Source organism: Brachyistius frenatus, unplaced genomic scaffold (genome assembly GCF_029030835.1).
Source record: "Brachyistius frenatus isolate BFR_SWC_R1_liver_20210118 unplaced genomic scaffold, ASM2903083v1 Contig_8, whole genome shotgun sequence".
In the NCBI taxonomy this organism is placed as follows: domain Eukaryota; kingdom Metazoa; phylum Chordata; class Actinopteri; family Embiotocidae; genus Brachyistius; species Brachyistius frenatus.
Window position 1 is genome coordinate 5,010,454 of NW_027210607.1, and position 288,358 is coordinate 5,298,811.

General features: G+C 42.6%; 8 protein-coding genes across 26 annotated transcripts; 2 read left to right on the forward strand and 6 right to left on the reverse strand.

Moving 5' to 3' along the window:
- Positions 1-860: 860 nt before the first annotated feature.
- Positions 861-2,644, reverse strand: LOC138615924 (probable E3 ubiquitin-protein ligase TRIML1). The gene is made up of 6 exons (XM_069689805.1): positions 2,621-2,644; positions 2,379-2,474; positions 1,975-2,208; positions 1,766-1,788; positions 1,527-1,669; positions 861-1,432 (listed from the first exon to the last, which is right to left on the reverse strand). The coding sequence occupies exons 1-6, from the start codon at positions 2,642-2,644 to the stop codon at positions 861-863; spliced, it is 1,092 nt and encodes a 363-aa protein (XP_069545906.1).
- A 2,122-nt stretch (positions 2,645-4,766) lies between these two features.
- ablim1a (actin binding LIM protein 1a) lies at positions 4,767-45,783 on the reverse strand. 9 transcript variants are annotated; one of them, XM_069690037.1, is made up of 25 exons: positions 42,177-42,585; positions 25,533-25,670; positions 22,629-22,812; positions 20,926-21,035; positions 19,550-19,676; positions 19,330-19,423; positions 17,228-17,315; positions 16,406-16,470; positions 15,340-15,417; positions 14,986-15,144; positions 14,705-14,749; positions 14,364-14,399; positions 14,109-14,238; positions 13,410-13,529; positions 12,564-12,668; positions 12,098-12,145; positions 10,662-10,802; positions 9,823-9,908; positions 9,547-9,670; positions 8,303-8,364; positions 8,037-8,097; positions 7,779-7,786; positions 7,175-7,249; positions 6,060-6,140; positions 4,767-5,818 (listed from the first exon to the last, which is right to left on the reverse strand). In XM_069690037.1, exons 1-25 carry the CDS (start codon positions 42,265-42,267, stop codon positions 5,705-5,707), a joined length of 2,370 nt encoding a protein of 789 aa, XP_069546138.1. In that variant the 5' UTR covers positions 42,268-42,585; the 3' UTR covers positions 4,767-5,704. The 9 variants fall into 9 exon arrangements, 7 of the variants coding, with proteins under 7 accessions (XP_069546138.1, XP_069546137.1, XP_069546134.1 ...); XM_069690036.1 differs by lacking the exon at positions 10,662-10,802 and having other exon boundaries at positions 42,177-42,582; XR_011310573.1 differs by lacking the exons at positions 7,175-7,249; positions 7,779-7,786; positions 10,662-10,802 and adding an exon at positions 16,006-16,050 and having other exon boundaries at positions 5,729-5,818; positions 42,177-42,584.
- fhip2a (FHF complex subunit HOOK interacting protein 2) lies at positions 45,645-57,076 on the forward strand. Of its 3 annotated transcripts, none has more exons than XM_069690027.1 (18): positions 45,645-45,709; positions 46,757-46,911; positions 47,633-47,711; positions 48,780-48,949; positions 49,250-49,354; positions 49,475-49,597; positions 49,727-49,954; positions 50,067-50,263; positions 50,360-50,474; positions 50,602-50,678; positions 50,801-50,993; positions 51,415-51,578; positions 52,387-52,536; positions 52,631-52,721; positions 52,859-53,002; positions 53,697-53,837; positions 54,586-54,689; positions 54,776-57,076. In XM_069690027.1, the coding sequence occupies exons 1-18, from the start codon at positions 45,703-45,705 to the stop codon at positions 54,885-54,887; spliced, it is 2,355 nt and encodes a 784-aa protein (XP_069546128.1). In that variant the 5' UTR covers positions 45,645-45,702; the 3' UTR covers positions 54,888-57,076. The 3 variants fall into 3 exon arrangements, with proteins under 3 accessions (XP_069546128.1, XP_069546131.1, XP_069546130.1); XM_069690030.1 differs by lacking the exon at positions 45,645-45,709 and adding an exon at positions 46,639-46,655; XM_069690029.1 differs by lacking the exons at positions 45,645-45,709; positions 46,757-46,911; positions 47,633-47,711 and having other exon boundaries at positions 48,892-48,968.
- Positions 57,077-57,531: 455 nt separating this feature from the next.
- srfb (serum response factor b) lies at positions 57,532-79,082 on the reverse strand. Of its 4 annotated transcripts, none has more exons than XM_069690040.1 (8): positions 78,198-79,082; positions 73,744-74,010; positions 64,193-64,433; positions 62,053-62,214; positions 61,671-61,775; positions 60,995-61,192; positions 60,816-60,892; positions 57,532-60,280 (listed from the first exon to the last, which is right to left on the reverse strand). In XM_069690040.1, exons 1-8 carry the CDS (start codon positions 78,843-78,845, stop codon positions 60,182-60,184), a joined length of 1,797 nt encoding a protein of 598 aa, XP_069546141.1. In that variant the 5' UTR covers positions 78,846-79,082; the 3' UTR covers positions 57,532-60,181. The 4 variants fall into 4 exon arrangements, with proteins under 4 accessions (XP_069546141.1, XP_069546140.1, XP_069546142.1 ...); XM_069690039.1 differs by having other exon boundaries at positions 62,053-62,217; XM_069690041.1 differs by having other exon boundaries at positions 60,791-60,892; positions 62,053-62,217.
- A 2,223-nt stretch (positions 79,083-81,305) lies between these two features.
- On the reverse strand, positions 81,306-156,140 carry ptk7b (protein tyrosine kinase 7b). The gene is made up of 20 exons (XM_069690053.1): positions 155,501-156,140; positions 104,623-104,919; positions 97,062-97,164; positions 96,683-96,867; positions 94,677-94,824; positions 92,476-92,606; positions 90,556-90,822; positions 89,994-90,130; positions 89,736-89,871; positions 88,895-89,014; positions 88,439-88,588; positions 87,951-88,098; positions 87,176-87,303; positions 86,112-86,312; positions 85,258-85,419; positions 84,826-85,058; positions 84,627-84,707; positions 83,693-83,844; positions 83,387-83,565; positions 81,306-83,176 (listed from the first exon to the last, which is right to left on the reverse strand). The coding sequence occupies exons 1-20, from the start codon at positions 155,595-155,597 to the stop codon at positions 83,016-83,018; spliced, it is 3,216 nt and encodes a 1,071-aa protein (XP_069546154.1). The 5' UTR covers positions 155,598-156,140; the 3' UTR covers positions 81,306-83,015.
- Positions 156,141-157,926: 1,786 nt separating this feature from the next.
- Positions 157,927-178,191, reverse strand: LOC138616055 (kinesin light chain 1-like). 4 transcript variants are annotated; one of them, XM_069690070.1, is made up of 17 exons: positions 178,030-178,191; positions 173,728-173,999; positions 173,209-173,439; positions 172,093-172,174; positions 171,127-171,355; positions 170,877-170,964; positions 170,132-170,233; positions 169,401-169,574; positions 168,686-168,785; positions 167,375-167,427; positions 167,032-167,099; positions 166,730-166,838; positions 166,566-166,574; positions 166,160-166,312; positions 159,748-159,872; positions 159,426-159,483; positions 157,927-159,341 (listed from the first exon to the last, which is right to left on the reverse strand). In XM_069690070.1, exons 2-17 carry the CDS (start codon positions 173,974-173,976, stop codon positions 159,267-159,269), a joined length of 1,905 nt encoding a protein of 634 aa, XP_069546171.1. In that variant the 5' UTR covers positions 173,977-173,999; positions 178,030-178,191; the 3' UTR covers positions 157,927-159,266. The 4 variants fall into 4 exon arrangements, with proteins under 4 accessions (XP_069546171.1, XP_069546170.1, XP_069546173.1 ...); XM_069690069.1 differs by lacking the exon at positions 178,030-178,191 and adding an exon at positions 175,410-175,593; XM_069690072.1 differs by lacking the exons at positions 157,927-159,341; positions 159,426-159,483; positions 159,748-159,872; positions 166,566-166,574; positions 178,030-178,191 and adding exons at positions 160,885-162,922; positions 175,410-175,593 and having other exon boundaries at positions 166,187-166,312.
- Positions 178,192-181,254: 3,063 nt separating this feature from the next.
- Positions 181,255-184,083, forward strand: mrpl2 (mitochondrial ribosomal protein L2). Of its 2 annotated transcripts, none has more exons than XM_069690078.1 (8): positions 181,255-181,329; positions 181,506-181,589; positions 181,695-181,863; positions 182,969-183,110; positions 183,200-183,315; positions 183,426-183,536; positions 183,621-183,694; positions 183,778-184,083. In XM_069690078.1, exons 2-8 carry the CDS (start codon positions 181,518-181,520, stop codon positions 183,985-183,987), a joined length of 894 nt encoding a protein of 297 aa, XP_069546179.1. In that variant the 5' UTR covers positions 181,255-181,329; positions 181,506-181,517; the 3' UTR covers positions 183,988-184,083. The 2 variants fall into 2 exon arrangements, with proteins under 2 accessions (XP_069546179.1, XP_069546178.1); XM_069690077.1 differs by lacking the exon at positions 181,255-181,329 and adding an exon at positions 181,363-181,393.
- LOC138616053 (phosphofurin acidic cluster sorting protein 2) lies at positions 184,057-235,393 on the reverse strand. 2 transcript variants are annotated; one of them, XM_069690066.1, is made up of 25 exons: positions 235,054-235,393; positions 214,809-214,896; positions 207,001-207,090; positions 205,608-205,733; positions 203,625-203,787; positions 202,215-202,306; positions 201,871-201,951; positions 201,440-201,499; positions 200,114-200,265; positions 199,109-199,202; positions 197,375-197,458; positions 195,954-196,081; positions 195,603-195,735; positions 195,378-195,482; positions 194,998-195,104; positions 193,742-193,896; positions 193,534-193,644; positions 192,178-192,280; positions 191,525-191,557; positions 189,028-189,070; positions 188,897-188,939; positions 188,495-188,633; positions 188,158-188,381; positions 187,095-187,208; positions 184,057-186,911 (listed from the first exon to the last, which is right to left on the reverse strand). In XM_069690066.1, exons 1-25 carry the CDS (start codon positions 235,272-235,274, stop codon positions 186,796-186,798), a joined length of 2,805 nt encoding a protein of 934 aa, XP_069546167.1. In that variant the 5' UTR covers positions 235,275-235,393; the 3' UTR covers positions 184,057-186,795. The 2 variants fall into 2 exon arrangements, with proteins under 2 accessions (XP_069546167.1, XP_069546168.1); XM_069690067.1 differs by lacking the exon at positions 191,525-191,557.
- Positions 235,394-288,358: the final 52,965 nt, after the last annotated feature.

A 288,358-nucleotide genomic window follows, 5' to 3' on the forward strand; every position in this document is an offset into this window, starting at 1 on the left:
GAAAAACAATTGAGTATTAGCAACAGTCTAAAAATGCCCTCTTTGTAAAAGGCAGGTAGGTTTGTAGGTTGTTCCTCAGGGCTTTACTGATGGTTAATAAAAACTCCAATGGACCATGAACATTTACTGAATGAGCACTTAAGATTTGCAGAGCATCTGGTCCAAATCAATTTATCAACAGCAAATCAACTTGGAAATTAACCAATGGATTAACGCAGAAACCCAGGAGCATAATTAGTGGGATCGGAACATGATGGTTTGGGTTACAATAAGTAATTTTACACGAGTAACATTATGTCACTTATGTCACATTGTGTAAGAATATTACGTTATGTACATATCTTACTTCAGTTTCCTAAAAGAAAACCATGTTCACTATTTCTTTCTAAAGGACTCAAACACCAGACCTGTGTTTTGCTCCATACACCCTCCCCCAACCACTTCTTTACTTGGAGTTGTACTTTGTCACATGACCTCCATCACCTGACCTCCTTCTTGAATACAGGTCATACCTGTGTGTACCAGGCTTCACGGACTCCATGGAAGAAAACCTGTTCCATATGTAGATACGAAGGGCTCATTCTAAAGTAGCAAACACACAGTGGCTCTTAGTTTCTGGTGATAGTAAACTGATTAAAATGTTTCTGCCAATTCTATACAATGGTACTTTTACACTGTCGACATATTAGCATTCTCACAACACCAATGCATGTACAGCCACACTGAACCCAGCATAGTTGTAAACTGTAACTATTAATAAAGTCATTAGTCACAACTTATAAACCATCATAATTGGTGCCTCATTAAAAAGTAGTGCCTGAGCAAAAGAACCACTAAAAGCTCATCTGTGCAGCTACTAATCAGAGATCACTGGTTGGGGATATAGCATTACAGATTCCAATAGGTTTTGCATTGTTGCCATTGTGGTCATGACCAGGACACAGGGCCAGGTGGAGGCAGTCTGAGAAGGTTCCTGCACAGAAGGAGAACAGGGGGGTCATTTTGTCTGCCTCAAGAAACGTCACCAATCCTGCAGGGAAACTACACAAAACACCAATCCGACAGAAGCGTTTGGTGTAAGGCAGCTGATGCGGCACCCCTCCATGCCAGGCTGTATACTCCCCGTCAAAGAACTCCATGCACCAGGACTCGGCTCCCCGGCCAAGCCAGCAGTCCTCGGTGGTGCCTTTGCGGGGAATGGTGGGGTAGGTAACACCAAGTTCCCAGTAGGTCTTCCCAGTCACGTCAATCTCCCAGTAATGGCGACCAAAGCTGAAGCCTTGCAAACTGATGACGTTAAGGGTGGTGTCGAAGCGTCCGGGGAGGTCAGGAAGTTGTTGCCAGGTGTCTGTGTAGGTGGCACTGTCACCTTGAGGAGAGATGATCAGCTTTGGGTGGGCCGTCTCTGGATCCAGGAACACATCACTGGAATCTGGAAACACATATTTAACATTTTTACACTGAACATTTGTCAGTTTAAAGAGGTCAAGGTGTCATAAAACTATAGAAATAATGTGTGAACTGACAACTATTGGTGAGTTTCTTGATTATCGGGGTTTGTGAGCAGATGAGCAGAAGCATTTTGTTGGTGAGGCTGAGGATCTGTTCAGCTTTAGCTTCGTCCAGACTCACTCTGCTCGGGTCTGTGCTGTTTAAGAGATCCATCACTCTGGGGAAGGCAGACCATGGAAACATGCAACATCACTCGCTGCTACACGGTGTCATAATGAAACTAATTATTTTAAGTGATGATTTGATTGCATACCTTTCCACTGTCTCCATGTCTTCCTGCTCAGGGTATGAAAAGAAAGACTGTAGTAAAGCAGAAAAAAATTTGGGATTAATTGGAGCAACTTCAAAAGGCAAAGGGTTTTATATCATATTACATTTTAGATTCCATGAATTAGACAGATATATGAGATTTAAATTATTCATCTTTAGTCCACTGGACTTTGCCACTGTCGAGTTTATCACCATTGTATCAGGCTCTGTGTCGACCTGGTTTAGTGCCACAGTGAGTCTGGCCAGGTCCTGTTCTATCTCCTGGATTAGAGAACAGTTCCTCTCCATGAGTCCGTCCAATGCAGAGACAGCGGCTCGCTCCTCCATCTCCAGGTGGGAGAGGGTAATCCTCAGGTCCTTGTCCAGGACAGTCTGGATCTCCTGATATTTCCGTATGATACTCTCCCTTATCACTGAGGACTTTTTCTGTGTCAGGCATAAACATTTCGCAGTTAGTTATACTGCCTGATCACAGGTATGATTATAGACTCAATGTTGTTGTTGCAGGATAACTGATAGGATGTTCAATTGACAAATCTAATGTCACAATATGGACAGAATGATTCTCAGCACTGACTCGTCTGACACAAACTTACTGTGATTTCTGATTGCCTCGCTGCCAGTTTCTTCAGTCTGTATTTCACTGCTTCTCTTTGCTTCTTTAGACACTCGTGGTGCTTTTCTAGTGTCTCCTGTGGGAAAGGTTGCACACATATTCAGCATAGCTCAATTAAACACGGTGGACCCAGCCAAATTAATCGCAGTGAAGTGCAGCTGCAGAAGCAGAAGCTCATTATGAGACTTAATGTATGCAGCAACAAAACAGAGATTGACTGACAGGTGTGTTTCCTCCAACAACCATCGTGTTTCAGTCTTTCTCTTCTACAATTTATTAAAAGGTATGTCATGTTTTTAGTATTTCTAGACTTTATTTTAAAATTTTGACCTCTTTGCTATGCCTTTTTACACGGATAAAAAAAACATTGCAGGAGAGGGTAAAGAACAAGTGTCACTATATGCAGATGATATGCTTTTCTATTTAACACTTTCTTTGGCAAACCAGTTCTATAATGTCCCCTGCTGTCTATTTTTGGTATCCAGCCTCCTTCACTTCTTCTGTCAAAAGCAGAGGCAGATTGTTTTGCCTTTCTTGTTCCTTACAGACCCTCTCACCCACCTTCACACAGTGGGTACATGATTTACTTTTTCTTTAACAAATTAGAAAAAAATAAAGCACTTTTTGCGGGCTCATTATATATATATATTTTTTTACAAATAATGTATTGTTGGTAAACATATCTAAACATCACACCATTACTCCCTCATTAAAAAGAAAAGAAAAATGACAGATCTTTTCATTGCATCACGAGTTAAAATCCCACTCAAAAATATGTATGGCTTATTGTAATTTCCCATGGATGTTTGATCTATACTGGGCAGGATGTTATCAGTGTAGAGTTTGCAGTAGAAGCCACTGGGAGGTTCATTCGGTCAGTTGGGAAACATTCTCTGTGATCAACCTAAATACAAGTCCAACACATGCACATCTAAGGTTTTTTTTGGAAGTCAGTATGATCCATTATGCAACTTACACAAGTGTGATGTGGAACTTAAGTGCACCTACTGTACACTGAGAATATAAACAGAAGAGACTCCTGAGGTAATTATAGGTGATGTAATTACTAACTCGTGGTTGAACACCTCTGCCAAACAGACTCATCATATATGTAATAAGTAATATATAAGTGAAGACTTTGAAGGAATCTTTAAATGTGTTCACATGATTGGCCAATGAAGCTGATTCTGATAGAACAGGGCGTTTTAGCCATGACAGCAGACCATGCCTGAAATATGGATGCAAAGTTTTAAAACGTGGATGCTTCACACACATCTTCAACCTGACAGCACAGAAAATCTATAAAATATGCAGTTTCAAGGTGGACATCCAAGATTAGTCAACAATTTACATGTGAAATATGGTCACGATCTCCCCTTCTGTTCCTGAGTTACTATATATTGTTAAATAAGGGTCAAACAAATGTTTTTCCAATTAGTTATTTGTGTTCAACTTTGTCATGTAAAAAAATTCTTAAATTATGGCCACCAACGTGTTTTGTGAAGTCACAGTGACCTTTGACCTTTGACCACCAATCAGTTCATCCTTCAGTTCAAGTGTTTACCCCAAATTTGAAGAAAGTCCCTGAAGACATTCCTGAGATATTACATTCACAGTAATTGGATAAATGTGAGTTCACAGTGATTATGACCTTTGACCCACAAAAATCAAATAATTTCATCCTTGGAACCAAGTGAGTGCTTGTGCCAAATTCACAAGAATGGGACGGATACCCCTAAAACATAATGGCTCGGAGGCATTAAAATGCTTTTTCTGTATTGCCACTGTGGTAACAATTAAATCAAAATCCAGCATTGTCTTTCAGAGCCTTCTTGGCACTGCTGTAGTGTTAAGGTGAGCAGCTCAGACATTTAATATTTATTGGGTTCCTCAACTGGTTTTAGACATAAAAGTCTCTTTACAGGTGCCGTATATGTGAATAAAAATGATTCCAAGCTGGTGGAAACACAAACCCAGAGGATAGACAACAAGAAAATATAAATACTATAAAAATAATTAAATGAATGCAAAATATAGTATGCTTTGGAAAACAGTGTATTATTAATGCAGTAGCGTACACAGTGTTTCAAATCTTTTAAAGCACAATCTGCAATAGCTACAGCTATGTACCCTAAATATTTGTTGAATAACAGTTGAATGTCATGTTAAAAGATGTTTCCTGACAGTGTTTGAGTAAATCAGTAGACTCCACCATCTGATTTGGTCCCATTAAAGTCAATCAGTCGTCAGATTATTCTCACTCTTTGTTAGATCACTAAACCTCTCACTTTATTGATGAAATGCAAAGAAAGAAAATAAACAGAAAAGAGGCGGAGTGTACCTTTGGTATAGCAGAGGATCATTATGGTTTGTGGTGATTTAAAGCTTTATTGGCTTAGATTTCAATACAACAAATGGCAGTGTGGGTTTTCATTTATAAAACAGTACTTTCAAATACAGTTGCTTCTTACATGAGGGGTCTTAGCTATTTGTCATTTACTTTTACGCTGGATATGGCATTAAAATATATTAAGATTTTTACTTCCAATACATGTAAAGGGAAAGTGTCTGGCCATGTTTATGGGAGCCTGAGAAGAGAGAACTTTTTTCAGTCAGGGTCAGATGAACGTTTTGTTCGTACCAGGGGAAGGAGGTGGGGTGATATGTCGGTGCTTGGATGATTAACTTCCATGTAGATCCAGTAAAACAGTTTGTGGGGCAGCTGACTGCTTTCCCGGTGATTTTTTTTTTTATTATTATTATTATTCAAAGACTCACTGAGCCAATTCTTGCAAATTTTGGACTAAAACCGTTTCAGCCCAAGCGAAGAAAAGCTGACACGTGTTCAAGCTTCAAGCATGGACATTTTCATAATGGCGCCATGAGGTTCTACTGTACTTACAAAGTTCCACAGGTATCAACAGCAACAAATAGTAGGAAGGAACAAGCAAGAAAAAAAGGAGAGCAGTTCCACTCAAAGCAAAGCAAGAAGTAAAACAAGCGCAGTCAAACCAAATAACATGACCCTATTTTTCAGTCATTCTCATTCTTTGTCATTTTTGAACATGGAAGAGATTCCCATTCGTTGTTTACTGTGCAAGTCTAACTTTCAGTTCGTAGTCTCGGGAAGCGCCAGAGCAAATAGTCCATTTCATGGCTTCCTTGATTATGTCAGGATAAAACAAAACATCAAAACAAAAAAAACAAAAACCAGAAGAAAAGGAAATAAACCAAAACCTACATCTAGATTACAGTTGTAGTGTGCTATCTGAATGAATGTACAGAATATGCATGCTGCTCTGAGTGCTAGAAGAGCTTGGCCTTCTTTTTCATGTCGTTGCGTTTCCACAGGGGAAGCCTGTCAAACTCCTGGATCTCCATTCCAAAGATGTCAAAGAACGTTTCAGGTGCTAAGTGGCGCTAGAATCGAGAACAAAGGTGGAGAAAAACAAAGGAGGGGAAGGGGACGGGGTGGGAGGGGTGGGTGGGTGGAGGGGGGTGTTCTTGGTTAGCACCGAAGCCACAAAAAAAGGAATCACTGCAAAAATGACAAGAAGCAATGGATACTGCACATTCCTTGCTACAGTTGTATTTGTGTAACACGTCATATTTACACAAAGCAGAGAAATGCAGTATTAATTGCAGGTGGAAAAACCGATACCTCCAGTCTGGTTCTGTCCACATCCCTGGGCAGTTTAGCTCTCCCTCTACTGGTTATCATGAGCATTTCATAGGGATACACCTTCAGGAGGAGACATTCATCAGTGAACAGGTCAAAGCTCAAGTTCAGCTTCAAAAACTTGCAAACCATCAACCAACAAAGCTATCAAATTTGGATTTTTATTTTTAAAATTTTTTTTTGTCATTCTGACTGTGACAAAGGGAACACTGGGTAGGAGAACAGGTATGTGACAGGAGGCTGACTGGGTTGTTTATTTAGGTTGTCAGGGGAATGCGGGTGCTATGGTGTGCACACTTTTTTTTTGGTGTTGAAACGTGCAATTAGGTAAAGGAAAAAACATGAAAACAGAGTTATGTTATTTTTTTATGGCTGTATTTTTAGAGGAATTTAATGCTGACTAAAAAAAGAACTAACATTAGTGATGTAGGCCAAGAAAATCCACATGGGAATGAAAACTGAGGTGCTTCTATTTTTCTAAATATCTAACGCCTTCTGTAACAGGAAGACAGCGGCTAATCATAATCATAACTGAAATGCTCAATAATAAGCAATTAGAAGTTCTTTGAAGCCTCTGACCAACTCATATCCACACAGTAACATGTAGACTCCCTTATATACTATGCAGTATATAGTGATATGAGTTGTTTGGATGACAGTCTAGGCGTTGGATTCTCCACTGTATGCTGCATACAGTATCCAGCCACTTTGAGTCAAAGCTATGTGCAGATGAGCATGGAGAAGCCAGCATGCTAAGCGCTAGAGTGACTCGGCAGCTCCTGTAGCAGCATGCTGAATCAGGACCCAGCTAATGTGGATCTTTCACGTCCAGTAAAAAAAAAAAATCTTTGACCTAACTATTTCTTCCACCAATATCCCCACACTGCGAGGGTAAATACAGAATACTCTTCACCCCCTTAGTTTGGGCTGCTCTCTTTTCTCTCAGTCGAGTTTGTCAAAGCTATAGGACTATAAATTGGCTGACAAATTTAGTCCTTATTTAAAGATTAAAATGCAATTAAAGAAGAGAACAATATATAATTGTATCAGTCTAGATTACAGTGTTGTCATCAGTACAAAAAGAAGGAGATACTTGCTTTTGGTTCCAACATATTAGGCATAGATACTCCCCTGTCCATCCTTGCAAGTGCTGCACGGCCATCCTTAATGTGCTAAAGAATAGAACATACACAAATGTAATATAGTGGAAGGGGACTGCAGGGTTAATGTCATGAATATGTCCACTAATGACAGTGGGCACAGCTTTCACTGGATGGAGCAAGTAGCTTGGATACTGTTTAGTATCTCATTTCAAGATTCAAGTTTTTTTGAATGTCTGAGTAGTTGTTTTTCTCTGGTGAATTTTTTATATTATATATTTAAATATGACATTTAGCTTGAGTCATAACATTGATAAACAATACACAAAACAAGACATGAGGCAATGATTGTACACTGCATTTATAATACACTGGTTCAGCTACTGGGCAAGTGCGTGTTTGCCTCTCATATGCGAGCCATTTGAAACAACTGCACCGCATGCCCTGTAGTTGACATTAAACCCACAGTGATGCAAGCATGTAGCAGGAGTGGGCGGTGTGCATTCAGGGCAAGGTGTATCTTGCAAAACCCACGAGCAAGCAAATATATGATGCAAAAATGAGGAAGCATGCCATGTGAAAAAGCAGATGAGAGACATACCTGAAACTCTGCAGGACAAAATGGGACAGAAAATGAGACTCACAGTTAATGGTTTTGCTGTCAAATCCCCTGCCAGACTACCATCTACAACACTGCTGTCCCTGATGACACATTATGCAAATAATTATGCAAATATTTCAGAATGCACATCCATTTATGTACACGTAGCAAGCCGTTTCTGGGTACTGATGCTGATTAGCTCTGGTGAATTTGACAAGAGATTTGTTTTAGTGGCTGTGTTTTGGGAGCAGCTCTCACCTCTGCCTCCTCCACACATGTCACCGTAGCTGTTGTACTGGGTGAAATCTGTGGACTGGGGCTGCAGGAACACACACAGAACAGTACGTCAACATTAACACATTGGCATTTCATGGCAGATTTAGGGCGATAATGTTTTTTGAGGCAATGATTTAAATGTCATTATTATCTATAAAACATACCCCCTTGACCCGGTTCAGGATAAAGCAGGTATGGATAGAAAATGAAGGAATTGTTATGTTTGTTTTTGTGTAATGCGTGCTCACCCGATGCAGCCCATTCCTTCCATAGCCAGGCAAAGAGTTAGTTTTGGTCGGAGAAGTTGGATCTGAAACATGATTTTCGTGGTTTTGGTCTGTGTGCTTATTTTAGGGTTAGTTTGTTTCCTGTATCACTCCTCGTGTCTCTCTCTACCCATCAGAGGTCCCCTATGTCTCATGCTGTCTCTCTCTAAGCCTGCCTGACACACCCACCTCACCTGCCCAATCAGCCCTAGCCGCTGTCACTTCACAATCACCAAGCCAGTATTTGTCGCCCCTTCAGTCTCTTCCAGTTTCTGGATTACTAAATCAGCCAGTCAACAACCTCCATCTCAACCTGTACTTGTATGTGTGCGGGTTTCCTTGTGTTTTCGACTAATCCTGTTTCCATAGCTGTGTTCCAAATGGCGTACTTGTGTACTAACACTCACTATTTTGAGTGCATAAGTGCACTCACACTGACAAGAATGGAAACATGCAGTGCACTACAAGTACCCATATGATGTACTCAAAATGGTCCAAACATTTAGTATGAAACGCTGGACATTTTTCACACTCAACAGTTGCCATCTTGGCTACGCGGCGGAAATGAATCAACCACCAACGCAAAGAATTTTCAAACTGCAGCAGCTGAGGAAGCTGCAAATGTCCTCAAAAAAGTGTTTATTATGTACCATACTGCTGCTAAACAGAAGCCATCAGTATGTTTATGAGTATTAAACAGAGGCCATGAAAACACGTTCATTTCTTGATAAAATAATTGAAACCAGCAGATATGTTGGCAGGCGATGCATTCAAACTTAACAGTTATTTCTGGTAAATGCAGAACGGCAGTGTGTGGTTTGAGACAACACTACCCTGTGGAAACTCAAGTACTACACAAAAAGGAGTCCCAATATGTTAGTGTACTAAGGGAAGTATGTCATTTGGAACACAGCCATTTAATTTTTAACTTAGCATTTCCCTGTTGTCTTTCCCAATTTGCCTGGACTTTGCCTTCTGTTTTACATCTTTGTAGGTAAAGTTTTGCCTCATCCTTCAGTCTCAAAGTCTTGCATTTCATATTTAAAAAGACATGGATTCAAATCAGGAATATTTACATTGAAAGAGAACTTTCACAGATTTATGCAATTTTACAATCCAGACATGTTACAATAAAACAAAGATCTAAAAGTGGTACACAGCACTGATGTGTTAAGGTACATTGCTGACAACTCAGGAACATATTAGCTGAGGAAGCTGCTCAGTACCTCCGTCACAGCTGGTCTGCTTCGGATCGTAGCGCTGAGCAGACAGGCTACGTGCATGTCGCTCCCTGATCTGCTCTTTTTCCATCTCCTCCTTCAGAATAAGTTTCCCCAAACCAGACTGAATCTACAAACACACACATTTAAATCATTTACAGTATATCCTCATAACATCAATACAAGGCACAACTATTACAATGCAAAACTCTTCAGTGATCATTGTGCATTTGGTGAAAACTGTAGCTACTGTAAGTGGATGATAAGTGTTATCCAACTGACCTTACTAAGATGTTCCTCCTGTAGCTGCTTTCTTTTCAAGGCCTCTTCCTCCTCCTCTTCTCTGGATCGTCTTCTCCCTTCTGAACCTACGGATTCCACACACAAGCCAAAAAAGTTACACAACACACACATATATTTACACACTCGTAAAAGACATACACATGTCCCTGGAGGATACCATGCTTCACATGTACCTACACAATACAACCGGATGAAAAGTTTCATCTACATTTCAAATGTAAAAGAAGATAGAAAAGATATGGCGGCATCGTGTGCCTGGAGAGCGGTGAGAAATACAGATAGTACATGAATAATAGGTGGACGGTTGGACACAAATGTGAGACAGAGTTGACGAGACAGACAAACAGGAGGACCCATTGGAATATTGGGTTACACTGACATGGCAGATGTTTACGCTTCATCATGCATGTCAAGATTTTACTGGATATCAAATACACAGAAAGGCACAATGTAAGACAGACAGACAGAAGTTTGAAGTCAGTCTCAGTTATCTCTGTCCAAGTCATTTGTGGTACTGTTGCGTAGAGCTGGAGCGCAGTAAAAGAACTTAAAATGGTGAAACCGATGCTACCTCAAGCAAAAAATAATGTGGCAGCAGCAGAAACTAAACAACACTTTGGCTTTGTGCAAGCAGAACTTAAAGGCAAATACTGTAAAGCCTGAATAAGAGCGTGAGCCCGGCATAAAGCAGGGATGCAGTTAAGCTATTGGGGGGAAGCTGGACGGAGGAAACAAGTAGAGTTAGGTTGTGGTGAGGTGTGTGTTGTACCGCAAGGAGGTAGCAGTGTGCAAACATGCCCATCGGGAGCCTACTGTACCTAAAACAGTGAGAGAGTAGGGCCAACGGTTGACCTCACTCCGTGAGCTGTCATCCGGAGAGGGAGCATGGGCAGCGGGGAAGGTGGCGGATCTGATGATGTCATCAGCAGACTTGCTTTGACGTGCTATGGCAGCTGTATCTAGGTTGGTAACCATGGGAACTGAGCTATCAGTGTCTGGGTCACAGTCTCAACCACAGGTAAACATCTTAGCATCTGCTCGTCAGGCTCAGCGATCATTTAATCTTGGATCATATTTATATATATATAATATAATACTGTCTACAATGTAGAAATGTCACTGTATAATAGATATCTTATGAGATAGGTGGCAAATAACTGATGGTGGGTAGTCGTCTGTGTGGTTTTAAGGATGTTTCAAGGAGGATTTTAGTGACATCTTGCACAAGGAATATTAAACCTGCTCATAGAAACATCACTTAATAGAAGAAAAGCCTCAAAACCAGCTGGTGTGTGTTGTGCATCAGTGAATTTCCATTTTAAAGCCAGACTATGTAACTTTTAAAAGAAGAAACAGCACATTCTCCACCGTTTACTGTTCATAAGAAATAAAACACACTCTTGTTCAACGCGATATGTTCAGAGGTTTGGTTACTGAGTGATACCACACAAACACAAAGATGTTGTGGTGATATTTAGCACATCACGGATAAACATGTCTGCAGTTTTATTACAAAAGTAAAACACATTCTGGCTAGTCAGGAGACATGTTTGCTTGCTGATTTTCTAACCTTAACCTGTAATTGTCACAACTGAGCAAATGTTACATAGCCTCGCTTTAAGAAAAGGCCAACTGGAATATAACTACTAGGATTTGTTAAAACGGACAAAGTGCAAATCAGAAGGAGCTGCAGGTCAGAGAGAAAGGGATTGGAGACAGACTTCAAACAGTGCTCGTACACTGACGCTGGGGGTGACTATGGTCAGATGAATACCCCGTTTCAGCTGTTTAACAAAAGAACTCTGAGCCCAGTTTAATAACATAATTACCCAGAGTAGTGGTTCCCAACCTTTTTAGTCTGAGGCCCTCCCACTGTGCTGTTGGATAAACTCATGTATACCTTCATCAATACCCAACCTTACTTTTCCAAATGTAAGAAACTATTGATTGAATAAAACCAGACATTGTAACAGAACTTTTTTCATACAATGGCTGTTAATTATTTAATCTGCAACCTTATTACTGAACGTGAGAACCATTTTTTCATTACTTTTAGTTTCCTTTTTGGACTTCTGGGCTCAAATCATGTGAGCAACTCCACTATCTTTCCACATACCCCTGGCAACTGCAGGAGTACCACTGAGGTATAAGTACCCCTGGTTGGGAATCACTGACCTTGAGTATTACTCTGAATCAGTCATTTTAACCTTTTCTTTTTACAGCATAGCAAACTATACTATAAGAGGAAAGGTACCGTGCTGTTTGTAGATGGGTGGTTTTCTGTAGATGTTGCTCCCTTGATCTGAAAACGATCAAACGGACACAGAATGACATTTACAGAGTATACAGGGCTTCTTTTATACAACTGAAAAAAAAAAACGGTTGTAAACCACGACACACTGGGATTAGTTTATGTTTTTCCCTTTTTCCTGTGATACATCTGTAGCCTATAGTAGTGAAAGACGAGGGGATCCCAAAGGAAGGTATAATGACAGCGATACGATACGATAGATAGATAGATAGATAGATAGATAGATAGATAGATAGATAGATAGATAGACAGACAGACAGACAGACAGACAGACAGACAGACAGACAGATAGACAGATAGATAGATAGATAGATAGATAGATAGATAGATAGATAGATAGATAGATAGATAGATAGATAGATAGATAAAAGAGGGGACGAGCAGTGACAGGGTGCGCTCCCGCTCCTACCTGGGAGGTGGAAATGTTTAGGGGTCTGAGAGAGAGGCGGGGTGACCGGCCTGCTGTCGGGCCTGAGCGGGAGGGGGGAGCTCCGGCCACTCGGCGGGTCAGTGCCTCCAGTGAGAAGAACCGAGAACAGAACACAAGCAGGGATGCTAAAGGGGGGAGCCACAGTCTGAACGGTGCAACACACAGGAACCAACTGGACCAGGTGATGTCATTCTAAGCTAATGGGACACATTCTGGTAGGTTCTGATGAGTGTGGTTAATGGGGCTGAACGGAAGCGGATCAAACTGGTCTCAAGACTTTCAAATAGTGAAGTTAAATACTTGGGAGATGCGTTATGAGTAATGAAGTACGATATGTGTTGGTGTAGCGTATAATAGGAGTTCACAGTTAAGAAGTTAATACCTCCCAGCATGCAATGGAAAACTTATATTACAAAACCTTTCTTTTTATCCCAGTTTACTAGAGTCCAGAGACTCATTCTGATGATATAAAAAAGTTAATAATCATCCAACATTCAGGGAAGTGTCAGCTTGGATATTGGATTTGGATTGCTATTCTCTCTCAAGTGCATGCAGAGCTGCAAAACACAAACACAAAGGGCCTGACAGCTACTTTGGCTGCAGCTGTGTTAGTCAAAGTTGAAGAAGTGCTTGTTAGTTAGTGAGGATACAGTGGCTTGGCTGCATGGGTTCGATCATTCAGGCAGGCAGTTATATTCCAATGAGAAATGGTGATGAATCCACAATGACAGATGACAGGAGGTAGCATTCCAGGTGACGATGGAGATGATGTGTTGCCTTGAAGTGGGGTGGTGGCAGCAGATACGAGTGGAGTGGGGCCCTTACCTTGGCTATGGGGGAGGAAGTGGTGTCTGAAAGGGGAGGTGGGGCGGGAGTCACTATTTCTGGAGCCCACACTGTTACTGCACAGGGAGGAGCAGAGCTTCTGCATGCCTGTCAGAGCCTCTGTGGGGAGGGAGGGTTTGGGACAAGGGGACAAATCCCCAGGACCAGGCGGCGGAGGTGTACAGTGTGGGGAGGAGGTGAGAAGGTGAGGAGCAAAAGAAAGGGAAGATATACAGGAATCATATGTTGAAAAGTGGAAATAAAAGTGGAAAAGTGGGATAAGATGTTTTAAAGATGAGAAACCAGAAAGAATATTACATTTTGAAATCAAACTTTGAATGTAAAGAATAACAAACTCAGGAGCACTTGCGTTGCTAAAAGTGCAAAATTGACTTTTAGGTTGTTATTTTGCAAAGGGTGAGACTGTTTATCATGTAAATCCAAATAAACAAATAACAACCTAAAGTAAATTTTAGTTGAATTCCCCTTTAAATAGATCAGAAGGAGGGAAGTGAGAACCTGAAGATGGGGGATAAGTGAACAAATCCTAAGTGTCCTCACAACTGTCGTCTACCTGAGCAGCAAAGATCCGATCGATCCACCTTATAAAACCCCTGAAATCTCTGATTCTATCAAAAACGCTGTAGAAATATACACATGCACACACATACACACACAATGATCTCTGTTAGGACTTACCTGGCCTGTGAAAATGCTGTGGTGACCGTGACAACGTAGGGGTGTAACCATGGCGATTATAAACAGGTGATCCTATGGAGCCCTGACTGGTGGACCTTTGGAGGATGCGTTCCCTCCTGTCGCAGGAGCCCTGACACACACACACACAGGCATACACAGATTAGTACACAAACTGCTGGGATGGTAGAGAATACACTGCATTGAATAGTATTTATATTGGATACAGTGGAAAGTGAATATAAACAGTCTGCTCACCTCACCGGGTGGGGTTGGCGACATGTTTCTTGAGGACTAAAAAGAATAAAAAAAAGTCTCAATTATAACTTTGCTTTAAATTAGTTTTAAGTATTTTTGTTTTAAGAACTTCAAACACATTTTTATGTCTACTTTACACAGTCTTTAAGTACATTTTTCAGAATGAGACAGATGGAAGTTGACAGAATGTAAATATCATTGGCTTTAGACGATATGATTTAAATCTTCCACATTTTTCAAATTATATATCCCCAAAGAAAAACACAGCCTCTTTTTTCTAATGTGATGCACACCTTTGTTCTCTCGGGTCATTTATCATCATCAGCACACGCTGATCTTACCTTGTCATCGGGTAAGGGGGAACGTTCCCTCCTGGCAGTGTGGAGCTGTGAGGAACACACAAGTTCAGTACCGCAAAAAAATCATTCATTAGTGAGAAAAATATCACACAAAGAGTCCTCTGCGTTCATTGATCCTTTTTTGTCTCTTTTTCTTTTTCCATGAGGAAAAGTCCTTTCAGAGCAACAAAGGGATAATTTTAGCGCAATTTTTCTTCATGCGGCGTAGTGTATGTGCACTAAGGTGGCGTACATGCAGGAAAAGAAGCATGCAGTGTGTTTACCTCTCCCACACTCTCTCGTCTCTCGTCTCTCTCATCCAGGGAGGTGGAGTACATGGGTTCATAGGTAATAAGATCGGGGCGCTCAATGTCATAAATGGCTTTGACTTTTGGAATGGCAGCTAGGTCTCTGTAATCAAGGATCTCATTGTCTACTTTTGCCTAGGGAGACAAGCAAAGACAAACATGCACACACAAGAGTAAAGGGAGATTACTACTGTCGCAAATTGTATTACAGGGCAAGGTCAAAAAGGGGAGGGATAAAGGAAAAGGTCATGTCTGACTAGACATACAGAACAATTGACAGTCTTGGCACAATCCGTTTACACATGAAAGCAGCTCTGGGACATTTCTTACATAGATCGTGTGACCCGGTGAGCCAGGTATGCTTGAACCAGGTCTGGAACAAATACTCTCGGACGACGACCTCGTGGGCTGAGAAGAAAACACACAAGTGGCTGTTAGTCACATTAATATCTGTCAGTCTGCTGTGATCCACAGCCCACTGCCACCTGCACATCACCTGGGATTGTTACTCAAAAACACTCCAACAATACACCTTTAGGCCTTTTACTGTATGAGCGATGAGAGGGAACAGCTACCCCTGTGTTTACGTTTCATGAATTACATGAAGTACTCTGAAATACTAACATGTCATCTCATGATTAGGTCATTCATTTGCAAATTTGCAAAGTGAATGAGTGCTTTAGTGCTGTGATTTGATGTTCTTCAGAACCTCATGCCTGTTTATGGGAAATGAAGAGTTTGGATGGCAGCAGCAGGTCTGAATGAGCTTTTCACCTAATGGGTAAATGGGAATTTTTTTTTTTAGAGAAGACAAATTAGTCACCAGTTTAAGGTGTTCAAAGACAGGACTGAATGGCTCAGTCTGACACACAGAGGGCACTGCAGGCTGTCTCCAGCAGATGGCAGCATACAGTGCATCGTGTCCTAATATATATAGAGATATACATGGTGGAACACAGGATGATGCCATCTCATAGCCAATAGCGAATACAGTACCTGCCTTTCTGTTTTTTGGAGGAATAAGAGGGACGGAGGCAATAGCTGTGGAGGAAGGGAGAGGGGGGTTCACAGGACATCACACAGGGGTTGTGCATCTCCTGCCCGACTCACAGTTCACACATACATCAGGGTGTCCACATGTAAATACGCACATGAACAAATACACACATACATGCAAAAGCACACACACACACACACACGCACACACACATGCCCAACACTGCCTTAATAAGGCAAATATTTAAAAACCACAGTAACTCATGCCTATGTAGGATCCCTTGTTAAATATTCTAAATTTCTATCCTTCCCTGTAGAGCATTGCCATGAGACTTGAACAGAAAGGTCTGTCGAGAAACAAAATAAAGGACGAAGGAGTCAGTGACACCCAAATTCCTACCCGCTCCCTGTGTCTCTCCTCTGTTCTGGTGGTGTTCTTGCAGCCAGGATGCCAAACTGTGGATCCTGAGCAGGATGACAGAAAGAAAACGCATTAATTACAACACATTGACATTATATATTCATATTTGGTGCATCATGAAACAGAAAAGATGACAAAGGAGACCCTAAACTGTTGAGCAGCTGAAATCCTGTCCTGTCACAAGAGTGGGATGACATTTCCCTTTCAAAACTCCAGCAACTGGTCTCAGTTCCCAAACCTTTACAGTGTTGTTAAAAGAAGAGGCGAAGCAACACAGTGGTAAACAAAGTGAGCATAAATTTTCATAAAACAATAACATTTCTCAGTTTCAACATTTGATATGTTGTCTTTGGTCTATTTCTAATTAAATATGGGTTTATATGATTTGCAAATCATTGCATTCAGTTTTTATTTACATTTTACACAGCGTCCCAACTTTTTTGGAAACAGGGTTGTACATTGTTGGTCTCTTAAATGATGATTTTTTTTTTTTAATTACTTATTCATAGAGTAACTTTGTGATTTGCTCCTTTTGACTGGCTATGGCTCTAAAGGTTTATTTCGTCCAATCAAGGTCAATAACTGCAATTCATTGCATCATATAAGTAGACATAGCATATTATACCAGACATAATAACAATATTGTTTGATTTGTAACTTATCTATATATGTATATTCACATGGTTGTTGTACTAATAGTGGATTTTTAAAGAGTTTCACACCAAGTTTTTCTCAACCTAAACAGGAACAAAAAGTTCTTTATTTTGACTTTTCAGCAACAATCCAGGTGGGTCTGCTCACCTTGCAGATACATCTCTTCTCCTTCTGTGAACATCTGATTGCACCTGCTGCATCTCGCACAGCTGGGGTGGTAGTGCTTGTCTCCAGCCTAGAAAACACAAGAGCACAAAACAAGCTTGACGTCACAGTAAAATGAAGATCAATGAAGGCGGCAGTAAAGCGGGTAAAAGGAGAGCTGCGACTTTCAGGAAATAAAGCCAGCGCTCCACCTGCTCTCAGCTACATTTCTTCCCTCTAACACCCTGTTATTGCACGGGATGGTTTCATCAGATTCACTGAACCAGTAACTGCTCACACTTTGAATAAATACTGTAGATGCCACTGACCGGTGGTGGGTGAATATGTTCTCTTAAAAATGCTGAATAGGACCTTTAAAATAACCCTTTCCTCCATACTTCATGGGGTTAAATGAAGATCTGAGAGCACATTGCAGTTTAAAATGAATTCCAGTCATACATCTTTCTACACAAAAACAGTGAGATTGTTCGTAATGAAAAGACCACCGTGACACCTACCGGTTTGACCCAGTCAATCTGCACTCACATATCTGAGTGCTCTGTTTTGTGATAACCTGCACAATATAATCCAATAAAATGATCTGACGGGCAAGAGCACCTGAATTTCCGTCTACTCCGATGTGGCACTTTGCATGTAGAGTGCTCCATTATAAAGCTTGAGTGATTTTGACCAAGGGGTGATGAATACCCAAATGAAATTTGGCCTGCTTTATAACAACCGTCAGTAACATTTCAACAGGCTAGTGGCCACTTACAGATATGAAGCCACTGACTAATATTTGTATTTTACATTTTAACTCGACGAAAAAATTGTCATAGATTATGATAATAGCTGCAACCTCATAGCACCACCTCCCCCATACTCTAATAATCTGAATATCCCTCTCAGATACTGTATAATAAAGGTACTTCTGCTATGTGTGTAGTGTCCCATTAAAGACTTTCCCTGCTTCTCTCCATCTCGAATATCTGCGTTAATTACTCCCACCCTTAATAAGCCATTCACACTGCACTCCCAGCAAAGCAGAGTACAGTATATGCCACCCACCGATGGTTGTGCAGTGTTTGACCTGAGTCTTGGGTCAGTGATTAGACCATCAGACCGACTGGTATGGCTTTGGCCCCCGCTGATCCACTGGCAGCAGCTCAGGGGTGAGATGCAGCAGCCTTTTCTTTATTGTCCTAAAGACCTGCCTTAGTGTTGGATTACTGTAAGCCTGCCGGGCTGGTTCGTGGTGACATTTTCATACGATTAAATGACACATAACTCGGTGTCTGATTGGATCACTGTCTGCAGAACAGACGGGCTCGTTGGAGGGACCGGCAAACGGAGAGGGCGCCAAGGACGGGAGCGTCGGTAACGTTCTATATAAACTCTGCTCAGACAACGTTAATAACGCTTTGACACGGAGTTTCATAACAGCCGCCTGGCAAACAGTATTAATGAATAATGATCACTTCTTAAATGCCACATCCCATTAGGTGTTTTATGTAATATTTATATAATTTACGGCAAAGCAAGCATGTATGAGTGCGTGGAAGCATGCAAGTTTAGGAAAGACATTAAAAAAAAAGAATTCTGCTAAGAATTAATCTTTTAGTTAAATACAGTCATGTCGAGAGTCTGTTTGGCTCTATGCTGAGGAGATTACACCGTAGATTATCCAACAACATTTTTAAATTCTGCTCCAGGCAACATCCTCTGTCTGTATGGGGAGCAGAATAGAGATGCTACAGTCCAGTAACAAAATGTGTTAACGATGCACTTATTTTAAAAAAAAAAACTCAAGAATTTGATGCCCTAAATTTCCTGCAAACCTACTGTAGGTGGTTTTACATTAAACTTATATGCAAGCTGTATATAAATAAAAAATTTAAAAAATTCCACATCAACTGCAGTCGCTCAGTCACCCAATGCTAAGGAGCCAATCAACAGGGGTTGGGTGCAGAGTTTGTGTGCGTGCGTGCGTGCGTGCGTGCGTGCGTGCGTGCGTGCGTGCGTGCGTGCGTGCGTGCGTGCGTGCGTGCGTGCGTGCGTGCGTGCGTGCGTGCGTGCGTGCGTGTGTGTGTGTGTGTGTGTCTTACCTCTAGCACCTTCCCTGTGATGAACTGATGACATGCCTCACACTGAACTCCAAAATGGATCTGGTAGTCCTTCTCACAGTAGGGGGCGCCATCCCTGTGAGGAGGGAGACACATGCAGACACTGAATACTCAACTGTGATGTATTATACAGCCTGTGATTCTCATGCAGGCTGGAATTTGACCAAACAGTCTGTAATTACAGAAGATATGAACTGCTTACTTGCTGATGTACTCCCCGGTCAGCACTTTGCCGCAGGCCTTACACTTAAAGCAGCCTAGATGCCACTGCCTGTCCAACGCAAGGAGAGCCTGTCCGTTCTTTATGTCTCGGCCACATCCTGCACAGTCTGCGAAAGCAAAATGAGCACGGTTTAGAAAACACCCCCAAAAAAAGTATTTTCACATCAGAAACTACATGTACAGGGTGATAAAAAGCTGGTAGACAGAATTAGGACTACTTTGAAGGTTTCTTTCTAGTAACACCTGCCTTTAATGGGCTCACAGTTGGTAGCAAAGGGATTAATTATTGCATGTTAAGAGACATCCTGTCACTTCTGAACCAAGACACTAGATGGGGATAGAGGGTAACCAGAACTGTTCTGACAGCTGCCTCTTTCTATCATCCACATCTCTCTTGCCATAAAAACTCCATCTATATCCAAGTAGGATCCTGAGGCTCTGAAAGTGCAAAGAGGTTGGTTTCTAAATGAACAATCTTCCTGTCATCTCTTCTTTAATGAATAGAGGGTGAAAGCAGCGCAGGGTCCACTGCAACCACAGGGGATGATAACTACGTAAGGCATAACAAGGTTGCGATGATGATGCGAGTAGAATCAGCATGTCTTATTTATAGGTGACCTTGTCTAAAAGCTTTTCAAACGGCAACAGAGAGACCAGTGGGGATGAGTGGGGAGAGACAGCGATGAAGGACCGGGAAGAGGAAAAGAGAAGGAGGAGAATGAGAGGAGTTGGAAGAGGAGGGGTTTCCAGGGGGAAAGGAAATGCATGGCCATGCATTATTTAGCAAGGCCTGTCTTGGTGTTATTCATAAAGGAACGTGGCGAGTTGAACACAAGGCTGTGCTTATAGAGAAGATGTGAGAGAGGCGGAGGATCTCCCTGAATGGTAACCTCCAAAAAAAAAATTGGGGGAGATTTTCATTTTTCCACTAAAATGTATAATAAACCTCTGTGGGTTTGAACAATGTTTGGCTGCACCTAATGAGTTTATAATGAATGACCCACCAACCGGCTGCAGCTTTATTTTTTTTTAGAATCATGACTCCATCATTATAGTTTTATGTTTTACGATTTGTGGTCGCAGTTCAATTAAATTCATGCAAATAAAGCGTGAGCAATATGAGCGATATAGACCTGAAAATTATTCTTCACAGCCTAAATATCACAGCTAAAATGACTTGCATCAACGGCATGCATGAATCATACATGGAGGCTACATTTTCCAGAGTTTTTGTTTTTCTAAAACCTTTAAATAACTACAGATAAATCACTGCAGTCAACTTTTCAGGCCCGTGTGGGAGCCAAAATAGCATCATGTGCATTAAATCGGTGTGTTTACGAGACAATGGCTACTTACTGCTGGAGCCCAGGATGTCCTTTGGTCCTGGAGACATGGGCTCGACACAGTACTGACACAGACAGTCCTTCCCGTTAAAGGTCACCCTGTCCCCGGCAGGGAACGGTCGTCTGCAAGGGGAGGGGTGACATCAACAACCAGTCAACAAGACATGAGCTGTGGCCCCATGGTAAGTGTTAGAGATTATTAACTGTGGCTTGCAGGTTGTCTGATGGGGCTGAAGATGACAGGAGGATGATGTGGATGTGTGTCAGCACTGTCTGCCTGAGGAGCCCATTTAGTCAGATGATGTAGATATGACACACAGCACACTACTGTACACTGTTGACTGCTGGAACCGCTGCCCCCCTCAGCTTTGTTTCTATTTCACGTCATATGACTCTGAGCATCATTACATTATTACTGTACTGGAAAGTCATGCACAAAGGCAAGAAAGTAAAATGTGAGTAGCTCTAGTGAAAAGCATTTGGTCAGAATATACACTTCATTAGGTGCACCATGCTAGTACAGGGTTGAACACCCTTTTGCGTTTAGGACTGCAGACTGGTGGTATAAACTCAACACGGTGCTGGAGATTTCGGACCATATTGTTTTGATAGCATCACACAGTTGCTGCAGATTTATATGCAGCAACTTCATGATGTGAGTATCTCGTTCCACCTCATCACAAAGGTGCTGTATTCGATTCAATTCAGGTGACTGTGGACACTGTGAGCTCATTGGCATGTTCAAGAAACCAATCTGAGATGGTAGGAGATAATAAAAGTATCAGATAAGTACACTTTGATCCTAAAGGGATGGACATGGTCAGCAACAATTCTCAGGTAGGCTGTGGTGTTTAAAGGATGTTCAGGTGGTACTAAAGGGCCCAGAGTGAGCCAAGAAAATGTCCCCTACACCATTACACCACCAGTCTTGTTGATACAGGGAAGACTGAGCCATGCTTTCATGTTGTTTACGTCAAATTCAGACCTGATCATCTGAATGTTGCAGAACAAATCGAGACTCATTATAATTATAATAAATTTTGATGACCCTGTGCCCACTGTAGCCTCAGTTTCCTATTCTTCGATGAAAGGAGGAGGTCCTGATGTGGTCTTCAGCTACTGTGATTAATCTACTTCAAGGTTCAACATCTAAACCCTTGAGATGGTTGTGCAGGAGAAACCAAATAGAACAGCAGTTTCTGAAAGACTCAAATCAGCCTATCTGTCACCAACAACAATATCATGACCAAAGTCCTTCAAATCACATTTGTTCCCTGTTCTGATGCTTGATTTGAGCTTTAAAAGATGCTCTTGACAATGTCCGCATGCCTAAATGCACTGAGATTCTGCCACATGATTGGCTGAATAGATAGATGCTTAAATGAGCAGTTGAACTGGTGTACCTAATGACGTGGTTGGTGAGTGAACACCGTACACAGTATACTGAAAAACTGAGAAAGCTAGCTTCAGTTTATGTTTTAAGCACAAATCAAATGAGGAAGACCGAGACACTTTGATGCCCCGTTTCCTTTCAAATGGTCACATTTTGCAGTCTTCCTTACTTCCCTCTCTTCTCTCCCTTATACCTCCTTCACACCTGCAAATAAATTCCCTGCTTGCTGGAACTCATTGCCATTTTGCAGTGCAATATAGTATTTTTAAAATTAAATTCTTTCGGGATTGACCTGTGTTTGATATCAAGAGTGGACGTCTTACTTGCAGATGGTGCAGACGAAGCAGGCAGGGTGGTAGGTCTTGCCCAGGGCGGTGACCACTTCTCCCTCAACAAAGTCCCCACAGCCATTGCATCGGGTGCCGTGCATGCGTTGGTAGTCCAGCGTGCACAGATAATCTCCATTCTTCATGAAGAAGCCTCCCTGGGCGAGGTCACAGCCACACACTGAACAGGACACACACATTGCCACTCTGCGAGTCAGGTCATTTAGTGCTCTGCTCATGTTACACATAACGCATCCAGCTATCAAGCCGCTCGACTCCTCCATGCATCACTGGTTTTGTTAGGACCTGCTAGTCTGTGTAATCCTGAGAGGCTCCATGAATGCGTGAAATGGATGCAGACTGGAAAAAAAAAATCTGTGGAAAAGACATTTGAACAACTCTGTGCATTGCACTAGAAAGTGTAACGTGAAAGCCTTTCATCAGCAGTGTCTCACACACGACCACACACACACCTTTGAAGGAACTCTGCATTTCGGGCTCATGTCTATTAATCAGCACTACGACTGCAAGGTTTTCTCATTGTCATTTTAGAGGTTGACTGCTCAATGCAGCAACAATTCTGCAATTGTCCAGCCCAGGAAATAGCCTTGATCTGTTTTTGAAGAGAACTGGCACAAAATGCTTCGTACCACATTGGCAGCTTCCTTCTATTCAAATGAAACCTTGTCCTCCGCACAAACATGAGAGACTGGCAAAGGCAGAACGATAAATTAGGGAACAACTGAAAGTTTGGGATATATTAATGTTGGTGTGACAATTTTTGTACTGTGTATTTGAATGTATTGGAGAAAACATGGCTTCTTTACATGACTTTACTACAGTGGCTCCATTATGTCAAGCAGAGAGTAAAAATGTGTGGCCCGTCACGTCTCGGCTGCTCTATCATGAAATACGCTAAATTTTAAGCCTGACGTTAGTTGACCATCATCTAATGTAAACCATCTTCAAACTGGATTTCACGATGTTTGCTTTTGGCTGCTGGCCTAAATCTTTTGATGAGCTCAAACCACAACGAGACTAAAACCTGAGGCTGTTTGCACGGATCTTAATTTGTACTTTACAGCAGTGCTAATAAGTGCATGGAAAAAATATGGCCTCATAAATACGTATTAAATGTATTAAATTATATTGTACAAACTGCAAATTATAATATTACATTATTAAAGGAAGTTAGGTTAAAAAATAAAAAGGCTGCATATTTTGTGTAAATTCAGCTCGTGCTTGGATCACATGTGGTTGAACGTACAGTATTTCAATGATCTCGTGCCCCACGCAGATCACGTTCGCAGCACCACAGAGGGAGCCTGGGAATTCAATCCTTTTAGAAACACCGTGGCTGAGAGGGAAAATATTTGTGATGTTTGAGATAACGCCACCTAATCATTCTTATGCAATGGGCTCCTCTAAATCCTGGGGATGAAAGGGAGTGGGTGAGGGAGAGAATCAGATTTAATTGCATTAGGGCGCAGGGATGATGAGATTAGCATGTAAGCTAACTGAGTCAAAAGAAAACCAGCAGTTGAGATTGGGTGGCCTTTGACTGAGATGTTCAACTGCCTCGGCTTTTCGGCAGATACATGCCATTACATATAATGCCTTTTTAGCAAACTTAATAGGGGCAACTTATGAAAATGAAATGAAAGTGAATTGTCGGAATTTGGAAGATTTTGGGGTTTAGTGCGTTTCATGAAATTAGGTAAAGTGGGCAAAAAGAGGGTATTTGGGATTTGTCTTTCAAGGCATAAAATCTCTTAATAATCTTTGAGTGTCAAGAAGCTCAGTCAGGCTGGCATGACCACAAATGACAATCATTATTTTAGTGAGCCGACAGATTGGAGAAGGACAACAGCAGACGTAAATTTAGAGCAAAGACGAGGACACCGAGTCTTACGACTGTTAAAGCTGTCCTCATGTCTTATTTGGCAACCTTGTGTACCATCACACACGCTCAAAAATACACACTTTTATCACCACCGACTCTCTGAAGACATGTACTGTATATCCACTTGTAAAGGACAGAATTAGGTACTAATCTCTGTGTTTGCTTGTGATATTCTGGGCCCTTGGCGAACGAAGCTAACTCTGAAACAGTGCTCCAGTCACAGATACCTACAAGAGCTTCAGCAGAGCAGGTCCAGCCTGGAGTGAGACCGCTTTGTCGGCCGTGGCCATCTACTTCTGTAATCATGACAGAATGCCAGATACCCGTCAGTAATGAGGCTAAACGCAGAAGTATTTACACCGTCGCTTGCTCGTCACAGAAGTCTTCAATTGAAGTAGTGAAGCTGAGTCATGGCACCATCTTGTTAGAAGAGGATGGAGAGGACATTGTGGCCTTTAGGGAGCTGATTGACTCCTACTTAACTTTCTAATATTGGGATGCATTTTGGGACAGTCACGGAAAAAAAGAACAATTTGTTCAGATTTGACCTCAAAGTGCCATCTGACACATCAGACTCCTCTATCCCCGTGATCCCCCACGGTTGACCACAGCATGCAGACAAATCCCATTTTACAAAACTTGACTGTTGTTTATTTTGCAACACGCGCTGAACGAGGGATAGCAAGTGTCCTACTATTGTGACAGTATCAAATTAGCAATTCATTTGAAAAGTTCACACTTAAGCTGTCAATTTTCGCACAACTCCGACATTTTTTTCTCCTTATCAGGAAAAAAATACTGGTCTGTGCTGTCTGAGGGTTCATTTTTAAACACAGTACTTATTTCCCAAAGACTGGTTGTCTTGCATGAAATATTAGGGTTGTCTGATATGGAATAAAAAATGAGCCCAACCAAAAGCAGTGAATACTAGTGGAAGCGATACAGTGCTAAATATTTAATCACATAAAATGTCCAATCACCAGTTTATCTTACTGTACCTTTACAGGTGAAGCACTTGAGGTGAAAGTGCTTGTTCTGCACCCGCAGCACTTCGCCCTTGCATGGCTCCCCACACTTGTAGCACTGAATCAGGGGCTTCTCTGTGGAGTGGTGTTGTGTGTCCTGCGCATGAGCCACTGCAAGAAACGAGACATTAACATTACTGTAATGTTGATGAGTCAGCGTGCTCCCTGGATGTGGTCGTCAGTGCAGGTTTTGAAACATTGCTTTGAGTCTGTTCATCTGAGGACACACGCTCGGCAACAAGGACCTGAATGTCCAGCATCTCACAAACAGCGGAGATGAAGATCAACTGCTCTGAGCCTGTCAGGGTGAAACAAAAAACAAAAAACACAACATCGAGCAGGACAGCACAACAAGGGGTTCACAGCCAGACAGGGTCCCTGGAGTGCAGCAGCCTAAATATAGTCCGTCTTGATCAATGGAGGATGGACAGTCAAAATGCTGAGCAGAGCAGGGCTTGGTAAATGGCACAGTAAAAGTGTATTGATAAAATCTGCTCCTCTGTGGAGTTTAGTGTTCCTCCATCCTCAAAGGAAAACATAATTTAGAGTTGTGGGCCTGTTACTGCCTCTGCCTGGCTTATGTCCACAGTAATCATTGGACTCTTTTTGTCATGTTTTCAAGGTGACTTTAAGCTTCAAACGAAGACTGGCATTAACTTTGTCACGTAATTTGTATAATTACTATTATTATTAATTATAATTAATATTATTATATTATAATATAATAATTTGTCACGTGCTAACAAAATACTGTATAAATATGTGACATGTATTTATGAAGCTAGTGTAGAGGTCAATTCCTTCTTGTGAATGTGAAGTGCTGAACATTCACACTCAGCTCAAGTAAAAATAAAACAGAAGAGAAGATGTTTGATGAAATATCTCACTGTGTAGACGCTGTGAATGAATGAAACAAAACTTGGCAGCAAATATCAGCTTCTTAGGGCAAAAACATGAATCTGCCTACTTCTAGCTACACTGGAAGTGTGCAGGTATCAGTAATAAGAAGAAAGTCAGAGTGTAAAGCGGTGGAAACGTTGAACGAGAGTGTATAGTCACGGCAGGAGGTCCACGAGGCTCTGTTTAGGTCCAGTGGTGCTTTGAGCTAAAGGTTGGCATGCTACATGCTCACAGTGTCAACATGCTGATGTTCAGCAGGTGTAATGCTTACTATGTCAATCTTAGTTCCATGTGAAAGCTTGGTAAAATCAAAACAAATCAAAGTACAGCAACACGGGAATGTCTTTTCGTTTGGACAAATTACAAAGATATAAATAAAACTTTTGTTCATGATGATCTCTCTGTATGAAAAGTATGAATCAGTGGCGTGAACCTGCAGTCTAACATTACTATACCCAAGGCCAAGCCGGTGTTGCTAACATGACAACACATGATATAATTTCTGACAGCAAAACTTCCCTTTTATTATGGTTTCACTGACATGCATAGATCTTAATGTGGGCACAGATTTAGACATCACTTTCTTTGCGTGAGGTGTGTGACAGTCATCATAATCATCTAAGAGAGAGAGGCTGTTATCAGCTTGCTTTATCTCCACAAACAGCACCAATATTATCTTTAGATCCATGCTATAGCAGCCTGTAGCCCCCCCCCTCAGTAAAAAGTTTGGGCTTCCCTGACATAGACCGACATTAATCCCTCACTATACTGTACGGGACATAAATACTGCTGCAGTGCCGCACTGCACACAGCTTATCAACGGTCTGAAACCAGCAGATTATTTCAGATTCAGGAGCTTTAACGAGCGGGGCGGCTTCTTTCTCTCATCCTCTCATTTCCTCTCTCCTTTCTTTCTCTCTTTCAAACAAAGATGTACACACAAAAACATGCACACACACACACACACACACACACACACACACACACACACACACACACACACACACACACACACACACACACACACACACACACACACACACACACACACACACACACACACACACACTGAAAATACACATGAAAGGATCTTTGCTCTTTCTGCTCTGCAATGAATAATTAGTCTGCAAGGCTAAAATAAGACACCACCAAAGGCACAGAAATAGTATCACGAACAATCGATGGTCTACCAAAGAGAGACATTACTCTGGGTTATTGACGACTTGGCCGAGCTTACATCCCACCTCTACAGTAGCAGTGACTCTGACATCAAAAGATGGTTTGATTACAGTAAAATCAGATTAAACTTTTTTTAAGGAGACACTTCAATAGCCTCCGATTCACCCTTTAGGGGATAATATGTCCAATACTGATACTTAGAGACACAATTTACAATAACTTGGTATAGGTGTACTTGGAATGGAAAGGTACTGAGAAGAGTTGTGGGATGGGAAATAAAACTGTGAAAGAAAAGAATAGCAGGAGGGGGGTTTGGAAAGGTGGGTGATGACAGTGTCTGATGTGATTACACTCAGCGGGACAATGAGTCATCTCTGGGTGAACCAGAAAACTGTGACAGTGAACCGAGTCTTAGCAGCTCTGTGTGACATTGCACCTCCACGGAAAAACACAGGCCATCTGGGTAACTGCAGTACTGCAAAAATATCCAATCTAACAAGTCATTTTAAGCCTCGCACATGGTGGGGAGACTTAATGGCCAATTCCAGTTTATTCAAATTCAGGTCTTATTTTTGTAAGTTTTGGGTATAATTTCTGTTCGTAAAAATAACACTAATTGTGTTCATAATGGAGATCTGGAAACATAGACATCATTGTAAAAATAAGTGAGAGGACAAGCAGTGTGAGTGGTCATCTGCTCATACAGGCTGTTTATTATCAAGCAGTGCATAACTCTGTCAAACAGTGCAGAGACAACTAGTAGCCAGTAAATACGGCGGGTCAAAGCTGAACCAGGAAGTTGTGTACATGTTGATGGGGGTTTACATGTTGTACGTTTGGGCTTTAATTTTACTGTCTGCTTTCAGTTTCTCTGTAAAATAAGTTATGCTGACCTCAGGGTTTGTTTACAGGCTGTCTGAATGTCTAACTGCGCGTATTTTTTTATCCTGTCTGTTGGAGGTTTTGCTTCATTCCCAGGTCTCTCAGAAATAATATGAAGAGTACAACATCAGTCATTTATTACTGATATAAAGACTGAATAAACAAGTAACCTTTAACAATAAGAACATCCAACATAGTTTCACTCTTTTGAGTGAACCACACAGCTTTGATATTGTTGAAATAACAGAATCGGGACATTAAACAATTGCAAATCCTCTACACACGCACAAACTCACACACACTCCACTCCAAACAAGCTGAGATCATTTCTGAATGTAACTGTACCTGTGGCTAACATTAGTGAGCTCTCCAAGAATGTAATAGGTCCATATTGGAGTTTCTACGAGTTGACTATGTCCTCTTTTGTTAGAGCCTTCCTGCCTCCCTCAACCTCAGGCCCCATAGCAAACTCACCTGTCCTGAGGTCTGTCCACTGAACAGACAGGCCAAAGTAAAATCAATCAACTTCCAGTAAGACAGCCAACAAATGTCCACAGACCTATGTGTCCAAGCAGTCAAGCATTACTGGGATTAGTAGCTGTAGACAAATTACTGAACATGAAATTATAATATCTGACACAGCTACTTACTCAAAAAAGTAAAACACTATTATAAAAAGTTACTGATGTTACCATCATTGGATTTTGACCCATGTTGCTGCCAAACTGGCCCACTAAAGGTACAATATTTAATCTCCTTTCAGTTTTGGGGTGGTCTCTACATTTCCTGAGGAAAACATGGAGCTCTTTAGCTGCTAAATTGTGAATTATTTTCGCCAGCTAGTCTGTCTGCTGTGTGGAGCTGTGCTGGTTTCATAAGGAGTAACATCTTGTTTTTGTTGCCAGATTCGTTGAAGTGGTGACAATTCTATCTGTGGGTTTGTAATACAAGTTGAACCTTTCACATCACACAGTCATTTAACCACTATAGAAACAAAAATATGAATCAGAGCAGCTTCAAAGTGCATATTTGTTGGGAGGCCAACAACTTCTCTGAGTCTGTTTGTATTAACTATTTTTAACATGACAGAGCATTGTGTCGTCAGTGAGGGACAGCCCAGCATGGAAAAGTCAACATTGCTAACGTCATGACAGGTTGACAAAAATCCAAGACAGATGTTTGACTCCCATACACAGAGGAGGTCCAAAGCTGCGGTGTGGATGGGAATCTATGGGCCACTGTGTTTTTCCACCTTAGCCCCACCCCTTCCGATGTAAAATGCTGCCTTTTGCCTGAGATTGCGGCTGCACAGGAGGGGTGAGGCAGATTCAAGCCGAGATGGGTCCTCCCAACATGGCGTTTCATTAAAATTGAATACACCGACACAGGAAGGGCTGTTGAATTTACTGAAAGGATTCAGATTGGACCGTTTACAGGATTTGTTTGGACATAAAATCCATTAGTGAGGTCTCTTTCAAATGTTCAGCAGGCCTGTACACTTATGATGTCTATATCTATGCGTGACTTCAAGCACTTATAGTTCAATAACACCGATCTGAAATAAATCCATTAGTGAATCTTTAGGGGTTCTTGTGATAGCAGCAAAATGGCGCTTGATTTGCTAGAATGTATATTATATAACGCCATAAATAAGTAAGTGCGAGGTACACGAAGCAGCCTCAGCACGGAGCGACTTACTGTGAAATGTACAGTGGTACAATTTTTCCGACTACAGCTCACATTCCTCATTCTGGGCTGGATGTGTTGGCTGTGCTGACAGAGTGATCTGTCCTGCCTCATCACCAGAGGATAAAGTGACTGATATGAGCCTAAACACACAATGAACACACGCACATAACGATGGAGCTGAGGGAACAATAACCAGCAGAGCATCCCAAAGCCGGGCCCAGAGAAAAGGGGGCTGCTCTCTCCACCCCTACATCCAACCCACCCCCCACCCATTTAAGCAGAGCCGAGCTGCGTCGGCAATAATAAAGGCTGCAGATGATACTCAGGAGGGAAGTAAGAAAGGCCATCTTGAATCCCCCTGAGGACGGATTTCTCTGCTCTGGAACACGTGCTACGGCCCTGCTAGTAAATAACAATAGAGTGGGTCTATTGACGAGATTGTGGGATTTGTTGGGGGAAGCTTCAGACTTTGGTGCCTTCATTTCCTGCCACAGATCCCGAGGAATGCATCTTCCATAGCATAGCCATAGTATGGAGAAGTTTGGAGATGCACCGGGAGAGGGGGGGGGATTCAATTAAACAATAGACGAGAGATGAATAGATCTAATAAAATATTCAGCCTATCTCTCCCTTTGTTACTGTAAGATTCACAGATGGAAGACTTTTCAGTAGAGCAGACATAAAGAAGTGTGTGTGTGTGTGTGTGTGTGTGTGTGTGTGTGTGTGTGTGTGTGTGTGTGTGTGTGTGTGTGTGTGTGTGTGTGTGTGTGTGTGTGTGTGTGTGTGTGTGTGTGTGTGTGTGTGTGTGTGTGTGTGTGTGTGTACAGTATCATACATGCGCTGGAGTGTGTAAACAGACACATGATGAGAGGGGCACTCATCTCCACTCTTGGCGTCCATGCCAATACTATTGGCCATAAATGTGTTAGATAGATAGATAGATAGATAGATAGATAGATAGATAGATAGATAGATAGATAGATAGATAGATAGATAGATAGATAGATAGATAGATAGATAGATAGATAGATAGATAGATAGATAGATAGATAGATAGATAGATAGATAGATAGATAGATAGATAGATAGATAGATAGATAGATAGATAGATAGATAGATAGATAGATAGATAGATAGATAGATAGATAGATAGATAGATAGATAGATAGATAGATAGATAGATAGATAGATAGATAGATAGATAGATAGATAGATAGATAGATAGATAGATAGATAGTTACTTTATTAATCCCCAAGGGCAAATTCTTTCGCTACAGCAGCATTTATAGATACAGGAAAGAAATAAAATGACAGTAAAAAATATTAAATATAAATATAATGAATTAATAGGCAACAAATACACACACAAACACACTTTATGCCGCTCCACATCAACCCACTCTAACCAGTTTGGGATATTCCAAGGGGGTCTGACCCGTGATTAACATCAAAGGGCGCAAAATATGCCCCCCATGAAATCTCAGCATGTGATTGGAGGTGTGTGTGTTTGGGGGGGAAGGGCGTGTGGAGCTCTTTATCACCCAGACATAACAAGAAGCTCTTAACCCTCCCCTCCATGAATATGTATGGCTGTATTCAGCGCCTCCACACCCCTCTGCCCCACCACCAGCCACCCCAGACAAAGCACTTCAAACGCTGGGCACAAATTGCAAGGGGAACCCTATGGGCCTCTTCCAGGCCCCCCCCCCCCCTCCCCCCAATAACTAATCCTCAGAGACCTGAGCTCTGAATAATGATCTGCCCTCAATGGTTGAACACCACAGTGCGTAGTGTGTGTTGTCGAGCAGGTACACAATAATAATAATAATAATAATAATAACACCCTGATAAACAGAGAGAGAGAGTGAGAGAGAGAGAGAGAGAGAGAGAGAGAGAGAGAGAGAGAGAGAGAGAGAGAGAGAGAGAGAGAGAGAGAGAGAGAGAGAGAGAGAGAGAGACTTTCAGTAAAGCCACTTATCTGAGAGGAGACAATGGTGGCTTCATGAACTGCAAAAGCCATTGTGTTTGCAGAAGGGGAGCTGATGAAGGCCTTGGCTCTTTGCCTCTGAATGCCCATTAAGGCCCCACACTCCCGGCTTGTATTTCCTGTGATAATCAAACCGATCGACAGGGAGGATGTTTGTTGACTGGCACAATGTGTGGCTCCAGTCTGTCTTTCTTTCGTGAGATTCTCATGCCACTCCTGTTGTTTTAGCCGTGTATATTTTACGTCAGTGACTTTCTCTCCGTGGCCAACCACTTATCTCATCTGTATATTCTAGTCATGTGTGCCAGCTGTACTAACACTGAGTGTCTATGAGAGTGTGTGTTGCATTGATGTCTGTGAGAGGGTTTAGCTCCTCTTTCAGGGGGTAGACACTGGCAAGCTTCAAAGCTGAGGCACCACTGCAGTTGTCTGCAGCACTCTGCGAAATCACAGGACGCAGCTACACAGGCTCATGACATTCATGTCAGAAGGAAATGTCTCGATTGGGAAAGCGGAGAGTTGTCGGAGTTGGTGCTTCACAAGGCGGAAGATGTACATGTGAGGACGCCTATCTGGAGCGCAGGTCAGCGGGGCTTCTTATGCAATTTAATGCAGAGAACATGAGTACCAGGAAGAGAACAAATTAATTAACTAGTCGAGCAAATGTGCAAGATTCTCAGAGGCACATGCAAAACAAGATCAGACGACGTAATGTACACATGGCCGATAAATTACAAACTATTTCAAGGGTATTCTTGGCCTTCAAAATAGGGCAGCTGCCTGCAAGCAGACAAAACGCTAACTTTGCAATCCCTTGGTTATGATTCATAATTCTGAGCTTACAGTGTAATTCAGTGTTGGGTCAGCTGTGCCTCCTGATGGTACAGAGCCCACCTGGCCTCAGGCAGGTTGCATCGTAAGATCCCTGGAGGATACGTGAAGAAATCTTAGGTTGCTGAAACATTCCCATAGCTTTCTGTATACAGGCATGAAAAACTCGAGGCCTCTAAATGTGGATGATAAACCCAGGCAAGCCTCCTGCCACAGATAAATCCCAAGAGTCACCAGGCGAAGGTAGCAGGGCTAAGTCTGTGGAAAACTTTCAGAGGGATTGTGGGAGATGAACATGTGGCAGCCAGAGGTTATGGGTGCTCTGCCAGCACAGGGACTCGGTGGCGAAGGCCTTTTTCTTTTATGGCCGGTCAAATCCACATCTAGGGAACAGCTCCGAGAGGCGGACACCGCCTCGAGCCATGCGGTGTGCTGTCAGATACATAAACAAACCTACACACTCATATCTGTCAAAAAAAAAAATCTGAAAACATGTTTTTTGGGTGATAGAAATATTTTCAGACGAAACACTAAAATATCACATGCCCACACAGAGAAGACAAACTGGAAGCTGGAAGATTTAACCCATAAAGCATCCACTGAAAACAGGAGTCGTACATCCAGCAACTTGAGACACTGTTGCGGGACTTTGAGTGTAATGATAACGTATAATCACTTACCACTGTGATTAATGACTTTTACATTCATTTCCAACCCAGTGAACTGAGCGGAAAGGTGATGTAATACTTTGCCGTTTCCATTACAGCAATGAAGTCTCAGGGATATTTATAAATTCAAGTTATAGGCTTATTCCTCCTTTAAAACCTCCCTCAGTTTATTTTCAGGGACATATCTGCCCTTAGTTTTACTCAGCCGTCTCTTTTGAACCATTCGAAACGGGAGATTTCTTTATTGTAGAAATTTGTGTCTACATCTTGCTTGCTGTGAGTCACACTGACAAACAATGGTGAACCTCAGGACCGCATGCCCCGGGAAAATTGCAGGGAATGTTAATATCTTTTAACATGCCCCCGTGACTCCACCTAATTCAAGCCCACACAGCTCTGGCGACCTCAGTTATAGGTTGAAACAATCATCTTTTTTTTTTTTTCCTAACAGGACACTATGAATGGGGCCACAGCTGACAACAATGGAGTGTACCTTTTAGATGGTCGCCATGGCAACGGCTGCAGACAGAGAGAGAGAGAGAGAGAGAGAGAGAGAGAGAGACTGAGGGAGAGAGAAAGACAGAGAGTGCAGGTCCATAGCTCTGCAGTGTGGCTCCCTACACTAGTGCTCCACTTCCCCATCCCTACATGTTACATTTTTATTCAGCCTCCACACAAAGACAGACCGCTTTGCCCAAGAATCATCCTTCGTTGGCCCCGACAGGTTTTACATTTGGTGTCAAGCTCAACAACAACAAGCCAGATGCTTTGTTTCAGCGTACATTTACATAAAGCCTGACACTGCCAAATTAACTCCAACCCAAGCAGCAGCCGCTGTTGAGAAGGGCGTAGCATGTTCAAGTCTGCCGCTCCATCTGAAGTCTGCTATCCTGATATGCTGATGTGATGAAGATGCACATTTTGACCGTGTCATTAGTCATGCCTCTTCCAAGCAACACACACCCACATGCAGGCAAACCATATCCAATGTCCATCGGATCGCTTCTAAATATAATCAAATGAGAGATGAAGAATTCAGTCCAGTCTAATTCAAACTGTCAGACACAGCAGTACAAACCCAAATGGACACACATACTGGACATCTACACAGACTGCAGACAGCACACAGCACGACAAGCAAAACAAACCCCCTTAAAACACACTCATGACAAACGCACACACTCATGACCGCTGGGATACCTTTTTCTTTGACCATGACCATTGGAATCCAAGTATATCAGCACCAGAAAAAAAAGGCTCTGAGTATCAATCACCGGTAACACAGGAGCTAGATCCTTTTTTTTTTTTTTTTTAGGGAAGGCTGAAGACACCAGAGAGAGAGAGACAGAAAGAGAGAGAGGTGTAGCTGCTGTAAGAGCTCCTCCGGAAAACACAGCTACAGCGTGGGGTTTGCCTCCCGACTGCCAGTTTTCCTCCCATCCCTCTCCTCCTCCTCCTCCTCCTCCCTCTCTCAGCCCCTCTGTTGTGTCAGCCGCCTCCTCATTGCAGCAACCAGGTGGCTGCTGCTGCTGCTTCTGCTTCTGTGTGACCAATAACCCCCAAATCCCCTAAACAGAGCCCCTTAAACACACACAGTAATAATCCAGGAGCACATAGCACATCTTAAGGTCACACACACTGTACACTAGCTTTCTTCTTAACTTCTATTCTAAGCTGTGCGGTATGATGTAAATTTATGACACCCTAAAAATCACGATAAACTGGACAACACAGAATTTTTCTGTGAACAACCCTTTATCACTTTGCTGTATGACACACACACCTGAACAAAGACTTTGTTTCTTTACAAGGGGGAAGTGGGTGGAGATCAATTGCTCTTTTCGGTGCAGTAATTACCCTGCTTTGGTTCCCTTAAAGAAAAATATGTATTTGACGAAAACAAAAAACATTTTTAAACGTGGAAAACATGAGCCTTAAAACTGTCAAAAATAGAGCTGCTCTAATTTTTGTCTTTCGTGACTGGAAGGAAGCACCAAGCACCAGAATTAATAATTAAAATTAAATAAAAGATGCATTAAACGCATTATCTAAGGCTTTCCAAAAAATATATAAAAAGCTCCTTGAATAATACATTTCTTTGGAGAATATTATCAATAGTATTAAGAATGATAAGTATTAATTATCTTATGAGATCCAATCAAAACAGTTGACCTGATCACCATGCAGTAAAGCCAGCCTGTTTCTAACAGGTCATGCAATGTATTAAGACTGCATGACAGGGCTGCAGAGGTGCCATCTAAGGTGGAAGGTCAGACTTACCGTGATCTCTAGCACAAGCTTTATATTAATATCTTCAGTGAATCCCCTGGAATCCAATTACAGAGCGCACAGGACGGCACGTTACTGACTGAACACTGAACACATATGCTCTCATATCATCTGCCACCTAAACATATGAAATATTAACACTTCTCGTCGAATGACGAATGAACTCACACATCTATCATTAAAAAAATGTTGCAAAATAAACAAGATTCCCAACTGCTGGGTAAAAACATTTGCAATCTGAAAAATCAATACAAATCTGTAAAGGAACAGAGACAAAATTATGTCTGGTTTATTTTGGTTCTTGGAATATCACTTTCTTAGTCGGCTATAAAGTGATCAGGATATACATCGAATTTATGGAATTATTTATCAATACTCTTCTCAACTCAAGTCGAACTATTAGTCCTCCACAATGCAATATAATGTGTTCATAAAGTTTCTTATTTTTTTCTGGGGATTAAATAATTTCTACTGAGACAATAACAAGGGGCCAATCCAGTGTTTGTAGAAACTTCAGGGTGTGAACTAAAGAGAATATGATCTCAGAGGTAACACACACACACACACACACACACACACACACACACACACACACACACACACACACACACACACACACACACACACACACACACACACACACACACACACACACACACACACACACACACACAGCAGCATCAAACAGGGACCAAACAGTTCCTCATCCATCTGCACCTCTCTTTGGCTGAAGGGGAGGAACAGTTTTTCACCAGCACCACCTCTATAATTGCTGATGCAGGCAGCCCCATTATGCATGCAGAATGCATTCATCCACTGCAGTGTCAACTATGCCACCTTCTGGATACCCATCAACGTGCATCAGTTTCCACAGGGGCGTTTTCCTCTCTTCGGGCTCTATGGAGACACGCCAGTGAAGCAAACGTGGACATTTCTTCAGCACTCCACCCTTTTTTACGATGAAGAGATGGAAATACGACTTAAAGGAGCTTAGTAAAATCCTGGCTAGTCAAAAAACATCTCTACACTTTTTTTTTACAGTGCAGCTACTAACTGCTAAATGCAACAGAAAGTTGTCCTGTTACTTTGTCTTCTGCAATGGACCTATTATCATCTTGATTCTTTTAATAATCTCTGTCAGAGCTGCAGGACTTTCATGCCAAGAAAGGCTTGCCAAAAGTAGGAAAGCCTATTATCTGTGGATGAAAGGTTTCTACTGTATTTGGCTCACCTGAGGATGATCCATGTCTGACTGTCCACCTGGCGCAAACTATTATAACAGTACAGATTTAGCACTGTAGGCATGACCATTGCACAGACAGTAAATTAAAAACATTAGATTTGTAGTTTTAGAGTAGACCTGAGTCGTGAAGTCAACCCTGGTACTGTAATGCAAGAGGTCACATATACAGTAAACAGTGCTGTGTGTGGACATACTGCCCAGTTATCCCTCGGTTTAAAATTAGGACGACACACACACACACACACACACACACACACACACACACACACACACACACACACACACACACACACACACACACACACACACACACACACACACACAACCATTATTGTCTTTCTAGAGATGTGAGGACATTCATTGATATAACGCATTCCCTATCCCTTTATTCTAACCTGAACCATCAAAACAAAGTGCTCCAACCCTTACTCTAACCTAAACCCAAAACTAACGCTAATCTGAACCCTAAAACCAAGTCTTAACCCTCAAATTTAAAGTTGTGAGGACAAGCTTAAATGTCCCCACAACAATGGCTTTGAAAATTGATCCACAAAAAAAATATGCCGCACAAGTACAAAAGATATGTGTCTATACACACTGGGTGATGACTTGGAGCCCTTTTACAAATTAAACTGGAAAGAAGCAGAAAAGACCAACAACCAGGATGAACTCTTCGGTCCTTTGGAGCATTGACAGGCTCTAACTCTCAGTCGCTAGATAATGACAAGCACTCCAACAGCTCGCTTCTATTTCAAAATGTGTGAAAACCTTTTGAACAGCAATCCTGTGCAACCAGGTTCACTTCTTCAAAGTGTATTTCACCCGTGCTGCATTAGCATTCCTGTTGTGCAGCTACCCTGGATACACATGAATATGTTTTCACTGTAACTGAAAGGCATTCTTTCTCTGAGTGTATTTCAACAATTTACAAACATAAAAGCTACATTTTCTACCCACAACCCACAGGAAGCTGGATTTGATGATTTATGTTAATGTTTCTTCGAGGTATCATCAAACAGTCAGTGACCTTTAGCTAAAACCACTCAGAGAGCAGGATTAGTGCCACTCATTCAAAAACAATCACCTGGTAAATGATGAGGGATTTATGGTGTGGAAACAGATAGCACAATGTTTTAGCTTTTGTTTGAACACTAAGGAGTTTTCAGAAAAGGTTATGCCTGACCAAAAGGATGACTTCTGTTTCTTTGCGAGTGCTGTTTTACTGGGCCTCAGAAAAGTCATAGAAATTCCCGTCCCAGATTGCACTAAATATAGACAGCTATTGAATGTCACTGTCACCGATTGATTTTAGCTGTCAGTGAAGAAATGAAATGGCTAACGCAAGCCTTGACCTCTGTGATCTTTGATCTGGGGTCAGTTCGCAGAGACAAACCCTCCTTGAACCTCGGCTATCAGTCAAAATCCAACTTCAACTCCAAACAGCACAGTGTTTGTGATATTTACACACAACTAAGTGCCAAGCAATAATGATTTCACTACAGTGTCTGGCATGCAGTCAGAGAATGCATAAAGTCTGAAAATCTCGATTTGTCCTGATGCCCACGTTGTAATCCCGGTGTAAGCCATCATGTCACCTCCTCTTGTACTGTTGCTTGGCAAAATGCAGCCGGTCTGCCCCTTTGCATATGGGCTCGCATTATGCAACTTTGCAGAGGATGGTAATTCATTTCCTGACTTTTCTTTCTTCTTTTTTTTTTTTTTTGACAATTCCAGTAAGACTTTCTGGAGTTATGGTTGCATCGTGCACCTAAGCTGTCACATATATGCACAGGTCAGATGTGAAAGGATGCGTGGTGTGTATGTTGCCTCAGACGCATGTCTCAGTTTGCGCGCGTGTATCCACACCGGCTGCCTGTCAGCAGCGATGCTGCGGCTGCAGGTCCAACCATTAAATCAATGAGTTTCTCTTTGATAATGGCCATTAATATAGAAGTTTTGAGGTCTGACAAGTGATGAGTTGTAACCAAAAAGCAGGCGGGTGATTTATAGTTATCCTCACTCCGAGGTGAGACACAAAGACACACACCGACACAGAGGAGAGAAACAGAAGATATAGAAAGAGAAGGAAAGACATCAGTGTAGAAAATCCCCGCCCCAAACCCGGTGGAGTACCGTCATGATATAATTGGAGTGTACACTGTGTTTCGGTTGTGATTATACAGTACAAATGTGATCACAGATCATTTCCCTGTATATTTTAGCTGGGAACCAAAAAATAGGCGTCTAATCTATTTTATAATTGATGCGACGCACACGTGAGGCGTGAGACGCAGTGTGGATGCTCTCATTCATTAACATGGACGCCGAAATAAAATGACGCCACGCAGCAACAGGTAACGCACACACCACACAGTTCCAGGCTTCAAGAGGTGTCACTCACTGCCATCTAATTAAAATGAAGTAATCGTTGAGCAACAACAAATCAATTCACTTTCAGTCACCTATTCACATAGCGAATGCAAAGCACAAGAAAACTAAAACAACTGACCCTTGTTTGTGTAATTTCAAATAGAAGTGTCTAAAACAGTGCACTTGCATTGCATTGATGCTACAGTTACAAGCCGAGGATGGAAGTCTGTAAATGGAGGTGGGTGAATAAATGCTCCAAACTCCTGTCCTACCTGTAGCGACATCATTCAGCCTTTCACTGAGATAATAGTCATTAGGGTTGAGGTATGGGAGCTGCTCCATGTACTGTTTAGGAATGAGGTACAGGACTTCAGCCACATGCCCATCCTCGATGATGGACATACGCTTGACCGAGCTCTTGCGCTTCACTCGGACGCGGTCGACATTGTGGCTGCGGCTGGAGCTGCATAGCTTGCCCAGGCTGTTGAGATTGGGCAGAGTGGGCATGGTGCCCGGCTACCCTTTAGCCGTCCCACAGAGAAGGGCGAAGCACTGCGGGTAGTTGTCGGCCAGCGTCGGGCTCAGACCGGCTCTGAAATCCGTGTGCCCTTGGACATCAAGAATGAGAGGCGTTCAGAGACATTTGATGGGTAAATTCTCAACAGCTCATCGTTAAATCATGGCGATATCCAGTGAGGCCTCCAGTGGAAACTCGTCCCTGTTAGGATCCCTCCACCTGTCACTTCAGATGTGCAGTAGATGCGAGAAGTGGGGTGCTGATGTCCACCCTGAGGTGGAGATGCCAAACAGCAGGCATGATGTATGACAAAGCACTGTGCTGCAGGTGGAGCAGAGTGGGAAAGAAGCTTACACTATGGGTGTCTTCAGCCCAACCAGCATGGTGCCTTAAGCAGCTTAGAGCTGACGTTGAGCGTATGATTATCTTCTGGGTGGGGTTAGGCTGGTCTATGTCAGGTTTACCCATTGTAAGTTTGGAGTTTTATAACCCAGTCATGTACTTCCCAATGAAACTTAATCACATCTGTCCAATGAAGAGCTGAGGCTGCCACAACTCTCAGAAAACAACACGTTACTTTTTCTGTTTTACGTGTAATGAAACGAATAAACAAGATGCGTTCATATGTGGATGTACCCTGCAATAAGATGGACTCATCAAATGGATCAGCATAAGAGCGATCCAAGGCATACTTTCGGAGTATGGAGCCTTGGGCGTCTGCCAGTCCTTTACAGGGTCAACAAACAGCAAGGTCATTCCTGCAGCCAACAATGCACAAACCCACTGTTAGTCATGAGCAGAAGCATGCAAAAATAAAGACACTGTAACTACATCAGTGGTGGAGCCAAAATGACAGCAGAGGATCTACATTATCCGCTAACATTGCCGGGCACAGCCGCAGGATTTTGGAAGATGTAACTCAGTAAGAAGGCATGTTCTGAGTTTTTAATCTTCCGACCATCTAATGCTGGAACGAATTTGTTCTTGCGAAGACTTCCAGAATATTTTCTAATATTTACAAGCAGGCTTTCTTGAGCCAAAGATGCATACACATTCCCTGGAAATGTAAGTTCTGTGTGAGGTAAATTTGGACTCATGGATATGTCTTGACGGTGGGAAATGTAAAGATGGATGACGCAGACGGGAGAATCTAAGCAGGCTCAACGAAAACAAGATAACCGCTAGATAGGTCAAACCAACTGAAAACACTTTGTTTTGTGTAAAATAAAACAGAGTTGCGAAGACCATATTGCCTCTTCCTAAAACTGTGCCAACTAAAAGCAACAGAAAACCCCTTCTGACATCTCATATTCATCAAACAGATAAGGTTAATCACAGTTATCTGTTTCTTCCATCAACAGAAATAAATCAGAGTAAAGAAGACATGATGAAAAGCAAAGCAGACAGTGACAAAGCACAAAATATCCTGGTAGTCCGGAGATGACGGCTTGGCCTGCACTTCAAATTTGATGAATTTCCTGTTTGTCTGAGAGGGTGCTCCGACAGGAGTTAGACTGGCTGACTTTACTACTATTCACATCAGGACGGTACTTGTCTAATTTGACTTAATGCAGGTTCCGCTACAGCACCCCTTTCTTCCCTCATGCAGAGAGCTAGAGTTTCCTTCCACAGGAAATAAAAAGTGTGATAGTGAGGTATAGGCAAGAGGACGCACAATCTTACACCCACACACGCAGACACATGTACCCAAGAGTAGCTGAGGACATGGGACTCTGCTGCAGTGAGGCACTGCCCTCAAATTGTCATCCACTCTGTGGTAGCTTCGCCACAACTACACACACACACACACACACACACACACACACACACACACACACACACACACACACACACACACACACACACACACACACACACACACACACACACACACACACACACACACACACGCGCGCGCGCAAATCAACAGAGAAAACCAGACTGCTGTCCCCGCACAGTGCAAAAGCAGCAGTGCACGCAGAATACTGCTCAAACATTCATGTAGCCTCTGCCGTTTCTCCATCCTGTCACCCCACCCCCTTCCTCTTCTTATTTTTCTTACCATCCAGTCCGAAGCAGGAGGTGATTTTTTGGGCGTAGTTGCAGAGCCCATCGTAGCCAGGCTGCTGCCTCACTGGATTCCTCTCCTCCATCTCTACACACTCCCACACACACGCCGTCCCGTCCAGCAATGCTTCCACTCCTTCCACTGCTCATCTATTATTCAGGCTTTTGCCAGGACACATGCATGCGCGCGCACACCGACCCCTCATATTCGCACACACAGTGTATAACACACACACACACACACACACACACACACACACACACACAAAGAGAGAGAAAAGTGCTGAGGCAGAGGGTCGTGCGGTTGGAGCATGAGCAGCCCTCTCCAGTGGTCGGAGAAGGATGAGGCATCAGATTGGGTTACTGCAGGATGGAGCCGAGCCTCCTTTTTTTTATCCACCACTGATCATCCGGTTCACACCGCAGTGTAACAGGTACGGTGTGCCGGATGTGCTAACACTGCTCAAGGAAAAGGCGAAGCAGAGCAGGAAGACAGAGCAAAGCTGGATATGTACCAGGTATCAGGAAGCGGACTTTCACTGTTGCTATAGTCACTTAAATTCATCCAGGCATCCAAATGCTGTGATTAACTTTCAGATTTGATTACCGGAGAGAAGCATAACAGCCTTTAAAGATGGGGATGAAATAGGTAAGCAGGGTTACTCCAAATTTCTTAAGGCTGACATAATTACTTTTATCCCACAATCTATGTTGAACTGATTTGCAAAGATAGATGAAAAATTAAACCATTCTTCTGCTTATTGATTGTAATAACAGACCTAAACATAAAGAATTAGATAGTCAAACCTTGTGTCTACTTGTCTTTGGACAACACTTCTGATTCTGATTCATGTTGCTGAGATTCAGTTAAACATTTCGTTAAGAGAGCAAAAACACATCCATCAATTTATTATCTAAACCCGCTTTGTCCTGAACAGGGTGACAGGAAGCTGAAGTCTATCCCATCAGTGTCTGGGCAAAGGCAGGGGGACACCCAGCACAGACCACCAGTCCATGACAGGGACGACACAGAAAGACAGATCACCACGCACACTCACATTAACACCAACAGGATTTTTAAAATCAGACATTAGCACAACATGCATGTCTTTGGACACAGGGAGGAAGCCAAAAAAAAGGAGATTATTTTCACACAATTTACTACAATATCTCCAAAGAGGTCCATACAATCCTATACAAAATGTGATATGTCAATTTATACAACAGCAAAGATGCAACAGAGATGCTGAAAGAAAAACACAGACCAACAACTAACTAGATTTTGCAGCAGAGCAGGGATAGACAAAGATGAACAATTAGCCTACATGTGATTTACCAGCCAAAACGGTAAAGAACCAACGGTAGCACAACATATAAAAACAAATGAAGCGATTACGCTTAAGGGCATAACTGGGGTACATTTTCAGGTGATTTAATATACTGCCCCCATAGAAAAATGGGGATATTTGATAAGGTCATCCCTCAACTGCTATATAAAGGTGACCTTAAACAATGCACTAAAGTCCCAGTTGCTGTGGCCGAACTGCTCGACGGCCATCAACAGCAGACTCGTACAGCGCAGCACACAGGTACAGTCAATGGGTAGGACTCATGTTAAGAGATTGTAGACAAAAGAAAACAGCACAGGAAATACGATGAAAAGCCCAGATGGAACGGCATGCCCGCAAGGTTGTGTTAGAAGGTGGGGTGACTAATGGAAGGACACTAAGGTAAAAGCCCTGTGCTGATAACAGGGGTTGGGGAGTGGGGGAGGAACGACTGCAGGATTGAGAGCGTAGTGATGGCTGATGCTCGCTGGACAAGTGAAGGACGGGCAGCTAATCATAAATGCACACTGGGAGGGGATAGTGGAGTAAATTGAGACTATTTTTTTTTTTTTACTTCCTGTGTTTCTGCTGGCGGGAAATCAATCATTCAACATTATTTAGTTCCCGCCTGTACACTTCTCATGACTGCTCCTGTAAAATATTCACCAGAGGTCCAAAACATGGACAGGACATCCAATTAGCATCTTGATATTGGTACTTTGAACTGAAATCAAATTAATTCAAATTAATTTCAATAAATTTAAACCAGGACAGCCACTGTTTTTATTATTGATTGCTATGTTGATTATTTTCTTATTGAATCTAAAATATGTCCGAAAATACTAAAACAAATGTCTTCAAATTGCTTGTCCAGCCAACACTGCATAACCAAAAGATAAGTTTACTATAAAATACAACAGCAAATTCTCTAAACTGAGAAGCTGAAAGAGGATAATGTTTGTAGTGTGTATTTAATGTGACATGTTGTTAAAAAATAGACTCATGTTTGTGTCACTGCCCCTGATTTATGTGATAATAAATTAATAACCTCATGTTTGTCTAAACAACACAGAGATAATTGACACTCCACTGTATAGTACCACATGGTACCTACTTCTCATGAATAATGATTGGCTGATTGCAGGGGCTTAAGAGTGCTAATCACATCCATGCACCACATGGGGGCTGTCAAGCAGTGGGCTCTGAGCTTCATCGATCTCCACCAGCAGCCATGGAGCACTGATACAGTAGGCACATCAGTAATGGGGGGGGGGGGGCGTTTCAACGCCATCATGCTACACAGGCTCAGCCATGCAGAGCCTGAAGGGGAGTGATATACTGTACATCGAGTGTCTTTATAACAGGCTGCTGTTTTACCCAATTAGAGGATCAAACACATCAGGAAAAACTCAAACTGCAGATTTAATGTAATGACCTCAATATCATGTCAGCATTGCAACTTCTTTATATGTAGCTCTCAATCAGTCTATAGCAGGAACAGCTGGACACCCTGCCACCTGATACAAATCCAAGACAGCACACACAAGCCCACCAGATGAGAACAAACACAATCCACCTGCACACTGTTGGCAGGTGTGTCAGTTTCTTTATTCTCGGGGAAAAATGTCAATCTAGCCAAAAGATCTTCACAGCTCAAGATGGTCGGCAGCAAATGATAGTTTGCATTTCTGCTGCATTTTCCACCAATATGGTACTTTTGGCCACCTGATCTCATGTTGATCAAATTTTACTGACCTGCACCAACACTGTGCAGCTTTTAAATAATGACATGTACCATTTAAGATGTAAAAACGAGAGGAGCTTTGTGATCCATAGCTGGGATTTTTTTTTTTTAAGATGAGTGATCTATTTTTAGGTTGCATGGAGTGCACACCGTTCACGTCAACAAAATAAGTTGTAGGCTGTCTAAAAAAAGGCTGCAGCAGTGGAGGCTGTAGTTTCAGCGATGCACCAGTAACCTACTTACAATATCATTATCACAGCCCGATCCAGCAGAGCAGAAAGACGACGCTCTCTTCTCCATCGCAACCATCTTTGAACCAAGACCCCCTCTCTCCCCCCTCTCCCCCCCACTCCTCCTCCTCCCCTCCAAAACATTTAAGAGACTTTTCTTTCCTCTGTATGTAATGTTATGAAGGCTTCTGCGGCAAACGATACTCACCTCTAGCAGACATGCCCGGTAGGTAGAGCCTCTTTTTCTTCCTCGGTGATGAGCAGAAGTAGATGCCCCGGTGCAGCTTTGAGAGGGGGGGGGGGGGGGGGGGCAACCCTGATATTATCTTGTCTTTACGTTTTCGGGTGTCATTTGATGGGGATTAAACGGAGGGAAACATTACAGCCCGCGATTTGGTAGACTAGACCAGGCTGCACGATGGAGAGTTACCGCGACAGGGCGTGTCCTGGAACAGACAGCATCCTTTTTTTTAATTATTTTTCCAACAAGTTTATGTCCATATATGAGCATGATGGCACAGAATAACGGGATTGTAAATTAAATCCTTCATGAAATTCCTTGCGTGCAGCTGTTGTCGGGTCACCTAAACGTTAAACTTTCTCTCTGGGATGACTGTGCTCTTCTGGACGCGGTAGTTGGGATTAAATCATAAAGTTGACAGGCGCGCTGGAGCAATATCTGTCGTTTTTCTTCTTTTTTTCTTCTATTAATCCGGCTACTTTAGCGAAAATATTTGGCAGAACCTCCCTCGCGTGGATTCTTTTCACTTTATTCTAAAAGTACGAGTAAAAAAAAAACAACAACAAGCAAAAGTACTAAAAGCACACCCTTTTAGTGCTGTGAGGAGAAAAGCAGCAATGTCAGAAAAATGGGCCAAATTAGTGCATCATAAAGGATATAAACCGCTGGTTTTTACCTCTCACTGGAGATTTCCCATAGCCGAACCTACTCGGTTATCAATACTATTGATTGATGTTTCCAAACTGAGTTTTGATCATTGTCCCTCATTGAACGCACGTCACCCCCATTTGTATGCGTCGATCGTTGTCAGTCCGTGTCTGGTGGCCGTGCGCCCCCTGCTGGCTCTTATCGGTAGCGTTTGGCGAGGGAAGTGCCACCGTGTCCAAAGTGAGCCTGACGCGGAGCCCGGAGACGTCTTGTTTACAGTTTGGTAGTAGCCGAGGCCTGTAAAGTCCAGGGGGGGTGGGGGGGAGAAAAGGTCAACGGCGTGTTACGGGTTTTTATTGCTCACACTTATTCTTTCGTTTCAAGGGTCATTGTATGAAACCTCCAATCTGGATCGAGGCGGCAGCAACAGGAAGAAGAAGATAGAGGAATTCTCTAGGTCTTCTCGGGAGAAACTGGTCCAGTCCAAGAACAAAATGTTCTCCAAATTTACGTCCATTCTCCAGCACGCTGTGGAAGCGGTGAGTTTTTTGTTTACATTTTATTTAAAATATCGTCGTGTCCGTCGGTTTTCGTTTGAGTAACGTCCATGTTTACGGGAAAGGGGCCTTTGTTGCCCGCAGGTCGTCACGTCAGCGTCGGGGAGACGTTGCTAACGAGCGAGCTAACGAGCGAGCCTCAGCGAAACGTCAGCGGTTTTGTGTCGTCAGCTGGTTCTTGTTCTTGTTCTTGTTCGGATTTTTATAAAACTGTGGTTTGTTATATTTCGGACTCGCGGGTCCTCCGTGTTTAAAAGGTCGCTCGGAAAGCTTGAGCTTCTCAGACGCCAAGTTAGCTTCAAGAAGCTAAGCTATCCCCGCAGATATCCCGGTTCAGACAGCGGGTCTTATCGTCTGTTGTTGTTGTTGTTGTTGTTGTTGTTGTTTACATGGCAGATGTAAACCTTTGTCACACGAAAAGGGAACGTTTTTAACCTCTTGTTAATCCTTTTGCAAACATCTGGCCTTTTGAATTCAGTCGCAACACAATGCATTCATCTGTAGGGACACACAACCGTATCATCACTACAAACTAAAAGACTAAAACCACACGATGCACATTTCCACCTGGCAAAGTGCCCGTTTGAATTAGTTGAACTCTGTTTGAATGGGACTGATTCATGTTGACATTTTGCTGTGATCGTTCATCGTCCAATACTCATCCAACCTACTGATCTTTACCAACTTTGGTCTTTTTTCCCAGCTCGCCCCGTCGCTGCCCTTACAGGAGGACTTTGTCTATCACTGGAAGGCCATCACACATTATTACATTGAGACTTCTGGTAAGTAGTGTCTGACATAATAAGGTAATATGTGTCGTGGTCCTGATATTCACACAGTTAGGTTTGCTCCGTCACTTGTTGATGTCTTCTGTACTGATGATGACACGGGTCTGTTTGAGTGCAATGGCAAGGATTTAGGTTATTTAGTCTGTCAATATTTACTTTTTTTTAAATGACAAATACACAGAACAAGTTACCGCGTCCAGAAGAGCTAATATAATCTTTCATATGCCGTATATTTTCCTGAGTTTGTCATTAGAAATCAGCAGCTCTGTGGACCACAGCAGCTCCAGACCAGGACGGGGCTTCCTTCATGTTTGGCCGTGCGGATCTGTAAACGCTCTGCATCTGTGTCAGGTTGCATCTCAGCTGTAGGGTTGGCTTGTTGGGTGAACCCGGTCATTAAACTGAATATTTTGAGTCAGGGAAGTTCCCTCTTGGTTTTCTTCACTCTGAACAAACGCTTCTGTGCAGCAGTTCTTCTCGTTTTGCAAAATTTGGTCTAAACAGCTGAGGGGGAATATCTTTACTTCAAGTTGTATGAACCCACTTGTGTCTTCATAAGCATGTCATCACTGGTTTTACAGTGTTTTAACTTAAATAAACTCCGGTCAGTGGTCACTTTCGAGCAGCCGACCATAACTATTCTTTATGACTGCTCGTTTTGATTAAACCATTTTATTAGTTGTTTTGTGGCTGTGCTTATTAGTCTCGGAAACTGATTTCACATTCATAGTTTTGCTATTTTGTTCTTTTTCACTTTGGGCAAGACACGTGTCTATATTCTTCCTTTTAACTGTAGTCATTGACTCAACCTCTTACATTTGTGACAAATAAGGAGAGCACACTCGGGCCAATCTTTTAACACTGATCAACTGTGCTACACACAAACTAGCTAGTTTGTCTGTTTTGCTTCTGTGCATTTTTCAAATGAAAAAAATGTCGCATCCGATGGGAGAAGCTGTTTGATAAACTGCAGAGGCTTTGCACACTGAAGACGAGCAATGCCTTTATGTTCATAGCTTATGGACCTACAGTTTCTGATATGTTTCTGTGCTCCCCTGTTAGATGACAAAGCCCCCGTCACAGACACTAACATCCCGTCCCACCTGGAGCAGATGCTGGACATTCTGACGCAGGAGGAAAGGGAACGGGAGTCTGGGGAGACCGGACCCTGCATGGAGTATCTCCTACACCATAAGATCCTGGAGACTCTCTACACCTTGGGCAAGGCAGATGTAAGGCAGTCATGCTTTGGTAACTACATGAACTATACCTCCAGGAAAATATACATATCATTAGATGGTAACTGTTTGTGATATTGAATGAAACCTAGAAATCCAGGATGAGGTTTAAATTGTGGGCTCTAAGCACATGGAGGTTCAGGTAGGCTGAAAACGGCACAAAGTGTGTAGTCAGCTGCTGTGACAACTGTCAAAGGCACTCTGAGCTGCAGCTCCCTGTGGGAGGCATCTATTTCTGTCGACTAACCAAATAATATCTCACACGTTGTCTGTATGTGATTTATTTCCTGTTAGTGTCCTCCGGGGATGAAGCAGCAGGTGCTCACCTTCTACACTAAGCTGCTAGCACACATTCGTCAGCCCCTTCTGCCACACATCAACGTCCACAGACCTGTACAGGTGAGAGGCGTAGCAGTCAGAATTCCGGTGTATGTTTGATGGTCCTTTTCCTCAATAATGGTCTGCAAACTGACAAGTTATGTGACTTATTTGTAACTTTTTCTTCTCCGTGACTGTCAGAAACTGATCCGTCTGTGTGGGGAGGTGCTTGCGGCTCCGACAGAAAACGAAGAGATCCAGTTCCTTTGTATAGTCTGTAGCAAACTAAAGCAGGACCCATACCTTGTCAACTTCTTCCTTGAGGTGGGTTGCAGTAACACAAGAGAAAAAAAAAGTTGAGCTACACGTTTAGAAATATTTATCTGTATATATTACTGGCAGAAATATGACACTTAAGGCTCTTATTTTCTCTAACTTATGATACTATTGCAGAACAAGTTGAAGAGACCCGAGATAAAGAGTCCTGTGGCGACAGGGGGGGTGAAGGAGAGCGCGTTGGCTCCAGACACTGGTCAGTCTCTGGTAGAGGAACAGGCTGACCACCAAGAGGAGCCACAGGCTGCAGCTGCAGCTGCTGCCTCCACCAGTCCAACCAGTAACAATAACAACAACAGCAACTACAATCTGGTCACCTCCCTGCTCAACCTCACAAAGAGCCCCGTAAGTTATCACCAAGTTACGACTTTGGGGTGATTCACTGGAAGTTATTTAAATAAGGTCTTTTTGTCGGGAGGTTTTAATCACAAAATGTATGAATATTTCCTCTCCTCAGGATGGCAGGATAGTGGTGAAGGCATGTGAGGGTCTGATGCTGCTGGTCAGTTTACCAGAGCCCGCTGCTGCCAAGTGTTTAACTGAAAACACTGAGCTCTGTGAGCTTCTGACCAACAGGCTGGTCTCCTTCTATAAAGCCCTGCCACAGTCCATGGACCCTGTGGACATCGAGACAGTCGAGTCCGTCAACTGGGGGTACATTTCTTTCTATGAGAAGATCAGAAGAGTAATGACTCTGATTCACCACCTGCATACAATTCCAATACTTTTTTTCCCCTCTCCCTCTTATAGTTTAGACGTATATAACCTGAAGGAGGACGCTGCGCTCTTCACAGGGAAGAGGGCTCTCATCTCCTTCCTGTCATGGTTAGATTACTGCGACCAGCTCATCAAAGAGGCTCAAAAGGTTCTTGACTAACGCTGACTCACTGTGTTTTGATGCGTCATATTTCAGTCTGAATCGACAGAATAAAAGACATTCAAAGAAGTCACAGAAAACCAAAGAACTTCTTTTTTTTCCTTCTGTCTTCCAGTCAGCCGCTGCCGTGATGGCAAAAGTAGTGAGAGAAAGATTCTTTGTGTCTGTGATGGAACCGCAGCTCATGCAGACGTAAGTCCTGCCTTGAATCATCAATCAATCAATCGTCTTGTATTGAAATGTCTCGTTGGTGTGTTACGGTGTGTGTCGTGACTGCTCAGTAACACCGGCGGTGTGTTTGTGGGTTCACACAGGTCTGAGGTGGGCATCCTGACCTCCACCGCCCTGCTGAACCGCATCATAAGGCAGGTGACGTCAGAGGCTCTGCTGCAGGAGATGGTTTACTTCCTGCTGGGAGAGGAGAGAGAACCGGAGACTTCAGCTACAATCGCTCAGAATCCGCTCAGACACCGACTCATCGAGCACTGCGATCACCTGTCAGACGAGGTTCTCATCACATATTCAGGATGGACCTGGTCCTGCTAATGAATGTACCCTTTGCATAATTTATGTCTGTCAAAAAGGGCTCAGTTAGGCCTTTATCATTACTCTCTTGTGCATTCAAAAATGAAAATCACATGTTCTTAAAAAAAAATGTCTTGCTATATTATATTCAAAAGTACAAATAGCCATCTGCCCTTCAAGGATTCTGAGTCCCAGACAATCACATGATGAACCAAAAGTACATGAATTTTAATGAGCATCTGTCAGAGCCATTGCACAAGTTTTCATCACACAAAAGAGATGAATCATCCCTTTGATGCTCAAGCAGCCACTGCCTACTTTTCTTTCAGTGAGCAAATACGCAGCTTCGCTCCAGCGGACTTATGGTGGGAGCCGAGCCTCATTCCTTCCTTCCTGTCCCCAGATCAGCATCATGACTCTGCGGCTGTTTGAGCATCTGATCCAGAAGCCCAACCAGCACATCCTCCACAGCTTGGTGCTGCGTAGCCTGGAGGAGAGGAACTACCTGGAGAACAAACCGCAGGAGGAGCGGGAGCCCCTGGAGAACGGGCAGCCCCATGATGCCGTGTAAGGACTCCACCTTCCCTCTGAGCTGCTGGATTTAGAAGCTCGTTTTGAAGAGCCTCTGCACAAACACAAACCACTGGAAATAAAATGAATGCATCAACTAGCTGTGTTTGTTAGATATGCTGCTCCTTCTTCTGCACAAGTCCTCATTGTGTTTCAATTGGCGGGATTCTTCGGAGCCGTGATTAAGTGGGATCATGATAATGCAACTCGGCTACATATTATAAACCCGTCAGTTGTGGGAGACCGAAACACAATGTGAAATAATTTCGGTGTTTCTGCTTGTCTTTACGTGATTACTGAAAATCCAAATTAAGACACAAACCCAGAGAAAGATTTCATGTCATATTTTAGAATCAAAACAAAAAATTCATGCAAAAGAGTTTAGCTGCTTTAGATACATTACTGTTTGATACAGATACTTTCATGATTATATTTTGAGTAGGATGGATGCATCTACAAACATATTTTGAGAGGGATTTGCATGTAAATCCAGGCTTCTGTCTGTTTGTCTGTCAAATCGTACCTCGAGGACCTCAAAGCTGCCAGAGAAACTCAGAGCGTCACAAAATGCTAAAAACTCATGCAGTTCAATTTGTAATATTATAGCCGGGGAGTCCTTGTTATCAACAGCTATGTGCTGTGTTGAGGGATGCACACATCTTTGGTCAAAAACTAAATGAAATAAGATTTTTTTTTTTTTTTTTAATTTACTTTTTTACCTTATAGTCAGGATTTGAATCAGATCGTGTTTTCATAACCATAAGATATATATTAAGTAACCTGAATGACTGTGTTCTCCCCACAGAGACCTTGAGGAGGATCCACTGTTTGGCGACGACCTCTCTCCGAACCACAGCAGGCTGTCAGGCTCTGATTGGCTGAGCTCGTCTCCACCACACAGCCCTGACCACTCGAAGTCTGATGGGAAGACGGAGGTCCACAAGATTGTAAACAGGTGCAAAAACCGGTGGTGCAACGTGACTCGTGTGGTCGTCACTCAGCCCGCCCTCCTTTTTAAAGGTCTGACGGTTGAATTCTGTTGCCTGCAGCTTCCTGTGTTTGGTGCCCGATGAGGCCAAGTCATCGTATCATGTTGAAGGCACGGGCTACGACACCTACCTCAGAGATGCGCACAGACAGGTGAGCTGTTGTCACATTGTTGTCGTTTGTTTTCAGTGCTTGTCAAACACCGGCCTAATAACAGTGAGGTCGACATCGGTTGCTAGTTGTAACAGTGCTGCAGCAGCTTCATTATGTTTCCTCATCGTTCCCTTCAGTTCAGGGACTATTGTGGCGTCTGCCAGCGGTGGGACTGGAGGGGAAATCCAAAGCCTTTTGAGAGGTGTAACTTGGACATGCCGTTCTTCGAGGGACACTTCCTGAAAGTGCTCTTCGACAGGATGGGTCGCATCCTGGATCAGGTCAGTTTGATCCAATGTTTATTAAACATCTGATGCAGTGGTCACTGGCCTCATTCGGATCAACCGCATGCCGCGATGTTGAGTGACTCCACTCGTCAAAATAGAAAGACGGTTCTAAAGTCTGTTTAGAAATCACAAGTGCAGCTTTGGTTCTAATGACATCAGTCCAGCTGTTTCTGGAGCATCTGACAGCACGTAGTGCAGCAGACGTGAATAAACTGATTTAATGTTCCTTCAAAACTCAACCTGCCTGTTTGCAGTTTACTATAAATCAGATCTTGTTGTGACGGGCACAGCTCAAGAAAACGCTTCTTCTAATGAAAGAATGAAAGGTGGAGAGGAAAAATGGATCGAGAATGCAAATATGCTGCTGATTATGCAGAGACCTTCTGTTTTCTTTGGTGAAACCCAAAAATAATGAGCGCTGAAGCCCAGACACGCATTTGACAAATGCTGTTAAGTGGGAATCGTGATGACTAATAGAGATTCAGAAGGTAAATGTTTCTTTTTGGCAGCACATTTGGGATTCTCGGAGCACTTAGGAAATCAAATCTAAAAGAGAGTGCTGTATTAATTAAAACCTCAAGACATATTGCGTTACGTACCGGTGTCTCCCGCAGGGAACAGAATTCTCAGGACGAACCATCACTTAGTGTTGTTGTTTTTTCAACCTGATGTCCCCTCTGTCGTCCAGCCCTACGATGTCAACCTGCAGGTGACGGCGGTGCTGTCCAAGCTGTCGCTGTTACCACACCCCCACTTGCACGAGTACTTGCTGGACCCCTACGTCAACCTGGCCCCCGGCTGCAGGTCTCTGTTCTCTGTCATTGTCAGGGTAAGACTCCCCTCCAGATTATACACCACTTATCTTATCCATCACAATCAGTTATTTAGGTGCTTGTAGATGTCTCGTTTGTCCTGAGTGTCCCTTTGACAAAAAAAAAAAAAAAAAAAAAGTGAACGTTTAAGCATCGATGCAGTTGGATACAAAACAGTTCAAAAGATCCACCTCAACCAACTACAACAGTAAAATCCTGCTCTTATATTATTGCATTTCATTTATTTTCAAGAATGACACTTTTTACACTTCAAATTAAAACAAGGTGTTTTCAAATTGCAGCTATAATAAAGCATTTCATTCCTTTTAGGGTCATCGTAACGGATGGTATTTATTATAATTGTGAAGCTGTCACACCGTGATATATTATGACCGTCATCATATCTTGAAAAACTCTGTTGCTGTTGCAAGCGCAGTCTGACGTCAGTGCAAGTGTTTCTGCAAGTCTCACTTCCCCGTCATCATGTGAGCACGCTGCTCCCTGACCTGCCCGTACAGAAACTCTCTGGCTCTTTCACTCTGTGAACCGGTCCGAGTACTCGACTTTGAAATCTGTCCCAGTGGCTCGCAGTGTTAAAAGGCTTTATCGAGGTCAGAGGAAGCAGCTAAACCTGTTCACGCTCCCGCTGAGTGTGGAGCTGGTCACTTTCACCCAGGGAGGGCAGGTGTGTGTTGTAATAGCTGTGTGTGTGTGTGTGTGTGTGTGTGTGTGTGTGTTTTTTTTGTTTTTGTTTTTGTTTGTTAGGTGGTTGGAGATCTCATGTTGAGGATTCACCGCATCCCAGACTTCACGCCCAAACTGCTGCTTGTGAGGAAGAGGTTATTAGGCCTGGAGCCAGAGGGCATCAAGTACGTACCTCTCGCCGGTTCTGGGCTCTTGCGGTCTGATTTGACTTTAGGGACGTGCTCACCTTTTCCGTCCGTTCTTCCCGCAGCATCGACCACGTGACCCTGCTGGAGGGGGTTATCGTGCTGGAGGAGTTCTGCAAAGAGCTGGCGGCCATCGCCTTCGTCAAATTCCACGCAGCCGCCTCGTCCTCGCCGTAAGGTCTTCGTCCGTCTGCCTCGGCCGGGCAGACAGGTCGGGATAAGACTGGGCCTTTTTTTTTTTTTTTTTTTTTTTGCGGTGTGGTGGCACCGGTGGCACCGGGTCTGCAAAATATCACCACTAACCAACCGGTCAAGACTGTTAAAGCCCACATGGACGGGCGTCATCACTTCCTCTCCTCCGGACCTCTCGGCCTCCAACACACAAAGTCTGGCCTTGTTTTCGGAGTAGGTCCGAGCGCAGACACTGCCCCGCCCGCAGAGGAAGACAAGGGGAGGAGGTCGAGGTGCAGAGAGATGTTCACTGGACTCTTTTCAGCCTCTGCAGTTTCTCTCACTGCCACCCCCACCTCCCCCCACCCCCAACCCTTTCCATATTTCTTATTCACCAGCCAAAAGATTGAACGCCCTGTAATTATTCTATCAAAAGGAAATATGTTTGTGTATTTATTTTCTGTCCCATCACCTCTCATTTGTAAATGTCATCGCCTTAGTGTGGAATCACACCTTTCAGTGACAGAAACTTGTTTCCTTTTCAGACACCTTAACCGCTCACACGTGTTCCGTTTGAAGACAAGAGGCTGTAGAGGAAAACAAACCCTGTATGTATCTGTAGTTACACACATCATGAGGTGGAGTGTTTAAGATACTGCACTTATGTTTTAAATTTCATATCTTATTTATTTGTTTGCTTACAGGTTGCCTTTTTTTTTTTTTTTGAAACTCGTGTTAAAGTGAAATTGATCTTAAGCGGTCGGCCGCCAGAGCAGATGCTGCGTACTTTGTTTTCATTTTCTCGTCTCGTCGTTCCTTCGGGTTGTCTCGAAGTGCTCGTGCTCTCAAAGCTGGCGTCGCCACTGTCACTCAAAGATGCCCCCATCCATCACATCGCATCGCGGCGTGTTGAATGAAACGTGCAGATTATGTGAATTTGCACGTGGACCTCGTTGCATTGTCACTCGTTACATTAAGCTCATTCGTGTTGTTGTTTTCTTCAGCAAACGTCAGGTCGGCATTTGTGGAAAGAGACGCGTGGCTTTGGATCGGTTTTTGCCGAGATGTCGTCCTCCAGACCCCGTGTTGCTTTGTTCATACACCAGTGTTGCTCACATTTTAAGAAAACATATGTTATTGTTTTTGGACCCGGACTCAATCATTTATTTGCTTCACTCACGGAAATATGCAGAGGAACAGAGCTCATTGTTTTATTAACCAGTGTCTTAAATACAATATTAACAAGAACATACTGGACCTTACCGCGGTGGTTTCCATCCCGGAGAAGAGAGCTTCGTCCGCTGGGTCGAACACGTCTGCAAGTGGTGGACAAAAACAGTTTATATCTGAAATGATCCCGTTATTCAGAAGAAAATCAGCAGATTCGAAACGGATTTATTTTCCGATATCGTTTCTCACCTCGCGACAAAAATAGATTAATCTCCGCACCCTGCGGGAGAAGTCCAGATCCCTTGTTTGGAAACGGCTAAGTTACAGTATGTTCAGAGTTTCTCTACAGTCTGTCACGACTTTCTACGCGGTGTCGCGTCTACTGGCAGTATTACTTTGTGGTCCCGATGAATGACGAGGAAACGTACTCTTGGTGCTGCGTGTTGTTGGAACGGCTCGCGGATCTCCTGCATGTCTCTGGAGGGAGTCGGTCACAGGCTCGGCGATTCGTTACACCAGATTTGAATCGGTTCAAATCGAGACGCTACCTCGTCTTAAGTTCTTGAGTTCTTGTTGCCAGCGCGAGTGTTTGTAATTTACATGTGTGGCTTGTTGCTGCTGCGGAGGTGAACGGTGACTGGTTGAGTCTCGAGCCTCGTTTTCTCACCCCTCTGTCTCTTTAGTTCCACCTCAAGACGCATCACTCTAGCACCTAAGCTACATTATGCAACTGCTTGCATGGAATCAGATTTGCACATTGACCTCATCCTCGTCTGTAATGTAAATATCCACAACAACAACAACAACAACAAAAGCTTTCCGTTTGTTTTTCAAATGTTTTGTTTCACGAACCAAAAAAAAGTGGAGGATGTACCAGGAGTCCCGTTTCTATTTTAATGGGAAACTTTTTTTTTTTTTTTAATTGTGAATCATGCACATTTTTTTAATCAACTATCTTTCCAACTTTTTCTGTACAGTTGTATATTGTACGTGTACAATAGCAATAGAGATATACCTGGTGTAAATGCATGCTTCTACATTATTTTTCATTGTCGAAAGAGAGAAGAGAAGAGAAGAAGAAAAGGCAGTCCGGCCAATTGTGATGATTTCTTAGCCGTCAGCACTTCGACAGGAGATAAAGATGCCTTACTTCACACTGTGGGTCTCGATGTGTCAAGAGGTTTCTGCTTCACTTGCAGTTCGCCGTGATCTTACGATGCTTCTATCTCTTGTCACGCAGGCTTTTTGCTCGGTATGTGAAGATGTACAGGATGCCAACTGATTTCATTTCTTGTGTCATCTCAGACCAATCACTGTATCACGATCATGTTGTTCACTGCGTTCCTCCGGTGTGAAGTGGGACGAGTCTCGTGGTATTTCTGTCGTTTCTCGTCATTGTGCGAAGCATAATTGAAACATTAGGGTAAAGGCGCATGCTCACTTCCTCCTGCCTCAGAAATAATCAGATGCGATCACTGCAGGCTGTCGTGCACTCAGATGCATCGATTCATTTATTTCTCATCAGCGGACTTCATCACTGCTCCTATACACAGGTATTAGGTTTCATTCAGGACAGTATGCTTTTGTTTAACATTCTCCGTCCCCATTAAAAAAAGACAACAAAAAAAAAAAAGAAAACGTTCTCCAGCAGAGGATGTGGTCGTTCTTTGAACAGTTTGTTGTGTTTCATCTCGTTTTATTACAAAATGTCTGTGCAATAAAACAAAAATAGATCAAATAACCATTTCTTTCAATGACAAGGTGAAAGCCTGTTCAATAATCCCCTTTCAGAGTAATAGTTGTGACTAACCTGCCTGTAACACGTAATTTTCCTACGCAAACAGCCCCGCAGGGCGACACGACAACACGAACAGACCGGAGACCGTCGAGCGTCTCTCCTGCCACTGAACAGGAGTCAGCATGGGAACTTTATCCTCCGTCCAATTCGCTTTGGCTCCAAGCCTGCGATGCTCGGTCAGCCGGCTAATTCTGGAGAGATGAGTCAAAAATCTCACTCTCTGGGCTGAGCAGAGGATTGGATGACAGGTCCACAGTCATGTGAGGTGGTCTGGAAACACGTGAATTGTACATCTCCCTTGCCTTGCGGCGATTTTAGAAATCAGCCGTGGAAAAAGAGGCACTGTGGTGCAGAGAAGGCTCTCAGTCTAAGAACTCCCATTCTTCATGATTGCTGAGGTACACACTGAGATTGCAGTCAGCTCGGGTTTTACAGTTCTACTTAAAGGAGTATATTAACATTTGAAAGCACCCGGAAGCACTTTTCCAAATTAAAGAGATCCTTCAAACAATATTTTTCAGACTCGGCACCGCTGTCATCCTGCAGCGCTGAGACTGCACTTGAATGACAAGAGTGCTCCCACACCAGTAAATAATGCTTTGATTGCAGTACTTAAGAAGTCTATACAGTGTCATTACCTCCTCCCGTTAAACCAGAGGTTTGTGTCCAATGCCCCGACTCGTCATTGGTAGCATCGTTACACTTCTGAAAGTCTGATGGAGGCAAATCAGAGCTACAGGTTTATGATTGGAAACTAAATTAACAGTTCATTAATTGTAGTAATCTCATAAAAACGTGTTTGTCCCTCTCAGGTTTGTGACCCAGAGAAGTCAATTATGGTGCCATTTAAAAAAAAAAGAAGAAGTAAACAAACTTGAGTCCGAGGTCACCTTAAAAAGGAGCCGTGTGTAGGATTTAGTGGCAACCAGCCCCTCACCTCACCCTCGACTTCCACGTGTGCCGTGTCCGCCAAAAAAGGTAAACATCCATCTCTGGAGCCAGTGTTTGGTTTGTCCCTTCTGGGCTACTGTAGGAACTTTGTGGGAAATATGAAGGGCCCATTGTAAGGGAATGAAAACTCAACGATCCTTAATTTAAGGTGGCGTTACACCAATGAAAACATCATCAAATATGGTTTTCTATTTCTTCCGATAGATCCTCCTAAATCCTACACACTGAACCTTTAAGAGAATGAACTGTAGTGACCGCTCATATTTCTGTGTGGATGCGAACGGCAGAAACAAATGAAAATTATTTCCATCAAATAGCAGTTTTAACAATTTGTCCACTAAATCTGGTTTCATTAGGAAACGTCACATGCCTGATCATACCTTCGTCTGTTTCCCTGACTTCTTACCAGCTCAAGTAAAGAATATGTTGACAGTAAATTAAAATGCGTGTCGCGACCCAGCTTCTTATTTCCATCAGCGGGACAGTCCTGTAAATGTCACAATCAAAAATCTGTAGAAAAACATCCAGCGTTCTTTCTCCAACCTGTAGTGAAAACTCCCAACAGCATGACAGTATATCAACATATGATGGTATATGAAATTAATTTACATATACATGTAAATAACTCTGTCTTAATGCAAATCATTTTCATATACATACAAAACCACTATGTAAAAAAAACAACTACATGCCGCTGCACAAACTAAACCAGGCTAAAAAGACAAGTTATCCATTTAAAAAAAAAAAAAAAAAAGTATTTACATTTCCAAATGCCTTCTGTTTTTGTTGTTTTTTTGTTGTTTTTTAAATTTTCTTAAGGTCAAATAAGCGTCTCCCCGCCCATTTACAAACCCGCCGCGGATATGCGCGCGCGCGCGCGCGCACACGCAGACACACGCTGGTGCACAAATTGCTCACACGGGAACATTCAGACAAACACATGTCTCTTTGGCTGGTGTGAAGCTGTGGCACCTCGCAGTGTGTGTGCACATGTCATTACACATTTTCCAAAAAATACACACGCACACGCAAAAAATAACACCATCTAAACGGCATAGAAAATAGGTTCCGATGATGGATATAGTGAGCTCCTATGCATTTTTCGAATATATATATGTATATATATATACATATATATATATATTTAATACCAAAACATACTGTATATACGGTATAAGGGTCAGCCACACGTATGCCCTTGATTGTGTGTGTGTGTGTGTGTGTGTGTGTGTGTATGTACTTTAAAGTCACATTCAGAAGTGTGATGTGAAACTCTGTAAGAAGGCATCAATAAATAGAGATGTCAGTCAGTCAGTCGTCCGTCTGTCCGTCTGTCGGTGTGTCCCTGGGTCCGCCGCGTTAAACAGCTCCACCCGTCTCATCAGTCGCTCTTCGAGTTCTGTGCTGCGTCCAGGTTCACCACCTGCAGCTCCGTCAGGTTACTGCTGCTGCTGCCGCTCGACTGCTGGCCAATCACCATCTGGAAACACAGCACAGCTGATGTCAGCGAGCGACAGCCAATCACCAGTCATCAAAGAACAGATGGAGATCCTGCTGCGCTGCATGCTGTTGGTCATGGAGCGGTGTGACGCTGCAACAGATGCTGAGCTTTTCTCTCGCATGTCGGTTATTTACTCTCTGAAATAATATTCTGTCATCTTCAACGGTAGCTCAACAGGATTTTTACAGTTGCATATGATTCAAATATCAACATAATTCAAACTAAATCACCTGAAAATGACCAAAGATTCTCTCGATGAGACTGAACATTCATGTTCTGATTTCCATGCACTGCTACAGTGGTGTTTTAATCGGTCTATTTCATTGTGTTCTTTGCTGCAAATAACGAGTAAAACAAGCGGACCAGCCACATTCATACAAACAGGGCGACAGGTGACGACCCTGTGGCCTCCGTGTGCCGGTGCTCTGTTAGGATGCATTAGTGCAGACACGTGGCATGCTGGTTGCAGAGGGAATATGAGAGTTTCACTTGTAAAATGCAGATCTTGCCGTACTGGGTGTAGCTGCACTGCTGAGACGGGGATCTGCACCGTTCCTGGAGGTGCTGTGAGGAACACCTGAGGGACAGATCCTGGGAGGGGAAACAGATTTACCAAACTCTTCACAATCCGTTTTACATTTGAAGTGAATCCACAGTGGATGTTTTCCAGGGTGTTTGCTCAGTGTGTCTCACCCGCGTCCTGAGCCTGTGCGTGGGACACCTGCATGGCCGAGGTTCCCTGGGAGAAGGCGTTGAGCACGGCCAGCCCCCCGTCGGTCAGCCCTGGCGTGGAGGTGTACATCACTGTGTGGGGGCTGGGGTACATCATGTGACCCGCCACAGACGTTGGCACTGACGAAGTGACAATGGTTGCTGGGAGACTTACTGTCGCTGGGAGGAAGGGAGAGTGGGGGGGGGGGGAGGGCGAGCACGTCACACGGAGGGCAGGAGGTGTGTACAAACGCTGACCAGCAGATGGCACTTTATATCTATCTACTACTAACTCCTGCTCATGAGACCTTAACGTTTCCTCTGGGACACAACTCAGTCCAACCAGGAGCAGAATACAACAACAAAAGAAAAGAACAGCACAAGAAGTACAACAAGTACAACATGATGTGAGTTGATGGGATTTTCTAACTAATGTCAGGCATAAGGAAGTGGACCCTGTTTCCACTCATCAAGATGAAGTAGTTCCATTTTCTCATAGCAGGTTTGTGAAGTGAAACTGGGGCCCGAACTGTATATCATCATCAGCTTTGACGTGATATTTGGATACTTCACTCTTCACTATCTGGAGCAACAGCGTGCACTGATTTTAAAAGACAAACTCTTGTTTCCAGCCTGAAGGAGGCAGAACATGACCTACCGGTGGAGTTGGTGGAGGTGTGGGAGATGTCGGGGCTGCTGTCACTGTTGGACTGGGTGTTGGGATGGACCTGGATAGCTTGGAGCTGCTGGGGAACCCCCGCGCCTGGAGACACATAGAACGGCATGAAGCTACCACAGTAAGACGCAAACACCTCATCCAGGAAGACAGCGGCCGTTGCAGTTGGATTATTGGTCGGGTGCGGCGTACACCGTCAGCCGAGGTAGCAGAAGTCGTCGTGCAAGTAGCATTAGCAGTTATGGCTTTAAGGGCATGACAATTAGTCACATCAGAAGAGGTCGCGATAGCAGGACTAGCAGCGGCGGCGGTGGCATGATTAGTATTGGCGGGCGCAGTCGTGTCGGCATGCAGAGCGGGTCACCTGTGAGGGAGACAGCAGCAGGGAAGCGGAAGACAGCCTGCTGTCCCTGCTGTGAATGCGGGGCGGCGGCCAGGGCCTGTCCATGCTGCCCCTGGAGGGCCAGGGAGTGCTGCTGCAGCTGGCTCAGAGGAATGGTGGGGGTGCCAGGGGGGAGAGGAGTGCCTGCTGCAGGGGTACACACATGGAGGGGGGGGGGATAAGACTGAATGTGAAAGGATAGTACAGTTTGAAAAAGAGCTGATAAAGCTGTAGTTCACGGTCACTTGACTTCCTAAAGATACAGCAACAGATTTAGCTCAAAACACAAGGTTCACAACAGTAGATACTTTTTCTACATTTACCAATGTTCTGGTCAAACATGCACATTAAAAAGATGCCCTGTGGAGTTTTCTTGTAAACAAACAAGCTGTGTTTACTCTGTGATTGTCACAAAAAACGCACAAAAGAATTTTACATTGTGGATTGTTGACATGGAGAGTCATTGCTTAACTTGGCTGCTACCAGTGACATCAACTGTGAAACACCAGAACAGCCTGAAACTGGTGGTGCGTTGTAAATTGGGCCACGGGTGCAGGTGCACGACAGACATTAAACAGGGGTGCAGTTTTAAAAACCACTGCTCCACAGTGCCACTAGTGGTCGGAAACTGCACAGCACGCTGCCTTTAAGGTGGCTAAGGATTTTATAAAAGGTTAGTGGAAACATACATACATACATCTCTTAATTGACAGAAGACGTGATTGGCTCACACAAAGACAATTTGATTTGTTTTTCAGCCCTCAGGGATGCGATCAGGTCATTTTTAGGAGATTCAAAATTGATCTTTTTTTGAACTTCAGATTCTTGAAATGTTGCAAATGGCATCTCTTTCATTTCAGAACGTGACTGTGGAGTTTTACACCCTCACATTTGCTCATATGCTCCGTAGACAGTTACTGCAGCAGGGTGGGCCGGCACTTTCAAGCTGTCAACCGAGGAGCTTTTAGTGTGGGAGGGTGTGTTGTTCCACCTGCCGCTGCTGCTATGTGCCAGACAGGTGGTGAGGAGGAGGGAGGGGGAGGCAGGAGGAAGAGAAAGATGGTGGAAGAAAAAATAAAAAGGGAGGAGGCGGAGGAGGTGGAGGGACTGAGGCACTGCTTGGCTGTACTTCATCTGTCAGTCAAAATAACATACAGGGCCCATTAGTGGGCATCATGTCTGTCCTTTCAGCTGTGGCAGAGCGAAGACAACCAGCACACTGCGACAACCAGCGAGTGACATTCCTGCCAGTTTTGAGGAAAAAAAAAAAAAGAAAAGAAAAACCTGTCCGGCTTCACAGCAGCAACACAAACTCTCGTGATAACACAACATAGCTACGTCATTGAGACGAGTGTCCCAGTCAGCATCTTCTGAAAATGTCCTGCAATAATAACAACACACACTGAAATTGTAATATTTCTCTCATCTTTTGGGGAAACTGTGACCTCTTGCCATCCCTGGTCCTCACAATGCAATATTTCTCTACCCCAAAAAAGTAATGACTAATTAGGCTGCTGAAAAGCCAATTTAGAAACACTTTGGGGGTCCCCAAATCAGAGCCCGTCGCCCCTTAAAGTCCTCTCTGAGGTGGTTCAGATCCCCTGTGACTCAGAGTTCCCCTTAATGAAGGGTCATGTCTAGTTCACGACCGCTCTGTCACAATGCTCCGACTCCTCTAAGTACGCCTCGATTATAATTTCAGCACGAGCCTGCCAATCCCTCATTGAATATTCATGACTAATTATGGCCCGTGTTCATCAGCCTTCATTGCCAGGTCTATTGTGTCTCTCTCACCTAATTATTCCTGTCCCCAAGGGACAATCAAAGGCAGGGCCGGTCGCCAACAGACGTGGCTCCCCTGGTTACTGCGGGTCTTTGTGAAACCTGAGGGCGCTGAGTGTTGGTGACCGGCGCTGAAGAGCTGTTGTGTGATATAAACACGAGAGGCACGACCACCCCGAGATGACAGTCACACCGCGGTGCCGTTCAAATTCTAATCTGCTAATAAGCTCAACAACACGGTGGCATTAACAAAACACGAAGGGGACATTTTGATTCCGAAGGATGAGGTGAAGACGAACAAACCATACAGAAAATATGAAGTTTCGGCTCTCCTCCTTACCGGGCATGAAAGTGAAGCCGCCGGGCAGCTGCATGACGCCCGCCGAGCCGCCCGCCGTCTTCAGGACGGTCCCGTTTGCGCTGATGTTGCTGTTGCCCGACACGGGGGCCAGGTAGTTGGTGATGGGGAACGAGGGTCCGCTGCTCACCTGCATGGTGGTGGAGGTGGTGGGCACCGTGGACTGGGCGCTGCTGGTGGTGCCGGGGAGGCTGGCGACCGTGAACGTCGGCTTCAGCGTGTCCTGTGGGAGAAACCAGACACAGGGAGTGGGGGAAGGAAGGGGCACATTGGTTGATGGAAATAAATGAGTTCTGGAGTTCGTCGTGGAAGAAGAAGAGAAACTTCCATAAAAGTTTATGAAAGTCGAGTGACATAGTCGAACGGATTAAAAAAAAAAAATATATTATTTCCAAAACACTGGATCATACAACTCAAAATTCAATAAACCATAGTAAATGGTAACTAGTCGGCACTTATATAGTGCAACATCCCTTCAGTGGTCTCAAAGAGCTTTATTATTTACCATTCGACCACTCACACGTGGAGCTGCCCTGCAAGGTGCTCGCTTGCAATCAGGAGCAATTCGGGGCGTCTTGCCCAAGGACACTTCGGCATGTGGACAGAAGGAGCCGTGGATCAAACCGCCAACCCTTTTAGGCCGCCAATTTCGTTTCATTATATTTGGAGTGGAAGTAGTGTTGCCAAAAGATGCCGTATTTTATTATATAGCTAAATAAATAAAGTCGTCAAGTGCAGCATTTATGACAGGTTTTTATGAGAGTGTCTGTCTAGGTTGACAATCTGAATGGCTTGCAATAAAAACGACAAAGTGAGACAAACGGATGGTGACAAAGTTTTCCTTATGGGAACGTAATTTGCAGTTGATAAATCGCAACGTATCGCAGTATATGCTACCTCAATTCTCAGCAGTGCGACTTAAATATCGTGATAATGTCGTATCACGGAGCCTCTGGTAATTCCCACGATGCCTTCCCGTCTTTGAAACCCCACATCTACAGCGTGTAACACAGACTTCAGGATCTGAAGCTTCAATTCCAAACAAGTAAACTGAACTTGAAGTTGAACTAAAATCCGTGGAGCTCCTGTGTAAGAAGCTATTTCTGACTACCTGGATGTTTGTAGTGTTTCCGACTGATCCACTAACAACCGGAGAACTTTCCTACAGAACACCGAATCCAGCAACTGCAAAAGCAACACGAGTTTCTACACGACACCTAAAACAACACTATTAATGGGGCTTTTCCTCCCCGAGCGGCGGAACGCGGGGCATAAAGGAGGTGAAGCCTTTAATTCTTGCAGTATTTCAGGGATCAATGGACGGCTGACAGAAAGCAGGGAGGGTTTTAATGGTCGCGGGGGCAAATGGCATAAACAAGGAGGAGAAACAGTCTGGGACCTCTCTAATTGTAGCCACATGTAAAACAGCGCAGGGAGCGTTTTCTCTGAGCAGTTCAATCCTCAGGTCTGAAAGGAGCAACAAGTTGTATTTACACAAAATCAGCACAGAGTGTGGGGATTTCAAAATGTGGCAGGAGTGTAACAACATGACAGTTCACACCTGAATACGCAGCATCATCCATTCATCATCTGTAGCGGCAATTAAAATCCAGCCGCCGCTCGATTTGACTCTTTAAAAACAACAACAACAACAACAACAAAAAAAACATCATTTCTGCTCTCCTGTTATTTTGCAGAGTTGCTATGACAGCCACCTGACCGTGTAACATGACATTTCTGCACAAGGCAACCAGGTCGGGCAGATGAGATGCTCACATAAACTCAAGATCAGAGGAGGTGAGACGCGGCATCGCACCGTACGCTAATGTGAGCAGCCATTGAACAGCCGAGCTGGATGTGTTGCTGAGTGGGCTGCACGATGAGAGCCGGGTAGGCGTCGGGCCGAGACCATAAAGCTCATCTGAACACCACAATGCCCGTTTATTACGCACTTACGCAAACACTCAGCACATGATACTAATGATCTGTAATAGCAGGACGGGAATAAGCCGACACATTGGAAGGCATGTTTGCGTTTTGATGGGGGTTTCATAATGTTTTGTGTGAAGCATAAAACGAACTGATTCTCTTCATTTCTACAAGTACAGAGCACATCAGAACAACCCGTCTCGTCTCGAAGTCTCCTTCAAATGTGGCCGACAAATGCGACAAAAAGAAAAACTTCTTTTGCCCGATATTTGGTGGAGACAACCAGTGAATCGCTTCGATCCCGACTTGAGGCCGACTGGGGACCTTTGCTGGACGTCATCCACCTTTTGTGTCCTTTGCTGGACGTCATCCACCTTTTGTGTCCTTTCCTGTCTTCTCTACACTGCATAGTATCATGAAAAGGCTACACGGAAAAACACACTTGATGGATATTCTCTGTATTTACTATTAACCTGGTCCACTATTTGTTAGCACTCCATCCTGTATGGAAGTGAAATGTCACAATTTGGACTGTAAACTGTGGAGTTTGCCCCAGTTTCCCACTGTCGTTTACACTTTGTCAGCTGTTTGAGGGACAACTTCCTGGAGATAAACTTTTAACTGTTTGATGTCACAAGTTGAAAAACTCGTTTCAGGTCCTCTGGAGGACAATCCTCGTCCTTTTGGAGAGCCGAGACAAAGCTATCGGAGATGTAAACGCTCTCCACAGCAGTACAACAGAAGAGGAGAGTGAATAATACAGGTTGAGTGTCTGGAAACATCAGACAGGGTAACTGTGAGTAAGCAAGCCAATGAGGCGAGTTGCATTTGATAAGCTTTGGTATAAAAAAAAAATTTAAATTAAAAAAAAAAAAAAGAAATAAAAGAAACATTCATTATTAATAAAAACAAAAGAGCATAAAAACACGTGAGGTCAACGCCTCTCTGCAGAGCTTTGTTGGTTTTTATATGTGACTGATTACGTGGGTGAGAGGTGGAGGATCCAGCATGGACTCTGCTGATAAGGAGACACACACACACACACGCGCACACGCGCACACACACACACACGCACACACACACACACACACACACACACACACACACACACACACACACAAATTGACCTCCTGGAAGCGTTTACTCCCACACCGCATTCTACACAAATTTTACTATTTATGATATTCTTTTATTAAAGATGACTAAACACAAGTGTTTCCACTTATTTAGTTAAAAAAAACTAAAAAAATATTTTAAAAAACTCAAGAAGATTAATAAATCATCAAGAGTGTCACAGTAGAGTCGCACTCTTCTGGACTTCATGGAGCACAGAGGGACGAGCCGGTGCCGTCTTACTCAAGCTGCTCTGAATCACAAGGAAACTACCCGGCTCGGCTGAGGGGCTCTGACAGTCCAAGGTCTTTTACCTCTTTAGTTAAACAGCAGCTGGAACGTGGGAGGGGGAGGGCCCTGCGCAGCGCTCGGTTTTTCTGCCCTTTCGACCGAAAAGGAAAACCGAATAAATACACCACCACAACAACAACAATCGATCAGCCGTTTACTCCACAGCGATCGATCACGTCATTAAATACAGGCCGATCGCTGGCAGAGCGAGACACAGCTCTCATCCCTCTTCACTCTCGCAGGACACTTCACAATTAATGTTCACTGCAACTAAACCAGACGAATGAGAGCAAACTGTCTGTCTCATTACAGGTAATACTGTGAGTCAAAACCGTCCAAAATGCAGCTGCTCCCTTTTTAACTGGATATAACAACAGGTCACACATCACTCACTCTGCCCTTGCTTCACTGGTTTCCAATAAAAGACACCTGTCTCCTGCAACATTTTTAAAAGATGGTTCAAATGTTTTTATTCAGACAGGCTTTTGGTTCGCCTGTCGATATAGCTCCTTTTATGGCTCATCGCTCCACTCGTGTCCTGTTATTTTGTTGTCGATTTTGTTACTTTAACTGTTGTTGTAATTTTAACCGTTCAAAAAAAAAAAAAATCACGCCGTTTGTGGGCCGTTTTATTAAAATGTGAAACTTTACGTACTTACTTACTTACTTTAAGATGGCAACAAAAACCTGCAGCTACACTGGAGATAAAAGTACGACAAGAGAGCCAACAGCGGCCGGAGCAGAGTGAGTCTGTGTGTGGCAGGCCGAGCAGAGACAGACCTGTGTGAAAAGTTCGGGACAGGAGACAGCAGAGGGGAGAGAGTACAAACAGCTGAGGACGCAGACAGCTGGCGGGAAACCTGAGCACCTCTGAGGGGGGGAATTAACCCGTTGCAGGCCAGCTGGGGCAGCAGGAGGCCACGTGTAAAAGACACGCCATCCGACACGCGCTTCTCACCGTTCAGCTGCACGAGACGACTCAAAGGTGCTCAAACTTGTATCGTGACAAAACAAAAATGTCTTGACTGACGGGACACGGTCACCGTGTTGCAACTTTTCCATCTTGGTGGAGAAATAAACACCTGCTCTCGCTTTGGTGTCGTGCCGCTGCAGGACCGAGAGTTTGGCCTCAGAGGGGAGTTTGATCATCCTCGTTTTAACCTGTGTGGAAATCACAGCACCTGGGCTCACCGCCACTATCTCTGTGACCTACATAGCCAGATTCCTCTGACCCGCTGCTTTGTTTGACCACCTCCGAGTGTCTCCTGTTCAACCGGCCCGTCTATAAACGCCCGCTGGCTTCCATTTCAGACACGGCGGTGCATAGTAAACATAAGCAGCAGTGGTGTAATGCATTCTTTCAGATCATCCTTGAGATGTAGCCAAAGCCTCCATCACTTCCTCCTCAAGTCCTGTCCATCTGCTGCTCCTCTTCGTACACTTTTACACACCGACACACCATTAAAAGATGGAAACCGACGCGCACCCCCACACCAGAAGTCTAAACAGGGTGTTATGAAATATATTAGCCCTGTTAATCAGATGCTATTTCTATGATTTGTAAGCAAAAATGCCAAACTTGACTGAGCTCTAGCTTAATGATTTTAATTATTTGCTGCTTTTCTTTGTTTTATGTTAAACTCATTTTGATACTTGGAGGTTTTGGAAGTCGGGTGGATGCCATGTCAGGCTTAAAGGGAAATGAGTATTGATGATGAGTGATGAGTTTTTGTCACTATTTCTGAATTTCTGCACAACGTTTCTTTTAAAAGGTCAATTGAACCCCTAAAAGTGACATTACAGAATCCTTATGGTCGTCCAATTGTCTGACATTAGTTAAGTGGACACTGAATTATGACCATAAAGATTTATATCTGTTTGAAAAGATTTACTTTGGTTGGTTTAAATTTCTTTGGGTTTTACCCCAGCTTCCTTTTTTTAACCACTTGTTTGTCATTGAGATTCACTACTGCTCACCACACTTTAAAAAACAATATTTACAAAATACCAGCCCGAGACTGACCTGGGGAAACACGCCACTAAGCATAATGAGGTCGCAGAATGTGGCAAATGAAGTCACAATTTATAGTCGTGCAGAGGAGGGCTGAGTCTTCTGGAATAAGCAATGAATCCTCTGGAGTCGGACTGCACAGCCACCGAGAGCGCCCTCCATAACTTGCCATGTAATCCATTTTACAAGCGAGGGGGCATTATTTTACACCAGTGACAGGCAGATCTGAAGTATTACACCTTCTGTCCCTCATGTATACATGTACATATGAGAAACCCTAATAAAAAAGGATCAGAGGAAAAAATGCAATAAACATAAACCAAGAGAGACATCAGAAATCTTTTTAAGCTCTTTCAATACGCCGCTCTGTAAAATGTTGTGCATTCTTAAAGATTGTCTATATGGTAAAAGAATAAAAGCCTCCGCTGCCCTCCGAACACTCACAGACATCAGACAAGGACCTCGTTTAAAAGGAAGAGGAAATGAGAGAGTAATTAAAAAGAGAAGGACACAAATGATTCCCTATTCATGACGGATTAATCACTCCAAATTGAAGGTGACAACTGGCAGGCAGGTCCGGTGTTGGTTGGAGAGCCCATTGTGCAGTGTACTGGTGGCTGGCCCTCGTCTAATCTCCCATGTTGCTGGCTCCCATCTCCCCGTCTGTCACCCTGCCAGCAACATGGAATTTGCAGCTCCATTTGGGACTGCTAAAAAAGGCAAGGCAGCCCAAGTGGAGGAGGTGCAGCCAATGGCTGCTGACCTGTCCAGTTGCTTGCTGTAAAATAAGGGGGTGGAGGAGGGGGAGGGGCGGCGGGTGACATAACGTTGCTCTCCCTCCCCTCTCGAACAGGGCCGACATGCTTCGTACACATTTATAGACGTGCAACATGTTGAATCAAGGAGCCGTCGGATCCGTCGTGGGACGTCTCCACTGCAGGGAAACACTCGGCTTCACTCTGCAGGTTTGGTAAAGTCGGTGTGGTCTAACGAGCACACAACAACAAACAAACAAACAAACAAACTTCAGCAGGATTACAAACGGCAGTGACACGGACAGGCAGAGGATGGAGAGAGAGGGATGAAGTCAGGGGGAGCAAAGGGGAGAGAAGGGGGAGGGAGGGGGGGAACAGGGGGAGACCGTGATACTGAGAATTCAGCGCTAAGATATATCCTCCAAGCAAGCATGAGTTGTGGGATTTGCTACCCCTTCCCAAAAATAACCCAAAGAGCAGAAAAACATCTGTACTGTAGGCACGTCTAGTTTGGGGAATTAGCCACAAACAGTCCAGAGATCAGTCGGGAGGCAGTGAAGGCACAATGAGCAATGTACTGTGTCTACCCTCTCTGCTGGTGCCCTACTTTTACTTTAACCTACCTCATTCACCTCCGTGTCAGACATGACATTACCCACAATTCCTTTCAGCAGCCATCAGCTGTTGGTTTTATGCGTGCTAACAACAGAAATATATAAGTGAGGATTTTCCACACAGAACGTGAGTCACACACTTTCAACTTGATGTCTGATCATCTTGAGACTCCTTTCTGCTCAAATAAAGACGTTCTCGAAGGAATAATGAAGCGATTCTGCCCTGCGTCACTGCTGGTGAAGACGTTTCTGGAGAGCGGGTGCTGCCGGCTAATTTCAGTGAACAGTTGGGGATAAATTAGTGAACATTTCCAGAGCAGCTGCCATGTTTTCCAACAAAATTCAGGGGTAAAGACAAATGACAGCCCAGCTAGTGATGGATGCATTCAGCCACATGTAGGGAAGACTTTATACCGAGTGGAAAACAGGCGAGTGTCAATCATTTAGTGGGCAACCTACTTGAAATGACTTTTCTGTCAAGTCAATGCATCCATGATGTTTTATGCTGAACAACACCAGATGATTTTCCAGGCTATTATCCTGAGGGACAAACACTAAAACCCAATTTGAATGTTAATACTTTAAACTACAGAAAAATCATAATTAACCCCACTGAAGCAGTGCTCGGGCTCATTATTCAAAATATTAAAATCTCACAATATTAAAAAGGAACAGTTGGGATATCAACTCATTTTCTTCTCTGTCTGGACACAAGGGGGAAACTTTGGCTCTGCTAAAGACACAATCCACCAACCAGCACCTCTACAGCTCACTAATTAACATGGCGGGCCTTGTTTGTCTGATCTGTACCAAAACGAAACATCGTGGTTTTGCGAAGAACTATTTCTTGGCTGTGACACTCTGTCAGACAACCAGCAGAAAAGCAAGTAAGCCACCCAAGAAATAGTCCCACACATCGCACCTTACTTCTCAGAGTCCCTGCTCGTTAAATATTTTTCCACTTCTTAGGGTTTTTCTTTTAATCCTGCAAAGCTATTACAGGCACCATTTCAGCACCACGTAGTCTGCAGTCACATGATATTATGAGCACCATATCATGTCTACTTCACTTATCTCCTAAGCCTCTCTGTCTTTAGCTTCTCCAAACTGTTCACCACTTCCCCCCCCCCAGCAACCCTTGCAAACCCTATTTGTTTAGACTAGCTTGGACTGTATGCATGACACGCTACTCTCATGATGAACGGCGTCCAGACGCAGCAACGACGGACCTACTGCAGAGACGACCCCTCACCATCGAGAGCTCCGTATCCACCTGTCGTGTGTTAACTTTTTCTCTTTTTGCAGGGGTCATGCTGGCCTCCCACACTCGTAGCTGCAGCGGGGGCGGGCGAGGGAGGGGGGGGGGGCAGAGGTCAGCGTGTGAAGGCCGGGCAGCCACCTAAATAGACGCTGCGTGAAACTGGGACTGAAAATTATTGCTCAAACGTTTCCAGTCAGCTTGCTCATATCCATACTTCCCCCTCCATATCACTAAATGAGAGGTTGGGAGGGTTGGGGGGGGGGGGGATCACAGGACTCCAAAAGACAGCTGCAGCTTATAAGGAATGCGAGGGGCCTCAGCCAAGAGTGCAGGCAGGGAAACCATACCATATATGGCAACAGAGGCAGAATCTAATTTTTATCAATGAGCAGAGCGGGCATGAGAGTGGCTTAACATGCGAAGGTTGAGCTCCCATCCTTGACGGTGTATGGTACGCGTTAGATGGCGCCCTGTGAAAACAGCATGCAGGGCAAACACGCCCGCGAGTGTCCGTCTTCAAAGGTGCACGCACTTAAGCTGTGTAAACGGGGGAGGGGGAATCTCGGCCGCCGGCACGTGATCGCACGAAGGTGTGGACGGTGATATTTGAGGTTTTTAGAGCGCTTGCAGAGATGCGGGGGGGGGGGGGGGAGATACAGGGACACATGTAGGGACACAAACTGCAGCTTTTCACTCGGGATGTGAAGAGGTCAAACAACCGGGAAAAAAAAATTAGTCTGAGGAATTTTTTGTTTCTGTCGTGATGATTTGTGAAGGTTAATGAGTCCGAAAACTGCACAAAATGTGTAATATTCAAAAGTTTTTAAGACCGTTTAACTTTTAAAGTTTTATCCATGAAGCTCCGTCCCCAAAATCAAAGATAAACAGTAAAATCCCCCATATAGCAGGCTGCATGTTTCCCATCCTAACACAGCCCAGGCCTGCAGTGATTTATGTTGAGGAGTGTTACGAGGCTTTCCTGGATAAGAGGTCAGAAAGGTAAAGTGTAGACAGCCTCCTTTAGCAGAGGAGGATAATTCTCCACATCTTATCTGGCTCTCCCTCCAGTCTGGAGCCGCTTTGAAGGACCGTTGAGTTTTTTGGGGTTTTAATTAAAAGACGGTTTGGTGTTCGGGAACCAAACCACAAGCCCCCAAAAAAACAGACGCCTCACATGTAACAGGCAAAATTTCAAAACTGTGTTTACAATAGGACAAAGATTATTTTCCACAGCTGCTTGTGGGTTTGATTTATTCGCTCTCCTCGCGTGTGCTGGCCTATTCTGGAGAGATTTCCCACTAAATCCATTTGTGACTCTCTATGGGGCTTTATCAGTTCTTTGTTTTTTCTTAAATTTGCACTACAATCCATGTCTCCATTAGAGAGCAGACAATGAGTCACAAAGACTGTAGGGTGAGTACCACTGCTGCTGGTCTCAGAGGAGTCGGGCTGTGGGGACGGGTACAGAAATCAGTGTGTTCAATTTTAGCTGCAGCCTCGCTGCCATCGCTCCACTAGCGACGGAGCGTATTCTTCATTTCCACTCTTTTGATTCTCACCTTTGTGTCGCCCATGCTCTCTGACTCGGACACCTGGTAGGTGAGGTCCGTCTCCTCGAAGCCCGTGGCACTCATGCGCTGGTCCATGGAGGGGTCGGAGCGCGGCGGCGAGTCCGGTGAGTTGAGGCATGTTTGGATCAGGGCTTTGCCCGTCTCACTGGTGATCATGGGCTGGAGTTTGCGGGTAGCGAAAGTGTAGACGTGGCCCGTTTCACTGGCCACGAGCAGCAGAACCTGGGTGCCCGTCAGGGTGGAGAGTTCATAAGCCTGGGAGAGATAAAGAAGAAAATGTAAGCGTCTGAGCGAGAGAAGAGGCCAAGAGTCGAGCTCAAGCTCAAACATCAAGAAGTTCACCAAATTAGGGCTTGGATTTACCTCCACATCATGCACAAATTAATCTCTACTGGGGAGGGAATATAAAGTGACTCCAAACCTGAATCGGTGGAAAAAAGCCAAGAAAACACTAGAATCTATAAATACCGCTGTAGTGAACTCTGACGTACAGCACTAATGAAACAAAAATACGTGAGATAAGGCTCCCAGAATAGACAGTGTGATATAGCTGAGAGACTGATTGCAGCAAAGCGCTGGTTTGCATAGGCAGGCGGATTAGTAGTAGTAGTAGTCCGGTCTCGACGGAGGAGACGAGGATTCATTGTAAACATGCAGAGGTAGCCGGCTCTAAAACGTGAGGCCTCCACCACACTCTGCCACCTTGTCATTCACTAAACACACACACACACACACACACACACACACACACACACACACACACACACACACACACACACACACACACACACACACACACACACACACACACACACACACACACACACACACACACACAGTGTGAGCCTGAACTCCATCCAACACACGACCAAACGCAGCCCGACGCTGCACTCGGTGTGAACTCCTGAGAAAGCCTTTTTGTCTAAATGAGTCATCAGTTATGTGGAGGATGCGTGTGGTGCTGTGAAGGCTCAGTGCCGTTGCCATCGCCTCGGCGAGCGCAGTGCAGCCGGAGCGAGCTGACAGATGTGCCATTGTACGCTGGAGTGCGACACTCCGTCAGACGGAGTGAGGAGATGAATCGCATTCAAATTAAAGGATTTGATTATATTGGGCACTTATAAAAGCATGTGTTCATCCACGACTGCTCCGCCATGCTCTCTCTGCTTCAACACTGTCTTCATTATGAGCTGCAGCGGTCCAGTCCTCACTACCTGGGAGGATGGAGCTGAAGCCAACTATATAATTGCCCTTTGTGTGTAATAATACAGTGACAGAGAACATAAAAGCTAATGATGATCATAATAATAAATGCTGCACTTGTTTCACCTGAACACTTAAAACTTTAATTATGTGGAGCTTCGCTGTGTGTGCCGAGGATCTCTAGCTGGCTGTAGTTCACCTCAGCCTGTGCTCATGCAGCCCTACAGAAGCAGGTAATGAACTCCACAGCTCCAGTCATCCTCCTCCACTGATTAGCTGTGCACCGGCTTCAGAGGGGTCGCTAACAACAGAGCCTGGTGTTTGGCCGACATCCAAGACAGAAAAAGACTAATTTGTCAACCTAAGTGTGCTATGTGGCAGCACAAACTAGACCTACACACGGCTTTAATAAGTTTCCCTGCTCTGCTGATTTTCACATAAATATTTATGACTGCAGGGTGTGTGGTGGCGGTGGCGGAGGTGTCTCGGACTGCAATTGGTTCCTCTGCCACAGAACTTCCCAGTTAAGCCTATTTATGAAATAAAGAGGGAAAAAGGCACATCGCAAACAACAGAATGTACATGTCGCTGTGCAATTAGAATCCAAAGCTTGTGATGCACCTTATTTTTCAACTTGTCCTTTTGTAGTTTGTCTGCTAGCAGCTCGAGGATTAGTCAAAATCTTTGGCTTGGCAGTAAACAGTTGTAAGTGTAAAACATTTGCTGGAACGACTTGAAGCAAGGCTTTCATGTAAAGCTGCATTTAATATCTAGGGCTTTACAAAGCAACTTGTAGGCATTGTAAGTTAGCTGACTAATAGATATTTACAACAACAATTCTGATAATCTATTAATTGTTAAAGGCAATTATTGTTCCAGCTTCTCGGAAGGATTAGGTAACGGTCTGAGATTCAAATCACTGTAAAGTGGGTTCTGTACGGTTGTTTGAAGATGTCACATTAGGCTCTGGGAAACTGCGACGGCCATTTGAACACATTTTCCCTGATATCAAATAGATGATTCATTCCGTAATCAAACCAGAACTACCACGTCGCAGTTGTTTGTCTCCACCAACCAGAAAAGTTGCAGTTTACATCTATGAGACGGACGTGAGGTCACAGTAACCTTGGACTTTTGGCCACCAGAATGTAATCAGTGTATCATTCGGTCCTTTTGAACGTTTTTGTCAAATTCTAAGTAATTCCCTCAAAGTGTCCCTGAGATGTTGTGTTTACGAGAATGGGACAAAAAGACGGACGACAAATAAACACAATGCGTCCAGCACAACGTATGTCATATGGTGTCCTGAAACTGCTTGTTTTGCCTGATCAATCCCCTAAAATACTAAATGTTAAATGATTTAAAAACTATGCAAACAAATAAAATAACAATGAGCAAAAATCTTCACATTAAAGAGCTGGAACCCAGAAATATTTGACAAACCATGAATTCAATCATCAAAATTGCTACTAAATAAAATTTTCAGTCAATCAACAGGCTTTTTTCTTCCAGTAGTGTCATTGCAGGAAAACTCCTGGTATAAATAATAACTTTCAGTTTGGCTGAGCACATTTCCGACCAGTGGGTTTGTGAGGTGTCTCACTTACACTTCTTACTGGGGGCACTTTAATGGAATGGAGTCACAACTAATGTTATTAGTAACATTGTGCTTTTCCTCCTATAACAAGTCAAAGTATCTGCCGTAAACATCCCTTCTCTGGAACAAATTAAAAAAAAGGAACTGCATTATTAGTCGAGTAATCCTGCACCTCACATTGAGGTTTGTGCGAGTGTTTACAGGCACGTAATCTGAAGCATGAGAAGTAAACACGCGCTCACCACGTCTTTCAAAGAATAAACCGGCTCCTCCAAAAAAAAAACAGTTTGAGACCAATCTACTATGAGTCCTCCCACTCCACCCACCTGTCAATTTCTGTGATGGCTGGCACAGTGTGGGCAACATTTTCAAAACTCTCCATGCCCACAGTGTGTCAAATAGTGCTCATGTTGCCAAGAGCCTACATAAAGACACCTCAGTTTCCACGACAACAGTCTGGGATACGAAAAGAAGAGCGAAATGGAGCAGAGTAGACAGTGCAGGCGCTTCGAAGTAACACGGGGATAACGAAGAACTCTGGGACAGCAATAAAGCACAGTTTACAAGTGTTTCTATAAAGTCCTAATGAAAAGTGGTCCAGTCTACAGCACAATAACTGCTGTGCTTGTGGTCAACAGCTGACCTCGTCTCCAAATAATTAACTCTAAATGACTTGATGCCACACAGCAGTGCTTTATTACGGCAGCAGCAACTGTGTGGGTGATGTGTAGATTTCCAGAGAAATATTACTTTGTACTTAACTAGACAGTAATGGAGGCAATTATGACGACCAATGGAGCAATTCTTTTATCTCTGATGTCGCCTGCTTGTGTGCCAGGCTCACAATGAAACCCAGGACCAGTCATCACTGGGCTGGAAGCTCGTACCACAATTTACAGCGCCATAACGCATGCACAGACGGTCCCGAGCTCCTCGCCTCTTGTTTGAGTGCTCTTTGACCGTCCTCTGATCTGTCTCCTTTGGGTTTAGTCAGCTGTTGGCACACACAGGCCCACTGCTGCTCACTGCCACATGGCTGCCGCCTCTGAGCAAAGCCCTGCTTCACAGTGACAGAGGGAACAGCCTGTGCACGGAGGGCTACTGATGGGAACCACTTGCAGTAGTTGTAGGCCTGTCAGTCAGTGTCTGAAGGTGTGTGGGTATGTGTGCACGAATAAGTGTGTGTGTGTGTGTGTGTGATAGTTGGTGGTGAGCATGGGCCTAAATAGAACTGTAATTTGCTCAAGTCTATTTAAAGCCTATTGCCTGTCATGAATGTTCTGACTTCCTCACATCCACTGAGTCACTTTGTGCCACAATTGTTCTGCCTTTCATGAGATAAATTGTGTGTTTAAACTCGATTTGCTTCAGTATGTAAATATGATGAAGGCTCACTGTTGACAACATTTCATGTCTTTACTGTGATTATGATGATCACCGATGCTCCATTTTCCACTGGTGTTGTGATTTGACAGGTAACTATGGTGTAACCAAGCTCAGCGTTAACTCAAAGAATGAATGAATGAATGAATGAATAAAAAAAGACCATATAGTTTGTTATACTGCAGTATATCTGAGCCAATCAACATCAAATCAAACGCTACTGGAGCTGGAAGGAATCCAGAGGCTTCACCTGACTCACCTTTTTCATGATACCCGTCTTCCTCTTGCTGAAAGTGGTGTACCGTCTCAACTTGTTGTCAATAAATTCCATTTTTATCTTTACGCGCCCACGTGTCTTCTTCCCCGGCTTTGCCCCGGCGACCCCGCCGGGCACCATGCCGTAGCCTCCAGGAGGGACTCCCACCTCCTGCCCCGTCACCGCAGCCTCCATCTCCGCTCTCTCCCGCTTCACCCCTCTCCTGCTGTCCCCGAGTGAACCCACCGGGTCCTCATCATCACCGGAGTCCGAGTCATTATCCGAGCCGCTGCACAGAGGAGCGCATTCCCGGTCCGGGTCGAAGCGGGCTCCGTGAGGCAACACAACTCCCGTGTTTAGCCCCAACATGTTTCCCTGGACGGCGGTCTGCAGACGGTTCAGCCCGGTCCCGTTCCCTCTCACTCCTCTCGGACCATCTGGACCATTAGCCCCAAGCATCCCAACGGTGTCTCTTTCCCCCGATCGCCCTGCAGCACCGGCGCTGTCGCTGACCCCCGGTAAAGCTTGCCCTGCTCTCACTAAAACGGGTCGAGTCCCGACGCTGACAACCCCCGAACAGTGTCCTGTGGTGCCCCTGCCCGACGCTGACCCGTTTCCAGATGGTGCCGATCCAACCTGGCTCGGTAACATTATATTAACTGGACCGAGTCTCCAAACACCAGCCAGAGAAGCTGGAGCTGCTTGTATCGTAAGTGGCTGATAAAGCGCATACACGCCTGGGCTACAAAATGTAAACAAAGCAGGCCAGTAACTGGTTTGGAGACTCCAGGAAATCACCGAGACAAACTTTCGAAAGTGATGCTGCCCCCAGGACCCTTCAACCCCGGCTCAGTTTGGTTCACCCTCCTCCTCTATTTCCAAAACTCTGAGCACTTTCTCAAAAAGGAAAACGCGAAGAGCGCCCTCCATGTTGCTCCGCCGCGTCACATAGTCCGTATTGTGAACCGAAAATAACGCCAGTGTCGGTCTCTTGGTACACAAATAAAAAAAAAAAGTACTCTATTAATATAGCAATATGTCTCTCCTCGTGAATCAGCACCGTAAAGAAAAAATCTCTAATTAAAAAAGCGCATACGACGGCGGAGTAATACCACAACCGAGGAACTACTTCCCTCCTTATAAAGAGATACAATGTTTCCTTATTTGGTGCTGTCTCTCCTTATTTGGTGAGTCACAGCGTCGCCTATCGATTGGCTAAGGATTATCTGAGTAGCGCTGTCATTGGTCAAAAGGACACACTCATTAAAATAAATACCAAAATGGTTGCGCTACTGACAACGTCACCGCGGACAAGCAGAGGCACCAAAATAACAAAACATCCAACTTTTATATTCCCCACAGGTTGTATTATGTCACACCACAAACCATGTTTCCCAAAGTTTGAATGCCAAAGGCAATTTAAGGCTCCACATTATATTAAAAGTGACGTGCATATGTATTTTTATATAGATATAGGAGAATATACTCACCTGTTGTTCACTAGTTGCGTTGAAGATGAAGCCAGCCTTATTTTGACTTTGTTAAGAAGTGCACCACTTAAGTAATTGCATTCAACATGCACTTGTGCCACATTATTGCAATTATAGGCCTTTTCCACTGCAGACAGAACTTAGAAGTGTGCCAGCAGGAAAGACACAGGTGTTGGATGGCTGCTTTGTGTCGAAGTGTCCCAGTGGGCGCCGACAGTGAGCCAGCATGCACAATACCAGGACACACATAATTGATCTGAGTTCAGACAATAGTTTTCCCATTGCAACACGTCAAAATATCTCATCTGTCACAGGAAAATCAGTGAAAAGGGTGGTGTCTGACTGTTTGAAATAATGCAGTGAGCTCCACCCACCTGCCACTCCAGGCAGGTTAAAACAGATGCCAAAATTTATGGGATTTGAAAATGGTTTCTGGCAAGATGCAAAGGGGAATTTTAGTGAGGCGAATCGAGATGCAAATACACTTAGAATGAGGTGGAATGGCATTGATAATCTTACCTCATAAATAAGTCTCTGTGTCATGAAAACTCCAGTGACACCTAAAAACCTGCAGGCTTCTGTGTGCACCTCTGCAGTGGAGCCTCTTTATCCATCACTAAATGCTGCTATTCATTATGCACAAACTCTCACAGGTCAAGGGTACAAGAGGAGACCCACGGTGCCTCATTAAGAGCTGAAATAATTTATTATTCCCCAAGATGCTTGTTGACGCCAAACATAAAGCAGAATTTTAATTAATCACACATTTATCAGCTAAAAAAAAAGAAAGAGAACATTTTCACTAACTCAAGACATCATGGACTCATATGGGAAACTTCTTTTACAGCTATAAAAGGCCATGTTTTCTATTCTACTGTAAACAAACTGTAATTACATAAAAAAAATGTTTGGCAAGCTGAAGGGTCACCTAGAGAAGATAAACACCACCCTCTGGTGGTTCATGAGAGAACCTTTTGGATCAACAGTCAAATAAGCCTGCAAATACTTTTACAGAATCACCCAAGTGGTTTTATACAACACAGGCTTCAAGCTATACAGTGCATAAACGTATTATTATTTCTCACTTTTTTCAAAGGCATAGCATATCTTCTAATATTGAGTTTGTACTTCCACCCTCTCTCATTGACTTGCAGAGACTTGTGTGAGAAGGGTGATCCACCTCATTTCGCATTTCATCACATCAATTATGTTTGAGGAACATCATGTTACGTGGTAATGTAGCTACAAGCAGAAGCTGTCAAGAAACTCTCCAGCTGGCTTAACAAGTGGGAAAATGTTTAATGAAAGAAGCTAATAAACATCCATCATTACTTTCACCAATTTTGGTTTGAATACTTGATAACACAGTAAATGTTTAATGTGTTTCTGAAGTTTTGTTGTACATAAATAGTTTTATAAGAGGTCCCAGCTTGCAGCAGCATTACCACATAAACTTGGACCTAAAAAGTCTGATCATTGTAATTTATTATTTTTAAATTGTATATTTACAAAACTGGTTCTGATAATGAGCTATAAGGGTAAAAAAATACTAAAAGAAAATGTGAATATTTTTGAAACTGTCAGTGATGACAGCCTACATTATTATTCACAACACATTGGGTAAAAACACTGTGAACCTTTATTGACAGCAGCATGTATACTCTTGTATATATCTGTGATTATTGTGAACATTTGCTGAAGCAGATTAAAAAAAAACAAAAAAAGAGGACTAGGTGTGAGTGCCTAGCATTCATAAAAACAAAACATTACATTAAAAACAACGTATAAAAACAGGTTCATAAACAAAGGCCATTGCATTTGATTAGATAATGTAAAAAAAAAAAAAAAAAAAAGGGAAACAGTTACAATAATCCTTCATTTACCAGGCACTTAAATGAGTACTGGTGACCTGCAGTCACTCTTTTGACCTCCTTTGTACTTTGTGTGAGCGTCTTCAGCTGCTTACCTGGCCGAACGCACACTGAGATGGACCATGAGAATGAATACATAGCTTAACTACCTCACAGAAGTACCTTTCTATTATACACAGAGTTAAAAAAAAACCAAAAAAAAAAAAAAACAGGACCTTCATCATAAATAAACAGGCACCTGCATGTCCTTCTACACAACATGATAGAAATAAAGAGGGATATTCATTTAAGTGAAGTTAGTGCATGGCTTCTACATTATGTACACATTGCCTGGTGTGATGGTCCACGTTGCAGCATTGCAAAAAACAGCTGGACCCAGAGGGAAACTGTGATTGGACCTCTGAACAGATCACGTCACAGGTTAAACACGTTGATAGGCTGCAACTCAAGACGACATGATGAATGTGGAAGTGACAAATAAGCACCTCAAAGTTAATACAAGAACAGAACACACTCGTAAAAATGTATAAAGCCCACACAGGCACAATCTCATCTATTCAATATATTCCTTGGCTATGAAATGGATCCTTATTCGTTGTTGTTGTTGTTCCTGAAGTGTTACCATGAGTTGCATTACATTTTCCATAAGTTTCCTAACGTCGCAAATCACAAGCGTAACAGATGACAGACCTTCATGCAAACCCCATTCCAGTTGTTCTTTGAACATGCACTGCAGCAGGAGAACAGTGCAGTGCACACACACACACACACACACTCACACACACCCTTTGGGGGATGGTGGTGGGTCCCTGGTGGACAGAGTGGCTCTGTGTCACCTCGAAGGTCAGCGTGGCGGCCTCGAGATGCAGCTGACTGAATTCTAGTTGAGCTGTGGTGGTTGATGTTTAAGAAGCAAGTCACATTAGATCCTTCTTTCCCTTCAAGATTGTTTCTAGCTTCAGGAGAAAACATGGAAGACTTGAGAGGTGAACTTCAAGGGTTTTCATTCCTATTGATCAGAGCCAGGGAAAGCAGTGTGGCCAACATCCCTACGAAGCAGTTCAACGTTCAGGTGAGTGTGTGTGGTGGGGTAGAGGCACTGAGGTCGGGAGGCTCTGCGAAACAGCATGTCTCACAGTGGAACCGCGGGCAGAGGCCAGAGAGGAGGGTCGTCCAGGCAGCGGTTAAGGCAAACTCCTGACACTGCTCACATGAAGCCATTCACACAGACGTGAGTGTGTTTCTGCAGATATAGCAAAGAAGTCTTATCCACACTCTGGATTTTTTTTTTGAAATGCATATTAAAAAAAATTGTTCTCTCCTCAACCCTCTTCCCTGAAATGTGTGAGACTAATAATCCAGCATTCCTGTCTTTGTTTTAGGGGAAGGGGGGGTAGGGTGGGGGAGGAGGGTGTGTGGGGGGGGAGGTTTGGTTAAAGTTCCCCTCTGGTGTGGTTGTCTCAGACTTTGCTGTCCGAGGGCAGCTCTCCCAGGGCGTGGACGATGTCAGTGAAGGAGGGGCGCTCTTTGAGGCTGAGCGCCCAGCAGCGCCCCATAAGCTTGTAGATTTTGGTGGGACATCCGTCAGGAAGGGGCAGCTTCAGCTTCCCTGTCTGCAGACCTGCAGAAGAGAGGGCGGTTAAACTAGTTCAGAAACAAGAAGAAATGGATGTAGAGTGAAGAAGTCCCATGTTTGAAGATGCAACTTTTAATCTCTGACCAATTTAATGACCCTTAAGGATCTCTTTTATTCCTCTCATTTTTTATTTTTATTTTTCACCAAAGCAAAACCTGGACTCTAACTAAACTGCAACAGCATCACCACCCTCACCTTCCAGCACCTCGTCATCGCTGAGTTTGGAATATGGCATTTCCCCGTGACTGAACACCTCCCACATCAACACTCCAAAGGCCCACACATCAGACTTGGTGGAGAAGTCGTCCTCAAACACAGACTCTGTAGGGAGCCAGCGCAGCGGGATCCATGCCTGTCTGTAGTGGTAGTACTCACTGCACACATGCACACAGGAGATGGAAACATATAATATTAGCCGGAATAACACACTGAGAAGAGAGTTCACCTATTTACGATTAAACTGTGTAACTATGATGAAATGCTAAGTGCTTTTTAACGGACCTGTTGTAGACGTCTTTGCTGAGGCTCAGTGACGACACTTTGACGCGCCTCTGACTGTTGATCAGGCAGTTTCGGGCGGCGAGGTCTTTGTGAACGAAGCGGTGATTGGACAGATGCTCCATCCCGTGAGCCACCTGGGCACAGATGGAAACCTGGAGGGAGAGGGGAAAAAGAAATACAAAGCAGAAGAACTGTCAGGGTAAAGTAACTCTGATGAAACATGTCCAATGGCAGAAGAAATATTTTCCAAGTCTCTCCTGGTTACCTGGCAACCTCACAGCAACAACAAGACCCCAGGAGGCTATTGGGTAGAAATAATCACAACCCCCAGTAAAAGCACCTCTTCTCATTTCATTACAAAGAACACACAGTATAAGGTGTTCATGAGTGAACATTTAGTCCTATGCTGAGCTACGCTAACCATCTCCTGACTTCATATTTAACACGGACACGAGAGCAGTTCTGATCTTCTCATCTAACCCTCAGCATTAAAGTTCATTTGATTATTTTACAAAATGTTTATATGATGCTTTAAATCAACATAATCTTTCAAGAAATAGGAACTTCAACACAAAAACATCTCCAGCAACCTTCATATGTTTAACGCTCCGCCCCCAAAGGAAGCAACCTCCTCTTCCTGTCAGGGCATCCTGAACACGCAAGTAACTCAATAATCCATCTTGTGGTACAAAGTGGTATTACAGGAAGGTTAGCATCCTAAATTCAGTTGAGGACTCTGCAACAAAATACATAAACATCTTACATTTAACTTCAACACTGATACATCTTCATTTTCTGAGGATTTAATTTGTCAATTTGAGAATGTTTTAAACTAAATATTTGACAGATTAAAGCTGACAAAAATGTATTTCCGTGTATATTTGTACAGTAGTTGGTGTGCAGGAGGCAAAATGGTGCAACATTCAACACGTACTTTGGTCTTGGTGCTGAGAGGCTGAGACTTGACTTTGTCATCTTTGCTTTTGGAAATCCTCAGGAACTGCTTCAGATCTCCCTGAAATGATGGAAGCAAACACAGAGAGCGGTGTTTAAAAAAAATAAAAAAAATAAATAAAAAAGACTTCTTTTATCTTCGTGTGTGTGTGTGTATGTTTGTGCTTCTGTGTGATTACCAGGTCGTAGTACTCCAGGATCATGTAGTGCGGCTCAGCCTCCCTGCAGAGGCCCAACAGGCGGACGACGTTGGGGTGGCTGAGCTTGGCGAACATTTCAGCTTCGCGGCGGTAGTCGAGCTGCAGCTGTTCATCTCTGGTCTGCAGGCTCTTCACCAGCACCACCGTCTCCTCCTCAGCCTCTTCGATCCCCTTTGCTTTGGAGAGCAGCACCTCACCAAACTCCCCTTTACCTGAGAAAACATTTACACAGCACAAAGCAAATGTCAGAGCAACAGCATAAAAATCAATGTCACGCATCCTGTTTTAGAAGGTGAACGCACTATTAATGGCGCAGCTTAACGACCAGGTCACTTTCTATGAAAGTGTAAGAAGAAGTGACACTCACTCTGATTTAATACATACAAAAGAGAAGTGTTTTAAGTAGTCTACCTAAAGTAGTGATGGTTTGTAGGTTTGTCCGGGCAAAGTGGAGCTTATCGTTGTTGACGTGGCTGTGGCGTTTCTCAGTTGTTGCTATGGTACCCATGTTGGTGAGAGCCACCTCTTCCTGGATCTCAGTGGTGGTGTGGCCATTTTGTTGAACAGCCCCTCCTGAAAAACACAACACATATCCCCCACTGGGTCAAAGATCAAAGGTCAAAGAGACAGGACACATTTAAAAAAAAAAAAAAAAAAAAAAAAAAAAAAAAAAAACTCCAATATTATTTTTAGAACATATATAATTTAATTACAAATTTGTGTGTGTATCTCTGTCTCTTTCTACACAAATATATATATGTGTGTGTGTGTGTCAACACACACACACACACACACACACACAACGGTTTCTATTTGGAACGTAACCCCCGCGAAAAACGAGGGTTCGATCGATATATATCTATATTGCCATATCTATAGAGATATAGTCACAGTATATAGATATTATATATATCTAAAATATATATATTTTTGCATGTCTATCAGTGTACCTATCCACACACACATTTATATACACATATATAACCACACACACACACACACACACACACACACACACACACACACACACACACACACACACACACACACACACACACACACACACACACACAGTATATATCCAATACTTGTTGCTCTGCTCAGATCTTATATTGGTTCCCATTTCATGTGCAATACCCAGAATAAACACAAGATGGCAGCACATGCTCTAAAGTCACAAGATAAAAGGAGAGTACATCAACTACTCACACAACCTCCTGGAGGGTTTTACATCAGCCTAACTTTAAATTTATAGACATTCATACCATTCAGACACTCCATCTCGGGCTCCTCTCCGTCTTGGCCCTTCTGCTGCCTCTTGGCGTGGCGTCTCTTTTTGCAGTAGAACATGAGTCCCAGCACCACAATGATGTAAGCCACAGCCGCTCCCACTGACAGACCAATGGTTTGGATCATCTTGTAAGGAGCTCTGTCCTCGTCTTCATCGGGGAAATGGATTGGTTTGTCTGTTGGGCACAGGAAGCCATTACGGTCAACTACAATACACTCAAGATGTACAAAATGTGGAAACAGATCAAGGTCTTTCACACCACATACTGGGCTTCATCTTTCACCACATTTTGTTGTTTCAGCATCAGTGTTAGCATAAAACAAATGCAAATGTTTCCAAAGCTTTTGGAAATGAAAATTCTGAGAGTAAAAGAGTGGAAGAAGAAAATATGCAAATCACTTCAGATGTGGTTGAGTGTGGATCCCCTGCTGTTTATGACTTCCACAGTTTAACACACATGACAACTATTAAAAAGCTGGCACCCAGCTACTTTGACCTTCAAAAGAAAATGTCAAGTGAGGTCTGTTTCATAGATTAAAAGGTACGTGCACTGAATGTTAACACAGTTAAACCTACTTAAAAACATGCAGTCCTGTCCTGTCATCTTCCCGAGTTGTTCACACAGTTACTGGTCTGACTTTGTTGCGCCGTCACGCTCAGCCCGACAAACATCCAAATTCAATTGTCTCCTAATCTGAGCTAAAATGGAATACCATCCTGCTACTTGTGGAGAAAATGAGTTGACATGGGACACTGATGCGAGTGTGTGATTGTAATTTTCAGATTTAGTCGGCAGACAAGGAGCCAGTGAGTGTGAAGCTTTATTAGATCTGCTCAATCCCATCACCTCAGTGACGGCGTCAAGAGAGCTGGCCGTGATTATTAACCTGTCGACGTGGATGACAGACGGAGGGTGGAGGTTTAATTAATGCCTTCATCCTACACTTGTGATTGCTGTGAACAGCTCAATGTGTGCACCTTTGTTTCCCGATGAAGGAAGCCTGTGTTAATATGTGTGTGTGCGCGTTTTAAACTCACCCACTACATACAGCTGAGCCACCCGGTCTTTGATGCTGCAGCTGTTTCCAGCCACACACGTGTACCTGCCCGTGTCATCTGTGGTGACATCTCTGATCACCAAGGAGCCGTTGGACATCTTCTGGAACCTGGAGAACAAAAATTAATGGGAGATGAAGGTCTGAATGTCCTGATTTAACAGAAAATTAGAGGAAACATAAGGAGGCCAGACGTTTTCTGTGTCTTCCTACAGAAACTGTCATGTTTGTTGTGTTTTGAAATCAACATGTCTTTCACATATTTAGTGGTTGAATCTGAGGAATCTGCCTGACTACTGAAATCCTTCTCCTGAAATAATAAAGTAGTTGTCCAAGGTGAACAAAAGCAATATGGTGTGATATATTTTCATCGTCATAAATTTACAGTATCAAAAGTGTAAAAGCAGCTTTCTACCATAAGAAGTCAATCCACACCCAGGAACATTTTATTATTCCCATCCTAAACCACTTGATTTTTTTTTTTCTGCTCCAACAAGTGCTGTAAGTGAATTCAGGCAAACCTCTTGAATACACAAACTTCTCATAACCTGCTCATTTCAATCTCACGTGTGCCACTTGTTCATGAGAACATGTGTGCTTATGATTTTATATTTTTTATATTTAAACTCAAAACTTCAGTCTGATGAAGTATTTTTTTGTGTTTCATCCTGTGGTTACAGACACACACCTCTGATCATGACTTTTTGAAACCTGTAACGTCATCCATGATGGTTCAGCTCTGAAAGTGTCTCGTTTACCTCCTGTTCTTGCTGATGTCCAGCGTCTTGTCTTTGACCATCCAGTGGATGTGAGGTTCGGGGTCGCCGGTGGCCTGGCAGTGCAGGATGGCTGTGTGACCCTGGTACACTGTTGTATTGTCTGGCTCCACCTTAAAACGAATGTACACTACATGTGCACACATGGATACACAAACAAGCAGAAACTCATTAATGCAACACTTTGGACCACAACTGGGCTACGACACCTATAGAGACCGGAGGACTGTGGTGACTGTGGTTACGATCCCCTCAGCTACTCTCTACAAACCAAAAACAATTCATGACGAGGTAATAAAAACGCCACCAAGTGCACAATAACTGCTGCTGTGTTTGAAACTTGATGAGTATGATCAATGACTGCCTCGTCGAAAAACCACCCTCACGTGTACCGAGACCACGACGACTTCAGATGTTGGTCTGATGACTAATGCGGTAGTTTGACTCCTGATGATGAGCGTGCGGCTTACCGGCCACAGTGAGGGTCACCAGGGCTCGGATCTCCCCCTGGATGCTGTTGGAAGCGATGCAGGTGTAGTTGCCGGCGTCGCTGCGGGTGACTTTGGTGAAGTGAAGCTGGCCGTTCCTCTGCTCGACGTGAGGAGGCAGCTCTCCTCCGTCTGCAGGGGGAGGCAGAGAGACACGCAGGGACAAAGAGGGGGGGTTAGAGAGGGACGAGTCTGGCGCTGGATGTGGACTTCAAGTGGTTAATGTGACTCCAGCACAGACAAAGAGAGGGATGATCTGTGATGATGAATCTTCCGTACAGTCTGTGCAGGTTTCTACATCTTCTTGTGAAAACAGCATTTGTCATCATAACCGTCAAGAGAAATGAATGGGACTACCGCATTTCGGATGAGATACTGTTAAACAGTCATTCCTTATCTGATCTACTGCTCTTCAGGTTAAGTCAGGGGCGTGCTCACCTGCTTTGGTCCAGCGGATGGTGGGGCTCTCACGGCCTTTAGCCGAGCACTGGATGGTGATTTCGTTGTCCAGCTCCAGGCACTGAGAGGGCTGCGGAGTCGGGGTGAACTTCAGCTTCTCTGCAACACAAATCAAAACAACACACACACACACACACACACACACACACACACACACACACACACACACACACACACACACACACACACACACACACACACACATTACACACGTGGTTGTTACATAGGAGGGGGCGGGGGTGGGTGGGTGGGTGGAGTGGGGGGGGGGCAGTGAATGTCAAAATGTCAAAGTGTCTTTTGTGCATCTCACGCTGCAGATGAAATGACACTAAGCTGATGCAAATCATGTTGAGACGTATTCGGGAAAATTGTGGCTACACGCTCACATGAGCACACAGATGAGGTGAGTATGAGAACTGGAGTCTATCAGACGCCGAGATCATGTAAACGGCCCAAAAGAGACTGTGACATGTTGGATCATCTATCACAGTAATGCTTCAGTGGCAGTCAGGAATCTATCATGGAGATAGCGTGTTAAAATGGAGACGGCAAATAAAGCTGCCGCGCATGAGTCACATTTTACACTTCTGTGGGTGTCCTGCAGGACGCCCACATCCACAACATGGACGCCTATTTTAGGAAACACACACACAGGCAGGACCACATTAGTTCTTTTATTTCCTCTCAGCACTGTTCTCACTATACTCGGCATGTGATCTCACTGATCACATCATCTTTCAGTCTGGGGAAGAACAAACAGAATCCGAGTAAAGAAAGTATAATCTACTGCATACATCCCAGTGATTCTCCTGCAGCTTACCAAGCACATTAACTCTGGCCTGCCCAGAGAGTCGGCCCCCCACAGTCCTGGTTTCACAGCCGTACATCTGCCCATCGTACACCTCCACGTTGTTGATCCTGAGGGTGCCGTTAGGGAACATCTTAAAACGAGAGTCCTGGTGGAGAAAAGAGGTGAGTTTACATCAGTATGTTGAAAACAAGAAAGACACTCAGATAAATGTGTGTGTGTGTGTGTGTGTGTGTGTGTGTGTGTGTGTGTGTGTGTGAGATAACTGACCTCGTGTGTGATCATTAAGTTGTTGCGGAGCCAGGTGACCTCAGGCTGAGGGTTGGCCTGCGCGTGACAGTGGAGGTAACCTGGTTTACCTTCTTCTAAATAGCTGTCCTGAGGCCTCGTCACCCACACTGGAGCAGCTGTGGACACACAGACACACACACAGACACATATACAGTTATTATATATACATAATACCTCTACAGCTACATAGCAGTCCCCTGCAGGAATACACAAAGTGTTAATTAGTGCGGCCCTTTGTTCAGTCTAAATATAGTCTCCATTAATACTGCCCATGTGCTTGGTAGATGGTCCTCGTGTTCCCACCGTGCTCCTGACATTAAGGAAGCTACTTACTGTGACATGAGGAAGTGTTGTAATGACCTGAGCTGGAGGAGAGCCCTTCTTGGTATGCTTATGTCATTTTTCAGTCTGGATTTTAAAAGAGTAAACAGTCTGAAGCCACAGAGGACATTTAATAACTGTTTCCACAGTAGTTGTTCTCCTCAGGTCGGGTAAACTGAACCTGACGTTTACATTTATAAAAGGTCTTGGTGCGACTTACTGGCCACGGTGAAGGTGACGTCCTGTGTCCTGCGTCCAGCCTTGTTCTGGGCCACGCAGGTGTAGGTGCCCGAGTCCCCCTCCTCCGTCGGGCTGAAGACCAGATCTAGTTCGTCCTGGTACACTCTGCCCTCCGTGGGCACCCGCTGACCTCCCCTCTCCCACCACACCTCGGGCTCGGGTCTGCCGCGTGGGGGGCGGCAGGCCACCCGCTGCAGGGTGTCCGCTGTGAAAACCTTGGACGTCTTGGGCACCACGTCTTCTATCTCTGTGATGAAGAGCAGACAGAGCGAGCTCGTTTTCAGTGTGAAGAAGCAATTTGAATGCTGAAATTGATTTCCAGTTTCACAAGAAGCTGAATAATCATCAGTCAGTGCTCAAAGCCAGTGAAGCATAACGGATTTGAAATTTCAGGAGTGACCTCAGGCACTTAATTCTAAGTCTGTTAACAGATTTCCTGTCTTGTTAGGAAAAGTTCTCCAATTTGAAGAGCTGCCCGTAGTAATTAGAGAACAAAGCGCACAGTAGGCGCACTGAGAATATAGGTTGTTCTTAGTATGGGAATTAACTCAAGCCCGTGTGAGGTGGGTCATATCAAAACTGGCAGCCGTGTTTCACAAAGTGGAATGGGATCTGTGCTACAAAGACTCAAGACCTCCCACTACTGTGAGGTTTAATACTGTGTGTTCCGAATGGAAGTCATTAATGGTTTATCGGCCAACAACGCTCTGAAAGCTGGTCAGTGGCTGTGACCTTCTGCGAGTCTGAGATCTGAATCAATTAATCAAAACACCAGAAAACACACATTTCTCAGCAGATGAAAGAGGAGGAGGAGGAGGGCCGGGAAATGAATGAGATGGAGCTGTGACGGAGTGACTGTTTAAACTTGTCCCCTAAATACGGAGTTCTACTGTGACACAATCCCCTATAATGCCTGCAGGGATTACCATCAGATTAAGTGAATTAAGGTATTTAAATGGAGCTGTGGTTCACTGGTTTAAAACTGCAGATACAGTCGTACCTCGTTAATCCAAAACCCTTTGGGGAGAAGGGGCCAGTTGAGAGGAATAAAGTGCTTGGGACATTGAAATGCATTGAAATTCCAGCCCTAAGCTTATTCTAAATACTTGACTTGCATGCACTTGCATTTGAAAATGCCAGCTGATTAGTAAAATGAGAATATACTATGCCGTGTTGTAGCTTTAACCCTGAGGAGGCATTTAAAACGTTGTCTCAAGAGGTTACTTTTGAAAACATGGAAACAGGAAATGAGCTGTTGTGTGCAATGATTAAACAGCTTTGATGTGTCTGGACTTGCATGTTACATTATTTTCCCAGCATGCATCAGAAACTAAACTTTACGCACAACAACAAAGTTACATTTCTTTTAAGTTTTGTTTTCACTTTTCTGTGATTTTTAATGCACTTGTCCATTTAGAAATGGTCTGTTCTTGCAAGAAAAAAATAAAATCATGGCATTCCAGCATTTCACAACTTCATGACTACACTGCTCGTTATCCTGTTTAAGTGATACCTGTGTGTTATCTATGTTACTTTTATTGCTTGTTCACAGCCTGCCAGGTGTACTGCTCACTTTGCAGGAGGCTTGTTGGGCAAAACACGCCTGGCAAATAGCTGTACTGTTGGGAGGTAATAATGTGGAGGGGAAGTATCTAAATGCTCCAGTGCAGTTATGTAGTGGATGCAGCTGGGCCGGATGTCAATAAGGGAATGAGATTATCATTGGCAGGATCTGGCTCTAAGTGAAAGAGCCAGAAGAAGAAGAAGCAGCAGAGAGAGATGGAGGGCAGGATAAATATGGAAGCCAAATGCCCCATCTCACTCTCAGATTACAGAATCGCAGGTGTTTATCTACCAACTCAACCACCGCAATTTTGTGTGTGTATGTGTTTATGTATACCCGCTATGAGGAGGGAGGCCTCCAGGGTAACGTGGGATCCTCTGAGGCCATGGCCGACACACTTGTAGGCTCCTGTGTTCCTGGGCTTGACCTGCGTTATGAGTAGAGTCCCATTGGACAGCAGGAACACCCTGTGGAGAAGAGGTTAAACACTTTCTCATGATCGGACCAACAAACAACATAAAAACACATCTAGAACTGAGCACAGCATACGTGATATGGTGATCAGTGCTATTAAAAGGCTGCTTCAGTCGTTTTAAAATTAACCAGCGGTCCACTAAGATGCAACAACTGGAAACAAACCATAATGGAGCGTGGCTACTACCAGGCAACTATAAGTGAACATCACATGTCACAGATAATATGATCTCTGCACAACTGCCTCCTCCAGATCTGTCTCACTGCATCTGAAAATAACTCTAAGCAGTTGTTTTGGCCTGCCAGGAGGAGCACCGTGGAGATGCTCCACCACACAGAACAATTCAAAGAGTGCCAGAAAATTTGGGCACATTTTGACACAAGCCTACTTCTTCATTCTTGGCATGTCACCTATCAGAATTGCCCGATTCAGTAAACCGAAGCCATCTGCTGCTCCAAATCAGTGAATGCTGCGAGTTTGTCCACAGAACACAGAAGAAAAGTGTCCTACATCCTGACAGCTGGCCCCTGAACTCTGCCAGGCTGCCGGGAGTATCGGTGCCAGTGATGGACGCGATGAGAAATAATTAAAGGCTGACCTTAAGCCAGCTTCAGGGATGACCGATAAGGAGTTGCACATCCCGCACAGCACAGACAGGAACTCCACCGACAAATCAACAGCTCATCACCGCTGTATGAGAAAGTCGTCGCACGGGCTCATGGGAAAATTGAAAATGTAAAGTCGAGAGGAATATGACAAAGGCACTGCTGGGTGCTCTGTGAAAGAGGAGTTTTCCAAAAGCAGGATTCATCCAGGACTATATGTGTTTTGACGGTGGGTTCCCTGAGGAGGGCTGATATTTCTGTGTCATCGCCTCTCTTCTTCTCTGTGCAGGAAATGAGCCGAGGGAGCGCGAGTACGCTTCTGCCCGAGAGACTGAGAACTGGTTTGTGGAACATTACTCCACTTCTGAGGTAACGGTCTAAAATAACTACAAAACAAAATGAGTTTTTTTTTTTTTTTTTAAAGGCAATCATCCTCACAGCTACATGTGATCCTGTGATGAAACATTCAGTGTGGCTGAGGTCGGACCCACAGGGCAGAATTTGTCTGTAAAAATAGTCCGGTATATTTCTTCTTAGTTTCATACTTATGAACTACAATCTGCATCAGATATTTAGGGTCTGTCTTGAGGAGGGTTATCTAAACAGCGCAGGTGTGGAACAGATGATATCCCCTGCAGAGAGCTGCATTCCTTCGGCTTTATAATCAGCCCAGATCAATAAACAAAAATACACAAAACACCAGGCTGCCTTGGAGGACCTTATACACACAAAGAGGCCCGGTTTTCACAGGAACAGTCTGTGTGTGTTTTCATATTCATGCTTATTAACCATCCGTCTGCAATCCTGGTGCTGAGTCAGCACTAGACCCGCCTCTGACAGGCTCATTACACAAATGACCAACTATTGATGGTGAAGTCGTTCACCTCTCTTTGCTCAGTGAGCTCAATAATCACTTTGAAATAGACAACCAGGATCTCACGAGGAGCGGGCTGCCTACAGTGTGACCATGTATAAGCATGAAGTGCTGTGAACCTCCAGGCCACACTTGGCACCATGTATAGAAATTGGTTATTATCTCGTGCTTATGTGTTTATGGGGGACATGCTGGTAAGCTGATTCTAGCTCCGGGGTTTTTTCCGCTCGGCGCGCAAACACTGGAGGCCTGCACGGCGTTTTGCGATAGGCTGCACTCAAGTGATGTATAGTAGACTGCAGAGAAACTTTTACAGGGCTCTATTCCAGTAATAACATTCCTTCATGTGCAATTTTTCTTAAGCCCGCATTGAAACAGCACACAGAGAGCCGAGGGCCCGATGCAAGGGTTCCACCTCATTGCATTCAAAGGCAGACCCGATTGGTGCACACTCAGGCACAAAGAAATGACGCTTATATAATGAGAAGGAAAGAAGAGGGGAGAATACAAAGTGAGAGGAAGAACCGGAGGAGTTAGATGTATGCTGAGAAATAAAAGAGGGAGGATTTAGCGGTGAACATACCGGGATTTGTTCACCAGCTGCTCGTTCTCGTGGTACCACTCCAGCGTGGGTGCCGGCTCGGCGGTGAACTGGCAGTGGAACACGGCCTCCTCGTTCTTCAGCACCACCTGGTCCTCGGGAGTGACCACCGGCCGCGGGAAACTCTTATCTGTTGGGAGAGGCAGGGAAACATCTGCACGATTACATCTGCAGGCATCAGACCATCAAGTTCCATCTGTGTGGACGCATCGATCTACTGCGGGCCTTTATTAAAAGCTGCCAACAGCTGCGTGAGGCTGGTGAGCGAGCGGCCTTCAGGTGGCGGTGTGTGTCAACACAGCAGGGGGCCCCAGGGAGACTTAATGAGGTCAGTGAGCAGACCCTGCAGCTTATCTGGACAATCTTCTTTTTTACCCTTGTGGACAAGCAGGATATCATCTCTCTCTCTCTCTCTCTCTCTCTCTCTCTCGCTCTCTTTTCTGTGATAATCTGTAAAGCTATTCCCAGAAATTTGGGGTTAAGACTCAAGTGGTATCAACAACAACAATGTAAACAAAAATATCAATATAATATCGAAAGACCAATCTGATACATAACTTAATGGGTAAACAATAAAGAAGACTTGTCATTTTATATTGTTAACAATGTAGCTTATAGGAGTTTTGTAGTAAATTTCAAATCACCTTAAAAAAATAAATGCTTCAGCTGCATTATTTCCTTCTTTTGTTCATATTCTTCTGACCTTTTCTAACCTACCAGCTGTCTTCAAACCTCCCCGTGTTGGCTGACCCTGGACGCGGCTGCTCTGACCTCCCAAAACCACAGATTTGGTGCGGTACAATCGAGGAGGAGGAGGAGTAATTGCCAAACTGATTTTTAGAGACAAATACAAAGCCGAAAGGGCCTTGAGCTCAACAAAGGAATGGGAACATGAAAATTACCCCCTAATCCAGGTTTATGCGTGTGAGCATTTCAACTCTGTACAGCTAAAGGTGGTACGGTGCCAGTGGCGGTTTTAGGATACGGCTCCCGGTTGGTGTAAAGAAAGAGAAAAGGCGTGCACTCGGAGCACACCTGGCCCACACAGGAAGTCGGTGGGAGGGCCTCAATCTAAAGATCTGTGACGGTGCATTGAAAGTCAGTTTAAATCTGTCAGCCTTTTCTTTAAGGTGAAGCTCTATAGAGGACCGGAGGGTGGCAACACCGTAACTGGAAACTCAACAATTATCCATTCTTCCTCCACCCAGGTGCGAACCCTGTGTGTGTGTGTGTGTGTGTGTGTGTGTGTGTGTGTGTGTGTGTGTGTGTGTGTGTGTGTGTGTGTGTGTGTGTGTGTGTGTGTGTGTTGCAGGTGGCTAATTGAAGTGGAGCACAGCATCAGGTTTCATACACAGATGTGCTGCTGTGTGTACTGTACTTGCTCTGAGGTGCACTGCGAGGTAATACACAGGAGACACAAACACAGAGTAAACAACATAAGTCAGGAAGAGAGCCTCCCTGTACAACAAAGTGTGTGTGAGAGCTGCACTTAGATGAATAGAGAGCCTGCTGCTGATGTTGTTGTCCGCTCTGTACATGTTTATACCGTTGTTTCTGTATAAGAAAGAAGGTGTTAACAGACTCTGCTAATCACATTTGGGACTCTATCACTTTCTCTTCCTGCTCTCGCTCCCTCACCACTAATGGTCCTCCTCTTCTTCTTCGCCATTTCCAGGTGTGGAAAAATTAATCGGAAAGTGGAAAACATCTGATCAAAACAGCAGGCAGCTAGAAGTGAAACATTTAACAGTTGACCAAGAGAAAAGTAATGAGAAGATCATGATGAGAAAACTTGAAATAAAATTTGCTTTTTTTGCTTCTTTAATGAGGTAATTTACTGCTTTTCGGTTTTAGTCTCTTGCAAAATGAATATCTTTGAGGGGCACTGTTACTATTTTCTAATAAAGAAAATCCTAAATAAAAATCTGTATATCATTTATAATTCTTTATAAGTGTATGGAGCCATACAATCACAAGGTGACACACACCTATGATGTTGAGAGTGAAGTTGCTGTTACTGCAGACGTGCCCGGCGGCATTTTTGGCGCAACAGTTGTACAGGCCGTTGTCATCCGGACTGGCGCTCTTGAAGGTGAGCGTCCTCTCCTTGTTGTTGATCTGATGGCTCCTCTCGGTCAGCTTTACTCCGTCCTTGAACCACTGGCACGTCGGCCTGTGAGGCAGAGGTGGAAGAAAGAGAACAGGCGTGAGAGAAGTTCAGGGGGAGATTCAGAGGTGAGGAAGAGGAGGAAGATAAGGTCATGAGAAAGGCCACCAAGGACACAACAGTGGTTTTCCAGGAAAGTCCTCAACATGATCATTAACCCTTGATTCTCTGAACTTAAGGTGGCAGGAGAGGAGACTCACCGTGGGTGTCCGTCAATATGACAGCGCAGCGTGACCGGCGCAGAGCTCTCGATCTCCCCTTCTGAGATGGGCTCCTTCAAAGTCACGCCACCGCTCTCTAACCCTGCGGAGGAACAGAGGAGACTGTGAGTGGGAGGAGGGAAGCAGGCAGGAATAATCGAGTTAAGTGGTCGTCCCGTCGTCTGTCCTCACGGGACACATGACAACGGTAATGGCTCTTACAGGGATGAGGGCAGAGTCGGGCGCATCGCCGTGACTCAGGAGCGGCGAGGCGAAGCAGCGAGCTACCACGTCACTGGGTCGGCTCACATCAGCACACCGCCGTCCTGCTCTCACCACAGCTCACTGGGCTTTTTAAACGGACTTTTAATGGGCGATTCATTGACTTACTCTGTTTAAAGAGAGACTGCCAGAGAAGCCTGTAAAAGGAGGCAGGAGGGAAACAAGCAAATAGAAAACAATGAACATGTTTAGATAAAGCACTTGCCAGTTATAATTTGAAAACCCTGGGATCGTCCATCTTTGGAAATGTCTTCAAAACTGATTAGGTGATTCTACACTATTACTAGAAGGGGATGCCACATCAGAGAGATGAGAGGCATCACACACATGAAACTTGATCAATTGTGTCCGAGTGATGAGAGAACAAATGAAAAAAACTGATGGTGGGACATTGATCCACGGCCGTCTCCTGAGTGGAAGCGAGCGCTGACGGTGAGGAACGAGGGGTGTCATGTGGTTTTAACATTAAGGGTCTGACCGAGCTATACATCACCTACGCACAATATGTCAAACCTCACAGCTGTCCGAGGGTAGATGAGTAGATACTGTCCATCTTTTGATGTTCAGAGGCATCATCCCTCTCTCCTCTAAGCTCACCTCTCTGGTGACCGGAGAAGGCGGTCAACACTAATTGTTGTCAGAGCTATGTTAGGAGCAAAGGCTCATGGGATTGTTCACGTTTACTGCATTACAGTCGCCTTTCCGGTTTGAGTTCACAGAAAGAAGGTGTTTCTTTAACTGCTACCTCGACCCAAAAAACAAGCACTTCAATGCATTTTCAATAAATTTATTATACGATTGACAGTTTGATGCTTATTTTTCAACACTGCTGAAGTTTGATGGAATTACTGCCACTCATAATGTGCGTGACATACTTCATTATCAATGAGGTGGTGTGCCTTGACGCTGGTTTGACCTTTAATGTGCCCTAAGGCACCAAACATGTTGAAACTGTCTGATTTATGGAGACCTCAGTCGTCTCCTCACTGAGTGATACCTCACATTTGGCTGTGATACAGTCTGAGTTTAGTCTTGCAGGAATTCCCCTTCTCCTGCTGTGTGTTGACTACACAAATACTTCATGTTTACACCGAATGAGAACAAGGGCTAATTGTTATTTATGTGATGATATATAAGCTGCGGTCGCATGACGTGCAGTGACTGTACACACTGTGTGGTTCCTGGGTGCATCTACAGTGTGGACTCACAGAGAGTCTGTTTGTTTGGGCTGCCCCAGTTTATGCACAAGTCTGTGGGGGTTTGTGTATGTATGCTGGGCCTTTATTAGTGTAAGTGTTGGTGTGTACACTAATGTTGAGCTCCAGTCCGATGGCCTCAGGCTGATAGTGTGGCTGCACCTCTGCTGTGGTGTGGATCACCTATGAAATATGCATGACATGAGCCCACCTGAGGGAGGAAAGACGCAGCACCCCTGCGAGGTCAGAGGGGGCGCTAGAGGAAGACCTGTCACAATGAATTACACAGGAACCTGGCGGTGCTCTGTGCCCCCAAGGATCATGGGAAACCATCGCTACAGTAACAAGGCCTCCCTTCCCTTCGTTTATATCCCCGTCTGAGCCAGGCACTGCTCATTAGCTGCCTCCTAAAACAGATGGCTAACAACTCTGTGTGTGTGTGTGTGTGTGTGTGTGTGTGTGTGTGTGTGTGTGTGTGTGTGTGTGTGTGTGTGTGTGTGTGTGTGTGTGTGTGTGTGTGTGTGTAGTGAAACCCAGCAGATAATACTGTGCCTTTAAGCATGAATGCATGCGTGAAAATATCTTTGACGGAACAGAAAAAGATGCAAATTAGCAGTGCGTCTCATTCAAGGCCATTCCAGTCAATAGCTGCAGTAACTTAGCGAGAAGGAGGAAGAGGAGGTGATGGAGGACCACCTGGCTATGGGGACCTGGGGCCAGACACTCAGACGGACCCGTTATTAGGGCACTGAAAGCAAAAGGGGCTGACATAACCAGCAGGGGAAACAATGAGTCACTCAAGAGTAGGAGGAGAGTGGAATAAAAGGTTTGGTGCAACAACAAGTCTGATGTATAACATGACCGGCAGTCACATCACAAGCAAACATCATCTGAAAATAAGTAGATGCATTTGTTTTAAACCTGTCTGGAGTAACAGGTGTGTGTCAAACTGTCATATCCGGGAGACTGCACTCTGTATTTAGAGTTCATGTGTCAGATATCAATTTACATTTGCAAGAATCTTTTATAATACAGCAGAGTCTGAAAAAAAAGTGCCAGAAGAACAGCGTGAATAGAGAAAAACATGGAGGATAAGACAAGTCTTCACAGTACGAGACACGCTGTTTGACCGATGAGTGAATTCTCGACGTTCGCAGACAATTCAACACGCTGCCTTGTGACGGTCTCAAGTTTCTACCGCTGCTGACCTACTTGGTTGTTAAGCATGTTAAAATCAATTGTTGGTGTCAATTCAGTTTCAATTTGACCAGGATTTTTTTTTTTAAATTTCTTTCTTTTAACAGCCGCACATTCCCACCCTTTACTCCCCTCACAGCTCCATTCACAGTTCAGGTTTCTCCAGCTGTCCACTCGACAAACAGAAGGCACTCTTTCATAACCTATTAGTGGCAAATACTTCCCCGTAATCCCTCTCAGAATGCATGACTAAGTGTTGGAGCAGGCCTGGCAGCTAACGCCATAATTAGGGGCGTATAATTATTATGTTGGAGGCAGAACAGGAAGCCCTATCAGCACGGGGATGATAACAGATGAATTGTGCGGATATCGTCAAGGCAGATGCTTGGACCATTCATCCCTCACCGTGCCAAGAGAAGCTCAATGTGTGTGAGCGTGTGTGAGAGTGTGTGAGAGCGTGTGTGAGCGTGTGAGAGTGCGCGCGTCTGCTTCACTCAGTGAGCTGATTTGTTGCCATGGAGAAGGGTTTTCTGCAGCAGAGAGGTGGATTGTGTTATGAGGGGGGGGTGAAGGTATGATTTGACTGACAGAGCCATATGGGCAGGGAAATACCTCATGCATGTGTAGGAGAGCCCTCATTTTGTAAACATTGTTAAAAAAATAAAAATAAATAAAGTGTCCGAGCTCAGTTCCTGGGAAAAGTGTAGCGGAGCCGGCTCAGTGTTAGACGGGGTGTCCGATTTTGTCAGCTGTGGCTGACAGGTCAGCAGGCCAGGCTGAAAACTACAGCAACTCAGAGAGACGTCGCTGCGTCTGCTGTGATGAGGCAGAGGCAGGAAAAAAACCAGAGACGCTGACGCTGGGATGAAGTCAGTCTGCAGGGGAGACGCTGACGGTTGGCGCTCGGGTCATAAAACACGAGGAGCTGCATTTTGTCAGCTCACAAAAACATCAAGAAAAAAAAGTGACGAGAGGGTGAAGACAAAGTGAAGCTGTACTAGTGATCCGTAAGGACGCTTTATATATAATATATAAAAATTGAAAAAAGCATCCGCGGAACAAATGTAGGTTAAGGACACATGCTGTGTGACTAAGCCAAGATGGTGTGCATGTCTACTCATGTGCAAGTGGTTCTGTGATTTGAAAGGCTGCACAGAGAAGGGAGTGTGTCTGCTTTCCTGTGTTTCTACTGGGTATTTTCCTCATTCCTGTCAGCTACATGTCACTGACTTCCAGCACTCTGTCGGTCTGCATCTTTCTTACTGAGACTCAAGTGCAGCTACGCCTCCAGGACCAACGGACGTGCTGATAATAGCGATGCCACGGAGACCCAGTGACCCCACGGGACAAAAGGATGAAGGCGGGGGAAGGGAGGGGGGCTAAAACATCTATTAGTCAAAACAGAGGGGGGATAATTACTTTGAATAACTCAACTGGCAGGACTGGCCCACCCACCATTGAAAGCAAGATAAATTAATCTCGCTCTCCTCAGAGGGGGAGGGGCAACAATCAACTCGGGTACAGTCCATGTACAGTACATATGGAGCAAACCCCCCCCCCCACAACCCACATTTACTACCATACACACAATCTAGCATACACAAGTGAATGCGCATGCAGGATTAATGCCAGAGGGGGAGGGAGGGGTGTTCTTCATTTTAAAGCTACATGCGGCTTTATCGCCCGTTAAATATGTGTTGTGGAAATATGAGATGATCTGTCATAACACGGTCTGACCCACCTAAACGGATTCACAGAAGGCCGGCCGACCTGCGCGTCACTCTGAGACAAATGTGTAGATATACGCAGACAGATGAAGCATGAAGAGGTGGTTCGGGATGATTTACCACCGCGCTACCTTACAGTGTGCGTTTGGTGGAGGAAAGTGTGTGTGCGCTATAAATTATCTCGTTTCTCCTTTAACATGGTAGAGAGATGTTACTGTAGGGGGTTTGTTATCTGAAGGCATGCCTGAGGAACACACTCATGTCGCCGTATTCTTATCAAACTGATACAAAGCTTTGGTTCTTGTATTTCCGACCAGAATATTAATGTGCGGTGCATTAATAACACTCGCCAGTCATATCGGCCTCTCGGCTGTATATCTGCTTTATGGACTGGATGTATGTAGTGATCACACATGATGTGAAAAGGGAGGAATACTTTTGTCAGTTTTACCAGCATCATACTTTGTGAATGAAAGTGGATTTGCTGACAGCCTCTTTAAATCAACCAAATTTCAGGCCTCTTGAAAGGCTCCTTAACATGATGCCTCACCAACAAGCTGAGAGACAGATGGAGAATCCATGCATGCAAAGATATACACTCACTTACAACTCCAAACACAGAAACATCATGTGCACTTGACATTTTAGATGTGGTTAAAGAAAACCAAATACCTCCATACTGTGATACACTGGTCAACTTCAAGACTTAAGCTCCTTTTTCACGAGCGGCTCAACTGTTCTCGTCTATGTTGTTGCTTTTTCATTGGGCTAAAGTTGTGGATAGTTCTTGCTACAGAGGACTATTTCGATTGAAGCAAGCTGAACTGATTTCAAAAGGTCACGTGAAAACACAGCAGTACACCGACTGGAGGAAGAGAATTGTAACAATCGCTGTGTCAACTGCACGCTCGACCAGGACATCCGGCACAAACCCACCATTAACAACTAGCCAGGCTACAATAGCGAGCACATTTTTTTACATACACTGAAATACGAGACTAATGGTAAGCCACAAAACCACACCGTGGTTTACTGAGAAGCCTTGTTGAAGATTACATCATGGTAGTTTCATGTGGCATCACTATAGTAATGATGCTGCATTAAGGGAGTAAGATGTGCTGTGGGAAACAAAATCAAAGAACCAGGTACCAAACGTGAATTAAGTGGAGCTGGTACTGGCAGTGGAAAAGAGGCTTAATTTACTTTAACCTGAATGGGTCAAGCACTTCTACATTTTCCAGTGTACCTGCTTTTTTTTTCTTTTCTTTTTTTTAAATCTGCAAATGCAAACATTGTCTGTCCAGCATTTAGAGGGAATTAAAGACAATTACACTTCAGATTTAACTAAGTAGTGTAGAGTGGGTTTAAGAGCTTATATGTTGACTGCCTGCTCTATCAACAAAGAACAGCAAAGGGAGCGTTGAGAGTGAACGAAAACTAAATGTACAGGTTGTAAAACCCAAACCATCACCTGAAAGACACTACAAAGTCTCTGTATAGCTGAGGGGAACCACAGAGTTTGATGAAACATGTCTGTGGGCTTATTAACAGCAACACTTAACATAGTGCACATTCATTTAATCTGTTATTAATATAAAGATACTTTATCATGCTAGTTCTTAAATTAGCCATTTTTCTAAAGCACAAAAAGGAAATATGATGTTTTAATGATCTGTGTGTGTCTTGAATTGAGTCCAAACCTGCAACACTTTTAGTGATCAGGTTACAGAATATAAACTGGAGCAATTTGACATTTATTTCTCCATTTGTGTGAGAGCAAAGCACATCTACCCTCTTATATAAACATGTATACGGAGGCGGAATACATTTTCACAATTAAAAAAGTTCAGTATTTTTGTAATAATTATTACACAATGACCCTCCTTCCAATAAACATATGCTTTGCTTTTCTGGTGTGTGGGAATGTTGATGAGTTGGCAGATAATACCGTTTATTCTGAGTCATGATGGCAGCAGCTCTGGAGAACTGGTGCTTCATGTCTGACTTGTTTTTTTTGTTTTTCACTCTGTTTAATGGGAGTGTGTCATCGGAGCTTTATTGACACACTCGATCATTTTCAATTGCGGCATAAAAAAAGCAGGTCCCTTCAGATTCGACAAGCTTTGTGAAACTGATGGTCCTCTTTGATCTATCTGGTTATAACTTTGAGTATTCAGAGAGTGTGCTCAACATCACACACCACAAATCACTGAGAGGAGGTTAAAGCTGCTCTCTCCCTCCGTCTCTCCCTCTTAAGTCTGTCTCAGTTTGCTTCTAGGAGTTCTGGACACTCATCTGTTCTTGTAATCAGCCTTTGAACAAGTATCATCACCGCAAAGAGAAACCTCCCGGCTGAATGCAATGAGAGAGGCCAACATATTCCAGATGGAGCCATTTTTCAACCCTGCTTTGCTTCTTTTTTTTTTTTGTAACGACCATCGCTACAAACTCAGTGTTTGTAAGACACAAAGCCTTTTCAGTAACGACTGGTACCTGAGGGCCTTCGACAATGCGCAAACAAGGTTGTTATTTATCCAAAACAGAGCTGAGCAGAATTCCCATGGCTTCCTCTGAAACCAAAGAGGGTCATTGAGGTTTGGTTAAAGGGCTAAAAAAAAAAAAAAACTAAGTGAAGACACTAGCGTGCCTCTCCTTTAGTTGGACAAAACATCGAGAAGGAGATTAAGTGAAACGTCTGACATGAATAAAAAAACTAGAGCAAAGAGGGCCGTGTTAATCTAAACCTAAATAATTACATAGCTCGAAGGTGAAGTACACTGTTCAGTGATTTCCTGACAAAAGCCTTTTGAGAGTATTTGGGAAGAGAAAATGTTACACAACAGAGGAAGAAAAAAAAAAAGATACAAGAAACAAAAAACACATGCTTGGTGGCAAACAGATCCAGTTTCCTATGGAGAGAGGGATGAAGCCACAAAGAACAAGCAACAAGGTGGAAACATTCCTGCAGCTCATACTACCCGTCATCTTATACCGACACTTCTGTTGTACTGTTTTGATCCAGAAACTGGATGCACACCTTTGTTGCCATTATGAAACCCAGTCAGCAGGTAAATCTCACTCAATAAATCTTTTTTTTTTCTTCTTTTTTTCTTTTCTTTTCAGGATGAGGGTGAGAATAGCTCGAAACCAAACACTCACACTTGATATTGAAGGAGGCGTTGGTGGAGTGGAGCTGCTCTCCCGTGGCCGTGTTTCCTGCGACGCACTCGAAGCTCCCTGCGTCCAGCTGACGGTCCACGGCGGTGAACTTGAGGTTGCTGCCCTCCTGGAAGCGCCTGTCGCTGCTCTCCAGCGGCTGGCCGTTGTGATGCCAGCTGTACGTGATGTCGGCCGGGTCGCTGACTTCGCAGCGTAGCATGGCGCTGCGACCGTGCAAGGCATCCTGGGACTTGGGCTCCCTGGTGAACTGGATGGCAGCGGCCTGGATGGACAGAACTGGGGAAAAAAAAAAAAAAAAAACAGGCAGAAAGTAAATGACAGAGGATTAGAAAGGGGCTGCTGTTAACATTTTACTGCTTTTTCCGTTAATTAAGTGTATGCCGTGGCAACCACTTAGCCGAGCGGAGGAATGTGATGTTTAGACAATAATGGCTAGCTGTGAATTATTTTGTCGTAAAATTATCCGACCCAACACGGGTAAAATACGTCTTCCTCCTGGCGAGGCTGGGAGGTGAGCGGGTGCTCTGCTCTGACGGTCACACACTTCGGTCACGTCTCTCAAACAAAACATGATGTATTGCACACACACACACACACACACACACACACACACACACACACACACACACACACACACACACACACACACACACACACACACACACACTTAAATCTTTTATTTTCCCTCACGGTGCTGTGAAGGAGCTTTGTGCGAGGGACACGTTTTCTGCTTTATTTCACTACATCTCACCGGTCAAAATGACACGGGGTGAATATTACTTCGGTTCTATTTTACTATCCAGTCAGCGTCATAATATACAACAAGCAGAGGGAAGACCGAGGAAAGAACATGAAAACAGAGGGAGGGGTGAGCAATATGGGCCTAAGACAATATATTTTAGGGTTTTTCCTGCGATAACAATATTCTTGACGATATGAGAACATACAAATACAAAAAGTATGGTACTTTTATTTGTCAGCGTGAATGCAACAGCCATGCTTGTTGCTACTGTTTGTACGTTGCGCATGTAACACACGTCATACTTAAGTGGCAACCCACTGCAGTTTGTGACCATATTTGGACAAGCTAGGAAGGAGCAAGGGGAGGATCTGACTAAGAACCGGAGGACACCATGCCCCGCCCACCGATACCAGCAACCTGACAGCAAAACTAAGCTTGTCAATCAAACCAGGCATGCCCCCAAAACATAGCTCTCTGAGACCTAATACTTTAACTGACTTTGTATTTCATAATGTAAGAGACATGTGTTTTCCCTCATTTGGAGCCAGCCCCTAGTGGCCATCAGTGGTATTGCACTTCAAGATACTTCCACATCGGCTTCACTTTTCAGACCCGGAGACTAGGTTCACTTTTATATAAAGTGTATGATCATACTGTATAAAGTATAACAATGTCACGATATTATTTAGTTTTGAACTGATATTATCGTGAATAATATGATATGGCATACTCTTGGAACGGAGTCTCTGCTATTAGAAGTGAATCTGACAAATTTCAGGTTTTTTTGGTATTTAAGTTTGGTTTCACATCACAGGAAAGTTTATATTCATGTCTTGTATTTTTAATGTTCCCATTTTATAAATTCCTCACAGAGCAAACATAACTGACAAGAGACTGTTGGTGACAACACTGCAATAATATATTTTAGCAGTGTAAGGGTTAATAGCCACACAAATCTTTTCACAGTTAAATTACTCTTGACTGTAATATGGCCGAGCACCCTCACCTACTGTTGAAGGGCCAAAATATGACAACATACTGAAGGTAAATAATTTTTCACTCGCGTTTTTCACTACAAGCTGCACTCATGATTGGTTCCAATTAGAAAAATCTTAGTGAGGGCTCCAACTGCACGCCGCCATCTTGTTTGAACTACCACAATGAACTACTCGTCACTAACCATCTGCAAAGGGTGTCAAGACAGGCCTTCGTCTGCCGTGTATAACACAATGTTATCATTCCTGATGTTAGGGTTTGTTATCATAAGGAACAGTCCACCGCCAGAGTCGATTAAGCATACCTACACCTGCGTGACGGTGTGTGTGTGTGTGTGTGTGTGTGTGTGTGTGTGTGTGTGTGTGTGTGTGTGTGTGTGTGTGTGTGTGTGTGTGTTTGTGTAGAGTCTGGTAAAAAGGGGATCTTTCAATAACGTTAAATCAAGGAGCCTGTTGAAGATGAGCCAAGTTAATCCCTCAATCTTTGACCCTCAACATCCCACCGCTCCTGTCCTGTCCCGGCCTGAACGCCTCTTCATCAGGTTCACCTTTGTCTCAGCTGCAGGTGGTCAGAGCTGACAGATGGGCAGGGAGAGAAAGATGCAGCAGGGCAGAAAGGCTGCTCAAACAAAACATCTATTCTAGAGCCGCTTTGGAAAGGTTGGATGACAAGAGCAAATAATTTTGCCTTAAATGCCCCCATACATTACATGACAGTCAAAAGGAAATGACACGCACCGTTTCAGAGAAACAGCAGTGTCAGCTTGAGATGTGGACCACCATGAGTCATGTCAGCAGGACGGAAATCATGAATGTGCATGTGAGGTGTGCAGGTGGATTAAACTGAGCCTTTAAATCACCAGAGATATGCATCACTGATTCACATATTCAAAAGCCTTTAAAAAAAAAAAAAAAAAAAAAAAAAAATGCTTGGTGTGTTCTTGCGCACATAAAAGATTGCAGCTCGAACAAGGAGAAATATCTGTTAACGACACACTCACACTGACAGAACCGTCACTATTCTTCCTAAAGCCAAAATTTAAAAAAACACAACTGATTGGCGCTTTACTCTGCTGCACTAACAGCAAATAAAGAGCAAATAGCTCAAACACGATTGACTGCTCCTTTGTGGATAGACACATTGAAGACTATAATCACCATGTTTTCCTCTAAATCCACAGTAGCAGATTTGCATTAGATGTCAGTAAGTGGGAAAAAACCACACACACTATGTTCTGCAAAGCACACAATAACATAAATTTGTCCTTTCAGGGCTCAAACACACTTTACTGACAAGGTCACAGTGTTTCCAAGACTCCGCCGTGAGCCGAGAAAAGGGTTGTCGTACAAATGTCGACAGATAGAGGATTTTACCAACAGCTAAGACATGCTGCTCGGACATGTCGCCTAAAATAATAGTGATATGTTTAGGTTACATCACAATACACTATTTATTTTGAAATCTTTTTTAAAACACTTCATAAATGCTGGATTTATCCCTTTGATGCATGTAATCACTGGTATGATGATTCTAGTCGTCGTTGCAATGAACGTCTGCATTAAAACATTCCTGTTTATATTGATGAGAGGTTTATACTGGGAGAAATTTAAACTTGTGTGCCAGGGGAAAATCACAGCCAAGTTAAATTGAACAAAACTGTATTCATTAAAATGCACAGGGTCCCTAAAAAACTAGAAACAGCCCTGCTAGCTGGTGCGTTGGAGGAGCTGAGAGATGCAGGACTAAAGACAATGGTGAGATCTCATCTAACGCACAAGAAATGAAGAGGAGGCTGAATTTATTCCCTTTGGCTCCACATATTTATGTGAATTTGAAATAAATAAAAATAAAAAATAAATAAAAACGTTTTCGGCACACTGACTGTTAAGAAAAGTGAGAAAATGACTCAGTTTTATTATTATTGCTCCTACATGCTTTTGTTTTTCATTTCACACCAGGTCTGGCAGCCCGCAGATATTGATGACTTCTATGGGGAATCATGTTTTTTCTTTTTCCCCATGGAGACGCAGTATTAAAGGTCACAGCCTGGTGGCCTTTTCTATTAGTTATAAATATCAATGTGAGAGAGAAATTTACAGCTTTCAGGAAGGACACCTGCTGCCACACGATTGCCTTTTACTTTACTACATCAGCTGAAATTTCTCATTTGGAATCAAACTTCACATTTTCTCCTCAATTTGAGCCATATAGGTGCATCATTTCCCAGCATACAGTGGATTTGATCAAATTATTACTTTTTCCGTGCTTTCAAGACAGACAAAATGATCAAAGTAGTGTGCAAAAACTAGTGTGTAATTATTGAAAAGGCAGAAAATGAATTAATTGCTGAGCAAAAACACCAAACACAATTCCAGCTTCTCAAATGTTTGGATTTTCTGCTTTTTCTGCAACCAAATGCAACATTGGGTTCTCAGAACTCATGGATGGACATATTTCAGTATTATCTGCCTTTGCATGCATCAAACAGTGAAGTAAGGATTATTTCATTATGGATTAATCTGTTGATTATTTTCTTGAAGTCATTTGATGTTTGGTCTTTAAAATGTCAGAAAATGGTGAAAAATGTTGACAAGTGTTTCTGAAAGCCGAAGGTGCAGCCCAAAATGTCAATTCTTTTTTTTTTTTAACCAACAGTCCACAACCCAAAGATATGCAGCTTATTAGCACAGGGTGCTCAAAAAAGCAGAAAATATTCATATTTCAGATGCTAGCATCAGAGAAGTTTCATATTTTTTCTTTAAAAAAAAAATGACTCAATGATTAATTGACTATCAACATAGATCAGCTAATTGATTAATCGATTAATTGTTGCAGCTCTACACTTAATCTTGTAAGAAAAATGCAAAGTTCTATTGATTATTGAATAATATTTAGATAAAACATTCTTCAACATCTGAACTGAGCTCTCGTGGGAACGCTGCCTTTGATTTATTGCACAAAGACTTGTTACAACTCCTCTTCTGTAAAAGCAAATGGCCTCTTACAATTCCCCTAAGAGGCTATGAATTCGTTCCATCTGGGTAAAACTGGGATAAAAGGCAGCAGATGGGTTGGAAACACCGGCAGAGTCTTCCTCAGCATCCACCTCGAACGATCTATCAAGTAATATTGGGAGACAGCGCCGTGCCTCCAGGCCAAGCCTACAGCTGGGGTGCGAGGTAGTGTGCCAGCTCCCATCACACCGAGCCTCCTCTGTGCAGCGACGTTATGAACTCTGCTGGAGACGCGGCGCGGCTTTGGCATGCGGTTGATGGTTTAATTTGAGATGCTCGTTGACGTACAGTTTGAGTTTGTGTGTGTGCGTTTAGATCCGTGCAGGGCGGGAATGACTTCCGGTTAAAGTCCCCGCAGAGAGAGCGCAGGCAGATAAGGTGTTTTCACATACCACAGGATGACAGACATGAGAGAGAAAGGGGGGTAGAGTGAGGCTCGGTGTATCACATCTGAGGAAGTCTGCCAAATTTACTGTACTGTTCCAACAGAGAAGGTACCGTGACCTACATCTCTCAAACGCGCTGCGATCCTGCCTCTCCATCACTCATATAAAGACCCACAAGAACAGACTTCAAGGGCTCACGCAAAAACAGTACAAACAGAGTCGAATACACAAAGCCAACTGCCATCACTGATCCCCTCTACTACCGTCACACAGAAACTGAAACTCCTCTAAAGTTGTACATGTCTGAATAAATCAATACAGTTAATTTAGGTCATGCTCTTGACTGAGTCACATGAAGGAAAGGGAATGTTTGGATCCGCACAGAGGGACATTACAGAGATAAGAAGGGAGAAAGGCCATTTAAACTCAGACTGAAGGCCCTTCAAAGTGAGACGAGTTGAAAGGGAGAGTTAAAGATAAAGAACAAACAAACAGGCAGATTGGGAAACAGGATGGGACTGTTATACGACAAAAAAAACATTCAATGCAAAGACTGAGAGGTGTCGAGCAATGAGCCATCGAAGGCTGTAAAAAACAAACCAGAAAGTAAACGATGCAGGATTAAAAGAAGGAAATCATGTTTGGAATTCAAAGAATGCAGACAAGGTAAAAACACAGAATTTTATATAAAACCCACAGAGTCCCTTTAAGATTTAGAATGAGAGCTTTAACTAATCAATATTGATTCATATGTAGATCATTTTTAGGATTCATGTTTAGGCTAGAAACGGTCAGAAACTACTGAAATTGCTCTCGGTGCACAAAAGGTCTTCTAATTGATTGTTTTGACCGAACAACAACTCACAACACCCCATTTTTAATTCAAAATGATCTCGGACAGAAAAAAGTTATATCCTGACATCGGAGAAGCTGGAAGCACAAAATCTACATCCTTTTTACTTATCAAACACTCATGCAAACAAATTATCTATTGATTATTATTCTTTTCCTAAACTATAAAGCCTCATAACAGTAAAATGTGCTTATCTTTCTTCCAAGAGCCTCCATTTTTTTCCAATTAATAAAACTGGAAAACAAAAAAGAAGCCCTGGCTCTGATACCAATCAATATTCAAATGATGGGGAAATCTTCTGATGGATTTACTTCCACACACAGATGAGCAGGGATCTGCTTGAAATATTAATAATTCTGCATTTTCAAAATAGTTTACTTGGAATTCGATCAAAGTAAAGTTGAAGACACAGAAAGTGGGTTAAAGATGGAGAGAGAAACTGCTGAGAGGGTAAAAAAAAATCTGCACATAGGGATTCTCCTCTTCAGCTCGCTGCACTGCCGACCCCATTACGCCTGGCACTGCTGTCAGGTGGAAGTTGCCTTTAAGTCGGCCTGACAGCAAGAACCCACCATAATGGGCTCATCAGCGGCCCACGCCTCCTGTCTCTCTCTCTCCATCTTTCTTTTGACTTTGTCTGCTTGCACAGGCAGGCAGAGGAGGCTGAGATGAATCACATTACAGGGAAAACTACACTGTAACAAAATAATACTATAGAATTGAATGCAAGATGCACGACTGAGGTCCAAGAGAGAAGGTATGTAGGTAACTGACTGTATTAACAATGAAATCAATATCCAGATAAGAAACTGGTTGGTGACACTGGTGACACACGGGAATTCACAGTGATGTTAAAACTTGTATTTATGGAAACGATGCCCTGTATTTTCGTAAATGCTCAAGAATCTTAATTCCTTCAGATCAGAAGATGTTATCAGTGAAAATCCTGTAATCTGTGTTTCCATCAGGCCATCACACTCCACAATGTTATCTCTGAAACTTTCTGCAAACACCCCCCCTCTATCCCCCACACACTGTGACGACAACCAGGGAAGACACGCAGGTCTGAGGCGGCTGGAGGTTAAAGTGGAAGTCACCCTGCACACACACAGACGCTCACGGCGGCACCCACAAATACTTGGCACTCGGCACACCCACTGTGGGAGCTCAAATAGCCCCCCCCCGTGTGTGTGTGTGTGTGTGTGTGTGTGTGTGTGTGTGTGTGTGCGTGCGTGCACGTGTGTGTGCGCGCGCGTCGAGTTTAACAGCTTCTCGACAGACCATGTCGAAGAGAGACAGCTGCACTGAAATGTTTTCAGAGTGACAGGACGGCAGAACGAGGAGCCGTGGAGTCGCAGAAATGAGAGTTGCAGCCGAAGCGTGAGACAGTGACCGCTATTAGATATTCATCTCAACGACACACATCCCAGAGTTTCACATGTCTCACAATTTGTCAAACAAGAATTTTTAACTCTTGAATGGACATTTGGAAGCAAAGAGTGTCTCTAAAAGGCAAAACATGCCTCCTCTCGTCTGCCATTGTTCATAAAGACACAACTGTAATCACGCCATTTTCATGACTCATCCTCTCGCAAAGCACAAAAATCGACATAACCCAATTAAGGATAAGAGCAGCAAGACTCCAGATAACATCATCCCTCCTAACTCAAACTGCACACACTGACAACAAACACTGCAACTTCAAAAGAGCCCCCCACTTCTCACACCCCCCAAAAAAGAAAGAAAAAAGACACGATTAGAGAGTCGGATCAATTATTAACGACTCCAAGAGTTCACCAGATCTGAAAGAGAGCTTAGCATGACTTGAAGGCAGAACAAAACATCTTATTTAGTTGAAGTCAATCAGGAGGTCAGACAGATGAGCACAGACAGGAAAAACATGACATAAATCTTTCAAGATGCAAAAGACAGGCAAGTGAGGGACCGCAGATGAAAACGGCACTCTCTTTAAAAGCATCTATTTTAGCAGCCGCTGTGTCATCAGCCCTGCCATGTTCACAGGGCTTCCTGCACTGTAGGACACAGCTACTGCCCTCTGGTCAACTTTTTGAGGAACTAGTAAACATTCAAAGTCAGGAGTGTGATCCTCCTGCTCATCTTTAGGCTGAGGAGAGGACATCCTCCATTAAACCGGCCCAGCATGCCAGCAGTGGGTAGAAGAACATGGATTATATTTTAAACTCTTCTGAAATTGAAGTAGTCGCAGCTGATTCCTGCTGATTCACCGGACTGTCAAGCTAACAGATTCAGCTTTCTAATTAAGGCAGACGTCAGACAGAGTGAAGGAAAGAGCAAACCGAGATACGTTATCAGTTTTAATATTGATAACAGCTTATTATCAAAATACAACTGATAACAAGACAAATTACCCATATTAGCTGTAAACAGTGGTACAATGAATTTCATGTCTACTTTATAGTATCTCGTTGTTTTCCTGACTATTTTCTGTCGGGTGAATCAGTAAGCATGTGCCAGATACTTTTAATGTAATAGAACTATTTACTGATTGGCATGTAAGCATCTGCAGATGGACGCTGACAACCATCTGTCACGGTGCGAGCAAGTGTTCTTTTACCAGCTCAAGTAAAAGCCGAGATGAAAAAAACGTGATAGCTTCATCCTCGGCTGCGTGAACCGAGATGTCAGGGAGATAAATTGGAGAGGAGAATGAAGGGCAGTCATGGGAAGCACCAAAGTCCACTGACAGAGCTTTCATGGCCTGTCAACAAATTACTAGATGTGTGTTTCAGTTTTCCACTGGTTGCCTCCCCTGGTTGTCTCCTTTGAAACTGGATGGCAAAAGAAAAAGTGACGGCGTTTATATGGTCTAATAAAAACCGAGTGGAAAATCAAAAAGGAGCACAAGACAAGTGATGCTGCACGATTAACTGCACTCTGATTTATTAGGAGCTTTACATCAGGATAAATCCCGATTTAAAAAAATCCTTGTACAAAAAAAACAAACAACTTAAAGAGTGTGTATCATGGAACAAAACGGAGGTTTAATTTCTGGTATCAAAAATGACGCAAAAATAAATACAAATCTTTGGTCTATTTAAAAAAAAGTGGGTAATAAGTTTATTTAGCTAAAATAGCTGCAGTGGTTTCCTGGTCAGTATTTTTAACAGCTCTGTGTGTCAGCAGTAGTTTCGGTATCTCCAATGTCAACTGCACAGAGAAATCAGCAGTGCATGAAGCAGAAATGACACCCAAACAAAGAAGTGGGGTTACTTTATATAACTTGACAGCAGAGATGTTAAACAGGACGGACCAGGTACAATGTCTCTATCAAGCTGTTGAAACTGGAGTGACAGCTCGGTAAAAATATTGACCTCTGTCGGCTTTTGTAGACTTAAGTAGGCGACTTTGTCTTGGATTAAGTTCGTGCAAGAAATCAAAGTACAGGAGTAGAGGGAGTTAAGTCAACATGCTAGAAGCAGTTTCTTTAATTCACAGCGATATTCTCACAGCGGAGAAAATGGGAACCTGAAGTTTTTTGGCATTTATGCTTGATAAATGGCTTACCTGAAGTCTCTGCTGGTTGCCTGGCAACCTCTCAAGGTCAAGACTCCAGGAAGGCAGACAGAGTTATCCAACTCTTTACAAGTTATCAGGTTTATTTACCAAAACGTTAAACGATTCCTTTATATCATTAAATGAGATTTAAAACTTGTTTGGATCAACTAAAGGAATAATTGGTAAAAAAAAAAAAAAAAAACTGTCAGTGCTAATCCACTTACAGTACACTTAATCTTACAGTGATGGATTATGGGTTTAGAAATGATATCTGAGCCTCTTACAAGGCAATTTTCAGTGATGATCAAGTAGCAGGTGCTCAATCTCAGTCATTACCCCACCCACCCCCATACTCCCTATCAGGTTGAAATGTATCAAAGTAATAGAAACGGAAAAAAAAAAAAGAAAAAGAAAAGAAAAACTAACTCCAGGTAGTATTTTATTCTGAGCAAGGCACACATCAGAGGAGCACATCTCTGAGTTAATTCCACTGCTTCTAATTGAAAACCATGTTCAAAGCAGCAGAGTCGCGCTGCCTTTTTACCACTGACACCCATACGCACACATGCCACCTAAATTCAATCGCTGCTCTTATTGTGGCAGGTAATTGCTCTGCGGAGGGGTCGCACTGAGAAGGGACGAGCTGGTGTGCAAAGAGAGGGCTGGGCTCATTATAACAAAACCTCACTGAGATTACCATCAGTTCATGCGTGTTCAACTCCATCTTACCGCTGACGGCGGGGAGCGGGCTCGAGACAAAGATCCCCTTCCCCGGTTTATTACTAGGCAACATTGGCATGGCAACCGGCATGCAACCTCACCAGGTGGACCAGCCTGCTCCACCGTCGTGCTTCACTCCTCCGTCAAAAAGCCGCAACAGCCATCGATGTCACGGACTTCATCCCAAACAATTTTGGATGACAGGAATTCATTTTCCTCAGAAAACAAATCGACGTGGCATTTTGGAGGAAGTATGTCACCTCTCACACGCAGTTGTGAACGAGCCCCTGCTTGCCGACACACCTCTGTGATTGAAACGAAGAGGTGCCCCATATGGTCTCCATGACAGGAAAAATAATTTAAAAAAAAAACTCGTGTAACAGTGTGAGCGGCAGGAGGGAGGGAACAGGCGTCTGCCATAAATCTCTTAATAAGCACACTGGGAGGCGGTCAACGGCATCAAAGTGTTGGCTGTGCCCCACCCAAGCGCTCCTCCAAGTGTGTTTTAATGGGCCACACATCCTCGGCCATTACCGCCTCATTGCCAGTCGTGCTAGGAGGCCTGAAGCAGGCTTCATGCGGGGACTGAGGACAGTTTGGCCAATTACACACAGATAATAAAATCAAATTTTAAGCAGGAAAAAATATAGACATGAATAATGTATATTAGGTAACAGATTTTTTTTTTTTTTTTTTTTTTAAAGCATTAAAGTGTGGACTGCTTTTTGAAAATACACAGCAAAATCTGAAATATTACTTCACCAAAGAGCATCTCTGAACACAAGCTGTAGTCTAACTAAGAAATTAAACTCCCAAAATCAAACTTTCACTCGCTCACTTTTACTGCAGGTTATTCCACTGCAGAAATTTGCTGTGTACCTTCTACTCCCATAAATATATTTCGTTGTACTCTTATCATTCCATTTTCTGTTGCAGCTCCACCGGTTTGAATCAAAGTTGGCTTATTTCTTTCATGTCACTGTTGATTATTTAACTCCAACGCAGAACATTAACCACAGCGTGGCGATGCCATGCTATCCCTCGTTACTGCATGATGTGTAAATAGCCGCTCACTAAGAGTGATCAGCTCGCTTTATGGCAGATGGGAGTTCCAGAAGCCTTTCAGAGAAGATATGAGCCCCTTCGCTCATCAACACCTCCCTCCCCCCACCCACCCTCAGCGCCATCCCTCCGCACCAGGCTTCATAACTGTCATGCTGCATCGAAAATAGAGACATCTGAGCACAGCTATCTCTCACCAATTTTCAACAGCCACTCATAAAAGGCTGGCTGTTGAAACACAGGCAGCCTAATGTGTAACCCACGTGTTGCAGAGGACTGAAGACGAGCCGACAGAGAGGGAGGGAAAGAAAGAAAGAAAGAAAGAAAGAAAGAAAGAAAGAAAGAAAGAAAGAAAGAAAGAAAGAAAGAAAGAAAGAAAGAAAGAAAGAAAGAAAGAAAGAAAGAAAGAAAGAAAGAAAGAAAGAAAGAAAGAAAGAAAGAAAGAAAGAAAGAAGAATAGAGGAAAGAAAAAGATAAAGACGTGCTACAATTTTCTGGAACACCCAAACCATGACGTTGAAAAGCCTCCGCGGCATCCACAGATCTGATCCCGGCCATGAAAGGGACCATGGGTATTATTACCCATGATGCACAGCAATATGGAGCCACAGTCATACCCTGCAGCTGCGCTCTTTCAAGACAGGGAAAATATGGGAGCAATTATTAGATTAAGACGGATTAGGCTTTACTCAGGTAAAGCTGGCTGGATCGTTCTTGTCTCTTTGGGCCTGAAAAACTGGGCACTAATCCAGTAATGAGACCATTTTTAGAGGAAAACTGAAGAGTCCAGCAATGCAGAATAAAGGCAGCCATTTCTGGTACATCGGTTTCCCTTTTTTTTTTTTTTATACAACAAAGACTCTACACACAGTCGACGTGAAAGCATAATGCAAACTGTTTACTCAAGTAAGTGCTGTAACTACCCTGCAGAGGGCACGAGCAACATTTAACACAGAATTTAGTATCACACTAAAAATAAAGGAACAGTAATGTCAAACATCTGGGGTCACACTCAACAATATTTTTCCAGCATTATGCGCCAAAGATGGAAGATTAAGTCACAGTGGAACGGAGGAGCTCAGCAGTTTGCAGCCAGGCGAAACACACAAGTCTGATAGATGTTGCAGACTAAAGGGCCTGTTGTTGAAGTGGGAGTCGGAGAACTGCAGCCAGCTGCATGGTTGATTCTTGCTCCACAGCCTCTACAGAGTAATATGACAGATAGGAGATAAAACAGAGTTGGAAGACGAGGGATGCTCTTTCCAAGTCTTCTGAAATATGATCTGCAGGGATGAACAACTTTGATGGATTAAAAAGAAAGAAGGAGGAAAAAAAAACAAAAAAAACAAAAAAACGAACCCTGCTGCACAACCTGAAGCCAAACATGCAGACTTGGTGTGGAAACCTTATTTAGTGCAGCGATCACAGGACAATATGTCTCCAGAGGGACAGGAGCTGCTTTTCGCATCAGTGACAATAAATGATGGTTTCCTAGCCGGCTCTGGCAGCAGATGGGCACTGACTAAGGCCCTTGCCTGTCAGTGCCAGTCTCTTCTCTGCTGGCGGCTCTGGCTAATGCCTGCACCTCGGTTTAGTCCAGACATCAGGGGCGGCCAGGAATGCGGTGGCACTCGAGAATGCCCTGGCAAACTCTCCCGACACGGAGGGGAGCCGAGATAAGAGCAGGAGACTTTCATAATAAAAGGCCTGAACGCTTGTTTCCATCATTCTGCTGACAGCTTATACATTATGCCCAGAATCATTTGAGGCTTTTGGCTTCAGAAAGCCAAGAGCAGAGAGTCTGCTACAGTCATTACTCTATCACTAGCTCACTCTGAGGAGGACCAGAGATTGTGTGGGAGATAAAGAAACCCCCTCTACGATTACATTTTTATTCTGGGTCAATCCAATGTCAGGTTTCTGATGCGGCATCCAACTGTTAATATGCTAAGTACAATAATCAAAAATGAGGGTTGAAATTAGATTCATGTCAGGGCAGTATCAGTTTCATGATTTAATGCGGCAAACTACAAGTAGGAGAAGATGGAATACTTAAAGATGGATGGATGGATGGATGGATAGATGAGCAGGCCCACTCTGAGTCAGATTCTTCCAGTTCAATGGGGCTCCAGAGTACAATAAGGACTCCATTAAACCTCAGATTTCTCACTCATTCTGTCTCTCTCATCACAATGTAACAGTGCATCTGCTGCTGCCCTTCGGAAGTGTGTTTTTAAAAGCTTCCTGGATCCCTATGGTGAAAGCAATCATCCTCATGTAAGCAACGGTGAAACTGTTTTTTTTTTTTGTTGTTCTAGTGAATGCATCCTGAGTGAGACCGAGAAAACGCACACAAAGAAAACCCCACTCGACCTTTGATCTACAAGTTCATGAAAACATGGCAAGAGGGCAGTGTGTGTCTACCGTCATTATTTCATTCAGGAAAGCTGATTAAAGACATGGGTGGCCCCCTGGCTTCTCTATATCTACCTCTCCCGGTCTTCCTCCTGCACACAAACACACCCAGATGTTGATACTGGCAGGAGGGGATCAAACAAACCTGGCAACTCGGCTGTTTCCAGGACCAGTCAGCTCTGTGGTGGAGGTTTCCTAGCAGAGCTTGGCTGGCTCTGCAGAGCGAGTTTAGTGAAGTCACCACGGTTTAATTAGCCACGACCTTTCTGGACAGACGTCTACTGTAACTACAGTCGCTGGAGTTTCTCTGGCTGTTAGAAAAGAGCTCTGTGACTGTGGACCACATAGGAGCGGGTACGTTTTTTTTTTTTTTATGAATGTGTAAACACCAGAGCTGAATATTTCAGTGAGAGATCTCCAACACTGCAAGCGTGCACAAAGATGCCTTTGATTTATTTTCCACAGTGATCACTGGATGTATGTCAACAATCTTCTCATGTATGTAGCAATTAATTTGCATACTGATGCAATTTATTTAAAATAACAGTAATAGTGAAAGGTTGAAGATTCCAATTGAATTCTTGAAATGCACCATTTTGATAAAAAGGAGCCGAATCAGTAACAAGAAGCACAGGGTATACGCTCGATGGGTTATACATTCCATAGCTTCTTTATACGTATTGTACGGGGATTAGAAACTAAAGGAAATAAGAAGATTTTTCTATTTTTCCTTTTAATAAATGCTTCATAATCTGAACATAGTACCCAGCTACAATATTCTGTGATCACTTATTAGAGCCACTAACTGAAGAAAGGCAAAGCTAAAGCAGCAACAACAAAAAACATGCATATAAACCTTCCTCAGCCTCCCTAATTCAAAACACACAACAAGCAGAGCCTCAAACCATTGAGGAAAAAAAAAAAATCTCTCTAAGAGCAAACATGATACACAAGGAACTAATTGTACACTTAAATGAGAATGTGTGTCATCGAAATGAAATCTGACATCAAAAGCATCCCATTATGAGACTCAAAGAGCCGGTGAGTGTGTCGTTCCAGCACCGAGCCTGGTGGTAGTTTTCATGCATCTGTAGCCCAAATGATTATAATTAGCTTGTATTATCTTTTAATTAAGCAACGCACTCTGTGACATCATGTTTGCGAGCCAGCAGGTGGTCTGTTTGCACAGCCATGTGAAGAGTGAAGGCGGGGGGGGGGGGGGATTAACGTAATTCAGCACTACGTCGAGGTTTTTTACACCCCGCTCAGACGGTGTAAATGTTTATCTGTATCTTTTATACACGGTGAATCTAACTGGAGTCTGGATCCAAATAAGACTGAAATTCACACCTGAACTCAGAACCGGTAGAAAAATGTGTCTTTGGCAGCAATTAGAGGTTGGCTTTTGTTCATTTTATGAGGTGGTGCACTACAATAGTCCAGGATGTCTTTTTCAGTACTTCATTACAGCTAAGGTATGAAATTTCTTTGGCATGTTAACAGTATGTACGTCATGCGATTAAAACGGAGCCCGACCGATATAGAGGCCAGACAATTTTATCAGCCCATTTTGGCCACAGATTGTATTGAAGTATATCTTGACTATTTTAAAGTTGTTTTTTTTGGGTTGTTGTTTTTTTTAAAATAGAGCTTTATGCAGAAAAATTGCAGACAAAAAAAATTTGCTTTTGTATTTCTTAAATTCCAAATGAAGTGTACTGTTGCCGTGCATTAGTGTCAGTGTGGACAATAAACTGTAAAATATCCTGCCTACGTTACATATCTCTGTCACAAGTGTTAAAAGCAGTTGACAATCACATTTAAGGGATCACATTAAAGAATGTGTGTTTATATATACTGTTACGTATATAGTACAATCAATATAAGGAATGTATTCAGTATATCTACATCAGATTATTTTTAACCCTATAAATACTGGCCCCAAAAATCCACTATAATTAAAACGTTACTTGTGACTAACTTATGAAATTATTATTTAGAAAATGTCATCAGGTGGGAAAAGGTGCAGAATTTAAACAAAAAGAACAATCACATTTTAAGGTTTGCAATGCGGCATGGATTGTCAATGTGCATCCTTCTATGAGTTTTCTATTCTATGAGCTCGAATAAACCATAAAAAGATATTTCTCTTGCATCAATGCTCTGGGTTTATATTGTTTTCCACACAGTGCATTATATCTAAAGGACACTGAACCCACTTTCAAATCCCACGGGACGACTTTGTAAGTGCCACAGGGTGCGCATGACATTTGCGGCGCCTCCGATTATTTGAATAACAGAGGGATGGGCAGGATGCAGCAGACCCCCAACGTGGCTCGCATTCAGCTTTGGAGGCAATGTCAATGTTTGTATTAGCATCACAAGAGCACCTAAGTGGTGAAGAGAGAAGAGGCGCGAGGAAGAGGAGCAATTAGGAGAATATGATAAATCAGCCACAAATGTTTTCACTGCCAGACGTGTTGAATTGGTATCTGATTTAGTGGTTCCTTGTATAGTCTATGTCCCATTTAGTTGTAAATCATTGAGAGACCATCAGGTGGGTGCTAGCTGCAGCGCTGGGACACACACCGACAAAGGACAAAGTACATGATATAAACAAAAGAATAATCTCTCAAACAATAAGACCTCGCTCCGTTTCCATCAAACTAATCATCTCTGAGCCTTTAAAAACAAAACAAACAAAAAACCTCCAATTGTCTAAATCAAAGCAGTTCATGGAAATGAGAGTGCAAAATGTCTTTGTTCATTTTAATGGGACAAAGCCTGGTAGCCTTATACAAGCACCATCACGTACAGCCACCATTATTATGGACCATCACACAACTACTTACTGCCTGTGTTACTTGGCAACAAGCCACTTGTCATGTTTCCACCCACTCAGGTTGAGCTGAACATGTTTCAGGTGATTATGTTGTTTCTTTGAACATTTCAACAACTCAGTGCTCACCCTTCACACTTTCGTGTTGAGAAAAGTGCTTTGTGTTCACACTGCAGGCACGCAAGGAATAAGGCGCTGTATTAACTCAAACCAGATTACTCTCAGCACCTCGTGCATTTGCAGATTAGGTGTCTCTGGGTAGTAAATGAAATGTTTGCAGTCTCCACACCGTTCCTGTGTGGAGTGTTTGTCCGGGTATTGCACCTGTCGATAGGCATCAAGGCAGCGACACAGTGAGAGCAGAGATGGGAGATAAGACAGGAAGACGGACTTCCTCAGGCATAAGCAGGGCCGATGATCGCCAGCACAAAGTGGGTTTGGGACGGTGGGTACGACGGGAGCAAAGTAAGGCCTCTGCAGTTCAGAAAGATATCAACAACTTACGGGGGCCTTCACACTCACTGTTCGGTCAGCAGGTGTGAAATGTGCCTCAGAACACGGTCCGGATCAAAGTACGAGCGCTCTGCTCTTAACAACTCAAAGGCTTCATTCTGTCAGAAGTCGTTCACCTTCATATACTTCACAATGAAACTGATGACTTAGGGTGCTTCCACTCCCACCGTGTTTGATCTGGACCTTCAGACTTTTCAGTTCAGCCCGAACCAAAACAGCATTTGTGAAATGTGTCTCGGACCACAGGACCAAAATCTAGTCTGGAAAAAAAAGGAGGTGGCCTCTGTCTTCATCAGTCTGATTATAGATTGGCTCTTTTGTGAAAAATGTGAAAACACTTTTTGGACGGTTCGAATCTTCAAACCAATAACAGGATGTTGAGGCTGGCTCATCACTGATTAATCAATAGAAGGAAAAAAAAAGACTCAAAAGAGTAGAAAAAAATTAGCTGTAGTGGCACAAGGGGAGAGGAGACAAATGATTTAAATATAATTTGGTCATAGGAAGAAAGTCAACTTTAAAACTTCTTTTCTGACAGGAAAATAAGTGATAACACCATAATGACAATAATAATATAGTGGCAACAAAATAAATCTGTTAATCCGTTTTTCTCCAGTTAAAAGGAAAAGGCTACCAGCCGAGTTGACAACATGCCGACATCAAATGCACACCGTCTACAAAACAATCAATGTGAAGTATCGGTAGCTGCAGACCACGTAGGTGATGACTGCAGAGTGTAGGTCTGTCATCCAGAGTTCTTTAGTGTGCTTGCAAATTTGCATCGTGAGACCAAAACTACCCAGATCAAATGTTTACAATGCAACAAACACATGAACCCTGGTCTGAAGTTGTTGGTGTGAAAACACACTTAAGGGCTTTTAGAACCTGAAGACTCACATAAACCATTGTTAGGTTTCTGCGTGTTTGCTGTAGAGGTAAAAGAATATTCATAAACATCATTTGTCTTTTTACTCAAATTTCAAATAGAGGAGACATTTCAGAGCACAATTGCAGCTGGCATCCATCTCCACATCTGCTCCACAAATGTCCGTGTTGAATGAGTGTACTGACATTGGCAGAAATAGAGGGATTGAGACAGGAAAAGACAGAGGTGAAGCTAAAAGGGGAGAGAGAAAGATGAATAGACCTCGACACAAAAATAGACATCGTGCTTGTTGCATGCCAATAGGCCTGTATATTCGCCTTACAGCTTTCCATTATGCCAGTTGGATCACAATAGGATGCTGGTAGCGTTCAGGAACGATCTGGGTTGTATCCCGGGGATCAAATGGACAGCGCGCTCACATTTAGATGGTCTGTTTCTGCTCAAGGCTCCGGTCTAATGAGGATGCCAGTGTATGAAGTTACAGACCGCAGCGAGGCCAGCGGGGATCCTGACCAGCCAACTCAAACTCCCTCCTCCCCCTCTACGCTGCAGGCTCAGGGGAGATTCAGTAGAGGCCTTTTCAGACAACACTGAGGAAAAATGATTCGGATCACTTGCTAGAATACATTACTATTTTCTTTTTAATGATCCACATTTGTACATGGCAGTCTTGTCGGGCTGTACAATGAGTGATTTGTCCACTCAGCACGATAGACAGATTCACACAGGTGTGAAGTGAAAAGGTTGTAACTATACAAGTAAAGCACACCATGAACCACATCTTCCTTGACCTTAAACAAACTACTTCTTCAACAACATGTCTCTATGCAACGAAATAAACGATTTTAGCACAAACAAAATATCAATAAAATTTTTGTTTGCCAGTGACAAAAAAAAAAATAGGACGGCTGAAAGCTCCCATTCATCACAGAATAATTGTGATGTGTTTATGAGAATGTCTTTGTATATCTGCACATTTTTTCATTATAATACCAAACGCATCATAAAAAAACAAATCACCAAGGGAAAAATGCAGTGAGTCAAAAATCAAACCCGATTGATATTTTCCTTTTGATACCCGAGTTCTTATTTTTCAAACGGATGACTGCGCACAAAGCAAAATGTCAGATATTCAATAACCACCTTGGAAACTGCCATTTTCCAAAAGACTATGTTTTTGTCGAGCTTGTTCTTCCTTGACCCTTCTGTTTTTCAAAACGCACCACTTGCTTTACTCTTTATGGAGCAGAATCCAATTCCCACACAGTCATCAGGGCGCTGCCTTCCCCACCTTATCATGAAATAACAAATACACCAGACCATATACCGGGGCTCCAAAACTTAAACGCATTAAAGGCTGATTTTAATGGTATAATTGTCCTAATTTAGATCTCTGATGGGTTGTGCAGCCACTTTACTAAAGTAAGAATAAACCAATATGTGAGGAAAGCCCTATAGTCTGATGTCTCTGACAAGACGTTTAATGCACAACCCTCTCTCCTCACATAATGGCTTTCTCCTCCCGAGTACGGGAAGTACTCCTCTTTATCGTACGTCCGGAGCATTCAGAAGTGAGTTGGCTTAAAAAAAAAAAAAAAAAAAAAAAAAAAAAAAAAGGCCAACTACACAGTAAGTAAAGTGGGAAAATACAAATAATGTATACACTAAAGACTAGATTTACAAGAATGTTTCACCAAAATCAAAATAATAAAACTCAAGAGGTCAACATAGACAACTCTCAGCAGTACAATTAAATAAAGATCATTTAAATAAGACATTTAAGAATAACACAGAATCTATCCTTCAATAAGAAATCTAGAATTTTATTAAAAAAAAAAAAAAAATTATCTTAAAATTTAAATAGATGAAAAGAATTCACTTTCCCATCATTTATGGGATGGGAGGGTTAGAAGTTGTTTAGTCTTCAGCACACACAAACACACAAAGTCGTTGACATACTGGGTTCTTCTCGCCTTAAAATGTAAACAGCATTGGAAAGCAGTGAGGCCTGACTGGCACAATGGCCTCCCTCCGAGTGTACTGTCACTCACACTCTGGGGAGAGACACCTCACTGCAGGAGGTGGCGCGACCCCGAGACTTAACGAAATGACACCACCTACACACACACACAATTATATGCTATAAGGCCTCTAATTGGCTTGCTTGGCTGTGTGTGAATACTAACTGGATGCAGGACAGCAGCTGTTATAGGCACTTCTCTCAAAGGTGAAGAAGAAAAGGAAGGGAGAGAGGAGTGTGTGTGTGTGTGTGTGTGTGTGTGTGTGTGTGTGTGTGTGTGTGTGTGTGTGTGTGTGTGTGTGTGTGTGTGTGTGTGTGTGTGTGTGTGTGTGTGTGTGTGTGTGTGTGTGTGTGTGTGTGTGTGTGTGTGTGTGTGTGTCTGGCATAAAGAATCTGGTCTCACGCTGTGCCGTCTCCCATGCAGACAGCCAATTACCTGTGTGCGAAGCTGGAGCCCTCCCTGTCTTTCTGTCAGAGCCTGTCTCCTCTTTGGGCACGATTGGACAATGCTGTTTCCTGTCCGAGTTCTCCCACCCGCCCGGGAGACTACGGCTAAGCGGCTATCCCATAATCGTTGCCACATCAGTGCTCTACTGGTGCCTTTTCAGATATTTTTGTTTCCCCTGCTCTTTGGTCGCTTTTCATTTCCCTCCAGAGAGGAGACAGCTTGTACTATATTGGGGTTTAAAATTTCCCCAAATATAGGCTGGGCGAACGGCCCAGATATATTAATGGCCACCAAAGTATATTTTGACCCATTTAAACAGAGTCAGAGGTTCCTAAAAGCAGTCTGACGTCATGGTATCACAAGTTAGCAGGGCAGAAGTTTGCCTGCCACCAGACACTTCACTTCTCCCTAAACATAAAATAAGCTGTACCTTTGTAAAGTTTAGGATTTCTACATATGATTAGTTTAAGCTACACTCACAACTGGACCGGAGCTCTACTTAAAACCCAAAGTCATTCTGTAATTTATACTATTTACAAATAAACAACCGCTACTTTTATATTGGAAAACAAAAAAAACAATAATCCATGTTTAAAAGCAGACAAAGAATCCCCTCCATATTAAGTATGAGTGTGCATGTTAATTGTTGAGTTTGCTCGCGACAACTTGAGCGCAAAGACAGAAGTGTCGGCCTTCAAAAAACAACAATAGTTTAAGTAACTTGAGCACAAAACCACAAACAAAATAGGCTACAATACAAAGTGAGAGTTCAGAGAGCCGGAAATCAAACGAGAGCCTGATTCCTCCGTCTACATCCACACTGCTTCATTTGCACATGAAATGATGTTGCCTCTTGTGTCTGTAATTGCTTGTTTTGCAGTGACAAGTGACTTTGTTATTGTGCTATCTTAAACAGCAGACAGGTTTCTGTTACAGCAACCCACTGGATTCAGTCATTTGCAGGGTGTGTTTTACCATGTTGTTTGTTTTTGATTGAAATTTTACCGTTTTATGCTTCGGTGTGTATTTTTTCTTGTGTATCTTTAACACAATATACAATCAAGTTTTCCTTCGGAGAATCATACGTTTGAAAAAAAAAAGTATATTAGTAGTGAAGTTACCCCAAGTATGTTGAATAAGATCACATGTTCAGTTGTATGTCAGCCTCCTCATTAACTGATTTTTGACTAAACACAGGGAGGAGCTCACACATTTCCCTGCTCTAATCTGAAATGTGATATAAACTTAACCAAATAAACAGATGGATTCAAGTAACATACTCTACAAAGAGCAGCACCTTCTGTTTATTAGGATCTGACTGATCAATGGTTCAACAACCAGGCGGTACTGAAGTCTGACTTTGAAAGAATCAGCTGGTCGTTTCCCATGACCTCAGTAAATGTGTTTGGGGTTGTAACATAGTGGAAATGTATTGGAGCTTACCTTTGATGGAAACCGCCACATCAGTCATGTCCCAGCAGACATGAGGATAGAAAGAAAGAGGAGGCGAAAGTTAGTCAGGAACTTAACGACACAAACAGGAGGCTCTCTGTCGGCCAGCGTTACTTCTGTTTCTTGTTGTTTTTTGAGGGAACATGAACATTTCTATGGCTGAAAGGTGTTTTTCATTAAATGTTCTTCTCGCACAATAAAACTCTGCTGTAACAGTTGTGCCTCCTGGCACAGAAACCCCTGAGCAGCTGAATGGAGAGCAGGACGAGATAAATCAATCCGGGTGTAAACATGAATCTGTCTATTCATCCTTCATATATTTCCCCACAACTGTATGGCTATGATGGATTTACGGTTCATCATCGCTGGCGGCGTAAACCTCGGCGGCAACAGCAGGAGTGGTCTCGTGGGCCAAGCCAGAGGGCTTCTGGGCCTTCATCCTCTTTCATCCAGGAAAGAGCAGCTCAGGTCAACACATCTTCCTCTCTCGCATTCTCTTTGCCTCAAAGGAACAATCTATGAAATGGTGCACAGACTATGTTTTCTGAAAGCCCCCATGAGCAGCGCAACATAAATCCATTTTTTTTTCCCTTCACTGGTTTCCTCTCCCCATTTATCTACCCATTGCTTTGGGTTCATCTCTGCTCCGCCTGAACGCCACAGGAGGGAGAGCGGAGAGACGGAAAAGCTAAATAACAGACAGTACGTGCAAAGGTGGGAGATAGATGTACATCTCATTTGCAGCATCTTAAAGAGCAGAACCTTTGCCACCATGGGAGACCCCTCTTGCCCTCTTGCTCACCCCCTGAACCTTACAGACGTGCTCAGAACACATTGCTTTATTGCCTGTAAAATAGACACAGTGGCCTATTTATAAGAGGATTAAGTAAAGAAAGAAAGACAGCAGGAGGGTTTTCTGCCTCTGCCAGAACTCCCAGCCTGAGGGGGCGGACCCATTACGAGGACAATACGCCACATATATGTAGCCTTACGTGATCTGTGGCTCTACACAGAGCTCGTCCAAGGTGGAAGTTTCCAGGGCACCGTGTGGTTAAGAGCTGGATGTGTTCTCTCTGTGACTGAGGCGAATGGAAATGCACAAAGTGACATGACTCTGGTACTGGCTTGTGGGTGTCGCGACACTGGGATGAGCAGCTTTCAGAAAGAAAGACAAGCAGCTGCAGCTCAGGTGGTGAAAAGGTGAACGGTTCAATCCTCCGGTCCTCCAGTCTGTGCACAAGTGTCCTTGGGCAAAACACTCAACCCGGCATTTTGCTTGCCATGGCAAATTGAAGAGTGCTTTGAGACCACTAAGGTAAAAAGGAGCTATACAAGTGCAGACCAATTACCATTTCAGTCTTACACCAAACATATAAGCAGCACAAACACTCAGGAGAACATTATTAAGTATAAAGGCCCAAACACACCAGAATAAATACGAATGCATAGTGATAATTCTTTGGAACCATAATATCATAATATCAAATTGCTTTGATATTATCACCTATGAAAAAAAGTTATTGTCCTTTGGTACCAAGTTTTTGCATAATGCATAACATTTGCTATGTTTAATTAAGACGTTTAATTAAAACATCTTATTTCAGTCTTTTAAAAATAGTTTTGCCCGCATATCTGAGTTGCATGCCCTGCAGTAACTGGCTGACATGGTAGCATCTACCAAATGAGGCCTGTAGGCAATGATGGCAAATTGTAACATCTAGCTTGCATGAGACATTTAGGGGACACGTGTAAATTGCAGCTACAGAAAACAACCTGGGTTACATTCTCCCCCTCTGAACTGCATGAAAACAAAATATTTGTACCATAACGGCTGATGTAATTTTCTTTTTCTGAAAACCTAGGATCTAGTAAAACCAGACCTGGTATCAAAGTCAAGGTATTTGTGTTGAATATTTTAGTCAAACTCTCCTCTGGTGACCTTTGTGGTGGTCTGAGGGATTGAGGCACCAACCATGACCAATGGCGCCAGTTCAACTCTGGCCACATTTTCCTCCACATCTCTCCACTAGTTTCCCGTCATCTCTTTACTGTCCACTCTTAAATTAAGGCACAAAAACAATGAGCCATCCAAATCCCACAACCTCAAATTCATCTTTTAACATCTTCAAAGGAACGATGTCCAATAAATCCCAGGCAGCTCTTAAGGGGTGTAAGGGAAGCCCTCGGTGTTAAGCGTCATCAGTTACTGTCTCGCCCCCACCCCTGTATCAGTAGCACAAAGAGACGCTCTGCCTCTCTTCACATCAATGATGACCGCTGCCTCCAGACCTGATTTAATGATTTTTCTCAGGCTCCAGAGGCTGGGAAAGCTTCAGTAACTGATCCTACACTAGACTATTTAAATTGCCTGCTGCAACCAAAATGATCTTTCCTGTCAAAAAAACAGTGATGCTTTACTGGCAAATGTCAAACAAAAAGGGATTGAATTACACAGTAAAACAGGAAGTATCTGCATGTAAAATTTCAGCCCTGGGTCCCCTCCCACCTCAGGCATCCAGTAACACTCTGGTCCATCTTTCCATCTGGCCTAAACCCAGAAGCCAAGCTGCAGGGCTAATACAGCCCTGGTCCAGTTCTCAGGTGTCAGCCCTAGTGAATGGAAGCTGGGAGGGACGGGGCACTGTAGTGAGTAAAACCCCCCCTTTTCAAACTCTGACAGTCATCCAGCACCAGTGGGACAGCTGGGCGGAGAGCACAAACACCGGACTAGGGATCATTCATTCCTTGTAGACTTGTACACACAGCCTGTTTGTTTCCATTCTCCATTTCAGTGGGACGTATTGATCTGTAGAGCGGTGCAGCTCAGGGTCTTGTCGAACGGAGACCCAGACATGCCCTCGTAATGGGATGATGGGCTTACACAAGGAAGTGATGTGAGCTGCATTATAAAGAGATGGGAAGAATTCTCCTTGTGTTATTGGAGAAGCTACAGGTCATCAGCTGGGAAATAAATGCATCGTATAATTAGATTCAGAGGGTACATATGAGAAGGAGGCGGTGGTTAGCGCGTAACATTAAGAAAGGTGGAACATCCTTCATGCATCTTCCAACAGGCGTTTCCACGGTAACCATGGCAGGACAGTGATCCTCCTGGGAGAAGGAGCCTCACCAGTGGTCAAAGGTCAATTAAGGGTAATTTATTTTTGCTGAGAGAAGCAATGATGCATATATCTTCAAGTGGCCATACTCCTCATGTGTTTTTTCTCAAAATGGAGGGTTGATGTTAAACTATTTATTCACCAGCGGCTGATCACTTTGGCTGCGGTACTTCGCTGCATTATACTGACTAGTTATATTTTTGTTCAGTGGGTATTTGCCACATGTCCATTAGAAATGTGCATAATACAATTCCAGTTTTCCCTTTTTAACATTTACATTAAAAAAAAAAATGCTCTGTGGTACAAAATGTTTGTCAAACCCGAGCAGAAAAAGGCAGTTTTCTTACGCTGTTACGCTGCCCTCCATCACCTCAGAGGCTTCAGTGCTTCTTTACCCTTTTTGTGACAACAGCATTGCGAGGACAATCTAACCTCAATCTACCGTTTGGTGACCCGAATACGCCCGCAGTCGAAGCAATGGCCTCAGGACGCTTCACATAAGAGAAATCTAAGGCCATATCGACTGTAAGGATGTTAAGTGTTCAGCCACCCACAGCCCAGACGCTCCTCTCCAAGGGTTAAAAAGCTATGGTGTCAGTGAGGGCCAACAGTGAGACTGCTCGATGCCACATGAATGTTAAGGATGCTTTTCACAAAGCTGCAGCCCTGAATTGACCTAAACCCCCGGGCCAAGCAGCCCAGTGGCCGAGCGGCTCACTGGGTGACCTGTCCTCATGGCTTATTAAGTGCCAGCACTCAACGGCGCATCAAGAGAAATCACAACAGGCACAAATATTTCTGTGCGCCCCACAACGCAACCCCACCAACATTATGAGATACTATACAGGCTAATTCAGGCAAATGACATTTACTGAAGAGTTATTTAGATGCTATCGGCGGCTCAGGTCTTTGTGCTTAGGGGATTAGCGCCACCGTGCCCAGCGCTGAAAGGCGTCTTTGTGGCTGTAGTCTTTAGCGGGAAGGGAGAGAGGCTCAGATGCCTGCGTGGAGGGTGTCAGTTATCAGGGATCCTGCCATGCCTTGCTAATCTCTGGCCCTGCAGAGTTCCTGAACCCCAGCCAGCGTGTCCTGCGCCAGCCTCTAAAGTTCCCTCAAACCAAGAGGACAATGATAGGTATTCACGCGGAGAGCCACTGGACCGGCAAGCTCCTCTCCTTGAGTGAGCAGCATAAGGGCAGGAGGAAGGCTCGGGCTGCAGGACGAGGGGTCTAAAGAACCGCTACTGCTTTAGCCACCAGCAGCATTCAACAGGGACACGCTTCAGACACATATATTGGCACTGTGCAGCCACACGGGCACAAACCACTGTGAGGTAATAAAACCACGGTGCAGGTTTCATTAAGAAGGTGTCTGTCAGTGTTTGTCTCCAGTGGTTTATGGCATGTAACTGTAAGGAAAGTCACAGTGAACCATGTTTACAGTTTGTGGAGGGGAAGGAGGTGAGATTACAATAGTTCTGCTTTTATTACAAAACATAGCATTACCACAGTCTGCCGTTCTTTCTTTAACAACCAACCAGTTAAATCTTATTTTAAAATTAAAACTATTTAACCCACCAACCTGATGCAATCTGTTCCTTTTTTAAATCATTTTTACGTTGTGGCTTCCTTTGTTCAGTGTCTGCTCTTCATTATTAATACAGTCTTTTAAAATTCAGATTTCACAAAGAAAATCTGAAGGAAATCCTGAAGAGAATCAATTATTGTTCCCACTCCAACTTTACATAGTCATTTAAATTTCTAAAAAAAAAAGCTTTGCTTTGGCTACATAGCAGAAAGATCTCCTTATGCAAAGTTAAAATTACACTTTTACTCCAAACACATTAATAGCTTAATCAGTCTACAGTATCTATTAAAAAAAGAAGTAGAAAATCCCCACAGGGTAGACCGCTTAATGAAAAAGTAGGTCACAAAAATACAGTGCCATATGTTCCCTGAAGATCGGCACTGCTCACACCCCCAAACACTCGTTGTACGTTGTCTCTGATGTTTTAATTAAATGTAGATGAGTAGAAGGGAGATATTCAACGCAGCCAAAATGTTCTTTCCAGGCGTCCCGGAGTTTTAGGAGGTTGGATAGTTGGAACGGGGGTATAAAGGGCTGCGTGGGTGCAGCAGGAGGAGGGAGTACAGGAAAGAAAGAGGGGAGCTGTGGATTAGAGAAACCAAATGAAGAGATGATTCATTGAAATGTTGAATTAATTTGTGGCTGTCAGTTTCTCTTTCACAGTGTGATGTTCGGGGTGTCTGCCCCCCCCCCTCCCCCACCACTCCTCCTTGGATTCCCACCTCTCCGTCCACATGCCTTGGCCCGGCACAGCTTGGCTCCCCTCGGCCCTGCATGGCCTCCTTTCCACTCCACTGGGAAGCAGACATGCAGAGGACTATCGTAAATGCTTGGCTGCAGGACTTCACAGACCAGAGTCTCATCTCCTCCTCCTCCTCCTCAGGTCTCCTATTGTTCCCCTAACCTGGTTTTACTGTCTGGTGCGATGTGTCCTGACCCCCTCCCCTCTGTCTAAGTATCGTCTCAATCCTGGTCCGGCGCGCACCATCTACCACTTTCAAAGACGTAAAGAGCCGAGTCGATTTTGGTCCAAGGTTTGTTATAGTAAGCCAAGTCCCTGCAGGCATATATCCAATCACCCCAACAGCTCTCTGGCTTCAAAAAGAGCAATAAGAAGTCAGGCAGAAGATCAAGCAGCTCACTCCAATAATGTAAGGTCAGGCTCCGTGCTAGCTGCTCCGAGTTCAAATACAAACACAGAGTTGAAGCCTCAACTGTGGAAGCGCCGGGATCCGCAGAGCGGATTGGTCTTGACAGCACTGAAGAAATGGAAGTCTCTTTCACTTAGCGAGCCTTGGGAAGGCGACACGGTCAGGCAATCATGGACGGACGTTGCATCTGTGGCGTCCCAACAACAATCCCCCTGACACCCCTGCCCTCCCACACACACACACACACACACACACACACACACACACACACACACACACACACACACACACACACACACACACACACACACACACACACACACACACACACACACACACCTCTTTTTGGCACTTCAGTGGAATGTAGCCTCTAACAGCTCAGTCCCATCCTGGTGCTCCCTGAGCAGCTAAGTACAATGTCTTTTTTTCAAAGGAGACGCTCAGATAAAAGAAGCCAACTTAATTGCCCTGGCTACAATAGAAACCTCCCTGGAAGGCCGGCCCATTTCCCCAGGCAATTAGCACTCACTTCCTCCCCCAGGTACTCGTGAAGGAGACGCAGGGCCGCTGCCGGTGACTGAGCCGTGGCACGGGGACCAGATTCCAACTGTCACCTGCTCGTTGCATGAAGAGCCTGTAGGACACGATAGATAGTTTCCTGGGTGCCGTCACTGGGTGCATATAACACGACGGAAGTGATTGAAATATATCACTGAGGAAAATGTAAATAACTTGTAAAATAATCAAACTGATGTTCAGTGCAAGGAACTGTGTATAAAACTCTATACACGTGTAAAAAAAAAAAAAACATTTAGTTTAGTAAAATGTACTCCGAGTCAACATTTTGTCAAATCATAGCACAAAATGCTCATCAGCGCATGTCGGGGTCCGCAAGTTGTGACTCCGATTGTTGACTATATTGATAATATTACACCCATTAAATTAAGCTGAACTTGCAAAGGTTTAAAGAAACAAGTCAAACCAAAATGTGAACGTGTTTGGCATCTGACACCAGTAGATTTATCTGAGATTTCTGGCACACTTTCATGCGACTCAGAGTGGTTGCAATCCAAGGGCATCTTGTGCCTTTGCCTCGCCGTCTCCCTGAACAACCAAACCACTATGAACAATAATTACATGCTGAAAACACCGCTTAACCAGCTACAAGGTTGAGACACCAGCCGTGGAGGTTTTTCTTTTCTATGATTAAAGCAGAATAATTAGCTGTAATTACTTCCTGCCTTACACACCGTCTCCTGCAGGTCATGCACACAATGTGAACAATGTTTTGTTTTTCCCAGGATTTGGGCTGAAGGGGGAACGGGAGCTGCAGCGAGGGGGTTGACGAAGAGGACGGGGTGGGGGGTGGGTGGGGTGGGGGGCTGAGTTGAGTGTCTGCTTACCAGACTCTGAAGCATGGATGTGTGAAATGTGCACCAACTACACACGTGAACACAGGAATGAAACACATATGCGGGCGCACAGAGGGTTTGTTTGTCAGATTAAACTAAGAAGGAATTGAATGACAAAACCACCTATTATGGGCTCATTTGTATGTACATCACAGCCTCCCATTGTATTGGAGTAAGATGTGTTGAGGCGTGCTCCTCTGCTCCTCAATGAGAGAGTGACAGCCCCGTAAAACCCAGCCCCTCCACCCCCAACCCCTCCACCCCACCCCCATGTAAAATGCCTTGAATGAGATCTCTACAGTGGTTCCGCTAAAATCCTGTTTTGCATTAGTATGTGTAACGGCTCGCTCCGAGTGGGATGGGCAACACACACGGCACGGACAAAACGCCGCTGAAGACAGACACCGGCAAGCACTAATGAAATGCTTCAATTAAACAGCTGCACTCCAGCAACCGCCATCATTTTCATTTGCAGACATCAAATCGCTGGAATAAATTAAGAAGGTACAATTTGTGATTACATAATCACAGCACTTTATTAGCAGCGCTGATCACTGATGATTAATAGGAGAACAGAGTGCAACAACACTTCTCGATGCTTAATTTAAATACGAGGGCACGAGGTTCTCTTCAGTCGCAAACTGTGTGTGTATTTCTACAGGAATAATATAGATGGATAGACTCATGTATGACAAGCCATTAATAACGGTACCCTGCTCCTCATAGCACTTGCTAACGAGTGCATGGCGTTACTTAAAGACAACCATGATGCCCAGAGGATGAAATCATATGACTTTTTCTTTATGAACTATAACCTTTATGTTTGGGTTTTTAAGTGGAATTTCTTCACAACTATTGGATGGGTTTGATCAAATTAGGTGGAGATAGCTCTTCTGAGAATAAAATGTAATAAGTGATGATGCCCTTAATTCTTATTTGTCCAAACTGGTTTTTGCAACAGTGAATACATTCCCCTCAGCCAGAGCTGTTCTTTGTTGTCGGTGATAAGTAGCTACTGACTTGCGGCTAACAAGCCAAATCAAGGATGCTAACTGTGGTAAACGTAGAATCTGCTAAATGTTATTGCGAGCATCTAAGCATAATGACATTAGCATTTCACAAAGGAGCACAGTATGAAGCCAGCAGTGCAGTTTGTGTACAGTGTAGTTTGTCAGTGAATAAACACTTTTTACTTTTAAGGCACACAGTACATTTTTTTAAATGAATAATATCATGATAATAGTGCAAAAATGTTGTGAAAATGCACATTCCTTGGTCAAATAACAGCTCAACCCTCACGAAACCTGGGAAACCCCTGAATTTACAATAATATGAAATGTCAGAAATCATCCCCCCTCGTCAGCTTCAACAGCCCGAGATGACATCTTTGGATTGTACTTTTGTCTGAGCAGAACTCTGCAGCGAGATAAACTAATAGGGGGGAAAAAAACAGGAAAAGAAACCATCAGCTAAATATACAATGGTTTTAGCACTAATTATTAATGTTCGATTCTTCTCCCACAGAAGGAGGGCAAAGCCATTTTGTTAGAGAATGAATTTGCATGCATGGCTAAACCCAGCGATAACAATCTCTCATGAAATGTTATAATGGGCTCATCCCACAGCGATGATCTGCCACAGTTGTGTTTCTTCTTCTAACATCCTCCTCTGTTGCCGCAAATGAGATTTATCCACTAAAAGCCGCGGTGAGTCGGGGTCCACTGCCGAGCTCAGGACTCTTGCTGACTCCTTCTTGGTCTCAGTGACTGATCAAAGCCTTCAAGCACCAGGAGCTGAGGCTGCGTATTCTTTGGACCTCATGGCTAATATTAATGAACCCAGGAAACCACACTCTCACTGGCAGGAATGCCTGACAAACAATGTCTGAATCTCCCACACTCCCACAGATCTCCACAGGTTAAGTGTTTCATTCTGTCTGTGTTTAGATGATGTGCAGGGGGTAAACATTAAGAGTGCTATTAACTATGACAACAACAAAAAACAGTCATGGTTTCGGAAAAGCCATTAAAACAAATCCTGTGAGTCACACTCGCCCTCGCTGAGCTGACCTGCATTTCAAAAGACTTGACAACATCTATCCGTCATACATTTAACACACGCGGCGTCACAGTGACACCAAACAAGAGCTCTTCTATGAATGCATGTATGTGCATGCAGGGACCACTAAAGGTGCGAGTCCAGGCACTCTTGACAGTTGGAGCAACGGTAATGATCCCACACAATCTCCTTGGCAGTCATCCGCATCCATCAATGACAACACAGGGGGGGCGGATTAGATGGACTGCATCCATCACCTGACATTACACACTAGTCCTGTAGGCTTTATTCCAAGGAAACAAGATCTGAAGCACTCCGTTTCCCTCCACCGTGGATGTCATGCGAGTGTTTGCTGGAGTTTTGAGCAATGCAGAGTTTGAATCAGTGTCAGAGGGGTGCACTAAAGCGTGATCGGTGACCCATGTAAAGGGATGCTGGGTACCCAACCTCCAAATAAACCAACCTTGTCCACACACAAGCATGTATCACACTTGAGGACACGGCGTACAAGGGGCAGGAAGAGATGAGCCAAGACAGGGTCACTCAAACCCCAGATCCCATACATGAAAGGTCAGCGACTCCCTGGTGAAACACTTCATTTAAACAAGCGAAGAGAGACCCACAGAATAAGGACCTCATTATAAAATGTTAAGACTGGACATACAGTGTCTCGGCTGGCAGCTCTAATGGACCTCTCCGCTTTGTACACTCAACCATTAAAGGGAGTACATCTCCCGACTGAAAGATGAGGTTCTTACGTCGCTGGAATTTCCAGTTTCTCATAAGATGTAGTAACTGTTTGAAAGAAGAAGGCAGGAAATGTTTCCGGCCCTTTCATCTGTGTCATGTCTTTCGATTAGTAAAGTGTATTTAAAGGGGAATTCTGACTCAGAGAATAGCTGCAGTGTTTCACAGACATCAAACGAAACTGAATTGCTCATGAATTTGGGTGAGAACTGCAAACTTTAAGGTCAACAGCTGCCACAGTGAACAATTACAAAGCTTTTAATACAAGTATTTCAGCTCTACATTCAAAATTCCCTAAATTAAGGTTCAGCATGCAGCTGGTGGTTGAAAAATCACTCATCTGTCCCCCACACAAAGAGAAAATCAAATTAAAGTTGGAGCTAAAATTGGTATATTTGTAACACGAGGATGTGGAAATACATTAGCTGTTTTTTTTTTATTATTGACTTGATGATATTAAAAGTTTGAGCACTGGACACATGGAGACAGCTCTTCCTGTTGAAATACACTGATTGGAATATCCTTGACCACGGCTCTAATTAAATGGTAATCCCCTTTAACAGACAGCAACAGCCACTCAAATCTTTTTATCCCCCCATGTCACTGCGAGAGGCATCCCCCTGTAACATAAATCTGCCTCTCCTCCCTCCACCCCTCTCCTCCTGCCCCGTTGAAAGTCAGAGCCCCTGAGAAGCTGGCAGTGGCAGCACAGAGGCAGCTCGCATTTCAAGACAAAGGCCGATCCTCTGTCAGAAAGGAGACACTTTCCAACCTGCTATTTATCACCGGGAACCTGTTTTTCTGCCTGCTCCCCGTCTCACACCTCCATGTTGAAAAGCTGCACTGCAGAGGGAGAGGCTAAGGGCGGATGGAGCTCGGAGGAGCTTCTCTGTTGTTGGTTGCACAGCGAGTCCATGCCACCTAAATTACCTCTGCTCTGTCTGCTTCACCCTGACAATGAAGCATTTTGTTGACAGTGTGGACAAAAAAAAAACAACTCACACTGTGTGGAGGTATGCAAGGTGACGCACAGTTTGTTTGAGTTTCACACAACAGAAAGAGATGGGTCAAGGAGCCGTTGATGGCCACCGCGTCAGCGTGCTGTAAAGTTCGCCGACGTTTGGATTAACTGTATTTTCTGTGGAGACTTTTGCCTCATTGCACAAAGAAGGAAAGAATTTACATCCTGAGAGTTATCAACACCGCCACAGTTCGGCTTTTGTCTGAGTAAACAGACAATGTAGAGCAGCTGAGACTGTTTAGAGAAAAGTGACAATTTGTCAGGATTTTAAATCTTATTAAATACACAACATGGCTGCAGCTGGTTAAGATGGAGTTTCCTGTACAAAATTACATGCTGGGGATAATCAGATAATGACACTGGAAGGAGCAGATTTGCCGTGTTTAAAGGTGAGAGGTCACATCATACAGAAGTCCCAGTGTTTCCAGACCGAAGGTTAAAACGTATGTCTTGACCTTTGATCATAAAGCTCCAGCTTCGGCCAACACGTTTCACACCCCAGGTCAGGCTTTATGAGTATGGGGGGACTGTTGCTTATACAACTGAGAGTCAGAATACACATTTTCTAACAAAGAGCCACTGATCCTGCAGCTTAACTTCACTCCTGAATGTCTGAAGGCACACCCAACCTCCCCGCACTGCTATGAATCCATGAAAATACCTTTCTGGCGAGACTGCCACTAATTGCCGAAATGAAGAAAAATATCAGCGCCCTGTAACTTAATACGACTACTTTTACCAAAAGCCACCTCTTCCCTCTACTATATTAAGAGCAAACTCCTTGAAAGATCAAAGTGTTTCTTTAACAAGTTTGAACGTAAAGGGGGGAAAAGAAATTTACAGGCTGTCTGAAAAATAGTACATGTAATGTTTCGTTTATTTTGCAGTTGAGCCTTTATTTCTTTTGGATTAGCAGAGCTCTGCTGGACTGAAGCCAAAACAATCAGCAACACTTGAGCTGCGTCTCCTCGAATACCTGCCGTATATTTCACATTCATGCACACCACCTGCTTGCTGCTACGCATGTTAATCAAGTTAAAAGAAAATGACATTGCAAGTAAAGTGCTGCTGTTTGAGGACGAACAGTCAACGATGCTCTTGTTGTCTTTCAAAGTCAGATAACAAAGTTAAAATGCAGAATGCCGAGGTCTGATAAGGTCATGTGCTGCAGGCCTGAAATCCCATGAAAATTATTAGCATGGAATTTAATTCTCATATATCATTTGTACAGCGCGTCTACAGAGTAAAACTCAGTGAACGAGTCAAGGAAAATAAAAGAGCCTCAAAGAAGAAAAACGCACAGGTTTCATTTATAAAGTGGAAAAAATATATATATATATATATGAATGCTTTACATTAAATTGCTCAAAGCTTCTTCCATAACTGGTCATGCAGTCATATGCCATCATTAATGGGCCATTGTTTATGGCATGTACTGAGTAGTCTGGCAACACTACATTTAACAAGATGGAAAACACACAAAAAAAACGGGATTTTCACCAAATAAGAAGCATATGGTTTCACATTCAATTACTGCTATTTTCTCTCCGGCTCACATTTAAAAAGAACCACTTGTTCTCGGCCACACAACATCTAGAGGAATCTAGAGCGCAGGGTGACCTCAGGAGTTAGCCACCTTAAAGCAGCCCATGTTCATAAAACAGACCTTTAAAGGGGACATCAGACACACCACAAGTTTCTGTGAATCGTTTTCCCTGCAGGCATACATGCAGAAAAATGTTAAGATGTTGAAGTTTGACTCACTACGAGGTCACTCAATCATATTCAGCTCATAAAAAAAAAAAAAAAAAAAAATGGCAGTATACCACCAGCAAATGCAACTGTCAACAACATGTGCGAGTGTCAGTTTACGATTCCTACAATAAAACTGCAGAGAAAGCTGAAAAACAGCCCTAATAACAGATGTACATCTGGATTAAGCTCATCAAAAATCCATGATTTTCATGTCGGCCTTAAAGTGAAAAGTTCAAGCAGAATTGTAGGACTCCGCACGTATTGTATATGTGATTGACAACTTAAAATCAGGGTTTTACATTTACAGACACAGCACACATTTAGTTACAGTATGTTCTCTTTTTACTTATGACAAGAAAACTCATGCAGCTTCATACATATATATATATATAAAAAAAATCTAGTCCTATCATTTACGAGCCTGTAACTACAAAGTTCACTGTCTCATTGGGACACCAAAAATGAGGCTTCAGTTAAATATTACATGAATTCAGACTTCCATTTCTTAAAATAAAACAAATATAGGTGCTACGTAAATACTGTCAAAATCCTCAGTCCACAGAGAAATGCACCCCGCTCGTATTCAGCAACTGTGCCATTTGGACTTAAGTTTGTGAAGCCACAAACTCATGCTGATGTCATAGCTCCGTCCTCTGCACGATCTACTGTCCGACCTTTTATGCATAAGAAAACGTCAAGCGCTCATTTCATCACAGAGATAGAAAGCTACAAACCTGTGGTTGGCCTGGACGTGCATCAATCATGAAGGGGTCAGCTAATTGATATCAATGTGCAGATACAATATCAATATCAAGATATCGAGACAAAGACACAAGACAGGCTGTGCTTGGTAGAGCTTTGGACAGAAGCTTAAGAGAAAGAAAACGATACCGAGATGGTTTTGAGTAGTTAAATCCACAAAAATATGTTCTTAAGGATATCAAGACTGCAAATAAATCATGGAAAAGTATACGATTTAAGACCTTTAAGGATTTCCTGCCTGGAAGTTTAAATGTACTTGTTTCACTGGGATTAGATGCAGCATGCGAGGCTGATGATAGCTAAGAGCGTTATTTAATCAATTCAACTGAGAGCATGGAAGGAGAGGCGCTGGCACTGTCACATCACATGATGACCTACAGAGAAAATCACATCAGCATCACAGGATCGAGCTGGCGAGGGTCGAAAGGGCCATCGCCTCGGTGGACAGGGTGACCGGCAGAGGTCTTTGTCCGCTTCCCTCCAAAGCACACAGGCGTTTTTTCCCTTCGTGTTTCAGGACAGTACTGTGCACACTGGGGGGGGGGGGGGGGGGAGTCCTTGAACAAGGCCAGCAAAATCCCCCTCCAATCATCACTTCACAGCTGGAATGAGTTTTTGCAGCGCATTTTAAATCTGTAGCAAGTCTACTCACGTACCTACTGACAAAAATGTAACCTTTGAGGGAGCCATTTGTGAAACAAAGTGAATCTGGAGCAAATGGATCCTCTGTGTCCCTGACCTTTAATCCTTCATTACACTTTTCAACCGCCAGCGATGCACTCGGGAGCTCACACTTCCATCCGTAGTGGCTTCAAACCTGCGTCTCTTCCTCACTCTGGGTCCGGTTAATGCTTGTTAAGAGTCCATCTGCGTTGAAACCTGAGCTGGGGAGGGGGTTTCTCTTTGACCCTCTAACCTCCTGTCCCTCATGGCCTGATGTCCTCCAGCTGCCCAAATTACCACACACTCCCGCCTGACATTTAAGTTTTCATTAGGACATTTTTAGAAGGAGACAGTTAACTGTTGTCCGGTTTTTATGGACTAACCAGCCAACAGTACAGAGCCATCAAAAATACCGTCGGCTGTAAACCTTTCACTATGATTTCTATCTGTAACATGAGAATAAAAGAGGAGGCAGCTTAAGTCACTTATTTGTGTCTGTCAGGTTTTTGATGTGCTGATTAAAGGTTCTTCCTAATTTAGTTTGGAGAAAAAAAACTAAAACGTCCCCCTTAGTTGGAACTCTAACTAAGAGAAAAAGCTAAATATATATTTATGTTAATGTCTGTGCATTATTTTGGCACATTCTTATGAAAGAAATATAATTACAAAGTGCCTCGACTATTAATTGTAGGATATTTAAATCTATATACGGTCTCCAAAATAGATGTTTACAGTTAACACGGAGCTAAAAGTGAGCAGCTCACAGCTGGCTGGTTAGCCTGTTAGCATCAGCACGTGAACAAAGTGAACCGGAGAGCTGTTAGTTTGTTCTGTTTCCTGCTCACAGCGAATAAATCTTAATATCAGTTAAATATCTGTCCAGTATCAGTTCAACTTTCTGTTAACTGCAAACAATAACTGTTGTTGACCGACTTGGAAGCTGCGACATCAACACTTCCAGACCGAGTCGAGCGTCTCAGAATAAAAGCACAAGTGATTCCGCTTTGATGTTATTATACCAGTAATTCATTTACCATCCTAATAACTCTTTAATTCATTTTATTACAACAGCCCTTTAGGCCAGTATTAACCAATGACTACTGACTTATTAAGCGTTTCTCCTAATGACAGACTTGAAGTTAACATGGCTGTAAAACACAGGAAAAGGGTTTATGATGCTGCTGAAATAAAACTCAAAGACTAACTGACAAGTGATATGTATTGTTTTGGAAATATGACTCATAATATACATAATATGTAGAAGTTCTTCCCATGGTGTAGTGTTCATAAAAAGTAAACAAAAAGTGTAATAAATCATAACATAGAATCGGCAATATTCAAAAAACACAGAACATGTAGAATTAGCATTCAAGTATTGTGATAGTGCTGAACTGCAAGATTAGCACATCATCCCAGCCCTAATGATTAATACATATTATACTGTATGCGACACCACTGCGTGCATTTTATAGTTGTTCACAATCAGCCAAACACGCTCCCTTTAGGCGTAAAAACAGAGGCCAAGTGCACTGGAACATTTATGTAATAATAGTCATATTTCCAAAGTAAACCCAACATTTACCAGAAAATCGTGCACAAAGAAATGACCTGAGGAAATACACAGACTTTAGAGAATCCCCAAACTCAGAATAGCTGACCTGAGTTTGAGTGTTTACAGAAGGAAACAGGGTGCAGGGGCCAACAGCTCTTGTGGGCCCGTTGTATGGCTTTAATACACTCAGCATATTCTGTGAACGTCTCTCACCGTTTCATCGCTCTGGGGATCTCGCTCATGTTTAATGCCTTTTGAACAGGCACATAGTTTCAGAAAGAGTTACAGTGCCAGAAAGAAAAAGAAAGAAAAAAAGATCAAACAAAGGAGGAGGGAGGGTGGAGGAAAAGCTGCAGGACATCCAACGCTCTCTCTTGTAAGAGATGAGAAACATTTGTGCAAGTGTCTATGAATAGTCGGGCCTGTTTAATTCATGACCAGCCTCTTTTCTGGGAGGTGTTGTCAAGTTTATCTCCGGCCGATTGAAAATCTGAACCTTGCGTTTCTAATAAGTGAAGCTGATGCAAAGATGTCATCAGGATGTAGCCATTTACTCCCTCCGTAAGATTTTAAGGAATCAAATTAAAGCGTAGCAGATTTGGAAACGAGATCATTTCAGTGGAAAGTTGACACATTTTTCTCCTTCAGGTGTCGTATTAATCACAGTTAAGTGGCTACGGTTGGGACATTTCAAGGAGACTGTTATTGTCTAAAAAGGAACATGACAGGGAAATACTCCAGCTACCTTTTGACAATTTTTTTCCCGTTTGACTTGTATCTGGAGGTGAGGAATGCAGCCAGGCGTATTTGATTGTCACTCAAGGCGCATGCAGTTCAAACACGACATTTCAAAAAACAAAACAAAAAAAAAAAGCACAAAACTGAGCGTGCGGAGCTCTTTCAGGGTCGGAGGAGATTCTTTATCCCTTCACAGCAAGCCGCCATCGATGTGAATGCCCACCGAGCGTGAGGGAGGAATAGCAAAGGAGGTTCAGCGAGGGCTCGTGTGTCATCTGACCTCGTTTTAAGATGGACCTGGTAGGTTGCAGGGGAGGCAGAGGTGTAGCTTTCACTGCAACCTTTTCTTTGCTTCGTCCGAAATGACAGGACAGGGGAGGCAGAGGGGGAGTGGGGTGGTAACACACAAAAGGCAGAGTAAGACGTCTGCCTGGAAACCATCCACAGAGAGATGAAAGAAGCCCCGGTGAAGTCATGGTGCAAAAACGCAACGGGCAGAAATACACAGACTCCATCTCTGAATAATGGTTGACAGTATGATACAAAAAGATTAGACCACACAAAGACAGAGGAGGACAGCAGATACTGTTCAACAGTATGGTGTCATGCAAAGTGGATCATTTGTCAGAACCTATGGAGCATACATCATCTGTACCTGATCCTATGTAGGTCAAAGGGGAACTGATAGAGAGCGATACGGGTCAGAGCGTACTCAAGAGTAAGGCAACAAAAAATGATTGCTTTTATTATTGATTCATCTATTAACTATTTTCTTGATTAATCGATTAACTGTTTGGTCTTTAAAGTGTCAGAAAATGGTGAACAATTTCCCAAAGACTAAGTTGCAACTGAAAATGTTTTGTTTTGTCACAACTGACGATCCACAACCAGAAGATATTCAGTTTAAGCCCCTTCTTCACTTCCTGTAACCGGCTCTACTCCACTCAGTTTGGGTACCCGGGACTTATGAATTACAATTTCCACAGCAAAGAGTACCCTCAAAGTAAAGCCGTTACTCTGGCAACAGCACGTAGAGCTATTGTGACGTCATCATCAACGTAACACATTCGGTGGATCCTTTCGTCAGCAACCAAACAGAAGAACGTCTGGACCTACTCTACTGACCAGAGCCTTGTTTTAAGGGCCATTAATTCAGTAAATAAAAAGTAATTCAGCTAGTTTCAATAGCGGATTCTTTCTGACCAATCAGTGATCTGCAATGTTTTCATGTCACGCTTAATATCAGCTCAGCTCCCTTTGAACCTCGACGGAGGTGACACTAAAAATGGTACCACTATCCACAACTTCTGCCGGATGCGTAAAAAAACAAAGTGAATTGAGCCGAGCCGAGATCGGCAACGGAAAAGAAGCTTCATTATCATATAGGAAGGAAGGACCAAGAACATTTTTACAAATTTGGAATCAGAGAATTTTAGCATCTCACCATTAAAAAAATGACTCAAAACAATGAATTGATTATCTAAATAGTTGGTGACTAATATTCAAACATCAAGTAATCAATTAATCATCCAATGCAGCTCTACTGAAGAGCATACACTATTTTGTATGTATAGTGGAAGTCAGTGTATCACACCACAAAAGTGACAACAAGCTTTTTGCATTTAACTGCTGAATTAGTGTGAAGGTGTGAATCTGGGGAGACATGCAAAATGAACAAATGACACTCTTGCTAAATAAACCTTTTGTCTGTTGAGGGCCACAAAGAAGGTCGAAGACTTTATTCGATTTCATTACATGGCCGTGCCTTGTATTTTTTCTGTGCAAAACGTAATTTGCAAATTTTTGTCATGCAGCGATAAGCTCACTCAAACTTGTATCCCACGGTGACGCATCATCAGTCATGTGGAAGAACGAGACAGAGCGAAGGATGAATAAAAAAAAGGAGCCAAGTGTTTGGAAATTCATGGGTCTGCAGTTACGCAGAGCTACACTGACCCACTTCTCTCGAGAGAGAAACACATTGAATCAGGTCTAACTTAGGTTGTTGTCTGGTTTCCTGCAGAGTCCGTAATGATAATCCACACCAGGACAAATAAAGAACTTGCTATGAAAAGACAGAGACAGATGCGTCACAGGTGCACATTCCACATGCATATACCAAACTAAGACACGCACGCACAAAAAAGCCTTTTGTACTGTCTGTGTTTACGTATTCTTAAAATTCCAGTGGCAGTAAACGCCCCGTGTGTTCAGCAGCTTCGAGGTCCCCATCTGCACCGCAGGAAGTCAACAGCCAAACAGCCGTCAGCCCTGTCAGCCCTCTCCTGCCACGGCTGTTGTCCAGACCCTCAGGGAGACTGCAGCCTTTTCCCTCCATCCTGACAACACACACACAAACACGCACACACACACACACACACACACACACACACACACACACACACACACGCGCGACCCCCGACCACATGGTGCACAGTGAGGAAAGACACGACCATGACCCTGTGTCCGGGTCCTAACCTGGACGAGGCCACAAAGCTGCATCAAGGGGGACGAGGAGGACGCTGCGGAGATCCTCATCCGCTCTGACCGAACGCCAGCAGGAAACAAGCCACAACAAAACATCTACTTCCTCTGCTATCTGGCACAGGCGGGAAAGACCATTGTCAGTTGTCAGACACAACACGGGCATTTCTATCGGTCGTCACCTCGGCAGATAAGGACAGGAAACACCGTCCCGCGCTCCCAAACCAACGAGGTTGTGTCAGCTGGCTGCACCTGCACAAAGCGGCCTATTGTCCTGGTGTGTATTGTGTTTTTGTCGTCCGTGGGCATCGACCAGTGTGTTGTTTTTCCACTCTCTTAACTGAGGATGGTCATAGCTGATTCTGATAGCAACGTCTGGATTTACCTTTTCATTCCACCCAAAGTCAACAGACACACTGAGATCATAGCAGTTGTACATTATACGGGCCAAAATAATAATACTTTGTTATACGAGTTTCAACAAGGAACTGGTCAGCGTAATGCTGTGCAGAGCAATATCACAACAGTTACATTATTAACAAAGGTTTTGACCATTAAAATGCAAAAAAATTTGATAATCTAATTATTTTTATTTTTTTTATGCTCATCCTTCTCAAAGGAGATAAATTTAAGTTTTTCTTTGTCATACTTGAGAGCAAATTTGATATTTTTGAGTTTTTGCACCAACATAACAAGAGATCTGAAGCCAATAACTTGGATGTGGAAAATTATAATGGGGCTTTATGCAGAAAAGAGTACAATGTTTTCAGAACTTACCACTCACACAGTTCTGCAAGTTTGCAATTCAAAAGGACAGACTGAGTCTACATGGTAAACATCTGGTGTTTTTCCTGCACATGCAGATATTCAGTATCCTTTTTATTTTCGTATACAACAATCCCTAAAAATACAAGGATCAAGTTTGCCCCCTCAAGACTTGTATTCTTGGCAGAGTGGAAAATCCCTTTAAAAAACAGTTTTTAGATTGTGGAGCACTAAAATTCTCAACGGAAACCCAGAATAAACCTTTTTAATGCCTAAAACAGTCCGAGTAGTCCTCGTGAAATATGCTGCACGGCACACACAATGAAATTAATCTTTATAAAAAATGTTTTTTTTAAAAAGGCAAGAGCTGCACCATAAATCAATAAAAGCTAAAGTAGTGAGGAAGGATGGATGTTACTGGGTGAAAGCAACTTGCCAAACAAATGAGTGGATCAAATTTCCCTTGACATGGCACCAAGCTGTCAGATATTGTGGAGGTGTTTTGGGCAGCAGGAGACCAGGCAGAGTCCAGAACCAGACTCCTTTAAATCACTTCAGACCCAGGAAACAAAGACAATTTGTTTGGCTACAGTAACAACTTCCCCAAAGCAGTTTTCTGAATAAAACACAGCTGTGAGCTCATTTCAGCTCCGTTCCTGTCAGGAGAATCGCTTCCCAGACATCGAGCAGAAATGTAGAGGTTTACCAAAACCTCCTCGCGCTGCAAACATACTCGGTTATTCTGCCTGCGCTGTGCCATCCCTCTGTCAGAGCTGATTAAAAAAACGCTCAAGTCTGGCTGAATGCAGACTCAAGGGGAGGTTCAGAGAGAGGACAGCAGAAAGGAGGACGGGGGTTTAAAGGGATTCGGCATTTGGCATAGTTTGTGAAAGTGGAACGAAGTGAAAAGGAGCGGACGGAAGGTGAAACAGAGTACGAGTGCGGGGAACAAGATGGAGCCGACGCTGCAGAGGTTGTTCAACACAATTAAAACCACACGTGACAACAAAGCCTGTTGTGTAATGAGCTTCTCTGTGCGGTGGCAATTACTGTCTACCAATACACAACACTGCATTACGAGAGGTGTACAATGGACAGACACGGCTGCGTGACAGACCTCAGGTCAGCAGAGGTGATTATGGAGCCATTAAATGAATCGACTGAACCGGCTTCACTGCAAGAGGCTGATTACAGAGAAAACAGAACTCAATCCTAAAAATGAAGTAACAATAAAGATTATACATGAATCCAGTTTTCACACATACGCAGCGTCAAACACGCAGAACAACTACAAATAGAAAGTGCAGGAGTTTCATCCTGATTTTCTACCTTGCTTATTCCTTTGGTTAAATACCATTTAGTCATATTACATTAGCTGGGATATGTCACCACACCACACCAATGTAATGCGACTACTGAACATATTATTATCTCAATTTCATGCGTATGGAAATTTGTTATCAAATGAAAATCTATCTTTTGATAGTCGGTGGTATAGGCTAATTCAGTCGGTGCCATCAAAGTCAAGTACCAAGCCTCTAATTCAAATATACTTCATACTAGCATGGCACGCAATTTAAGAGGCAATAGAGAGAGTGATGAACTACACTGTTTGATACAATTAAATAAAACCTTTATTTACTAGCTAAGAGTATTCTGTTCAGACAAACCACAAGAGATGATATTATGTTGAGCAGTACATTGGTTGGAGGTTTAAGATGTAAACAAAGGCACCAAAGGCCAGTTAAAGAAGATTTCCACAAGAAAATGCAATAATTCAGACCAAATACAGTTGAAGAGCAATGAGAACAAAGAATTTAGGGCGTTTCATTGCCAAGGTTTCCACAGCAGGGATTGTTTTTGTTTTTTTTCCAGCTAGCAAGAAACCAATCAAAAAAAAAAGAATAATTAAAAAAATAAATAAATATTTTTTTTTTTTTAATATTTTCACAATATGAATACTGATCACTTAAGAGTAGCCAAGAGTGAATGTGTACTTGAAAAAAAAAAGGTATTTCATAAAAAAATGCTATTAAACTATAGCTCTCTAAACTCATGCGGTCATCCACAACAAGGCAAGATCAGACAGAGGAGTCAGATGAAAAAGTAAAACTGTCCAAATTAAACCAATATGACTGAAGTTAGTTTACGAGAGACATTTTTTTTAGACTAGCAACAAGTGTTTTCAGCTTGCAGAGACTTAATCCTGATGGATCTGGTGTGCCTGAGCTACGAGCCATCCCTGTTCAATCACGGTAAGTCAACATTTCTTCTAGTTAATTGTTAAGAAAAAAATAAAACAATGTAATTCCCCCCCAAAAAAAGTCTTAAATTTTTTTTTTCCAGGGCCTAATATCAAAGAAAATGCTCTCTGGAGATATAGTTGTGTGGGGATATTCTTCTTTGTGAGAGCAGCTGAAAAGATACACCAGTGCTCCAAAGCCTGGGAGAACACCAGCAGTACTGTGGCACTTGGTTTACATCCAAAATGTATGAGCGCCGATTCAAAGGAACCGGGAGGCTCCCAAACATTCTCAGGCTTCCTGCGCCAAGACCTGATAAAGCCACCAGCTTCAGACACACATTAGGCTGGCTCCGTAATAATACGCAACAAATCCCAGCTGCACAGGTTTAGTCAGGTACCAGGACCAGGAGGTTAACACTGTACAGGCTGCCATGGAGACAGAGCCTGGCCCTCCTGTGGCCTCTTGAGCTCTGCTTCCACCCCACAGCGGGAACATGGGAAAATGAGGAGCGCTGGCCAACACAACAAAGAACAATGAACTGGATGACACAGTAAATTAACACGGATAAAAAAAAATAAAAAAAAAGACTATATTATTACCAAACAGGGACTGGTCCCTCTGCAGGGTCAGTTGTAGCCAGCTGACCCCAATAATGTGAAGATCAAACAGAGCTGAACTCCTTTGCCATTAAACACTGGGGCCTTGTCAGCCTGTTTGAATCTGCTGGTGTGGCAGGGAGGAGCTGCAGCCTGATTGAGAGCTGCCTGATGTCACTCTGCCTGTGGCCTGTTGCTATGATGAGTTCATTCAGCCTCAGCACACAAAGAGTTAATGGCTGCTGGGATTATGCAATGGCATGCCAGACGCCTTTCTCCTCTCCTGCCCTCCTTTCTTCCCCCTCCCTCCCCCTTCAAACGGGCTGAGGCCAAATTAGGCATTCCTGCACGTTTCAATCAGATGCATTTGAATGCGGCGGCGTCGCTGCACATGCTTTGGCAGCGACGTGGGAACAAAACAGGGATCTTGTTTCACTCCCCGGCTTCCCCTCACCGGGGCCTCACACCTGCCCTGCAGGGAGAGAGTTGTCCTGAGGATTTACAACTGTCTGAGCGGGTTACAGCTGCAGAGTGTCAAACTAGTAAAAGCATTTGCATTTATCCTTTAAAGGGAACATGAACCCGGTGGGGTCTCGCTAATAGCTGATAAGTGATTTCAGCAACCGCAGAAGGGATTCGGTGGAGGTTCAAGATGGTCAGAAAATATCAGACCCCGCATCTGATAAGAGAATAATAATGTCACATTACTGAGGGGTCGCTGTGGCTGAACGAGGGAGGAGCGCCATGCAGGGTGCTGCCATCAGGAGCACATTCACGCACCTTGGGGTTCAATGTCTTGCTCAGGGACGCTTGGGCACGTGGACAGGGGGAGGCGGGGATCGAACCACCAACCTTCCGATTGGTGTGCAACCCACTCGGCCGACTGAGCCACAGCCTCCCGCCCCAAGTCAAAGTAGCTCCATGTGTTTAATCAGACAAGAGGAAAAAACAAAAACCTGCACATCTGTAATGTTAGGGGGGAGGATTTTACAACTCTCTCTCTTGCAGCAGCAGGTATCTTGTTGTTGCTGTGATAGCGAGAACAGCAGTCACGTAACAGAGTCATTCACCAGGAATGTTTCCTGGCACTTATTTGATGACATCTCACTATCATAGCAGTGAGTTTTTTTGTTTTTGTTTTTTTAAATGTATATATTTTTAATATTTTTTGAATCATTTCCTGTCCACTGACAACTCACCACTGCATGCCGTTTTTAATTATTAGATATCTTAGGACATTTATTTAAAAAATCAAATGTTTGGCTGGGAGAATCTCAGGACTGAAGCCATGGTAAACAGCAAAGCTCCTCTTGCATAGTATCCCACTGAAGCATGGCAGCAAGTAATTGGAAACACCATAAACCAAAAGAACATTTTTTTTTTTTGCTGTGTGCAACACAACAAAGTCAACAGCAGCAGCGGTGGTGGTGGTGGTGGGTCGGGGTGAAGGCTCGCCACCCCTCCAACTCAGACAGGAGACGGAGCTGTGGAGGCACAGAGTCAATAAATAACCGAGATCCTTCCAGACTGGCAACCACGAGGGGCAGCAGACCGACCCCGACAGGAAAGAAGGAAAAAGAGACGCAAATCTACTGATTCCAATCACAACCACAGGATCCAACAGCAGAGCCAGCAAAACCACAAGCACATGCGCCAACACACACACACACAAATACATGGGTCATTAGGTACAGTAATCATCATTTCAAGCAAGCAGCTCTGTTCCTAACAGTGCTTTGTTTATTTGGCTTTATTGATCACACGGGGCAGCATGGCCGCACGGAGCACTGGTCATTACGAGCTGTGGTTATTTTTCCGGTCCGAGCCGAAAGCGTCGGGGAGATTCTGTCTTCCTGCACAAATCAGCAGGTACGCTTCCTACACACACGCATACCAACGCTTTTATGTCAGAGCCTGGAAAATATGAGCCAACACAGCACGTTATAAAGCGATGGTATCCATCTTTTCCTTCATTAATCGCTCCGTCAGGCTGACCTAAGGGTCGTTTGTGGCAACAACTGATCCATAAGTTCAAAATGATTCCAATCAACATGTTTTAGAAAAGCTGGCAAGACACTAGAGAGAAAATAAAGCTAAAAGAAGGAAGCGTTTTTCTTTTAAATTCATTTCTCATAAGAAAAATAAGCAAAAAAAAAAAAGAAAAGGAAGTTCTTCTGAATTTCTAAACTGTACTCTGTGACTGGCTTTCACTGACATCAACATCCAAACATCTACTTGTAGCCACATCTGTACGCTTCACTCTTAGCTTCTCTAAAAGGCTCTTTGATGGTCTGCTCCAAAAATCTTCCAACATCCTGAAAGTCGGCAGGCCGATATCGATTTCAGGGTCACAGGCTGGAGGACAGAAAACCCGAGATGATGAAGCCGCGGCAATTTATAAATGACAAGGACCCCCAATCTACGAGAGAGTGGGCCGCCATGACTGCAGCCTCTGAAGGAGTGCAAGAAGATCCTCCCCTGGGAAAAGAGCCCTCCATCCAAACGGTGGGCAAAAAAAAAAAAGAGGACTGTCAAGTTCAAAAATCTTCACCTAAAACTGAATAAACACCGTCTGATAAATGACCAGAAACAGGAGCCGGAGGAGACCTTGAGAAATCCTCCCCCGGTCTCACAACTTGGGCCACTAGAAAAACTCTCTGATGTTCACAAACACACTGAGGAGCAGGTCTGAATGGTGAACTCGGTGCTTTGTTGTGGTAATACGCTAGACTTAAACTGATAAACTGGTTGGGCTGAAATCATGGCCAATATTAGCTTTAGATATTGATCACAGATATATTGACATCAACATATGTTGGCTGATAAATGACGAGAAATTGCAGAACAGAAATATGAAAGATTTTGTTGCATCTTGTCATTACATAGTTTGTCCACCAGAAAACACTGACGGGTAATATATCAATATAATATTGAGATATGAAACTAGATATCGTCTTGCGTGTTGGATATCATAATATGGTATAGGTGTTGTCTTTCCTGGGTTTTAAAATCTCCATCAAAGACATTATAGCCACATTACTGATGATTATTGATCAAAAAACGTTGTGGAAATATTTTGTAAAAGCACCAATAGTCATCCTACAATATTGACATCAAGATATTTGGTAAAACAAATTGTTATTCGTGATTGTGAACACATGGTGCAGCTGTAGTGATATCGGAAAAATGTTTTGCATAAATTATTTTTTTCTGTTATCATCTATTATTTGTCGAGTCAAAACAGATATTTGATAGAGATTCTTTAAAAAAAAAATCAATATTGAAATGGAGGGGAAAAAAACATTCAAAGTTTAAATTTAGTTTTTTTTAGTTGCCCAACAGTTGCCAGTATATACTTCAAATATACTACAGCCATTAAGGGCTGCTTTATGTTGCCTTGGAAACATATTAACATTAGAAGCTTAAACAAAGGGGGATGAAATATACAGCATAGTGTGTTGCAGGGCTGCTGTAGTGGATTGATTTAGATGTTAGTAATGGACTCCGCAGATGTTCATACAATATTCCAACCCTTGCTGCACTACAACAAACGTGATATCAGAATTAACTGGAGGGGTGAAAAAAAACAGCCCAGCAAAGCTCAGATCAAAAACCCAGAGACGCTTCGAGGAAAAACAAAACAATCATCCTTTAAACCGTCTAATGTGAGAAAACTGTAAGACGGAGGAATACATTTACAGCAGTTTATCAAACCACAAAAGCAATCATCATGCTGAGGTCTGTGTTGCAATCCACTCCGATCTATCTAAATACATTCATCAGTGCAATTTCATTATGATGATTACACTCAAACACAGGCCTGTAAACCCCCGAGTGTGTATCTGAGAGTAAACAGAAAAACTTCACGCAATCTATTTCTGTGTATTTAAAATCGACATCCTTTCAGAGGAGGAGGACTGGTGTGCAGCCTCCCTGCCTCCGGGCACAGCGGGGATATTAAGAGCCGAGCGTATGGATTTTGGAATAAAGCAGCGGCAGGTGGCCGTGCCAACAAAACACCACCGAGAAAAAGCCCTCATTGTTTCTTTTCTGATACGGTACGAGCGCTGCAGATCGGCTTCATGCACCTTCTGTGCAACCACCGCTGGGGGGGGCTTCAGCACTACACCGACGCCCTGTACCCTTGTGGGTCAAGCACCATCCATCTTTGGACAGAACAACAAATCCATTCCACTAACCCTATGACATGCAGCGTGGTTTCTACTCCTGCAGTTCAGGTACAGTATCGTGTTATTACAGCATGTTGCGGAAGGCAGAGAAAACGAACAAAGTCAATAAAAGCGAGTTTACTCGTGACGTACATCAAGAAGTTTGATGACACATCTTCATCATTAGTTGTGAATCTTTTCTTTTCCTGCAGAAGCATCCAAATTATTAATGTGGCAAGAGACCTGGAATTCATATCTTCTGCAGCTGCCAATGAGGTAGAGATCAAAGACCAGGGTCTGAGGAGAGATGAGTGCGTGAGGATGCTACTTAAATATTTCACATCTATCTCAGCTGCTCTGCAATAAGCCCAGTCATTTTTTTTCCTCTCCATCATAAATCTTTCAGTGGCCGAGATTGAAACAGAGGAGGAAGGGGGCAATGAAAAACACACGGCAAAGACGGGGATGAGGGGAGGAAGTAAGGGGCAGGCGGAGGGGAGGAAGAGCATTAACATGGTGGACATTAAACCCAGAAGTGGCTTTCATCTCCTCTGAGTAAGCCGCCACGTCACCGACCATCCGCAAATAGAAACCAGATCGACAGAGAAGCAAAGAGCGGAAGAACAAAAGAGTGATTTTTTTTTTGTAAATTAAAACTAAAAAAAAAAAAAATAAGATGTGGGTAAATATTTGAGCACAATATTCAGTTCCAGCAGATCAAACAAGCCTCCAGAAACAAACATGGCGTGTTTGGTGTGGACAGACTCATGTGGGGAGTAAAGTCACACATTTCTGATCTTCACACATTCAGAGAGCCAGGTTCTTTTTTCTTTTCTTTAAATAGGACATTTCTGAAGCCGGGCTGTCGTGACAGTACCTGGCTCGGCTCTATTCATACATTTCATAAACACGAACCCACAGCAGCCTCCGTCTCCCCTGCTGCCTGCACACAGAGGACACATTCATCCCAAAGCGGGCACCATGAGGAGACCGGAGGGAGGGGGGTGGACAGGGGGGGGCAGACACACTTCAACTTAAAGGAATTTTTCAGCCACTTTGACTATCGCAGCTGTGTTGAAGGCGCAGGCAAACACAATCTGTGGAGATCAGATAAAAGTGAGTCAGTTTTGACATGATGAGCGGCGAGTTAATGAGCCAGATCCTTGGCAGGATAACAGCATTCCTTTCACAACCTTAGGAAGGATCTCTGCTGCGGAGGTTATGAACTTTGAGATGCTTCGTCCATGTGGGAGGGCGTCCAATCAGGTTCATTTTTTAGGGGTGGGGGGGTGAAACAGGCTGCAAACTCAGGACTGCTCTGCCCCCCCCCCTCCAGCACGAGAATGGCACCCATGAAAAGCATGCCAAGCTGGAGGTCAGAGAGGCAAACAGTTATGAATATGATAATCAGAACTGGCGTATCCAGTGTGTTGTGTGAGGTTGGAAGTGCACTCCAGGGAATACATCATGACATGGCAGGGCTGCTTCAGTGATGTATGGCAGCCCCACTATCATCCCACCCAGTCCCTCCTTCCACACCAGAAACATAATCACTGTATCATTGGGAGAGATATGTAAACAAACATGTTGGTATATTGTGCATGAATTATTTAAAACAAACTATTTTCCCCAATCAGGACTTTTTTTTTTTTTTTTTTTAAGTATTTAAATTATTTCAAATTCCAAATAAATGTTGTGAAATCCTGGAAAAAAAAATAAATAAAATCTGCCATTTACTTTTAAAATGCCAGTTGTTCCCCCCTCTCCCACCCCCACGGTCAGGGATCATTGGGGGAGGGGTGCCCCCTTCCTCCTTGATCCCCCCCCCTCCCAAACAAATTAAAACTTCCTTAACTGTGAACTGCACAGAAAATGTTCCTCTGTATGAATGAACAAGACAAGCAGCTGTAACCGTAACTTTCCTCCTCGGTAGTATTTCTGCTGTTGCGCTCACAAAGCAGTCAGTCACCACAATGAACTAACTTCAACCAGCAACAGCTATTTCGTCCTAGAAGCATGGAGGTCAAAATCGGGGTCCACTTCAATGGGGATGGGGTTGTTTTTTTTTATGTACACGGTCTAAAAGCCTGGACGTAAGTAGAGCAGTGTGCGCTGCTCGTAACGGAGAGTACAGTAGCTTGTTACCAACCTTGGAGGCAAATAAAGCCAACCGCGTACATCGCATCCACCGGGGGGTTCCTCCGGCCGTCCCTCCGCCGGGTCTGGCTCCCTCCTGCTAGGTCCATGACCGTCCTGGTGCTCGGCGGCGGCTCCCCGGTACTGTTCTCCGGCGGCTACGGGAGAGCCGTAGCGCGAAAAAGGGGAGCGTCAAAAAAACACAACAAAAAAAAAAAGGATCCGTGCGTCACCGTGTGCGTACAGGTAAACTGAAGCCCGCTGCCTGCGCAGCTCCCCGGGCGAGGGGGGGGGGCAGCCAAGGCGGCCTGCTCCACCTGGTTGTTTCGGAGACTAGCAGGAACAAGGCAGGAACATGTGGGACGGACGCGTCGCTTCACGGGCCAGCCGCAGACACAAAAAACGGCTTGGCGAGTTCAGACTGAGGAGCCCCGGCGAAAGTTTGCAGCGAAGTTTGAACTTCCAGGTGTCTCACAAGGTGTTGGTGCGGATTTCGGCTGCGGTGGTTCATTACAGCCCGGTCCGGGTAGCCGCCGTCCGCCTGCTGCGTTCAGAGCAAACCGACCGCTGGACCAGTTCAAGCTTCAACTGGAGGGAGTTTCGCTCCGCCGTGTTTCCAAGTTGGCGTCCTCCCTCCCACACGCCTGCGAGTGAATTTTGTTCCATCAACGTCAAGTGAGCCGAAACAACGCACGTAACTTCCTGTGTACACTTACAAAATAAAATGTCATAACGTTTGATTTCTTCGACATTTTTTTGGAAATTGTAGCAACAGTACTTTCTAGAAAAATACATTTTATATATATTTTTTTACCTTTGAATCACTTTGCCTGTATTTTCATGCTGTGTAACATCTTTAGGGAAAAAAAGCTATTTTTATTGTGAATCTTTTTACTCTTTCTTATATTATTATTATTTTTTTTAGATGTTATCATTACTTAACTTCTCTTTCCATATTATGTATGTGCTTAATATATATTATACCTTGTTTTCTATGCCCCTGTTGCTGATTGTGCACACTTGCATATTTTAATTACATGGACTTTCATCACTAAAATGTTTTATAAGTATATTTAGCAATTTTTAGCCACGTCATACAAATTTTGTTATCTTTAGTTGAACAATACAAAGCCCACCAAGTCTTTTACAGTTTTATAATTTCGCACTTTCCAAAATTCAAGCCCGAAAAACATTTTATTTTGAAATCAAACATCCTGTATCAGTCTGTGAACCTGTGGTTAATTGAAGTGTTATTCTCCTCTCCTCCTACGGAGCGGCTTCCGGTGGCAGATGCCCGATTTGGGATAAGGAGTACAACACTGCGACCCCCTGGTTCAATCTGATCACTACATTTGTACTGCACATAATGCCAGCTACTTTCATAGTGTAAATAATTCCGAATTTTTTTTTTTAATTTATTTTTTTTAAACAAAGTGCATTATGCGTTTATGTCCTGCAGGTTAAACAAATTGGAAATGAATAAAATGTTGTTTGAATTGGATCCAAATTAGACCTCTATTTGTTTGCTCTTTGACTCCTGCAAGTCTATTATGCTCTAAAGATGCTGTCTACTGTCCCTGATTGTGCTTAGCATAGTGTTGTTTTGGAAAATCATGAATCACGGTGCTCTCACATTACAGTTAAACTCCTGTGTGAGCTCACATGACCAGGACACATCACTCTGACCACAAGGTGAAGGCCCCTGCTGGCACCACCGGTCCTACTGAGTGTGGGACCGGTGCCATGTTGCTGGTCCAGCTGGCTCATGGGCGACTGTGGCTGACAGAAACAAGGAGTGAACCAGACTAAAAGATTAAAGGGGCGAACGCAGCGATACTTGATGCTTTGAAGCGGCTGTAGTTGTAGTAGTAGTAGTAGTAGTACAACAATTAAATTGAGATTCATTCATAAAAACCAGAGCGCCTGAATTCCTGACTTCCGAGTGCTTCAACAGCAGGCAGGAGCTGCAACATTCACGCTTTTATTTGAACTGTATGAGGCCATGGTGTCAACTCACATGCACTAATGAACTCTGCTTCCGACTTGCTGGAGCCTGACAGCTCTCAGCGGAGCCCAAAACCATCCTGGGATTGGTTCAGATTCAAAGCTCCACATTAAAGCTCTGACATACTGAGAGATTACCAGCGAGCGGAGAAACCCCAGGCTGACTTCCCACCAGGAAGAGGAGGAGGGAAAACTCAGAGACACTTCACTTCTTGGCAAAGCTTTATGTTCACAAGGTTCCCACACTCAAGTCAGACCTTAAAGACTTTGCTTGGTGGAGTTATAATCTGCAGGTTTATGGACAGGACGGGACAAAACATCGGTCAAAGGATCTTCAAGTTTTTTTTCAAGGCAATCTGTCCATTTAAGAATTTAAAGTTTTCAAAATCTTCAAACCAACTGCATACGATGCCATAAGAATAAATGACACACCTGGAAATAGAAAATAGCTGGTTTTATTTCCGTATCAAGATCAGACAGAGTTGCATGAGACAGTCTTTATGACTAATGGGATTATCTCAAATCCAGATTCAAACCAATGCACATTCAACTCTTACCAATAATGACACTCGGGTCTATTCCTACCAACTTCCTGATCAATTCCATGATTTCTAAACTCATGATCAGATTCTACTTTACATATTTATTACACAGCATGAAAAGAAAACAGGTAAAACAAAAGAGGGGAAAAAAACCAAATAATTACAAGACATTCCAGTTCTTTTGAGTGGCTTCAATAAAACATGCAATCAAAGACATCCGTCGGAGAATTGTGCAAAAATCTATCGTCATGGTCACACATCTGAATCACTGTAAACAACATTAGAAGATGTGCTCACAGCTTCCAACTCAGACCGGCAGAGTCGACTGATGCACAGACGCTGTTGCTGTTGAGTCTTGCATGGCACAAGAGATCATTCAGGAGTTCCGTTTTTTTTCTTCATATTTACAATTTAAAAAGCATTTTTCATGGTTGTTTTTCAGGTTCGTTATAACTGCGTTTTTCTCTGCAGTGGAAGAAAAACTGAGATCAGCAGCAGAAAAAAAACAAAAAACAACCACTCGGATTTTAGAGTTGCAGACTTTAAAAGCAGCAGTTATTTACGAGTAAATATCAAAGGAATCACGTCAGTAGTATCCCAAAGCTTTAACCAACACCCTCGCATTGCAAATAAATCTCAACAAGCAAATGTATAACCATTAAAATTGAAATATAAAGTTGTTGTAATTATGTCAGCTTCACTTTGTCATTTTAAATCCAACATGTCTATTTACTATTTTTCTATTGTTGGGAGACATAAAACAAAATCTACACGATCTTTTTATTTACATGTAGAAAAAAAAAATCGAATCTACTTATTAAACAACCAATGGCACAGGAAGAGGAAATAATAGTGAAAGAATAAATGTACGAGGACGAGTTCATCTGTTGTGAATGAGGGGCAGCGGTGAGGTATGTATATTTGGGCACATTCAGGAGGCACTGAGGCAACGCCGAAACGAAGGAAATAAGAGCGATCTGTCCCTGGAAGACACAAAAAAAACTTGGAAGTTAAAATCAAACTGGAAAAATGACTCGCAAATTCTGAATGCATTCGTCTCGATGAGTGGAAATGTCTTTGATTCAGAATCTTGGCAGAATCTGGGTCTTTGGGTCAGACGCTGAGAGGAGAAAGGGTGAGTGGGTCGCGTCGTTGGCCATCGCTCCGGCTCCGAGAAGGAGCCAAAGGAAGGCGCATCTTTGGGTCGAGATCCGTCTGCCCCCCGCCGGCTTCTCAGTTTCCCGTGTAGAGATCCACAGTGCTGGAGCTGAGGCCTCGGCTCTCCCTGAAATGACCGCCTCCTCGAGTCTGACGGGACGGAAATGAAGGTTCAAATGTAACAATGAACTCATTTGACGTAATCGAACAGACTCCGTAGAAACGGTTCCTCACCTGGAACGGGTCGTCGCTGGTTTTGTTCAGGTAATTCAAGGAGGCAGCTCGCTTCATGCTGTGGGACAAACGAGAGTCAAAAAAATTAAAAAAAAAAAAAAATCATCTCCATACGGTATCCGAGACCAGACTACAAAACAAAAGAGGTTTCGATTCAATTCCGAACCTCCGAATCCGCTTTCGGGCTCAACGCTACCCGAGAAACCACAACAGAGCCCACTTCCTAAAGACATTACTGAAACTTCACAAAAAAAGTTCCGAAGTATGATTTTGCTTCAGAAGCCCGCTGCCTCTCGGGAAAGAGGCTTCCTTCAGCTCTTACTTGGTGCTGCGAGGTTCGGGCGGCCCGTTGCCCTGCAGCTTCTTCACCAGCAGCTCGCTGCTGCGACGCAACACGTCCCTGATTTTCCCCAGAGAGCCGCTGCGCTGGAGGGCTCCGCTGCCGTCCTGCACACGCACGCACACACGCACACACGCGGGGAAAATCTCAAAGGTGCAAATAAGGTTTCTTCTTTCTCTTAAGTTGTGCGGATGCGCGTTTGTTTATGAACGTTTGGTTGCAGCCAAACAGCAGAAGTCGCACAACAATGATTTAAATGAGACCGAAATATTGAACTGCGTCTGTAGATATATACGACGGTAATGATAGGTTTATGTTGTCATAATTCAATTTTCTGATAACGTTTTTTTTTTTTTTTTTTTATCCCGTGACATTATTAGAGTCAACCGCAGTGACTCCAGTTCACATCCATCGAGCAGGAATCCCGCTGTGGGGCTTTGACTGTCATCCAAAGAGAGGCGTGTGCTACTTTTATTTTAGCCACAATAACAAGAGCACAATGAATGATTGAAAAATAATTAGCAGATAATTAACAATTCATTCTTTGAGGAATAAAATGCCAAACGTGGCTTCCTTTCTGCATCTTTACTGAAAAAAATGTGCTCATTTGTTTTTTTGACAGTGAACGAAACATCTTTGGGTTTTGGTTTATTGATGTAACAATAATAAGTCCCCCTCATCTTCAGGATAATGTTATCAACATCTGTGATGCTTTACAGAAAAAAAAACCCCCAAAACATTCATTCAATTTGAAAATTAACAGACAAGATTAATAAATAATGAAAATAATTGTGAATTGGAGCTATAACAGTTCCAGTACATGTTCCTGTAATTGATCCATCCATCCACTCATTATTAGATACATCCCAGCTGGCCTACACAGTGTGTTTTAGTTACCAACCACTTATCAAACCACACTAATTACTGTATGAGCAGTGTTTGATGTGGTGATCATCAATATGCAGTACAGGTTTATCACCAGCAGGGGGAGCCGTGGGGTAAACCTGAGGATTTCCGTGTAGGTGCGTCTGTGTGGCTCTACAGCTCCCATTGAACATTAAACATGACCGACTGTGTTTCCATTGATGAAACATTTCACGATGCAGAGAAAAGACAAACTTCACAAATGAAAAACTTTATTTGAGAATACCAACAAGTGTTGATGCAATAATCTTCACAATGCAGAATGGTAAATATAATGCAGTCCTACTTACTAAGATAGTGCTTAGAGACCTTACCATTTATGTTCTTGCACTTTAGGAAACTGAAGTCACACTATATATGTCAAGAATAGACAGTTCAATAAATAAGCATTCCACTAACAACAATATTGCCATAATGATGTGATGAACAGAGTCGATTCTTTTGTTCAGAGTTGCATGAGAAGTTTAGGGTGTACTTGTTGGAAAGGAATGAAGAATCAAGGCCAGTAGCATACTGAAAAGCCATATAGTGAATGCACTTGTCAAATCTATAAATACAGCCTACAATTACACTTCCATGATGTTAAAGTCATTTACATTCAGTTAGTTAAACATCTGAAATAACATGTTGATCTGGAGGAAACACTCGCACTGTACGTTTGGTGGCAAGAACAGTATGATTCACCAAAGTGACAAGGTTTACTTGCAAACCACTGTGTAGGGAAAATATAATGGCAACACACTCCATTGAGCTTTGTGTTCAAAATACAGTGTCAATAGCCAGAGAGGTCACTGCGACTGTACCACCGAAACATACACAAGTACACACTAAAACTACTGGGGGAGTCCAGACGTGTGTTGAACACCAGCTTCAACTCCAACACCAACACATCGAGGCAACTCTGAGCATTTACCTCCACCTTTCCTCTTTTCTTTTCTTTTGTTGAAATCTATTATTATCTCACGCTCTCTCAGGTCGTCAAGTGTTTGTGCTCGATGCTCCGGATGGCTTTTACAGCATCGGTGAGTGCTGCCAATTCCCTTTGTAAATGCATGCTACTGTGTACATACAGAGCCTCTGTGAGTGCTCTGTCAAACCAAGGACACTGAGGCCGGTAAGAGCAACTTGGAAATGAATTACCATGGCAACAAGAGCTTGCTGTGATCGGACCAATTTGCTGTCAAACTTTTTCCTCATGTTGGCCCCATCTGGTCTTTCACAACAGGCAACACAATAGCAGTGTTGACGTTCGACTGCCTTTATATTCAGCCACATCATAATCAAAAGCATTTAAAAAAAAAAAAAAATATGTAAACAATGTCATACAAAATAAAATTGAATAGGAAATATATCTATAAAAACAAAAGAAATGTCAACGCTCCCTTCTCTTTTCTCACCAATTCTGATTAGCATGTCAAACTATACAGTACCATTAATTTCAAACCTGTTTTTAAGCATTTGATTGCAGACATTAGTTAAAATCAGTAAATACACATTAAAAAAAAAAAATACTACTATGGCTAAATACAGGCACCAAGTTGGAAGCTAGCTTTGAGGTCAACGTTCACTTGTTGGCTTCGAGTGCTCAAGACAACAACCGAACTCTGAGTGAGACCAATGCAGAGCACATGTGGAAATGAATCGTTGTGTAACATACTGATTTGATAGTGACTGTAACTTGGGAGTGATGCCTGGGGCCAAGGCCGCCATCGCTAGCATTTCTGTTTCGCCTCCTTCCAATAAACAACTTTCCTGCTCCTTTAACAAGCCAAATAAATCTACTATGCCCCTATGACAAATTACAAATGGGTGCTGAAGAGAGGAAAAATGTGCGAGTGACTTCCTCACAGGAAAAGATTTACACACACAATGACTTGTTTTTGTTTTTTTAAATGTTAAGAGAAAGAGTTGAAGTAACAGCTTCTGACAGAGAGGACGACACACGTTAGTGAGGTGGGGGGGTGGGGAGTGAAAGGAAGAGGAGAGGAAAAAAACAGAGCAGAGATGAGAAGACCAAACGTCCCAGCAGCTGTCAGTCGAACAGGGGACAGAGATGACAACCGGGAGGAGGGGGCTTTCTGAGTCTCTGCCGCAGGGGGGGGGCACCGGGGACGGTAGAGGAGCTGTTGGTTTGTTGGGACAGAGAAGGCCAGAGGGAACGACAACACACATCCTTTTGTAATTGTGTTGGGGAAGGAGAGAAGGATGGAGGAATAATCTTGATGGCTTAGGCCTGATAAAAGAGAAAGAGAAACAGACAAAAAGACAAAAACAGCACACATGGTGAGATTAAGAGCTGTGGGTTGGGCTTCCTGTGCTACACACCGACACGTCAACAGATCTGAGCTGCGTCGCTTTCCTTCGCTGACCTGCACTGTCTACCCTCCAACAGATTTACTTCCAACACCTTCAATTTGGAGTCCGAATATACCCACAAAGTGTGGGAACGCAGCACCGCGAGAGCCGTGTTTCTCTACAGCTGTCGAAGAAGCTGCACGACAACAAGCAGGTCGGTGGTGCAGTCGGTTGGTGGTTGCAGTCACCGTGACTCAGCTGCTTTTCTTTCCTCCTGGGACACCAGAAAGCTTGAAGCTGGCACACGGCAGCCAGCCAGTAGCTGTGCACTGCAGACGTGGGTCATCTGCAACACTAGCACTGAAATGGGAAGACTCAGAGAGCCACCGCACTGATGATGAAACACGCCTTAGGCGAAAAGCCAAATTTGTATCTGCTGACTGATGAAAACGTAATCTGAATCCTCCAAAATGAGCCGGGGCTCGTCTAATGTTCCGTTATTTCAAGGGATGACTAAGAAACTAATCATCTTCCCTATTCATATAACAACCCACCCAAGCTTATTGTGTGGAGTAAAGAGGTCAAGAGGGAGAGTACAATCCACTGAACGAGAAGGGGAAATTTGATTGACAGGCTGATTGGTTGTCATGGCAAGAAGAATCAACAAGGACGCAGGTTAGTGACAAACAGAAGAGGGGAAAAAAAAAAAGAAGGGCAAAAGCTGAAATGTGGGAAACATGCAAACTAGCAGGCAAGCACATTCAAGCTGAGAGCACAAAGCAGTTTTACACACACGTACAGGGCTTGTGAGTCAAATCATGCATTTTAAAGAGACACGTACAAGTAGCTAATTAACACAACCACAAGTTTGCTGACGGCTGTCATCTCATCAGTGTTACTTCCTTGTATAAGCAAATGAGCTCCTGGAAATGGCAACTTCAATTAGTCCCATCTGAATTATTCAATAAACAAACAGCAGGCGTCTGTTCAAGTATTTAAGGCCTCAGTGATACGTTAGACCTTCTGAGAGCAGAGGAGACAGTGGAAGACATGTTTCGGTCAAATTAAACAGCAGGCGAGAGATATCTGACAAACGTATCACACGATCGTTGAGCAAATACCGAGACAGAACTTCCGAGTCTATTCTCTAAAACACAAGATACCCGAGTTGTAGTTAAACGTGTTTACAACTCTTAATGAATGGATGGATGGAATCTGTTCAAAATGATTTTAGTCAAAAGCACAACGTACAGTGACTAACTTACAGAAACAATCAGTAAAAAGCGTGAAAATGTCATGAACACATTTTCACTCTGGACTGTGTGAATTTAGTTTCTACTGCCGGGGCGGGTAATGAAAGGCCAGCACGCACCCTGCAATCCTCTGCATGCCATCGCAAGTTTCAAAGACAAGACAGGTCCACACTCGGGTGAGAACGCATGCCGTTACCATTTTTTTTTTTACTGCAGGGACATTTTGAAGCGGTTTTGAGTAGCTGTGTTACGCACGCGTGCAGAGAAGCCTTCGCATTCACACAACTAAAACCCCAACTTTCTACTTCATGAGGGAGAGAGCAGCAGGCGTGATGTTAACAGACATTTCTCAGCCATGTGACAAACACATGGGGACACACAGAGGCCATTAGTGCGCGTGTTAAGGGTGAGCCCAGCAGGCTGGCATTGCTACATGCATGTTTGGACAGGGTTGGTGCAGCGAAGGGCGCGGCTGCTCTTAAGTGAGGGGAGAGGCACGAGGCTCGGACGAGGCATCCCTGCGGCACAATCCAGCTCTCTGGCTCACACCAGTCTCACCAGGGGGGCTGTGACCCAGCTCTCGTTGGGCATATTTAGCTGCATGCGGCACCGTTTTCACTGATCCCTTTCATAAAAAGGGAGATGGGTGACAAATCCTAAACAGAAATCAAAGCCCAGCGGTGATATGACACGAAGAATCGTTGGTCTGCGTGAAACAGCCAACAGCGCGAAAGGAAATAAAGCAGCCGGATGAAGCATCACGTATCAGCCGCCCAGTTTACTGTGCAGATGTACGAGCACGGAGGATATTAGGAACCTTATCGGTGGTGCTTAATGGTGGAAACATGAGACATCCTATTAGGGGTTTAGACAGGCTGGATATCTCAAGAGTCCCACATGATCAAATAAATATTTAATCTGTTGCCGGGGTGCCACAGACCGAGCTTGTGCCTCTTCTTTTTTGGGTTTTTTTTTTTGTTACTGTTCCACTTGCGCAGAAGCATTTGCCAGCAAAACAACCATTTATTAAAATAAGACATTAGGGCTTCATTGTGGAGCAATGAACAACAACAAAAAACATGTAATCCGAAGCGAACTCCGATGCTGTCAAAAACAACGGGTCAGCATGCCAAGACACTCAATCAGCTTCACATTTTGTCAAAGGTTTTTTTTTCCCAGGATAACCTCATGGGAAAGATGTGGTGTATCTACAGAGAGCAGATGGACTGGTACAGACTATTCAACAACTGCTTTTCAATCAGCTGATGAATTTTTAAGATGGTGGGTCTTAAAATAATTTTGTGAGAGAGCAGGTTGTGCAAGTTCCATTATAATCTCACTCATATTCATCTTATAATGACTGATGAATGATATTATGTTCAGATTAATTTGGATAATTTTTTGCCTTTTCTTTAATAAGGACAGTGGAGACAGACAGGAAATGTGGAGAAAGAGATCTGAAGAATGACAAGCAGTAAAAGCCCGGCTGACCGGGAACTGAACCAGCGATGCCGCAAACACTCAGCTACCAGGGTCACGCTGATGAATAATATGGTGATTATGATGATGATGACTGACATCATAGGGTCATCCAGGTGCTTTTCTGCAGTTTGACCACATTAACAAAAGGGTTTCCTGAGCTTCCTGCGAGGGGGATCGTCTGGAGCTGCTTCCTGACCGCCTCTGATGATTTAGATCCAGGAGCCAGAGGAATCCACTTCCTGCTAAAGGTTCCTGCTTCCTACTCACAGGTCATCTGACTGCACACCGTTTACATCAGTCACTGTCTTTTGTTTTGCGTTCTATTCACCGGAAGGATGCGCTGTACTGGTCCACTCTCCCTGTGATAGCACCAACACCACCTTGTTCTTTCAGAGAGGCCGCTGGCCTTGTTGACTAAACTGTAGTGGATGTGTACTCACCCCGTTCCACTCCACGCCCATACTCACTTCCTCGCCGGTCTCAGAGCCGCTCTCATACTTAACGCTGGCCAGGCTGTCCCTGCTCCTCCGCCTGTCGCCCTCTGTATCTTTCAGGATCTCCACCACACGTGTCTGGTGGATGGGGTCGATGCCCTGATGCATATAAACACATATTTTGTTATGAGAAGGAGCACAGACGCAGAGATAAGCTTGTCGATATGAGTGAGAGTGCGAAGTTATGTGGAGGAATTAAACGTTATTCTGCGTTTCCTTCTCTTTTAATGCGTCCAAAGCACGAGACAAGGACACATTTTAAATGACTGTGAGACTATGAGATGGGAGTGATGTTAGGGGAGCGAGGTGGGGGCTTTATGGGGGGGCTATCAGTTAGAGACAAACCACTTACTGTGTTGCTCTGGATCCATAGCAATGTAGGGAAAGGGAAAGAAATATCATGAGATTTGTTGTCCTAACACGGGGGACATATTTCAGAATTCACAGAAAAAAACGGAACTGAGAAGTTATCTGCATGCAGAAATGAGCATTTCTCAGTGAGGACATGCTGCTGACCTGCTTGCGAGACCTCACGGCGCACTCTTCCAGGGTCTCGGCAGCCTCGAGCTTGCCCTGGCGGCGGTACAGAGCCCCCAGGTTCCTCAAGGTGGTGTTCACTGTGGGGCTGGACGCAGAACAGACAGGCACATGGACGTTTAGTCAAAATTCATATGAGCAACAGCTGGAAGAAAGTACTGGAGGAAAAGGCTCAAACCTTATCCGGAAAAATTAAAGGTCATTCCCTCATATGACTTAAATAAATAGCTTCATTTCTGGCCTCCAGCATGTGTGTTCATTGTGCCCAGTCTTTGACTCACCTGTTGACTTTGCAGGCCTTGTACCAGCCTCCGTACTCCCCGTATGGAGTATTGTCTCTGTGCTTGCCCTGGAAGTAAATAAAGGACAAGAGCAAGAGAAGCATTGGAGGGGGAGTGGTGGTGAGAACTGGATCAGCAGCATTTTTCCTCTGTTTACAGAAAACTATCATATAACCTATGGGGCTTATGTTGTGTGTGTGTGTGTGTGTGTGTGTGCAGGGCGTGGCCCTGAAAGGAGGATTATATTTCACTTTCCAGGATGTGACTTCTTTCTCAACCTTGCATTTGAAAAGGCCATTTAAAACCTCCTGTTTGCTTTGAGGTTGCTCAGGGAGCCGCTCACCTTGCTCATCTCCTCTCTCTCCTCTGCGTGCATCCAGATGGGTTTGTTCTCAGCTGCAGACAGAAAGAGACGAGAGATGGTCGACACACAGGACTGGAAAACAGCATAATAACTCCATCTCCTGACGTTTTAATGAATCCTAGATTTAACATTATCACTGCTCAGTGATACGGTTTGTCAATTCCACCTGCCTCTTAAGTGACAAGTTAAGCATCAGATATTTGTGGATAAGATTATGATTAACCAGCCAGTTTTCACATTAAAGATCAACTTATTAAAAGTCTAGCTAGATATTTGACACAGTTCTTGACAACATAAAGACTGAATCAACTCAACTATTTTCCCGAGCTTATTTAGAAAGTAAATACAGAAACATAGAGTAACAGCTTTCATAAATATTTTGCAAATTCTTCTCCAAATGAATTGAGAAGGAAATCGGTGCACAAATCTAGATAAAACCATACAAATGCACCATCACCATTGTTTTTCTGCGCAACAACCGGAGCAGGTAAAAATAGGTGATACCAGAGATGCAATACAGACAGAGATCATCTAATAAAGTAATAAAGCAAAGAAGTAGCCAATTTCTTTTCATCACTTTTAGATTTTAGGGTAATCGGTAATTTATCATTATAAATTATAAATACATGCATCCAAACATGTAAATAAACGTGAATTGAATGAATATGCCTTTAACACCCACACACAGCACCTATAACATAAAAAAGATATTCAAGTGTTGCAGCTTAAAGTTGCTTCACTTTCACCTTCAACTCGCTGAAAGGTTTTTGAAAAACATCTCGGCACTATTGTTGAGATAAGTGACACGTGAAAAAATAAACCTCTCCGAAAAATGTGAGATGCTTTCTCGCTGCATTGTGCCGAGTCACTTTAGCTCCTTTTTCAAAGCAGTCAATCTAATCCCTGGAGGAGGGCCGACGAAAGGCTCATCTTAAGCTAAAAGAGAAGAAAATTGCAAGAGTTCATCTTTCAGACAAGCAAACTCTCTTTTTCTTCATTGGTGGAAGTCAGCACATTACGAAGAGCATCGTCCACTTTTTAACCATCTGTCCAGAACTGACTGCTCGCTGGTGAGAGACAAACAGTGGATGGAAGATACGATGGTGGAGGAGACAAAAATACATCGAACCTGTGTATTTAGTTTCATGTAACCCACCAGCAGTTTTCTCTGACAAACTATATTCATTTTTTTTTTTTAGGTTGAGAGACAAAAGATTCTCCACCACAGCAACATAAAAATAACCTTTTAAACATGAACTGCAAGCTGCAACATCTACTTTGAGACCTTACCATCAACAGATCCAAACTCTTTCTCGTGAGCACGAGTCAGAATCTCTTTGTACAGAATCTCAGCCTCCTTGTATTTCCCCTGTTTGAGAAAGCAGGATGCCTGAAGAAGAAACGGAGGTGAATGAACATTTAAGTGTTGAATCAAATGGACCGACTGCCTCTTAATGTGCCCCCCCGAGGGAGAAAGAACAGTTTGTCTGTGTGGCGCTGCTGCACACCGAGGCTCATGAAAAACGACATCGTACCATAGAGCCTCCCTTTCTGCACATACCGCCTCTTTATCATCAGCGAGACAGCTTAACCTAGCGAGGCAGTAACAGCACTAACGGTGACTAAATAGTTATTTAAACTCCTCTAAGGATGAAAACACTTGCGCTGAAAGAATAAAACAACAGCTGCCCTTCATAACTTCTGTTTTTAAAAAGGCTTTGTTGAAGACATGAGTAGAACACATAGTAGAACTGAAAAACATCAGTTGAATGAAGTTTTCAAAGATAGTTGAGGTGGAATCTCTGCAGGCAGAAAGCAATTTCCTTGCTCGACACCCCCGCAGAGACCAAGCTCAGGCTGACAGAACAAATGAGGGATTTTGTTCACAATAACATTACTCTGCCTGTGTTGACCTTGGTACATTCACAGCTCAACAAGGTCTCACCAACATGAACAGAATTAGAAAGTGACAGGTTTGAGAGCAGAGTATAAGCTTCTCTCTCACCAGGTTGTTCTTGGTTTTGGCCACGTTGGGATCATCTGGGCCGAGCCTGCACTCGTAGATCTCCAGGGCACGACAGTAGTAGTACTCCACCTCTTCGTATTTGCCCTGGTTCTGACACAGCAGGGCCAGGTTGTTCAGCTGCTTGGCCACATCCGGGTGGTCCTTGCCCAGGACCTGATGGAAATAAAGAAGCGAATGTTTTGAATTGAATGAAAACGTTCTGCCTTAAGCTCCTTTGTGCATCTCTTCCTTCTGCAGCCTCATATCCTGCTGCTGCTTTCACCAGGCAGCACGTCAGCCTGCTGCAGCCACTCAGGAGATCTAATAAAAGGCTCGTTGATCAATAGGAAGGGTACCGAATACAGCTTTCAGGCACACAGAGACTCTTTGTACCCTGCTGAGCGCCGTAGTTTGTAGTTGTCTCCTATCCGTCTCCTGCTCGCTCCCCCAACGCCTGCTATCCATTTTCAGCCGTGCTCTCAATTAAACCCTATAATTCCCCGGAGCGGCCCGTGGTGGAAACTTCACAGACAATTTAAGAAAATCGTTTCCTCTCTTCCCTATTTATAGCAGCTGGTATTACAGTAGCTCCACTGACATTTTGGAAATATTATCACTGTTAATTACTTGAAAACACTGAGCTAATTGTTTCACTGGTTCAGCCCTGAGATGAGGCCTCGATAGCAGCGCTGTGGACGGCTCTCCTGCTGCAATCCAGGGATGTGGCCTACCTTCTCTCTGATCTCCAGAGCCCTCTTACACAGAGGCTCGGCCTCCTTGTACTTCCCCCTCTTTCCGTACAGCACGGCCAAGTTGTTCAGCGTTGCAGCGACCTGGACACAGAAACAGAAAAACCTAAATGAGGCCACTTCTGATTAGATTTTGTACTGGAAATTTAGCTTAACAGTTAACTTCAGTCCTTCACTCGCAGTTGTTCATCAAACTACAACAGTCTAGTAGTATATTGTTCTATCAAGCTGTGTTGAGAAAAAGCCCCCAGCCAATTTGATTTGACACCCGGTCAAAAGAAAAATATGAAGCTAGCTGCAAATCCCACAGAGCTGCAGGGAGTAGCACTGTGTAAGTAGCTTCCTTTAGGCTTTATGAGGCGTTTCAGTGTAAATCGATTCCTACAAATCTGTTCACAAAAGTGAAACACACAATGTCTTTTAATATTTTCCCATTGGTTATTCTATGACTTGGTTCATGCTGGATTTACCGGCAGACATTGAGCAGTCACGATTGATTCCTCCATGCCTGCAGGCAATGGTCAAAAATCCATACTTTAATAGTGGAGGAAGAAATCCATACAGACTGCCTGAGCCGGACAGTAAACAAAATACCGTGCAGTTATTGCCTCCCTGTTGACCGAGTCTTTGAGCAAATATGAACCAACAACAGGGTCTGATCTGATCTGACCAAACATGGATGTGTGCACGTGTAAATATGGTTGCCATGAGAACAGCGGAGTCTTACAGCAGGATGGTCTCTGCCCAGGGTTTTCTCACGGATGGACAGAGCGTCGTTGAGCAGGTGGGCTGCCTCTTTGTATTTGTTCTGATCCCTGCATGAGTGAGAGACAACGGGACGATGTTTTGAGACTTAATGTTTCTCAACACTCTGACGTTATTTGTGAGGAAAAAAAAAAGGCGTCAACATGCAATTTACCAAACACAACAAAAACCAAACAACCAGCTACAGCTGCTATCGGAGGTCTCTTTCTGACCTATAGACCAAGGCCAAGATGTTGAGCATGGTGGCCACGTCGGGGTGGTCGTGTCCAGAGGTCTTCTCCAGGTCCTCCAGAGCTTGCTTGCAGAGGGGCACGGCCACCTCGTACCTGCCCTGAGAGGCGTACTGGATCACCAGGTTGTGCAGGGTTCTCAGACGGGCTGGGATCTCGTAGCCTCCCTGCTGGGCTGCAGCCACCGCCGCACTGTTGTGCTGGTGCGGCACTGTGGGGGACAAAGGCCACATGCACAGGGCGAAGTTCAGACTGCTGGTCAAAGTGAGAAAACTCAGACCAGATCATATCGCAAACTGAATCTGGATAATAATTAAGATGACGGGGATATTTCATTCAAGTGTTTATTGGAACAACACTATATTGTCTCTATGAAGGATGTGACACCCCACAACACGGCCGATATCATCTTAATGCCAAATTAAACATTACGCATTTCTATTATTCAAAGAAAGTTTGCTTATTGAGTCATTTCAATGCAAAAATACTTGTGCCCTGCTCGCCACAGAAAGGTTAATTTGATGACAACGCTCGGCCTACAGCAGCGTTAATTAGTTATGCTGCTATAGGCCTGCTACATTTCTTTAACATTGATGCTTTAATGTGGTTGCTAATTATTTTATTTACTTGCTGTATGTTCTTTTATAATTGTAAAAGTGTTTTGGGATCATGCTGCATTGGGATTTTAGACTTGAAATACAATTTTATTGAAATACATTGTGCTTTAAAAGGGTTTTAATTTACGTGGCGTTTTACCAGTTAATACTGTGATAATCACTCATTTTAATCCCATGTTATAAATACTATTGAATAAACATGCATCACGAGCTCTTTAGTCTAAATGTAGACTATCATTTCAGAAGTCATCCATCACAGAAAAGCTAATTCATCAGGTTTTACGGTCTTATTAATGACGCTGCTGAACTGTTCGGTGCTGTGTGAGCTTACTTCCTTGGCCATGCTCCTCCTCATCGTTGGGGAAGAGATCATCCAGGGAGTCCTTTGGTGTTTCTCGGTCCTTCTCCTCCTGCTGAAAAGTATAAACAAACCTGCCTTTGAGATTCTCTGACAGACGGCAGGAATAAGGGGCAGCGACTCAGGCATCGTCTTGATCAGACATGTGAAATGAAGAATGACATATAAAGGAAACAACACGGAAATGAAGAACGAAGGGCATATCAATCTTCTTAATCATATCTGCATGCAGACTTGATATTTATGTGATAATATCAGAGTGGAGAGCTACTGAGCACCTGAGACTTAATTTACCCTCCGGCAGTCTTTGAATGTAATATCTCAAGAGTAATTTTCAAAAACAGACGTGGTTATATTAAACTATTAAGAGCAATACATTCAACAATCTATATTAAAAAAATAAAAACACATGAGCAAATGATTTCCTCTTGACAGGATTAATTGGATTTAAGGATGAACTGGATTCAACCATATTCATTTAAAGATTCGATGAATGCCGGTTAAAAGCTGGAAAAAGGAAAAGCTGCTTCTCGAGTAAGAACCGCGACCTTCAGGCTTCTCGCAGGACAGGATCCTGCTGAGTTAAGCAGTTAGTGGATACGGGCTATTACAGCCCCTTTTTGTGACTAAGAATATGGTAAGAAAATGCAGTGATTCATTCCCTCCAGATCAATGAGGGCTCCATCAGAAGGGCTCGTTCCTGGAAGACCACGTAATTTGTTATTCCTGTCATAAATAAACAGCAATGTTTTTTTCTCCCGTAATGGATATCATCATCGACAGTGTGGTTCTCTTTAGAGCGAAATCAGTCATTTTAAGGGCATTTCTAAGATCATGTTTGTGTCACTGCTGAGGCTAAATAATATAGCCAACTTAAAAACAGTCAAAGGAACTCTTTCTGGTTTCCAGAATCGTCTTAGGAGTGAGGACAACTTAAAAACAACACATACAAATATAATGGAAATATCTCAAAATGAACCCAATCTCACAAAACTGCATCAGTGACCGAGTCATTATAATTCAGTGGATTGATTTGTAACCGTAAATGAAAGGATTCTGCCTCGATGTCAGTTTACTATCTCTACTCACAGTGGGTGAGACATCTTCGTCGTATTTTTTGAGCTGGTTCATGAACTCCAGGTGCTTCTTCTCCTCCTCCAGCTGGGCCACGCTCTGCTCGCTCTTCTGCAGCTTCTGCTGGGTGTTGGCCAGCTCGTCCCGCAACCACTGATTTTCCTGGCAGAGCCTCCTCACCTGCGCGCGCAGCTTCTGCTTCTCGGACTCCACGGCGTTCAGGTGGTTGGACAGCGCCATCATCACCTGCGACGAAGAGCAATGACACTTAACACGGACAAACTGTTGGAGCGACAAGTCGTCAGAGAACAAACCGGGGCTGATTGTGAATGAATCACGATCAGCACACAAGCTCAGTATAGAATGAGGAAGTAGAAACACTCACAGTGGACGACAGTAACACATCGATGCGTGGGACGCGTTTCATTTTAAGGAACATTTTTAGCTTATATCGTCCTCATGGCTAAACTATATCTACTCATTAAACAGAAACATATTATTTTGTCCTCCTCACGCCTTCCCCGCCCGTCTCACCTGTGCTTCCCCCAGGCCCAGTTCAATCATCTCCACCGACTTGCGGAGCAGATTGGACTTCTCGTGCACCAGGTTGGCCTCTTCATCCTTCTTCAGGCACTTGATGGTCTCCAGCAGGCTGTGGAGGATGGAGTTGTGCTCGTTCTTCAGGGCCTCCAGACCCTGGATCACCAGCTTAGTGTTAGAGATGATCTCCTCCTGAGAAAGCTTCTCCAGCTTCTCTTCCCGAGGGTACACCATAGTGGACATCTTTCTTTGTAGCTCAAGGAAACCTGCGCAAGGTTTGAGGAAAACAAAAACAACAAAAAAACCGGGGATGTGAAGACGGGCTAAGGCATCGTGGGAAAATCAAAACAGCAGCTGCCACATTAAAAGGACATTTTCATGATGATCCTTCAAAGATACAGGCTGTGATTGTTTATCACAAAACATGTCTCATTAGCTGGATGTATCTTTAGTTTCAAATGATCTTACACTATAAAACATTTAAGGCATTCTCTTCTGGTGTGACATGAAAAGAGCCACTCTCTATTCTCCACGTCTGACTGTGAAGAGCCTCCCTCTATGCTGACAGGCACGTCATCTCTGTGCTCTACTAATAAGATCATAGCGTGATCCTCCAGCTATGTGACGGCCATGAAAGGGGAAATGAACTCATGTTTAATCACCATAGCTGAGATGAGGGATTCCAGTTTATATAGGTTAGCATTTCTTTGAGCTCAAAAACTGGACAAATTTAGAAAGTATACAGTTCAATGCGCTAAAAAAAAAACCCAAAAAAAACCCAGATAGTTAAATATAACATTATAATAGTAATAACAAAATATAATAATAATTAAAAACAAGGGTTAAATGAATGGCCACATACAGAGTAAAGACATGTAGTTTCATGCACAGCTGAGTGCTACAGGGTGTATCATGCTGGTGGAGAGACTGCTGGGATTTGGCACCTATAATAAGCTTTGGCTGCGAGCAAGGCTGCAGCGAAGCACAGGACACACAGGTGCTGCAGTGTGGATGCATTCTGCTGCCAGCACCCAAACACAGGCCAGCCAAGCTGGCTGCATGACTGGATGAAGAGTCAAGAGGAGGACGACCTGACAAAAGCCTCAGTAATACAGCTGGCCAAGTCAAAGGAAAAAGAAAACCTCAGTGAGATTTAATAATATTGTGTTCTCAAGAAATGTCAGCCCTTTGGTGAGAGCATGGAACATGTGCTATTTTCCCCAAACAGTCCGAAGATAGCCTCTGACTCAATGAGCCACATCACCGGTGGGTACATCGCGCAAATGTCAGCGCAAATGCGGCCCTGCCCTTTAACTGCAGTCCAGCCGAAGGTAAACTAATGTGCGCTGTATCATGGCGGCAGTGAGGATAACGGGTTAAGGATAAGGGGGCTCGCAATAATAGAAACACCAGCCGAGAGCCATTTGCCTCCAGGAAAATATACACTACACCATTAGTGAGCCGCTCCCTGCTTTGCTACTTGCATTTCTGCAACGGTGTAATAAATCAGCGCTTTTACAAGAGAAACAGAACAGATAAACAGAACAGGAAAAGTCCTCAAGAATTGAAATAAATAGCTATTTGCTTTGTATTGTGATAACTGATACAGTCCAAGACCAAAATGTGTTATACACACTTGAGAGGATTGAAACCGGAAAAACAATGAAATAATCTACCAGTTGCAGTTCTATCCGTCCATTCATTAGGTCCACTCACAGAAAATGTCATTTGTTTGTGTATTTTCAGTGGACCGTGGCTCAGCTCTAAAGCCGACACTTCCACCGGCGGGAACATAGACAACACATCCAAGCGGGTCTGTTGCTGGGATCCAGTGACGTTTCTCATGTCACATCATGAACTCGGAGCTGGGCTCTGTCAGGAGAGTGTTATCCAATATGCCCAGATGTATCACTGCAGACACCAGACAAGCAACCAGTCAGCTCGTGGCCAACTGAGTGTCGGTCAGCCAGAAGGAATGAGCTTTAATCGGGACGGCACTTGAGTCCATCTACCCACAGCTGGAACCTCTGGATGGGCAGCGGGGATCGATGAGACTCGGGGAAACCAAACGCGACTGGGCGTATGGGAGGATATAGAGGAGACGTGTACGTCTCTGCTGGCAGCTCTTGGATTTATGAACCTGACGACTCCTAAAAAATGCACTGCATCGAAAAGGCAAAAATATCAATGGATGCTTCCTCTTTTCCTTTTTTTGGAGAGACAGAAGCGTCACGCCTGAACTGTGTGCATGGAAAAGTGAGAAGATGAAGGGTGGAGTGAGACGGATGAAAAACAGAAAACATCTCGTTTAAGCTGTTAAAACGCTGGAGAAGTGCTGACTGGTTAATACCAAGCATGTTAGGTTTGGTACCCGGGGGCGACACCGAGCATCTCTCATCTGCTGTTTGGAACATTTCATATCTAATCACGCTTCTGCTTTCATTTAACGTGACGAAACAGAAGAGCAGCAGAAAGCTAATTCACGGAGACAACACGAGCTCCTCAGAGTGAAGCAGAATGAGAAAATCCATTAAGAATTTTTCATCACACAACTAATGAGCCCTTCCTGATGAAGAGCACATTATAAATAGTAGCATGGACTGTTTCTGAACCACAGGTCATCACAATTACACCTACCAAACATGAAAGTCTAGAAAAGAAAGTGATGTTGTATTTGCTGCGAGCTAAGCGTCTCTCTCCATGTAAAACGAATGCCGAGCAGTAAAACATACACTAACATATATGTAAGAAAACAGCACTTGTAAGAATTCATCAGCAGAAAACAGTTCATTTGAGGTTGTGACGGTATGTTTATATTTAGTGGAACAAAAGGAACATGACCGGAGGGTTCAGTCAGCTGTTGCAAGCGTGCAGAGCAGTTAAATGTGCAAACGGGAACTTTGATCCACGGGCGACAAATAACACACATCGGGGCGAATTTAGATGAACGCAGAACGCCGGCGTACAGTTCAGATAGCTGACAAACAAACAAACAAACACTCTGCTTTACTGAAACGCCACAAACAGATCAGGTCTATTTGCACGGTCAAAGAGCAGCTCCGTCTTTGTACAATGCGCTGAGCTGCATTCATAGGTTACATGGACATCATCTGAAAGGGGCGAGGTCCAAGTGAAGCCGAGGCAGACGTTAGCTTTGCATGAAGACCTGACGGTAGGTTTTGCAGCTCACTTCTCCCTGATAAGGTCTGCTACTATTGAGCTCCTAGATTTTCTGAACACGGAGGAGATGTTATCTCTGAAAGAACAAGGATTTTCACAGGTCAGACAGCTTATTACCCTGCAGAGTTACTCATGAGTCTCAGCTGTTTAACACCTGCACGGATGAAAGGTTTGACTAGCTGGATGAGGAGCTAATAAAGAAAGTGCTTTCATGTCAGCCAGCATCTTTTCCTTGATAAAATACTCAGAACACTTGTATTTGTTTCTTGTAGACAGCTGGAGTTCACATTTTTCAAGACTTTAAAGAGGTGTGATGAAGTCCAACGGCTCTGTTGTTTTTCCCCTCACGAGGCTCCCCTTGAGTTAATCTTTAACATCTACTTTTTCACAGACATCTTTGGTTTGTAAATAAATATTACAAATGCAACAGCAGAGAGCAGCAAACAGGAAAATAAAAATGCAAGAGACCGATGAGGTGAAATGAAAGACCTGCAAAAAACGATGATGTCCAGAACGTGACCACTATTCGTGCTGAAATGGGTCCCAGTGCTTTGAAACATGCACTCATTGTCTAGCCTACGTGTTACACATTACAGTGTAAACAGCCACACATATTCACTCGGCTTGGGCTTGTATCCAAATGCTCCAGGTTCAGAAACAATTAGGATCAAGTATTACTTGAGGTTCAGAAGCTGCGAGTAGCAAGAAATGTTGTCCGCTTTGCTTATAACGAGCAAAAAAAAAAAAGTAAACACGGGCACACGAAGAAAGCGTTTTCCACAAATCCCTCGGCATGCAGTTGCTTGACCTGCCATTTTAATACACACGTGGCATAAATAAGGTATTAACAGATGTCGCTGCCTCTCATTGGGACTTTACAGCAGATGCAGATTATTACAAATGGAGTTTTACAGCTGCAGTCTGAAACCATTAGGGTGTCATATTTGTAAAACAAATGTTTTTAATGAAGAGAAATACCTTATAAACAACTGACAAAATATGTAAAGGGTACATATTTCACTGACAGAATCTTTATATCCATTACAGAAGCCACTAACTGGCTGCTAAAGGCTTAAACCATCTGTCTTTCATGCTGGCTGTTTTCAGAAAACAAACCTCGGTTTCAGGGGCAGATCAGAGCCTCATAGTTTGGCACGGAGAAAAGCTGATGAAATAATGTCTCCTCCTCCAGCAACAGCGCTACACGCAAGCAGAGCGCATCATAAAATTGCTTCCCCCAATCCAAAGGGATCCGTTTTAAAATAAAAAAAACGAAACGCTCTGAAACGGAAATGAAACGGGACAGCGATGGATGCTGATGTTGGGGAGTTGCCTGCAGGATGATGATGATGACCTTCCCGCTGCTTCGTCAGAACAACCAGCGTCAGACCGGGCTGCACATCAAGAGATGAGCCCGCCCACACGAGGGTGGGGGATGGGGGGGGGGGGGGCAGAGGAGTGCAGAGGAGCAGGTCGGATGGGGGAGGGAGACATCCCGATGTCGACACCGCTGCTTCTCTTTGCTCATCAGACACAAAGGAATATGTCTAATGAGACACAATAAAACAGCCTCAACAGCACAACTGACAAGCTCAAAAAAAAAAAAAAGGAGTCGCACATGCCACCGAAGCTGAGGAGGACACACCAGTCGGAAATGTTTAAGCTCACCGTCTCTTGGTGCTGTGCAAATAATCGGTTAACCTAAATATAGTTCTCCGCCATATATTTGCATCATGACGTCCATCAGTAAATGCCTCACTAATGAACCCACAAAATATTCGCTAAATTCAACCAGCAAACACTAAAAGCAGTTTCTGACAACGTGACAGTTGATTTTATTTAAGAAAACCACCATTTGAAAACTTCAGAAAGGCAAGAGATCAGCTGTGATGCAAAGGCCTTAAATAAAATGCATCTGTGGAGATGTTAATGTGGCTCACCAGTTTCACTCCTTCCCAAAGCTTGAATGCAAAGCACCAACAGTAACGCAATGTATTACTGACCTTATACAGGGAGCTTTATTTGAGCAATCTAAAAAAAAATATTGCTAAATCCAAATGTTTTTCTAGGTCTGCAGACGTCACCATTAGCTGCTCATTTCAAACCACAGAATCCTTATTTGAACAGAGAAGCCATCATTTGTCATTATTTACTTTATGTGGACCTGGAAATGAATTTTATGGACAAGTCAGATGACTCAACCTTGCAAAAAGCTCAAAGGTCGTAAAAAAAAAATACAGCAATCACAGCACCTCTGCCTCGGAGTCGATTCAAGGTCCAAGAGGACAGACCAGTGTCATAACGAGACAAGTCTGCGTTTAAATACACAACTTGAGCGTCTCCGTATCGACGGTCGGTTTCCACCACGAAGCAGAGGGCCTCTGGACCATCACTCTGTCATGTTTGTCCATCCATCCATGTTCGTTACAGTCTCTCCATCTCCGGACAGACTTCACATTATTACATCTCCCTTTGGCGAACACCATCATCACTCAGTGCCTCGTTTCTCCTCACCCCTCCCTCCCGACCGTCACCGCACCACAACCATTCAACTGATCTTACAGTAGTGGCTCAACTAAAAAAAAAAAAAAATCCCTTAAAATGATATAAATCTACTCACTACTCACGAGTGTAAATTGCACATTCATTGTTTTTGCCTTCGGTGATAAAAACTCATAATTTGAGAAGCTGCTATGTTCTTCTCTATAATTGGTTGGGTATGAGAGGTCCTATAAACCCTTTAAACTTCCAGGAAAAAAAAGGGTGTGATGCACTTTGGTATCATAGCAGTAAAATACCAGCTTAGGAAATGGAAAAAAACCAAAAAGCACAAACAAGCCAGTGGAAGAAGTCAGTGCCGACTTCCTGACTGCTTGATGAAGTCTGACACCACCAGATCACGGAAAATCCTCCTCTTGTTTCCTGCACAAACACAACGCCGGCATCACCGCCAGACACAAAGGAGAGACAGCCGTCTCGGAGGGTGGGGCAGGGGCCTGCAACGACCAGGAGGGACGTGGACACGGACACCGTCCTCCGCTGTCACCGCTCCTCTCAGACCAGCAGCTGGAGGACTGTCTCCCCGGTTAACCACTCTGAAAACTTCGGCTGGCTAAAATATTGCCACGCATGAAGGATGAATATCCCCTCGAGCATTTGTTTATTTTGTTTTGTTTCTAACGACTTCAAAGTACAACAACAACAACAACAACAGATCAGCTGGTCGATCGATTCACACATTTCCCACTTCGTCTTCGCGGCTGGGCTTCTCCTCCCTTCACCCAGCAACCCTCTTTTTATCACGATCTCCACGTTTTTAACCTTCGTACGTCCTTCAGCGGGTCGATTACGATGTTTTCTGACCGTCGACTCGTGAGTTTATAAAACCAGAGTCGACGGGTTTGATCTGTTTATCAGCTCCGCCGCCAGTTAGCTCCCAGCTAACCCAGCTAGCAGCACCACTCCCCGGCGAGCTGTCGCGAGTGTTTGTCCGTTTTAACGTGCCCGAGCTCAACGGTTTGACGCGTGGCAACGTAAACGGACACGACATAAACACGCGGCCACGTACGGGTTTGAACAGTTTTAACATTTTGTAAGGAGAAATGCGGCTTTCACTTACCGAGAGCTGAGACTGACGGCGAGCTCAGCCCCTTTAAATCCAAAATGTCTCCGACACGGCGAGACTCTCCCAGCAGCCTTTGCGGCCGACTCGGCGTTGCGGTGACGTCATGTTTTGCTTTCGCCGCTTTTCTTGGAAGAAAAACGCAAAATGTTCAGTTACAAGTAGTTTTATTTTTATTTATTTATTTTTACAAAAGAAGCAGATAAAAAATAAATACAACGGGCACAGCGCACATGAGTATAAGTTATAACTGTGACTTTATTGTGTTACTTTTAAAAGATGAGCACAAAGACTGTAAACAGCAGCGGACAGCGACATCTGGTGGTGAATCTGTGAACACCAACAAAGGTTTACAAAGGTTATGTAATATTGGTTTAATGTTATTCTGTTTCTCAACTTTCTTTGCGAAATGACGCAAGTAACGTGATCAACATTTTCACAGTTTATTATTATTATTATTATTAATTATATTCAAATGTAAGAGGGGAAATCCTGCCCCCTAGAGGCGAAGTGGAAACCAGCAGCTCGAAAACGTAAACCGCTTTACTGCATGTTTGATGGCGGACACCCTGATACACAAGGGAAGGTGGAAGTATCACAACTTAAACAACCGATACTTCAACTGTGCAGTTTTCTTTACAAAAAAAAAAAAACATGGAAGAAAAATAAAGGAAGGAAAAAAAAAAAAAATCTTAACGTCGGGGGGCTACGTCATCACTGCGCGACATAGCGTGGAGAACTCCGAAGGACGTCGACGAGACACCACCGGGGGGTGATATAAGGGACATATAAAGGTTGGTTTCATGTTAAAGCTGCACTGAGAGACCGTGTCGGTTATTCCATTGTCAAAAACGAAAGGTAGGTTCCGTTAGGCAGTGGTTACGTGCAGCAAGTATTGTTATTTGATCTATGATAGATCAGTCAGAAGCAGGAGACACGTTTAATCTTTGACCTCTCTGCTGTCCCGCAGGACGGTGTCGTGATGGCGGTGTCCTGTCTGACCCGAGCTCTGCGCTCCCTGACCGTCTCCCAGCCTGCTCTGCTCTCCTCGCAGGTAAAAACAAACAAAAACAAAAACTCTTCCTGTCAGCCACCAAGAGTCACCGACCAAACAACCTCTCTGTCTCTGTCTCTGTCTCTGTCTTGTTGGTGTGGACAGGCGGTGGCTCAGACTAAGCTGGGCGCTGTGGTGCCCGCTGCAGCCGGACAGTGCAGAGGCTTCCTCACCACAGCCCCTCTGGAGCAGAACAGGACGTACTGGAAGCAGAGGGAGAAGTACTCCATCAGGCCGATGGGGATGAAGAAGACGGGAGGCAGAGATTACACGGGTAAGGTTGCTTTCTAATGTGCAGGTTTTGTTCACGGATCATCTCCAAACATGCAGAGTAACACACACACAAAACAAAGCACATACATACTGTGTTGTACTGGTGTTAGAAATATGGTCGACAGTGTGGCGCTGCATTATCAGACAGCACATGCAGTACAATAAACACATGTACTGTGGCACAATAGGAGGCAGGCATGCAGGGACATTAAAACAGATGGCTGCATGTGCAATCTGAACTGAGACGTGGAGTGAAACTGCTTCTTTTTTCCCCCCTGTTTTTAAAAATAGAATAAAGCTTTAAAATCCGCGTTTCAAACGGTCTGGAGGCCGTCGGTGTTACACGTCCAGTAAAACAGCTTCTGATTTGAACCTGTATCAAGTTATGTGGAAAAAAAAATAGGGAATTATCCAATAGGACAAAGGTTTGGCAGATCTTAAAACAGGGTTTGAAATAGAACTGAAACGGGTGTATTTCAAGCAAAAACGCCACTTTTCCCACTTTTTGTGACAAAATACAAAATATTGGGGGCTGTTTGTTTTTCAATGTTTATTTTCTGACATATTTTAGACCAGACAGACAGATAGACAGATAGTTATTTTATTAATCTCCAAGGGGAAATTTTTTTCGCTACAGCAGCATTTATAGATACAGGAAAGCAATAAAACAGTAAAAAAAAATATTAAATATAAAAATGCACAGTATATACAATAAATAGAATAAAATAAAATATAATAATTAAATTAAACTAACTAAACAATAGTGCAAAGTTTTTTTTTTTAAATATTTAAATAAACAAGAAAAAACGGACAACGGTGTTATTGTTGTGTGATGGATTTTGCCAGAGGTGAGTTATTGTAGTCTTGAGTAATTGCGTAATAAAAATGAACCATAGTAGCGGTCCTTGTTTGAAATATACAATCAAGTGCCTATTTGAGAATCCTCTGACAATTTTCCCTCCAGTTTAACTGCTCAGTTCGAAGTTAAACTTCAGGTCGAAGGCTTGCAGCTTTCTGTGATGCTTCTGCTCTCATGACCACCGAGATACTTGTTCTGACGGGAGGCGGAGAGAAATGAGACGGCCATTTTTCTGTCCGCTCCACAGGACGGATACGTACGCACGGCATCGGCGGTGGCCACAAACAGAAATACCGGTGGATAGACTTCCAACGACTGCGCTATGAACCCAAAAACGAGGACAAGCCTTTCGAAGAGAAGGTCGTCGAAGTGCGATACGACCCGTGCAGGTGAAATCGGCTGCTGTCACACACAGGACTTTGATTGACGTTGTTATCGAGTCGGTCGTTAATAATCCCCTTTTTCTCTGCGATTTCAGGTCTGCCGATATTGCCCTGGTGGCAGGAGGCAACCGGAAAAGATGGATCATTGCGACAGAGAACATGCAGGCGGGAGACATCATCAAAACATCTGGAGTTATTGGACGCATGGCCGGTACGAGTTCCTGGCTCGACCTGGAAAGCTGCCTCGAGACCACAGGGCTTAATGTCAAACAATGTTGTCACATGTATTCTTGAAATGATGCGTTTTCTTTTACTTTGCAGTGTCAGCCAATGAGGGGGATGCTTACCCGCTGGGAGCTCTTCCTGTGGGGACACTGGTCAACAACCTGGAGATACAGCCAGGGAAGGGATCGGAGTACATCCGTGCTGCGGGTAATTTAGGACTGGCCCATGTCAGATGATGAGGATGAGGTTACTCATTATGATTCCTAAACTGATTGGGCTCTTGGTTTTCAGGCACGAGTGGTGTTTTATTGCGTAAAGTAAACGGAACAGCAATCATTCAGCTCCCTTCAAAGCAGCAGGTTCAGGTGAGGTTATCTGGAGCAGGATTACAGCTGCCGTGTTCAAACGATATTCTTCTGTAAATGAAATGCCTTGTTGACACACACAGGTGCTGGAGACGTGCATTGTAACGGTGGGACGCGTGTCCAACATCGACTACAACAAACGGATTATCGGCAAAGCCGGTCGCAATCGCTGGCTCGGCATTCGCCCTTCGAGCGGATTGTGGCAGAGGAAGGGAGGCTGGGCGGGACGCAAGATTAAACCGCTGCCTCCGATGAAGAGTTACGTCAACCTGCCCTCAATCTCGGCTAACTAACGAGTCCGGACTGCTGCTGTCTTGTGCTGTTATTTTGGTCCTGGCAATGAAAGACGAGCTGTTTGTACAGAAGATTAAAAATTTTATTAAACACAACTGTTTGTGAGAGCATGGAAAGAAACAAAACAATATAAAAATCCAAAACATATTTACATCTATAGTAAAACATGCAGAGTAACCCATATTTTTAGTGGTAAATTTAAAAATACTGTCATGTCATTTAAAATAGGGTTTGTGCAAAGACACTGGGCGGCATGTCAAGTTACAGGAGCAATGAGATGGCACGGTGTCATTGTAGTTTGACTTGTAATGAAAGCATGAACACTGATGTTAAGTTTGTTTTCAGCAGAGCTAAATTACAGTGACAGAGTGAGTATGCCTGCTCATTGATCCAGCCTTGTAAAACACCCCCATGCTACCTCTGGATTTAGGGCAACAACAACAAAAAATAACTCTTGAGGTCAAATAAATGGAAATACACTTGTCATTTTGCTTCTCATTTAGTATTTCAAAGGCTAACCCGCATGACTAATTCCCTCAAACAACTGCCCTGGTTAACACTTAACGCAGCCCAGGTTAACTAATGTGTAAAGGGCCAGCTGGGTTCCTGACTGAGAAGATAAGTGAACCCTTCCAATAGCAAGAGGCAAGGAAACTTGACAGTACAGTCACAAGCAGACACGTCTGGTGGTAGCTGCAAACGGAAAGAAAAAAAAAACATTGAAGTGGCAAAACATTAGGTAACAGATAGCCATGATGGTTTTTCATGCCTCACAGGGCACTTAAACCATCCACATAAACGCATCATCCTCATAAGGAAGAAAAAAAAAAACAGCCTTCTCTTTGACTATAGGTAGTGGTTTACATTTCAATTATAACACTTTTAACACTTTATCTCTAAACCAAAGTGTGTCCCAATTTGAGCTACAATGTGTTTAAAACCACATCAAAGTGCATTACAAAGTGAGGGAAATGTATGAGCAGGTACATACCTAATAATAGTGTTTGCATTGTACAAGTCGACTTCATAGTTATGAGTTCTGGAATATATTTGGCATTTATGTCAAGAAATAAAGGAACACTATTTGTGCTTTCAATTTAGTGGAAGGGAGTTGGGAGGGGTTGCAATTCACAATAGTATATCTTGTATATATTTCTACACAATACTAAAAAAAAAAAATTAAAAAAAAAGCCAGCCTATCAAAGCTTTTTCATCTTTACAAAAAGCAACAAACTCACACAGAAGGCCCTTCGCCCAAAGGTTTCCAATTGGAAAAGTTTCACGTAACACTATTCATGAGAGTACCATCAAACACAGAGCACACCTACACAGACACACAGGCAGTGGCTTGGACATCTGGCAAAGACTCCATACACTTGTTGTCATATTTTACAAGCAATACTTGGATCACGCTCAGCACTGCTATCGAAGCGTGTTTAGAGTCAGCCAAACTCTGTGTAATGTTTCCCTTAACAGGCTCACATGATGCAGAACAGTGTGTCAGTGCGTCTCAGGTACAACTTGCACATCCAGCCACGGTGAAGCTCTTTTAAAAGGACACAATGGTGGTCGCTTGGTTCGGATTCACACCCATTTTTGTAAATGCTTAATATGTTTACATTTGGCCGGATGTGGATCGTATCTGGTAGGTTGAATAACTCAGTAGTCCTAACACTGATCTCCACAGACACAATAAATGCATTAACATTTTTCTTCTTCTTCCGTTTGACATACTATGAAGTTTGGCCAAGCCAAGAGATATTGTGATAGGACTGTAAAACAAAACTCGACTTTGGCACATCAACTGCGCAGTCCAGTAGAGTGACTGAAGGTCTGTGAGACGTCCTCTCGGGTGAGCCGGTACATCAGAAATAAACACAGGGTGGCCATGTTTATACCAAATCAACTGTATAACACAGGTGGAAACTGAGAAAAACAATAGGACAGTTCATACAGTCGCAACTAAATTTGGCATTCAGCTGTTGGGAAATAAGTTGTTACCCTGCTTCTATGTAGTATTACTGTACAGTCTGAAAGTACACTAACACCAATACAAAACATCAGCTCTTATAATAACGAACTGATCTCATGAACTGCTTACAGGTTACAAATGTGTCATAGCTACATTCATCATAGCTACCTTCAAATACCATGTTAGAGTCCTTTTTTTAAAATCTGCTTTAGGTACACCGTCTGCTTCAAAGCAACGAGGCAAAAAGAACTTTATGTTCCTTCCTATAAAAATGGACCTTTTCAAGAAAGTAAAGGGACGAGTAAGAAAACGGAGCACTGAGTTCGAAGAGAAGGATCCCATCTAGATTCACAGCAATATTCCAACTTTCAACAACAAACACAAACACGGTCTCCAACAATCTCACGCACGCCACTGCACATCACCATCACACTCCTCCATTGTCTATAGAGTAACAATAAATGTAGGATTTCACAGAAATAATAAAATGTTAACAAAACAAAGTGCAAACACAGCTGCCATTATCGAAATGTGGCAAATTGTCAAAAACCCTCAAAATACCTCTGAGGCGGTAGCACAAATCTTACAAAATAGTACTTGTTCTTTTGTAGTGTGTAAAAAAAAAACCAAAAAAAACAAAAAACCAACAACGACACCCAACAACATCGAAAACATCAAATAGACAACATGAAATTTGTGTATTGAACACGTGGTTGTGAGTCAGTAAGATTTCCACAGGAAAACTATTACTGCCGCGGGCCTGTTGGCTCCCCCTCTAATTCTTGGTGGCCTCTCGTTGAGACAAACGCAGCGGAGAGTCTGGTGGCGGCCGCGGTCACACGGGCTTCGTGTAACCAAAGATTCCCACCGGGAAGTGTTTGACATGCGTCGGCCACTGGGCAGCGAGCTGGAAAAACTTGACATCGTTCCACTCCACTCCGTCAATCGTGACTGCGGAAGGCAAACGATGAGAGTTAAAAGCATGAGCAGATTGAAGAGAACGTTAAAGGTGACATATAATTCCCACTGACAGCTGTTAAAGAGGAGATCATTCCTTGTTGCTGTGTGAGGTCACAAACAGCAGATGGCAGTGCAGCTTCAGCTGTGGTGGGCGAGTCTGATGCCCGGCCTTACCTCTCAGCATGGTGTGTTGGTGTTTGGCTGTGCAGATCAACCTGCTGATACCATCGATCACTTGGCTCTTAGAGTCCAGCTCTTTCTCCTTGGGCTTCTTGCTGAGAAAAATCACTGGAAAAGGAGGAAGAGTGCGCTGCGTTATAAAACGTTCATTTTCTTTCCTATTATACGTAACTCTGCCAATTATTCACATTAAATAAAGGCCGCTTACAGTTCTGGGGGAGTCCTGCTGTGTTTGTGAAACAAGATCTATAGAGGCTACTTAGTCTAATGCGATTGTTCTGCCTGTATCTGGCTCCAGAGCTGCATGTGTCTGATCTGTGGTTACTGGCCCCACCAACCTGTACATTGTATTTGTTTCTGTCTCTACTCTCCCCTCACCACAACAGGGCGTAGCAGATTGCTCTGTTCTTCCTGTTAAAAGGGAGTTTTTGTTGAACTGATGCGTTCCTCTCGATAATGTTGTAAAGGTCTGTTGTAAGGATTTTACTGTGTTAAGTGCCCTCAGATGACTTTTGTTGTGATTTGGCACCATATAAATGAAATAATTTAATTGTATGAGCCACTGGGAAGTCGAACAGTTCGGAGTGGGAGAATACACCTGAACTCCTGTTGAACTGGGAATATTCCATCAGAAAAGTGGGAGGTTTTTGAGAGCTTGGAGAAGCAGGTTTGTTGGCAGCGTTTAAACTGAAGGAAAGAAATGAACTTGCTGCAAAACTAAGGTGTAATATTTAGTCTTGGTTAGCCGAGATGGCCTCATTTACCGGCTGTGTTAAACAGCAGCACATCAGAACCTTTAGAAATATGGTAATATTATCACGGACAAATTGCATTTTGGGTAAAGTAGGCCCAGGTTTCAACAAGGAAGAAGAATGTGGAAAGAAAGAGGTCATATTTCTGGTACTGCTGAGTCATTGTGGGTGTAATAACCTCATTCCAGTACTCATCTGTGTGGAACATTTTTTAACCACTGTGAAATAATTTGGGCCTTAAGCTTAAGAGCGGAGAGAAAAAAAAGCAAAGGCAGTCCATCTTAAGCCATATTTCCCAACTGTACCTTTCTTGTTTTTCTCCTTGGTGACGACAGTCATGGCCATGCTGGGTGGAGGAGTGAGTTCCCCTCCGCAGGGGAGGCGGCTCACTTGTAGCGAGCGGAAGTTACTCTTCAGGGTGTTCTTCAGTCCCACGTCTCTCTTCTCTCCCTCTTTCTTCTTCTCGGGGCCTTGCCACGTCCAGTAGTCCACCTGGAGCCCCATCACCTCGCTGCCCGAACACGGAGAGCTACAAAGACAAAAAAAAAAACAGCATTTTCCCTTGTTGTCACTTTGTTGATACACTGAGCGGGAAACCTGTGGTGTGTTTTGATTGATAGGTGTCGGCGAGTCTTGTCGTACCCAGCTCCAGAGAGGGCGGTGGACACGGAGGGGGACTGGGGGGGGGTGCCCCCAATCTCCTTCCCATACGGACCAGCCGATGGAGGCGTCGGGGAGGACAGGACGCTCGTGTTGACTCCCATCGCATCATCTGAGTCCACTGTGAATGAGAATGAAAAATAATCTCATGCACAAAGCTTTGAAGTGAAAACAAAACAAAACAAAAACAAAGATATGTATTTCTTTTCAGAGTGAATATACATCGATTGTTGCGATTATCATGTAACTGCGGCCAAAAAGAAATACAGCTATGTCGCTGTGTAATTTTTGTACTCTCATCTGTATCTGTATAAGTAAAATCTATGTTCTGTCTCACGAACATGATGAAAGAGTACAACACTTTTAAAAAGAAGCCATTCTTACCCGAGGTTGAGAGGCTTTGCTCCACAATCCCAACTTTCACAACCTGCCAGGGTAAAAATAGTTTCAGTATAAATTAAACACAGGATGAATTAACAAGGTTCTGGCCGTTTAATGGAAAAACTCATTCTTACCCCAATAAATGGCACAAATTTCTGACAGGAGTCCTCATCAGGGCTGTGAACAAAGAGAGAGCGGAGAGTCTGTGAGAAAGACCAGAGGTGCGTTTGGACACTTCAACACTCCAGAGGTGCACATGAACACTCAATGGTCCTGGAGGGGAAGATGGCTGCAGCATGGCCTGCACCATGTCCCATCACAGCAGAAAATGGCACATGACTGGCTTGGGGTGAAATGGGGTCATCTTGGGGTCACGTTACAATGAGATGAATGAGAGGACCGCTCCTTACAACCTGGAGTAGATGGGGTCTTTCCTATCAGCCAGTGCGAGGATAAGAGATCTACTCTTCTACATGCTATCAAAAGTGATTTGTCTACTTGACACAACTACTTCAAAGTGTTCGGCACGTCCCCCGTTCAACAATACATATCTATACAAAGATAGGAAAAAAAACCAACAAGATGGCAGTCATTGCAGCTTGAAATTTAATAAACACCCAGGCCACAATGATGGAGCAAAAATGCACCAAATGATCCGGCAAGGAAGAGCAGTGATAGTGCTTATTTCTGCAAATGTCCTCTACCCTGCAGCAACCAATAGTGCAACTCCGAAACTAGCAGGAGTATCTGCCGCAGCCTTCCATGAGCTTGCAAAATAAATTGCACCCACATCAACCAACAGAAAGGGAACACTGCTGGTCCTCAGTGCACATAGAAAGGACTAGTCAACAGAAATCTTAAACCCTTGGGCATCAGTTATATATCACATTACAGTGATAATTATTACATATTGCACTGTTTGCAAAGCAGCAGCACCACTGAACAGGACACACCACCAGCTTTTTGTAAATCTGTTACTAAAGTTACTCTGTTACTTCGTGTGTAAAGTCCTTCCAAAGATCTTCCTAACAACTAGCTCCTTCCAACATAGGGATGTGCTGAATCCAGCTAGCTGGTAAAGACTTTGCTTGTATGTAGACAATTGCTAGGAAACAACTAACAGTGCAAACACAAAGTTCACACATCCCAAGTTGCATCATAAGCTGTAACAAGCTTCCAAAAATAACAATTATATGCGGGCAAATTATATATTAAACTTAAGTGCCAAAGGTAATACTCTAATTAGTTATATATTTTTTGGTAGTAGTTAATAGCATTCGTGCAGTTCACAACACTACCAGTGTTATTTGGTTATTCAATCCGAGTTTTAGTTTTAGTATAATTTAATGCAATTTAAGATATACTGTGCTATTTTGTTTGCATCACCATTAAACAGTATTTCTTTAAGTATTGGGTCAGATTATACTCACTCTAAACTGGCAATACATTAGCAAGCCAACGTTTAGTCTGTTAATTAATTCAGTCAGCTACACAGCTATACCCGATAGTTATGAGTGTGAATATTTAGTAAAACTCATCTCTATAGAAAAACTAGTTCAGTTTAATTTAGTGATTTATAATTCATTTTATGCTTATGTGACTTCACACCAAGGCGAACTTTAAAGTCCACTCTACTCAAAAGTGTTTTTTTTTTCTTCTTGTTCCTACAGTTGAATGTTTGAGTTTCACTCTGTCGGATGATGTCGGTGCAGCGTTTAAAATTAGAAAACTGTTTTCACATCCATCTGCTGAAAGGGGAAAGTTTCTGCGTGCTCCTTGTAATATAATTTTAAAGGGTGGGTTTACAAACAGTATTTGTGACATCACAAATAGTTTAGCAGCCAATCCCGGCCCATTTCAACTTACACAAGTATGATGTGGAAACTTTAAACTTCGTACACTGAAAATGGACTTCACAGTGCACGTTGTGTTCAGAAGTTAAACTCTAAAAACTAAAAATATATTTGCATATTAATAGATTTTGGAATTTTTAATGAGTGAGTGGATATAATTCCAAGGATTTTTACATTATAGTTGAAAACTCTATATACATGAACAGTAATGTATATAAATGTAAAAACATGTGGAGGGGATCTTTAAATTCTTTAAGATTTTTCACCCAACTTCAGGGATGTAAAAAAAAAAAACTTTAAAGGAAGTTTTAGAAGTTTTTAGAACGCAGGAATACAAACAATACAAACTGAAATATTTCTTTGGCCTTGCAGAAGTCAAAAATATTGAGAGAATACCGGTTATGTTGCCACTTGTAAGCGTAAATCAATACAAGTCTTGAATTTTCGGAAACTCCCAAAATCTGTAACAAAAACATGACTAGTTTGTTTTTAAATGTAACATTATTCATGATTTGTCGGATGTGATAGTCAGAAAACCACTCCACTTTGTGAATATGTATTTTAAAGGTTGTTAGGCAAATCTTCACAGCAATAACAGACGACAGAGTAAGAATCAAAGTCACACCAAACCAAAGACAAAACGTCAGGACAGAGTGCAGTGAAGTTACAGTGAGTATCGAGTGTGAAGAGGGAAATGTTAAGACACAGCAAGGAGCTCAAGTCAAATGGAGGAGGGGAAATCAGGAGGGCAAAACAAAGCAAGAGCTGAATTAGATACCTGATATAAAAATCAAAATACAAACTTCTTTTCCTTGAATGCAAATCAAAGGGGAAAGGGGAGGAGAAGGAATGCATCAGTGTTAAAACTGTGTTGTACGTAGTACCTCTTACAAAGAGGGGAAAGGTTTGGTCAAACCTCAGAAAGAAAACAAGCAAATGCACACAGAAATGCAATGGACCGTCTGTGTTTGAGTATGTGACGTGTTTGGACTTAAAACAAATTTAATAACCAATAATACATGTTTTTTTAATCAAAGAAAACAATTAAAATCAACCAAACCTCATTTATGTCGGAGTAAACAGATGTGAGTCTACAGTGGAAACTGAACTGATGATCAATATCATTACACATCACAGCAACTGATGTGTGTGTGTGTGTGTGTGTGTGCGCCTGCTGCATGCCTGCATGCATATTGATTTAAACCACGTCCTCATGCAGTTCATATTGAAGGGCTACAGTCCTAATGATGGGCTGACCTATCGTGGCTACATTAGATCGAAGACTTATTTGTAAAATAAAAGAACTATCAGTACTACAAGTGAGTAATAATTGCACGGAGACTTGCTTAGAGCACAAAAAGCACAAATGCATACATGCATACACACACATGGAACATATGCAGTGCATAAATATGGCTCGACTTGCTTTACCTCTTCTGTTTGTAGGTGAGCATGGCCTCTGAGATGGGGAACTGGTGGGACACGTTGGCACCGGCCAGATACTGCACAACTCGTCCCGCTACGTCAATGTTATCTGCGGGGAGTCGGGAAACAGACTGTTAACAATCTGCCGCTGCTGTTTTATGTCTGACTAACAAGCTGCAAGACAATTGATGCAAATGCAAATTTTCACATACAACAGCTTGCTTGGAGACTGAGCATTCATCATTTACATTCCGCTGAATTAAGGAGACAGGAGCTCCTGAGTGTAAAATGTCATTAAAACGTGAGTGAAGTCAGCCACACGTCACACAAGATGAATTGTGTGTCGAACAAAAGGCCTGTAGGCCGCGTGCACCCCGGCATACATTTACTGCAGCTTGAAATGTGAATTTTTAAATGCAAATTTATTCCGACCTATTGCTTCTCTGAAGTTTAAATGAACCCTCCTGTTGAATACAAACTCAGCCTTCTGTGTTGGGATTGCAGCTGATGTTAAGTGTAAAAGAATTGATAGGAAAAAGACGGGGAACCCAGTACTGGCATACAATTTGTAATTATTTTTCATGCAACCCTTTTGAGATGATTCAACATGGTGTGTGACATAGTGCCTCTTGCACCTGTGGGGATTGAATTAAGTGAATTAATAGGTGGGGATGGGTGAAGATTATCAGGCTTGTTGGGGCAGAACAAGTGATAATGGAGGAGGTGGATGGGAAGAGAAGCTTAAACATGGATTTGTGTGTGAGCCAGTAATTGTAAAACAAACTGCAAGTGGGTGTAAAAAAAAAATCTAATGTAATAGAAAAAGCTTTAATTTACAAGAAAATCCCAAAATAAACATTAATGATGCAAATGTCTTCATTTTTGCTGCTTGGATTAATCCTTAATTTTGTTACTTTACTGATATAACATTAGGCTGCAAATGGAATACAGTAATGAGTTAGAGATAACAACTATTATAGATGTGTGTAGAAGATGTAAAGAAACAAAATAAAACACAAGAGAATGCGTGATGTCATGATGACGTATGTTTTCAAACAAACAAATATCTTTAATTCCAATATTACAACGTTTTTGATCAAGATTTGGGGTAAATGTCCGAGTCTGATTACAGACAGTGTGGTGGTCTTCTAAAGCAGCAGCGGCAGCAGCAGATAGTTAAAAGGAAGTGCCATGATCTAAAACAGGCTGTAGCTGTCTTTTCCAATTGGAAAAGAAAATGGTTTTTTCCCTTTCATCAGCCCCTGACCTGTGCTCTGACCCCATTTCTTTCCCTTTCAAGTTGGCTGCACATTAGACATGCAGGCTTGCTTTGGAGCCAGATACCAGAGTTGTGCATCGTACCTGAGGCGGGCCGTTCCGTCCTGCAGAACAGGTCCCTCCATGCAGTGTCCATAAAGATGCTGTTGAACCGGCTGTCAAAGGAGGCCATGTACTTCGCCAGGGGATGAGAACCTGTGTAAAAGTGTAAGGAAACATCTTCTGTATAAAACAGTGCTACAAATATAGAGCATGCTTGGCTGTACGTCATACTAATCCCAGGTTGATTTACCAATGGGGATGACCAGGAAACGGATGTAACTGAGCCAATCAGGTGTCTTGTTGGCCAGCTGCTCCACAAAGAACCTCAGGATGGTGCTGAGGTAACTCTGGTCACCCGCCACTGCTACCTTCATTGTCGGTGGTGTCTGTGCGTTGCAGTTACAGCTGAGACGGTTAAGATACAGACAAGAGGAATAAGTAATTATGAGAAAGTCTAAGATCCAATTCATGAGAAATGTGGGTCAGAGAGGGCGTGTGATAAAAATGATGGGTCTCTGACAGAAAGATTAATATCTCATTAGGATTTCCCTGGTTTAAAACCGGTCTTACCTTTATTGAGAGCCAGTTTATGTCATGTGTTATAATTTGCGATACTGGGTACAGCAAGTATCTGCAAGCCCTTTCTTAGGTTAAACCAAATACTGCAGCAGTTTTGAGATCGATTTTTACAATGAAAAACATAAGACCAACCTTTAAAGCATAAAAAGAATACTGAAACTAAACTGAGTTTAGCTAAATTGATCGGTTGCTCATTTCTGACACATGAAACAAAAAGTTAGTGACCCCAAAAAGGATTTCAAGTTTTACAAGGCTTTTGTTTTGAAATTCTGCATTTTAAAAGTAATTACAGAACATGCTGCTAGCGATAAGGACTGTCTGAAAGACTTTGTACTGTAGCTAAATGCTTCAAGAGCTGAGACGTTAAAGAGTTAAAAGTAAAACAGGATCTTAATTTATGTGGGATTAAAAAGCTCTGTTTACTCCAAGTATCAACAATTGGACAAAGATGCACGCCAGCTAAGGCAGCGACAGCACCGAGCAAGCATGGTAGCATCAGAGATGTGCATGGCTCTGCATGACATGATCCCAGCTGGAGTGCACAGGTTGACTGAGGAGCAGGTGCATAACATGTTGACAAGTTGCAGTTCAGCCGTGTTAGTGAGAAAACAAGTTTAATAGAAGCAGTACAGCAAGCTGAGACAGCCTCGTCTCCCACTGGCATGACATCCTGAGCAGATGAATCCAAGGAAGAGAGAAGAAGAAGCCTGAACTCCAGCTTTTCATGAAAAAAAAAACAGGCACATTCTGATAAAATGGGTTCACAGACAGAAATGCACTTCAGAAGCATGAGCGATAGCGTCCTGGAATTCTCTGGCAAGGAGCCACCAAAAACATACACAGTCTGGCGAGGATCAGTCCCAGATAACACTTTCTGATGGCTTGTGTCATTCAACCGATGCGTGTTTATGCATGTATGTGACTCACAATCTCTGGATGCGAGTAACGATGGTGTTGAAGGCAGCCTGAACATCAGCAGCAGAGCAGGTGGACACAATGGGCTGGGCCTGTTCATGGAGCAACTCGGCTACATACTGCACAGAAACACACATGAGAGGGACACGATGAGTTCATGGATAAACAAGAGGCAGAGCTGATCGGCTCGGAAAGAAAGCAGGAGTGGACACCCAGTTACATTGCAGATGTTTTTGTATTTTTGTCCATTTGCAATAAGGCAGCGTGGCTAACAAGTAAGCCCTGTCCTGCATGAGCCACGTGCTTCTTTAGCATGTACGAACAGCATGTATGAACAAATTAAAATAAAGGAATCCATCATCAAAGTGCTGTGAGTAGAAACAAACACAGACCTGTCCCTGCCACTCCATGGTGTTGATGAGGATGATGCTCTCTGGTAGGCGTTCATCAGAGATGAGGATCTGGTTCAGCTGGTCATACACAGACTTCCTGGGAACCTGTGAGACAAATGAGGAGCAGAGATTCAGACGCAAGCCAGGCTATTTCCACTGAACTAAAACCAACTGTAAAGAGCGGATCTATAGCTTGATATGCCGTTACATCTGCGTGCCGTTTACCTGGGCTATGAGTCGTGAGTCTGGGGAGCACTCGCTCTCCATGCTGCTGGTCCTGTCGCTCTGCGCCTTGGAGTTCTGTCTGTCTTTCATGGAGGTGCTGCGAGGGCGTCTCTGCAGCCTGTTTTCCACTTTACTAAGGAGACAAAATGCAACGAGCTCAAAATACATGACAGACAGTGACTCATTCCAACTTGCACTGTTTAATTCATTAATTAATTAAACTTAGACTCATTCCAAGTTACAAAACCAAGAAGACATAAACGCAGTGTAATTTATCGTATCTAATACCCATTAAACGTAAGGAGGTTTATCTTAAGTGTTTATTTGCAGATGTAGAGATCAGCAGTTTACCTGGGAGACATGTGGTTTTGAGACTCTGTCTTGCACAGCTTGCCAACAGTGGTGGTTATCCGTTCAGTGTTGACATCCCAGCTGCTCACCTCCCCTGTCCCTGGCCCACTGTCATCAGTCTCTGGCTCCTGGTTTAGTTCAAGAAATTCAGTCTAAGACTTTAAGGCCCTTTTAATACCACAGAGAAAATGATTCAGATGCTTTTCACGTCCGAAGGATGATGGAAAACAAACAACGGGATGTATAATTATTTAGGTAAACGATATCTAAAGCCACATTTTTGTCAATACTTTCGAGCTACATATAAAAATAATTCCTACTAATATCAATAAACATGGCCTGGAGGAATGTATGGATTACTGAATCGCGCCCCCTGACCGTTGGAAAGTGACTACAAAGTCAGACGAAACGATCCAAAAGAGACACAAAACAAAGACAAGGAGAGAAAAAACACTACAAAGAGAAGTGAAAGTATTTGTCAGCGCGTTCAGCTTTTATTTGTCTTTGTCAAAAGGCCCATTTTCTAAAATGTGTCCATGTCTGGACCCAGATAAGTGGCAGAAAATTGATGGAGGGAATCAATTAAAAAATATTCATCTTGTGGTTTCTGTTTTAGTTGAATTTGGCACTCCGTTAAAATAATGAAACATTTTACCTAATGTCACTGTTTACAGCAGGCAAAAAATATATATTTATCATCCTAAAAATGTGATGAGTTTTTAATACCTTCTGAGGCTGTTTTCACAGAACAGAATTCAGTCTTCAAGACTTTTCATGACCTGCAGAAATGATGTGTCATGTCTCATCAAACTACACCACCTTCTCTCTGAGTTTTTGTGTGTGGCGGATCAGAAGCCAGCATTATAAGGACGAGAGTAGATGGAGCTTAAGTAGAAAGTGAGGTAGAAAGGCGCTGGCCTGGTGAATAATTGAGCTTGGTTTCTGAGGTTGGAGATAATGATGCGAGCCCACCATGACAGAGGAGATAAAGGGTCATGGTTTCTTTGCAGGTGGCTGGGGAAACACTGTTCCTGCAGTTTAGATACTCAGTTCAAACTGGGTTAGTGGAGCGGTGCGCTCAGAGGGGGAGCCGAGGCTAGATGAACAAGGTTAGACTGACCCGACAGCACAAACACAACAACAAACACAAACACCCATCTTTCGATCCTCATCAGTCAAGATTTATCTAGCACGGAGCTGCCTCGTCTGCACTACTGATCCATAATGGATGACTGTGCTGGTTGGTGTGCCTGGCCTTGCATGCTCCCTCCTGCTTGTTTTTTTCTCAGAAAACAACAAAGACCCATGGGAGGAAAGGGCACTCAGGTGGAGAGGGTAGGGGGTTGGAAACAAAAAATGTGAGAAAGAGATGCTCAAAAGGATTTAGTTTTGTTTTTTTAAGTACTGTTGCAAAAACATACCCCAACGGTTGGGTCTGTGACACTGTCATCTTGATATCGGCCCCCTTGCACTTTACATCTGTCCACAGTCAAAAAGTCTCCGCTCTGTGGGGGGAAAACACATAACGTGATAAAAATATGACCGTGATCTCACAGCTCCAAATAGATGTGTGAAGCTCCATCTCCTCAGGCCATGATTGACCACTTGTAGGATGAGTGAGTGACTGATTTCACAGTGGTAACTCCACACAGTTAGGCTTAATGACAGTGGCAGGCTTGTGAGGATAAATATCTCTAAAGGCACCTATGCATTTCATTGCCATCACCTATAGACCTTTTTACCACAGACATTTTGACTTGATATTGAAGGGAAAGCACAGGCGTAATAATAATGATGGCTGCATTACACTGCTTTTGTATATGTTGGCTCCAAGCAGCAACCATACCTCGAGTTGGCCGACCTGGGGAGGAGCAAGAGATGGATCTGACTCGATCATGATTGGGACTCTAAACCCGCCCACTTATCGCAGAAACATGACTGCATCACAGGCCTGTCAATCAAACAAACACGCCCCCAAACATATCACTTTTTGAGGCCTACTTTCCAATTAATGATGGAATTTTTTTCAGATGGACCACCAGAAAACTAATAAGAAACAGTGACACCATATTGACTTATTGAAAATAATTATTGACTTTTTTTTTATTCATAAGAGAAGTTGAATGGGAGTCTATGAAGCCGGAGTCTTTTTGGAGCCAAGTCCTAGTGGCCCTCGGTGGTATTGCAGATTAAGGCACTTCCGCATCCGGAAGCGACTCCCCTTTTATATACAGTCCATGGTTGGCTCACTGTCATAACTTACACAGACACTTATTGGAACTAAGCCAGCAGTAATACACAAGTGCATTACCTTCTGTGACAAGTCAAAATGCCTTCAGTGAAAAAGGCCTATAAATATGTGACAACGTGTGCTCAGGCTCACGACAATAAAAGTCTTTAAATGCATCTCGTAACATCAACTTTGATTTATGTCAGTATCAGATCAGACTTTCCATTCTGGCTGCAAAACATGTTCATGAAGTTCAACTGGAGCATTTACTGAGCAAAATGGAGGGCTGTAGCAGTCTGAAATTCTCTGGGCTATTTTATTACAAACTAAAATGGTTTCCCAGATATTTATAAACAGCACTCCCTCTCTCACCATCAGACTTAACATCTCAACTCTTCCCCTGGCCGTGTTGCTGTTCCAATGGGCCATAAATCTTTGAGTAGGAGTTCAGGAGTGGGTCCATCCAATCTGCTCTCTGAGCCTGGGAGCATATTTATTTGTGTGTGTGTGTGTGTGTGTGTGTGTGTGTGTGTGTGTGTGTGTGTGTGTGTGTGTGTGTGTGTGTGTGTGTGTGTGTGTGTGTGTGTGTGTGTGTGTGTGCGTGCGTGCGTGCGGATGGTGGTGGAAAGGTCATTTGGTGTCAGTCCCTATAAATACTGAAAGGCTGTAGGGGTGAATAGGGTAAGGACTGCAGGCTCCCATCCTTTTGGGCTGGGGGCTGCATTGCAGTCATGCTCAGAATATTTTGCCTGAAGGATCCTTGGGAATCCCTAAACCACAATGAGCATAGAGGGTTGCCAGACATTTAAATACTGGGGCATTTCCTTTACATAACACGCTGTTTAGAAGAAGAAGAGGCAGAACTTTATGAGTAAACAGTGGCATCAGAGGGGTCTGTTCATAGAGGGCCAGTTGATCAACTTACAGGACATGACAGCTCTCTCTGCTGGCTTTTTTGGCTGTGTATGCTACCGATCTCTGTCTGAGAGCTGGAGTGAGACATCCCTTCAAAAAACGGCCTGAAAACAGAAACATAAATTTGAGTTAGAAAGACGTAACAAAATGCTTTTCTTTTTATGTATTCTTATAACCATCTGAAGTTATGCATTTATTTGTCTTAGAATATGACCAGATCTTTATCTTAATTAGAAACAATCAATTTGAATTGATAGCAGACAAATCATTTTGTTGTTGTTGTTTTCTACTGAATACATCAAACACTCACAGTGTAGGTTGGGAAAAGAATGTGAACCCCTGGGCTCATGACATTATGCGTTAGCAAACCTGGAGCCCGATCAATAAAACTAGATTGGAGGTGACGGTAGGATTGACTTATAAAAACTTCTTAAATACTTAGAGTTTACAATTAACAAAAAGCATCTGCTAATATGAAACATGACCAAAAAAAAAAAAAAAAATCAATTGTATGAAGCTAGAAAAAGTTATGATGTAAACTCAAAGACTTTAGAGATACATTTAACATTCAAAGTGTCTATAAATGGATTTAGAAACAGATGAAGGCTTGATGAAATCATTGGAGCTGGAGTCAATCTACTACAGACAAAACAAACAGTAAGAGTCCAGGTCAACCAACAGAGATACTGTTGAATGATGTCAAGAGAGCTGTTCACACAGAACATTTTAAGTATATGGCTGAGCTGAAGCAGGAACAACAGTTAATAATAAATTAATAAATAAATGATAAATTATGATCTGCTGCTAGCAGAAACTCTGCCAAAGGAGATTCAACCAGTTCTTATATTCAAGGGTTAATTTACTTTTTTTTGAATAAAGACATGACAGATTGTAAATGTTTGTGTTAGAAGCTGAAGCACATTGTGTTTGTCTAACCGTATCAATTTAATATGTATAAATATGAGGTCATTTATGAAATATGGCCTCTGAGGAAAGCAGGTGAGTACAGACATACTTGAGTTTGGGTTTGGGAGTGCTCAGGACGCTCTCGTTGTCCTCCATCTCTGGCCCACTGTCACTCTGGTTGTACACCTCCAGACTGTCGTAGAGTAAATCCAGATCCTCCTCCACCTCCTGGGTCTGGTCTACCGGGTCAGAGTCTAGGACCTGCAGCACGGGATAGACATAGGGTTTGTGATTATGGCCATGGATTAAATAATTGTAGGGAGTGACTGCCTGTGTGCATTAACTAATCACTTTCACAGCTGAGCTAATGGAGCTTAAAGAATGAATGAGAACACTCAAGGCTGGAAAATAAGAAAATCTATGCATTAAATGCATCCCTGCCTTGGTTCTAAGGAGGGCAATTAAAAGGTAAGTGAGTGTTAGAAGAGAGCTGAGGTGCTGAGCCGGGCTCTGCCAGCTGCACAGTGGGGATGTATATCATAGGAACTGCACACAGGCAGGCTTGTGGACTAATCAGGTGATTAATGCCACTCCATAAGTGCAGGAGCTGGCAGGGAGCAGATAAACACAGTCTGTCCCCTCTCCTCCTCCTGGCTGTGTATTTATAGAGCTGTAGCCTTGCACACTGCCCGGCCACAAGGAAGAGATTAGTGACAGAGAATGTGATAAAAGATCACCGGGCCACCTGGAGCTTCCAGAACCATCCAGCCAAACACAGCTCTGATGGTATAGAGGGGGTTGTGAGCACTGCTCGGTGAAATCACTCACATGGGGCTCTTGTTCCTAATTATTTAGATCACATATAAATCTAAAGGAATAAATAACAGGCAGAGCAAATCCTCCTCCAGTCTATATACTTACCTAAATAAAATGGCTGATGTAATATACAGATTGTTTTTCACAAGGCAAAGGATGACTCAAATGTTCCTATAGATTTTCCACTTAAGTGGTAATTATTATCATCCTAATGGACAAGCACACTTTATGCACTAATGGACATATAAAGGTTGCTACACACAAGTGGTCGACATCCTGCTGACGATCTGATTAAAATATATGAATCATACATCCATGTGCACAGATGTAAAGCAGCCTTACACCATAACGAGGCTTGCAACTCTGCTGCGGCAGTGATTTCTTTACTGGTGAGCACATTAGCAATTATGTAGCAATTCACTGTTTAGACAGTCAATACTGAGATCTGATTCTCTTTCCCAAAGGGCAATATAATAACTGTAAGTTTCACAGCTGACTTACTGACTCTGACTTGACAACAGATTGAGTTGAAAGTAGCCACAGCACCTCTCATTTGCTTTGACATTGAACATGTTCCTATGAGTGTCAATCAAAACAAAAGCAATTATCTTCAACTCACCTCATCTGTTACCTTGAACCTCTTCAGCAAGGCCACAAATTTCTGCTTGAAGTTAGGTTGCTGTAACAGGAAAAAAAACAACATGCAATTATGAGAAAAAGAAGCTCCTGAAAAGGGAAGAACTGTCACGATTAAATAAGCATGACAGCTGTGCTCGGGCTTAGAAATTCTCCCAGTAACTGTCCACTGGATTACTCATTCATAGCTGTTCTACGTAAAGACCATTATAATCAGTCCAGTGAACCCACAGTGTTTATTTACTGCTCAACCACATCGTCCTAATGGCTTCAACAAATGGAACACATTGTGCGCTTTCCCTTAAAAGCCTGTGCAACAGCAAACGCAGGTCTTGAGTGGTTCTCAGTCAATGATTGGCGAGCATAAAACTCCACATGGTGGGAAAAGATGCGGGGGGGGGGGGGCGCACTGACCCTGGTCATGGAGGTGGTTCGGATCATTTTCCTACGGGCTTTCTTGGGCTTCCTGACCTCGTCATCTTCATCATAAAGATCCTGAAATACAGAGAAAATGGATCAAATATTTAAATCTAAATATCTATGTTTTAACTTGAATATATTTCAGCTAACCGTAGAAAGTACATTATTGTACAGACCAAAAACATCTGAAAGGACAACAGCTTCAGACAAACTCTGCGACTCCATTTCCTCTTATAGGACATTTTATATAGTATGTCCAGTATAACTTAGCTGGATAAGATATATTTAATGCTGGGTATTGCAGATATGTCTGGATCAAAGCGTTCACTGGCACCCACCTGACCATGAACTGCGTCATCACTGGCTTCCTGCTCTGACGAGTAGCTGTCGTCATCGTCCTCAGAATAGTTATCCATGTCTGGGGAGCGGTCTGCGGTTGGCCAGCCACAAACATACAAACATCAAATTACTGTGAGGTATGTGTCTAGAATTACATTATCAGCATTAAAGAAAAAACTGATACAAATTTGCAAGTTTCCCACAGAAATATCTTTTTTAAGACCTAGACAACCAGACATCTAAGGTACTGCCTTATTATTGCTGAAACTAAATTTTCTTTGGGAATAAAGATTGATTATAGGGAGCAATTTGTTCCGAGTCAAGCCTCAAAACCTCATTATGAAACCTTAGTTTTCATCAGTAAATGTTGCTCTTACACTGCAACTGGAAACTAAAAAGTGTGAAATATGCAAACCAGTATGGTGCTATTATAATGTAAATTATGCTTCCAGTATATTCTGTAATTTTTCACAGATGTCAGGATGAACCCAGAGGCTATTTTCTATCTTGTGTGGATGAAGTTGTTTAATTTTCCATCTTATTCTGTTCAGTTTGTCAGTAATGAGTTGTTTTGACTACATGGCAAGAATAATGAACAAAATATATGGTAATGCAGAACTTTTCCTAAGCACATAATTAAATGCTAAATTTGCTTGCTGTAAAGTAATGAAACTCTTATTATATGCAAATTAGACTGCACAGTTCTTTTTGTGATCCATATCTACCATTCTGATTAAGTTTTTATGACATTTCAATAGTTGGAACAATTTGCTATTCTATTATTCTTCTTTTGTTTAATGCCACATTTTATTGGCTTGAACAGCCACATTCCTAAAGCGGACGATTTTACTGGCTTTGACAGCTCAGGGCAGATCAGGTGATGGAGGTTTTTTTTTTTGTTACAGCTAATTCAGACTTCCTTTTGCCTGTGAAACATCCTGTTCTGTGTTTCTAGATGGGATGGATGCTATTAAGAATCGCTGCAGAGAGGAGAAAGATAAACATCTTTCCTTCCTTCAGAGTGACACTAGTTTAATACTTGCTGCATGAGCTCATCTGTTATGTTTGAGCGGCCTCCTTAATAATATCCAGAACAGCGAGGGATCAACACAGCAGAAGGAAGGCATTGAGTCCGAGCGGGGCGCAATATTTCCCCTGGTCCAGAATTAGAGCAGTGTAAGATAATATGGCCTACATCTGTTCAACTTCCAAATCAACATTACTACCATAGCTGAAGAGAATAACATATCTTTGGCCAACGGATGGCCTGGGATTAATAGAGAGGAGAGGCCTGGGTAGGGAGGGCTGGTTTCGGAATGAGGGCTGAAATTACAGACAGGATTTGGCCGGGCAGTGCGGGTCCAGGCCTGTCTGACCTACGTAGGAAGGCGGGAGATGGCGGTGCCCACCTGAGGTTTTGGTCTTGCGGCCAGCCTGGCCGCTGCCGTCCTCATGGTCGATGGGCTGGCTGGACAGAGAGTACACGCTGATCTCCGCCACACGCACAGGCGCCTCCTTCACGTTGCTATGGAGACCCAGAATCTGTCCTCCGTCTGTTGGGTGTTGCATCACCTGGAAACAGTTTAATATTGAGGCCAGGCATCAAATTTTGAATCCATTCAAATAGTAAATAGGTTGTAAACCAATACATAAAAGACACTTTAATTGTATTTCATCCCTCCTCTTCAATGTTCCTGAAAACATCACCTGTTTATGAGAAAGTACAACTCAAGACTTTATAAATAGATTTCATTGTTCTCAACTTCAACTCTTCTCCAGCTGAGATTCCTTCATGTCTTGTACAACTACAGCGTCTATCACTCATGTCGAAGCAGCATGAAACAAATCATACAAATACAAATACTTCTTCAACAGACAGACAGGATGGAATAATTTGATCTCTCTCTGTACCGTGCCGGTAATGATCCAACAGAGATTAAAATGGCTTCTGTTACACCGCCTCATGTTCTCAAAGATTTACCCATCTGATTACAAGATGACATCTCTGCTATCTCTAAATAAATCTTCATTAGCACAATACTGCTTTCCCACTCTGAAAGTCGCAATGAATGGAGCCAGTTTGTGCATATCATCCAGCCAAACAGTGTAACACAGTTTACACACACAGCTCTGAATGGGATGAGGAGGGATGAGCTTTCAGGCTAAGCTCTATCTAGGGGGTACTTTCAATATTTCATTTGAAGAATTGCTCTACATGGAGTCGGCTCATCTTGCTCAAACACCGGCAGGGGTGCACTCGAATGCTCCATGCAAAGTCCAATAAGCGACTTCCTCCCACACGATGCCTCGGCAGTTTCAGAATGAGAGCACGAGAGGGTTTACTCTGCAACAGATGACAACGTAATTACCCAACAAGATCCAATAATGGCCAATCTAGCTTCATTCAGAGGTCTGGGGGGGTAGTTTCAGTGCAGCGAGCACCAAAAAAGCACCGGAGTTGAGTGGTATTTTAAAATACAATAATGTCATTTGGCTGAGTGTGAACAGCACATCAGCTGCTTTAATAAGAAATGGAGAAATGTCACTTGCGTTTCTCCCAAGGAAAGTCACGCTCAATATATGTCTAAATCTCTAACTTTATCTCTCTCACACACACAAACTAATTATGTCCAGAACAAGGCTTTTTATTGATCCATATCTGCTATAAAAAAGACCAATTTCCAACCCTTTGTCCAATATAATCCATAGTGGGATGGCTGCTATGAAAAACGTACCACTGTCCTCTCTTAAAAAACACTGGAGCACATTAGTTCTGTACAGTGTTGTGAGTGAATGACCCACAAGGTGGCACAATTAACAGCAGCCAGGAGTTTCAGTGTTACATCCACGCTGACGACAAGCGCCGGAAAGAACAGCAAATAGAGTCGTTGTGGGTATAAAAAAAAATAGCTTTTTGATGCATACAGTATGATGGCGCTGCAAAGTCCAGCTGAGCACGACGCTGACGTTAAATGACTCGAATAAGAGAAAACTACTTCAAACAAACATCCAACTCCGGGTCCATTATTTCTGCATGGTTCTGCTGAATACACTGTTTTCAGAAAGTGGATATGAAAGCAGGTCCAGATGGTCAATAATCTCACACAGCAGTATGTGAGATGAGAATGAATCATTGAATGATCTGAAATAGTGCCTATGTGAGGAGCCCACCTCCCCCCCCCCTCTCTCTCTTCTTTTTCTCTCTCTGTCTCTGGCAACCGAGACGTGGGACACAGATCCTAATAGCCATGTCAAACACTGTCAGAGGGAAAAAACGCAATCACAAGCCGGGAACGAAATGACATGTTACTCAAGAGAAATGAAACGGCTGACAAGGAAACATGAAAAGGAATGAGTGAAAGCAACGCCTCAGATGTGGCTCCCTACAGCACCTCAGCCATATTGATAACTCCCACGGCCAAAGTCTTGTAGCCCAGGATGGTTCGATTCTTGTAGCGTTTCCTCCTCTGCAGCATAATCTGCAGTCGGTTGGCATCCCTCTTTAGAAAATGGGGGTACTAAAAATAAGATAGATAAACAATGCAGAAATCATTATATATTCATCAGCTTTGAGATGAAAAAACACATTCAGATTTATTTTAACACATTCAATTTATGTTGCTCATAAAAACAACATTTTCGTAATGGATACAAACTGTATCTGTATTCAGCTTCTATTTCCTTTTAAACTTCATTTTTTAACATGTAAATAAAATTGTATGCATTTGTTTTACCTTATTGTCAGTTCCTTCTTTACATCACATCAGAAGACCCGTTTTAGTGTCCTATACAGCTGGAAGACTTTACATTTTTAGAAGAGCTCTCCTTATTTCCAGACTAAGTCTTTTACTGTGACAAACAGAATGGATTTCACTGCATCAACTGGCAGCTGGTGCTCTAAACTACAGATTATTGCCATCAAATGTAGCCTATAAAATGGCTGGGCCATGTTATTAAACCCATCAGACATTTCCAGCGTTTCACCAGCCAGTGTGCTCTTTTACAATCCTTTTGATTCACTTAGACTGCCAAGCAAGAATTAAACATTCTCTCCACAGGAGCCCATGAACTTCTCTCCCCTTGAACAAACTGCTTCTCTATTTCTGAAGATTTATCTGTAGTCAGAGCGCCGTCTCTCTCCTCTGGTGTCATATTGTCTCTGACTGCCAGAACTTGATCTGTATATTGACTTTTTCTGCCTTCTTGGTCAATAATATTCACACAGTAATCGCTAAGATCAAGTTTCACAAGTTGGTGCTGCACTTATCATGTTCAATACTGCCCAACTTTCTCACAGCTTCCCTCAACAGCCATTACATTTTAGCTGGAACTTTTTGTTTCAGATTTTTTCAAAGGTTTTTCTTTACTAAATGGACTGCATTTCTATCTACAAAATGCATGTCTGTTTTGCACAAGTGGCTCACTTGCCTTAGTTTATTTCACCTGGATAACTGTCTAGCTATTCCGGTCCACAAAAGTCACTGCCATTTTTGCATTTCATCATATTTAGCAACAGCATTTTCTGTAGCCTTACCACAAGAGGGGACACATAATAACATGTGAATTTGTGGTTGAGACTAATATGTCATATAATCCATAAAAAAAATACAGTTAATTCCCAAAATTTAAACATGCATGAATATAACTTAACGCACTTCAGACATGAAAAAAGGAGTTGAGACTGAAACAGTTAAGACGGGGCACCAGCGTGGATAAATGCTTTAACACTGTCAAATAAGTGCCATATCGATGTGAGAATTCACAGTCTAATGTCAAAATGCTTGCCTGTAGTGAGAATGTGAGCTCCAGATCTGTCTCCATCAGTCCACTGGGCGGGAGAACGTACTCATTCGACCTCAGAAGGCGCTTCGAACCCTGGAGGACAAAGTGAAGCAAAATGACATTGTAAGCAAACAAATGCGACATGTAAACAATCACACACACCAAGTACTTCCAAGTTTAGCTCTAGTTTGGAAATAGCGTGAGATTCTCTGGAATGAAAATGAAACTGTTATTTGTTGTGAACATCATTTGTTTTGAAGGTGTAAACAGAGGTTCTAAAAGGGGACAGTTTCATTTATGTAGAGCAGGACAGTAAGAACAGGCGAAGAGAGAGTTGGTGAAATACACAAAGCAAGAGCCAGGATCCAGAAATAAATTAAAACGTTATCTTCTGATGGTAAATCTAATGAAAACCTGAAGCCAAAGACTCAAATAATTCATGTTCTTTTTTGAACAACAAAGCTTAGTTTCCCCGATGAATGTACCTTGTTAACTTAAGCCATCATATTTAGTCTACTTAGCAAGCTAATATTAAAGCTTTGGTAGCAAATTTAGTAACAGTTTTAATAAAATAGTTGATATTATATTTTCTAGTGTATTACTATTTCATCATCCAACTAGGCCAGGTTAAGCTGCTGTCAGCTGAAGCAGACATAAAAACAAGCTTCTGTTAGCTATAACATATGAGTTAACTGTCTGGAGGGCTGATGTGCTTTTTCATTTCCAACATTAAATCAGTGTCTTTGAAAAATAAACCTCTTTACAATCCCATGAAGAACATTTTGCATAATTTTGCTTCAGTATAAACACAGAAATTTTTTAGAGCAGTACTAAATCAAGTACACTCAGTTGCCTCACAGAATATAACGAGATCGGTATACGTAGACGTCAATACACTCACATCGATATGTGGACATCAGCAATAATACAACTGCAATAACTGCTACGTTCAGGAAGGTTATGGTGTTTGTTTTAACTGTTTTAAATAGGAGTGATTTTTGTGATCTTTTCTAACATGCTGCCGTTGAGCTATAATGCATTTTAGTTAGATGGGTTTATAATAATTTGCCAACTATGTTTATATCAATGAGGATAGATTCAATATCAACAAAAAAATTAACATTATAACCTTCATGTAGGAATACTTAATAAACTGGAGATTAAAGGTGTTTTATATGAAATCAGTAAAATGGTTTGTTTCATTAGACATAAAAAAAGACAGTGAAAGAAGTAAAGCTGCTGCAAATTCAATATGCTCCGATTGAAATGGAAAAAAAAAAAAAATCCCCACTTATGTTGTTTCTTAGGCAGACATCTATCCAGACAACAGCGAGCGAGTGTTCAAGTTTTATTTTAGTACCACCATGCCTCACATTCGCACATTCATGCACATTCACACCTTGAGGTAGCCCAGTACAAACAGTCCTCTAATCCTTCACTGCTTTCTTGAGAAGAGTGCTACTCCATTAAGTGAAGTAGCTGGTGGGAGAGACTTTTAACCTACACAGGTTTTCTTAACTGACAGGGGGATTCAAACCAGCTGGATAGGGTGTATAATCATACCTTTGAAAGGATATTTGGTCCAGGTACAACTAAGACTGTAACCTGATGAGAGTTTATACATCAGATATATTTACATAGGTATTGTGTTGCACGTTGTTGCCCAGAATCTCTATTGGAAAACAACAGCCACTGTTTCAAGCTGCTACCTGAAACCAAATTTAGTTTTATTATGTGATCCTTGCTATTCTGGTTGCGAGAGACTCATCGCCTAAACCAATCTGGGAGTTGGCAGACAGTTGTGGCCAAACAGCGTAGGGATTTAAATGCCACGGGTTGTAGCAGTCTCTTCCAAATATAAGAACACCAACACAGTTTATCCTCAGAGGACCTGTCTCAGCCCTTCGCATGCTTCTCTTACATGCCAAGGATTAAAGTGACGAGATCTCTATTTTGCTCTCTTTGGCGGCACCTGTGGCGATAAGCAGTAATTATAGCAATATTTTTGGACTTCACTCCCCAGAGAGCGAAACACTGATCTTGTCACGTTAGCTCTGTCTTCCCTCTTTGTGGAACAACCACTGCTGGGTGATGGAAAACGAGTCACTGTGCGACGCTTGTGATTTTTCTCGTAAGTGTCGCCACTGACACCGAGCTCCTTCCGTTAGTAATACTGCTCATGTAAGAGCTTCCATCAGTGGGCCACAGGCTCAATTACTATTACCTCGTGTTACCTCTTTGTGTGATAGTGATTCAATAGAAAAGTATTTTAATGAAAATCTTTGAGATCACTTCAAAGCCTTTCCTGTTCTTTGTCAGGTTACAGATTCATTCTTCAACCAAGCTTATTTTTCTCCCTCTTATGATCTTCAAACAGAGAACTTAAGTGTGACCGTGAGGACACAAACAGCCCGTCAATTCTTGGGCTCGAGATTTTTCATCAAGCTGTGAGCGCTGAAGACAGACATCTGTTGTGTGATATATTTGGCAAGCCTTTGACGGCTATAAAATTTTCATGAGTCCTCAAAGCTTAGTTCAGGTATCTGCTACACCTGCTAATATAATAAAGTAAGACTTGGTGAGCAGCAGCATGGAGCAGTAAGGATATCCTGTATCTGGCTTAATACCCCGGGGTGATACTCTTTAGTAGTCCGACGCAGCAGGTTCGACACTGGATCCTCATGTCATCAGAGCTGCCAAATCAAGTAACAGACACCAAATAAAATGGGTGGGGTGTGTGCTGAGGAATTATCACTGGACACCAGCGGGGTCATCTTACATTGCAAAAAAAATCCTCAGGTCAGGTGGCTAACACTAAATCCTGTTGTCCTTGGGATGGACCACCTACCTTTTGATGACCACCCTTTCTTATTTGATCAATACATGTTGCATCAGACACTAGCTTCTGCATAGTCATGGGCAGGAACTTGTAAATAGAGAAGATAAATTAATGACCATTTTTGGTCTGTGCTAAAAAAAAATAATAAAAAAAAATTCATCATTATGAGCTAATATTTTACCAATATTTGTGTAGTTTATTATTTTAACTTTTGACCAATGTAAGGTGCAGTGAAGAAGGTTTGACCACAATACAAGCATCATCATGTTTGCGAAACATGTTGCATTTCCTCCGCGTCCACGGCCTCTTCACCTACGTGTCTGGTACTAAGTAAGCAGCAGAAAATAAAAGGTGCTGCAGCTCATGGCCATGTGATAGACAATCCTGCTATGATACAGAGTGTCATGGCAGTATGACAACTATTTATAGTAAATGGTAAGCAGTTATATGATGCTCTATCTATCACCTTAGCGGTCTTAAAGCGTTTTACACTGTTTCCCATTCACACATTCACACTCCAAAGGTGGCAGACCTGCCATGCAAGGTGCTCGTCTGCCATCAGGAGCAATTCAGGGTTCAGTGTCTTGCCCAAGGACACTTTGGCACGTTGACAGGAGAAAAAGGGGATCCAACTACCAATCTTAGGATTAGCCTTACAGTAACATCTGTTTTTCAGACAAGTTTCCAGTTACTGCAGTGCACACAACTTGGATAGATATGACGTCAAACATTTTCTTGAAAATAGTGAAACAGGCCTTCTGAATTTTAGAGGCATTCTGAAATTGACCAAGAGTGATTTTATCTACCTGGGCGGGCTGCCAAAAAAAGAAAAAGTAAATGTTTGGCTCACTCACACTTGCTGAGACTTACTTCTACTTAGATGTAGCAAAAGTTAATAATTTTCCAAAACGAAAACATGTAAGTGTGGATGAAGCCGGGGTATCGAAATTTGGGTACCAACTGATGAGGCATTTTTTTAAATGGTAAAGAATAGAAACACCTTGAGGAACTAAAAGTGACATGAGGGGAAAAAAATCATATTTAGGTTTGCTGACACTTCACAATCATTCAGTTGTAATAAGCGTTTTTCTCTCCAATGGCTCAATATGCTCCAGAGAGGGACTTGCTGACAGCACCTTTACAGGAGCTTCAGCCCTTGTTTTGTCTCTAAAGAAAAGAAAAAAAAAGAGGGTAAATCTCTGTCCGAGTCTGACCTTGTCACTAACTTCAGCTCCACAAAGAGGCCTTGTATGCACTCTTTTCTCATGCTCTGTGGCTAGTACAATGAATCAAGGCACAAAAGCCGAGCACTCCGAAACTGCATGACATGCATTAACAATACAGAGCCTTGGCAAGGAACGCTTGTACTGAATGTCCTTTGGCCCCCTCCTTTCTCTCATCCTCTCTCCCCTGCTACAAGCTTCTCCACCGTCGTTCTAGGGCCAGACGGGGGATGTCACAGGTCCTCTACGAGCTCTACTAGTCTGTGGGAAAACAAGTTCCGCTGTATTCTTCTTTTCAAGGTTACCTTTTTAAACACTTTAAATTCTCTAAATTGGCTCCCCTGTTTGCAGCCAGGATGAGAAGTGATTTAGGTCAGGACAAGAGCTAAATGTGCAATTGTATTTAAGAGGTTGTAAAGGTTTTTTTCCCCCAACTCTCACAGACACAGACACAGACTGACAAATAATTGGATGATGTCTAAGTGTACTGCAAATGGAAACGCTTTGGACGGGAGCTTGCACTGAAATGAGAATGAAATGCCTTTCCCATCATAATCCAGCTGACATTTATGTTTGGCTACAACCTCAGGCAGCTGCACACAGAAACGACAGGACACTCATGTCGTGCAGCAGCGTTACATACTGAAACACAAAGTGCAGAAAATACCTGAGCTACTTGACGTGACCCAGCTGTCTCCAAGGTGAGCGACAGAAGACGATCACCACGGATACACAGAGACTTCTGTAGACTAAACTGCAATCTCATCATCCCTACTGCTGTGATTTTGGGAGACCATCCAAATGGTTAGCCATTACAGGGGCTGTGTGTGTGCATGCAAGCCACTTAACCTGATGAGCCCCACCGGCCCGTGCTGAACAGACAGCCAATGACATGCGGTAATGACGCTTTGTCATTCCCCGTCTGAAAACAAAACCCTCCAATTCCTCTGTCGTCGTCACCGACTGTCTCTTTATCCCCTCAGCGTCTCTGTTCTCCTGAACCAAACTTGGTGGAAATTGCATTTAATGCTCCAGTTCCGGAGCTGTGGTGAACAGAGCTTTACTCGGCTGTCCTCCGGGCTGCTCAGCAGAAATAGAGATTTCACGCTCTGGAGACAGAATGGCTCATGGAGAAATCCACACTTGGTTGGTTGCTTTCTCCCTCTGGATGACAGTAAAGGGAGGATGATTTGTTTCTCTTTAAATAGAATCATCCCGTATTGCATAAAGTTTCAATAAAATTTCATAATGAGGGGGGACAGTGCTGTGAGTGGGACAGAAAAATGGTCAATTACACAGGCGTGACAATTAAAAAAAGATTTTTTTTGGGGGGGGGGGGGATTTAAAAGAACTGAAAGTATTTGGTTCTCCTGCTTACAACACTACCAATACTCACTAGTGGCTTCTGCTGCGAATATTTACCTCCTCAGGAACGCTCGGTGGCGCTACAATAGCTACAATGCTAAAGAAGCCAATTTGTTACTGTATATTTCTGAAAACTCAGAAACACAAGTAATTAGGTTTTTGTCCATGTTCCAGTTCAAGCAGGGATCAACAGTGATTGGCTACATCCAGAAAGGTCAGCAGAGCATGGCCTGAAGTTCAACAAATGTGAACATTTGGCTCTGCTCGCCACACATCTGTGCAGAGCGGTCGCAGCACACCACATACACAAGAACAGAGGAGAGGGCAGAGATGTTTTTTTCCTTCATAATGTGGATATGTCTCAACACACACACAAGCTGTGAACCCTTATCTTTATGGCTTTTCATGCCGAGTATGAATCATTTTTATAGACCTAGAAAAAACTTTGGATACTACACTATGTTTGGACAAATGGCACCATAAAACAGAACCGACATGTAGAAACTAAATTTGTCGCTGTTTCCACTTCAGCTCACTGGTCCTATTGATGTAATGAGCTAGTTTAATTCATTCACCTTAACCCTCGTGTTGTCCTTGGGTCAAAATGACCCGCAGCCGTGTTCAACCAAGTTCTATTTTATTTCTATATATTTTTTTTTTTTTGGGGGATTTTTTGGTTTAAAGAAACCCTCAGCATCCTTGTCACCAACGATCCCAAAAAATATGAAAATATAGAAATAAAATAGAACGTGGTTGAACACAGCTGCAGGTCATTTTGACCCAAGGACAACACGAGGGCTAACTGAAAGGCATTACGATATCTGATTAAAAGGTAGTTCAACTACTCTTCTTTTCTCACTAAAGTCTAATTCTCAAGTTACCTTCTGAGTGGGCTTTTTAGGTGACGATAGTAAAACATGTTTGGATGATTTTTTTCCCCCCACATGGCCACATGAAAACAGTGTTTGTATGGTTATCTGTGTACACTTCAGGTGTACTCACTGCTCTCACTTCTCTGTCAGAGTCAACTGTTTCAGAAGCAGTGAACTATTATCTTTACCTACACGACTGGGCTTACTGCTGGGTGTGTGTGTTTTAGCGCTATGAAATATGACTGCAGACTAACGGCAGAACACTGTGCCACAACAGATCAGTCCAGTCGGGTTCTGATGCAGTGTATATTACACTAAATTAGACTGACATCAAATGTGTCAGTTTCCATGAATATTATGTAATTTATGAATATTAATCCTGATATGTTGCAATATTTATGTCTAACTTCAATTGAAGTGAGGCTGTCTAGTTTGCTTCGGTCTCTTCATGCAGTCCCAGACTGACTCCATGATGTTGAGATCAGAGCTCTGTGAGGGACACACCATCTGTAGCAGGATTTCTTGTTCCTCGTGTGGCTAAACAGAGTTCTTGAATTAATCTGGCTGTGTGTTCAGGGTGCAAAGGGAATTTGGGACCATTTAGATGCCTTCCTGATGGCATTATGTATTAAATATTTACATAACTAGCTTGTTACTTTTTTTTTATCACTTTCTTTGCTTTATTTTATTTGCTTCAAAGGTTTCCATTCCAATTTCAGCAAATTTGATCCCATTTCTTATTGAATTGGCAAAATAAAACAGAAAAGAATGCATATTTCCATCTTCTGTTGAGTTTAACAGCTGGTGGCTCTAATTTTAGACGAGTCCATTAAACCATGCAGAGGAAAACGGTGCGCCAAGATGATGCAATTAAAACACAGTCATCCTCAAAAGAGGAAAAAAAAAATTATGTTTCACATACTTCATAATTTAATTGGTTTTAAAATTTCCGTTGCATTTTGTTGCATTTCTTGACACAGAAAGTGTAAAACCCTTTTTATAATCATCACCTCGGGTGTTTTATGTGCAGCGTGAAAATGAGTGTAAAAACAAGTGGATGGAAAAAAAAAAAACCCTACGGTGGAGATACTTTTGAATTTGACTTTTAAATCAACACCCTGTAACAACGGCACAAAATGTTCAGGATAAAGGTTGAATAACAACACCGAGGCCAGGCAACACATGTATGCTCAAGCAATCAATGCAAGGTTCACAATGCATCTTAAGGTGCTAATGCTCCTGCTTAGAGAGGTGGGCTGCCATTTAAAGCACCTGAGTGGATGTGAGTCACCACAACCTCCTGTGCAGCTCAGGAGGTTTTTATCAAGCAGCAGTAGCAGTAGCATGTCTTATCGTCGGCCAGGCTGTGTGACTACGTTCAACAGCGGACAGCAAAGAATTGAAAAACAGCGATGCCCAGACTCACGACTTTGACACGGTGCTAACAAATATTGCTCAATAACAAACTGAGGCTGTCCTTCCAAATCACAATTGGCAGATTAACCCACCCACCTGTATTTTGACAGCTATAGACAGAGAGTTCAGCTCTTTATCCAGTTCTTTGAGGACAACCAGTTTTTTCAGTGTGAGACTGCAGAGCCTGTGGGAAAGAGACAAAAAAAACAACAAGACAGTGGTTGAGAAAAAGAAACAGATTGGCGGCACAACTAACACAACACAAACAGACCTTCATGACACGTTGCAGCATTTGGCAAAGACAAGCACGGCCCACAAAACAGCGCTCAATGCTGCCACATTTTATTTCATGTTGTGTGTTCTTTCTTCCTTTAACCTGCATGTGTGACAGTAATAATAAGCGACATCCAGGAATTATCAATGCCGTGAAAGTGAGTGAACAATCCAGAGGGCAACTGAGTAATCGAACCCAATTCTATTCGTCTGTGTCCCTCTTCACTGAGGACAAATCAAGGACTCGTTGTAAATGGATGATGCACAACAAAGTGCTGCTACATCAGGATTCGTAGAACAGATGCTCTGACAGGCCATCGTGCAATAAAATATCTCGAGTCAGCCCTGTTTGAGCATGCAGCAACACATTAAAATGTTGAGCACAGAGGCTTCTGTGACTCACTGCCATCTGTTTATTATCGAACGCAAAAAAAAAAAAGGAAGCAACATTCACACGTGAACCTATAAAAGTTTGATACCTTTTTTGATGGGCTGTCAATATACCAGATTTAATTATTCAAACATAATTCAGAGAGTCCCAGAAGACACCTCTCGAGTTACGTCTGAGGCGGGAAAAAACAACAAAACCCTGATCAATTCTTTTCACCAGCACAAGTTTCCCTAAAAACATTCCCTCTACAGCGAGACACTCCACTGAAAGTCAACAACTCTCAAGCCAAATTTGCTAAACTTCCTCTTGACCCACTTTTCTCACCAGTCCTGCAGCATTAAATTGTGATCAGTCTGAGCCAGAGTCAAACGGGAGGAAGAAAGAGAAAGCAAAAAAACAGCTATCCAATCATCCATTTTCCTTAACAGCCACTCTGCTATACTCGCTGGCTTCATTCAGGCACTCCCTGCTAGGCAAGTATGATTCACAAAGACTCATCAAGTTCAAGTACAAATAAAATTGTGGTGCTACAGCCAAAAACAATGGGGTGATCCGTTTAGAAATGAACACTGTGGGGGATGTCCACTGACACATATTGTGTTTTTACACTTGACTATCTTTGAAGGTCCTATATTTTACACTTTTCTGGTGTTTTATTTGCAGTCTTGATATCCATAAGAAGATACTTTTTGGGTTTTAATAACCAAAAACGATCTCATTTTAGTTTTTCATCTAATTTCTAGAGCTCCCCCAAAAACAGGCTGTTTTGGGTCTGTGGCTTTAAGGCAAATTGCGATCAATGACCCGCTCTTCTGATTGTCTGACTACTAAATGGCACATGCTCAGGCCAACCACAGGTTTCCTTCGGTCTTGTAGCAAGCTAGCTCCATGATGGAAGGACCGTTCTGTGTTTTCTTGCAGACAAAATGTTGGACAATGGGCCATGCTGGGGATTGACATATAACATGAGCGTGACTTTGTCACGTCACAAACATAAGAAAGTCTAAATGGCAAAGCTGCTGAATACGGGCTGTGAGCATTTGTCCATGGACTGAATGTTTCGACACTCTCAGTACTTATGCAGCACCTAGACCTGCTTTACAGAAAAAAAGAAAAAAGACATGGAAATTTTAATTTATGCAATAGGAGACCTTTAAATCATTATTAGGTTACTGCATTTTTAAATCTGTTGGGTCTTAAAGGACAGATTGAAAGATGGGTTTTTATGTAGACATTTATATAGTTTAAAAAAAGATTAAAAAGAGAAGATTAAAGTAAAAAGTCTGTGACAATAACAATCCTTTCACAAAGGTAATTTCCATGCTGGGATTAGTGATGCCGGTTCAATGGCAGAGATATTGGTGATATTGAAGAAATGAGCAGCTTACAACATCACAAACCAGCCAGGGCGGAAACAAGCGGTCATATGCTCCAATTAAACACAATCAATTGTTGTGACAGAGTTCCAACTTCATTTTTTTTTTTTTTTTTTGTAGGTCAATGTATTTTTGTGTCCTTTTTCCAAAGCAGTAATAGAAGAATTTGTTTGTTTTTGTTTTGTTTGTTTCACCACATGTACTTCATCAATGATATTTACAAAGAGATATAAAAAGACTTTGTTACAGTAGTAAGATGAATTTCTTTCTTCAATCTTAATGCTGTTAATGCCAAAAAAAGAAAACGACTGACTGGTCTGTTCAGATTTGTCATTAACAAAACAGCATAAAGGAATCAGAAAGGAAACTAGTTCATGAACATTACATTCTGGGGGAGGTTTATTCAAGCAGCAAAAGAAATGCATATTTAATGATGACAATATAAAATTTTCAAGAATATGAATACACCAGGAACTCTGTGTTCCCATACAGACTCTCCCTGAGGCCCACATAGGTGATGACATAATTCTACAACATCTACAGGAAGCATTTGAGCGTAATCTGCCAATCCACTTGGCTGCACGATTACCAAAGTTACCTCATGTGCGTTAGAATAACAATTGCAAATCTATTTGAGGCTGGAGTAATTAAATGTTAAAGCTTGTAAGTAGTGCATGGATCCAGTTTGCCTTATTGTGGTGATGAGTCACCAGTCAGCCACAGCTCTCTGTTCGGAGGGAGGGAGGGTGACCGAAAGAAGAGCTGATGGTTTAACAACATCTCTATCCCCATCACAACTCTCTCACATTCTCGGTAGACTCTGATTCACATGTCATTAAAAAGGTTGCAGGCGCTGGAAGGGGTCACCTAGGGTACCAGGGACTTTTTTTTTGTATTATTAGACAGAGGTGTTATCTCCACTCCTGCCTGCCACTGTGTTGTGTTGTAAATGAAACTCGTGGCCATCTGTTCTGGCACGGTGCCAGGCTGTCCCTGTGCTCTTACCTAGTGCCACCCAAACAGTGACAGATCAGGTGTTGCACAAAAGCTCTAATCGTTGTGCTGAAATAGCTAGCATGCGCGGGGTGAAGGATAATTCAACTGGTTTTAGAAAGGATTGCCAGTACGGCTATACTGTGGTTTTGTGATCACTGAAATGTATGTGTGTGTGTGTGTGTGTGTGTGTGGGGTGGGGGTGGGGGTGGGGGGGCGCTGTTATTCGCAGTGTGGTCTCCTCTCAACCCAACAGACACTGGCACACACTCAAGATCAAAATAGGGGCTTGCAGAAGCCTTTCAAAAGATGCATTAATCCTCCATTTTGGCATGTCATTCCCACATTCCCAAAGAGACCCTGGGGTGAGATCACTGCTCGCCTCTGTGCCAAACAGGACCAAAACAAAACAGTGTTATCAATCCATAGAGGAGGGCGGGTGGGCGGAGGATCTATACAGCAGTCTCCAATTCAATATTTCTGTGAACAGGGGGTGGAAAGCAAAGATAAGTGATACATGTTCTGCCTGTTTTCCAGTTGATAAGAGCCCATGGGGGAAATCCCTCCTTCAGTTTCATTGCTTGTGCTGGGTAAGCCAACACACTGCCTGCTAAGCTCTTATGATGGGGTTATCATTGGTATAGACTGAGTTTATTGATCCTCACGTGCGTGTTATGAGTCCTTTGCTGGGTTATGATCATACTGAGAGCACATAAATGAAGAGAGACATTGCAGCCTCCAAAATGACTGTAAAGTTGTATCAACACCTCTTCAAAGAGTGTTTAATTAAAAATGGAACATTTTAACCCTTTGATGGTAGAAGTCATTGCAGCGCTGTTGCATTAGTCTGCATTCATTCTAATTACAGTTTATATACTGGTCTTTGAGTGAGCTGAATAAACTTCATATCCTTGTGTATATAATTAGGACATTTTGTAAGATTCTGTAAAGCTTTTCTGCTATAATGTATTTTTTTTATTAAACCACACAAACAGGCCAATATTGGCCAGTCATATAAATCTGTAACAGCGTATAGGTTGTCCTATTGTATGGTACTATGAATGTTTTTTACACAACATTAAACAGAAAAAGATGCTTGAGAGTAATTTAGAAATTGTTCTATTTGTGTTTTTATATTTACAGTTATTGATAGTTATTCAATTCCCAGTGATGTTTACTGTTTCAGTGCGCCGATGTCATTTGGAAAGTGTATCACTAGACTGTAAAATATCCTGTTTCAATTACACATCTTTGTGTTTAATAACCACATTTTGGTTGATACACCAATTTCAGAATTTTTTGTAACTCCAAATTTTGGTATCAACATCAGCCCCAAAAATCTAGAAAATTACAATTTTGTCAATAAATCTATTGATCTTTACAAATCTAACAATGACTTGTATTTAGACTTCAAACCAAGCTGTGGATTTAACCTGTCCTCACTTCCATTACCTAAATTTTAACATTTAACACAGGGAGGGAACTATCAACACCGAGAAAAAAATTGTGTCATGTTCAGAGGCCAAGTCAACCCTAAAGCAATGTAGGAGTCCGAATTATTCCCTCCCGCAAGCAAATTACACTGAACAGCAACTATTTTTAACGATGACATTTTCTATTACCGACACATACAGCAAGCGGCAGCAGTGTAATATGTTAAAGTGAACAATTATAGACCGCTCTGATGGCCAGCGCCCAGTAGGTTTCTGAGCACTGCATAGCTAATAGGTTTAGTCTATATGGCATCACTGCCAGCAGAAAGAGTAGTGGTGCTCCATCTGAGCCCATTAGTCCATCCATGTCGCTCACTGCACCGTCACTAACTATTGACCTTTTCTGCCTCTTAAGTGAAGCAAGGCCATTAGATTACAAGGCCATTTCCCCTTTGAGCAAACTGCTTCCAGTGACATACCGATATTACTAAGGAAATCAAGACTATGGAGGTGGCAGATTCTTTCTGTTTCTGTTAAGTGAGGAAAAAGGTTCAGACAAGCAGCATCATCTACAGAGAAAAGACCATCCATTTGCATTGAAATTGATGTAGTTGAACTGACAAACACGAAGAGCTTCTCATCCATAGATACAACACAGCTAAAAGCCATAACATAATCCCTATCCTTGATTTTTCTTAACTGCTCAATATTGCCTTATTCTGGGCTAAGTGAGGCAATATAGACATGGAGGTTAATAAATGTAAAAAGACAAAGCTCTAATAACAAACTCACTAAGACTTTCAGTATACTCCTTGTGAGATAGGGGGCAGATGTGCACAGGAATAAAAAGCTGTACCTCACAGCAGAACATAATTTTCTTTAATGCTGTTCTGAGTATTGGGTTATATTGTATATCAAATAGATATATGGAAAAATGGATGGAAAAGGAACTGACAGCTTCTGTTTAACCTACTCAAATCCTGTGCTGAACAAACAAAACAACTTGTCAGGCAATACGCTCAAACAGCTGTGCTCAAATATTTGCTTTCAGATAAGAGTCCTGTGATTGTGGGTTATATGAGGGTTATATATAATCTTATCTTGGCTGCTTTATTCATTTTTGCTAGACAAAAGACAAAAATAGAGAAACTTAGAAAAATGGCAAACATGTGAAGCTTTCATATTTCAGTTTTGTGCAAGTTTATACTTTTACAACGGAAGAAGGAAACAGTCGTGATACCATGTCTAGATGAAACCTATCCCTGCCTTCCAGTGCTGGCTGAATAACTTGGCCCACCTGTATCAAAGCGATGCTGGAACATCAAGAGGAAACCAAATCAATTGCGGGAGGTGGATTAAAGGTGGACAGCAGGGTGGAAGTCAGGGACACACATATTCTGCACAGCAAATAATCCTTTTTGTTATCCCCTCTCTGACCTCAACCTCCCCCGAGTCCGGCTGGCTTTTCTTTAACACACACACACACACACACACACACACACACACACACACACACACACACACACACACACACACACACACACACACACACACACACACACACACACACACACACACACACACACACACACACACACACACACACACACACTTGGGGCCCCACACAGGTTTCTCTGGAGTCGGGTCTCAAAGAAGACTTCTGGCCAGGCACCAAGCTTCAGTCGCTCGCTGCTTTGAGTTTGGCTCTTTGGTAAAACGATATGTCTGTCTGGAGACTGCTTATATGACGGCACACACACTTTATATTACACCGGCATCAAAAGGTACTTAAAAAAAAAAAAGAATAAAAAAAAAAAAAGTAAAGGCCAAATCTGAAATCCCCCCCGTTCCTCAGTCTCAGCATCAGGTCTGATAACAGATGATGTGACTGGACGCATCTAAGGGAATAATCAATTAGATGAAGGCAGGAACATTGAGACCTCAGAGCTTTCTCTTTGGTGATTTGTCATGACAAAAACAAAAAGAGGCATTATAGGAAGGAAATCTTCACAATAACAAGTCCTTGTTGGAGGCTGTATAGGTGCTATTCAGTTCAACAATCAGCTTACAATGTTAAAAAATATGTCAAGCATAACATGAACTCACATCATCAATGAAAAGTCTTTCTACCCTGGAGTGATGTTCATTCTGTCGACATCATCTTCTTTCAAAGCCATTCGCCTGAGACGTGTTGCCATGTACACGAGAGTGCATTTGGCTTCTCTCACCATGCTATTTCTGGACATCTCTGTGATAGCAGGATCTCAAATAACCTGGTGATAGAAACCCTCTTAAGTTTAAGAGCCTACAAAGAGACAGTGGCTACAGCAGACATGTTAGAAGGTCCAAGAATCAAAAACCTCCATGTTGCGATATGGTGCTTATACGAGGTGGATGTTGTAAGACTGCCAGCTTCTTCATGTTTCACCAATGAATGTTTGGAAAGATTGAAACATCAGCAGCAGTTCTCCTGTTCCGACCATAGGCATTTATTTTTGCGTCAAATAAAAAGCATCTCTACATATAAGGGGCCATCAAAAGGTTCACTGTGAACGTGGTTCTTCATACACTACAAATGGATGCACGCAGCATTGAAAGAGAGGCCAGCGAACCCTCTGAATTTAACGATATGCTGCCTAAACAAAAACACAGTTTTGTAATTCTTTTCTCCTGGTCAGCAGTCTAGTTGATGTTTTACCAGTTCCATGCCCTCGGATCACTGCACCGCAATTGTCAGAGGCACAAAGCAGGGGGAAGTGGTGGATGGAGGATGAGTTGATGTAATGCTGAATGAAAAAGAGACTGTCTGTGTTTGGTATGTAATGGTGGCGGGGGCAGGGGGCTACCGAGCCAGAAAAAAACAAAACAGACTTCAAGTAATGCTTTTAGTGCTTTCAGCATACTATTTCTCATGTTCTTCGCTTGAGATATGAATGCAGACAAATCCTTTTAATAAAGCATGCCGGAGCATAATGCTCAGCATGAAAATTCTTACGGAAGCTGTGTATGGCTTTATGACTGACAAAAAGAAATTCTCTGCAGTCAGGGCCCTTGGTGAGGAAAGCCACTGTGCTTTGTTTTTTTTAATAACACTATTATTTGTTCATGTTAAGTTGCATAATTTAGCCCAAATAAAGAGTACAATAGTCTAAAAGTTACTTCTTCTGAATATTTCATTCACTTACAGCAAAAACAAGGGCAAGTCTATTCATGGTGAGAACTACTAGCCTGTGGAGTTATTGAAATTTGCTCAGGCAGCAAAACATTCAGGTTTCCTGTCTTTTTTATACTGTATTTCATTCAGAGGTTTTCAATTTAATCACAAACAAAGAGAAAATGCACAAAGCAAAGCTGCACATTCTAGAATCCATATCATACAACCTCTAATGTTCCTTAATCGAGTGATTACATTTTCTTTTAGACAACTATGGGAAAGCAGAGGACACTGCAAAGCACTATAACTAGTAGGGGAACATAGCAGGAGTCAGGAGAATAATAGTAGGTAATTTGGAAGTAGCTACAGTCATTTTTGAATCCAATCTATATAAGGAGAGATGAGGACTAATCCAAAACACTGAATGGATCAGTTTTTAACAAGTTCACACAGTAGGATGTGTCATTAGAGCTTAGCCTGCACTTAGGCTTGCATGCAAAAGCTATTTTAGCCCCCAAATATCTAGTTCTGTGTGCCAGATGGCCATATGCTGGTTGGGCTTTAATTCCCTGAATGAAAATCTTCTCATGGTCACAGTGAAAGAGCAGGAAAGAGTCTGTTACCAGGGTGAACAAAGAGAACAAGAGGGAACTATGAATTTGGCAAAACCCGACTTCTGTGACTGTTTGTGGTTTATGTGTGAGATAAAAACCTGAAGGTTAAAACCAGCAAAATAAGACCTTTGGATAAGAAAGTAGAAGGTTACTTTCTTACTAGGATGCAATGTGAAGAGCCAAAGAGGTTTAGAAGCTACAGTCATGGAGGCGTGTTGTGGGTCTGTTCAGACTTTTTGATGGCGAGTGTCAGAGGTCAGCATTGAGACTGAAATAACACATTTATCCATTCATATTCTATAGTTGTAACAATGAAGGTTTCACATTAGACATTGATTCTTATAATGTCAAGCAACAGATGGTGTGCACTCAATCAAAGGGCAATACTAAATATTTTGTAATGAGATGGCTGCTAAAGTGGACAAAGCTAAACATAGCCCTTACAATGTTATGCAGACATGGGGTTAAATTAAGTAAAAAAATAATCAAACAGCTAATGGGAATAACTCAAACTGATCCTGTTGCACCATCTGCAGGGTGGGAGGTATTTCTTATTGGAAAGTGTCTAATTTCTCCACTCTCCATCTGTATGCACAGTTTGTTCCAACAGCCACATTTTGGCCAAGTTACAGCTAAATGCACAACTTCCTCAGCAATCTTGTATACCTTTGGATTGTTAGAGGAAACACCAGCATCAGAGAAGTCCCACACAGATACAAGCAACACAGTTTAAAACAAGATGATCAATTTAAGTACTTGTTATAATTCAGTTATCAGAGGATCAATTGTCTCTCAAGCTGCTGCCTGCCTCGGCCAGGATGCGCTTGTAAAAGAGATTTTTAATTTCCATGAGATGTTTCCTGGTTAAATAAAGGTTAAACATAACAGAAAAATAAAAACTGTCTCTCGTTTTAAACCTAAGGGGGTAAAGACAATAAACTGTAATGGAAATGTTGTCGAACAGGAAAAATATTTTTACAAGACTTAAAACAAAAAGAAGGTTAAATTGAAATTGTACTTAAGCCATGAAACATCCCACATCCACATTCAACACATAGTTTGTGATATTGCTGAGGTGGATTTTTGCTTTGTTGGGCCAGCTGGTGCCTGAGCTGTGATGGGGAGTTTTGGAACAACGGAGAGGCAGGACAGGTGTCATCACACAGGTATGACACCACCCTGAGAGACATGTGATAGGGGAGGAGATAAACTGGCTTTTTCTGAGAATGCAAGAGAAGAAAACTGAATAGCTCACAACCATCATAATGCTCTGTAATATGGTCTATTTGAACTCTGTGGTCATGAAGCTTCCCAGAGCCGTGGTAAATACTGGCTGTTGCCGGGATTACCAGCACATTTTATTTAATTCTACACAGGACTACACAGCATTACAGCTCAGTGCCAGATTTTATTTCCACTTGGTGATGTAAGCCAGTGCTTTCCCTCCAATACTTATTTCATAAATGATTTATATCTGTGAAGTGTGAATCAGAGGTTTGACCAGTTGCTCTTGTTGTGTGGGTGGTTTGGTAGACTTCTCTCTGATAATGAAGGGTAGAAAGCTGCATAAAGTTGAAGAAGTCTCTTATTGATAAATGTGGTGGCAGAGGGAAAAGTCCTTGTCTGAGGTAGAGCACAAAATGCTAAGCTCGCTGTTCAATGACAACAGGAAATGCAAGAAGGGTAAACCTGTCCCTGGATTTGATCATCAAGCCGCACACACAGAGAAAGATATTCTCCCAGTTCTACAGCACTGAGCCAAATTAACAGACTAAGTAGCCTTAAACCTCAGATATACGTAAACCCAACTCAGTGACAAGATTTGAGTCAGCAAACAAAAGCCCTCTATTCATAGTTCACTTCTTTAAACAAAAGGCTTTCAGATGCACGAGCTCCCGCTGAGGCCTGTGAGACTGCTTTCGCTTTTTATTCAACTCTTCAGCCTCTTTAATAACTATTAAAAATACATCCCCATGTTGCATTCACACCTCAGTGATCTGACAGTAATTTACGGGAACTCAGTGCATGGCTGTCATCCTTTGTTGTCGTTTCTGCGGCGGTAAACAGCTCTTTTGTCTCTGCCCCGACAAGAGACTGATGAGGTCAGCGGGCCCGTGTTTGTAGTGGATACCCAAGACATGATCGCACCAGACGTGGCATGTTTACAGGCAATATCAGAACCACAAGAAGGTACCTTGACCAGATCAGCAGCAGCACATCAAAACAACATTAACAAGACAGATAATATCTCCCCAGAATACTTCAAAGTATGAAATTATCGGTTTAGCCTGTAGAACATCCTCCTTATAATGGTAGGTCTTCAAATTCCTGCCTGCTGTATTCGACGACTTGACAATGAGTCGACAGTAACCAGTCCAACAGATACAAGTGAATCCTGTGAGTGTTACGGCCTCTGACAAACGTTTTGACTGAGCTTTGAAATCCTATCAAGGTGGATGGCCTGCCTGACAGGAATGTTCTTTTGCCTGGAGTGTGCTGGTCGGATCAAAAGCTCAAGAGCAAAGCCTCGTTTAAAACAATCTCTCTGTCTGGCCTGCTGACCAAGAAAATCAAAACAACTGCAAAGAAGACAATTATTGAAGAAATTTGGTGTATAGCATTTATTTAAAGGCTAGGCACACTATGCTATATTAAATCATAATGCATAACGATAATTATTCTCAGTTCTGCGCTGAATAACTGATCAAGAAATATTTGGAAAACAGCATGAATAAATTAAAATGTCGAAGTATGTCGGCGTATTTATAGCTTGCAGAGCTTATGTAAGCCTTTTCAAAAAAAAAAAAAAAAATCACTGAAGATGATTAATGTTAAAAAGCCATGGTGAATGGGCTCGATTGTGCAGGGATGAAGACGCAATGAAAGGCACGGCGAAGAAAGCCTGCCAGACTCCTGCACTGACCCCTGGGAGCTTTGACACATCTCAACATCTGTAGCTGCTGGCAAGTCAGGACAGACCCAATCCCAGTTTGCATACAATACTACAAATGTTAAGCTCCTGGTTCAGTTTAATGCTTTATAATCCACCACCGTTGGGATATGAGACAATGTTAAGACAGCTTCAATATGAATATGAAGTGAAATCAATATATAAGGCTCTTGGTTAAAATCTAGTTAAAATGTACTGTATACTTAATCCTATTTCTACTGAAGTGGCTGTGAATCTGAGCAAAACTAGGTGTTGTCTTTTAAATCTTTAAACATGGCTGACATTTCATCAAAAAGATCAATTCAGGGTTACTATACATATTTCATACGGACATATGGTGCCTCTGTTGAGCAATAGAAAGGATTAAGTCTGCCCTTTACCTCTTTTAATGTCTTCTCTCAGTGATCAGAGATTTTGGAAGCATCTCTAAACAGGAAATGTTTCTCTAAATGTTTTACTGATGTATCTAATGTTAAAGTGGTGAGTGCACATGATTATGAAGGAAAATATTGCCTTAGGAAGCAAGGTTGTGTGTTGACACTTGCTAATGATGCTTGATGGACTTTGGCTGACAAAGAGGCCTTCCAAAAACCACTCAAAACTATTTTCTGCAATGTCAACAACACTTCAGAAAGAAAAATGGTAGTATCACTGTGAACTGGGAATTTGTGCGATCAATATACGTACAATGGTCAGCATCAGCAAATATGGTATGTTGTTTTATTTCTGGAAGTGCGAAAATAAAGTGACCAAACTCCCTGGAAGGAGATAATTAACAAACAAGTAGGGCATTGCTATCATGTCTAACAGTGCTGATAAAACCACTGCTGCATGTAATTGTACTGTTTTGGCACTATTTCTTGAGATAAACAATTGCAGCCCAAAAGTGCTCACTGACTACTCCTCCCAGTTCACCCCTCCGGGCTTACTACGTCCAAATGACTAATGGACTGAATGTTTGCAGCTTCTCCAGAGATTTTCTTCTCTGTATCCATGCAGTAGTAATTTTAATATGAGTAATGCCAAGATGAGGGAAACTGGCGAAGTGAAGCTCATTAGTGTGACATTGTATGCAACCAAATAAAAAGTGCACTTAAACAATAAAAAATAAAAAAAATAACAACTGTGTAAAAGGGCTATTGAGATGGACAGCTTTCATCTGAAAAGAAACACCAAGGCTGAAATCAGCCGCGACACGATTCCTTATTCAGGACAGTTGGGGAGGAAGATCATTTCTAAGTTTCTATGAATAATTGATACGGTCTGTGCGATGCAGAAGAGAGAAGTTCAAACAGCCGTTTCCGTTGTTTAATGTTAAGAAGCAGCCTGACACTGAATTATCTAAGGTTCTCTTGTGAAATGCTTTGTAGCGTGGCTGGACGAAACACATTTAAAGCAGTGAAATGAGCTGCAGTCCTTGCAAAAGATTTCTGAGGCTGGATTTCTTATTTAACATGGTACCGTTATACCACTGGCCAAATCGGTTCAATACTATCTACTATCAAGAAATGCCTTGTCATTCGCAATCAAATTTTGATACCTACCATAACTTCTGCAATGTTTAAGCAGGAGTAGATCTCATTAGTGTCAGTGAGCCACAGCATTTACCATATGTGGCACGCTCACGTAGAGATTACTTGCTTTCAACTTAGGTAAGTGAATTTTTGCATTAGAAAACCTTATTTTACTCATTTTAAACCCATTTTTAGTCACATATCTGTTGTTGTGTGCTGCAGTTAACCCACGGCCGGCAAAGCCAGCATCTACCGATAGCATAGGTAAATAGTAGCATCTGGTGATAATTTGCATGTGAGGCGTTAAAACTGTAGCTACAGAAAATATACTTGCACCTTTAAACTGCACAAAAACTAAAGAATTGTACTGTAATGTGTAAAATAGCTCTTTTTTTCTTAAAATGGACTTTATGAAAATGCAGTCGAAAAAAAGGATCATTTGGGGGATTGGTGTCAAAGTAAAATAATTTTTGAACAATTCCCAGCCTTACAATTGGAATTCATTTTAGACTGAAAGGGGAACTAATTTGTTTTATACACAGAAGATGAGAAAGCAATTTAGCAAAGACACACGGACACAAAGGCCTCCAGACAGTTCAGGCTCCTTAATCTGTGATTAGACGAGTGGGCAGGGCATCCAGCTCAATGCTATTTGAGAGTTGACACTCTAGGGACTGTTATGTCCTCCAGCAGAAAGCAAAAGGCAAAGATGTTGAGGCGTTTCTGGGAATATTTATTTATTAATTTTGTATTTAAGTGAGCAGACTGTGCTAGAATGTACAGGAACCCTGACTGCCAGTGATAATGCGTCATGTTCTCAAATGGTCTGTCATGTGCTCTCATTCATCCACGTCACAAGTGTTTTGTGTGTGAAATAATGGTCTCTGTGTTGCTGCTGGCCCATAGATCTCAGGAAATGCCTGAATGGGAGAGGTGGGAAAATAAGTGGAGGAAGAACACGAGAGAAAATACGAGTTGAGAGACATTGTCCCCGATGTGCTTATTTTGACAGGATCCTCCCTGTATCAGAGGACAGTTTCCTCGCCTCACTTGCTGGCTCAGGAAGTTGGATCTCTTCACTAGCTAAGACCCCAGTATCCACCCACACAAGAATCTGGCTTTTCTCCCGTTCGGAGGTCCAGGCAGGGGGAAACAAACCTTTCTTCCTTTTGTGAGGAATTCAACATGAGCATTCAATGCATGCCTGTTCACTGGAGAGCTCTGGGCCAGTTCAGCAAAAACTTTTCAACAGGGTGGGCAACCCACAGTTCCAGTCCTGCCCCCCCCTTCCCGCCCCATGCAGAGAGCAGGTTGTTGGTCAACAACAGCATAGAGAAAGCAGACCGAAGCAGCCTGACTTCGGCTGCACCAGCAGCTCTCTCCAGTTACCAGGAATGTGAAATGTTTCTCAAGGAAATTCCTCCTCCTGCAGGAAAGCGAGGAAGGAAACCGAGAGAATTTTGACACATTTCAGGCAGTGGGAGTGAGCATGAAAAAGAGGAGAGCGAAGGTGCTGATTGGTCTACTGTTAGAAAAGTGTGTGAACAGCATGGTGGTGCATGGAGCTAAGTCGAGACTGGATTTTATTTGAGGACACGATAAAACAAAAAGGAACTACATTAGTTTTTAATATAACCCAAAATGTAATGCATATTTTAAGAGGCCCCCAACTCGCTTTATATTTCTCTACATTTGCTCTTGTAAAGAAAAAAGAAGCAATACAAAGCTAAAGCAAAGAGTTCTAGATTCCATCTATTTTACTTTATAAATGCAGCTGCCTATCAGTAAGATATTATCGCTTTAAATGATATTATCTATGCTGGGGCATTTTCATTTGTCCATAGCAGGTGTATCTTCCTTCAGGAAGAAGCAGCGCCTGCAGTCGAATGCTGCTACTGCAGTATGACTATTGTGCACAAATACTATGTCAATTAACACAACACAGGAGCAGAGTTCATTAGCAGCATTTAAAAGTTGGTCCTTTCTTCATTATCATGTAACAAAAACGGAAAAATACTTTTCATTTTTCCTCAAACTATTCAGCAAAAGAAAATGTAGTTCAACATAAAGAAGCATCATCCAGTGAAACAAGGTCGGGTAAAGTACAATAAGAATGCGATAAGGTCTTGGGAGACCGAGCAGCTGTTTGTTTTCAGCAATTCTGTTGCCAGACAGAGATTGTAAACATGACGTGGACATGTCGGTCTGCGTCATGTTTACAATCTGCAGTGTGCTGTGTCACAATCCTGAAGGGCACTGGAGATGGCCGATGGGGCCTTGTTTATGATTCCGAAAGGAAGCAGAGGATTAAGCAGACAGTGTCTGTGTGCAGCATCAGATTACTAGCTCCTCTTTTCCTGTTATGAAATCAGATTACTGCAGCTCCCCTGCTAGGAGAAACAATATCCATGCCTTAAGATGAAGGGGTTATCGAGGAGGTGAAAGGGTGAATTAAGCTCATATTATCTGACAGACAGGCCTCCTTTATTTGTATCCCGATTTAATGGTTCCATCTTATGTTTAACAAAGAGCACACAAAAAAATTTGAAATTAAATCACAGAGATTAAGGCCACGAATGATGCTGGAGATTGCACGCTAACAGTTGAAACTTCAGGTTATGGTAAATAGTGTATGCAACACATCATAAGAGATATGTGAAAAGTAGTTGATGGATTCATCTCCACTGACCTAGAACAAAGTATAATAATAATGTTGCTCCAGTCTGGGCCTGAGTTTGTTTTTGTTTATCTTTTTTATTTGCTGACATGCACAGCGCACAGCAGTTTGATACAATACACAGAATTGGGGCAGAGGAAACAAACATCTGACCAGACCCTGCAAAGAACACTCAACTACCACAGAGACGAGGCTCTGCCACTCTCGAGAATGAGGCCAGCTCGGGACGCGCATGAATCAAACAGCCACAAAGAAGGATGCTCTGCTCGCCACAGATAAACGTCAGAGGAAGAGAGGAAAGAAGGATTTTTGTTGCTTGTGAGGACACCTTTAAAATGTCTTCACCTTTCTGAACCCACAGAGCGAAACCTAAAAGCCGGGATTTTGATCTGGAGCAACACATATCATGAACTGAAAAATATCATGCAAAAAATAAATAAATGAATATCTTGACAATATTTTTCATTTATGGACCCAAAGAAGACAATTTTTATATTCAAAGTCTGTAAATTGATGGTAGGAAGGTAGTTTTATCTACCATGACAACTTCCCCACCATTTTGGAAACAATGAAGCCCGGCGAGCTTGTATGGCAAACACAACTAATTTGCTTAGTTGCTCCCATCATGTTGGTGACGAGGGTAAAGGTTACAACTCTTGATCCCAGGTTGTAATGGATCTTTGAACTTGGTAAGAAGCCAGCCCCCCTCATCCTGCTACGCATTCTTTATAGTTAAAAAGATAAACATAGCACCATCCTGACCTCTGTCATTCCTGCAAATACCACATCGCTCCTTCAACAATCACCTTCCACAGATAAAGGCAGACCACTCTGATTCCTGAGCAGGCTGCTATGACCATAGTATTTACTGCAAAGTCCTTAACGTGCACCATTTTTGTTATGTAATCTTGTGCATACGCTCTGCTCATATTATTCCCACATGTTTGCCATGAGAAGGAAACAATACATGTGAAAATAAAGCCACTGTACACTATGCATAGGAGTCAACATAGCCACCAAAGTTTCAGAGGTGCCCAAATTCTCACCTATAAAGGGCCAAATATTCCTCCGGATGGAGGGCTGCAGGATAAAAAAAAAAATTAGATTTATGTTATGTGAAATTATATTTCATTAAAAAGTGACATATTTTATTGAAAATTAACATTCTAAATCTAAAATAACATTTCAAAATAACTGAAACACTACTCTTTCATCTGAATAATAGTAATGTTATTATTTTCCAGAAATAGTTGTCAAAAACAGTTGTCTTGACCATTTTTTCTAAATGTTCTCTTGTCGGTGTGGCACTGCTTCGATCTCTCACCTTGACCGGCAGATCAAAGTCAGTGACGTAGGACACACTAACAGCACATGAGCATCAGCAGAGAGAGAGAGAGAGAGAGAGGATAACATAATTCCTCATAGATAAAATGAGGAATTTAATAGTCAATCTTAACAGCACTATACTGTACATTGTGGTGAAACTTAAGATTATGTACTTTTTAGCTGCACAAAGTTCATACTCATTACTGTTAGGATTTTACAGCTCTTTGGAATAAGGAGAATAAGGGTGAATTTTTTAAAAGGCCACGTTGGGCCAAAACAAAGAATGTGCGGGCCAAACAGGCCTGAGGGCCCTAAACTGGGCTGCACTGATCTAGATAATCAAAATTGCAAAAAACACTGGCAAAATGTACTGGTATTTATTATTTGGAACTTCCTCTGATACAAAAAGTGCCTCAGCTCATGGAAAGACTTAGACTTGCAGGTCCAAAGTCTTTCTTTTTGAAATTTCAGGTAATGCATTAATATTCATTTTTGTGTCTAGCTTTACAGGAGGTCTCATCTTTTCAAAAACGCTCTTTGAATGCATCCTGTAAGCACTATTCAAGAACATTTTAGGAGTCCTGTTGTGCGTTTTATTCCTCGTCTGTCTTTGGTTAGTCAGCAGCATTACCAAAGCATTGGTCAGCTATTTGTGGGGGGAAAATGGGAGAAAGCTGGATAGATTTCCTCTGCTCTCGGTGCCCCCTCCAGACGTGTTTTTTAGAAAAGAAGGGGAAAAAACATCAGCTTAGAAGAAATAAGCTGCGACACCAATACCACAAGGTATTTGGGAGCTTGGAGGGTGGCGGACTGGCAAGCATGGTCGTGTTGGAATCAAAACAATGCTTGGCCAACTGTTCCAACAGCCCTGCTGAGGATGGAGCTGCCACAACACTCGTCTGGCATGTAGAAGACAGTCAAATACTGTACACAGCAATAAAACTGGCTGTACTAGCTAATGGTGGCATTTCAATATAACAAATGGTTGATAATGCCTGTAAGAGATTTAACTAATATTATTATGAATCTTGCTCGATCCAATGTAATAATCAGGTAGACAAAAAAAAAAAGAAAGGCAACTGAAAAATGGTTTTCATCATAGCTTTTAAAGAGGTCATTTAATGGCTTGGTGCCCTGGCACAAATGTCAGGAATCACAAATCCACGCAGAGAGGACCTACAAAAGCTGACATGGTTCCCCATGTGAACAGAACAGTTTTCCCTGAGCATGGCTTTCAGTAAAGCTGCAGGGTTTAGGATTATTTACCATCTTGTAATTATTAACAAACAACATCTGTGTGTGAGATTTTAGAGTTACTGCAATGAAAACTAATAATAAAATGAACAGCCAAATGATGACAGCCCTGTAGCCTTCATTTGAAACTGTGCCAGTTAGCTGGACACCCACATTTGTTAAAGGCTCGTGGAAGGAGCAAACAGCTGCACACAAAATGGCCCAGCCCCTGACAGAATGCCAAGGCAGAATCCCCAAAACAGGCCTTGGGTTGGGCTCCATGCAGGACTTTTCACACCAGCTGAGGATAAGTGGTCTAACAACACATACAACAGATTAGGCTGCGTTTGCAAAAATGCTGCACTTCCAAACCACCACATCTTATATTTGTTACAAAAAGACAAAATAAACAGTTGTGAATCATTATCGACACTAACTTCTACTTAATTACATATCAGATCTAACAAAACATCACGTCCACAAGAAAGACTTCACGTTGCTGCTACTGTCTCAATATAAACAATGACTGGTAAATCTTTAGCGTATGCCTCATAAATAAACCATTATCATCCTCATCCACATTTATCTTTAATACAGCGCCTTGTAGTGTGTCATCCACCAAAGAGAAAAGGCCGTGGGATATCAATGCACCACGTATGGCACGCTGTGTAAAAGCTCCGCCATGTCCCATGCTTATTCTCTCCAAGCCAGTCTAAAAACTTTATGGCTACAGCTATCTGAAACACGCTCGCCTGGGTCTCATGGCAGAAAACGACACATGTAGTTGCAGTACATGAATTGAGTCTATTTTGACCGAGAAAAACAAATCTCCAAAACGTTAAACGGCATTTAATCACAAAAAATATCTTATTGCATTTGCTGCAGAGAGCGTAAACACACAAAGTCTAACTGTCCTTTAAAGAGCCAACAAATAAATACAAAAACAAGAGACTCGTATTTTCAGAAACACGGCTACAAGAAAAAAAAAAAAGGATAGTGAGCTGTCGAATTACGAACCTGTCACTTCAAAGACTCTCCTTCTTCTCATTCCAGTTGGCTTCAATCCCTTTTGAGGTCTCAGCCAAAACAGAGCGACGTTCAAACAGGGGATTTTGAAAGAACACCGTTACTGTAAAATTAACTGTGTTTTCCACATGCTACTATTCCATTCACACTCATACAGGCACGAAAGAGGCAGCAGGCCAACACACACAACACACACACACACACACACACACACACACACACACACACACACACACACACACACACACACACACACACACACCATCGACTCCAGAGGAAACACCCCCCTTTGCAAGCCCACTTCTATCCCAATGAGTGGAGCAGATCTAGGTCAAAGCTGATTAATGTGCCCACAGCTCCCGAGAGGTTTCTGGTCAGGTGGCAGCCATGCCTGCCTGCTCACTGATGATGAATACTAATGCAGAGTATTACTGAGTGTTACTGCTGGTGTCCTCGCCAATATACATCAAGACAGCGCGGACGGCTGCTGAGGACATCTGCACGGACATAACGTGACAATCAAAACTACACGCTGGTCTTTATTGCTGTGTGACCACGGGGGATGTGTGGGGGGACGGGGGGGGGGGGGGACGTGTATCTGGACATGAAACCCCCACACCGCATGAACCCGAAAAAATGACGTGGGCCGCGGCCAGCTGTTGAGCTGCCCTGCAGCTCAGACAGCTCGTGACGTGCCGCTAAAAGGACGAGATGATGTCCGCTGTCCTTGTGATGAGATGAGCGGCGTCCATGTCCCCGTATTTAGAGATAGTTGTGTTGTGGCGGCATGCACTCCGTAAATGTGACCGGCCACAGGGCCTACTGTCTGCAAGAGCTTTAAAAAACACAGCAACAACGGAGGAGACGAGCTGCTGCAACCGGACCGACGGGACCGGACCGACGGACCGGACCGATCCGGTCAGAGGAACTTTTAGGATCTAGTTATCATAACGGTCGAAAATTAATTGAAAGACATCAACATCACTATTAAAAGACTTGGAAACCTGGTCCGAGCTGTTTGGTGTAAAACTGCCCTCTTGTAGAATTGTTGTTGTTTTTTTAGTTGTTTTTTTTTAGCCGACTGCACATTTAATTGTAAAAGTAATAAAAGTGTGAAATGCATCGAGCAGAAAACACCGGAGGGACTCCGGGGCGACCTGCGAGGTAGCGTTAGCGTTAGCGACCTTGCTAGTTAGCTCGCCCGTTAGCCAGCCCGGCAGTGTTGTGGAAGCGTGCGGCAGCTCCGGTCTCCCTCCGGCGGTCCGGTTCGCTCAGCGAGGGCGTTGTTGGACCAAACGTTCAAACCTCGTGTTGGCGAAGCGACACAAAGCGACTTGTAAACTCTCGGAGCTCGCGGAAACACAACGCTGTTGACGTTTACCTGGGAACGCAGCTGGGGGACGATCGGTCTATCTCCCAGGTCGCGAAGAGGTTCATGGGTACGGGCATGCCGCCGGAGCCCGAGCCCGAGCCCGGGACCGCAGCCCCGGTGAACGCTCCGGTCGGGAGCGTCGTCGTCGGCGTCGGTGCGCCGCCGCCGCCGCTGCTCGGGTTCAGGAAAGCGGCCCGGACGCCTCCTCTCTCTACAGCCGCCGCCATCATCACCACCGCTGCCTTTTACTGGGGGAGCAGCTCTCGCTGAGTGTCGGACGAAACGCGGGAGCCGCTGAACTCTGTGCCGCCTGCTCCTGCTCCTGCTCCTGCTCCTCCAGACTCCCCGCTCCTCTCCGCTGACTGGAGATGCTGATGGGCGGGGCGGGGCCTGTCACTGCTGATAGGGGGCAGCACCGCCCTGCGTCCAGCGGGGGACGTGTTTACTATGAAACAGGACTAAAAAATAAATAAAATATAGCACTATACTCATTTTACACGTTCATCTGTAAAGGCCTTCATTCACACAGGTTATCTGGAACTATCTATTTTAGACAGGGATGCAACAGGAACATACAACAACAACAAAATATTATTATAATTATTAAATATTATTAGTGCTGTTCTTATCATATTTGACTTTCCTTTAATTAGTAATTGTAGCCTTATTCATCTACTCTTTCATTATTTCTGTGTACCTGAATATCTGACGTTTCACTAATTATATTATTTATCATTTGGATCAAAGTTTATGAGATCTCAATTTTGTTCTTGTTTGTGAGGTTACTTTCCGAAGTAGGCAACTTTTATGACAACAAATGTTGTCAAGGAAAGAAAAAGTATTTTTCATAATCTGTCACAGTTTAAAAAAATTAGTTTTGTCAATAAAAACAGTCGGTATGATATCTTTTTGGTAGTTGGGGTCTGTGCTTTGTAGACTTCTGTGAATTTATGTTCAATACATCGGCTACATACATCTGAATGTTGAATTTTGAGGAACATCTTTCATGTGGTCATATCTGAAGACAAAACGTTTTCATACGAGCGGTGGTGTATTGTGCTGGATGTAAAAGCGTAACCATAGATGCTGAATACAGTAGTACCCAACAAAAAAGTTTGAGATGCTAGTTACACATTGAGGAGAAAATACAACCTGTCCATCGAACAGACCAAAAATGTTGATGAGCTGTTGAATTTCATTAAATGTTGGTCAAAAATTATCAGAAGACAGTTACAGAGCTTGATAAAATATCAAACTCCAAAAATGTTGGCTGACTTAGTAGGGTGCCCAAGTGCATGGAATAAAAAAGTAACAGTGCATTCACTTAAAAAAAAAAGAAAAAAAAAAGAGGCCTATTTTCAGTGTGCATTTGCTGCAGTAATTGTATTTGCTTATTTTATCTTAGAAATCTACAAAACACTGTTCTGGGGAGCCCAAACATTTACTCACAGCCAGAGTTGCTTTTCCATTTGATTATTAATACATTGTAAATGTATATATTTTTTAAAAGTGCTTACTAATGACTTGTGTTTGTTGTTATGTAAAGGTTTGTACTGCATGCAAATAGATACGATACATTTTAGTTATTGTGATCTGTCAACATTTAGAGACTGTTAGTATTACTGTTTCACTCAGAGGTGGGCAATCCAAATTCATTGTCTTCCTCAGGTGTTTTTGATATACAGTAGATTCTGGTCCTTTACACAATACAATCAGAGAAGAGTCCCAAATTCATTTTACAGCATGAAAAAAAGCAAGAAAAAAATATACAGTCATGGTCATAAATAGCTATCTTCATCGACGAGGACAAGGAGTGCTGCAACAGATGGTGTGGCCCTCACGGAGCTCTGATCTCAGCATCACACAGTCTTCTTGTATGAAGACACAGAAGCAACTGAGACCGACTAAATCCACAGAGGAACTGTGACATCCTCTCCAAGAAACTAATATTACAGCACATCCCTATTGATATTCTTAAATTTCATCATAATCATGAAAACTGACAACTCTGCTGTCAATCTGAAACAGCGCAGTACTGAGTCAGATCATAGACTGACTGATCTGCAGTGGCAGAGTGCCTTGAGTTGGCAGTCAAACTTCACAGTTTTAACAGAAAAAACTGAGAGCCAAAATCCACAGAAAAACTTGGAGAACTGGTTCTGTTTTAAAGGCAAAGGATTATCACACCAAATATAGATTTAATTCAGGTTTTTTTTTCTATTCACTGCACTTTGTATGAATGAATACAAATTAGTTATGACATTACTTTGGAAAGCATCCTCACTTTGCTTTCATGGATTAAAATACCGTAGATCATACAAAAGAATATCTGTTAGTGCATTACTTTTACACAGCAAAAAACATTATGACGTATGCGTTTGGGTAACTACAGCAAACCATTTTGCAATCTTTTAAAACACAAATAGTTTCTTTTGAAAACATGGCAGGACCTGCTTTTTTCAATAGCTCTATGTTATTCATTATGTATCATCAGTTATGACATAATGACATTTGGTGCTTGACACTTCATTCAGTCATTGTTCTCTCTCATGTTGTGAAACACACTGACTGTGACTAAGGACTCAAATAAATCTGACTTGACTCGACATGCTCAGGAGGGTTGGGTAACGTGTGACAGCCTCTTTCAACTGACCAGAAAAGAAAAAGAAACGTTCTTATTTTTTTTCAAATGTTGAAATAATATGTTGTAACAGCAGAACATCATTTTGGGAAACATCCTATCAAGTCATCACTGCTGGCACACACACAGACACACAAAGGTGAAATATGTGATGAAAGTGCTTCGTCTTCTTCTCTCTTGTCTGTAATAATCTCATAGGATGTGTTGTTCCCCATGCAAAGCATGCTGAATGTCAGGAAACTGATCTTTAATCATTGCTAGGCAACTATTCACCCCTGACTGCCGCAACATCCTCTAATGAAGGTGGCAAACATGATTCAGTTTCAAAACCTGTCATTCTACAATTTACATTCTTACATATTCATGTATTTTAACAGAATTAGGTTCACATAGAATTGATCTTATATGGCAAGTTAGGGCAACACAATCTTTCCTTAATACAGAACTTTTTAGGGGAAAACTTAATGTGCTTTTCATGAAAATTGAAAATAAGAAAGCTAGATGTCAGATAATTAGGTATCAATAAAAGTATTCTTAACGGGGGAAAATCCCTACTTTTTAGTACATTCTAAGGTGCCTTGAAATGAAGCTCTCTCATTGGTCACTCAACACAAATCTCCAGTGCATAGTGCCATCTCATACTTATGATTTCATCATAATTTCCTGCCCCAATTTCGATCCTGTACAGTACTGTATGATCACCACAGTGGATTAAAAAAAAAGATTAGTGAATGAAGTTTTGGAGAGCATTGCCACCTAGTGTTTAACAGGGGTGCTACACCAAAATCTGGGCTTTTAAATACCACAGTTGCATGTTATGATTCATCCAATAGATGGCACACTGTCTGCGTTTATATTAAAAGAACAATTCTCTCTCTCTTTCTCTTGGTTGCTCTAACCCTCCTGATTGATCCGCCTCTTCCTCCCATAAACACGAGTGGGTGGATGCATATATTGTGACACTATTGATGTTTCCACAACACAGCAGGCTGACACTTTATAAGTCAGCCTTTCACCTGTATTGAATTCTGGAGGAGAGAATAAAATACCCAACCATCAGCTTGTCAGGCAGCACCTGCTCAGTGGCAGGCGTCCTCCAACAAAATCAAAGACATAGCTTGCAGTAATATCAAGCGAGCAAATGTCTGGAGGAGAGAGGAGGCTGGTGTTTTGGAGAGGTTGCAGGGCATTTCCTGTCATCAGACTGAGCTGACAGTCTTTGTCAAAGGCAGGAGAGCGAACACTAGAATGCATCTCTCTGACGTCATGCATATAGGCAACGAACAACACACCATCTGTTAGGTAACACCATCTCATTCTCTCAGATGTTGGTCTGAAAAAACACAGATCTTTCATTATTCCATTGTGATAAAAAAGCAAATGTTGTTGCCAAGGAGATCTTTATTTTTAGGTGAGAGCTATTGTTTTCCGGCTTGTGACACTGCTTGCATGCCACCTCCACACCATCAAAGTCAGGCATTTTTAATGAGCAAACCTTTGATTAGAAGCTACAAGCAGCACTTTTCTGAGTCACTGCACAGACTGCAGTCACGCATGTTCTAGTTTAAATTTAGAACTTCAAGGGGCATTCGGTCTTTGTGACATTTGTGAAAACTTGGCAAAGTGACTGTAATGATCAAAAAGACCATGTGGAAAAAACTTTGTACCTCCCTCCTGGACTCATATACGCCACCAAATATTTGTTTCTGTATACCTCTGAATGAGGAGAATAACAAGGAATAGGCTACTTTCTGCATTTGGCAATGCACACAGCAATAGTCAATCAAATCTGATAATGTGGCCATTGTTCTACCACAGCGAATACATTAGTGCTGTCAATCTTTTCCCAGGTAGGTGCCCATATGCAACAAAAAATTGTGTCAAGCTGAGATGTGTTTGGGGCCAGTTGAGATGCACAGAAGGAATTATTGCCAGCCATATGCTGACCCCTGAGGAGGCATAGCGGCACTGTGCTGCAGATGAACATTCATATGCATCACAACATACTGCATGGAAGCCACATGATACCTGCAGCTCACAGTGTTTGTATGTACCTCTTGGAGCAAAGCCAACATCTGCCTTCCTACTCGCTTCAGACTGTGCTCATAGTGGACAAGATGAAAAGAGACAGATGAAGACATTTTTGTGTGTCTGATTTGAAATGGAACTTTTTCAGTTTTGTATTAACAAAAAAAGATATCAACATGCACATTTTCCTGTTAGTTTAATTGAGGTTGCTATGTGTCAGCACTCAGTGAAGTGCTTCACTGTTCAAGTGATCTCACACTACAGCGAAAGAAAAGGGTTAACTTTCCAGTCTATCAAAGCCAGTCCATTTAACATGAGTTTAAAGGGGGTCTCATTCATCAGGGAAACTGTGCGCAGCGTTACTGTGATGTTTCTCATTTCACACACATATTATAGCTGGCTCGTCTCTCAGCTCGCAGTGATTGGTCTCTGGTGAGCAGTCAGATACAATTTAGGGATGCTGTCTATTTGTAATCTGCTGGAAAGATTGCCACATGCCCTGATACAGTAGAGCAGATCAATCCGAGGCACATCTCTTACCCCTTCATAAGCTCTCTGTACACCTCTGACTACTAATCACACTTCAAAACACCAAGGGCGGCAGATAAGCTGCTGATCTAATTAAGGTTTTGCAAGCCTAGCACATTAAGGATATTATTTCTCATGGATTACATCCTTCGTTAAGGCACAATCGATTTACAATTTCCTGAATTGTGATCCATCCCAGGTATTATCGTAAATTTTTGGTGTGGTTTGGGTTGTGATACAGATTCAGAAACTCAAGCCCATGGAAGTAGTCAGTGATCACAAAGGAGGATTTCTGATTGAAAACAGAAAGAACAAAACTTTACCTTCCAGATGAAGTTCAACCCAATACGTTTCCAGCTAATTCTGCTTAACGATGCCATAAAATCATGGTTGAACTCATTTCTATTTTTGCCTGTAGTGAAAGGAGAACATCTATGTAAGGAAACATGACCTCTTTCTACATCTCAATGACTAATCTTGACAAGTTAATGCAGTCCAGCTTGAGCAGCTACAATGTAGATGATAGGTCAAGCAGTCAGATCTCTGCTTTTTCCTTATAGCATGAAATATCTTACTTTGAAAACCATCGGCTTGACTTTATGTGGTGTGAATACTCCACAAAAAGTTTCAAAGGCGGTTTAAGCTTCAGAAATTCAAATGGAAAATTCAGCTTTTCCAGTTGCACCTTTGAAATTCTCTGTCTTGGGTCATGTGACTGACAGAACATAACCTGGACAGGGGTCTGATGTTTGTTGTTTGTTTCCATACAACTCATACTTCTTTAGACGGCACAAAAGCAGTTTATCCAAAAAAAGTTTCCTATCCATGTAAATCGAAACCCAGCAGTGTAACTGGTGTATAAACGGTGTCTGTCTTTTTACCAGACACATATTTTCCCCTTCAGATGAGGACACATCTCATCTAATTTCTAAAACAGATCTCTGTACTGTCACAAAAAACAAATTCAATTTCAGTTTTGACTAAACTGAAACCCAGAGGAAAAGACACAGATTCAAAACTGTTTCATTTCTCCACCTACCACTGAAATGAAAATCCCATTTGAAGGTTATGACTGAAATGAGATTCCTCAACACAAGCCCTTCATCATGTTACAAAAAAGTATGGGAAGAATGCATCTGTGAATAGTGCTTTCTAAGAACTTAGTGCACTTAATATGTATTTACACATGAATGACACAAACATTCCCATTCAGTCTGGCCAATGCACTTTTTTTGCTGCTTTTTTATGGAAACTCTCTATACACAGTGCATCAACATTTTGAGTCAAATAAAATCACCCTCTATTTCCTTTTTGGAGACATCTACAGATTTGCACTAATAGCAGTACAGTGAACCCTCGTTTTTCGCGGGGGTTACGTTCCAAATAGAAACCATGATAGGCGAAATCCGTGAAGTAGTAACCTTTATTTTACAATTGAAATAGATAGAACTGGACATTAAATATATCTACGTTACATATAGTCGTAATGTGATTTCAATGCACGATGCAAATCCGTGAAGCAGCGAGACCGTGAAAGGTGAACCGCGTTATAGCGAGGGTTCACTGTACACCGAAGAAACACAGCTGGTGGACAAAGGAAGGAGAGGATAAAGGAAGAGGTACGGCCAAGGGAAAGAAAACGTGGTGGAAGGAGTTAAGTAAATCTTATTTGATCATACAGTATGCAAATCAGGAGAAATATCATGTGCCAGCTTTGAATCTCATCTCGATCTCGCAGCACATGACCTTTGCATAAAGCACATTCATGATTGTCATCCATTCAGTGGTTACCATTGCAGCTCCATTGATCACTGAAGAATGTACAAGCAGATTCCCCCGACACTCATTGTGTTTCCACACTGGACAATGCAGAGCAGAAAGACAAGAGAGACAGAGCTATGAAACCATTTGCATTAATGTCAGCCGCAGAGACAAGCAGGCAAGACAAATACCCCACAGGAGTCCTGAAGACCAGCAGTATCTCCAGAGAGGGTCGACCAGGTCTCGCTGCACAGCCAGCCAGCCTCACAAAAGATAACTCTGGACAATGGCCAACATTAGGGGAAACGTTCTGCTGTCTTTAAAAATCCCATTTAAGTAGAAGCAAGAAGTGCACCTGCCAGCTTTCTTTCTTTGCTCCCCTCTCCTTAATGCGTACATATGGGAACCTTTCTTGAAAGAAATCATTTTGCTTTTAGATTTCCCAGAGTAAAAACAAGCGCAGGGGAAAACTCCCCGCTTGGCAACGGGTTTCTTGCACAGAAAACACTTCTTAATGAGTCCTCTTAAGCTTAGGTTATTATTTTCGGCTTTGGAGTTGTAGCCGGGTTGCTCGTACATGTTTTTTTTTCCACTATTAACCCAGATATCCAAAATGGCTGCCCCGGGATATGTTTGATTGCTCTTCCCCAATCCTTTGAACTCCACTGCAATCAGACAACCTAAACTTCATCTAGTTTTCTCCATGAAATCGAAAAGGTATCTGTGTATCACAGCGTTCCCTGAAGTCACCTAACAGGAAGCAAGTCGTGAAACAAGTTCCAAAATGCCATATTTGAACTGTGATGCTATTGGAGGCCGAGCATATGCAGGTCCCTCTATCAGATATGTAAATAATACAGCCATGTTGATGCAGAGAGGGCTGTCAGTGTGTGTCCCTTCTGCACCTTGTTTATCCAGCACATCGAAGGATAGACAACAATACAAAACACAAGCTGCTAAGGCTGATCCAAGTTCAATATCAGTCCAGAGGAAATATTTCCTGTAATTACAGACAGAGTTTCTTCGCAATAGCGGGTTAAACACTTGCTCAGAAAAAAGCAATATTTGGTTTTCCTAAGGGTATTTCATTTTTGTTGCCTCTGACAGTGTCTCAACTGCACTGCTTTAAGATCCAACCATCCATTATCTATACCTGCTTTATCCTGAACAGGGTCATGGGGGGGCTGGAGCCTGTCCCAGCTCACTTTGGGCAAAGGCGGGGTTACACCCTGGACAGGTCACCAGTCTATCACAGGGCCAACACAGACAGATGGAAACAAAGACCATTCACACCTAAGGGCAATTTGTAGAACTACCAATTAACCTGAGGTGCATGTTTTTGGATGGTGGGAGGAAGCTGGAGTACCTGGAGAAAACCCACGCAGGCACAGGGAGAACATGCAAACTCCACACAGAAAGGCCCAGGTCTAGATTTGAACCCAGAACCTTTTCACTGTGAGGTGACAATGCTAACCACGATGCACCACTGTGCTGCCCATTTGCCACTGATTTGCCCCTGATTTAAGATATACAAACACAAATCACATGGAAATCTGTCAAAGCCTTTTTACAAAAGAAGAAAGATTTAGTAAAAAGGCAAAAAAAATTGAACTCATCAGCTTATCTCTAAAAGCATTACGGTGGTAGTCTAGCCTTGTGATCTTCTTTATAGGCAGCACTACAACCTGACATTTCCATCTGGCCTGAAATCATTTGACATTTTCTGGCTTTGGAGAAATGTGCAGTCAGATGTTAGTTGGTTTACTTAGCTTTACATTTTTTATTTCGTACAAAGAGGTTTCAACCTTTTGTCAGAAGATATGAGACAGTGGTGATACAGATGTGTGGCAATGATGTTCATCCAATGCTGCAGAGACAGAGAAAGATGGTGGTGATATTGTAACTATTCTGCAACACAGACACATAATACTTCAACAAAAACTAAAAACAAGCGATTAATGACTCACTTTCATGCTGCAAAAAACAAAATCCAAAGATAAACACTGCATGACTGGACAATAAAGTTCTGAACAAATCTGCTTTGATGTGTGACGAGCTCTGCTTGCTTTCAGGCCCTCCAGCTCATCTGTCCATACTTATTGAACTGTGGTAAAAGGATGGATGGGCACTTCAAGGAAAAAGCATAGCTGTGATAAAGTCTGACAGGACGTTGCTGTTTTTCTAATACCACCCACACTGCACTGTAAATATGATCCATTTATTCAAGCTGCCAGTTATGGAGTGAAAGTGCCTCTGTCTCCAAGAGAATATGTTGGTACTTCTTACCAGATAAAATGGTCATTGTATGGCTTGTCGTTGCTTAAAGTTATCCTTCAGTAGGCACTGAGCTGTGACAGAAAGCACGCAGCACACTCTGAATGTCAACAGACCGAGCTTTGACCTCACCTTTGTCCAAAACTTGTCACACATGTCTCTCACTGCTCTACTTATGGACTGTTGGAGGCAGCACAGGAATCTGAAATATCTGAATTTTACTGACAGAGCAGAACAGAAACAGGGAAAGGATCACTTTGCACACACTGCCCTGAGGGCCACAACAGAAAAACAGCACGGACTATCTTATCGGTGAGCTTAAATGTCAGGAGCATTTTTTCTGACCCTTGTCAAAACTACATGCTGTGGAAGTGAAGCAGGGCTTCGGCGTGTGACCTGTATACTTTCAGCATGTGATGCAGAGAAAATAAAAGAAGCACACGGTTAACTAGGAGTTATGTTTTATGGCTTGTGCCATATAAAACTTGAAATAAACTGCAAATATAATGTATATTGGAGCTGTCAAAGAAGATGCAGTAAAATGGACACTCTTTATTTGACATTGCATAATATGTATTATGTCTCTTGATTTAATCCATACAGAAACTAAACTGTAAGAATGGAGTGCTCAGCACTGGAACTACTTACGGGCCAAACACGATGAATTCCCTAGAATGTTTGAGTCCGCTGGCAAACTCGCAGTAATGACAAGTCTCGGGTATTTCCCCAAAATGTTGAACTATTCATTTAAGATGGCTTTCTGGTTTAATAACAATGAAGCAGGGATAAATTTGAACAAATTTGTGTTAAAATAAAATACTGCTAAACAACTGACACACGCCAAACCAGGAGTACATAGTGTTCCAGTTAGAAAGGTATCTACTGACCACATACTGGAAATGGACGTAGTCGCTGTAAGTGCCGCAAAGGTGTAATTTTAAAAGAATTAAATCACATCTTGCTACAACACTTTGAACATTAAGAGGTTATATTGAGTCACTGTTGCTCTGAACAGTCTGCCATCATACTGTTCCATTCATCATAACCAAAAGTTGGATTCTGTTTCTTCTTCCTGTCATGTTGGACTGAGAGCAGACTGGACGCTACAATGACTCACTGTCCCATCTTGTGGTACAAAGTGGTATTATGAGACAGTGTGGGCGGGAGCTAGCTGGTTAGCAAACTAGATACATGCTGCACAACATCCCCTTCTCACTCAGAAGGCGGTGCAGGTTCTGGTCCAGGCTCTAGTTATCTCACGCCTGGACTACTGTAACTCCCTCCTGGCAGGTCTACCTGCTAATACCATTCGTCCTCTGCAGCTCATCCAGAATGCAGCAGCTCGACTGGTCTTTAACCTCCTAAATTCACTCACACTACTCCACTGCTCCTCTGCTCCCTTCACTGGTTACCAGTAGCTGCCCGCATCCGTTTCAAAACATTGGTACCTGCGTACCGTGCTGCGAACAGATCGGGTCCAGTCTACATCCAGGACATGGTCCGACCTTACACCCCAGCCCGTTCACTCCGCTCTGCATCGGCCAATTGGCTTGTTGCTCCCTCACTGCGAGCTAAACCCTCTACAAAATCACAACTGTTTGCTGTCCTGGCTCCTAAATGGTGGAATGAGCTCCCCAACAACATCAGGACAGCAGAAACTCTGTACATCTTCCGCCACAAACTAAAAACACACCTCTTCTGACTTTACCTTGAATAGTAGCACTTAAAATGGCACTTGCTTATAGCACTTTGAAGTTTGGCTATCTTGAAGAAAATTGTACTTTCTTGATTGTTGTTGTTCTGAATTTGTACCCTCATGGTACTTATTGTAAGTCGCTTTGGATAAAAACGTCAACTAAATGAAATGTACTGTAATGTGATGTGACCTGTGTAACCTGAGTAATGTCTCTGAAACGCAAAACATAGACATTTTTGACAAAACATCAACACTAGTATTTCTACAAATTTCGTGGATAATTTTAGTTACATTTTGAAAATTTTAAACTAAATATCTCACATATTGCTCCATTAAAGTGCAGTATGACTGAGAGCCACTAGGGGCTGGCTCCAAAATACTTCTGGCTCCAATAGACTCATTAAAAAACGGTCAGTTTTTAATGAAATAAAAAAAATGTCCACAAGTTATTATGGTTTCATTAGCTAAATGCAAAATGCCAGACTGGAGGCTTTAAAACCAACAGTTTACCGACCAATCGGTGAGTTCACAGTGGGTTGTAACTAGGTACAGACACAATGCTAAGAGAACAAGGGGTTAATAAGTGACAAAACTCATAGGCTTCCATCATGCATCACCACAATATACTGTATACTTACTGGAATCAATACTTTTTTATGATAACTGATCGGATAAAAAGTGATGGTTTGTGTTTTGTATATTTTGTTTCAACTGGAAATCACATGCAGGAACTCAGCACAATGTGACACAGTGGTGACTTGTATAAAAAGCTGAAGGGAAAGGAATCAAGTAGACCAAGTAAATCAAAACACACGTTCTGTCAGAATCCACAACTTGGGTAGCTTCTCAGTGGGATGCTTGACCCAGATGTGTGAACAGAATATCTGAAGCTGCAGCATATGTCAAGCAGTGGTCCCGAGCAGAATCATATTCTGTTAATTCTACACAACCAAAGTGCAAAAAGTCCTCAGCGGTGCAATGTCGAGCAGTTTGTGTATTTATGCGTCGAGACACTCACACAATCCATCACATGGTACAACGGAGCTGCAAGGTTCTCGCCTCTCCAGCTGGAGGTAGGATTCTGCTCCCATCAAGGGTAACAGTTCTCTTCCTCATTTATTATGTGCAGTCTTGGTTAGCTCTGACAAACAAAAGTTCGCAATATACAACGAAACTTTGTGGAAGTTCATCCTCAAGAGTGTTTTTCTCTTTTGGTTGTTCTTTAACGTTGCCAGGATTTTTCTGTGTACCCCTACAATGCTGCTTAAAGTGTGTTTTCAAATACAGTTTTTGCTGAAGGCGATGTATAAATAAGGCAGACAGGAAAAGAGTTGTGATATATGAAAGAAATGAAAGTATTTGGGGGTATTTTAGCATCTCACAAAATAGTGATTGGACTTTCCTTATTTCATGACTGTAATTGATTTTAAAATGAGAGAAATGACAGATAATAGATTTATTCCAAAACACGCAGATGAAACTATTTCTTTCACCCGATGAGACAATGAAAAAGGAACGGCCATAATGATAAGGTGGAATTTCAATTTCAAGATTAGTTGCAGGATGGTTGCATTAATCACATGACATCAGGTTGTTCTGTTTAATGGTTTGCATTATATGGAAAAAGACAAAAAGCACTGCCTTGGCACACCTGTAAATTCAAGTCATTTCAAGCTAGTGTGGGTAACAGCTGTGCGTGCTTACATAAAACCGACCCTGTTCATTTTCAGAAGTTTTGAGAAGATTAAGAGTTTGTTTATATGTGGCTGTGCAGATGATTACTAGCTGAGGGATTAGAAAAGCATAAGAAAGTGAAATGTAAAATGGTCTGTTATCTCATGCCAGGGAGGAATGTGGGCACCAGATGTTATCTTTATGCGGGTAATGGGTTATCACATATCGGGGCAGAGATTACAGATTTATTGTTCTTCTCTCCCTCTTAGATATTACTGAAGTTTTCATTATCTTGTCCACACACTGTCACCTCAATGACTCAGCTTCTTCTCCTCGGCCCGATGCAGCACCACAAAGCAGCTTAGTTCCCGTCACCTCATTTACCCTCTCACACCAATCTTAATAGCTCCTTATCACCATAAACATATCATTGAATTCCAGCAAAGACTTTCCGCTTATTAACTTTCATACTGCAGCGCTAAGGCTGATGGGAAGATGGGGAATCCATGTGTCCATACTTTGAGGATTAGAAATTGTTACTGGTTGTCTGGCTTCATCTACTCGGAGGGAGATTCTGAATGGTTTGACAGATGCACATATCAAACACTATAATGTATTCTGAGTCAGATGTCAAACAGAACAAAGACTCTGCAGAGACAATCAAACTAGAAGCTCCACTTGGTGTGGTTCATTTAGCTGTTATACTCTTAAAGGCCCATTTAAACACACATAAAGCAAACAAATTCAAAAGAGGCTGGATATTATATTGATAAATGGCTGAAGTGTGATGCCTATTCCCAACCATTAGTGCCTTAAATTATCCCCTCATCTAATCAATATGAACTTCATAAAAGCGTACAACTTGGTTTCTAAACTGACTTTAAGTTGGTGTCGACTTAATGCTCCAGCCACTGGGGAAACAACAGGGGAATAAACTAGGATTAAAATGCTGTATATCCTGCGGGCCCATGTGAGCTGTCACATTATGCACAAATGTAAGTGGGATCATGTCAAAAGAGCGGAGAGTCTGATATTACTAGTTACATAATCATTCCAGAGCAAAGTCCAAAAATATGCAGCTTTCTGACAGACGATCCTATATATAGTGGACATTAAGTCAGTGATGTCAGATGATGTGTGCGCTGTGATTAGAGCAGAACTAAGGTCTGCATGGCTGAAGGTGTTTGGTCCTTTTTGGGATCACAAAAATCAAAGTGAGTGATCCTCTGAGGACCATGAATAGGTGTGCATGTTAATATATTTAAGTCTAGGCAAAAGTCTCTTCAGCCCTTGAGTCATTCTTAAAAAACTGTAGGAAACCAATGAGTAGATAGAAAAGAAAGAAAATCCATAAAAGCCAATGGTTTGTCACTGCATGCTTGACTTGTGTTTGGAGGCGTTTGCTGTGTCACTTCTGCCAATACAGTGGAGGGAGATAAAGATGTCAGAGGAGCTGTAGACAGAAACTCTTCTGTTCTTTTGTTCCAGTCAAATAAGGCAAAATAAAAGAAAAACACCAGATTAAGTTTAAGAGAAGTGACGACAGCTAACAGAGAGCACAGTGAACTGCCTGTAAGAGATAGATAGCTAGGTAGGTAGGTAGGTAGGTAGGTAGGTAGGTAGGTAGGTAGGTAGGTAGGTAGGTAGGTAGGTAGGTAGGTAGGTAGGTAGGTAGGTAGATAGATAGATAGATAGATAGATAGATAGATAGATAGATAGATAGATAGATAGATAGATAGATAGATAGATAGATAGATAGATAGATAGATAGATAGATAGATAGATAGATAGATAGATAGATAGACAGACAGACAGACAGACAGATAGATAGGTACTTTATTAATCCCGCAAGGGGAAATTGTGTCGTTACAGCAGCGGCATGTACAGGGCAAAGCAATAAATTACAGAATATAAAATAGAGGTAGTAAAAATATAAAATGCACATTATATACAATTTATATACAAATAAAAATAGAATAATATTAAATTTAACTAAACTCAATTAAACTAAACTAAACAACAGTGCAACAATGTTATTGTTGTGTGATGGATTTAACCAGAGGTGAGTTATTGTTAAGTCTGATTGCAGTGGGCAGGAATGATCTCCTGTATCTGTCCTTGTGACAGCGGAGCTGGAGGAGTCTGTTGGAGAACGTGCTCTGCTGTCCCCGCAGCAGGTGGTGGAGAGGGTGGTCAAGATTATCCAATATGGATAATAGTTTGTTCAGTAAAGTAAAGAGCCACACATTATACCGGTGTTTCACCATTGTACTGTATACCTGCTACTGGAAATATTACCAAGTGGTCCCGTATGACATTTTTAATCAAGTAGAAATATACAAGGGAAAGCTTGAAATATATTTTATTCAAAAGAAAAACAATGCATATGTTATCCCGGAGACCCATGTGGAGGAGGGTGGATGAGCTCTAATACACAGCATGTCCTGTCCAGAGAATCTAACAAATGCACCATCACCTATTGATCCTCGTACTGCACACCCATCCGTCCATCCTGCTGCCCAGCACCGCGTCCAGCAGAGCCTTCTTGTCATCTATTATTGAGGAGAAAAGCTCAGCCATAAAACCCCAAGAACAGCCTCTGACTGATTTAACTCCTTTGTGCCAATTGTCACTCACTGGGTCTACATTTGCATTAATTTGATCTGAAACTTTTGTCATTACAGTGGCATCTCAGAGGTTGAAAAGTTTTGGAAGAAAGAACTCAAATGAGCTTCCAGCTTGTTCTCACACATTTTAATAAAGTGTCAGTTAAACATTGGGGTTTATTTCACCAGATGGTCATGTTTTATAAAACTGTGATGAGTGTTCATTGGAGAATCAGAGGTAGAATTAAATATAAGGTGAATGCAAAACAAACCTGCAACACTATACAGCATAGTCAAGGCTGGATTACTATGCAGGTAAATTGGTTAACTACCCTGAGACCCCGGGTCCTCAGGGGGGCTTGAGGCTCCATTCAAGATGTGGCAATTAGTGTGTATTTTGTAATATAATGAGGCCCCATCTTGTAGAGCTAAAATGTAGTTTTAAGTCCTTAGTTATTTAAATTCATGTTGTGCTAATTTGGTGCATTTTCCTAATCAGAATGGTGCTTAAAGGGACAATGCACAGATTTTACTCTTGAAGCATTTAGTTTGAGAAAAAATATGCAGTCAGGTAGTAAAAGTTCATCCCATGGAAATTGTTTGCTTTTCTAACATATTAGGACGAGACAACATTTGATACTGTTTGATGCAGTGCCTACAGATAAAGGTGGTAGACTTCAATACAATCATAAGGAAAATTTTCTTTTTCAATCATTTATTGAACACAAATATCAATAAATGTAATATTATTCAGTGGAAAAAGTAAGTGCACTCTTGGAGAATCTAATATTCCTGAAAAAAACTCCTTGCAGCTGTTTTATATGACTGTCCACCAGGCCCTGATCTCAACTTTCAGCCACTCATTCATGCGAATGTCCTTCATTTGGGAGAAGTTGAAAGGTATTCTTGCATGTCCTGCCTGTACTCAAATTTTGCCTTTTTCTTTTTCTCCATAGACCTCGACTAATTATTTGTCAGCCACTCCTTGGTGGATTTGTTGGTGTGCTGACGATCATTTCAAAAGGTCCACTTCCGTTTCAAGTCGGAGAGATGGCCGCACAATAACTTCAAGCACTCTTTGATATGATGCAGAATTCATGTCTGAATCAATGATTGCAAGCTGTCCAATTCCAGCACAGGGAACCCAAACCATAACATTTCCACCACTACGCTTCACAGCTGGTGTGTGTTTTTTTTTTAATTATCCTTAATGGTCTGTGCTAAACATGTCCTTTGTTTTTGTGGCCAAACAACAATCCAGAGCACTTTATTCCAGAAGGCCTATATGTTCATTGGCACACTGTTTTGCTCCAACGTTCTCTTTGGACAGCAACGTTTTTTTCCTGGCACACCTCACCTTCAGGTCACACTTGTGCAATTTCTTTCTGATTATAGACCCACGCACTGCAACACCGAGAGTTGCAAGAGTTACCTGCAGATTCTGTGATGAAATGTTACAGGTCTTGAAGACTCCTTTTTGCATCAAACGCTCAGCTCTGGGGCTGAATTTGCTCAGGCAGCCCATCCTGGTGAAATTGGTCGTTTGAAATCGATGCCACTTGTATTTCAAATAGTTTGGAGATCTTTTGAAATCCTTTGGCAGACTCAAAGGGATCCTCAACCTTCTTCTGAAGGCTTTAGAGAGTTCTTTAGATCTTGGCATGATGACACCGCACACTTTAGTTGTAAACAGAACAGCAGGCCCTGGATGTCAGAGGTTCAAGAAAGACAAAGTTCACTCCCTGAAGAGAGTCTGATCAATGGCACTTGATCTGGAAAACCTTCAAATTGTATAGATTTGAAGGTGTGATTTTATTACAGATTTTCTTTAAATATATCTAAATCATAAAACTGACAACAAAATGTTCATTTTATAGTAATTTGTTTGACTATATCACCGTTATCAATAAGCAGCCACTGTTTCTAAGAGTATTAAGTGTTGGCTTGTACAAATACGTTGAAACAAATCAACAATTTCCATGTGATGTATTCATTGTACTGTAAACATATGAGCATACAGCTGCAACCTATCTATCCTCTGAGAATCCATATTTACAACAAGTCACTCAAAAACGGTTATCTTCACTTTAAAAATATAAGTACCCTAAAACAAACAAACTTGAAGACCTTCCAGTACATGTCAAAAAAACAAACCTAATCTAGTAGTCACGTAATTCATAATGTTGACAGACTTTCAATACTGATATTTCCTAGAGTTGATTTTCACGTTTCAAGAAAAGGTGGTGAACTGTGGGGTTCAAAATCCAAAACATTTCAGAAAAGCTAAACATCATGGTAAAAGATGAACCATGCAGCCTGCTGAACACACAGCTGTTGACCATGTCAATGGGTGTGCGTGTCCCCCATACAGACATGGTGACAAGCTTACCAAAGCAATCTTATCCTTGCCCCTCTTTGCTGAGCTCAGTTCTTGGTCTTGTGTGCATATTTTCCTCGTAAAGGGCCTGGCGTTTCTAACAGTGTGTAATTTTCCGAGTGCTATCCAGCTCCTGTTTTCTCTGAGGGTTGTTTGCCGTCTACGTGGAGTCAGATAGGCACAGATTTCAAAATCTGTGACAAAACCCCAAAAACAGGATCGATACAAGTGGACTGTTATTAGATGTGATTGGAGGAGGTTGTTTGGGGACTTTTCAGTAATTGGATAACTCCCCCTACACAACACAGTTATCGATCTGAAATCCCCACGCTGCAGATGCAGTGAATTTTCCAGCTCTTTCTTATTCCACTCTGTGATTCCATACTGGGGTGCTGTGACCACCCCTCACAGCCGGAGCTCCCATATTCGGGCTGCACATATAAACTTCCCGCTCAGAGACAAAGAAAATCTGCTTTGATTCAGTGGCTTTAGCTGAACGAATCTGCGCATGTGATCCTTACGGATTTGATGTATTTGGCATCCAGTTGTCGAGATGCAATGTTATCTCGCATTTGCACTGTGAATCGTTTTCTTGTCCCTGCAAGGCAGGTGTTTTGGTTTTCCATTTGTTTCCTCATTCCCAGAAATTCAATGTACTGGAGCTGCATATTAAGGAGTGCAATCATGGGCTCTGCACACGCTCATAGCTTGTGTCACGAGGACAGATGATGGCTCAGACTATGTAGCCTCACACTATAATGGTCGCTGTCAATATTACTTGTCATAACAGTCATTACACTTTGGAAAGGAAAGGGAGAAGGGTTGGGGGGGGGTGAACTCATCTGTTATCACACTCGTGAAGTGCTGCTGGTTAAAATGTATAACATTTAGTGTAATAACCTTGTCAATTTGGACATAATATTTCAAGATCAGATCATTTAAAAGAGCCAGTATTAAGACCATTTCTTATTTTTTTCCCTTGATACAATACATAGATTGACATAGAAGTAAAGGTGAATGAGCCTGTTCAATTGAAATTCATTTCTTACATCACACATATCAGGATTCCTGTCCTTTCCTCTGTTTTACCCCCAATCACCTCTCCTCCTGTGTCCTGTCATTCCCATCTGCTTGTTATTGTCCTCCCATGTGTTCTGTCCTCCTCTCCTCACCTCCCATGGCCACGCCCCTCACCGGTCCCAGCAGGTGCTACCACTCTCCCCAGATCATCACCTGCAGGTGTGCTGCATTTCCCTGATCACCTCCCCGGACTATATGTACCCTGCCCCGGCACTCTTCTGGTTGTCAGTGCATTACTTCTGGACTGCGAGTTTCTGCTAAACACTGCAAGAACCGTCCCCCGTCCGTTCCCGTTCCTCCTGCTCCTGCTCCTGCTGCAGCACTACCAGTCAGAGCCACCAGTTGGTTGAGTTGCCCTCCCGACTCGGAGGAAAATGAACGATGTAGGTACTACCTTTTGTTACCACCAGTCGGTTGAGTTGCCCTCCCGACTTGGAAGGAAATAAACACTGTAGGTGCCACCTTTTGTTTGTTTGTTTTTAATAAAGACTGTATTTTGAACTGATACTGAGTCTGTGTCCTGCATTTGGATCCTGTTAGATACTCCACCTCCTAACAACACATTGTATACACTCAGAGAAACGTTGGCTGATTTTGCCGCACTTCTGTACTGAAAGGTCATTTGTTCTCTATCTTTCATTCCAGCTTGAATGCGTTGATCTCGTCTACAAGCTCATAAGAGACCTTTGAGGTGGGAAAATAATATTTCTCCCACCAAAAGCTGTAAAGCAGCTCAACCCTGTGTGTTTATGCTATCAGACAGCTTTATGGTAGCAGGGCTCTTACTGCACCTTTTACATGATAATAACAGAAAATAACTGAATGGAAATTACAGTGTTTACTTGTGTGAACTGCAAAGACCCACAGGGCAGATTTCGAATGTGCTCATAATCCTCTCGAACACATACAATTACAATAGTGAACTAAAATTAATTAGTTTGTGCCTCCACAAACCAGTCAAGTGGCATCCATGTCTCTCCAGATGCATAAAATATATGTGGTGAAGACTCTCAAGGAATTTGGTCAATAAAGGGGGTTCTCAAAGCTGTTGCCATGACAGTAGACAACGCTATAAATAAGGATGTAGCTGCAAAGAACCTTTAAACTTCTAAATGTGGATGCTTCACGGTCAACACAGTTTCAAAATGTAGACCGAAGGTTAGTGTCACCAATTCAGTATCTGACCATAGACTGTATATAAAAGTGTATGTAGCTTTTGGGTTTAAAAAGTAAAGCCAAGTGCCTAATAACGCAATGCCATCACAGGCCATTGGGAGTTTGTTCCAAAAAGCCTCAATGGACTCCCATTTAATTTCTCTTTAGAAATACAAAGTCAAGTCCTAATGGTGTCATTTTCTGAATTCCCTCCCTGATCAGTGTTCTGGTGGTCCATCTTAAAATAATTCCATGACTCATTAGATATTAAGCCTCATAAAGATGCAGTTTGTCTTCCGCTATAGGTGGGCAGGCATAGTATCCTCAGATCCACCGCTTGCTCGTCCACAGCTCAGCCAAATATGGTCACTGACTCCAGAAAACCAAGCTGGCGACGGCTGATGGTGACGTTTCTTATATCTAACCAAATGTAAACATGGTGACAATCTCCCTTTCGGTTTCTGAGTTATGGTGTTGAGTAATGGCCAGAAAAGTGATGAACTTGATGATGCCACAGTGAAGTTAACCTTTGGCTATAAAATGTTTATCCTTTTATCCTATCAGACATTTGTGCAAAATGTTGTAGTAATTAGCATATGAATTCTAGATTTATAGCCACAACCATGTTTTGTGTGGCCAAGATGACTTTTGACCTCTGACCTTTGCCCTTAGATCATCACTGTCTAATCAGTAAATCTGTGAGTCCAGGTGGATATTTGTTCCAAATGTGATGAATTTCCTTCAAGGCTTTTTTGAGATCGCATTCACAAGAGTGGAATCGAGGGGAGGTCACAGTGACCTTGACCTTTGGCCACCAAAATCTAATCAAGAAATGTAACCGAGAGAACGTTGCTGCCAAATTTGAAGAAATTCCTTCTGGGTTATATTATGTTCACAAGAATGAGACGAATGTAAAACCTGAAATCCTTCTACGGCTGTTGCTGTAGTGGAGGCAACAAAAAAAAAAAGAAGTGCATCATAAAGTGCTTGATGTAAAAGAAAGGGGAGTGAACTTACATTTAATAATAATAATAATAATGACAATATTTATGGTCAGCTTTTTTTTGCAATAGCCATTCAATGCATTTCCATCCCGCAGTTGCCTGCAGCAGACGTCAGACTCTGCCATTCCTGCATTAAATTCAGATGGTGATTTTATCTCTCTGATCAGCATCACTTTGTTAGAGCTGCATTACATTACAGCTCATGCAAACAAAACATCTTCTACTCCTGCTGCTTCACATTAAAAGCACTGGTGAAACACAAATATACTTTTGCTGTGAAGCAGCAACAAGAAATGTAAAATGTGTTTTCGACAAAGTTTGTCCAAAATTAGATTTTTCATAAAAAATGCATCTAACTTTTGCCATTTATTTGGTGGCAGATTAGTTTTAAATACTGGAGGGAATAACGGAACAAGAGGGGAACATATTAAACAAATCCACCAGGGGCTCATCTGTTTTCTGACAAAGTCGCAGCTCAAGAAGTGTTTGCTGCTTGAACCTGTTACTTGCTGTTATCATCAGCAGCCTGCGTGTTTCCAAATTAACAGGACAGAAAGTATGTAACTTTAACATCTATTAAGACCAAGCACCATAATTGAAACCCAATATAAACAATAACTATCACAGCTCATAATATGCTACCAAGTCACTGGAATGGTTGTGTTCTGTTTGTTTACTTGAGAACACCTTTTTAAATCTAATAACATAGTCCAACAATGCTCACGCACAAGAAAATGAAATACAGATAACAAATCACATCTCGCTCTGACTGGCTGATGTTCCAGAGGAGAACCTTTTGTACTGGATGAATATGAGACAATCTGAGCGAGCTGTCATTGGTAATCAAAGCAGGCTCCACTAGCATCCACTGCTAATGCAAAAACTGTTTTTTTGTTAACTTGTTTCCCGAGCCAACGGCCAACATTTCCAAACTTCAAAGAAATGCTTTCACGCCCACATTCTACTGTGAGTCCATATAGGAGATAGAATATAATTGCAGCACATGAATAATTCAGTTGTGGGGTTTATGATAAGACAAAATTCTTATCGGGGCTTTCCCTCAAGGTCCTGCACACTGTTTTTCCCATTTTGTATGGCTCGCTGCTCATACAAGGTTCTGAGGTCTCTATCTTCTTTCTCTCCTGCCTCCTCTGATGCTCACCGGGAGAACAAAGTCAGCAGAATTCACACTGACTGACACGGAGTCGCTGCCAACAAACAGGCTGCTCACTCCGGTGGATTAAAACTTCACCCTTCAAACACACGACATACAGGAGACGAGTTTTGTACAAATCATAAAACTATAACACCGGTCTATTCTCAATATGCTGTGTTTACAGTGATGAGGAGTCGGGGCTTTGAAACTACACAAACAGAGATTGCAAAGTGGAAACACAATTTACAGGATAGCTGATGCTGTTTTGAATAATTTTTATAACGGTACTGTGAGAAAAGAGCAGGCTGAACAATAGACCCCATTCGTGCAAGACAGGAAAACAGCAGAGTTCTTTTTTTTTTTTCTGAGCACATCTGTCTAGAAAATGAAGATCTGTGAAATCTTCAGCGCTTTAAAGCACAACAAGAGTTCTTCCCGGTGTGCACAATTTTTCCAAGTGTTGGACCTGTAAAGTGATTTTTTTTTCTCCCCGCTAAATCTACTGTTGTGAAGCCAATACTACAGGGTTCAACAATGACCTCAACAAACTCTTCTCTTTCCCTGGCACTCTGTGACTGCTTGTGAAAGTTACTGTAGACTGCAGCTTACTTTACTTCAGAGCTGTCTATCCTGGGCTTATATCAAAGGGAGAGAATTTCTTAACTACTGCTCGATTTTCTCAAAAGAGAGAAAAAAAAAATCCCCCCTACTATTCTCTGCACCAAAAAGTCACCTCCAGATATATCTCCTGCACATCAAAAAAAGGGAGATGTATTTCATAAAGGAGGAAAAGCAATACCGTGCTGTCGTTAACAGGCGTATGCCTATCTTGAATTGATAGATGAGACAGCTCTTCAAATTTAACGTTCAGTACTTTCCTTTCTATATCAAAACTGTCCCTGTCATCTGGAAGTTTGCACTCACCCTGCGGAGATGGCCCATGGCTTCAAGGTACTCACAGGAGATCATAGACAAAGCTGAGTCAAAGCTGGTATTAAATGGACTAAGACTCCATTTCACTTTTGGCACAGACTGTCAGACATATTTGTTCTGATATGGAGGTGTGACCTCGGCAGTAAAGTGCCTGAAACAACTGTGGGAGTCTTCCTCACATGATGGAGGGACCGCTGAGGACATCTGCTTTATGTGAAAGGTTGTGCCTTCCTTTCGCCAGTGTCCACATACACATCTGCACACCACATAAGACCTCCCGTTACAAAAAGATAGTATTGATATTTTGTCCCTGTCAACAAGTATCAGTGGATTATTATTGACCACTTCTCAGATGAAAGCTCTGACTGGATTTTACCTTGAAGGAAGGATGAAGTTGGTTCCTTTTTTTAATCTTCATGTCAGTAATTAAAGATGTACAAACATCTTTGATGAGGTATATGTATAATTCTGTCATCCTTTAGGGATTTGCCTCTTTTATGACGGGACACATTCATCTTTAGTTCAGTTGAGACAGGTAAGGAAAACACTCTCTGTTGATATAACACTTTCTTAAGGTTGAATGACCTTTGTCATCATTGTTAAAAGAAGAACCACTTTGTTAATATTGTTGGGAAATTATTTTGCAAATTTTTGGAAGGCAACCGCAATACGTTCTCTTTTCCAGTGCGTCCAATAAGGCCGTTCCCAGGGCATCAAAATACTGACATTTTATGAAAACCAGGTCTTATTACAAATTTGATGTGTTTAGGGTTAGGAAAAGATCATAGTTTGGGTTACTTAAATAAGAATCCACATTGCCTTTTGCTTTATAATGGACTCAAACATCACTCTCCTGGGTAAAATTCCTGGGTTTGCTCTATCCAACCACCCCCGACCTCCTCCCTCCACAGACTTCATTCCCTTTGTACTTCATGACATGACTTTTTTCGACCAGCCTCGTCATGGTGAATGACACATTAGATACCTTCTGCATATCTCTCTGACGCCAACGGCTGTTTCAAACTGGTAATATACAGTACTATGCTGACAAAGTCAGACGTTTTGTTGACCCGTCCGTTCACCTGGACCTCCTCTTTGTGTAAGTTGACTCACACAAACCAATAATAATGTTGCTACTCTCAGGAGGAAAGTATAGCAGAAGATGTGGTAGTATTTGTTTCTCTGATGTAAAATCAATTACATATCAATTGCAATTAGATAATTAATTACTTGAAACTGTGGAGCTTCACTTAGCTCCAAGACATTGAAAGTAGTGACTTCCCACATGCATGGGGCCAGTTCCTAAATGTCCTCAAACTACTTCCTGGTTTGGGAGGTTTGGATCTGGCTTTATTATTTATTTAGAACACAATTAATTAGCAACAAAAGCTACTCCTCCTGGTGTCTATGTATTTATGGATTCACAATACAGTACAATAAATGTTGTAGTATAGCTGGTCTAGTTGACACTTTAAGTAGGTTTAGATTTAGAAAGGCCCGAATACCATGTTAGACTGAGGGACCCAAACCTGACAGAGACTACTCCTACTTATACTCACCACAGTGGGCGGTACAGAAAGTGTTTTCACACATTACAGTGGACATCAATATTGCAGCAAGAGCAGCAACATGTCAGAGTCTTTGCTTTGGCCCCAGGTGGGCTCTTGTGCTCTGCACGATGTCCTACGCCAACAGACAGTTTAAGGCTGCTGTCAGACTCTATATGTTATTCTGATGCCTCTCCTGCCCAAGGCCAAAGAACCAAACGCCTGTGTTTGCTTTTACCACTTCAAGGTCCTTTGGAACCCTCCTAAAAGTGAAGAGCAGCAATCTCAAAGTGTTGACCCGTGTTGGTCCCTGGGTATGCATTCGAAAGCACCTCCTGCCTCCACTGTGTAACCCTGTGACAGGCCCACACTGTGATATTCTGGGCTGGAGGCCTCGACAGCAAAAGGGCTTGATCTCCTGTGACATTGTAGCTTTCACTCTGGTTCAGGTACTGTACTGCTCACCTGACCCCTTTACACAGAAGACTGTAATCCCAAACTTTTCCATTACCAACTTTACAAGGACACAAGTTGCTTTCGCAGCATGTCATCAGACCTCTCCGTTGTTCATGCATAAAAGCCGGGGGTTGGATACGACAAAAACGTTTTCTGATTTCCCCAACTGCAAAAAATTTAATTCTTATGATTTTTAACTACAAAACTGAATAATTTGAGATATACGACTCCTTATTTTTACACTGAAGGTAAATAAATATAATGCACTGCAGGCAATTGTACATATAAATATTTATATCATGACCATTATCATGACCACAAAATCACACTCAAACCCACCACAAACACTCATGACTCGACAGTAAAGATATTAGTTGTGTTTTTCCAACATCAAGTTAATTCATTTCTTAAATCACATTTACGAGGGTGGATCAGTAAGTTCGGAGACAGGTCCTGTTGCACATTAACGGAGTGCAGTATCGTGACGTGCGCGCAGCACAGAGTAGATGTACCCTTTGTGAGTAAGTACTCCAAGTTTTGTTGCACCTGAGTTACACATGCTCTTTTAAGTTGTGGTCCAGGTGTGTCGACAATGTTTTATGGACCTGAAATTTGAGCAGAGAGCGCATATCAAAGTTTGTGACAAATTATTCAGGAACAGAAAGAAGCAAATCTGCCTCCAGTGGTGGTAGAAGGATTATATATCATAGTAAGCACAAGAAGCGCCTGCTTGTAGGCGACCTTTAATGTCCAGGTCCCAATGCGCGCACATACGTTTACGCCACTGGCAAGTGAATAAGCAAGAGAGCGTTTGAGCTGTGTTTTTTGGGGAACTTTCTTTGCTCTAGTTACTGACGCAACACCAGCATTAAACTCTTATTTACGTCATAACGTTACTGAGTGGATGCAGCCATAAAGTAAGAGTGGATCTGCTATGTTCAAAGTATCAATTTAAAGGTGGTGCAGTGGTTAGCAGCAACAAGGTTGTGGATGAGAGCCTGCTGGTCTTTCTGTGAGGAGTTTGCATGTTTACCCGTGACTGCGCGGGTTTTCTTCGGGTGCTCCAAGTCGATCCCACAGTTCAACATGCGTGTTTGGATAATTGGTGATTCTAAGTTGTCCGTAGGTGTGAATGGTTGTCTGTTTCTGTGTCGGCCCTGTGATGGACTTCCTCCAGCCTCCTTGTGACCCCTGTTCAGGATAAAGCAGATATACATAATGTATGGTTGGATGTCTCAGAAAGTCAGAGAGTCTTAGAACAAGCGATGGCTCAGAGGGATCTTTGCACAATTGAAGAATACTATCAAAGGCTGGCTGTTTAAAAAAAACCCCGCAGTTTGCTTGTTAACAGTGCGACAAAAGTAACAACAGGCAAAACTTGACAGTAAAGAGAAATTAAGAGAAACACCATTGAACATTTTTAAAAGCAGCAGTGTTGTCCGGAGATTCAAACTCAAGCATAGTCGATCACAAACTTGACAATCACTTTCAAGTTTTCTCTCATCTGCAAGCATTTCTTTAATCTGCAACATCAAACAGCCTCCTCTAAACTTAACATACTGTCAAAGCGTCTTGTCTGTGAAAAATTTCCCTTTGCAATGTTTTTGGGATAATTTTTTTGTTGTTGATTTTTACCAAAAAATAAAATAGAACCCCTCTCCCCTCTCCCCCCACCCCCAGTACCCCCCCCAAAAATACTTTCTCCATCTCCAGCGTCCTACAGCTTCCAGCAGGATCTCTGGATAATAACACTAGATTCGTATGTACAAAGTAAACAAAGCTCCAACTTAATTGGGTCATGCAGCACTTTTTAAATAATTCAGATGATAAACTAAAAGGAAAATGGATCCAAGTCCATACAAATTAATATCTTAGAGATTGTTTAATATGAATACAATATGAATTTGATGCAAGTTTTAACAAAACTGTTTCTAGGTAACTGCTGCATCTTTACATGAAGCTATTTAATGAAGAAGTATGATAAAAATACAGGGTGTAAAAACCTAATGGCTACTGATGATGCAATAAAAGACTCAAATCAATAAAGGGACACTTGTTGGAGGGAATCCAACACTCAACCACATCGCCTGGCTCAAATGGCTTTGACACAAAAAAATTATGGGCAGACAGTAGTCTAAAGAGAAAGCTAAGGTCACATCCTATAAACACAATATTGGCTCGCCGAGTAGCCCGCTTAAACGTTTGGACAGATAACAACTCCAACTCAGAGGCCTCTGAGGCTTTTTAAATACACAAGTAATTAATACACAAGGGTTAATGATTACTATGCAAAGGCTGGCATTTATTCAAGCTACACATAAACCCCTATAAACACACACTGGCGCGCACACACTCACACAATATTCGCTTCCCAGCCATTGGAGAGGAGAGGGGAAAACTTCAAAAAGATTTTGCACTTGGCATGAATTGTACGTCTTGTATTTGGTCTGGAGGGAGGTGTATGACATACAGCGTGACAAGTATTAGCATTTAAGGTGGCAAGCACACAGATCACTACTGTTGAACACGGTGGAAACGGATGAGCTCTCTCCATGCTAGTGGAAGCTCAGCGGAGGATAAATAATTAAAGAGAGCATTACATAATGAATGAACTTCCTTCAGAATGAGCATTGTTGAACGTCGGTGGGTTAAAGGAGGAGAAGAGGCAGAAAAGCCCAGCGAGAGTTTGATAACAGGGGCCACGTGGGGCCGATGTGGCCAAGTGTGCCCGGGGCCTCGTACTGCGGGCGGGAGATCAGAGGAACAAATCTCTCATGAAGGAGGGCCTGGGATGAGGAAGGGGAGGCAAGAGGGAGAGGAGAGGGAACATGTGTGGAGAGGAGGGGAAGATGATGCAGCAGTGTTTGGCTGGGATCTTTGTGCCTTGTTGGTTGGTTTTTCATCAGAGTTTCTCACCTTGATTAAAACTTCAGGAAATTAACAGGGGATGTGAGCAGGGCCTTGGGGCAAAAAAAAAGAAAAGAAAAGCCCCTCAGAGATGAGACGGCGTGCCTGAAATTTGAACTATGGGTATAAAAATTCTCCTGGTGAAAAAACAACAAAGAAAGTGGATACAAAAAAAAGGCTTCTATTTCCACAGAAACCATGTCACATGTGCATGTGTGTTTTTCAGAGCTGGAAAACATATTTCCAGGGTATTAATCCAATATTAATGAAGTGCAGTTTGGAGGTACAGTACTTGCTTACATTAAGTATTCAGTGTGTATACTGTAAGTAATTAAAATATCCATAAACTCAGCAGTAAAGCAGGTGTTGTGGACTGTCTTGGGGAAACGGGAGCTGAGTTGTTAGGCGATGCTTTTGATTTACCAATCGATCTTGACTCGCATATGGTCATGAGCTTTTGGTATGGTCTGAAAGAACGAGGTCGCCCATACCAGTGGCTGAAGTGAGTGTCCTTCGCAGGATGGTCGGGCTCAGCCATAGAGACAAGTAAGAGTGCCAACATCCACAGGGAGGTTGGAGTAGAGCCGCTGCCCTTTTGTGTTAAAGATGCTATAAAGTAGAAATGAAAATAAGTTTTAAGTTCATCACACCACAGAAGTATGGGTTGTTAACTACCCATCCAAATTTGAATGAAAACAAACACAGACAAGTATGTTAAATTAGGGTTTGAAATCGTGAGAAAATCAGCTTCTGCTCTGAGACTGGGGGGGCGTGTCCTGAAGGAGCTGAAGCTCCGCCCACTCGCTGGAAGGTGTTCAGTGTTCAGTATGAAAGTCCTGTGGCTGCAGTTCTTTTCCCCACTAAGCGGTCCGTCTGACATCCAACCTCTCTGTGACTTTATGCATGATGTCCCACTGGCACTCTGTCTCTCTGGTGGACGGAGCAGCCTGCTTTATGAAAACACAATAGAATTAGAATTTATTTGTCCAATGAGTGAAACATACAGATGCATATAAATCCAGCTTGTCCCCCTGAGCTGTAACACAGGAGTAAAACTGGACACCAGAGACAACAGACAGTCAGTCTCCAACTACTTCTAACCACCTGCATTACAATAGTGGAGACAATAAGAGCGGAGGAGTTGATTTAATTCTGTAACGACTGCAACATGAACAACGCTGCAGTATATCACATGTCAACTCATTATATCACATGTCAATTCATTACATCACATGTCAATTCATTACATCACATGTCAATTCATTACATCACATGTCAATTCATTATATCACATGTCAATTCATTACATCACATATCAATTCATTATATCACATGTCAATTCATTACATCACATGTCAATTCATTACATCACGTCAATTCATTACATCACGTCAACTCATTACATCACATGTCAATTCATTACATCACATGTCAATTCATTATATCACATGTCAATTCATTACATCACATGTCAATTCATTACATCACATGTCAATTCATTATATCACGTCAATTCAAACTTTGAACCTGCTCAGGTCGAGCCGAAAGTCTTTTTCTTCCACTGATGTCCCTCCTCCACCTCCTCCTCCTCCTCCTCCACCTCCACCTGCTCTCTGCAGCCTCCTGCACATATAGTTGGGCTCGTTTATCCGGACCGATACCGGTACATGTAACCGAGAGGGTCGATGATTGTAACGTTACACCGGAGTACAAAAACAACAACCCTCATTAATCGTGAGGACTAGATCTCCTCTGGTCCATGTTTACCATCACCCCGACATGTAAAATACAGAGTTACATATATTATAGGTCCTTATTGGAGCTATATTGAGATGCATAAAGAAATCTGCGGTTATCGGAGCATTTTCCTCTGAACTCTGCTCGACTAAGAGCTCAACAGAAGATAATTAGCACATTAGCTCCCATTTCACCAAAATACCGTTATTCTACACCGAGTAAAATCATGTTAGAGATTTGCACCGCGGACTAAATATAGCAGAGATACCTCTGGAAAAGTTATCGAGTATAATTAGAACAAGCACACAGAACTTGCGCTGAGTGGTGAACTGCTGGCGGCGGCGGACGGTGCCGGTGTGTCCGGAGATGAACTACCGGGAGGACGATGCTCGGTTCGGCTCCACGCTGCAGGAGAAGCGGTGCGTCCGTCAACTCCATCTGTCTCCGGTGGAAGTTGAAACTATCCTTCGTGAAATGGTCCCTGTAGAGGCGGCTGTTGGTGTTAATCCTAAACTCTCCATCAGCAAGGCTCTTCACAAAACCAATCCACCTCTTTTTCCTTTCTTCATCAGTAGGAAATTTAAATAACAATGCAGCGCTGCTTTGGAGGTTCTTGCTTCCAGGAAAGATGAACTTGCGGGTGGAGGGAGACGTCCTGCAGCAGCTAGCTGATGTACAATAACTATCTGACTACGGCAGGAATAGAACTGAAGTCGAGTGGGATGACCTCTTATGCAAATGAGCTCCAGGCTTTTATAGCGTTTCACCGTGTGAGAGGAGGAGCCATGCAGAAGGTTATATAAACCGTCTGTGCGGTAGCTCGGTGACGTACTGAAGCTAGATTTTAGCCCCGCCTAAAAAAACCTGAGCTGAAGACAGATGAGAAACTGTTTAACGGTCTAACTCCACATTTCAGTGCGACAAAGTTTTCAAACTAAAAAGAGTGAAACATTTTATAAAACACTAGATCTTAACAAACTACATTGACTTTAAACAGCAAACGATTATACTTGTTTTTAGCCAAATAGTACACACAATTTTGACATGATTTCATATTATTTGCTATCATATTGATAAACAGCAGCTTCCAGTAGCTACAAATCAATAATACACTAATTTGGACTCATGCCACCTGATGACAGAATATCAAATTAGCACTCTCTATTATCTCTGTTTTCAGTCTCCAGCACCTTAAATAAAAATGGAGGTAAACTCCAGGTCTGAAAAGTGAAGCCAAAGTGGAAGCACCTTAAAGTGCAATACCACTGAAAGCCTCCAGGAGCTGGCCCCAAAAAACCTAAACTTCCCTCATTAAATACCAAATCCATCAATTTATTGCACAAGTCATTATGGCGTCATTAGCTAAATTCACTTGATCACTGTTCTAGTGGTCCTTCTGAAAACAATTCCATTATTAATTTGATATTAGACCTCAAAGAGAGCTATGTTTGGGGGCGTGCCTGGTTTGACTGATAGGCCTGGGGTGAAGCCAAGTAGCTGGTATAGGTGGGCGGGGCATAGTGTCCTTGAGTTCTCAGTCAGATCCAACCCTCGCTCCTCCCCAGCTTGTTCAAATATGGCTCCCAAAAGCCAACATGTCGGCAGTTTCAAAATCAATAAAATATCTGTCGCTTTAATTGTTACAAAAAAAAATGACACCAACAAGACCATCAGGAGAGAGCACAATTCTCTTATACAGTAAACAGTGGATCCCCTGCTCCTCAAACACTAAAATGTCCCCTGTAGGAGAGATATTCTCCTGCACTGACAGACAGTATCTTCAAAGATGATGCTGATGGTGGCCAAATCGGCATTATATATCTGAGCAATCTTCTGTCCCTAACAAGCATTGTTGCAGTTCAATAAAGCATGTGGGTGGAATATAAAACACGATGGCCGTGACTCACGAGACACAGAGATCTACACTGAGAATAATGTTCATTACACATCACAAGAATAACTATGAAAATCAGGTCACGATTTGTCAAAGGAGCTTGTAGAGAGGCGCTATGCCAGTTTGTCAGGTTGTTTGTTTGCCAGTTTTTTTTTCTGATCATGTTTCTTTCATCAACCTTTCTGTTTTTAATGTGCTGGATACTTGAAAACAAGTTGTCCCTACAGATTCTGCAACGTGTGATTTTTAAATCTTGCATCGACATGATGGCTTTTTCTTCTTTTTTTTTTTTTCAGCAGACTGCTGGTTGACTTAATGGACTTGGGTTTGTTTTATGCCCCCTTTTTAATGTGCAATTTCTTGCTGATGCGGCAGCTTCAGAAAAAGGCCTTCCAAAGAGCAAAGTTACAAGACCAGTTTCTGCTTCAACTGCTGTCCAAAATCTCCGATATGCCCAATATTACTCTTTAAAATGTTTTGACTTTTGTTATATCTTAAAAAACAAAAAGTGTTTTTTAATTATTAGGTGACACATTATGTTTTAATGCAATCAAATGGCTGAATAAACCGTCAACAGCCAGTAGAAAAGTGTCGGTCCTACTTTGAGCATCACAGCCTTTGTTTGTTTTAATTTCCCTGGCTAAATGCAGTGCAGAATGGAGTATTTAAAGTGCAGGCCTGTGGTTAAGTTGTCAGGAAGTGGTTGTTTAGCAGCCTATGATGTCCACAGATATATATATATATTGACGCTTGTTTTTACAGATAATGCAGGACGAGTAGTTTTTTTCTCCACAGCCAAGTTATTGTGCCGATGCTTAGCGGTGCATGAATCCCTAATGAGAAGCAAAGGAAACTTGTCAAATGTTTAGAGGAGCATTATCGCTGCAGAACTGAGGAGGTTTAAGAACCAATCGAGACATAGAGGGGATTCATTTGAATGAGTCCTCCAGAAAAGCGAAACCATAGAAGCCATTTAAAGAGCATGCTGATCCCCTGAAATCTCATTTCCTCTAAAGGGGTTGTCAGAGTTCTGCTCCAAAAGCACTTTTCTAATGAACTGTAATTACCTTTTATACACTTTCTTCACCTCACTTCAGGTGTGGTTCACAATTTCTTTAATTAATGTCTCACATTTTTATTCAGCATGCTATGTGTAATTTACTCTGACCTCAGCTCGGCTGGATAACCTTCAGGCTTACACATGAAACCATTAATCCTCTGATTTCCAGATGCCAGATTCACTGTGTGCGGCCACTTATGAGGCCAAAAGAGAGTGCTAGTGAAATTAATAGCCAACAACTTAGTTTTTCTTTGAAGAGCTGTGCTTTTTTTGGGTCTAATATCTTTGAATTGTTTCTGGAGTCGTTCGGAACATGCTGCTCTTTCTGAACATTTTGTCCAGACAATGAATTTCGTTTTTACAGTCGCATCTGAAGCCTTTTTTGAACATTTCAAAATGACTCATTGCAGCATCAGTGACCTTACATCGTCTCCTTTCTTGGGGTTACTTTGTGGAATAAAGCTACTTTTACCAGAGTTAATGTGACTTACTATATTAATGCATCAAACTTGTCTCACTGGGTTAATTTTTGAAATGACAAGAATTAGATCAAATTATATTATATAATACTTAGCTTTTTTCATTGAAACACCATTTCTGCTCACATTTTCTACTCATTCCTGAACTGATTTCCTCTAACCCTCTGCTAATAATGAAAAAGAACTGTGGTCCAATGCTCTGTTTTCTTAAATGAACATTGTAGGAATCAGTCTTTGGCTCGTTTATGCTGAGAGTTAATCGGAAGATTAAAACCAGTTTTATGTCTGAATGGTAATAATGAAGCGAGAGGCAGCAGTTTTTTCTCACAGTGATTAAAAAGCAATGCATTCCTGGGGTTTAGTGGTACACCGCAAGTGGCACCACACACACACAATCACCCACCCACAACCAAACAAACGCACGCACGCACGCACGCACGCACGCACGCACGCACGCACGCACGCACACACACACACACACACACACACACACACACACACACACACACACACACACACACACACCTAATGACTATAATCCTGTCCAGTAAATCTGGATAAACTTATCTCCAATGGGGCTTTTTAAGGGCCTTCTAGTGGACATTTTTATTGAAATGTGTAAATGTTTTACTTCAGTTTGACTAATAGTTCATTCTCTGTCTTTTGTTATCTTGTCTTTTTTTTTTAGTTTTTTTTTTATCCTGACTGGCTGTTAGAAGAAGCTGGTTATTACGGTAACTCCGACATAACATGAACGCAGCATAAGCTAACCACCTGCTGATTCTAACTTCATTATTTTAGTAACTTAAAGGCATTAACATTATGAAACACCTTCTCCATCTTCTTCTCTAACTCTTAGCAACAATTTGAATTAAAAAAAATGGAGACAATTTTCAAACTGTTCATCAACTATTGAGAAGTTTCAACATCTATTTCCCTAAACTTGCCAGTTTTTAAAATGGCGGATAACAACTTCACAGAGTGTGGTGGCTGGAGGAGCCCTGCAGTGCTGATCCTCAGGGACTGTGGAGAATCAGTGTGACATGCCAGCAAGCTGCACTTGGGTTAAAAAAAAATCTAATGATATTGTTCTGCACATCTCTGCTTCATCGGGAGCACAGTGAGGAGCTCGTCAGCATTTCTTTGGCGGTGCCCTGCATCTGCTGTGGCACATCGAGTGTTTCCTGCGACAACGTGGGGGAGAGGAAAAATAACAAGTGATGTGATTGGCAATTTGATTCCCAGCCTGAGCGATTAGCTGCGCGCAGCCGCAGACTGTATAAATATGTAAAGCCTCGCAAATTGAGAATCAATAGAACAAATATGAAACTCTTCCACTGCCTAAATGTTGTTTGCGGTGCATCAACTCTCTCAAACACCTCAAAAAGGCTGGATGTCATTCGTTTCCCGCTGATTCTTTGATAAGATTTCAAACCCAAAACACTTCAGTCTGACAAGAATTCATCCACGGGGGGATGGAAGTGAGCTATTGACAGAAATGTCATTCAGAAAAAGTAAATGATTATGTTGGATGATGCACTGTGTTTAATGTTCCCAGCACAAGGTGATGATCACATGGAAACTTTTGTTTGGATGAATTATTGATCCGAGGAAAATTAATAAGTTGATATTACATTTGAAAACAGGAGCAGAATCTTTGCGAGTGATCACAGACTGAGGAAATCCCTCACTTGTAAATTACAGAACAGCAAAAAGCAGTATTTGGAAAAATGAACCATATCCACTGAAAACACAACTGTGCTTATGATGCAGCTGCAGTCTTGACTGGAATCCAAGAGATCCAAACAGATTACACCTGTCCCCAGATCGCAGCACCGACTTCAACATTCGAATCAGATCTGCTCGTCAGATGTGAGCCAGCCGAGATCATCCGGCAGCGTACAACAAGCTTGAAAACGGTTTGTATTTCTGTGTCTGTCAGACGGCTGATCATTTATTCTTTAAATGGTCACATTACAGGTACAACAAGCTAGGTCTTAAATTAAAGCTGACAGGCGGTGCACTGTAAACATGGCCCTGTGTGCAGAAACAGGAATCCTCAGTTTCCTTTGTTGTTTGGGACATTTTTCCTGGTGCTTCTTGTGGCACTCTGAGCTCAATACCTGCGTAAATATCAGAACTACTTCACAAAATGCAGATCATCAGTGTTCAGCAGTAGCTGTAGTGTCTCTACTGAGGGCAATTACCTCAGACTCAGGCCGATGCAATCATAGGAGACGTCTCGTCAAGATGAGTGACAGGTGTGAGGGCGGGACCTTGACCAGCAAGGAATGATGAACTAAAACGACGCCTCAAGGTGAAAAGAAACTTGGTAAAACAAAAACAAAAACCTTGATCAGATTTTTTTTGGTCTGGGATGCATAAAGCAAGAGAGATGTGTGGTGGGACTGTGGAAGATATGCAACACAATCAGCCACAACATTAAAACCACCTGCCTAATATTGTGTAGGTCCCCATTGTGCAGCCAAAACATCCCTGACCTGTCGAGACATGAACTCTTCCGAAGACCTCTGCAAGTGTCCTTTGCTATCAGACACCAAGAAGTCAGCAGCAGATCCTTTAAATCCTGGAAGATGTGACATAACGCCTCCACGGATCTGATTTGTTTTTCCAGCACATCTCACAGACGCTCAATCAGTTTGAGATCTGGGGAATTTAGAGGTCGAGTCAACAGTTTGAATTCTTTGTCATGTTCCTCAAACCATTCCTGAACAGTATTTGTAGTGTGTCTGAGCACATTATCCTGCTGAGAGAGGCCACAGCCATCAAGGAATACTGCTGCCATGAAAAGGTGTACGTGGTCTGCAGCAGTGTTTAGATAGGTGTCAAAGTAACATCCACATTACTGCCAGGACCAAAGCTTTCCCAGAGCATCCCACTGCGACACACCGCTGTTACCTATGCTGCGGACAGTATTTATGAGATGTGTTGTGATAAAGTTGCCAAATAAGAACACACACAATTTTATTAAATGTATTTATTGTTAGACTATAGATGCTGGGAGCCATATACACAGCTGGGAAACTGGGTTGTTCCTATTGCTCTCCCTGGGAACAAATAAATAGACAAGTGCAGTGTGTGAGTGATTGCAATAATATCTAATTAGTTATGTGGCAGAACAACAGAGCATATATATTGCCAAGCTAAAGATACAATTTGGTTTAAATATTGCAATAACTCACCTCTACCCGTTTCCTCTCCCCAGGGTGTTCGGACAAAATAGTTCCCCGGGGCTCGAGCACCTATTAATAATTCCGGAAGGTACCAACCACAGGAAGTGGGTAGGGGGGAGTCAAATATCAAATATGTGTTTATATGTGTTTGTTTATTTATGTAAATTTATGTATTGATGGTTTCCTATATTTATAGGAACTGTAAATATTTATAAATTATTATTGATATCTTTGGTGAAATAATGTAAATATTTATTGTACATATTAATTGTTGACATATACTCACCTGTAGATGGTATGTCTGGGCTAATTAGGGTAATCAGGCGTATATAAGGAGCTTAGTTTGTTTGTGTATGGGGACTGGAAGATGATGGTGTACCTCTGTTGTGGTGTTTTAATGGAAAAATATAATGAAGCGTCATCTGAAACCACTCCTGGACTCCGGATCTGCTCATTTGTGATCGGACACCTTTCTATGACAGCCAGTTTGGTACAACGGTGGGTACTAACCACTACGTGCCCGGGAACACCCCACAAGACCCGCTGTTGTGGAGATGCTATCACTATTTTGGCTCTTGTCAAAGTCGCTAGGATCCTTAACGTTAGCACACTTTTCCTGCTTCCAACACATCAACTTGAAGAACGGACTGTTCTCTTGCTGTCTTATACATCCCACATTAACAGGTGCGAGATAATCAATGTTACTCACTTCAAGTGTGGAGTGGTTTCAATGTTGTGGCTGATTAGTGTGTGTGTGTGTGTGTGTGTGTGTATATATATATATAGCTCTTTTTATTCCTTTAAATTGTCTTCCTAAAGGCAAGACAGTCTATCGGTATCCAATAATTAACTCATTACAGATCAGTTATGTCAATGGTCCTGGCTGATTTGCAGCGAGACTTGAGTTCGAGCAGCAACAGAAGCAGCCGCCTCTGTTTATTAAGGATGAACTCTGAGATGCATTGTGGCTGACGATCCTATTAAGTCATAAAGATATGGCATTTATGGAGAGCTCCGGTGCGTGTGGGAACAAATAAGCTAGAAGTGGAGGTAGAAGCGAGGCTGCCTGTGCTTTTTATGTGCTAGTTAATGAGCATGTTTCTCTGGGTGGTCAAAGGGGAACCAAGGTGTGAGCCACTGCGCGCCGCGATATCCAGCAGATGCCTCGGCAATGACAGCTGGTGAGGCAAATGGTCCAGAGTGCAAACATTCAAGGTAATTATGGGGTAATTATCCCGCATTGCTGCCATATGGAAACCAACTGAGTGTCATACATCTTATTTTCATCTCGAAACGGCTCAGTTATTCATTTATCATGGGGAAGCATTGTAACAGTCAATTGGATGTGGTTGTGCACATTGAAAAGCTTTACCTCACTGTGAATTTATTTGATGCAAAATCACTCAATGATTTGCAAAAAAGTTGACTTGTGTATTGGTGGTGGCAATCTTAGCCTGGCCCTATGCCTCATGCACAGATAGATGAGTCAGTTATGCTAAATAGACTGCTCCCAGATGGACAAATTATTCATGTGAGCCTTAAGTTTTGTCGCAGTGGGAGGATACAGGAATACCTCCATGCTGACAGCAGGTCTGTAGCTTCATCAACAGGACCTGATGAAGTACTGCAAGAAAAACTAGAGACAACAATCTGCCTCGTATTAACAAATAGAGTCTCATTATTTCTGTCTTTACCATTCTCCATTACTAACCATGTGGAAAAGAGCACAATGCAATTAACGAGCCTTTCCATTTTTAAACTTTTGTTTATCTCCTTGTTCAGTGACCTCGTCTCATGTCTCATGTGTACCGATGACTTTTTATTTTTCTTGCATCATAAGTGGACACACAATGAACACACCACATCAGCGCAGTGATTCATTTTGCACACTTCTAGCAACAAAAACCTCCTGTGAGAGCCGCTGTAGACGTAACCCCCATCATTGATCTTGCAAGGCGTACCTGGAGCTCTCAGAACTCAGTTCTTTTTTTTGAAGTTTCTGCGCTCTCTCCACGCTGCTGATGTGCCTCACCTCTTCTCCCCCCGCAGGGGCTGAGGAATCACCTGCTCCACTGAAACCAACACATAATTGCTTATCTACACTTGTCATGCCAGGCCCCGCTACTTTTGCAGGTATTTGTCTTTAGATCTTCTTGGATATCAGCTTTTTGACTGCGCTTATGTTCACGCTTGAACAAACACTCTCTCTCTCTCTCTCTCTCTCTCTCTCTCTCTCTCTCTCTCTCTCTCTCTCTCTCTCTCTCTCTCTCTCTCACACACACACACACACACACACACACCAAGCATCCGCGCTGGTCTGCCAACATCCTGTAATATTTACCACATACCAGGCATAAACACACCTGCATGTATTGCAGCACCCCTTCAGGCATAAATTTGTGTATCAATTCAGGTGGATTAAAAAAAAACACAAGATAGAGGTAATGTTTGCTCCGGGAAGAAATCTGAGGTCTGACTTTTTAAAAAGTGCTGTATCACACTGAAGGAGTTTTAAAGTTATGAAAGGTGGATTTAAGGTCACAAAGGCACTAGTGCTTACAGGAAGTCTACAGTTACAGCATTAATGCAGAGGAAGTGCAAATGCTGGTGCTTGGATACGTGGATCACTCTGATTTATGCATGTTTTTGAAAATGGATAGGTTTATTTAGAATTAAAAGTAATTATCTTAAAAAAAACAAAAAAAGTCTCACTTTTTTACCCTTTAATATGTTTGCGATTGGATTGTTGTAAGATTGCCACTTTTCACTAAATCACAACAAGAAGAGAGGGTAAAACTAACTATTCAAGGATAAATTTAAATTCATTATATAGATCAACCAGAATCCCTGAAAATGTATTTTTATGACCAACCCCGATCTAGATTTTTGTCCCTTTGGCAAGTAAATAAACAGCTCACCATTTATTATTTAATTTTCATGAAAACACGCAGTTTACAGTTGTCTACTTGGGGCAAGGTGTCTAAAAGATGTTTTTAAAAACAGCCTATTTTGTTCTTCATCAGCCAGCACTATGAATAGTTTTTGTCAAAAAGGAAGCATGTTAAATGAGGAGTCACCACCGAGCTGATCCAAATGGAAAATGTTTGGAATAACAAATAATTTCACCAGACATTCATGACTGTCTTCTCCCATGCAATGCAATTGATATATTGTGTTGAGCATCTGACTTATGAAAAGAAAAAAGACTGCAATGTCTCTGCATTCATCATAAGTGTGCTGGAAGATGGCGGCTTAGATTGATAACTGTTCATAAAAGACAATGCCCGAAACAGGCGTATAACTTGCCCACCGAGGGAGCCCTGGGAGGCCCCTATCTGATGTGTGAAAGAAAGGGGACAAGCAGAGCAACCGAGTGCTTGCAGATAGCGCTGTAGATACAGCGGGGTGATTGATGTGCTACAATAAAGCAGCAGGAGGCCTGTTAGGAAAAGCTTAAGAGCTTGTCTTCATCTCCTTAACACTAATCAGTTCTAACTGCATTTATAGACAATTAAACAGCGGCTCATTGCACCGCAGCTAATGGATACTGTCGCAGTTTTTCCCACAAATGTCTGGGGGAAAAAAAAGACATGCCTTTATAACTTTTTTTGAAGCAACAATTTGTACACGAGTTGAAACTCAGATGTGCGATCTTTAGCAGCGTCACAGTTTCCTCTCTGTGAAATGTGTCCTTAATATGGAAATATGACGGGGAGACCCTTGATTTGAAATTCTAAATAATTAAGAAATTCATTCTCATGCTACTCAACTTTGCAGTAGTGATAGATACTGCATAAAAAGACTAGGAGGGAAATCAGTCAAAATACTGGTTGTCAGCAGGGTGTAGAGATCAATAACAGGCTTATATATATCGCTCTGGTAATGCTGTGTGTGATAGATAGGAAAGCACATGAAACTGAAGAAAAAAACAACAAAAGAAGGCACAAAGCTGGCTCCCTCTCTAAGGAACATTTTCACAGCCTCGATCTTCATTCTGATATCATACGGTACCAACATCAACATGACAGCCTACTTTTCCAATCTGTTGTTAAGGCAGTTGTCAAATCTTTGCTTCACTGCTGTGGCAATCAAACTATTCCATCTAAGAGACCAAACAAAATAGAGCTTACAGTGGTGTTAACTGTTCTTTGGATACTTGGTGGAAAGTGGAACAAACTGAGAAGACATACGGAGGGTGATGAAATGGTTTAGTTCCTGTTGTATGCGAAAAGAGCGTGAGTAAGTATTCCAAGTTACGTCGCTTGAACAACATCAGCACCCGAGTTACATGCAGTTTTTGTGACTACTGGTACATGTGTGATGACAGCATGGACCTCAAACATGAGCAGAGAGCGCACATTAACATTTGTGTCAAATTACTAAGGAACAGACAGTAGCAGCAGGGAGCCATATTCAGCGAGTATGGATGGTGGAGAGCGACAACGGAGTTGTTGCCAGCGAGAAACTCACATATTCAACTTTCTGTGAGCAGGCACAACGTCATGTTGGAGAACTAAAGTGCTACCGCACCATAATTCAGGTACTTTACGGCAAATGTTTTCCCTCTGACTCCTCAGAAAGTTACAGTAGAACTCAGTGTTGGCATTCTGACGCTGGGGGACAAGTTCAAAGTGCACAACCCTGTGAATGTCAAAGAAAAGCCTCCCGGTTGCGCTCCTGTCCTGATGTGCCTTTTTTGGTTTTGGACAGTGACTTTCTGTCCGTCTTGAAGCACAAATGCCACTCAAAACACCTCGGTGGGCTGATTGCTTCATTGCTTCAAAATTCAATGTGCGATCCCTGTTCAAGTCCATGGAAAAGTCACAAGTGCGCACATACCAGTGCTGACAAAAACACGTGTAACTCGGGTGCTGATGTTGATCAAGTGATAGAACTTGGAATACCTCCTCACAAAGGTTAGAGCTTCCACCTACTTCCTGCACATCGCTGTGCTGCACTGTTTGCGCACAACAGGAAAAGTATTGAAACTTTCTGACTGTCTCTCGTATATCATAATATATTGACAAATTATAATCGAAGGTTGGCCATTTACACATCCTGCAACCTCATTATTCATTTCGGTTCATTTTTCTGGACACCTGACAAGTCCAATAATCACTCACTTAGTTCACACTGTGGTCGTTCTCCAGAAATGTCTACAAACAACTGCTTCTTAACAAGATGTTATTAACGCACCTGGCGCTTACTGATTGAAAATGCTGCGTTCAGAGAGAGCTCCACTTTTTTTTACTAATTAACACTTTGATTGAAATGTTGATAAAACATCACCTTTTTCTTTATCAGTTGACAAGTGTCTCTGTTCTGAATTAATGTGGATCAAGAGTCAAATTACCTTGATGTGAAATTAATCAAAACTTTGTGGGAAAAGACAAGAGTCAATGAATCAGTCACTCTGGCGTGGACTGACAGCACAAAAGGACAAACAAGGACATCTCCACTTCTTTCACTGCAGGACCGTTCAATTTTCTGGATGCAGTGATACCAATGAGATTGGGCTCTTGCTGTGAATGAAGAAATAACCAACAGGCAGTTTTTCAGTTGCCTTCTCATTTCACCACGTGGAGGTTCCATTTCTTCCAAAATATTAAACACTGAAAGGGTTGTTTGTTCTATTTCTCCCCACACTGTCTTGTTGGCACTGTGGCTCATATATACCTTTAGATAAGGTACTCGTATTGCCTCCAATAAAAATATATGAAACTTTTCACTTCCTGAAAAAGGATATGGAGATTTTTAAAAAGTTTTGCAGGATCACTGACAGCTCCGCACTGCCAGTTCAGATAGGTTATTTTATAATTATTTTATTATTTGGTTGGTCTATTGTACTGGTAGTGGAAATTATGATTCAATACTTGTGAGTCTAACTATCTTTTTATCAAAACAACACGATCTCTTTAATAATTGGCTATTTTGGATGTGGTTGCTAAAAAGTCTCTGGGGCTCAAAGTGCTTGTCAGATTAGTGAACAGTGTGAAATCCCCTCCCCACACAACTTTGGACTTTCATGGGGCTGCTTTAGTAAGAAAGTAACCAAGGTTTGAACATTGCTCTGAAGCTCAAATTTTAAACTGTCTTTTGTTACGTTAGTCTTTTTGTTGTGTACGAGTGCAAAAACATGAATCCCAGAAAGTACATCTAGCTTCTTTTATATTTTAAAGAGGGCTGGTTGGCATGGGCAAACTCGAGAACCACAATATTTCTGAACAAATTCTTCTATTAATATTGCAACAATATTGCAGGGATGACTGTTACTGCTTTCACAAACATTTTACACAATACGATTTTTGATAAATAATCAGTCATGTCGATATATATAATAAAAACAGCTGAACTGTTACAGTTAAACAACGGAAAAGCCCCAAAGGCATGACACAGTGGCAGATGTAGCTTTACTTACAGGACTCGATGAATTACTAATGGCCAGGCAGGTGAACACAAAACTAAAGGGGAAGGCAGAGTGAGAAGTCCAGGCAGTGTCAAAAGCTGACAAATACTGACGAAACAGAACTCTGGGAAAACTATAAGATTCAAGCAACAAAAACTTAAGATACCAACTTTATATTCTAGCAACTACTAGTGGCTGACTGTGAGGAGATGAATTGAGGGACTGATTACAGAGAGGCTGCAGCTGGGGCAGACGGGGAACTGGGAGCAGGTGAGGTGGGCAAGGCAGCAGAAGCGTGGGGAGCTCAGGTGGGTGGAAAGAGAGACACAGGGAACAAACTGAGAGGCACAAAGAACAAAACTGTGACAGGAACAGTCTGGGAAGTTCAGAAAATGAAATCACTTTACTGCAATGCAGTCTTTGAAACCAGGCAAAGACAACATTTATATCAGATCACAATATTTTAATATCCAAAATCCAGGACAATATCGAGTCACATATTACAATGTCAAAGTACTGCTAATGTTCCAATACCCATATGACCATACTATGCAGTATGCCAGAAAAAAGATTTAGCTTGTCCCAATACATATTTTACAGTATGCAGGCCAGCTTGTTCTGACCCACAATCCTCTGCGCAGTGGAAGACACGTCACATCGACCGAGCCACCGAGAGAGTTGGTGTAACAAATGCTCTACCCAGCTCCAATTCGCAAAAGGAGGAAGAGGGGGAGAAGAAGAAGTACAGCCTCAAGTGTATCATGCATCCTTTTTCCTTTCGTGCCACGAATTGCGACGGATATGACCAAGAGGGTCACAGTTGAAGGCATAATTCTATGAAGAAGTAGTATGTCCCAATTGTATACATTCTGCATGCAAGAGTTCATACTTTTTTAAAGGTGGCTGCACTATGTACTCAGAAAAGAGTATGCGATTCGGGAAGCAGCTATAATATCGATTACATTGTTCAGCAGTACGCGCAGCTTTTTTGCTCAACCTTCAAATGTGGCCATTTGGATGATGTCCATCCACTTGTCTTTGATGTTTTAGGAAGACACATTGAATAAACAGGTTGATTTCAAACTCTACGTTGTTGCTCAAATTCATCCCAATATGGTCAAAGTTGTTTCAACCTCTCCTCAAAGAAATGACTGTTTTGCCTTTAATGTTGCTGTTGGCAACTGTGATTGTGGTGTGGTTTGTATTCCCTGGCAATGTTTACTTAAGTGACACATCTTTGTACTGCAGAAGAGTCTTGGGGTGGTTGTCACAAAGGATTGTGAGCATATAAAGTGCAACACTAACAGGAGGTTCATGGTGTGACCATGGTTCAATACTCGCTTGGCTGTTGGTAACAAAAACACTTTGGTTACGGTTTGGGAAGATGGCGGTTTCAGGTCCTGTCTCGTGTCTTGAGTACAATCTTTCCTTAATCTTAACTGAATGCTTAAACATAACAGTTTGAAGCGATGATGTACTGTAGTACAAGAGAGTATGCATTAACATTGGACTACATTTAAATGTGTTTCCTGTTGCAAAATGTTAAACTATTGCTGTCTAAATTATGATTTCCTGACTCCATTAACTCATCAAAAATGTTAACCTAACCTCAGACTTGGAAATATTCCTTCTGAAACCAGTCGGTGACGTTACAGACCTGGCACCAATGTCACCTGCTGCCAGTGGCTGCCTGTGATGACTTATTCACTTCTACGTGGAACTCAAGATGTCGGCAATATATCAGTTCTTTTACTACGGGCTTGACAGATGTGTGTGCAGGTCAGATATAATTTTTAGACTCCCTCCAACAGAAATATATAATGAAGATATAAATCATGTAATTTTTGGCCTCTTTGAGGGTTTTTCTCAGCCTTTCTAACCGAAACGTCTTGTCTTGCCAGTTCCTTCCTCGCAGCTCCAGCCTCCCCTCGTAGGTCAGCTGAAAAATGTGATTGGGCTCTGAAATAGAGCATAATGCTTGGAAAGTGAGAAATGTCAGCACCTGGCAAAGTGATCCTCAAGTCATTGGTATTGATCAACAACAGTATCAACTCCCCTGCAGATGGATGGTGCTCATTTAGCACTCTGGGGCCAGTAAAAATCTTAGTTATTGCTCTTTAAAATGTGCCCATCGACACTCTGGATCTGGAGGAGTCGGAGAGAAGCTGACAGAGAGAGACAATAACAAAAAAAATCTGCAGCTATGAGATGCGGATGTGACAGACAGTGAGTGAGATGTGATTGAATTCTGAAAGGAAAGGTTGGGGGTTGGGAGATGACTTCTACGTGGGTCTTGGCTCCTCCGCTCACTCGAGGATACGCTGTGTCAGGGGGGCTGGAGTAGGCGGGGTGATCACTCGGACTTTTTTCCGCTCTGTTTATTCTGCCTTTGTTAAACCTAACGGTGATAAATCACCAAATAGATTCAGATGTTCTTTTCTGGGTAATATATTCAGTTATTTTATGAGTTAATCCATACCTATAATTTTTTATTCTGTCTCATTTACATCTAGTCCCTGCCTACCTAGCATGCAGTAATAATTGTAGCCTTCAGTGCTGTGTGTCATTTCATACAAAGCAGTGTGTGTGTGTGTGTGTGTGTGTGTGTGTGTGTGTGTGTGTGTGTGTGTGTGTGTGTGTGTGTGTGTGTGTGTGTGTGTGTGTGTGTGTGTGTGTGTGTATTCGATGGAGACATCGAGAGAGAATCGCATCCCCGTCATAACCACCAGCAGGACTTCTTTGACAAGGGCAGCAGCCTGTAATTTATTCTGATGGCTCCCCCCTCCCTGCACGCAGCTCTGAAGGTCATCTCCGCACACTGATAAGAAAGCTGAAAAGAAAAGCATTTTCGTGAGTGATAATCAACTGCTTATTCCTTCAAATGCCATGAGTGAGATGTGGCCACCACAATTTCGGGGTAATGCGAGCTGTCAGGTGGTTTTGTGTTGCCCGAGGGGGATTTGCTGCTGTAAGGTTTCATTGGCAGTGTGTCGGGCTGAAAGGCAGATTGATTGAGGTTGGTGTAAAAGAGCACCAAAATGAGCCATAAAAACTGATAAACAAAGGCGGACAAAAGGAGCTGGCAGTTTATGAAATGGACAAATTTACTGAAATATATCTCCCAGTTAGGCCAAAGTGTTTAACTTGGTTTGAGGCTGCACTCTCTTGGTTAGTTTTACAGCACATATCCTCATTCTCGCCATATGCTTTTCGTCAAGTTATGAGATTCAGTCAGACGTTATGTCTAAATATATATTTATATGCGGCCTGTCTAGAGGAAAGACAGTGAGTTTGAAATCCCCTCTGAAACTGTGCAGAGCCAGTCTTTTCTCTGGACTGAGTTTATAGCGGTGGGAGCAGAAGACTCTTACAGCAAGCACAACCGTGTGGATTTGAATCGGGATCGATTGCAATAAAACCAAAAAGCAGCATAGAGAATATAGAGACGAAAGCAGAAGAGCTACAGTATGTATGGAGGGGGAGAATGGTAAAGAATAGTTGCAAAGGGAAATTGACAGGATACTGAAAACATACAGGTTATTCCAAGTGGTCGGATTACTTTGCCTTCACACTTATCAGCCTTTTAAAGTTGTTTTTAGAAACATTTTGCTTCCTCCATGCAGTTGAATCTGTACCTCTGCGGATTATGAAAAGTTTAAACCTACTCCGACTTCGCTTTTCAAATGTTATTTTCCCTTAAAAATAATATATATATTCACCTCAACTACTTACAGCCAGCACCAGACTCATTCTGGTCTATTTTGATGCACTTTCACATGATGCTGCCTATGGAAACATTTTAAAGTTTCTAGAGATGACAGTTTAGTTCACCGTCACCTTGGCTGACATTGCTATGCAACAGGTCATTTGGGAGTACATTACAAAACCACCCAAATGAGAAAATTTCGAACTAGAATTCTGACACGAGTGAAACATCACATCCTTTCTTTTGCATTTAATGTGGATAATAGCATTAATCTTGTAGCAAAATGAAATCTTTGATGAGGTATTTTTGTTCTTTTCTTTCTCCCTAAATTAAAACACTTGTGTTAAGGCATTTCCATGGTTTTGCAATAGATGTAGATGAATTAAAGAGAAGTGGATGCTGAATTAAAGGCAGAAGCCCACTCACTTGACTAAAAAATGCTTGCTTTCATTACAACTCAGTCATGAAATAAGAAGCAGTGAAAGTTATCTAAGAAAAGGATGTTATAACATAGAAATGTGTGAAACACAATTCGGTTTTTTTCAGAAAATGAAAGATGTTGATTTCTTACTGGAAAGATGGAAATGTTAAAGGGATTTTTCGAGAAACATATTTGTGATACTGATGACAACAGCCAGTGTAGGATCATACAGGAAATAGCTCCACTCTTGTGTTGCAGTAAACAGAGGATAACGAGAAGCATAGCAATAACTTTCCCATCTGGAAATGTCAAAGATTAAGGTGAAAAACACATGATTCAATTTACATGCATCTTGATGAAAACCTGTGGGAGCTAGCTCACACATTGATTAGCACTTGTATTTGCAGTCATCAAGACTCTCAAGTGGCTTCCACTTACAGTTTAAAAGGCCAGGAAAAGGATCATAACTATTCATTCAGAGCTAAAGTTGCAACTATTTCATCCGGCTAGAGGAATTTCTACTCAATTATTATGAAAAATGTTTGCACCAAATAATCTTGATATTCTTTTGATAGCAGCACCTGGAATGAGACAGAGTCTTTTAGCTGCAGTATGCCTCCTAAAATCAATCTGTGTTGGCTCGCTTCTCAGTCAGCTGCCTGGAGAGACATATCTTTTATGATGGACAGGAAACCTCTGACATATTTGTAAACTTAGACAATCAACTACCTCAACTGTCACTTTTAGTATGAAAGCAGCTTTTACTGCCTTTTTTGCTCCTGAACCACAGCAAGTGGCATTTTCCTCAGAATAAATACAAATTGGAACAGTAAACCTGAACAGAGAAAGAAAAACAAAAGCTTTTATCAAATGATGTTTAACTCACATTGTTGAAGATGGATAGATACAGTGAAGGAAATAATTATTTGATCCCTTGCCGATTTTGTAAGTTTGCCCACTGATAACGAAATGAACAGTAGATAATTGTAATGGTAGGTTTATTTTAACAGTGAGAGAGAATATAAAAAAACAAAATCCAGAAAATCACATCATATAAAAGTTATAAATTGATTTGCATTTGATTGTGTGAAATAATTATTTGATCCCCTACCAACCAGCAAGAATTCTGGCTCCAACAGACCGGTTAGATTAGTCCTCTCGCTTTAAGAAGTACTCCGAATCTCAACTCATTACCTGTATAAAAGACACCTGTCCACAGAATCAATCAATCAGATTTCAACCTCTCCACCATGGGCAAGACCAAAGAGCTGTCTAAGGACATCAGGAACAAGATTGTAGACCTTCACAAGACTGGAATGGGCTACAAGACCATCGGCAAGCAGCTCGGTGAGAAGGAGACAACTGTTGGTGTGATTATTCAGAAATGGAAGAAACACAAAATGACATCAATCGCCCTCGGTCTGGGGCTCCATGCAAGATCTCACCTCGTGGGGTATCGATGATCATGAGAAAGGTGAGGGATCAGCCAAGAACTACACGGGAGGAACTTGTTAATGATCTCAAGACAGCTGGGATCACAGTCACCAAGACAACCATTGGTAACACACTACGCTGTAATGGATTAAAATCCTGCAGCGCTGCAAGGTTCCCCTGCTCAAGAAGGCACATGTACAGGCCCGTCTGAAGTTTGTCAATGAACACCTGAATGATTCAGAGAAGGCTTGGGAGAAGGTGAGGTGGTCAGATGAGACCAAAATCCAGCTCTTTGGCCTCAACTCGACTCGCCGTGTTTGGAGGAAGAGAAATGCTGACTATAACCCCAAGAACACCGTCCCCACCGTCAAGCATGGAGGTGGAAACATTATGATTTGGGGGTGTTTCTCTGCTAATGGGACAGGACGACTTCACCACATCGAGGGGAGGATGGACGGGGCCACGTACCGTGAAATCTTGGGCGACAACCTCCTTCCCTCAGCCAGGACACTGAAAATGGGTCGTGGATGGGTCTTCCAGCACGACAATGACCCAAAACATACGGCCAAGGCAACGAAGGAGTGGCTAAAGAAGAAGCACATTAAGGTCATGGAGTGGCCGAGCCAGTCTCTGGACCTGAATCCCATAGAAAATCTGCGGAGGGAGCTGAAGGTTCGAGTTGGCAAGCGACAGCCTCGAAACCTTAAGGATTTGGAGAAGATCTGCAAAGAGGAGTGGACCAAAATCCCTCCCGAGATGTGCACAAACCTGGTGACCAACTGCAAGAAACATCTGACATCTGTGCTCGCCAACAACAGTTTCTCCACCAAGTACTGAGTCATGTTTTGCTAGGGGATCAAATAGTTATTTCACACATTCAAATGCAAATCAATTTATAACTTTTGTCGGATGTGATTTTTTTTTTATATTCGGTCTCTCACGGTTAAAATAAACCTACCATTACAATTATAGACCGTTCATTTCTTTGTCAGTGGGCAAACTTACAAAATCGACAAGGGATCAAATAATTATTTCCTTCACTGTACTTTATACTTGACTGATCTTTACAGGAAATCACTTTGATACGGCAGCTACAAACAACACATCCACAGTGAACATGCACATCTAAAATCTCAGCATAAAAGTGAAAAGAAATAACCTAAAGAACTAAAATTGCATGGATGAAGCAACAAAATATATCTAATGTATAATAAAAATACAGGGTGCAGCGTGTAATGTGATTTGTCCCAAATGATAAAAACAGAGTATGAATCAAACAAATGGGAAATATGTAAATGTTCTTATGTATATCAAAAACGCAGCTCTCCATGGACCTTCACTGGTGCTTTACTGTAGGTTGGCAGCAAAAAAATTGCTTTCAAATGCGATAGCAATCTTGAAAGTCATTTACCCTTTCAAATAGAAAGTGGAGTGGCAAATGTGAATAAGAATTGCATACAGCGTGAGTACCGCACATGTTTGTTTGTATCATAAAAAAGTTCAAGTAAAGTGGTTTTAATACACATTTACTTTCACATAAAAAAACATTATCAATTTGTCATTTCAGGAAATACTTTTCCCAAAATTCACAAGGAGCTACATTTCTGTGACAACTCATCGTTTAAATGCAAACGGATGAAAGGGACATCTGAAGAATGACAATACTGTAAATCTCACTTGGACACTTTAAGAGAGTGCAGCAGTAAAGGAAAATCCCTCTATATTTTGGGGTGAAATAACAGTGTTGGCTCACCATCAAGTGTTGTGGTAAGAGCTGAGCAGTGAAACAGAGCACACGCCACAGGCCCCTCTTACAGCTGAACATGCTGCTCTTCACACCTCTGTCTCCAATCTCCTCTCTCCACTATCTGCAGTCTTCTCTAAGGTGTTCAGTAGGATGGACATATATTAGCAGCCCTCTATGTTGGAGGCCATGTTCCACCTCTCAAGAATATGAAACCAGAAGAACTGTAGTTTAGAAACTCAAGTCCTTATATGAGCAGTGGTCAAAGCAAGCAACCATGCTTTTTATAGGTCCCTTACGTTATTGTTTGTATTTAAATTTGTATCCATGAGAGGACATTTTTGTGGTTTTAAGTACCAAAAAAAAAAAAAAAAAATCTAAATATCGTTTTACATCTCTTTTAAGTTTCTCTCTGGAGCTCTACCAAGAACAGGCTGTTATGTTTCTGTCTTTAAGGCTTATTGACATCAATGACTCTCTTTCCTCATCGACTGACTCTTTTCTGAGTGACACACGCTCAGGCAAACCACAGGTTTTGTCCCGTATCTTGTTAGCTCCACAATGGAATGACCGCTCAGTGTTTTCTTCCACATAAAAGATTGGACAGTGGGCCGTGCTGAGGGCTGGCATTAGTATGGGTTTGTGACATCATAAACGTACAGGAGTCCAAACTTCACCTTTGGAAAAGAAAAAAAGCTACACCTCCAGAAAAAAGCATTAACATGAGTAAATCCAATGCTGTCGCGAGACTTAATATACTAAAACCTTTACAAATGTGCTACAAATAACCACAGCAGCGAGCAGCCAGGTGCTGTCACTTACAGATAGCAACATCCATGTTTGGTTTGTTTACATTTTGTGGGTGGCAGGACAACCATGTCTAATAAGTCAACAATTTTGCTATGCACTGTGGGTAATTCCCTTCGGCAAATATTGCAGAAATGTGCAAATGAGGACTTACAGTAAAGTGTGCCAAAAGGGCTCAAAATGTCCGCCAGAGAGCCCTCATGGACTTGACGATTTGACAGTGGGACAGCCTCAAACCCTCGCGGATTTACTGGGGATGCGCCTTAAAGTCCGTGAGTCCTTGAGTATGGACTTTTGGATTTGCCCGCTGAAACTAACTGTGTGCATTTCTCCATGGATAGGACGTTTTAACACTTTGACAATATTTACACAGCACCTAGACCTGCTTTTAAATCCAAAAAGAAATGGAAATGTGAATTCATACAATATGGGACCTTTAAGATACAGTTCAGTTCTGTCTATGCTTGCATCTTACCAAGTATGAGGGCCAAAGAGATGATACAGGGAAAGTTATAAAAGTTTAAAGTTTCTTCAAATGTCTCGTACTGAAGAGCAGACTCTACAAAGGCTTTTCAGACTTCTATATTCTCCCCAGAACTTTGACAGAAAGGAGGCGGGTCCGGACCGAGGCGTCTCTGAGAATTGCATCTCAGAGCAGTCTTGTGGGGGCAACTACCTTAGCACATACCAAATCAAATCAAGCCTGTCAAATAGGAGCTGCTGGATTCCTGGCCAGTCCGTACGCTCAGTGTGTCATCTTCCTCTCTTTTCCACAGCACAGCCTCGTGTGCTCTATGTGCTGCCATTACAACACGGTCAATATACTGAGAAGCCTGTATTCTGCTATGTGGAGCAACCTTGAGCATACCGATCAGTATCCATGGTGAAAAGCATGGTCACCAATTAATTACAAATTCATAGATTAAAGAGGACTGGGTCTGTCATGGTTGGAAATACAATGGCTTCGAGTCTCACAGATATCGAGCTGCTGTTAGAAAAGGCAAGCCCGCATGAAGGTTCACCCGCGTAGAGCCCGTCAACAATGGCGGTTCCTCCATGGGCTGCAGCAACATTAAACTGTTATTGTCTGTCAAACTTATGTCAGTGTCGCATAGTTCTACACAACAGTTAACAAGTCCCAAGAAAGACTCCCTCGAGAGAAAAGAAAGCAACCACAATCTTTGAAATGATTGATTCAAGGCAGATGAAAAGCAGGACAAGTGAATGCAGCACAAAGGTAGATTTACTCTGTGATTTCTTTCAAGAGAACACACACCAGATATTTGGTTTCTATTTTTTTATGTCCACCCCATGAACATACACAAGTGGGGGAAAAATATAGGAAGACTTTTCAGCATAATGCAGTCCAGTACAACATCACCACTCACTATGACCTCAATATTAAACAAAACAAATGAAGCAGAGTTATCACCTCTCTGGCAAAGTCACCTGAAAATGTATAAGCTTCATATAAGGAGAACAAATGGCGTGTATTATTAATGGTAATGTACTGCATTGCATTAGATGTTCCCGATGAGGTACTCCTTGAATGTATGAAACAATAGGTGAGGTGATTGTTTGTTTGTCACCTGTTCTGTTTCCTATCTAGTTTTTTCTTATGTTAATGAGACAAATGCAATATTGAATGCCATATGCATCCAATATTTAAAACACTTTGTTGTTTACATAAATTTAGGAATGATTTGGATTTACAATTGCATCATAAAGGTTCATTATCATTTTTGAAGACCAAAGCATCTGTGCAAGTTCAGGCGTCTTCAATGACTGAACAAAATAAGAACTTTAACTTTTACAGTGAAATAACCTGAAATCACCAAAATGTATATATTTCCATTAAGAAAGTGATGAACATAAAAGGTATTTATGACTTCTAACAGAAGGGATACTGAATTGACTGGATTTGTAAAAGTTAACAAAACATCATCCGAAAACAAACTCTACTCCTTGGGTTTTAATAATCACAAGGACTCTAACGGTAAAAGGAAAAATAAAAGGTAATGTGCACACCTTTGTTTGGTGGACCTAATAACTAAAAAGAAGGGAACACAAGCAAGTGATTTGTAATAAAATCTCTTAATTCACTGTAGCATCCATTTAGAAATAATATATATATATTTGATCATAAACATAATGTCATAAATAAAGTAATTCATGCATTATAATAATAAATAAATAAACAGGCTAGTTCTATTGTGTTAAATGTTTTAACCATCCAGAGACAAAATAAGCTTTCAAAGCCAGTGGGTTTAATCAATGCAGAAGGTCCTTAAATATGGATTAATATTCACTCCATCATTGTTTATATTCAGTTTTGAGACACTTCTGAGAGTTGCTCAGAATAATTAAAATAAAACTCCAAAACACTGATGGTACGAGCACAGCTCGATCCAAACTGAAGGATGCCTCTTTAATGTGGAGCACAATCATGTCTTTAGTGTGATAATGAAGATATTGGCCAACTGTTAATGAGGCCCATAACTGACGCATCAGTAAATAAAGCAGAGGAGCGCCGCATTTACATACTAATTTATGGATTTATATACAAGAATATGCATATGTTTCTTTAAGCCTAAAACTACTCAATATTC

Bases quoted from the DNA above. Each gene is read 5' to 3' on its own strand.
- fhip2a (XM_069690027.1), top strand. The intron at 46,912-47,632 runs GTGAGTTTTTTG...CTTTTTTCCCAG, and splicing joins TCCAGCACGCTGTGGAAGCG to CTCGCCCCGTCGCTGCCCTT. The intron at 50,679-50,800 runs GTAAGTCCTGCC...GGGTTCACACAG, and splicing joins GAACCGCAGCTCATGCAGAC to GTCTGAGGTGGGCATCCTGA.
- ablim1a (XM_069690037.1), bottom strand. From the start codon at position 42,267: ATGGAGGAGAGGAATCCAGTGAGGCAGCAGCCTGGCTACGATGGGCTC. The intron at 8,365-9,546 runs GTACTGAGCAGC...ATCATGTTTCAG, and splicing joins GCAGACCAGCTGTGACGGAG to ATCCAACTTCTCCGACCAAA. The intron at 8,098-8,302 runs GTGAGCACGCAT...GTGTTCCTGCAG, and splicing joins GAAGGAATGGGCTGCATCGG to CCCCAGTCCACAGATTTCAC.
- LOC138615924 (XM_069689805.1), bottom strand. From the start codon at position 2,644: ATGGTTGTTGGAGGAAACACACCT. The intron at 1,670-1,765 runs GTATGCAATCAA...TGCCTTCCCCAG, and splicing joins GACATGGAGACAGTGGAAAG to AGTGATGGATCTCTTAAACA. The intron at 1,433-1,526 runs GTCAGTTCACAC...ATGTGTTTCCAG, and splicing joins CAAGAAACTCACCAATAGTT to ATTCCAGTGATGTGTTCCTG.
- mrpl2 (XM_069690078.1), top strand. From the start codon at position 181,518: ATGGCGGTGTCCTGTCTGACCCGAGCTCTGCGCTCCCTGACCGTCTCC. The intron at 183,537-183,620 runs GTAATTTAGGAC...CTTGGTTTTCAG, and splicing joins GGAGTACATCCGTGCTGCGG to GCACGAGTGGTGTTTTATTG. The intron at 183,695-183,777 runs GTGAGGTTATCT...TGACACACACAG, and splicing joins CTTCAAAGCAGCAGGTTCAG to GTGCTGGAGACGTGCATTGT.
- srfb (XM_069690039.1), bottom strand. From the start codon at position 78,845: ATGTTACCGAGCCAGGTTGGATCGGCACCATCTGGAAACGGGTCAGCG. The intron at 62,218-64,192 runs GTAAGGAGGAGA...GTACCCCTGCAG, and splicing joins CGGCTTCACTTTCATGCCCG to CAGGCACTCCTCTCCCCCCT. The intron at 61,776-62,052 runs GTGACCCGCTCT...ATGTGTCTCCAG, and splicing joins TGCTGCTGTCTCCCTCACAG to GCGCGGGGGTTCCCCAGCAG.
- LOC138616055 (XM_069690069.1), bottom strand. From the start codon at position 175,578: ATGAGAAACGTCACTGGATCCCAGCAACAGACCCGCTTGGATGTGTTG. The intron at 167,428-168,685 runs GTAAGGTCTCAA...TTCTGTCTGCAG, and splicing joins AGAGTTTGGATCTGTTGATG to CTGAGAACAAACCCATCTGG. The intron at 167,100-167,374 runs GTGAGCGGCTCC...ATTTACTTCCAG, and splicing joins AGAGAGAGGAGATGAGCAAG to GGCAAGCACAGAGACAATAC.
- LOC138616053 (XM_069690066.1), bottom strand. From the start codon at position 235,274: ATGATGGCGGCGGCTGTAGAGAGAGGAGGCGTCCGGGCCGCTTTCCTG. The intron at 201,500-201,870 runs GTCAGTGCGCCC...TTCCTGTTACAG, and splicing joins GAACCACCTCCATGACCAGG to CAACCTAACTTCAAGCAGAA. The intron at 187,209-188,157 runs GTACAGTTGGGA...CTCCTTTTCCAG, and splicing joins CAAGGAGAAAAACAAGAAAG to TGATTTTTCTCAGCAAGAAG.
- ptk7b (XM_069690053.1), bottom strand. From the start codon at position 155,597: ATGGACCTAGCAGGAGGGAGCCAGACCCGGCGGAGGGACGGCCGGAGG. The intron at 84,708-84,825 runs GTAATCACACAG...CCATCATTTCAG, and splicing joins TCCTGGAGTACTACGACCTG to GGAGATCTGAAGCAGTTCCT. The intron at 83,177-83,386 runs GTGAGGGTGGTG...TCTCTTCTGCAG, and splicing joins CGATGACGAGGTGCTGGAAG to GTCTGCAGACAGGGAAGCTG.